The following is a 288,358-nucleotide window of genomic DNA, read 5'->3' on the forward strand; positions in this document are numbered from 1 at the left end:
CTTCTCATAAGTATTTTAAAAACAGCAATTTATATTTTAAATTTCTCTCAGACTTGCTCTTTTTAAAATCTGATATGGTATAGTTATAAGGCTGAAATAACATTTTATTCTTTATTTCATAAGGTACATTTAAAATATGCTGTTAGAAATGATTGATTCTTGATTCTTTTATATATATATACACACACACACATTGACATATATATATGTATGTATGTGTATATATATATATCATTATGCTCTGGAGTATTTAGAATACAGGTACCATGTCATTATTTTTGGTCACATATGGTAAAGTCCTGGACACAGAATGATTAGTATCCATGTCTGCATGTGTACAAGTGAGGCTTTAATTGAAGGGATCCTCTTACCTTTAATTGTAGAGTATTTCCGATTTCGTTTCCTCCTTCACTTGTAGTGATGACTTTTCCACTGAAGGCTCTACTGTCTGTGTGGTGCACTGTAACCTGTAGGGCTGACGGTTTGCAAGAACAAAAAGGCTAATGCATATCTCAAGGTCACCAGTCTGTGCAACTCCAAGTTGGTTGCTGAAGGAATTCCTGAGCATTCCTCATTGCCTTGCTGGAAAGCCACTTGCATTCTTCTCATCCTGTAATGTTGGGATTGTGGATTTAAATTAAGCCAGGCACTCTGTGAAATGCTTTCCATTCATTTTTCTCAATTAATCATCACAACTTTGTTTTTATTATTAAGTGAGGTTAAATCCTTCCTGAAACTAAGTTATTTAACAAAAAATAAAAAGATTTTGAAAAAAAAATTCTGTAGTTTATGGTCTGAACTACTCCCTTATATCTTGCCAAAAATGGTCTTGCAGAGATGCTGCCAGTAACCTCAGTGTGGGGTAAAACCGCAATATTTCCAGAACTTCTTGCCTGACCTTAACCATTTCAATATCAATAGGTGTTTCTTCCCACAGCCTCTAGGGAGAGGGGCTGTTCTCTCCTCCCCTCCGCTGCTTGACTGGTCTGGTGTGTGTCAGTTGCCAGGGATCCGCCCATTGAGTGTCTCCGGGAGGGGCCGACAGGGAGGTGAGCATGCACCAGGTAGCGAGAGAAGGGAGGGCAATGGCGGCGGCTAGAGGGGACGAAGGGAGCCAGGCCTCTTATGAGCAATAAACGGGTTTCTCTCAATAGTTTTGTCCCCAGACTGATTTCTGGTCACACTGGTTTATTCACCCCAGGCCAGGAACATACTTCCCCTGGAGCTACACTCAGGTTAGGCCTATAAAACTGGCATCGGGTGATTCTTGCATCCCTTTGCTTATGCACAGAGCTCAGTTCCTATAAAGAGAATAGTCCAATTTCTGACACAGTCAACTGGAAATGTGATCAAATTTCTCCTCATGATTCACCCCCAATTTAAGGTGTCTTTACCTTGATAATTTTAACTTTCACTCACCAGTCTCATCTAGAATGTAACTTTCTCTCACCAGTCCCATCTAGAATGTATCTCCACGAATAAGGAGTAGGCACTGTTTTTTGGAGTTGGCAACCAAGTTTTTGAAGAGATTGATCTTGTCCATCACTAAAATGTCTGCCAGACTAACCTTCTAGCTGGTCTTGCTGACCCCCCATAGGCCCAGTTTTCAAATGGGTATACAATTTATTCCATGGTTCTGGATGTTTATAATATATGTGTGTGGGTGTGGGTATACACTGACTATATGTAAAAATAAATGTCCATGGAAAATATACTTCATTAATTGAAATTTGTCCTTGACCTATATTTCTGGGCTATAGATATATTTTCGATTTATTGAACATGTGTTTGGCCATGGGTTTGAATTTTTTTAAAATTCTAATCTCCGTTATTTGAGCCTTTTCGCTTGGTCAAGCATAGAGGATCTCAAGGCAAACCTTTGTTTACTTCAGTGTAAAGCTACATCCACTTTAAAAAAAGAACATTTTCTTTCACTTGGATTTTCAGTTCCTTGAAAAATTAAGACTATGTAATATCAAATAAGTTCTATAACAATCAAGAGAAAGCAGATACAAAGAGAGCTTCAGAAAAATAAATATCTGCTGAAAGGTTTTTAATAATTATTGTCATTATCCTACCATACAGGCACATATGCTCTAACCCTGAACAGTTAATACATTTTACTTTTTCATTGCTGTTTACTTCAGATAGATTACACATTTCATAGACTTTCATGGATCATACTGAGTGACTCACTTTTTCTTATTGCCTTATACATTTTTTTTGTAAGAATCTAACTGATACTGTTTAATAAATTGAAATCCAACATTGGCAAAGACCAGGATTTACCTTGTCAGATCAGTTTATCTGAAGGTTATGGAGTTGAACTCTTGCTTTCTGTTTCTGGTAGGAAACATTTAAATTGTACCTACTTCAAATCCACCTTGGTGTTATAGGGGCTTGAATCTAACCTCCATTTAAATGCATACAAGTTTTCAGAGAATTCAGCCTAAGCATTAAAAAGTAAAGCAAAACTTGTTCAATGGTGATCCATTCTCTTTCAGATAACTAATAGGAAAAGGTGAAAGAGTAAATTCACATTCAAGTGTGAATTACATGGTACTTTAAGGATACAGCATGCCACAGTTCTTAGGCCTTGGACCAAACACTTTAATTTCAAGAGATAAAATGTTGACTTTTTAAGAGTTAAGCACTATATACACTAAAACAAAAAGCTTATATTCCATTGCTAGAAAGGAAAGTTTACTAACCCCATAATAAATGGTCATACATATTTGAATTTTTTAGGTATCATAGTGCTTGTGGGTAAAACTGCAATATTTCCAGAATATCTTGCCTGATCTTAGTGTATCTCCACATCAGTAGGTGTTCCCAAGAGGTGGAGGGTAGCAGTCCATCTCCATCAGCAGGTGAATACAAGGGCAGTGGAGAGCGAGTGAGCTGGTGCCTGGACTGGAGAGGTTTTGTGGCTCCCTCACAGCCAGGTTGTGAGAAACACGGGTGAACAGCAGTAGACAACTACTTGAAGCAATAAATGGCTTTCTCCCACTTTATTTTTCCCTTTGACTGATTTCACCTTCAAAGGTTTATTTGCCCTGGGCTGAGAACACATTTCGCCCCCCAAAGTTACACTACTATTAAATAGATTATGTGGAAAACTCAGCCGTGTAGTGACAATAAGAAAAATTTGTGTTTGGTCTATCCTGGTAGTGATTTATAGGGTGGTTGAATTGATAAAAATCCAATTAATTCATTCTTTCAGTCTTCAGAATCTCTCATTGCTGAAAACTGATCAAATTGCTATATCACTAATTCAACTAAGTGATTATAATTACCTAATTATTTCTATCATAGCAAACTCTGGTTAGTTGAGCAGTTTAGTGCTTTAATCTGCAGAATCATTTCTGAATAATAAACATATATAGTTGCTTTGTTTCTGATTTCTGGTAAACATTTATGATGAGGAAAAATTCTGAGATGCCCTAAAATTAAGTGACATAAGGACTGGAGGATGGAGGAAAGAGAAGGAAGACAATCAATAGCTGAGGGCAGAATCTAACTAGTGTTATAAAAAAAATTCAACCAAGTAAATTTGAATATTTAATTGGCGTTGTTAAGCACTTTGTCAATTGGGCAGCATCCCTTCTAGAAAGTAGAGGTTTGCTCCAAGGATTTGAGCAAAATGGGAGGTTTTCATAGACAGGAGAGTGGAACAAAAATTTGTTAGTGAAAACAAGGAAGGGATTGTTTCAAGACAAAGTCACCATTGCTTAGGAGGAAGACGGGGCGAGGGGGGGTTATTATGCAGATTATCTCATCTCATTTTAGGGAGGATGTAGAAGGTTCATGTTACAGAATATTTTACCCATGATGCTTACAAGAAAAATTCCCCCCGGACTGATTACATTTCTGGGGGAAGTTAAAATTGTAATTAGGTTAGTTATTAAGCCCTGGTTTGTTAACTTGTCCTAGTAGAAGTGAGACCGTGTTGTGTTTTTCTTTTTTACTCCACATTCCTGGGTGAAGGCTGTAGCTCTAGGGGGGAAATCCTGGGGCAAAATACCTCTAAAACCAAAATCAGTCAAAAGGAGAAATAAAGTTAAGAAACCCCTTTATTTCTTACAAGCAGTTGTGCCAGTCTCTCTTGACCAGGCTGCAGCAGAAGAGAGTGCCACTCAACCCCTGCTGTCCAGATAAACCCACTGCAATCCCTTGTAATTACCTATTGATATGTAGATGGACTAATTCACTCCACTCTAGGAAACACTTATTTATATGCAGATGCACTAAAGCCAAGTGAGAGATTCTGGAAATATTGCAATTTTACCCACAAAGCCATTTCAATAATTATCGAGAAGGTCCCTAAAACCAGTGACTCCTCTCACACATGAACAGTGTCTGACCATCACCAACAACCAATCCATAAGACTTCTCTATGGATTAGTCACTTATCCCTGGACTTTCCCTACTTTGAGTTAGCCCTCCTTCCTTATCTGGAGCCAATGTAAATGGAAAGAACTTTCTTTGAGACCTCTTATAAATGTTCTCTCTTTCTTAAGTCTGGCAGACAAGCTGTTTCTGTTAAATGGCCTTGCTGCTGGGGACTCAGTCTTTTTTCTGGCTTACATACGTTAACAGCTCAATAACCCTTTTTATTTTAAAGACCTTTCAGTTTCCAGAGTTTGGGGTTTGTCATATGTTACACATATAATTGTTGGTGTATCATAATGACAAACAAAGTCACACTTCAATCTCCCTATAGTCTAGTATCCATCTACAATCAGGCTGGCAAACAAACAATGACAATCCATACTATTTTAGAAGAAAAACAATGAAATCTCTCAGAAAGACCAGAGGAGGAAGCAGATAAGGTTTCAAGGAAGTAAAGGAATGATTTATTATAAGAATGTCTGGTGTCAATATGAATGAATTGAAATGAGCCCGTAGATAACACTCATTTTCAAGGAAAAGTGTTATTTCCCAAGTGTTGTTCTAGTTGTTTTCTCTGTTTTCCAAGAGTTCATAAAATGAATGGCTGCTGATGTTTCTATGATATCTGTTATTTTCTTAGAAACTTGAAGCTCCTATCAGTTTTGGCTGCTGATTTGATTGCACCCCTTTTTCCCCCACTGGAGAGGGGTAAGATTTTTACCAATAACATTGTTCTATATTACATATATCAAAACTTGAGAGAGTTGTTTGTACTTCATTTCCTCTCATCCGATTTCACTCTTGAACCCACTTGAATCAGACTTTCATGCCCATCCTTCTATCAAAAGTGCTATTGTCAAAGTAACAAATAACCTGCACATTGCTAAATACAGTAGCCAATTCCGGTCTTCAGTATATTTGATCAACACAGTGTTGATCAAGCTTTCATTCTTGAGGCATTTATTTTACTTGGCATCCAGGACACCAATCTCTGTTCTCCTCCTACATCATTGACAATTCCACTGCAGACTTTTCCTGATCTATGCAGATCTCTAAAATCTGGAGTGCCCCAGCCATCAGACTTCTATGCTCTCTTAATATCACCTTCTTGCCGATCTCATTCAGACTCATAGCTTTAATTAGATTTTTTATGCTAATTATGCTCACATTTATATCCTTTACCCCTGTGGTAAGCTGAATTATTATCCTACCTTTTCTCAAGGTGAGAATTAAAAAGCTCCTCTCTAAAAATGTCAGACTTAACCATGTGACTTGCCTGGCCAATGCAATGAAAATGGACATTCATTGGTCGCCTCTGGGAGAAGCTTCATGAGCCACTGTGAGATTCATCATGTTGTCTTTCAGTTTTGCTGTCAGACCGGCAGTGTTAACACATCTTTTCTGTCAGCCCCGGTCTCAGAATCAAGGCAGCTGGGAGGGTTGCAGCAGCCCAAGATGGCCTTGCAGTATGAGTGAGAAATAAAATGTGTTTACTGTGGGCCACTGAGATTTGGGAGACACTTGTTAACTGCTGCATAATGAAGTGATTTGGCTGGTACAAACCCCTCTTTTTCCCCAGATCTCATTTTTCTCTTTACTAAACTCCACATGTTGCTATTTTGCATGTAAAATAATTCCAAATAAATCCTCAACGTTTCCCTTTAGATCTTTTCCTGTTACAGTGCTCTTTATCTCACTAAATGGTGATTCTATTCCTTCTGTTGAGCAGACCTTGACTTTACTCTTATTTCACAATCTTAAATCAATCCATTGGCAGGTCCTGTGAAATTCAAAGTATACTCTAGTTCTGCATCCAATACAATTAACCAGCATCTTTTATTTGAACAAACTGCAATAACCTCTTAACTATTCTGTCTTTACTTTGATCTTTTATTATTAATACTGCAGCCTGAGCTATCATATCATTGCTTTATTCAAAGGACTCCACCAGTTTGCCATTTCACTCAGATGAAATAATACACTTTACCATCACCTAGAAAACCCTTATAATCTGCTCCCTGACTCCACCTCCTCCCATTTTCATCCTTCTCCACTCTGCCTCAGTCAGATGGACCTGCTTGTAGTTTTTCAAACATACCAAACACAGTCTTTGCTCAGGGTTTGACTTTGCTGTTTCCTATATTTGGCATGCTTTGCTCTTAATTTCATGAGAGCTCAGTTTCAGACTTTTTATGGAATATTTATGAGGCTATCCTTGGTGACTGTATATAAATCTCAGCTCTGAACCTCCAGTTGATCTCACCTACTCAGCTCTCCCCATCACCTTTATATTACACAATTTTTCTCCAAAATACTTCACACGCATATGGGACATATTACGTATGTACTTGTTTATCTGTCTCCTCCCATCGAATATAAGCTCCATGATAGGATTTTATACATTTTGTTGACAGCTGTATCTGCTGCGCCCAGATCAGAGTCTGGTATGTAGTACGTGCTCAGTGCTATATGTCAATCAATGATGTATAAATGAAACAGAGCTAGAAGGTTCTCCCTCTCCCATTTAACACCCTTGTGACTTTGGACAGGTTAATGACCTCTGTGCATCTTTTTTCACTATGAAAATGATGCTGTCTGGGCAGCATGTGATGCCAAGACAGGAAGAAGAGCAAGTGCACACAGTGAGGCACGGCTATCAGAAAATGGGTGTGAATGAATAGAGTTCATACAGTGCAATGCTTTACCGGGTACCAGACAGCAGCAGGCCACCCCTCCTCTCCTCCTCCACAGATCTGCCCTCCTCCTCGGCTGTGGCATCTGGGACTGTGGGTACCGGGACACAGTTTGCTCATGTTGCTCTTGGCCTTGGTGAACATGTCACCCTTGCCCTTATGTGGTATTTTTCTCTTTTTTTGTAAAAATCTGAGACTAACTGGACCTATCTCATACGGTTTGCATAGGGATTTTAAAAGAGAAAATATAGATATAGCACTTAGAGGAATGTTTGGCATGTATTAAATGATCAATAAACATTAGCAAAACCCATTAAAAGAACATGTATGATTTAACAGAAAAACTGGAATTATATTTTATACCAGAACATAGTTTCAAGTCCCTATGGAGCCATTGCAAGCTGGGTCAGTGGGCATAAGCCTCATCCCCTATGCCTTAATGTTCTTACATAGTTAAACATTATAATGACAACAACTTTTTGAGTGATTGATTTGTACCAGGAATTCAGAACTTTGTCAGTCCTATAAAGTAGCTATTGTTATTGTTCTCACTTTTCCAAATAAAGAAATACTATCGTGAAGAGCTTTGGAAACTTTATTAGAGCATGTGGACAATAAGTAGGGGAGCTGAAATTGAACCCAATTTGTGATCTTGAAAGAAGCTTACCCTTCTTTATTTATTTATTGACTTACTAGTCAATAAATATGAGTGTTCATCCTCAAAGAATTTAAAACCTACCTGGCAGGGAGGTGGTGCGTATGTAAACAGAGCGAACAGCGATGCAGAATCTAAACAATGATCAGAGCCAATATTAAAGATTTCCCTGTGATATGTTTGGAATTATTGTACTCTGAACAATATTAACACTGGGAATTCAAATCAAAGAGAAGGCAATGAGGGAAGCTTTTGAGATGAATAATAATTTTGCTTATGTGTTGACATGACAAGACTGAGGACTCACCTGTAAACCGACCAATCACACGTCGTGCTATTACTTCTGAGTCCCCCCCTCGTCTTCCCTCCCTTTGTCGAGAAATTGTCTTCTAGTCTCTAGTTACTTGAGAAGCGTAGCTGTGTTTTCAGGTTGGCCCGTTACGTGTCTGTTCCAGAAAGAGGCCAATAATGTCTTTCTGAGCAGATGTAATACATCTGAACAGAGGAATTGCTTTTTCTTTCAATTCTATGAACTTATAAAGTATCTAATAAGTTTAATTTCTTATTACAAGTAAAGAAGGGAAATAGCAATTGGGGGGTTATCTCCTATGCTTTAAACTATCTCAATCCTCAGAAATCCATTTATGGCAAATAATAACATCTTGATTTTATAGATAAAAGAATTGATTCTTAGAGAGATAAATAGTGCTCAAAGTCATGCCCGTGCGCCTAGCGCTTGAACAAAGGTGTGTGGGCCTCCACGCAGGCTCTCTTGCCCCTCAGACTCTTCATTCTATGAAATGTATCTGAAGAAGATTAAGGAGGGGAAATAAAAAGTAGAGTAACATTTTCAATGTTCAGTTCTGAAAGTTTGGCTGCCATTTTCATTTATCTGTTTAAAAACCTATGTTAACTTTAAACCCCGAACCTAGGTTGGTTAAGGAAAAAAAATTCATCATATATTTCAACATTTTAGGAAACATGAAGAAACAAGTCAACAACTTTAAAAAGGATTTAAGGCCAGTAAGATCTTTATGTATATCCGTACCCAAATCTATCAATTGATTAACATTATCTATTGACCTATTTTCATTAGATAAGAAGATTGCTCTAATGTATCACCATGCTTTTTTCATATTGAAACTAGTTACCTACATATCTTTAAACAATAGAGGCTATGACCCAAACCTGGTGTGTGTAGTTTTCTTAAAGCAGCAAATCCTTTTCCCACCATAGGACTAAATGAAAAATAAAGCTCAGTGAACGACAGCAGGGAACCAGAGATGAACACTCACTCAGCTCATGGCAGGTATCGTTGCTCTCTCTCCTTAGTAAAGCCACGACATTTCTTCAGGGAGGTCACTTGGGTATGTTGGGTAGGAGGTCTGCCCAGGCATTGAAAAAGAGATAGTAAACGAAGGAACATGCCCAGCCAGGGCCAGAGAAAGAAGCCAGGGAACCAGGTCTGTACAGTTTGCTACCTGAGAATTAATAAAATGATGCTCCATGTGGAGATTTTGTCTTTTTTGCTGCAAGGTTGCAGCCAAGTCTTCCCTAACTTCACAGGCATAACCACGACATCAGAACGTGGGACGGACACTGCCGTCAGATTTCCCTCAGCAATACAGGCCTGCCTCTTAGCCTCACAGTCTGTTTTGAACCCTTGTTCCAAAAGCACAACCCCACTGCTGCTCACCGGGAGCAAAGCTGGTCTGTCTGCCACCGCTGCTTCCTGGCCTTCTGCTAAGTGCTGTTTTCAGTCTGTCTAAATGCACATTTTCAGTTTTAGCTACAACCTTTACACTTTTGTCCCCAAATTTTTCCTTTATGTGTTAAAATACTAAGTAAGTGCCCCAGTCTATACCAGGTCACACATTCTTCTTAAAGATTCTTCTTGGGAACCTTACTTGTTAGTCTTATGTAACATGCTGAGAAGTTTCCAGAGAAATAATTGAGTGAAATCCTGGCTCAGTATAGTTTTAGGAAGGTTCAAAGGCTGGAGAGACTCACACTGTATTTAAAAAGCAATACAAAACACACACTTTTTTTCTTTTTTCTCTCTCTGTTCCACAGTGACACATAGAATGTGGCTGCTTGGGTATTTTGTCCCAAGGCACAGTTCTTCTACCCAGTCATGTCAGTGGCTCTACATTGTCTACTGAAAAAAAGGGAGCAATACTATGACCTGTAAGTTGAAGGCATGCTAGCAACTTCAGGGAACGCATCTGATGCTCATACACCTGCAGCTCCATTTTGCCAATGGGTTGGATGTTGTACCTGAGTCCCCACGGCAGTAAGTAGATGGGCCACAAGCTTAGCTCTCCATGCCCCTGGCAGCATCAGTGTTATACCCCTCTGCTCCTTCATGGACTCCTCATCTTAGTCAAAGCAGTCCACCATTGTCTCTCTATTTGTCACACCCCTGAGCTTTTGCTTAGGTCGTCCCTCCCCACAATCCCTCCCAAGCAATGCCCTTCTCTTTTATTTCACATGCATATGCTACAATCCTAGCACCCACTTTTTACAAGAAGCTTTCTCTTACTCCTCTGCCTCTCTATGCCCCACCCCCAAACGTGTTGTGGTATCTTTCTCCTCTGAATGACCAAAATAACGTATGTGAAATTCTTAGACATACTTTCTTCTTGTGCCATCTTTGTGTGCATTCTTCTTTCTGCAAGATTCTAAGATCCTGTGAAAAAAGGTTATTTCTTTATTTCCTGGATCCTGACAGTAGTAAAATGATTAATAGATTAAAAGATCTAACACCCAACTTCTTAAAAATGTGAATATTTACTTCTAAATTTTAGTCTAGATTATCACTAATTAACTTCCAATGAATTTGTATCTTCTTTTTGCTCTGAGGATTCATTTGTATTACTTTACTTGAATTTAGCTTATAAAGTGGTGGAATGGAATCTCAGTGTTATAAGGGAGCAAAGGAAGAGATGAAGATGGAAGCCAAAAAAAGAGAAATGACAGTGAAATAGTGTATTTTGAGTATATAGTGACAACCCAGAAAATTCAGTCTCAGTAATCTGTTTTGCTTATAAGAAAAGTAAAAGAGCCATTAAAAAAAAAATCACGGTTTCTTCAACACTAAATACCCAAAGAAAAAGTGAAAATATCTGCTATGTGAATACAATTCACTAGGCTAAGGAAACGTACATACATGCATCGTCTCATACACAAGATAAGGTAAAAATTCAACTTTTTACAGGTGAGAGAGCCGAGTTTGAGGGAAGTTATTTGCCCGTGTCGTAGAGTCCCTACACGACATGTTAGAATCACAAAGCTGCCTTATGCCCCTTGAAAGCCCATGCTGCACAGCCCACAGCTCCTGCATGAGGCGGCCAAACGTTGCCCTGCGGCTTCCGTCTGATTTGCATCCATCATCCGGCAGCTCTGTCTCCGCCATTGGCTGCCATGCAGCCCACCCTACAGCTACAGCGCTCCCAGGGTGCCTTGAACACCTCTGCCCGCCTCACCACATCAAATTCACATCATGGTGTTGAGGAAGAAGCGGTCTTCCCAAGAAAATGTACCTTCTGAAAGGGAGTATCAGCTAGGGCTACGACGGGACGGTGGGATCAGTCCGGAGTATGACAAGCCTTCCCTGGACGTTTTAATCAAGGATGAGCATTACCTGTACAAAACAGGGCACTCTCATAGACATCAAATGGATGGTTACGCTCTTTAAAACATACCTGCTCAACTATGTATGAGTATTCTTTCAGTTTAGATATATTTTTTTACAATTTTTTTATTAAGGTATTATTGATATATACTATTATGAAGGTTTCACATGAAAAACAACTTGGTTACTACATTTACTCATATTATAAAGTCCCCCCTCCCCTGTAGCCCTTTGCAGTCACTGTCCATCAGTGTAGTAAGATGCCGGAGTCACTACTTGTCCTCTCTGTGTTACACTGTCTTACCTATTATTCCCCACACACCATGTGTGCCTGTCATAATACCCCTCAATGCCCTTCTCCCTCCCCACCCGCCCTCACCTACCCTCCCCTTTGGTAACCTCTAGTCCCTTCTTGGAGTCTGTGAGTCTGCTGCTACTTTGTTCCTCCAGTTTTGCTTTGTTGTTATACTCCACAAACGAGTAAAAGCTTGTACTTGTCTTTCTCTGCCTGGCTTATTTCATTGAGCAGAATACTCTCTAGCTCCATCCACATTGTTGCAAATGATAGGATGTGTTTCTTTCTTATGGCTGAATAGTATTCCGTTGTGTACATGTACCACAACTTCTTTATCCATTAATCTACCGATGGACACTTAGGTTGCTTCCATATCTTGGCTATTGTAAATAGTGCTGCAATAAACATAGGGGTGTATGAAACATATGAAACCTTTTAACAATTTATCAATTTTCTAAATATTCTTACTTCAAAATATCTAAACTATCTTCTTTATCATATACTAATTGAACAGTTTCAATGTACTCTTACTTTTGTTTGATATTTTTACTTTCATTATGAATATTACATGATTATAATGGAAAAAACACCTCATTTTGAAAAAATTGTGAATTGCATTGACCTGAAGATTAAACACTTTTCTAATAATTTATTAGCTATACACATTTTTCTTTTATATAATCTGCTTAACATAACTGGATTGAAGTTTATATCTATATACTAGAGTCTAATTTTCCTATTGCATGACTTCATTATAGATAAAAATTATAATCCTTTGCCATGTTTATTTAAGATGTTTCAGATTTGTTTGTGGTTATCATTTTATTTAAAATTGAGGAAATCAACTCTACCAACCTCTCTTGTTCTTGAACTGTCAAATTCTTTCAGTATCCCAAACCAAATACTAAGAATATAATTTATTTTGTTTTTGAAATTTTTAAAATTATGTTTTATTTTTGGATCCTTCTGAGATTAGCTTTATGAACACAAAGCACACATTACTGAGCACCATTAATTGAATAAATCCCCTACTCTGTCTTACTTTGGGGAGTGTGTCTCTTAGGACACACTAACTGATGGCATGTACACTCAGGTCTACCTCTGGTTTGCCTACTCTGTCCTACTGACGTGATTGTCTACCGCATTTCAGAACCAAACTTATTTAATTGTTTGGGCTTTATTCCTTGGCTTCTCTAAACAAGTGCATCATAAAAACATACATATTAGTTTCAGTCTTTATTTCAGTATTTCAGTGTTATTGTGGTTTCCTCAGACACACCTTGCTTGGTTTATCCTGAGATATTTCATATATTGTGAAACTACTAAAATTACAATATTTGTTTAATTTATTTCTCTAAATAATTATTGATGGTACAAAGTTTTTGAATGTTGCATATTTATCTTTAAGCTCATAAACTTAATCACTAATTAGATCAATTAATGATTCTCACTTTTAAAAATGTGTAATGATTTTTCTTTCCCAAAATGACTTTTTCTTCTTTTTCTTTTTTACTTGTCATTGCTTTATTCTATTGACCAATAATTCCTGAAGAACACTTGAAAAATTGTGATAAGAGACAGCCTTCTGTTGTGTCTAACTTTAAAGTGAAAACCACTGGTGTTTTATTAGGGTTCAGAAGGTTGAGAAATGCCTCTGGCCAGAGATCATTAACCTGAGGAAGTCTTCAAGAGTAGCAAAATCTGAGTTTTATAGTGAAGAATCATTAAAATTAAAAAATGCCACTTGTCATTGCTGTTGGTTAAGAAGACTGTTGGTTATTGGTTTAAAATAATCTTTGTCATGTAAATTGGAGTAGCTTTTAACTGGAGGTTTCTACCTTTGACCAATTTCACTGAACTGCTCACCCCACCCCTACCTCTGGTACCCACAGATCTCATCTCCATTTCTTTGCTTTTTTTTTTTTAGGTTCTACATTTAAGTGAAATCACACATTATTTGTCTTTCTCTGTCAAATTTATTTCACTTAGCATAATACATTCAAGTTTTATCCATGTTGTTGCAAATGGCAAGATTTTCTTCTTTCTTAATGGCTGAATGATTATATATATATATATATATTATACATATACACTGCATCTATATATGCCACCTACCAATCTGTAGTGACCTGCCTCTTCTTCAGTCTCTCCCTGCCCTCCAGATATTTGGGGCAGTGCTGGTTTCAGATTACACCTGGGGAGTTCCTGAGGAGTTTGTGAACCAAAGAGTTTCAATGAAATTGTAGCTTTTCAATGGATTTAGAAAGGCAGGTACTGCAGATGGTAGGCTGAGGATGAGGAAAGTCTGGCAGTACTGTTCAATGTTCTGTTGGGTCTTCTGATTGATGTAAACTTCTATTCTTCAGTCAAAGTGATGCCAGGGTTCTTGTTTGTGGAGTCAAAGAATGAACTTAGTAAATACTCAAGGTAGGAGATCCAGGGAGAGGCTTTTATTTAGAGAGAAAGTGAGAGGACAGAGCTCCTGGCTCACACCAGGAGGGGACAAGAGAGTCTGGGGTGGTGCGATGTTTAGGGGACTTAGAGGCGATTGAGGATTTTTGGGAACTGATAAAGGGCTTAGGGGTGTGGACTTGTTAAAGGTGGTCTTAGGATGTTTTTCCTTGGTGAGACATTAAGTCCCTTTTAGCATGCTAAAGTGAACCTTACACATGATTACAAATGATTAGTGTAATAAACTGATATTACTGATCATAATATCAACTGGTCTCACTGAAGAATGACTCTAAAGCTTAATGTTTAACACAGAGTTTTGGTAGGGGGTTTCCTTGAATGTAGTTACATTGCTCTGACTGCAAATATTCTGCCTTGCTTTTTCCAGAGGCCCTCACCCTACTCTGATGACACCCAAGGTCCCTGTCTCGAAAGGATATAGGATCAGGGAGGAACTCATATTCTACTTGCATGCTTATTTGTTAGTGGTACAAGATCCCCTTATTCTTGCAGGATATGTTTCAATATCCCAGTGGATGCCTGAGAGCTTGACTAGTACTGAATCTACTGACTTTTCCTATTCATACCTACCTATGGTAAAGTTTGATTTGTAAATTAGGAACAGTGACAGATTAACAATAATAACTAATAATAAAATAGGATAAGTATAATAATATACTGTAGTAAAAGTTGGGTGAATGTGGTCTCTCTCTTTCAAAATATGCTATTGTACTGTACTCACCCTTTTGTGATGATGTGAGATGATAAAAAGCCTTCAAAATGAGTGAAGTGAGGTGAATGATATAAGTGTCATGATGTACTGTGAGGCTACTACTGACCTTCTAACAATGAATCAGAAAGAGGATCATCAGCTTCCTGGCTATAACTGACCATTGGTAACTGAAACCACCAGAAAGTGAAATCCAGATGAGCGGGTAGTACTGTATTCTTCATATCATTGAAAGGAGAGTTTACTTGGGGATTTAATATTTCAATCTGTCTTGATATTACTGGAAATTACTTTTGAAATTTAGAAATGTCTTCTTGTTTTCATTAGTTTTGGTGGTGGTTATACCCTTTTTTGTTTCCATAAGTATTTTAATTAGTTGGCAGAGGTAAATTATAGAATGTTACTTTAATGTCATCTTTACTTGGATTTCCATTGTTGCTAAGTCAGAAATGTGAGAAAAAGGGCATGTCTCTGGGAAATAGGAAGATCCTAGGAATTACACAATTTTATTTTACATTGTGAAATAAAGTGCCATTAAATTTTTGTTTTACCAGAAATTTGGTATTTTGAAGCTGTATTTAATAAAAATTGGTCTGACCACAATAGGTAGAATTAATCCAGTGAGTCAGGAACAATTTATCAGGTGTATTGCTTTGGCTCAAGTGAGAGATGCTTCTGGGCAGTATTATATGGAGACATTTATTAATGAATGGTTTAGAAGATCAAATTGCAAAATAGTTAGCTGTCAGAATCAGACCAATTTTTTTGTTTGCTCACTTAGCATTAATTCATTTTTATCCACTTAATAATCATGTGCTCTTGGGCATGCCTCTAATATCTCTGTGTCTCAGTTTCCTTAGAATTGAGGGTGATTAGTGGATATCCTTTATGAGTTTGGTAGATGTGTCAATAAGAGCTCCATAAATTTAAGCCATTATTATTCTTCACATATTTTTATCTTCTAGAAAATTAGCTTACTATGAAGAATAATGACAAAGGTAGAGCAACCCTGTTGAATCCTGAGCTTTTTACATAAAAATAGTAAGCATGTATTTGCATATTTCCTGCTCAGCCAGTTAGACTTCGCAAGAAAAATGGTCCTTAATTCAGCAGCATTAGTGTGCTCAGCCCCATTTAATTCTTCATAAATGTGGACATCAATTTTAAGTGTTGTCCTCTAATTCCTAGTCTGTTTAAACAAAATTGGATTTGATATATGGATATGGTAACTCTTTTTTCTCTTTAACTGAAAAAGAAACCCTGTGTTCATTTTACAAGCATTTAACTCTGTGAACCATTGTTTTTCCTGCTTTTTTATGAGTTTCAGAACTTTCATTTCTCAGTGAACCTGCTATGCTAATTAAGGTGTTTTCATCTGTGTATTTTTCATTAACTTATGAGGATGAGAAGAATCAGACAGTATTAATATAGTACATTATTTGTTTAATTGTTTGTAATAAGCAATTAGAAGACATGTAAATGAATACACTTTTCCTATTAGAAGCAACTGGTAAGCTTTTCCTTATAAAAATAAATGTACTATTGCAAACTTGTTCTAGCAGCAAAGACATAATCTTGGAACTGTTCTTAATATTTCATTTCTGGGAGAGATATCAGTAAATGTTAAAAATTAAGGCATATCTACCTTGTAAAGTCAAGAGTTTCTCTTGCCTTTTAGAATCCCAATACCTCACCCCAGTCCAGGAATTGCACTTAAATGTTTAGCTCAACATGTTAAAAGGAGACCTATGCCTTTCGCAATTTAAAGTGAAGAGTCTAATTCATTGTCATAAGAAATGTAGCTGCTTATGCATGAGATGCCTGTATGTCAAATGCTTCTAGAGCAGAATGCAAGTCTGTGCAAAGCACAAGAGCTCTCAGGGAAGAAAAGCTACATTTAGTTAATAGTAGCAATACGAGTAGTAAAATAAGTTAATATTTATGAAGTACTCATCACATGTAAGGCATTGTTCTAAATCATTTCATGTCCATGAAAATGAAATAGTTATTTTCTTCATTAGACAAAAGAAGAGACTCAAAGTCTTGCACACGCTAGTCAGACACTAAATGGACCTAAACAGAGTCAGTCTGATTCAGACCTGGGCCTCAAAAGCACTACACAAAAATTCCTAGTATTTCACATGTTTGAACAAATTTAATCACAAAAATGACTCCTGTGAGGTGATAGACTATGAAAAGTTGTCATTGCTGTTACGGAGAAAGACGTTCATTCTTTCTCTGATTTAAGGATGTCAAAGTATATCTCATCTTGGTCTTTGACTGAGATCAAGTGTAGGATCTCTTACTATCAAAGATAGCGAAGTAGGGAAAAGAGCTAAGTTAATCAGAAGACTTTAAGGACAAAAATAATATTATTTAATAGCAGTAATGTCATTTGCTTGTGATACAACACTAAGAACACGTTATCTTATGAGCAAAGTGGTAGCAATTGTTTGCATGATTTTTAAAAAATAAACTATCAAGGCAGAATTTATATACAATAATATTTACAAATTTTAAATGTGAGAGAATGAGTTTTAGAAAATAAGTATTGAAAAATACAAAGTCATATATCATATACAGAATATTTCTACTACCTCAAAATTTAATTCACACCCCTTTGTACTCCATCCTCTTATAACTTCTTGTCTCTGGTAACTACAGTTATGCTATGTCTCTGTAATTTTTCCTCTTCTATAATTCATATAAACAGAATTATACAGGATATAGTTCTTTGTGTCTAGCTTTTTTCACTTACCATATTTGGATATTAATCTCTGTTGCTGCATGTATCCTTTGTTTCTTTTTATTGCTGAATTGTATTCTATCATGAAAGCATACCTCAATTTATTTATCCTTTCACAATTCTATAGATACTTGAGTTATGTCCAGTATTAGACTATTATGAATAAAATATTTTGAACTTTTGAGTACAAGTTTTTTCTGTAGGCATAGGTTTTTATTTCTATTGGGTAAATGAACTAGGAGTAAGATTTCATGGTCACCGGGGAAGTGTATATTTAACTCGATATGCCACTCCTAAATGGTTTTTCAAAAAGGGTATACCATTCTGTATTTATATAGGACATGAAAATCGTAAGAGAAAGAAATAATTCTCCAACATTTTGTATTATCCACATTTTAATTTCAGCTATTTCCGATGTATAAAGATTACTGATTGTGACTTTTCCCCTAATTATTACTTATGTTGAGCGTCTTTGTGTATCTTTATTATTTTGAAGATTTTTAACAGATTCATTGAACTATAATTTGTGTACCATAAAAGTCACCCATTGAAAGTATGTAATACAATGGATTTCAGTCTATTTCCAAGAGTTATGCAACCATTACCATAATGTATGTTTAGAATATTTTCATTATCCCAGAAAGGTTAAGCAACAGTCTTCTTTCTGTTTCCATAGATTCACCAATTCTGGAAATTTCATGTAAATGGAATCATGTATTTTCTGTCCAGTTTCTTCCGTTTAGCATGATGTTTTTGAGATCCAGCCATGTTTTAGCATGAATCAGTACTTCACTCCTGAAGTTCCTGTTTAAATCTTTTGTTCATTTTTTACATAAACAGAGCAGTTTGTTTTATTATTATTGAGTTGTATGATCTATTAACAAATTCTGGATGTATGTCTTTTATTAGATTCTGGATGTATGTCTTTTATTCGATTTTATATAGACTGACTTGCTTTTTAATTTTCTTAATGATGTCCTCTGAGGAAGAAATATTTTTAATTTTAGTGAAATACAGTTTTCCATTTTTTTCTTTATGGCTTGTTGTTTTTCACATCCTACATAAGAAAACTTTTGCTGTACTCAAAGTCACAGTGTATTTTTTTGTTTCTTATAAGAAATCATATATTTTTGTTTAATAAATTTATGTCCATGTCTCTTATTAATTACTTTTTATAGGTGATATGAAATATGGGTCCACGTTTATTTTCATTTGCACATGAATATCCAATGGTACCAGAACCATCTGTTGAAAAAAACTATACTTTCCCCATTGAATTACTTTGACTCCATTTTGGAAAACCAGTTGACTGCATTATTTGTTGCTTTTTCTGAAGTCTGTATTCTTTTCCACTGACCTGTATGTCTATTCTTGTACCAATACCACACTCTTCTTGCTAACCATAATTCATAATATTATTTCTCTTGAAATGAGGTATGTCAATGCTTCAATTTTGTTATTTTTTTACAAAGTTGTTTTGGTATTCTACTTTCTTTCATTTGCATATAAATTTAAACAAGAGCTTCTCAATTTCTGGAAAAATAAGCCTATGAACTTTGATAGGGATTATTTTGAACCTATAGTTCAACTTGGGAATTTCCATTTTCACAGTTCAGAGTCTTGAGATTAATGGACATGGTACAATCACTATTTCATCTTTATTTATTTGCAATGTTTGTGGTTTCATTGTACAGATCTTGCATGTTGTTAAATTCATTCTCAAATGTTTCATATTTTCATCTGCAATTGTAAGTGGTATTTTTTCAATTCCAATTTCCATTTCTTAGTTGTTCAGATATAGAAACACAGTTACATTTTATATATTGACTTCATACTGTGACATTGCTAAATGTATCTGTTAGTTCTAGCTGCTTTCTTGTACATGTGTTAGGATTTTCTTCATAAACAGTCATGTAATCTGTGACTAAAGACAGTTTACCTCTTCCTTTCCAATCTATATATGCCTTTTATTTTCTTTACTTGTCTTACTGCATTGATCAGGCCCTTTATTTCAAAGCAGAATAAAAGTTGTGTGAGCAGACATCTTGTAATGCCTTCAATCTTAGGGGGCTAGCATTCAGCTTTCACCCATTACAGTGTTAGCTGTAGGATTTTCATGTCTTTGATTAGGTTGAAGGAGTTCCCTTCTATTTCTAATTTGCTGATAGTTTATTCTTTAATCACGAATGGACATGAATTTTGCCAAATTATCTTTTGTATTTATTGAGATGAATACCTCTCTTTTTGTTTTCTTTTCAGTTAATATGATGCATTATATTGTTTCGTTTTCAAATGTTAAGCCAACCATGAATCCTGGAATAAACCACACTTAGTAATAATCTTTATTCTTTGTATTTGTTTGATTTTCTGAGATTGTTATTAAGTATATTTGCATCTAAGTTAATGAGGGATTTTTGGTGTCTAGCTTTTTTGTCATTCCTTTGTGTGGATTTTTGTGACAGGATGTTTCTGACTTCATAAAATGAGATGAAGAAACTGTTTTCTGAAGAATTTGTGTAAAATTGGTATGATTTTGTCCATACGTGTTTCATAGAATCCACAGTGAGCTCATCTCAGTCTAGAATTTTCACTGGGGAGACAATCAGAAACACATATTCAATTTATCTTATAGATCAAAGGTTATTCCGATTATGTTTTTCTTCTCGTGTGATCTTTGGCAGTTTGTTTCTTGCAAGTGATTTGTACATTTCATCTTCATTGTTGATTTATTGGCATACAATTGTTCATAATATTCTATATTAACCTTTTAATGATTGTAGGAACTGTAATGATGTCTGTAGCATCTTTAATTTGTGTCTCTTCTTTGTCCTGGTCAGTATGACTAAACTGTAAATTTTAATAATCTTTGTAAAGAACCAGCTTATAGTTTCATAGATTTTCTCTATTGTTTCTGCTTTTATTTCATTTATCTTTGTAATCACTTTTATCTTTCTGCTTAGTTTATGTTTAATTTTCCTTTTAACCCATAGTTTCTTAAGTAGATGATAAGATCACTGGTATGATCTTTATATCTATTGAGATGAATATAAGCATTTAAAATTATAATTGTCCCTCGAAGAACTGCCTAGCTGTATCCCACAAATGTTAATATATTTTGAATTTCATTTGATTTGGAATGTTTTTTGTTTTATTTATAATTTCTTTTTCAATTCATGAATTATTTATAACCCATTATGTATTGATTACTATCCAAATATTTGGGAACTTTACTTACAGATTCCTTTTTTAAAAAATTGCTAGTATAATTTTACTTGATCAAAGAACATATTTTGTTTAAGTTCTATCATGTTGGAGCTCAGGGTGTGGTTTATCTTGGTGAATATTCCATGTTACTTGAAAAGAATGCTAATGTAATGTGGTTTTTAGGTGGAGTGTTTTAAGACTATAAAGACTTGCAAGTCGATTGATGGTATTGTTAAAGTCTTCTATGTTCTTTCTGATTTTTTTGGACTACTTGTTTAACAATTATTGAGAGAGAAGTGTTGAAATATCCAGTTATAATTACTGATTTGTCTAGTTGTTTTCTCATGAAATTTTGTTTCAAATATTTTTCAAGCACTGTTTTTGGGTCCATATACATTTGGAATTATGTCTTCTTGATGAATTGATCCCTTTATCTTTATTAAATTTCTCTCTGTCTCTGGTAATATCTTCTGTTCTGTGGTCTACTTTTTCTAATATGAATATAGGAGCTCCAGTTTTCTTTTAATTTTTGTTTTTCTAGTAAATCTTTTTAAATCACTTTATTTTTAACTTTGCTGTGTCTTTATATTTACAGTGTATTTCTTACAGGCTGTGGTAGTAAGGTGTGGCTTTTTTATCCAATCTGATAATTTGTGTCTTTTCTTTGGGATGTTCAGACAATTCATATTTAACATAATTACTGATAGAGTGAGTTTTAAACCCACTTTTAAAAATCTGTGTCTATTTATTGCCATATGTTTCTTTTTATCTTCCTTTTTTCTATATTTTTATGGATTGTGTATTTTTTATGATTTTGTCTCATTTTCTTGATTTCCTAAGAACTAGACCTCTTTTTGTTGTTGTTAGTTTAGTGATTGCTTTAGGTTTTTATAATATAATCTTTAACTTTGCACAATCTGCTTTCAAATAATTCTAAACACTCTATGGGTAATGCATGCACTTTAGTACAGCATCTTTCAACTTCTCCCACCATTCCTCATATTACTTGGTCATGCGTTTTGTTTCTACATGTATTACAAATTCTAAAATGCATTGCTTTATATTTGCATTAAGAGTATTTAAAGAGATTTTAAATAATAAAATTTTTATTAAATTTTTTATTAAAATTTTTATTAAAATTATTAAATAATAAAAATTTTAAAGTTTGCCCATATATATATACCATTTCTAGAACTTCTCATGTATTTGTGCAAATCCAAATTTCCTTCCACTATGACTTTTCTTCTGTCTGAAGAATTTTCTTTAACACTCTTTTTTTAGTGAAAATTTGTCAATGATGAATCCTTTCAGCTTTTGTTTATCAGAAAATATCTTTATTTTACTTCCTCTCTGAAAGACAGTGAAATTACCTTAACTATAAATAAATTTAGGAGAAGACACATCTTTGAAGTACTCCATTTTCTGACCTAGAAACTCAATACATGTATGTGGATAAAGTGAAAGTTCCTATGACCAGGATCCTCACCTGATCCTCAACTACTTGAAGATGTAACTGGCCACCTGCTAGTCTACTGCTTCCACACTTGTAGGCAATAAGCTATTATTGACTGAGTCTCTATATAAAGAGCTCTGCCCAGTGCTCTGGGAGAAGCAGAGACGAAGGAGGATTACAGACCTGCAGACTGTTGGATGCAGATATAATTCTAGTGCTCGACCTATCACCAGGAGAACAAGTGGGGTAATAAACCCTTTCACCCCAAGAATGTTCCATTGTCATTCCTTAGTCTTACTGAATCCATAAAGAACTTGCCTGGGGCTTGCCAGTGGGATTCAGTCCTGGGCAAGTTCTCTATGGATTCAATATAACCAAAGAAATTGACAGTAAAACATTCTTGGGGTGAAAGGGTTATACCCAACTTTATTTCCAGGTGGCAGGTCAGTCACTAGAAACCCATTTACTCAGAGCAAATCTGCATGCAGCAAGTTGGTCTCTGCCTCTGGGCCCCTCTGTCTGCACAGCTGTCCTCTGGGCCTCTCTGCACAGTCATCCTGCACAGCTATCCTCTGGGCCTCTGTCCTCAGCACTGCCACCACTCCCGCCTCTGCTCCGCTCTCCTGCAGCCTTGCAGTCCTGCCACTGTGTCGTGCCCAGAGCACTGGGCAGAGCTCTTTGTGTAGAGTCAACAGCCATGTATTGCCCACAGGTGTGCAGTGAGCTAGTCAACCCGGGCCAGGTGAGAATCCTGGCCACATGAACTCATTTTATCCACACAAGACAATGTATTTACTCTAATAGGACATTTTGTAGGTTTTTAAGAACATATATTCCTAATTTTTCTTATCTCATTTTATGCTTATGCTACTGCTAGTAATGCAATTATTCTTAAAGTTGTCTTTTCACTGATTATTATTGAATTTAGGAAAGCTAGATTTTTAATATTTATTTTTCATGTGGCCACTTCTCTCAAGGTTATGAGTGAGTTTGCAAATTATTTAAGTCTGATCTCGGTTGATGAAAGCAGGTAACTGACTCTCTTTATGAAATAAACCTGCCTATTGGGATGGCAACACCCATTTGGTGTTGGTGCAAATCTCAGATCTCTGAGCCAGGGACAAGCTGTAGCACTAACCAGCTGACTGAGCAGGACTGCATGACTGTGGATAAAATGAAGGTTCCTGCGGCCAGGATTCTCAGCTGGCCCTGGTTGGCTGGCTCACTACACACGTGTGGGCGATATGTCATTATTGACTCTATATAAAGAGCTCCGCTCAGTGCTCTGGGCGACATGGTGGCATGGCTGCTGACAGGTACAGGGCTGCAAGACTGCAAGGCTGCAGGTGAGCAGAGGCTAGTATGGTGGCAGCACCAAGGACAGAGACAGAAACGGCTGCGTGGGAGCAGAGAGGCCGAAAGGCAGAGACCGGCTTGCTGCATGCAGACTCGTTCTGAATGGACGGGATTCTAGTGATTGATCTGCCACCATGGGAAAAAAGTTGGGTATAACCCTTTCACCCCAAGAACGTTCTACTGTTCTTTCTTTGGTCTCACTGAGTCCATAGTTGAACTTGCCCAGGGCTGAAACCCATTGGCAAGACAAATGGATACCTATATAATAATAAAATTAATATAAATGCCATATAGATATCATTAAACTACAGAGGAAAAAAAAAACATTGCTTTTGCCAGGGATATTGGTGTAAAGGAGACACTGAAATACTTCAGAGGAAACGCATTTGAGCTGAACCATGGAGCATTATAGTAATTTAGATGGTGGGAAAGAGTGAAATGGTTTCTTAGGCCTGGTTCCTAGAAGCTGATGTTAAGGCAAAGGTTGAGGTGTATGTGACTTATTAAAGGAGTACTCCTCAGGGAAACCCTGTAAGAGAGGGAGGGGAGCAGAATAGGGAGGGGAACGTAGATCGTCAGGGATGTGGTCTCAAGTGCAGCCTCGATTCATCCTCAGGGAGCTCTGAGTGTAAGGTCTCCAGGCATCTCTTGATAGCCAAAGTGATTTTCTGGCGAAGGCCCAGGTATAAGCCATGAGCTTCAGGCCTAGCAGCAGCTGGAGACGGCTACACCTGCTGGTAAAGGAGATCTGCGTGCAGTATCACATATGTATAGTGAAGTAATCCTAGTTAAGGAACAATAGGAGCAGAGGTATGCAGATATAAAACTCTATAGTGGTATTAAAAAAGAGGGAGTAGTCAAGCATTGCAACAATTGATTTTCAATGGCAGCCTGAAGTAAATAAAATTTTTAAATGTACACTTTGCTCTAAGAGCAATTGATTTATTGTCTCTCAACTATCACCCCATTATATAGCAACTCAAATTTAGCAGCATATGCACTAAATCAGTGCACTAACTTAATTAATTAATTAATTTTAAAAAACCACAAATAACATTTAACAAAGCTATTTTCTTTTTTGGAGGAATCAACATTTCTGCAGAATTCCAAGGTGTCAGAGATAGCGTAAGGTTTTCATTTCCCTAGTTCTTGTTTTAATTGAATGATTTTTCCATAGCTGCTGCTTCAGAAAGCAAAAATCTTTTGAGAATCACCAGATACATTCCTAGTCATAACAAAGCTTCTCTCTTCTTAGTTATAATGGATCATTTCAAAATCACAACTGAAAATCTTATTAAGTTGATTTTTATTTAAAATGCCTCTTATAATTCCAATTCTAAGGAGATTTAATTTGGGGTTTTGAGAATTATATGAGTAAGACCTAAAATTCCCAATATTAGTAAAAGAAAAAGGGTTAGAAAATTGCTTTGGGCTGCTTATTAGGATAAGTTGAGCCAAAAAGGTAAGTCTTGCTATGAATTGAAAAGGTAGAAACACAATTCTATTCCTTTTTTCACAAGAGGAAATGAAAATTCCTGAACCAGGACCCCTGCAAAGAAAGTGCCCAGTACATTTTAGAGTAAAGATAAATTGCTACTGTGTCATCACTTGGAGATGCTATCTGGCTGGACTGAATGAGAGATGATGGTCTCACAGTCAAGAATAGCTATTGCCTAAGATTCTTTTTTCTTCATTTACATTCTCTGTGCAAGGTTATGCTTATCTTCTATCGGCCTAATATCTGTACCATTTTCATTTCAAAGGAATTTAATACTGAAATGCTGGGGATGAAAAGGTATGAAGTCCTGACTAAACTTCCAAATCTAGAGCTGTTTCGGTTTTTGGTTCTACATGAGTAAAAGGGTGTGATACCTACGCAGGTAGGTTAGATACAGGAGGAATTACCATCTAAACACTCATTCAAGTGTTTGGATCTCTCTCTGTCTCTCTCCACCTCCCTCCATTTCCCAGTGATTTGTGTATTTTTCTTAAATTAAATATAATATTTTGACATCTTCCATTTATGTAAAAATTCTTATGTGTCACTTACAGTAATTGTCTTGCCAATGGGCTTCAGCCCCAGACAAGTTCACTATGGATTAAATGAAACTAAAAAAATGACAGTGGAACATTCTTGGGCTGAAAGAGTTATACCCAACTTTCTTCCCACGGTGGCAGGTCAATCACTAGAATCCTGTCCACTCAGAGCGAGTCTCCATGCAGCAAGCCGGTCTCTGCCTCTGGGCCCCTCTGCCCGCACAGCTGTCCTCTGGGCCGCTCTGCCCCTGCAGCCGTCTCAGTCTCTGTCCTCTGGCTGCCACCACTCCAGCTTCTGCTCTGCTCTCCTGCAGCCTTGCAGCCATGCCACTGTATCGCACCCAGAGCACTGGGTGGAGCTCTTTGTATAGAGTCAATAGCAATGTATTGCCCACACGTGTGTAGTGAGCTAGCCGACCAGGGCCAGGTGAGAATCCCGGCCATAGGAACTTTCACATTCTCCACACTAATGCATGATTATCAAATCAAGTGCAGCACGGTGACTGAGTGCATGGACACTGGAGGCACACTTCAAATCACAGCTTCACCACCTACTAGCTGGGTTATGTTGGGCAGTTTATTTATGGACCCCCATATCTGGATCCATGAACTAGAGTAAATAATGGAACCAATTTAACAGATGTGTGTGTGTGTGTGTGTGTGTGTGTGTGTGTATGCATAAAGACTAAATGAATTAACATTTGAAAAGTGCAAGTGAATTTTCTGCCCTAGCATTGCAATTGACCCATCTCTGACTCTTGAAATCTTCTAATTTCCATTGATCATTTCAGTTATACTGGAGATCATTAAATGTGTCAGACCTTAAGTAGGTGCTCAATAAACATGAAATAAAGGACTGGACAAACATTAAAGAAAGCTCACTTACATTTTTGGGTAACTATGAGAATTGGGGAAGATCTGGTGTAACCAAAGGATTTTTCATTCACAAATGTTTTCACATCTGTTTCTTGTGATTTCACTACCACAGTCTTCCCGACTCCTTGAGTTATGAATTGGGAAGGAAGTAATTAGCAGCAGGTCTGTAATCCATTCTTTCCCTTTCCATTAGAGGGTATGCAGCACCCAAAGAGAAAGGTAGGAGAGAGGGAGAGAAGGAGGGACAGAGAGAGAGAGAGCTTCCCTCTCTCTAGTCACACTCTCCCTTGTGTACTGGTTTCCTTGTCCTATATCCCTGAACACTTACCCCTATACAGACCTACATTGAGCTTGAGAAGGCCAGTTCATTGACCTTTGCCTTACCAGTATTTCTGGACCACTGTACCTGAAAGAATACTTGACATTCTGTCCACTCTGGTCTTCCAGATAATACCTTAAAGCAAATTCCACATTTTTTTTGTTGGGGTATTCGTTTTCACAAGGCCAAACCCATTGGAGCTGAAGTAGGAAGTGACTTATTAAATGGGAGACAAATTGAGTTGTACAGAGGAAGGACTGAAGAGCTCTATTCAAATAAAACTTGCTATATCTTGCGCAATAAATGTGGCTCAATAAAGGTAAGAATATGTCAAAAGATCTGGGAGCCAGGCATTTGTCTTTCTTCTCTTAATTTCCTTCTGTTTCTCATATAACATTTCAACCCAGGCTTATTAGTCCAGCCTGGGAAGCCTGACTAATTGTGGTCTGTGCAGATCTATGACAGGCATTAAGAATAGATATCCTGTTTGTTTTTTGAGCATGTACATGTGTGTGCTTCTGTATGCTGTGGGCCTGTTTTGCACACATGCCTATGTGTGTACATAGACTGCTGTGTTCTGACAGACTCACTCATCAGAATGGTAAGATGTGAAATTTCAAACTGGACACTAACAATGTATGAAACAGGTCTTCTTACTGACCTTACAAAGTATGAGGATTTATAAGAAAAAATATGTAGTGTTCAGGCTTTGTGACCAAGTCACTAGTTAGTGTAAAAGTTTACTTTATTCTGTTTTCTCCTGTTTTCTACACAGAGTATTCTGGAAACCTGGCAAGTAGGAGAGCTAGTTGGGTCAGGGCAGAATTTAAATATTGTTTGTTCTCTGTACAACATCCCACTATTATGTAACACCGTAATGACATCTCAATCCAACTCTTACTTCTAGAAAAATGTACTTTTTAGGAGTCCTTGAACATGGGCTTAATGATGTTTTCTTGCCTCTTCTTTTCTCTAAAGGTTATCCTGAATTTGGATTCATATTCTGAGTGTTCCCTTAAGCTGCCAATCTTGTCTAAATTGATCATCACACCAGGCTAGAGCATTAAATCCAAGGACAATGGGTGAATCTGTCAAGGAAGGTAAACAGCCTAGACAGGACAGTAAAGAAAAGTCCATGATGTATGGGTGACTATAGTGACTTGTTTCTTTTCATGTTAAGAAGAAGAATGCACGCAGTCCAGTGGGAGGTATAACTTGTCTTCAAACCTTTATAAGTGGTTAATATTTTCATTCCCCTCAACATCCTGAAGCTTGAAAAACAGGGATGTCAAGGTTTTTTTTTCTGAATTATGATCAGATAGGGACATACTTCTGTTACATTAGTAGAAAAAAAAATTGAGTATGGATTTGGAATGATTAAAAACAAGATCAAGAAGGGAGTCCCTAATGCATTTCACTGGTGTTAATATGACAGATTTCCTTATCAATCTCCTGTGCTTCTATTTGGCTTCTTAGACAGGCTAAGTCTCCAGGGTTTCATTTCATTGAAGGTTTAATTTGTCTCATTTCCACCTCTGTGGGAGAATTTCTGATGGTTGTCTAGATTTTATAAAACATCTATTTTAGAATGGTAGCCCACATTTTCATTTGACACTTAAAATGCCTATGTCTAAAAGTAACAGTGGGAAATTTTTAGTTGGCTATAATGTAAATTTGAGTTTTGAGAGTTCAGAGGGTTCAGGTCAATTACTGAAGGAGAAAACATCATAGCTGAAATTGTAATGAAGGAAATCCTTAAAACTTGATGTGCATGTATACAGCAGAGATGAAGAATTTGAATATATAAATGAAAACCAAAGGGTTTAATTAGTCAAGCAGAGAATGTTTCTACTGTTAAGGAGAAGCAAAATCTTCATTTCCTTGCAGCCCTGTGGATTATTGTAGTTAAGGAGAACTGTGAACACCAAAAGAATGCCACTTCATAAACTGGAGCAGAACTGATTTTCATTTATGAGTTATTCCCAGAAAACCCTGGAATTTGGAGGTGATTCCCATGGGTTCATGGGAGAGTAATTTGCATAGGCATTGAAGAACTCTCCATGAGGCAAATAAAATGAAACAAATGTACTGCAGGTAAAAACATATAGGAAGATACCCATCAATTACCTGCACAGACTTTAATTTAAATTTTTTTCTGAAGTGGAATTCAAGCATATTAAAGAACATTTTTTAAAGTGATTTGAAAGTTCCAATTATTTTCCTTTATTAGTCAATCTATTTCAATTTCACTATAATTATCAATTGCTGTCTCCAGGCATCAAATGTTTACATTTGTGTCCTTAACATAAAGTGTATTTGGTACTTGGAGCCAAAACCATTTTCATAAATAAAATGCAGTAAGCTCTGTCGTCTTTATTTTATAGCTATGATTCAAATAGTCACATATGAACAGAAGAGGACTAAGATACACAGTAATCTGATTTTGTAAAACATCTGGATAGTCTGTCAGCTTGAAGTTCACTTGTATTCAGGTGTTAGAGTTATAAGCCCCGAAACCAAAATGCACGGTAACTAAATCTTTCTGAGCCAGTTTACAAGTGGGCACATTTTATTTAATGATTGACTTCACAGAACTTGAAAATGTGTGATTTTATAAGTCCTTAATGTCTCCTGTCACATTAGCTGCTGAAGATAAGGAGAACACCTGGGGCTCATTCAAGGTCCCGTTGTGTGTGACTTCTCACGGGCTCTTTCCTTGTCGAGTGGCGTGATTGGGAGAGATGAAGTCTGGAAATCCAGGGAATCTTGATAGAATTTGTTTCTTTGTGCTTTTGTTTCTTCAAAACCAGAATCTAGAATGGGGACCAGAAAATAGATGACATTAAAGCACTAATATGTCATGTCATTTACTTCTCTGTGTTTCTTTACATGAAAATACTTATTAGCTTAATTAATGTTATGAGCACACCAAAGGCTATCATTATGGTACATAATGGTATAATCACATTAGGAAAAAATGAAGAAAAAGATGTTGATAGGTTAGAAGTTTAATCTTTAACATTTCACATCTTTCAGTGTATATATACCATACAATTGACTTTATTGTGGTAGTATGATAGGTTTAATTTTCAAATTATTTTATGTTAGGTATTTATTGGACAGTGACTTAATCTTTATCTTGTGAATTTGAAAAACAGTTTTTTCCTCCTTGCCTCATGGCTCTGAGAATCGGGTCATCTTTCCAACCTCCTGGCGGAGTACATAACAAACCCCTGTCCTCATGTGAGGACTGAGGGCTACTGCAGCATGATTTGCCTTCCAGTATTCGTATCTCCCACCTCTCAACTCCAAATAACCAACATAATGATGTGATTCATACTTGTTTTTATTTTTCTTTGATATAACCACCTGTAAAGGGAAAATCTTATATTTTAACATACAATCATTTCCAAATGCTGCTAGTCTAGAAGGCAGTGGTTGAAAACATAGGTCACTACATGAAATACATGTATTTATATCTAAACAATATATTGTTGTGTTCAGTTGTTTAGTCAGGTAAAAAACGATAGGAGTTTTCCCCCAATTTTGATGAACCTTGTCTGTGGGAAAGTCATCAAAAGACCATATGGATGATATCAATGACAGTAAACCTAGTTTCTTATTAGTAGATATTAGCTGGCAGACAATAAAATAAGTTTTGTAAATGTACCTTATTTGTGTTGTTATCATCAACCACCCTTTTTAGGAAAGAATGAAGTAGTTACACTATTCAAGCAGGAGCAACTAAATGAGGAAAGAATAGTTACTATTTACAGAAAGTTTTATAAATACTGGAATTCTAAAGAAGTGCTAGACGTACTGAACAGGTGTTCTTGTATTAACAAGTTTGTGATTACATTAAATCTGAAGGAAAGTAATCCTCTAGTCATCCTCTCTATGTGGTTACTAAGGGAGAAGTGGGAGCCAAATCTTTGTAAAAACTCTAAACTGACTTCCTGTAGCCAGTTTTGCTTTCAAGAAGTACATACAAAGCACAGTCCTGATTTACTCTTCCGTTTTATTGAGCCTTAAATCTGCATGAAGGGCATAATCAGTGGTCTGAATGTCTGTTGACAGATTCTCATAAAGAAAGGCGTGTCACTCAGCACGCCATCTGAGCTCTCACACTGCATTAGCATTGTCATGTCACATTTCCTTCCCAGCATGTCATGCTGGTATTTAAATCTCTTCTTTTATGCTCTCATATATTCACACGCCTTATTTGAAAGTTCCCCTGAGTGAAGGAAGTTGCAATTACATACAAAAATATGAGGGAGCTGGAATTGCCTTTGAAATGTGGCCCTAACAATTACGTCTGATCCTGATAAATTTTATTATATGTGTAGCGGTTCTGAACTTCATATAAATTGATTATACAGTATATAATAATTTGCATCTGGCTTCTTTTGCTCAGCATAATGTTTCTGAGATTCAATCACGTTGTTGCCTGTATTAGTGGTTAGTTCATTTTTATTGCTTATTAATATTGTATTGTATAAATTTACCACAACATGTTTATTCACTCACCTGTTGATGGACAGTTTGTATATTTCCAACTATTGATGTTTAGGAATAAAGCTGGGCTGAGCATTCTTGTATTGGTCTTTTAGTGGACATATATTTTCATTTCTCTTGGGTCAATGCCCAGGATGGACATTGATGGATCATACTGAAGTGGATATTGAACTGAAGTGGCTGCACACTTCTGCATTCCCATTAGTGAGGGGTTAGGATTCCAGTACTGCACATCCTCACCAGTACTTGGAACTGTCATTCTTTTTAAATTTAGAAATTCTTTGAGGGGTACAGTGTATCTAATCTGACTTTTATTTGGGTTTTCTTGGTAACTAATAATACTGAGTACTTTTTCTTGCGCTTGTTGGTCATCTATTAATCTTGTTTTGTAAAGTTTCTTTGAGATTTTTTATATTGGGTTGAGTTACTTTTATATTCTAGTTTCAAGTACTTGTCAGATATGTACACTGGAATGTTTTCAGCCAGTCTGTGGCATGCCTTTTCATGTCCCTTAATGGTATTTTCTAAGAAGTAGATTTTTAACTTTGTTAAAGTCACATTTGACTTTTTACATTCTTCACTTCCTGTTTTCATAAGTATAACCTTACCACAGCTTAATCCCATTTATCCAGCCTCATCCTTTGCATTTCTGTTTTCATATATTTTCCATCTACATATGTAGGAATCACCACCTAACACAGCTACTATTTTTCTGAAACAATTATTCTCAGAAAAGTAGTTGAAGTGTTTCTAAGATTAAAATTAAATCAAAGGATGAGTAAAATGATACAGTACTTTTGAAAAGCAATTTGGCACTCTACACAATGAGACCCAAACAGCCATGCCACGTGACTAAGTGAGATTCTCCCTGGGAAGCTTTTAAGGAAAAAAAATCCAATTTATGGGGGAACCCATATGCAGCGGTGTTTTTATCTCAGCATTATTTGTAAGATTAAGTTCCCAATTTACACTAAATGTAGAGCAAGAAGGAAATTATTAAAAATTATTAGATACTATGAAACCATTTAAATCACTAAGTATGTGGTAATATACAAATAAAGTGATCTTATATATTAAATTCAAAATGTTATATTTGTAGAATGGTTATAATAAAATGAAAGAAATAGTCATAAAAGGGATAAATGTACTAATGTGTTAATGTACCAACATTGTGCAATTAAAAGATCAGAATAATTTTTCTTTTCTATTTTTATTGTCTTATCTAGAATTTTTCAGTAGTGGACTAATTCTTACTTATGAAAACACAAACTATTTAATTAAAATAAAATGATTGGTCGTGCCTTTTCAGGAATAAATATCTGTCGTAAACATACATACGCTTTGATAGCATTGCAGATTCTGTGGTCTCGGTGAAAACAAAAGCTCACACACTTCAGACTCTCACCTGATGTTTAGTTCTCCTAGAGGCTTCTCCGTAATGCATCCTTTCCTAGCTGGCCTTCCACGTTTAGCACACTTCATTAATATTAATACTATTGTTGCTGCATTTGCAACTTATCTTTAGTCTTCCTTAAAGTTTGTCAGTCGCTCAGGTTTGAGTACATTTCTGTAGTTTTGGTCCCACTAGCTCAAAATAGAAGGAGCCATAACCTTTTCTTCTTTTCTGTCAGTGAAGCTTAAAATCCACTTAGCTTCTTTTGGCTTCATAAGGGAAGCATTTTTAAAGGGGCATAGTTTATAAACAGAGGTTATGTATGAGTTTTAAGCTTGATCACAACTGACTTTCTAATGGAAAAATAAAATCAGAACCATTTTATACTTCCCATCCTCTCAACTTTCAGGGAATCGATAAGACTACCACAAACACTCCACAAGATGTGCACTCCACTCAATAAGGTGTTAGTGAATCAATACAAGCAAAGAAAAATTATTTTATGAAAGCAGAAACTTACACTCTATTAAATTTAACTGCTTAATCATTCTGTGCATTACATTTTAAGTACGTCTTGCCAGAAAAAAACTATATATCCAGAGCTTTTCTTTGCTATGCTTTCATATTTCTTATGGCTAAAAGTATGAAGATATTTAACATATTTTTATTTCTTGGCCAAAAGTTAGATTATTATTGATTGAGACACATGAAACTTATTCAACTTACTTCTTTCTTACTTAAGCCGCTTCTCTGAATTACAGTTGACAGAAGTCAATTTAAGTGAGTACTTCAAGAACTGGCTTTTCTTAATTCTTCTTAGGGAATAAGGTGACTTAAGATGACGTTTTCTTGGGCGAAATTTCTAGGATGGACATACCACATGCAGTGTACAGTTGTCCTCAGTGCACGTCAATCAATTTCTAGTGTGCTATGTTTATTTAAGTCCACTTTCCAAAGTATTTTTAAGTTAAGTCACTTTTATTTTAGAGCCATGTTACCCTTGTAGTTAGGTTAATCATATGGATTTTATCTAAAGAAAAGCTCATCTACACTGAAAAACTTCTGGCAAGAATACTACCTACTTTCCCTGAATTCTTACACTCTATACTCTCAGCTGAGCAATTCAGCTACATAAAAAGACCACTTAGTGCAGGGACTTGTGTCTTCCCAAGGTTGATTGATAGACAGTGAGGCTGTAGAACAGTGATGACCTGCACGTACTACAACTTTAATTGTAGATTAAAACTGTACAACTACTAATGCCTGAATTCTCAATCTACAGTTTTAAATACAAGAATTAAAAGAAAATAAGTGGGTATGAAAAGACATTCGGCAGAGGAAATGTATTATATTGAAGTGAAAAAAATATATTAGTTATCACTTGAAGTATTATTCAGCAGGCAGATACATTTAATATGCACATACCAGAAACTCTCCTGTCTTCTCTCAGTGTTGAATAATGGGCTACACTAACACACTCAGAAATAATACCTTCTTCTCAGATGTTGTGAACTAAAAGCATATTTTAATATTACTTATGGAGTTTTGCCCCAGCATTCTATTTTATTGCTTAAATTTTTATGATTCTGTAAGAATGTGATCCCTTTTTAGGAAATGATGGATCATTTGGTTAAGAGTAGGCTTATTTATGTCTCTGTTCTTTTGTTCAACAGGCAAGGACTTCTTTCTTGACGGAAACATTTCATATCATAAAGAGATTCACAGTGATAAAAATTTATGCAATGAAACAGTACATTCAGAAAATTGGGATAATCTTACCCATCACACACACTCAGTCACACATACATACACACAGCATATTATATTTCTTAATATCATTAATCAAAATTATATTATTATTTTTAAGCTTACTTATTTTTGTCTCTCTAAATAGAATATATATTTATTTGCTCAACTGCTAAAGCCACAGTGTTCAGTAGGGTACGTGGATCATAGTAGGTACTGTTATTTCTTGCTAATTAAGCTAAATATGTGATTTACACATATAAATATTTATTAAATTATTAAATGAGTAAGTGTGGAATGTATGAATAATTGAATTACTGAATTAATATTTTTGATATTAGAACGTTGTCTTAACTAAACAAACATAGGAAGAAATAACAGGGCTTCATTAAAAATTAAAATAGAAGGTTATAAAGAAAATGGCTCCTTTGGCTGCATATTTTCTGGTATTTTGTATCAGCGATTCAAGTGGAAACTTTTACAATGGCAGTTGATTTGTTGGCATTGACTTCTTCGCAGTGAATAAGAAGCAGAAGCAGGAACTCTAGGCAAATATCTTTAAGAATTCAGAAATATAATTGTAATGATAAGATGTCAAAGATACAGAAAAAATGGTCATTATTTATATAAAAGAACTCTAAGAAGTTATCGGAGTGCTTATATTCACTAAAGGATTGAATTTTTGGAATATGGATGTATTAACAGGATATAATCGGGTAATACTGGAAGTTTCTATCAGTTTTCTTGGTGTTATTCCTAGTTACAGACTCTTGAATTTAACCTCAAGTGCCGCTGGTCTTCTAGTGAACTCAGTCTTCAATGTGGCTTTTTCTTTAGACTTTTAGATCTCACTCTGAAACTACTATTATGCACAAATGTGGATATGTACACACATATGCACGTTTACATTTATATCACAGATGTCTCTGACACTGCCTCTGCATGTGTGCCCTTTAGTCCCGCCTTGCCCTGCATCAAAAATCGCATGTGACCCTGTATTAAACAAATATTTTTTTGTTGTATCCAAACTAATATTCTCACCTGCCACTTAAATTTTATCATTGCCTTTTCTGAGATGATTCAATGACACATTTACTCAACAAACATGTGTTGAGTACCTCTCACGGGGCAGGTGCTCTAGAGCCTTCAAGCATATCACTTTAACAAAGCAGATGAAGATCCTATTCTCATAGTATTTATAGCATGGAACAAACAATAAACATACTGACTAAGCAAATAGCATGGCTTAGTAGAAGCTGAAAGAGTTACCAGGAAAGAAACAGGAGGCAGGTTCTGGGCAATCAGGAGTGTGGAAAGGAAGTATCAGCAGTGCTTTCATATAGGTTGTCAGATCAGGGCTTGAGAGGGAGGTAAGATACAAGTAAGGGCATAAAGAAGGGGAAGAGTTAGCTTTGCATGTACACAACCAATTACAATACATGTAACGTAATTTGGAGGTGAAGTGACTGAGTAAGGAGAAAATCATGACTGCTCAGTTCAAAGGATATAATTCAGAAACATTCAGTACTAGATGTTCTTGGTAGGATAAACCTTAAGAAATTAACTAACATTTCAGAATTAAAGCGTTAACTCTTTTTTTAAAAACTTAGGACTAAGACAGACTTTCTGCATCTAACTACCCTAACTACCCTTTCTGCATCTAACTAACTCAGTTTGGGGCATCCCTTTACCTTACAAGGTAGTTTCTAGAAACAAAAACGATGCCACGTAAATTACTTCCCAGGCTTTCTTGCAGCTAGAGTTGACATGAATGATCAAGGCTCCACTAATGAGATTCACCTACCTAGATTCTAAAGGAAAAAACCAGTAAGTGAAGTGTCAGCGACTATATAGACTCCAGTTTTTGCAGAGTGGCTCTCATATCAGTTTTCGGAGGCAGGAATAGATGTAACTAGTGATGGTGGGGCTACAGTATCTGTGCTTAGTGGTGTTTTCATGAGACCTTTTCTGTGACATATTAGCAGATTTGGGTCTGGTTGTTTATATTCTAAGCCATGCTCTGAAGTCCTCCCCCTATTCTGTGTTTAACCAAATATCATTTAATTTATTTGTTTCCTGCTTAATTTGAGCAAGAGTTAGTTACTGTTGTTTACGAAATAACATGTATTAATTGATGGGAACCAACAGCAGATGTCACATGCAAATACACATAGTACTTGAAGTCAAAAGATGAAGAGTATAAATTAAAGACTTGAGAAATAAGGAAGATAAAAAAGACCGAGTGGAAATATTTGGTTAGTTCCTTGGAAGAAGAAAAAGGAAAATGAGTAGAAGTGTTAGATTCTCTCAGAGGAGGACGCCGCCCCAAATCACTCACGAAAGGTGTCTCTTGATGCAACAAGCAAGAGGAATTTATTCAGGAACCAGCTAGCTGGGGTCTAAGTTAGCCTGACGTAGCGGGTCTCAACAAGGACTCTGAGCACAGAAAGCCAGAAGGTTTTATAGCATTTTCAAAGGGGGCAACATTTTCCACAATCACAATACAGTGTTTTTTCATAGACACATAAATCTTTGGCTGGGGCCACATCCTGGGGTCTGGTTAGATAAGATTACCTTCGGAGTGTTTAGGGTGGTTCTAGCAAGATAAGCTTGGTGTGTATGATTAACTGATTTGAGGTCAGCTAATTAAAGGTCACTACATTTAACACTGGCTGACTAACTTGTTCTTCAAGATTCTAATAATTTTCCTCTTTCTAGGTTAGGGGGTGGTATTTAAGCCTTTAAGATGGCTGTACTTATGCTAACTTTTGTTTTTTCAGATCTTACAGAAGCAGTCTGAATATGGGAGAGAATCCAGTAAATGCTTTGCAAATGGGGATACGATTAGGAAGTATTTGAAGAAGAATCAAATTCCATAGAGATCACTGGGAATTTTTCTGGGAACTTGCTTTCACAAACTCATATTCACCTTCATTGTGAAGGCACCATGAGGTAATCTAATCATCCGACTAGTGTTCTTTCTACCAAACCAACCATATTTACTCACAACTGACAGCATATGATTTAGTACTTTATTGCTTTATCTATATAAATATAAATATGTCATGCCTTCAGGAGAACATGCAATATTATTTATATTTTCCTTATGTTAGAGTTTAAGATAATGAACTGGGATGTTTTCCAAATTCTTGAGTTAGTTTTCTATATGTTTCCTGGTATCCCTCACCCCTATCTATTTTTGCTGTTCTTGCCTACCTCTCAACACATTCAGTTTTCAGACGGCAGTTCAGAGCTGAGTGGATTCCCACTTATTCCACCACAGTTTTGTTTTCAGTCTTGGCCTTTAGCTATTGAACTGAAAATCTGGTCTGTGCCCTGTTGGGTATATCTGTGCATGTTCACAAGGACAAAGGGGAGAATGGGACAGAGGGTTTGCATGGAGTAATCAGTTTAGCGCTCACCACTGAGGTCGGTAAGTGGAGTAGAGCTCCTTTAACAAACCCATTTGAGCCTCCAGTGATTCAGTTGCTAAAAGTCTTTGTTATTCAGAAATCTCAAGAAAAGCTTTGAATTCTTCCACCAATTTTCTTCTCTATGAGGTCCTTGACCCACTTTGAATACTGAATACCAGCAGCTTGTACTGGAATTTAGCACTGTTGAATCCTTTGCTTGGGGAAATAGAATATGTTCATTTCTAACTCCTACATGAACACACTACTGATTTCCAGATACCTATCCTATTTATTTAAATCAAGAATAACCAAAGGTCTTTTTGTGTCGCCATTCACCATCTCAGTTGAAGCTGAAGCTCAACACGTTAGCTCCAGAAGCTCAGAAACAAATGTGTAGAATTTTGTCCCTGCCATCTGTGAACCAGGGAATGCTCATGAGTGATGTGAAACTTCTGAGAATAAAATTAAAGGATACCATCACAAAGCCTCAATTTTAAATATTTCAGGAAAGAACATGATTTTCAGTCTTCATTATTGACAATGTCCTACTGCATAGTGGCTGGATTAAATGGTACCTTTAGAAGTTAAATATACTGCATCACACTTTTCTATTAGCAGCATTGTCCTTAGACCTGGGCAGGGGAGAAACCACCTTAAACTCTGTACTTCAGAGCAACCAAATGCCACAAACACACTAAAAATATATGAAAGGACATACAAGCAGCAATAAAATTATTCTCATCAGGTCCAGAACTTGAAAAGCCCAAATGAAATCCCTGAACTTTCATAGTCTTTCCTAAATGAACATTTAATTGTGATCACTCTAATGAGGATAAAAAAGATCAGATTCGCATCTCAGAAGCAATAAATGCACCTCTGACCTGTCCTATAGAAGATAAGAATGTTATAAGAAAATAATAATATAATTATATTGTAATATAACTCTAATATTATAAGATAAAGATATATTCAGAAAAGTAGCAAATTGCGTGATAATCCTGGGTGATATCTATCACATTTTTCTGATACTGTGAGACTGTTTCTATCAAAATATATTCTGATTCAAATTAATTATATGAAATTACATTGGAGTAACACATCAGAAACTTTAATATTTTATTTTACACTGCTTTTAAAATGAAGAAAGAAAACTTAGTAACCAGCTCTTAAATACTAACAAAATACAACAGATTTTGCTTCTACTGTTACATGTTTTGCAATAAGTTGGTTTCATGTTCAGCTGTGCCAATTAAGCTTCTATGACTGAAAACATACAGGTTCTCAATTAAAAGATCACAAAATGCATCTGCACATAAAAATAGTACATATCTAATTATAGACTTGAAGAACAAAGCTTTCTAAACATAAAAAACAACAGTATTCAACAAAGACAAATGCATTAGAGAACAGTACAATAGTATGATACTTGTAAAAGAGTACTATCATGTATTCCACATGTAGCCACACATAATGGTGTACATTTTTAGGTCTAACAGAAAAATGCATACTTAAAACAATGAAAAATTTCTAAGTTTATTAGACATGATTTTAAATTTCAATGTTAAAATGGACAAAATAATTTAGTGACATAAATGATCTCTATGTAAGATGAAGATTTCAACCTGATATTATTGATTACACGTATAGTATATTTAGATAATAAATTAAGATTAAAATAAAATAAGTAATTTGGGAAGATGAACGTGGGTAAAATTGCAGTATTTCCAGAACCTCTCACCTGGCCTTAGTGCATCTCCACTTCAATAGGTTTTTCCAAAGGGCGTCTTGAGAGAGCCTGCGCATCTGGACCGGAGAGGTTTGGTGGAACCTTCGGTGCCAGGTCCCAGAGACATGGGTGAGAAGGAGTAGATGGCTGCTTATAAGCAATAAAGAGGTTTCTCTCACTTTATTTCCCCCTTTGACTGATTTTGGCTTCAAAGGTGTATTTGCCCCAGGCTGGGAACACATTCCCTGCGGAGTTACAATGTGACTTCTAGAATGGCAATATTGTGAGTGCCTGCTATAAAGCCCCTCCCCAGGAAACTACTGTAAGTGATACATTTTTAAAAAATTATTTAAAATATCTGGAAATTACATTAGGGTAAATAGGAAATGAAGAAACACTTATTCAAGAAAATCTTTTAAATTGTGACACCAGCAGCTGGAGTCTGTGGCCCTTGAGCATGACCCGCTCTCTTCTTCTCCTTTCCTCATTTTAATGTTTTCACATTAAATGTTTTGCTCAGAATCTTCTATTTGAGCGGTTGGTGCTAAGAACATGGAGCTCCCTCTTCCCTCTGCTTCTAGTCAAGGGGTATGCCACTTTACCAGGAGGAATAAGTTGCCCGCATTTCTCATCCCAATCAGCTCAAAATTGTGGAAGCTAAATTCCTACCATTTGAAGATTATTAATTAAGGCATCTCTTCCTTTGTTCAATCCCCACTAATAGAATGGAATTTCAACCCCAAGCAAGACAGTCCAAGAATATCAGGGATGGTTCATCCTTTCTCCAGCTCACTCATAGGGTGTGCAATGATGCTGGGGAGGCAAGCTGAGAAGACCCCAAAAGAGATACCATCTCTAACCCCATCAGGCCACTCTTCCTGTCTCTAGCTCCTGCTTTGATGTTTTGTCAGAGTAGAAAGGGAATTCATAAAAACAGACAGCACCAAAGCTCTCATTAAAGGAATTTACTTAATTTGAAACTAAGTGTGGTGAAGTTAAAGCCGGAAATCACTCAAAAACTAAGGCAATTTTGATGGTAGGCAATTAGGAGCAATAAGCTCAAATTTAGGCCAGCAAAGATACCAGAAAAAATCAGCTAAAATTAGCTGTCCTGTGGTCAGAAAAAACCTAACAGCCTTGTACCAGAAACTAGCTCTGCAAAGGGGCCGAGTTAGATAAGACTGTGGAAACAATTTATACCGCAGGGCATCTCTGAAAACAAATGATCAGCCTGCAATTAAAGGAGACTGAAAGCTGGGTATGAGACCAGCAGTGTCAGGCAGTTTCACAGAGAAACTAGGGAATGGGATGGTTAAAGGCAATCCTCCTAACACCATTGTTATTCCAGGGTGACTCTCCACTGCCTAAAGCTGCACCTTCAGAGGAACTTCAGCTGCTTCCCATTGAAGAGGAAACTGTCAACTACTAAAATAGTCAGTCATTGAACAAGAGAACAGCAAGGTTGAAATAGGCTAGTATTTACAGAAATTTTCTTGAGTCCCAAAGACTAAGAATTAAGATACAAAGAAAGAAAGAAACACCTCTGCCACCCCCAGTGTCAGGACATTAATTTAGTGCTTAGCTAGGCTTGCACTGTGTCTATGCGTCAGCCTGAGGTGTATGATGAGGGTCTTCTCAGGTTATTTCTTAGCATGCATCTTACCCTGGACATGCACGTGCCCTAAATTCTCAACAATACGTGGGTGCTTTTGAAAGTCCTTTTTTCCCAAAGAAATGATCCTCAGGATTTGCTTCTGGGTCTCCGACGTTCTTTTGTATTTTTCAACCATAATCTTTTGACCCAGGCATCTGTGGGTTGTTAGTTCAGCTTGTAGTGGTTTCAAACAATGCCCACCCTTTTTGGCCCCAGCTCTGATTAAAGTGAAACAGAGACAAACACTATAAGCACTTCAGACATGTTTATTGTATGAATGACTTCCTGTTGCCCTCTGTAATCTCTATACTTCCCCAAATGATAAATTTTTCTATGCTTTTAAGCAAAAACCTATAGAGAAGGAAAGGAGAACATCAAGAGAAAAAAGAGGGAATGGACCTATTTTTTTCTTTTTAATGTTTCAGGGAAAAATGAAGGCAGATTTGATTTCCTTCCCCATTATAAAAGGAAAAATAATGCTTTCTCTCTCTCTATATATATATGACCATGGCACTGTGGAGACAAAGAAGAATAATCAGATGCATTGCTACTGGTTTCAAGAGAAGACACAAGGAATTATGTTAAGTAAAATAGATGTTTCAAATGAATCCCACAGGCCATCCAACAGCTGCCTAATAGTGTCTGTCTAATCCCTGATGGTATGCGTCTGCAAGTCTGAGCATAACCACTCCTTCTAAGTCTCCATCACTAGCTAGATGCATACAGATGCTGCTGAGTGTTTCCTGTGTGGAAATTCTTCCCCAACAAGCACCAGATCATACAAACAAATATTGTCTCTGCTTATGGGATGGCATACGTGAAAGTCTGTGGACCATACTGACAGTTTATAAATGGGAATGCTAAAAAGGAAGTCACACAGCTACACTGTGCCTTGACTAAACTGCCATCAGTTTGATGATTGGATGTTATAATAAAACTACTACGTGGAAGGCAATAAATGCTGTCCTTGGTCTGTAGCAACTGACTATTCTTTCCCTACCTACTCTGGAGTTTGAAACTGAGGCACTTCTATTTTTTTGTGAGTCCATCATCAGCTGGCAGAGTGGTATTGTCAATCACATCCAGGGCTCTTACTCCTCTATGCAAATTTAGTCTCCATCCTCCTGTATTTTACTTAAGGAAAGTTCAAAGCCCGCATTGGGCTTTTAATTTCAAAATAAAATATGAACCAGAAAATTAGTGGATAATGTCAAAATAATGAAATAAAGTGGCTCATGAAACAATAGCTTCCCCCACACTGGAAGACCACAAGTACCAGTGATTACCTATCAGAGATGTTGTCAATGTTATTTTTCCCTGAAGGGGAAAGATGTACTAGATAGCAGATAAATTCTAGTAGTGCCATTAAAAGTAGTTCCTTAGAGAAGTCACTTGATCTTTCCCCTTTTTTTCTCCACATTTTAGACTGTTCCTGATTATAACTATCTGTACATATTCTACAAGCATTCATTTATGATTGATGGGATGTAACATTTATTGATTGTTTTTAAAAGTCTCTAACACTGTCTCACCAAATGTCACTGATTTTTCTTCTTGATACTAAATGCAGTTTGAGGGGAAGGAAGACTGCACATGACCGAGGTTTCTTACTTAGGCAGTTTATTAAGAGGCGATATGCAATAGCTAAGGCAGGAAGCCTAGGATGATGAAAGGTGTGAGCGGCACAGAGCTTGAGGTGTGGATGGACACCAGGGACTGAGATCAAATGTGCAAGAGGGGCATGTGGGATACTGGATTCAGGTCCTCAGTGAAAAGCCTCAGGATAAATGTGCTAATATTGCAGGATATTAGCCATACTGTATTTTCAGATATTTTGGGTCCTCAAAATTACCTCAATGGGTCTGTTAGAAAAAATGGGAACAGATGTTCAGAACATCAGAGGAGCATAATCTTCAATATGTGGTTCACAATAGTTCCACTGATGTGGAAAGCTTACATAACTGTGATTGGGCTGCTAGTAATAATATACAAGTTCCTTTATGGTAAATGTCATTTTAATCATATTTTCTAGTCATTTGAAATTTAGTGAAAATAATATCTTTTTCTGGAGGAGAAAAGGCAGATCTTCATGGGGGCAGGAGTACTTTTGAAGAATACTTTTACTACTGATGAAATAAATATGAGAAACAGTCTCATAGAGCAGCAAACCTTTGATCCAACCATTTCTCTGCCAGCATCTTTGACATTTCATCTTTCCTAGGCATGAAAGTCAGTAACTCGATCTTTACTTACCGTCTTGCCTTTTCAGTGTTGCCCATCACGCCTCCGTTCTCTAATCAAACTACCTGATGATTACATTGCTGAAGGCAGATAACTGTGATACCGGGTATGATTATATCTTGTTTAACTGATATGCAAATTCTGTTGCCTTGGTGACCTATTCCTGCTAGCTCTCTGCCAGTTACACTGCTGTGTGCTAGAATGCTCAGAGAGGTGGGGCCAACTGGCTCCCAGCAGCCTGATCCTCCAATCTAACTCAACTCTGTCCTAGACTTTCACAACAATCATGGGCTTTCTGATGGGCCTTTTTAATTCTGTTGAATAGAATATACTGCCTTTGCTCCCCCAACTTAATTCTCCAATACTCAAATTCTCCAATACCTTTCCAGCTTTTCTTGGTGGGGTTTCCTTATCCCAGCTGCTCATTGAGATATGGGCTTTGGAAGCCTTCTGCTTGTTTTCACCTAAGGAAAAGCTGGAACTGATACTCTGTTATTCTTCCCTTTATTTTATGTATGTGTTTGTGTGCGGCTCTTCCATTTTTAGTCAAGACAAATTTGAGATGCATCATTGTTTTACTAGATTTCAAACACATTATTATTAAGAATACATGTGGCAGCTCCTAATTTGTGAAATTGGAAACTAGAATTATTCAACTTTTACTATATAATTAGTACCTCTGAGGATAGAGAGGAAGCAAAACCTTAACATTTTCATGTTCCTAATGGATATTAAATATTATGCTCTGATGATGCAAGATGAGTCCTCTCACAAAGACTTTGTTTACATCACAGGCTGATGTTTGTGTTGCTTAGATGTAATTTAGAGTGACACATTCCGATAAAGTCCAAAATGCATTTCTGTTACTTTGTAAAGGAGTATAATATTGCCTTGCAAATATATTTCTGAAGAACTTACTTTTTTCCTGAAATTTAATGTTGTTTGAAGATTCCTCTTTTCCTATCATGTTTGAAATATAAATAATATTAAGTTTGACCATAGAAGGCAGTATCAACTTTTCATTTAATGAAAAAATCTCCTTCTAAATACTCTTAGAAGCAGAATTCACTGTGACAGCAAGTGGTTCATCCAATGTCAGCTTCAAGGGCTAGATTTACAAACAATCTGTGAAATGTACAGAGAATTCCTGCCATCTCATACCTAGCTTCCCTTATTATTAACATTTTGCATTTGTATAGTGTACTTGTCACTATTAATGAATCAATATTGATACAATTATCTGAAATCCACACTTTATTTGGATCTCTTTAAGGTGGTAGGCAGAATAATAGGCCTCAAAAATGTTTACTTCCTAATCCCTGAACAGGTGTGCATGTATTAGGTTATATGGCAAAGAGAAATTCAGGTTGCAGAAGGAATTGAGATTGCTAATCAGCCAACTTTTATAATATGGAGACATTCTTATGGATTCTTTTGATGAGCTCAGTGTACTTATGAGATCTGCTAAATGTGGGAGAGAGAAGCAGAAGTAAAGTTTCAGGTGATGCAATGTGAGAACTCAATCAATCGCTTCTGGCTCTGAGACTAGGACGAGAACCACGAGCCACGGGGAAAAGGCAGCCTGTAAAGCCTGGACAGGGTGAGGGACTGGACTCTCCCTTACAGCCTCTCGGAGAGAATGCAGCCGTGCCAACACCTTGATTTAGGTCAGTGGCACCCCTTTTGGACTTCTGAACTCAGAACTGTAAGTAAGTAAATTCATTCTATTTTATGCCACTGAATTTAATGTAATTTGCTACAGCACTGCAGAAAATGAATACACTTAGTGTCTAAGTGAATGGCCTGTTTCTGCTTCCAGATACATTTTGTTTTGTTGTCATGTCTCCCACTCTTTCTTCCTTTCTTTCCTTTCTTTACACAAAGGTCAGGACTCCCTTTCTCCGCCCACACAGGCATTCCTTGCAGGACTCACTGTGCATGGCTGATCCCATCTTGGTGTCTGACTCTTCGAGGACATGCACTAACCCCATTTTCCACCTTATTCAGCAACCTCCTCCCACCGTCACCCAGTCAATGACTAACTGAGGCGATGGCACTATTTGATGTCAGTCCCCTGATCTTGAAATGAATCAGACCATGCTCTAGACTCCAGCTGAGACCACATCCTTGCATATCTCCTTTTCTTGCTCTATAATGCTTCTTTTATTAACTTTGTTTTGAGATCACTCCCCCAGTAAGTTATGTGTATCTGAAGCCCTAGCTCAGATGCCCCATCCCGGGATTCTTAGCAAGGGAAAGCCCGAATCACTTTTGAGTGGATAAGATAACATGTCTCTGCTTTCAGGATCTCAGAGTTTTCTGTAGAAGAAAAAAATAAACAGTTTTAAAATGTAAGTGTCAGGGTCCTGACAGAAACGGGGTGACTTGCTTGGTTTCAGCATACTTCTGGGTGGTGATCTCGCAGGACATCCAGCATGCCCTTCCCAAGCGCTGGTGTATCTCTCAACTGGGTGGGAAATTTTCCAACTTGTGCAGAAGAAATCGAGAACGATGGATCTACTGATCTTACTAATCCAAGTCACTTAATAAATTTATCCATTGATGATTATTCACAAGTATGTTTATTTTATTTGGCCACAAGTCCTTGTTATGAAACTGCCCAGGATATTGGATATCTCCAAATAATGATAAGCCCAAATAAAGGCTTAGTGCCGATCACGAGATCTCAATGACTGTCCAGAGCCTTATTTCCACCCTTCTTGCTCAAAACCTTTTTGGCACATCTGTAGCTTACTAATTATATTTCAGAAATATTTCTCAATGATCAATGACTCTATCTTTTGAGAATTTATTCTAAATCCATATCTGTGCTATTAGCTAATGAAAATAATAATTTGAGTTTAATATCTTCAACCCTACTCATATCATGTAAACAGAAAAATCAATTTAAAATATAGACAAACTGAATGTTTAGGCATAAATTAATTCTTATGATGATATGAAAGCTTATATTGATCCTAATGGTCACATTCTAGAATCCAATCACCATTTAAAAATAGTTGATAACATATTGGGATAAAACAGTCAAAACTTTTTTCCTGGCATTTAAAAGCTGCTGATTAAATTAATTTGAGTTCATGATGTAGATACATGCTGACATTTTAAATGTTAAATGTTTCAGAAAAACAAATGTTGCTTGAGCACCTACTCTAGATGGAGTTATGCCAGCCCCTGTGGGGGAAACAAAGATAAACAAGACTAGTTCCTGTAACCCAAGGGCATGAAAAATATCGAGAGAGAGATACATGCATGAGAAATTCTAAGCCGATTGTGAAGACTGTTATAAGACAGCTAAAGAAAAACGTGATAGTGATAAAAGATGAGACAGAAATTAATTAATTTCAGAGTGGAAGGGCAAAACACCCCAGCTAGTTCCCCAGAAAAGTGTAAAAATCCCTCTTCTCTCTTTGGGTGATGTTAGTTCTTTTTCCAATTGGCTCATATTCCCTGAACCAGTATCCTGTTACTTAAATCCTGATATTTTATACATATACCATTAATACATCTTACATCAGATTATAAGAAGAAAGGGGGAGAGTAAACAAAAATATTTGGTATATACAAATATAATCACATCAAAATGAATAAATCATAACTATTACAGTCCTCATTTCTACATGGTTGTAGCTATTTTTATAACTCCCTTCATTAACTGCCTCTTCCATATTCCCTTTGCCCTCAGCAAATACAACAGTTGTTTGTAGTTCTTGGCCTGGTGAGATGACCCAAACTTTCATTCTTAAACATCCTGGGCCATTAGCTGCTCTGTCTGAACTGTTTGATTTGTTTAGCTAAGTGTTATTTAGTTTTCTATTGACTTTAATCTTAAGATATGAAGTGAATAAGGCACATGGAGAGGATCTCCTGCAGCCCTCTGTACCCCATTGTATAGTATCAATGCAAGTTCAATTTGACAGGATCAGTTATCCCAGATTCCTGCTTATTCAGTGCTGTGAGAATCCCAAAGTGGCTGGGTGGCCGTCTCAACTTCAGTTCAGTGGAATTCTATCACCTGACGTAAGCATTTCTCCATTTGTAACTGATATAACACCTTTATCAAAAAACCATTCCTTTCTTCTCATCTGGCTTAGGTAAATATCTTATTGATTCTAGAGCACCTATTTTCACTTCTGTTATTGCTTGGACTATAATTCTTCACTTGTAATACCAGATCATAAAAGCCTAAAATCTTGGGAATAAGAAACAAAATGTTTGCTTATGGACCTCTTGGGGTTATAGGAAGATGCGCCACTCAATTTTCCACCTCTGGATTTCTAGGCCCATGAATCTTGACTAGGAGAGAAATAGTACTGTATATCTGAAGCTGATTTACAGCATATAGCACCTCTTAGAGTACGTGGCTCCCACCCTGAAAGATATTGCTACTATCTCTTTCCATATCTGAGTCTTCAAAAGGCTATTTCACCATTCTGTGAAACCGAAGCTTCAAGATGATGTGGGTATAGTAAGACCAGCGACTTTCTTGAACCTGGGCCTATTGCTCCACTTCATTTGCTTTAAAATGAATTCCTTGCTCAGCAGCAATGCTGTGTGAAATGCCATGCCATACAATAGCATGTAATGTGTGGCACGCAATGTAGAATGCAATGCTAGTAGAAAAGACTTTCTATAATTTCTAAGATGATGATTTTAGCAGAAACATTGCAGTCCAGATTAAAGATCTATTCCTGTAAGAGTAAGGTGGAAGTATCCAATGTAATCAGCTTTCTACCAGGAAACTGGCCGATACCCCTGGGGAATGGTGCCATTTGGGGAACTCTGTGCTAATCTCATAATTCTTCTATGCTGAGGTCACCCTTTGATAAGCATTCACATGGACACAAATAACTTCATCTTCTGTGTCCATTCAGAGAAATCTAGCTAAAGATTTCTTTTCCAGAACTCCTTGTCACTAAATTTCCAATTCTGTTTCTATCAAGACAACTAAACTATTAATCACATCTCAAGAGCTGATGCAGCCATTAGCTCTGGTCATCTGACCTTCCAGGAAAAATGATCAGCTAAGCACACTGTTCAATGTTCTGCCCACTGACAAGATTTCCCTTTGTCTTTCAGTGTTATCCCTGAGTGCAGCTGTCCACTTTTAAGTGATGCATGTATCCTGCAGAATCATTGGTAAACCAAGCCTGTGTTTATTCTTTATTCAACTGGTTATAGGAAGCTCCCTGTGACCCTGTAGGGGCAAATAGGTAGAGAACAGGCAAATGCTAAGAATAATGGTCATAGGCTTCTAGGCCACTTCATGCAACTTGTGCATTCAGGACCTGCTTGAACCTAATCCTATACATATCATTTCCAGTTGATGATGAAATTACTATAGATTTCCAACTTTATGGCTGGGTGAGCCAGTCAATACTCAGTTCATGATGAACAGCTCAGGTTCCATGGCAACTGACAAAGGATGTAATCAAAGGGCAAAAGTCCTTGTGGAAGAAAGTATGGGATCCAGAGCTTAAGTGGATGGTTTGGCTCTAGATTAGAGCAAAGGTGCATTTTACTTTAGTAATGCTGTGTAGGTTCATGTTATAGAATTTCGACTGTGAATAAATGAGGACATTTTACTTTGTTGCTTCTGTTTTTTTCAGTAAGGTTTAAGGCCATAGCAAAACTTTTAAAAATTCACCTTCCAAAATCAACTCAGATAACACTTTTATCAACAAACCAATCCTGTCCTTCTGGTGTGGCTTAAGTAAATATTTATTGATTCTAGAACAGCCTATTTTTACTTGGACCACCTTATGATAAAATATATTGTCTCTCTATCCATGTGTATACATAATATCCCTTGAGGATGAAGGTTATGATTTTTGTTTTTATGTTTCCAGCATTTTCCATTATGCAGTCTGACTGTCCTTGTTTGTTGAATGAATAAATAAATAGGAAATCTAGACCAAGCATTACACAGATGATTAGGTACAATGCCACACTTAGTTCACATCCATAGTTCCCAAAAGTATATCTGAGGACAATTGAAACTTGCTCATATAATTAGATAAATACTCTTTTGAGTTATAAGAAATTATGAAGAGTTGACAAAAGAGCAGGAATCAGAAAAAAACTGGCCTGCTTCTTATCAAGCTATACAAAAATAATATACATGTCATGATAAACAAAACAATTCAAAATTTGTTTATTAAGGTTTTAATAATTTTTTCCTTTTTTTCTTTCTTTTCTTCTCACTGTGTCAATAGGAGAAGATGGATGTTAGCTGAATCTATTCTGGTAATCACTTCACAATAAATGTAAATCAAATCATAATGATGTATTCCTTTAATTTACATAGTGATGGAAGCCAACTATTTCTCAATAAAACTGGAAAAAATTTTTGTTATTTCAATCCAGAAATTTGTTTTAATAAACTTTTATTGAAATCCTTAGAATTGAGATTTTATTTCCTTCTATGTTGTATTCATTAAAAAGGTTAGCCAAAACATTTTGTGTGTTTTCCTCTACTGATATTTGTAATGTTGATATGAAAATTTTACTTAAATTTACAAATGATTCTTTGTAACAGGAATAGTAACTCTTTATAATACTAAGTCAATTCATATATTGGTCTAATTTTATTTCTGATATGGGAAATAAATCATGTAAAGTATTTTATATACACATGAAGTGCAAAGTATTTCTCACTTAATTTCAAACAAATATGTATTTGTCCAATGATGAAAAACACTTTAAAATTTCCTACATGTAGCATAAAATATCAAGTGCCCATTTCTTTTAATATATAGCCTAATAAAAATTATTTTTGCAAGCATATTCATATTTATTAATAACACTTTTTCTACATTTGTATTAATAAGCATACCTATAAAAAGAGGAACTCAACTGTTTAATTTTGAAAATTACTTATTCATGGTCAATTATATATGCTAACAATTTAATGTTTCATTTTAGTGAAACACTAACTTGTTAAATTGATCTGGGTTTTAAACAGTTCTCTGAGAACTTAAAGGAGGCCAGATGTTATGAATTGTTTTGTGTTACAGTAAATATAACACTGTGTCTTAGAAACAAAATAATATCTTTATTTTCTTATAAAGTTCACTTTCAATTGTATACAACTAAAGCTGATAAAATAGTTCATTTTAAAATAGCATGTACAGGCAAACACAGTAAGAAAATAACCTTTATTTTAATCTCTTGAACACATAAACTCAAATGTGAGTTTTGGAAAGATCAAGAAAGATAATGAACAGATACAGGGCTAAACCTCAGTTCAAAATGTGTTAGATCTATCTTTTTTAAAAAGATATTTATTGGAAAATAATTTAAGAATATATATCCAATACCTCTCTTAACTTAGGTTTCATCAATTATAACATGGGGACAGTAATAGTAAACTTCATTTAAGATGGAATCACATGATATATGTATTTGCACGATGCCTGGTCAAAGCAAGCATTCATTCTAAGTTAGCCAGTTTATTATCTACACAAATAAAGGAAAGAGCAAATGTCAGGCATTGGTTTCTTCCCATTATCTCAACTAAAGTGAAAGGAATCTTTAGCAGACATTTTCTTCCCTTTTTTCTGTGAAGGTAGATATTACTATAATACTAAACTTTGAGGTTTTCTAGCTCTGGATAAAGAAAATCATTCAGGAAATAATCCAATAATCACATTGCCAGGATTGATAGCTTTTCTCACTACACATGGTAGATAATAAAATGTATAACTGTTGAGCCACCATCTAAAATTAAACAACCTACAAATTGGAATGAACACTTTGAGAATTTTGTCTAGTGAGATTTAAGACAGACAGAATTCTAAAATAGCCCCTGAGACTATTGACCCCTGGTGAGAACATCCTTTATAATCTCCATCCCTTAATGTTGGTAGACCTGACCTAATCAAGTCATCCCTTTTTAAAGAGTCCGCAGATCAGGGGAAAAAGGAAATCAGGGAAATAGAAGAGGAAGAATAATGGAGGAAGGTATGTGGCCTCTGACAACACAATGCAGATCCTGACCAACAGAGCAAGAATACAGGGACCTCAGTCATACAACGGCAAGAAAATGAATTTTCTGACAATTTAAAGGAGCTTAGAAATGGGTCTTTCCCTTATTGAGTTTCCAGATAATGTACTCAGTCCACATGATGAGTAAAGCTCAAAAATTTCAGCTTTATGAGACCCTGAGCAGAAGACCCAGCTAAATTATGCAAGACTCCCATGGAAACTGTGTTTTGTTTTAGGCTAATTTTATGCAATTTGTTCACAACTAATATAGACTAATGCAAGGGCACCTGAATGGATCCTATAGTTTAATTTGAGGGCATCTGGTGTGTATCAGGTGCTGTCACAAAGATGAAACAAGCCTCCAATTTTGTGAAATAGTTAAGTAAAAAGTCTGGCATGCTATTGATGTGGTAAAAAAAAAATGGGTGAAAGGGTTGAGACACCAAAGGAGGGGACAAGGGAGACTTGGGAAGCTGGGACATTCTCAGAGTGTTTTCCTGGGACCAGATGTTGGAGGAAGTCTGTAGGGGGGCACTCAAATAGCCACATAGAGAAGTTTGCTCTTGATCTCATATTCATTGCTCAGAAATTGGTTTTGAATTGGGCACAACTAATAGCTTTTCCACTGGAATGCACTGGATATATATGTACTCTTTAATTCTGTAAGGTAGTACTTTTCAAGGTGTGGTGCATTATCTGCACACCTATCCCTTTCTCTTGTGCTGGTGAGAAAGCCTAGTGATTAGCTGAGTGGAACCCATGCAGAGGGTCAGAGATCTTTCCCAGTGCAAAGACCTGGAGAGTTGTCAGTATTGACAACAACAGGATGAACTTTGCAAGATATTGTTATGGCATTGGTTCTCTAATTTCATATGGGGAAGAATCACCCAAGAGCTTGCTAATAATGAAACTTTCTTGAGTCCACGTCAGATCTAGAGTCAAAATCTCCAGAGGTGGGGCCCAGTGAAGCTATACTGTTAACAACCTCTTTTAAAATCTAACTTTTGTATCTTTTTTGTTCTGCCATCATCATTACTGAGTGCTTTCTTACCGTCGGCACAAAAATATGTTCTAGGCTAGATGAACATCTCCTACCTCAGGCCTGGATGAGCCATTTTTCAAGGAGCTCGGGATTATTTTACTATAGAATATAATTAACAACCAAGATCTATTCTCTGGGTGTGCTCATTGCCAGTATGTATTATTATATCAGGCAACCCAAGTTCTAATGCAACAATACAAGGTTCATTCTAGATTCGCCTCTTTCCATATTTGTAACATCCTTTTCCAAGGGTAAGAGACCTGAATCCTATTGTAGTCAATGTTTCTTATTTGCTTAACCCCTCCGAGTGCCACAAGAACACTAATAGGTTTTGTAGGACCCCAGAAAAAATACTTTTGTGGGTCTTCTGTCTATATAAATAATATGATTTAGAAAATTCATGGACTAGAGACATATCAGTGAAGATTTAGAAAACTGGATAGAGCACATATATATTTGCTAATTCTCAATCAATGCATGTGAATATCCTTCACAGTGTCTAGGTATTATTCCTTCCTGTTCAGATCCAAGAACCAACTTTTTCTGTTCTTTATTGGCAAATACACCATTCTTGGTTAATTTCCTATCTCCCCAGAAAAAAAGAACAATGTTATTATTACTTTAAACAGGATCTCCCCCACTGGTTTTTATTGAAAGAAACAATATAGATGATCTTGTTTCAGCAGTGCCCTAATAACATTTATTGCTGATTCCGTAATTTCTCATGATGCTGCATCATCCATCTTACAGCTCATGGATACTGATTTTCAATGACTCTCTCAAAGTATGTTACTAGGTTTCATAGTAAACCTATAAAGGCAAGGATTATTCAGAGTGAGCAAAAAGAATATGAGCAATGATACATTTTCTGGTTCTATGAAATTTATATGGAATTTTCTAGTAAAAATATACAACAACATATCATCCAGCTCTATCTTCTCTTGAACTCTGTAGGCTGTAATCACTGCATTCTAGAAGAAAATATCTTCCAATGTTACCACATTCCTTGCCTTTCTGGCTTCAACACAATGCCACCAGCAGGGAGGTAGACAATGCAAATTGGTCCCATTTGGATAAAGAATGTCTGTCTTTCACCTGGTATGTCTTAAGACCAACAGGGAAAAGACTGACATTTAACAGTAAGAAAGCACACGGGTTAGAAAGTCTTACTTTTGTTCATGAATGCCTGTGGAGGAGATAGGCTGGGACTCTCCTGGAGGAATGTCTGACGTGTGTTGGGTAACCTGGGAAAGGACACCACTGGCAGTGGACTCTTCAGAGCCCTCAGGTACTCTAGTTGAGAGGCAGTACAGAGATCAGAAGGCAGACGGGCAAGAGCCAGTGTAGTGGCCACACAGTTTGCTCAAACCAGTGAACTGTCAGTTACCCAGAGCCCTGAATTCTTCATTTTTAAGGGTAAAACTCAGCACTTCAGCATCTTTCACACACATGAGGCTCTTCTAGTTCTGTGAAGAAATATAGCCCCTGGGACATCTTGTACATCCAGTGAGGGACTGGGGAGGAATGGGGACAGGCCTACATGTTTCTTGGCCTGGGCTTGGAGCATTCTGCCTGGATGGCCCTGCAAAGACTCCAAAGTGCCAGGGCCCTGATGTGCATTCTGCCTGGATGGTCCTGCAAAGACTCCAAAGTGCCAGGAAGGGACCCTGCATGTCTAGATCCAGAGCATTCCGTGGAGCTTAAGTCCTGACTGCACTAGATCACTGCCCGTCCAGATGCCTACTTGGCCAGGTTCGGCCTCCAACAAGTGCCTTTCCTACTATGACACCTTACCTGCGTGTGTCCCATTGACCCTCATCTGCCTTCCTGCTTCCAGAATTTTAAATCATTTGAAACTTCTAATATCAAGGTTATTTTCAAAATTGTTATTATAAATACTAGTGTATGTAACTGAATTATCATTTTAAACAGGTCTTGCAGTAATCACTGATTGTTTCTTAAGGCCCATTCCTGGAAGTGAACTTACAAGGTCAAAATAGGAACTGTAAAGACTTGGTATGCAGGTATTAAAGAGGACCTGCATAACAGATGTAAGTTTTAACTCAAAAACATAACTTCAACAATATTTTTACAATATGTACTTTTCATTTTATTTTCCATTTGTTACTGAGAAAATGGTACTTTCCTTTTTTTACATAATTGTTTTATCCAGTTTATTCATTTTAATAAATTTGTGTTTCTACTTGATACTTTTCAGAAATGTTAGTACTTGTGCAATATCAAATTGCATTGGATATAGTAAAGCAAATGCCATCTGAGCTACTAAATTTTGTGTCAAAATTCTTTGTACTCAGTTCTAAGAGATCCATCCATGAAAGAGACTGAAACTCATAGGTGATCATATTTGTAATAATTATACAATTATAGGGAACAATTTTTCTCAATGAAAATATTTTGGCGAAAACAAAAAAGCTAAGAATCCTGAATAGATCACTGTTCTATGTAAACATTTAAAGACAAAAAAAGTCTATGTGTAGGAGAAATGAACATATCAATTTGAGATATATCTTAAGCCTGAAATTAAAGTTTTATCTTTCCAGTTACAGATGCTATAATAAAATCTACAGATTTTTTTAAAAAAATGATTGATTTCTGATTCCTTTATTTAACAAAACTGAATTGTTCAACTATGGTATATTGAATGGTTTATTACTCACTTTTAAAAAATATCTCATTTTATCTCTTTTTTATCACTAGAAAAAATTTATCAACTACCTTTTATCCAACTTTTTTGTCTATTACCACTAGTGATGTTTTTATTCAGTCTTGTTCCATATCTACCTTAATCATATTTCTACTATTCATCAGATTATATTTCTCCAAGATTGGAATCCATTTCCACTCTTGGTTTCACATTTCTCCATTTTTCTCCAATCTTTTCATTTAGAAATGATGCAAATTACTTTACTAATATTTGAACATCATTTTAATTTCTTTTCAATAGTTCATTGTATTCTTTGGGCTTTTGCTAAGCTAAGCTTAAAAATTGAACCTTTGTCAGATCATTAAAATTGGTTCAATCCTTTTCTTTGTTAACTTTCACTGTAACTTCTCTTCGAATTTTACCTTTACCTTCTTCTTAATAAAAATTTCTAAAGAAAGCATCATTTCATAGATCACACATTTACACACACACATACCCACAAAACAAATAGATACATTTCTATGCTTATAAACTACTTAGTAAGTATACCTTGGGTCACTATTATTTTGGAATGTTCTAAAATTTTGTTGTTGTGGGATACTTGTAATCATTCATGACTGATATGTACTGATACTTTACATTCAGTAAAAATTTAGAATATCTATACATGGAAATGCAAAGAAGGATTTGTTATTTTTTGAATATGGCCAATTAAGTGTACTGCAAAAACCTTCCAACTATAAAAACCTAGAAATATTAGACATTTCTAAAAATGGGTGTCACGGTAAACAGTTAACCTTGCAATAAAGTGAAATTCTCAAGTGTCTGTAAAGAAGAACTTCTAGTACTGTAAATGCTGCATTTGATGGGAGAGAGTATGTATAAAATACACAGAAAAAGGTTTTTAAAGACTATTGACTTATACTTTAACATACATATAGACACACTGACACACATAGGCAGAGGTCAGGGTACTTAGAGAAGCAAGGGAAGGTGTAGGAAATTAGACCATTAGTCTAGACCTTAGTCTAGAAAGTCTAAGTTCCAGTGAAAAACCGAAGTTCAGGGCACACACACACTTGTTTTTTCAAATGTGTTCTGGGTGTGTAGGATATATTCTGTAAGATCTGGCATACAAAGCATTTCCCATATCCCAGTTAGTGATGAAAATTTCATCAACTTAAAAGGAGTACGAAAAAAAGGAAAAAAAAACTAGATGGATATGAGCATAGCACACTTCAAGGTGTTTACACCAAGTTCCATCTGAACAAAATCCAGGAAACATACAAAGATATTTCTGAATATACAATGAAATCACACCTTTAAAGTAATGGAAAAATATACTGTCCCATTAAAACTCTGTGAAGTAATCTTTTAAAAGCACAGGTGAAATAAAAATGTTTTGGACATAAAAAAATGGAAAGAATTCATCACTCACAGAGCTACACAATAAAGAATATTAAAAACAAAAAGTTATCAGACAGAACAGAATTTGTACTGGATGGAAATGTGGATTTACTTAAAGAAATAAAAAGCACTGGAAGTAGTCCCAAATTCCATCTTTTCTCTAAGCAACATGAAATTGCCACAGGTGTGTTTGGCTGGATCATCTTTCAATTACCTTACTGGGAAAGTAGAAATGAATGTTCGCCTCATCTCCCTGCACTGGCCCTCGCCTCAGGATTTTACCCTCTACATCTTCACTCCTTTGTTATCACCGAAAATACTTTCCAGAAGGTTTAATATTTCATTTAGCTATTCTAGTTTGTAACAATATATTCTGATGAAATAAAATCTCATATACTGAAAATAGAAGTCCCAATATTGACTACTGGTTCTTCTTCTTTATAGTTCTTTGCTAATAAGTTATAATACATAATTATATGTGAATTTGACAAGTTTTTAAAAAGCTGTTTCATGTCTTTATAAAGTCCACATTTAAATATTCTTGGAACTGTTTTATAAACTTCTCTGCTATACAAAAATATGTAATATAAAATAGTAATTAGTTATAACTATTGGAATTCCTTAGGAAATAAAATATATTTTTATATATCTACATTAGAAATGGCATATTTGGAAGTATACATCTTTGGTAATGAACTACACATATCAAAATTTTAATAAATTATTTTATTTCTGTAGAAAAAAGTTTACATACAATGAAGAGTCTCTTTTATTAAACTTGCTTTGTAGGCAGAGTAATCACGATCAGATTAATATTAAAAATCAATTAACCACATAGGTGTGGGGCTATTTCTGATTGATCTATATGTCTACCCTTATGCCAATACCATACTCTCTTGATTACTGTACCTTTAAATAAATATTGAGACCAGGTAATGTGAACTTTAAGTTTCTAATAGAAAATATTTCATCCATAAGAAAATATTTTATCCAATATGAAAATCTCTACTTTTTAATTGCATACAAATATGAAGAAAATATAATCACACATAAGCCACATAATGATCATTATTAAAAAGTGGGTGTAATTTCTTGGTATTTTTATTTTTTAATGTTTACAAAATTATTACCCTAATGTATATAATGTACACAATATCTTAATTTTGTTATATAATATTGTGGCATGAACAACTTGTGATGTGTGGGATTCTTATCTTTATTTGAAATTATTATTTTAATGGGTAGTTATTGTATAGAAATAGCATGTTATGATGCCAGAATTGGACATTTATGTTGATTTCAATTTTTGGTAATTTAATAATATTGTGATGAGCTCTTTTTCCTATAATTCTTTGTTTAGACCTCTGTTTATTTCCTCAGCTTAATTCCAAAAAGTCTAAATATTGGGTGAAGTAGTTTAAACTTCAAGACCTCCCCTAAATATCTATCAATAGTTAGAAATAGGGACAGAAATGGAAATATATTATTTCATACTGCACATCAAATTTATGTTCTTATAAATACTTATAATACAGAAGAATACTTATTTTCCCTATTTCTTACAAAAACCAGATGTTCAATTTTAAATCTTTGTCAATTTGATTGACAAAATGAAACCTCATTATGACTATGGTGAACTTGCTTTGATTACTAGTGAGGCTACATGTTTTACAACTTAATTGGCTATTTGCATTTTTTCATGGATTAACTGCTGATGCACACTGACAAATCTTTTGAGTATTCATAAGTTTCTAAAATTTGAAAGGAGTCTGCTGTGGTTTGCAATATATTTTGTACATTAACTAATGGACAAACTAACATACACATACAGTAGCAGATTTCACTTATGATTGTTTTTTTAAAGAGATTTTTAAAAGATATTTGTTGTGTAGCTGGTCAATATTTTGAATTTTTATTTCCCATTTATGACTTTTAACTTCCATTGTTATGTATTTAAAATAATATTCCATTCTGACCCAGAAATCAGAAATTCATTCAGTTTTAAAATTTATTTCATAACTTTTCATATTGGAAATTTTCACTATTTAATATGATCTTTTTTTATTGTAACTTTAAAATATGATTTAGTAGCTGGAAGGACAAGAAATTCTTACTGACCATTTTAGGAACAATATTTCTGGCATTCCAAGATTTTTCAATTAGAAAAAACTTACAAACTTATTATTATTTTTTTTTGAGAGGGCTTCTCTCATATTTATTAATCAAATGGTTGTTAACAATAAAATTCTGTACAGGTGAGTCAATGTTCAATGCACAATCATTAATCCACCCCAAGCCTTATTCTAATCAGTCTCCAATCTTCTGAAGCATAACAAACAAGTTCTTACATGGTGAACAAGTTCTTACATAATGAATAAGTTATTACATGGTGAACAGTACAAGAGCAGTCATCACAGAAACTTTTGGTTTTGATCACGCATTATGAACTATAAACAATCAGGTCAAATATGAATATTCATTTGATTTTTATACTTGATTTATATGTGGATCCCACATTTCTCCCTTTATTATTATTATTATTATTATTATTATTATTATTATTATTATTATTATTTTTAATAAAATGCTGAAGTGGTAGGTAGATGCAAGATAAAGGTATAAAACATAGTTTAGTGTTGTAAGAGAGCAAATGTAGATGATCAGGTGTGTGCCTGTAGACTATGTGTTAATCTGAGCTACACAAGGGCAATAAAACATCCACAGATGCAGAAGATTTCTCTCAAAACAGGGGGGATGAGGTTCTAAGCTTCACCTCTGTTGATCCCCAAATTCTCACCTGATGGCCCCCCTGCGACTGTGCCTGTCGTAGGTTGTTCCTCCCTTGAGGAATCTTACCCGTCTCTTGCTAACCAGTCATCTTCTGGGGCCATACAGGGAAATGTAAAGTTGTTAAGTGAGAGAGAAGCCATATTGTTTGAAAAGGTTAGCTTTTTACTTCTTTGCAGATTTATGCCCTGTGGCTTTTATGCCCAGCATTTGTCTTGAGGTATCTTTACCACTTGGAAGAATTATGATACTCGGTGAATTCGATATGAGGCACAAATTCTATTTAAGGATTGTAATTAGGAAGGAAGAAGAAAAGCTATAGAAGTAGCAGGTGGAAGAAAACACGGGAAGATTGATTATTTCTTTGACATATCTTCCTGTAGAGTAACTTAAGCATGTATAGGTTTTACACTACTAATTAAATTGTGCACACACATTAACATAATAGGAATACAGTTACATAACCAAGGCAGACCTACAATTACCAGCCATCTCCAGTGAAACCAAGAAAACCAGTTAGGCACCCTAGGCATTTGTGAAAATTTGTCTATGATATGATGGATATTGCCCAACTGTACTTGAACAGTCTGAGAGAAATCAGACAAATTAAAACAACCCATTCCTGGGAACTGTTCACATCCCATATGTTCTTTTAACAGTAGATAGTCTGTAGTTGTAAGATTTTGGAGCGCTACAACTTGCACTTCTCCTAAATCTTGGTTGAGTTCCAACACTATAGATCCAGTCAAATTTGTTATTTTACTGAAAGCACAGGCCAGCTTAGATATCTCCTTCTTCATTCCAATGGCAAGTCCAGGAACCGGTGGGATGGATGCAGCTACAACTGCAGCATCGCCTGGATCTTTGTTGAGGTTTTTTGATGATCATCTTCTGGTATGACTCTTCCAGGGAGTGCTGATGTTGGAAGTTCTTCTTCATATCGTATCTTAATTCATTTTCTGGGTAGCCAAACTAGGCTTTGATCCTCTGTATAAACACAAACAGACCCTTTGCCCACACTTTGATATGCCCTTTATACCATTGTGTAGAACTCATTGGAGGTCATCACACAGGAACTGCTTTTTTATTTTTTTAAGAGAAAGGAATATTATCAGAAAAGTGTACCTCCATAGCTGATTATCTGACACCCTTTAAGTAATCAAAATTAATGATATTTACAGCATGCATTAATCATTGATTTTACAGTTAGTTTTACCCTTTCATGGAGTAATCACCTTTTCTTTCTTACTTTTTTTTTTGTTATCTTTAATCTACACTTACATGAAGAATATTATGTTTACTAGGCTCTCCCCTATACTAAGTCCCCGCTATAAACGCCTTTACAGTCACTGTCCATCAGCATCACAAAATGTTGTAGAATCACTACTTGTCTTCTCTGTGTTGTACAGTACTCCCCTTTCTCCCACCCCCCATGCATGCTAATCTTAATACTCCCCTTCTTCTTCCCCACCCCCTTATCCTTCCCTGCCCACCCATCCTCCCCAGTTCCTTTCCCTTTGGTACCTGTTAGTCCATTTTTGGGTTCTGTAATTCCGCTGCTGTTTTGTTCCTTTAGTTTTTTTCTTCGTTCTTATACTCCACAGATGAGTGAAATCATTTGGTATTTCTCTTTCTCCACTTGGCTTATTTGAATGAGCATAATACCCTCCAGCTCCATCCATGCTGCTGCAAATGGTAGGATTTGCCCTCTTCTTCTGGCTGAGTAGTATTCCATTGTGTATATGTACCACATCTTCTTTATCCATTCATCTACCGATGGACATTTAGGTTGCTTCCAATTCTTGGCTATTGTAAATAGTGCTGCGATAAACGTAGGGGTGCATCTGTCTTTCTCAAACTTGATTGCTGCATTTTTTAGGGTAAATTCCTAGGAGTGGAACTCCTGGGTCAAATGGTAAGTCTGTTTTGAGCATTTTGATGAACCTCCATACTGCTTTCCACAATGGTTGAACCAATTTACATTCCCACCAGCAGTGTAGGAGGTTTCACCTTTCTCCACAGCCTCGCCAACATTTGTTGTTGTTTGTCTTTTGGATGGAAGCCATCCTTACTGGTGTGAGGTGATACCTCATTGTAGTTTCAATTTGCATTTCTCTGATAATTAGTGATGTGGAGCATCTTTTCATGTGTCTGTTGGCCATCTGTATTTCTTTTTTGGAGAACTGTCTGTTCAGTTCCTCTGCCCATTTTTTAATTGGATTATTTGATTTTTGTTTGTTGAGGCGTGTGAGCTCTTTATATATTTTGGATGTCAAGGCTTTATCGGATCTGTCATTTACAAATATAATCTCCCATACTGTAGGGTTCCTTTTTGTTCTATTGATGGTATCTTTTGCTGTACAGAAGCTTTTCAGCTTAATGTAGTCCCACTTGCTCATTTTTGCTGTTGTTTTCCTTGCCCGGGGAGATATGTTCAAAAAGAGGTCACTCATGTTTATGTCTAAGAGGTTTTTGCCTATGTTTTTTTCCAAGAGGTTAATGGTTTCATGACTTATATTCAGGTCTTTGATCCATTTTGAATTTACTTTTGTATATGGGGTTAGACAATGGTCCAGTTTTATTCTCCTACATGTAGCTGTCCAGTATTGTCAGCACCATCTGTTGAAGAGACTGTCATTTTGCCACTGTATGTCCATGGCTCCTTTATCAAATATTAATTGACCATATATGTTTGGATTAAAGTCTGGAGTTTTTGTCTGTTCCACTGGTCTGTGGCTCTGTTCTCGTGCCAGTACCAAATTATCTTGATTACTATAGCTTTATAGTAGAGCTTGAAGTTGGGGAGTGAGATCCCCCCTACATTATTCTTCTTTCTCAGGATTGCTTTGGCTATTCGAGGTCTTTGGTGTTTCCATATGAAGTTTTGAATTATTTTTCCAGTTCATTGAAGAATGTTGCTGGTAATTTGATAGGGATTGCATCAAATCTGTATATTGCTTTGGGCAGGATGGTCATTTTGATGATATTAATTCTTCCTAGCCATGAGCATGGGATGAGTTTCCATTTGTTAGTGTCCCCTTTAATTTCTCTTAAGAGTGACTTGTAGTTTTCAGAGTATAGGTCATTTACTTCTTTGGTCAGATTTATTCCTAGGTATTTTATTCTTTTTGATGCACTTGTGAATGGAATTGTTTTCCTGATTTCTCTTTCTATTGGTTCATTGTTAGTGTATAGGAAAGCCACAGATTTCTGTGTGTTAATTTTGTGTCCTGCAATTTTGCTGTATTCCGATATCAGTTGTAGTAGTTTTGGGGTGGAGTCTTTAGGGTTTTTTATGTACAATATCATGTTGTCTGCAAATAGTGACAGTTTAACATCTTCTTTACCAATCTGGATTCCTTGTATTTCTTTGTTTTGTCTTATTGCTGTGGCTAGGACCTCCAGTACTATGTTAAATAGCAGTGGGGAGAGTGGGCATCCCTGTCTAGTTCCCGATCTCAGAGGAAAAGCTTTCAGCTTCTCGCTGTTCAGTATAATGTTGGCTGTGGGTTTATGATATATGGCCTTTATTATGTTGAGGTACTTGCCCTCTATTCCCATTTTGCTGAGAGTTTTTATCATGAATGGATGTTGAATTTTGTCAAATGCTTTTTCAGCATCTATGGAGATGATCATGTGGTTTTTGTCTTTCTTTTTGTTGATGTGGTGGATGATGTTGATGGATTTTCGAATGTTGTACCATCCTTGCATCCCTGGGATTAATTCCACTTGGTCATGGTGTATAATCCTTTTGATATACTTTTGTATTTGGTTTGCTAATATTTTATTAAGCATTTTTGCATCTACATTCATCAGGGATATTGGTCTGTAATTTTCTTTTTTGGTGGGGTCTTTGCCTGGTTTTGGTATTAGGGTGATGTTGGCTTCATTGAATGAGTTTGGGAGTATTCCCTCCTCTTCTATTTTTTGGAAAACTTTAAGGAGAATGGGTATTATGTCTTTTTTGTGTGTCTGATAAAATTCCGAGGTAAATCCGTCCAGCCCGGGTGTTTTCTTCTTGGTAGTTTTTTGATTACCATTTCAATTTCTTTGCTCGTAATTGGTTTGTTTAACTTTTGTGTTTCTTCCTTGGTCAGTCTTGGAAGGTTGTATTTTTCTAGGAAGTTGTCCATTTCTTCTAGGTTTTCCAGCTTGTTGGCATATAGGTTTTCATAGTAGTCTTTAATAATTCTTTGTATTTCTGTGGAGTCTGTCGTGATTTTTCTGTTCTCATTTCTGATTTTGTTGATTTGTGTTGATTCCCTTTTTCTCTTAATAAGTTTGGCTAGAGGCTTATCTATTTTGTTTATTTTCTCAAAGAACCAGCTCTTGGTTTCATTGATTTTTGCTATTGTTTTATTCTTCTCAATTTTGTTTATTTCTTCTCTGATCTTTATTATGTCCCTCCTTCTGCTGACTTTAGGCCTCATTTGTTCTTCTTTTTCCAATTTCGATAATTGTGATGTTAGCCTATTCATTTGGGATTGTTCTTGCTTCTTCAAGAGTGCCTGGATCTCTATATACTTTCCTCTTAAGACTGCTTTTGCTGCGTCCCACAGAAGTTGGGGCTTCGTGTTGTTGTCATTTGTTTCTATATATTCCTTGATCTCTATTTTGATTTGTTCATTGATCCATTGATTATTTAGTAGCATGTTGTTAAGCCTCCATGTGTTTGTGAGCCTTTTTGTTTTCTTTGTAGAATTTATTTCTAGTTTTATACCTTTGTGGACTGAAAAATTTGTTGGTAGAATTTCAATATTTTGGATTTTGCTGAGGCTCTTTTTGTGGGCTAGTATGTGGTCTATTCTAGAGAATGTTCCATGTGCACTTGAGAAGAATGTATATTCTGTTGCTTTTGGATGTAGAGTTCTATAGATGTCTATTAGGTCCGTCTGCTCTACTGTGTTGTTCAGTGCTTCCGTGTCCTTACTTATTTTCTGCCCGGTGGATCTATCCTTTGGGGTGAGTGGTGTGTTCATCTCCTAAAATGAATGCATTGCAGTCTGTTTCCCCCTTTAGTTCTGTTAGTATTTGTTTCACATATGTTGGTGCTCCTGTGTTGGGTGCATATATATTTAGAATGGTTATATCCTCTTGTTGGACTGAGCCATTTATCATTATCTAGTGTCCTTCTTTATCTCTTGTTGCTTTGTTTGTTTTGAAGTCTATTTTGTCTGATATTAGTACTGCAACCCCTGCTTTCTTCTTGCTGTTGTTTGCCTGAAATATGTTTTTCCATCCCTTGACTTTTAGTCTGTACATGTCTTTGGGTTTGAGGTGAGTTTCTTGTAAGCAGCATATAGATGGGTCTTGCTTTTTTATCCATTCTATTACTCTGTGTCTTTTGATTGGTGCATTCAGTCCATTTGCATTTAGAGTGACTACTGAAATATATGTACTTATTGCCATTGCAGGCTTTAGATTCGTGGTTACCAAAGGTTCAAGGGTAGCCTCTTTAGTATCTTACTACCTAACTTATCTTGCTTATTGAGCTGTTATGCACACTGTCTGGAGATTCTTTTCTTCTCTCCCTTCTTATTCCTCCTCCTCCATTCTTCATATGTTGGGTGTTTTGTTCTGTGGTCTTTCTAGGAGTGCCCCCCTCTAGAGCAGTCCCTGTAAGATGCCCTGTGGAGGTGGTTTGTGGGAAGCAAATTCCCTCAGCTTTTGCTTGTCTGGGAATTGTTTGATCCCGCCATCATATTTAAATGATAGTCGTGCTGGATACAGTATCCTTGGTTCAAGGCTCTTCTGTTTCATTGTATTAAATATATCATGCCATTCTCTTCTGGCCTGTAAGGTTTCTGTCGAGAAGTCTGATGTTAGCCTGATGGGTTTTCTTTTATAGGTGACCTTTTTCTCTCTAGCTGCCTTTAAATCTCTTTCCTTGTCCTTGATCTTTGCCATTTTAATTATTATGTGTCTTGGTGTTGTCCTCCTTGGATCCTTTCTGTTGGGGGTTCTGTGCATTTCCGTGGTCTGTTTGATTATTTCCTCCCCCAGTTTGGGGAAGTTTTCAGCAATTATTTCTTCCAAGATACTTTCCATCCCTTTTCCTCTCTCTTCTTCTTCTGGTACCCCTATAGTACAGATATTGTTCCTTTTGGATTGGTCACACAGTTCTTTTAATATCGTTTCATTCCTGGAGATCCTTTTATCTCTTTCTATGTCAGCTTCTATGAGTTCCTGTTCTCTGGTTTCAATTCCATCAATGGCCTCTTACATCTTATCCATTCTGCTTATAAATCCTTCCAGAGTTTGTTTTATTTCTGTAATCTCCTTTCTGGCATCTGTGATCTCCCTCCGGACTTCATCCCATTTCTCTTGTGTATTTCTCTGCATCTCTGTCAGCATGTTTATGATTTTTATTTTGAATTCTTTGTCAGGAATACTGGTTAGTTCTGTCTCCTTCTCTGGTGTCTCTGTGATCTTGGTTTGCCTGTAATTTTGTCTTTTCATGGTGATAGGAATAGTTTGCAGAGGTTGGGCTAGTGACGGCTGGAAGAACTTCCCTTCTTGTTCGTTTGTGGCCTTCCTCTCCTTGGAGACAGCGACCTCTAGTGGCTTGTGCTGGGTAGCTGCGCGCAGACAGGTTTTCGGCTTCCTGTCCTGCTTTTACGGAGTTTATCTCCGCTGTTGCTGTGGGTGTCGCCTGGCTCGGGGTGGTGCTCCAAAGTGGTGGAGTTGCTTTGGAGCGGGAGCAGCCGGGAGGCTATTTATCTACATAAGGGGCCTCAGTGCTCCCTGCAGCCCAGGGGATTAGAGTGCTCAGAGATCCCCGGATTCCCTACCTCTGGACTAAGTGTCCTGTCCTGCCCCTTTAAAACTTCCAAAAACACCCGCCAAAAAAAAATAAATAAATAAAATGTACACTCGTTTTTCTTTATTCTCCGGCGCCAGCCTCAGGCACCCACTCACCTTTCTTGCTGCCCAGTTTCCCTAGTATTCGGGTCCCTGTCCCTTTAAGACTTCCAAAAAGCACTCACCACAACAAAACAACAGCAACAACAACAACAAAAATGGCTACTCGCTTTTCTTTTGTTCTCCGGCGCCGGCCTCCAGTACCCGCTCACCAGTTTGCTGCCCTGTTTCACTAGTGTCCAGGACCCCATGCACACCCTATGTCTGTGCTCTGATCCGGATGGCTGGGGTTGGTTGTTCAGCAGTCCTGGGCTCCCTCTCCCTCCCTGCTGACTCCTCTCCTCCTGCTGGGAGCTCGGGGGAGGGGTGCTCGGGACCAGGGCTTGTATCTTATCCCCTTTGCAAGGTGCTGGGTTCTCGCAGGTGTGGATGTGGTCTGGATGTTGTCCTGTGTCCTCTGGTCTCTATTTTAGGAAGAGTTGTCTTTGTTATATTTTCATAGATATATGTGATTTTGGGAGGAGATTTCCGTTGCTCTACTCATGCCGCCATCTTGGCTCTGCCCTAAGGTGAGCCCGAACTTATTTTTATTTTATAAATTAAGTTGGAAAGAAGTGTCATTTAAAAAATATTTAGTCTTCCTATCCCGGTCTTTATTTAAGTCTTATTTTCCTCAGTAATAGCTTAAAAGGATTTAATTTTTCATTGAGATCCTTAATTATTGGTTGTAATTTCTACGTATTTATGTGGCCTAGTATTATGTTTCCAATCTTTGCCCTCTCTCATCTCTATTTTTAAATAGGGTGTATTTTGTTGACCAATAGAATTGTAAATGGTAAAATATACTTCCTGAAAATAGTGGAATTTAGTTATTTTTTTTTTTAATTGAAGTATCATTGATAGACAATCTTATCTTTGTTTTAAGTATACAACACAGTGGATCAACAGTTATCCATATTATTAAATCCCCACCCCTACCAGTGCCATTACTATCTGTCAACATAGGAAGATGTTACAGAATTATTGGCTATATTCTCTATGCTGTACTACCATCCCCATGAACAACTTATATTATAATTGAGAATTTTTGTGTCCCTTTATCCCCCTCACACTTTTCATCCACCCATTCCAAACCCTCCCCCATGGTAACAACCAATCACTTCCCAATGTCTATGCATCTACTGCTATTTTATTCTTTTTGTGTTGTTTTGTTTTTAGATTACACAAATAAGTGAAATCATATGGTATTTGTCTTTCTCTTCCTGGCTTATTTCACCTAGCATAGTACCCTCTGGGTCCATCCATGTTGTTGCAAATGGGAGAATATTTTTCTTTCTTTTTTTTTTTTTATGGCTAATCAGGGAAATGCAAATCAAAACCACAATGAGATATTACCTCACAGCAGTTATGGTGGCCACTATCCAAAAGACAAGAAATAAGAAATGCTGGCATGGATGTGGAGAAAAGAGAATCCTCCTACACTGTGGAAAGCAATATGGAGGTTTCCAAAAAATTTAAAAACAGAAATACTATATGACCCAGTATACCAGTTCAAGGCATTTACCTGAAACAAGCAAAATCCCTTACTCAAAAGATACATGCACCCTGATGTTTATCACTGCATTATTTATAATAGCCAAGTTATAGAAGCAACTTAAGTGTCCATCAAAAGATGAATGGATAAAGAAGATGTGGTACATATACACAACGGGATTTACTTCTTGGTCAGATTGTCTTTCTTGGATCTTGGAAATTAATATTTTCCCTTCTCTGTTAAATCAGATAACCATTTTTAGGATTGGTGCAATAAATTCTTGGAGGAAAAAAAAGCCACCTTTTACCTTATTCACAGGGACACATTTGGCTTGGAGAATCTCTTACCTGTCTAGATGCAAACAATGCTGGGGTATGGCAGGGTCCCCAAAATAGGGCAGGGCCTAGAGTTCCATGCCATTCTCAGATGGAAGGCCCAAATAAGAAGAAAAAACAAACCCTTCATTAGCCAACCTTAGGAAGGAGGCCAGCAATTAACAGCTTGCACTATTTCAGTTAGGCTTTAAAATGATGGCTTAGGGAACCTTCAGAAACAAGTTTATGCCATTGGATTCCCAATAAATTCTGCTTTTTGTCTATTTAAATAATTAAAATGTATATATTTTTCTCTTTTCTTATTATCTCCTGACCCTGCTCAGTGTTATTTTAGTTAGGGTAAGCAAGAGAAATGTTTGCCTAGTGGGACCAATATATACTTCTCTCTGACTCTGGAATTCATCTGGTCATCAACAGTGTTTTGTTCCAAGAATGCATGCCAAGATTAATCTGTCAAAGTAAATTTGGAGAGCTTTACTAAGTTAGTATCTAAAAATTAAAACTTTGTAACATGAGTAGATAGTGAATTTTCATTGACAGTGCACTCCCTGGATTTCAAATGTGGAGTGAAAAAAAATAATTCTCCACATAGACAATAAGATAATAGGAAATGGTTGCTTAGGAAGCAGTAGGATAGATTTTTATAATCTATACTTAATTCATGGAGCTGTTAAGACTTCCCAATGTTTTCAAACATAGTTAAGTTGTAGATATACATGTGGCATTGCAATACTTTAAAAAATTGCTGTTTGCATAAATTTTTGATAAATTAATATTCTCCTGGTTGACTTCTAAATCTTTCCTTCTTCACACTCTCTGCTTCGGTGCTTTACCTGAGCTGAGTTCAAGGTTTTATCAGACAATATTGCCACCTACAGGTAGAGGTATTTTGCCTTAGTTTACCTCAATCTGAATGAATCATATAAAATAATAATATACATTAAAAAAGGAATTACAATTGGCCTTCATCTTCAAACTTACTAACCTAAATCACTGCTTCATTATTTATGATTTATGATAATACATCGTATTAATTGTACTATTGCTCATTTTGATGAACTATTGTTTGTTTTATACATCAACGTTTTCCACCTTATGCAAGTTTTCACAAAATTTTTTAAAATTATCACAGATTCTTTGCATTGAAAAAGAAAATTCAAAAGTAATGATGCAATGAAAAGCCAGAGTTGGAGGTGACACGGGTTTTAACGAGGGAGAGACTGAGTGAAGGAGAAACTGCAAGTCTGATTAGCCTTTGCTTTGGGAACTACTTTCTCAAAAGTCACATTTGAGGTAAATCAAAGGTTTAAAATATAAGATGTTCCCTATCCATGAGCAGTCACGTCAGTTCCAAATAGGGAAAATTAATATTTCTGTCAAGGAGCTGCCAGATCAGGGATTTAGGCAATAAATGACTTTAAATTGATAGAAATATTTTTCCATTCATCTTAATACTAATTTAAGATCCAAAAGTACCTGTGATTTTGAATGAACATTCTCCATAAGTTAAACAGTATAAATATTTTTAAACTTGTAACGTTTTCCTGATGTATAGGTAATTCCTATGAAGTATCCATGTAACATTCATCTTCTCACTGGTTTGACATTTATTTTGTTTACTGAAAAATTGGTGAAATAAAGGAGGTTTTATTATATGTTTATTCTGAACAAAATATGTATGGTACAATTTCACTGACTAAAAGCGACCAAGAAAATTACTTGATTTAAATGGATATTATTCTCTCATTAAATTTCATGAAAAATGTAAGAGTAATTATTGCTCTATCTGAAATTAGTCTCTTAGAAAATGATCTCACCTTAGGAGTTTTGAACATCTCCTTAATATATAAAGGGACAGGAATTGTCATAGACAATATTACAATAGCATCTCTTTTCTGAGGATCATGAGCCATAGATCTCATGAGTGGCTGACTTGATCCAATCCTTCAGTTTTGTACTTTCCCCAGAGATTCTTGTGATTTAATTGCTCTAGAGTCTCTCTCTCTCTCTCTCTCTCTCTCTCTCTCTCTCACACACACACACACACACACATACACACACACACACACACACATAGAGAAATGCAGTTCTTACTGTTTGCTGATAGTCCTTGTTTCACATACTAGGCAAGCAAAAAATCCAGGCTTTCTTAGACAGGGGTGAAACTGTCATCTTCATTTTTTTTTACAAGTTTTAAAATGGGAATTACAACATATAACCAGATCACATAGTTAGGAAAAAAGAACAAACAGCCTAGTAAAAGTTTATGTTTATTAAGTTATTTTCAGGGTGTCAAAAAGTATTTGAGAAACTTAATTTCACATGAACAATAAATGCCTAGTAAATCACTTGTGTATCTTGTGTATATTGGGTTATATTTTAAATTTAAATTAATTTCAAAGAACTAAATAGTATTGTAAACTTATTTATAAGTTTAATAGTTTAAGTTCATATTAAGTAATAAATATTGCAAACATATAACTATAAATAATTAAATATAAATATTAGAAACCTTTGTTGTATGCTAGACAGTGTACTAGGCATTTTGCCACTATTGTTTCATTTAATACTTAAAACAAACCTGCAAAATAGGGTTACAATGCCCATTCTACCTATGAGGTAGTTGATGCTCAGTCAACACTGACACACAGCACATCACAGAACATCCATCAAAGTCAGCCGGGTTCCAAACCTCATAATCTGTCTTCTTTACTGTAATGTGCTTGATAGGATTGCAATGCTCTACTGCTGCACAGTTTAGAACACTGTTTTCTCACATTTATTCACTCAAAAATACCAAATGTCTCTAATGTCCTAAGCACCGTTTTGGGTGCTCAGGATAAAGAACATAGGTGACTATAAGAGATGTAATTTCTTATCTCATGAAGGGTTCAAGTGAGTGAGAATATATGGTATACAAATTATTACATGGATAAGTATAAAATTATAGCGTGTATTATGCATTATTATAGAAAAACAATGTATGTGGTGAGAAAATAGCAAAGGTATCTTGTTTATTTTGTTTACTGAGAAACTAACATTAAAAGTAAGTCCATGCAATGAGTTCACAAGAGGGGAAGATGGGAACAGCAAGCTGGACATGAGGATCCGCATGTTCGCAAGTTCTCTGTGAGGCAGTGGCTGAACATGAGCAAGTAAGAAGATAGCAGGACCCATGCTGGGTAGAACTTTATAGGCTGTAAGAACTGTAATTTTATTTCTCTTCATTTTGTTTTCTGAAATGCTACTTCTCCATCCAGTCTCAGACGATGTCTATCTTATGCTGTGAAACATTTATTCCCACTCACACCTATGCTGATCTCTCCTTTCTTTGATTATGCATATACTATCATGTGCTACTAACCAAATGTTCACATGTGTGAAATTATAGCTTCTTAATAGCAGAGAGAAGGTCATATAGTGTTCATCATATAGTGTAGATGAGTAAATATCCTCCAAATTTACATATGAACTTAAATTTTGCTGTAGGCCCTCTTGGGATGGGGAAATTAGAGACAATTGATAGTCATACCTTTTACTAGAAACCAATGATGATTTATATGAAATCAGTGGCTGGCTTCATTAGCATATCTGAATGCCTGAAGTGAAAATGGGTGGAGTAAATAATATTGAAATTCTATGTAAATGTGAAATATTACTTAAGAACAAAACTAAAGATTTATTATTATGGGGAACTGAGAGTTAGCAAACAGTTTAACATCATATTTTTTTTAAGTTAATGGGTAAATAAGATGTGCTTTGATAAAATCAAATTCATACTGCAAACATTAAGAGATACAGAGATTTTGGATCTTCCTTTACATGGAGAATAAGCCTGAAAAGAGCAAAGACACACATAAGTAACCTGTGACAAACTTAGAAGATTTGTCTTCACAAAAATGGGTTCCAACACTGACAACATGTCATGGATTATAGGAGCTTTTCATGAATAGGGAAACAACAGAAATTAAATTTCTTAGGTCATTTTGTTTCTATGCCAAATTTTTTGTTTGTTAACAGGTTAAGATGACCAAGAAAAAAATCCCCAAATTTGAGTTTACAATGAAAATATGAATGGAGATTTCCGTAGTGGTTTCTTTTTTTTCCCTGAAAATTATTCTAGGTATTTCATTTTTATTAGTTCTACTGACAACCAACTCACTGGAGAAAATTTGAAAATCACTTCCTCTTTTTGCTCCTATATCTAAGGATCCTTAAACAAGAACTCTCCTTTAGTTTTTGTCCAAGTAAGAAGGCATCTTGTGACTGGTTATTCAAATTATTTTTTATAACAATTTTTAAATTGCATTTACTGACAATGTATTTGGTAAATCCTGTCACTGTAATCCTGAGTTTATAATATCATTTTGGTTCATTTTATAAATTTATAAATGTATTATAAAAATATTATGATGCAAAGTTAAAACTTATGACTGATTATAATATTTTATCAAATTAGATGTAATTATTTAACTACCATTTTTACCCTCCCCTAATAATACTGCTGTATAATCTAGCAATGATCCACTAAGAATAGAGTTACTATTGGGTCTTAACCAATATTAATGCAGCTCTTATGCCAGTGCAACCCACGGTCACTCTCCGTTCTGACTTCCTGAATTTCTCTGGTCAAGTCTGATGAACGCTCCTCCCGTTCAGGGTGCCCATGAGTCAGTGCTTCCTCTGCCTCCTGTCTCCCGCACTAGCGATTATTCCGGAGTTACCCTCTTTGTGCATTCTTTTCTAAGTGCCTCCTCCTCTATCAAGACGTACCAAGCATGTATCTCTTTTCCTCAGTAGGAAGTAACCTAATAAATGACTAATAAACAACTAACACACAGGGTGATAAAAGTCCAACACTATTTTGGGTCCAAGAGGGAAGATATGTGCAAATAGGTGTCTTTTGAAGGTATACAACTTAAATCCTACTATGTAGGTCATTCTATTTATCCACACATAATATTGGTTCCATTGAGAGATTAGCAGAGGAGCATTTTTGGAACAATCTGACGATCTTTCTATGTCATGCCTTCCAAAGAAGACAATTTGACAAATCTTCCTGTGCCATAATTTCAGCAGTCCTCATCAGTGCCACTCAAAAGCAGACAAGTTGAAAGCCCATCACAACCTACCCTTAATGGCAGAAGTGGTCCCTAAGCCATGCATTCTAGATTATACACGGTTGTTCTGAATGTTGGAGAAGATCATTTGAGTCAGGGGATTCTAATATTGGCTGAGCTCCTGACACTTTCCCTGGATCCTTTGTCAAGATCTGTGCCAGTTAATGTTCAAGGTACTGGGATAGAGATAAATAAATATATGTTATTCCTGTCCTGGAGATGTTTTTAGTTTAGTAAAGGGAATTGATATAAAAACAAGTACTTTCATCTTAATGTAGAAAATGCAGTGGTTCAGATAGGTATAGGGCACCATGGGAGTTTAAGATGGGGAAAGTAGGAATGTTTTTCTGCTGCAGTTACTGAGATACTTCTGAAATTGGTGGCAACATACAAAATTACCCTCAAATCTATGGACAAAGAAAAGTCCTCTAGAAATCCAAAATATTATTATCATCATCCATCCTGTAGACACCCTTTCTGGTTTATTTCATATGTGAGGCACATGATATAGGTTATTCAAATTATGCAATGTTTAATCTTATTCTAGAGAGACTTTGGAATAGAAATCAGTGTTTGCAAAAGTGATCTTGATACTATTATTTTTGGATTATAGTCAATGTTCAATTCTAAATTACTGCAGAAACATGAAAGAAATATATTACTTATTTAACAGTTAAACCCACTATTTACCTATGAGAAGTGATTTTATAACAGCATCATTTAAAAAGCTAGAAAGTGGTCAAGATTACCCTCCATGGAGTTCTATAATTATTTCTCCACAAGTCAGCCTTCCCCAAACCCAGACACATCTGGGCTATGGTGATTAAAATCTTATTAATACTACATTTGAGTGGTAAAATGTCTTTTCTGGACTTACGAGTTATCACTCTGCAAGGTAGATTAAACTCATCTGACTTGGTTCATTGCTCTCTCGTAATAACAAATTTCTATCAAGCTTGGTTAAATGTGTTTGGCATTCATTCAACAAACACTTATTGAGCACCTTCTATGTATAGGGCATGTACTGATTCCTGTAGTTAAAACATGGCTTCTGCCATTATAAAACTTATGACTTATGGGGATAGAGACAGGCCAATCCGTACTTACAGGACAGAAGCAGGTGCTATGGGCAAGGAAAATGAAAGGCACAAGGAGGCCAAAGAAAGGGGCATTTCAGCTATACTGGCATAGCTGGGAGCACTTCTAGGAAGGAGTGATGCTTGAGGTTTATCTTGTCTAAAACATGCAAGTTGGCTTTGGCTGGATGAGGACATGCTGAGGGTTTTCATTTAAAATAAAATGTACATCTTTGTCCCTTATTAGCATAGCCAATTAAGAGCTGATGATGGATTGAATGCATTTTCAATATATTTTAATCTGTCTGGAAAAGTATCTCTTTATAACCTACTACACCACATACTTTAAACTATTTTAGTCAAAATTAATATGTAGCTGGAGATCACATGACCTGCATCTGGGAGTTGGAGAAGCACTAAAGATCTGCCTTCCATAGTGTATCTGAGTCTATTTTAGTCTCTATTAGGGAATCAGCAAGCAAAGTGAATTGATATGGACCCAGGGAGATAAGGATGAAAGTGCCATAAATAGTCTTTATCTTTTCTGACCATATCCATTATTCTTCTCTAGGTCTTGGTCCTTTCCTATGGGGTGATTTGAGATGTGAGCTTGAAAGATTAACTGGCTGAAGTAGAGGGACACAAGAGAGATGAGACAAATGCTCCTTAAGGACGGGATAAACCTGTAAAGAATGACTTTTCTTGCTCTGTGGAATGCAAATGCTATTCATTCACTTACACATTTAATGTATTTACCTCTCATACTTTTCTGGAGTATCTACTATATGGAAACCCTCTGCCAGGATTCACAGATGAGTCAGACATGGTCTATGCCTCCTCGGAGCTCATGGTGTAGCAGAGAGACCTATATTCACATGAAAGGCATGTAACAGGAAGTAATTGGCCTATTGATTCATGTGCACATGGGTTAGATAAGCAGGAACAAGCAAAGAAGGAAATCTGGGAAGGCTTCTGGCAGGAGGTTCTTGAAAACCCAGAAAGTGAGCAGTGTTCACAGGCTGCTGAAGGCATTTCGGGCGGTGGCCAAGCCTTAGCACAGTCACAAAGGTGTTGTGGCAGCCTGGAGTCAGCAGACGGGATTTGTACAACGGGACAAGTTTTGAGAGAATCTCTGGCGAGGCAAGCAGAGAGTGGAACATCGAATGTCACACTGAGAGGAGAGCTTAGTTTTAGTATACAAGGTGAAGGGGGGCATTAAAATTATAACAAGTTATACAAATAAAAACTTGTACTTCATGTTCAAAGCAGCATTATTTGTAATGGTCCACAGTTGGAAACAACACAAGTGTATGTCATCTGACTAATGGATAAACAAAATGTGACCTATTCATAACCGGATATTATCCAGCCACGAAAACATGGATAAAGAGTGAAAATATTAGGCTAAGTGAAAGAAACCAGACACAAAAAGCCACAGATTGTATAATTTCAATTATATGAAGTATCTAGAATATACAAATCCATAGAAGAAAACGGATTAGTGGTTACCAAGGGCTGAGAATAGAAAGGACCAGGGATTGCTGTTTAACGACTAGGGGTTTGCTTCTGGGGTGCTGGTAGTGTTCTGGAACTAGGTCGGGGACATGGTCACACAAAATTGCGAATGTGCTAAATGTCACTGAAGCATATATTTCCAAATGGTTAAAATGATAAGTTTTATGGTATGTGTATTTAATAAAAAAATATAAACCTTAGTTTAACATAAGGGAGGTGGTAGGAACAGTGATGCCATGAAGAGTCATTTTGTTACATGAGTTACACAAGTACATGTGCAGGATTCAGGAGGGTGTTCGCTGTGAAAAGCAGACCCGTCACACACCCTTAGTGGGCCTTCTGCCAGGATGTGGAGGTCATTTTGTGCCCCCTCTGTATTCAGTGTCCTTACTAGTACATCCATTCAGACACCTTTGTATCTGGGGCCCATGCATATTATACACAACAGACATTCAAGAAACCGACTGCATGATTATGCCTACCCAGGGTTTTAGGGTTTATTTTGTCTTTAAATCAGTATGTTGTAAATTTAAGCTCTTAACCTATTTCCTTAAGCGGTCCTTTCTCATTCTCTTAAGAGACTATTCTTTATCTATCAGTTAAAGTAGGTTTACTATCTTTCTCACATTATTAAGCAGTGTACCTTTTTCAGTTGCATCATAGTTCACTTTTTCTTCAAGGACAATGATTTGACAGCAGTTTCTCTTGTGTTGTCAGTATTCTATTTCAATTTCAGAAGAATTGATCAGTCCTGGCTGGACCATGCACCCTAATGTGATCACTATATATTATATCAATCCAGTGAGTTAACCAAACACATATTATCCTTAGATTTCCGAATGAAAACCTCATGGCTCAGGATAATTAAGTGACATGGCATCAACAGTAGAGGGCAGAGTTTACACTCTGACTTGGGGAAATATGAATTCAAGATGGCAATTAGCCCAGCACTGAGGCTAATTCACAGAGCTTCATCCCAGTAGGCTGAGGTCCGTCAGCCAGTTTTAAATATAATCTTGTGCAGTGAAATTAAACCTCTACCTCCTTCATCTCTTTTCATGTTCCTCTTGCTCTTATTACCAAGGCTCTAGGCAGAAATTTGTTCACCCTTTTCTACTCTACTCAGAAGCCTCACCCATGCTCCTCTCCTCTGGGTGATGTCACACTTTGGAACCATAAATATTCACAGTTAAGGAAAGTTTCAAGCTTGTTTATGGCTTCACTGCCTTTGAAGGAATACCTGTGACCTTGGGTATGGTATAGTGTCTTGGTAACATCAGATCATACAACACTATGGGTGTGGAGGGAACTGGGTGAAGGTGGTCAAAAAGTAGAAACTCCCCACTTTAAGATAAAGAAGTGCTGGGGAGGTAATATACAGGACGGGGACTATAGTTAATATTTACTGTGTCATGTATGTGAACATTCCAGGAGAGTCCATCTTAAAAGTTCTCATCACAAGAAAGAAAAACAAGAAAAAAATCTGTAGCTATGTGAGGTGATGAATGTTAACTAAACTTACCGTGGTTATCATTTCACAATATATACAAATATTAAATCACTATGTTGTACACTTGCGACTAATGTAATACTTAAAAAGAAGAAAGTATAACACCACAGGGATGGTCTTCTGGATGCAAAGTAATTTTAACCCCAAAACTGTAGTTACTCTGTCTTCTATGAAACACTTCTTCCTTTGGATTTATTACTTTTTAAATGACCTCATCATCTTCTAATATGAGCTGAACAAGGATAATAAAGTAACTGAGAGTATTTATTGACTGTTGTGATCACCTGTGCTCATGTGGTAAATGTCTTCTCCTTGCTACACTTCAGGGTCACATATCCCTAAAAAAAGAAAAAAAGAAAAGAATCACACCAGTAACCTGTGTAAATAAGTAAGCCCCTCCACACTTTTGGAGGTTGCATTCAATATGTTCTTGGAGGCTAATACAAATGCATTTCTAGGCTGTGGCTGAATGGAACACCCATGGCACTGAGACAGGGACAGTGGGTGTACTCAGAGTAGGGTGAGGGACTCTGGGAAAAGCAGGGCGGAATATTTACAGTCAGAGCAATGTAACAATGGACAAAGAAGTCCCTATTGAAACTGTGCTAAGTACTATGCAAAGACAAGGTCACACTAATTCTCTAGGGAAAGATACCTACGAATATAGACATCTTCAGTGAGATCAGTTAAAGGTCAAAAGGCCAGGAGCAATTTGGCCTGGAATGTTTGAGTGTTCTGCAAGGGTATCAGTACAACCCATGACTCCGCTGTCAGCCCTGGCAATCAGACTGTGACCCAGCCCACCTTGAGGACAAGGGCAGGTGGTACAAGTCCACACCCCTAAGCCTTTTTTTTGATGTTCTCAAAAAATCCTCAACTGCCTATAAATCCCCTAGATAACGCACCACTATGGGCTCTCTTGTCCCCTCCTGGCGTGAGCAAGGAGCTCTATTCTCTCACTTTATTTCTAAATAAAAGCCTGTACCTTGCTCTCCTACCTTGAGTGTTTGTGAAGCTCATTCTTCGGCTTTGTGAACAAGAACCCCGGCATCAGCACCAGAGGTAGGTGGCAAACAATTTATTTTAAATATGATTAATGAAAATAATGATACAGTATCTTAGCAATCACAGATGTGGCACTCATAAAACAAAGTTTCAATTTAGGCTGATATGATTCTTTGTGCAAACTTTTGTTACATAGATGATTCTATTAAATCCTTGAAGCAACACTGTGAAGTATTTTGTCATTTTTATAGACACACAGCATCATAAAGTCTACCAAGCTACTAAGTAAATATGCAGAACTAGAGACTAGAACTGTCTGACCCCAAAGCCCATTTTCTTAACCATTACTCCACAGAATTATAATTATATTCCATAGTTCATATAAGTATATCCCACATAAGTATATAATTATAAAATTAATAACCAATATCATAGACGGATGTCTCAATACTGATTATTTCTCCAGTTGCTCCCCGAGTGCTCTATGCCTGGCGTTGTCTGTCTTTGGGCAGCCCCATCCCGGCGGAGAGATAAAGCTTCTCTCCCTCTCGGCTTGTGGAGCTGCCTCTTATTTTTACCACGCACACAATTTGCATCTAGGTACAGTTTAAGATCACAAAGGATGAATGATGGCATATCCCTAAGGCCAGGCCTCCTCTTTGAAGGAGAGAGCAGTGGGGAAAATACTTCAGAGTGAAATAATGCTTACAGGTCCATCGATCCTCTCCACCACACCCCTGGAGGCCCATAAACTCTCCCCCTGGGCAGCTGGCAGATTCAGGACGGTCTGCAATCCCGTGAGTCGTACGGATGACACCTGTAGTCTGGCCTTCTGGCTCCCAGGAGAAATCCTGAGGTCTGAAATGTGGCAGCTAAGGGTAACTAACAACTGCTAATCCAGCCACCAGCAGCATAATTGCTTTTCCTGTCTTCCCTCAGTGACAGCAGCCCACCAGGGAGTCTGAAAAGTCCACTCAACTTTCTCCCTGTGGCTTCCCTCTAATCTTGGGGAAGTGAGAATCAGTTTCTGATTCTCAGAAGAAGTTAGATTCCTAACATCTTCGTTAGCAAACAGACAATAACTCAATCCACTGCAGGGCAGTGGTCTTGACTGATGTCTGGAAGCTGCTCTCCTGGGGAGGAACTAGCGAATTTCTTGTGTTAGGTTAATTTTGCAGAATCACCTGGAGGACTGACAATAGAAGAGGGGAGACTTAATTTCTCCCAGGGGAGATAAGCATTCTGAGATCACTTTACAAGTCTATACTCCTTGGGTCTTTGAAAAACCCATAGAAGAGGGAACCCCCAGCCTTTTAGCATGCCTCCTCTCCGAGGACACCCGTACCTTTTCTCTCTTTAAGTGTCTCTCTTCAAATAAAGCTTTCTCACTGCTCAACTTACTGCATTTTGTCATCTTTGCTATTTCATTCTATTTCTGAGTCTCCAATTTACTCCCGATAAGTAGGGAGGGGCTGCTGAGAGCTCATTTGGGCCTGCGAGTTCCTGTTGCCTGGGTGACCAGATGGAACTGCAGCTGCAGGGGCCTGCCTGAACATTTTCCCTCTTTGGGAAGTTCTCAGAACATAATCTCACTCCCTCCGTGCTCCGCAGCTCCCCAGATCCCGGGGTGGTAGGGGCTAGCCCCCACACAGTGCAGATCCAAGTGGACACGGGACACCAAGTGACCCTGGCTTTAAGAGTGGCAAGGGGATCTGCCCTATACCAAGAAAATGTTCAGCAAACTTTCCCTCTGCACCTCTGCATTTTCCTGCTTTCAGCTGCCTGCAAGGCTGCTGCCATTCATTTCCACTTTCGTTCTAATGAATTCCTTCCTTACCTACACTGTTCCAATATGCTCGAGAATTCTTCCTCATTCAGAGGCAAGAACCCTTCCCCACCCAGGCCGAGGTTTCACCTGGTGTGCAGGGAGAGACCTCCCTGATCTAGCTGCCTGGCAATACTCCCCCTAGGGCCTCTACTTTCTGTCTACAATTTGACTAAGCAGCCCTAAATACTGAGTTGCCATCATCACATTCATTGCTTTTATTTACACAGTTTTGATTCAATCTAACAAACATAGCCCCATAATCCTGGAACAGGAGCTACTTTGTCTGGCAAAAGTGGAAATCTACTAATATGGGGCATATATAGAATCTTTACTTAAGGAGAGATAGGGATTCGCTACCCTCAATCTAATGGATATGCTAAAAGTGAAAGATTTTTGATAGTTGTAAAATAATTTTTAAATGTTCTATTCTTTATTGCTTTTCTGCACTTATGTCTATTTTTTAAAATGATATCTTTATACTTTCTAAAGAAATAATTGATGAAATTTAAAGCACTGGGCTTATTTTATTCTCATTAGTTTAAAGTTTTAAAAATTATAGTGAATATTTATTACTTTTTCAAAAGAAATTATATACAAAAAACAGGAGTATTTTGTCATTTCTATTCATTGATCTGAAAGAATTTTTTTCTTTTTCATATTGAGATTCTCATTAGAGGGTTAATCTCAGGTAGATACTACATTTTTTGGCCATAAAACAAAGCCACTTTTAAGACCTATTTATCATCCTCTGGAATCCTTTTCTTGAGTAATGATTAGGTAGAAAAGTTCATATGAATCACCATATCTGAATACCATCGTATATATCTGGTGTTCAAACAATTTTTACAGACCACAATATTGAAAGGCTAAGTATAGACCCAGAAATTGTTTAGGTTTTTACCTTTCAAACTTTTAAACCAGGATTAACAGTAAGAAATATATTTTATATTGTATCCCAGTATATAGAAGCATTTATATCCCAAACTGAAATTAGAGCATCATGAAATGACAGGAAACTTTTTCATGAGCAATACACTAATGTTTATTTGATTCTGTTTTATTTTTTGCACCATCTGTGGCCACATGAGTTGATTTAACAACCTACTGATAAATAGGTATCTATAGCTTCAATAATACTGTTACAGTAAAATTCTCTTACTTTTCAAAACCACAGACATCCTTTAAAGACTTCTGCATATTCTCTGAATTTGCATAACTAGCTAGTGTTAGAACTGGTATCTGAAACGGGACCTCTTGATGTTCAGCCTACTGATCTTATTCATACGATAAATTATTTTTGAACACCTACAATTGTGGGACAGGACCTTTTAAGGAGTATGGTGTTTTCTAACTTTCATGCAAAAAAACTTATTTCTCCCTTGAATTTAAAAAACAGGGTAAGACCATATTAAATTAAGTTTAAAAAATAATGGCTTTTATACCCAAAAGCAGCAGAATACACATTCTTCTCAAATGCACATGGAACATTTTCAAGATCATATACTAGGCCACAAAAAGAGCCTCAGTAAATTCAAAAAGATTGAAATTGTACCAACTTGTTTATCAGACCAGAAAGGTATGAAACTAGAAATAAATTATGCAAAAAATATGAAAAATAACACAAACACATGGAGGTTTCACAACATGCTCTTAAATAACCAATGGATCAATGATCAAATAAAAACAGAGATAGGCAATATATGGACACAAATGACAATAATAATTCAACACTGCAAATCCTGTGGGATGCAGCCAAGGCTGTGCTAAGAGGAAAGTATATTGCAATACAGGCCTACATCAGGAAAGAAGAACAATCCCATATAAGCAGTCTAAACTCACAATTAATGAAACTAGAAAGAGAAGAACAGATGAGGCCTAAAGTCAGTAGAAGGAGAGACATAAATAAAGATTAGAGCAGAAATAAATAAAACCGAGAAGAATGAAACAATAGAAAGCATCAGTGAAAGCAAGAGCTGGTTATTTGAGGAAAATAAACAAAATAGATAAACCCCTGGCCAGATTTATCAAGAAAAAAAGAGCATCTACACACATAAACGGAATCAGAAATGAGAAAAGAAAAATCACAATGGACACCACAGAAATACAAAGAACTATTAGAGAATACTATGAAAAATTATATGCTAAAAACTGGATAACCTAGAAGAAATGGACAACTTCCTAGAAAAATACAACCATCCAAGGCTGACCAAGGAAGAAGCAGAAAATCTGGACAGACCAATTACCAGCAATGAAATTGAACTGGTAATCAAAAACCTACCTAAGAACAAAATCCCAGGACTAGATGGCTTCACTGATGAATTTTTTCAAACATTTAGTGAAGACCTAGTACCCATCCTCCTTAAAATTTCCAAAGAGTAGAAGAAGAGGGAATACTTCCAAACTCATTATATGAGGCCAGCATCACTCTAATACCAAAACCAGGAAAACACATCACAAATAAGAATTACAGACCAATATCCCTGATGAACATAGATGCAAAAATACTCAAAAAAATATTAGCAAACCAAACTCAAAAATACATCAGTGATAAAGTTGGATTGATACCAAGGATGCAAGGATGGTATACCATTAAAAAATTCATCAACATCATCCACTACATCAATAAAAAGGACAAAAATCACATGATCATCTCCATAGATGCTGACAAAGCATTTGACATAATTCAACATCAATTCATGATAAAAACTCTCAACAAAATGGGTATAGAGGGCAAGTACCTCAACATAATAAAGGCCATATATGACAAACCCACAACCAACATAATACTTAATAGCAAGAAGGTGAAAGCTTTTCTTTTAAGATCAGGAACAAGACAAGGATGCCCACTCTCCCCACTTCTATTCAACATAGTACTGGAGGTCCTAGCCTCAGCAATCAGACAACACAAAGAAATAAAAGGCATCCAGATTATCAAGGAAGAAGTTAATCTGTCCCTGTTTGCAGATGATATGATATTGTACATAAAAAAGCCCAAAGAATCTACTCCAAAAGTACTAGGTCTAATATCTGAATTTAGCAAAGTTGCAGGATACAAAATTATTACACAGAAATCTGTGGCATTCCTATACACTAACAATGAATCAGCAGAGAGAGACATCAGGAAAACAATTCCATTCACAATTGCATCAAAAAGAATAAAATACCTAGAAATAAACCTAACCAAGGAAGTGAAAGACCTATACACTGAAAATTACAAGACACTCTTAAGAGAAATTAAAGAAGATACCAATAAATGGAAACAAATCCTGTGCTCATGGATAGGAAGAATTAATATTGTCAAAATGGCCATCCTGCCTAAAGTAATCAATAGATTCAATGCAATTCCTATAAAAATATCAACAGCATTCTTCAATGAACTAGACAAAATTGTTCTAAAATTCATATGGTTCACAAAAGACCTCGAATAACCAAAGCAATTCTGAGAAAGAAGAATAAAGCTGGGGGCATTACACTCCCCAACTTCAAGCTCTACTGCAAAGCCACATTAATCAAGACAATTTGGACTGGCACAAGAACAGATCCATGGACTAATGGAACAGACTAGAGAGCCCTGATATAAACCCAACCATATATGGTCAATTAATATACGAAAAAGGAGCCATGGATATACAATGGAGAGATGAGAGCCTCTTCAACAACTGATGTTGGCAAAACTGGACAGCTACATGCAAGAGAATGAAACTGGATTATTGTTTAACACCATACACAAAAGTAAACTCAAAATGCATCAAAGACCTGAATGTAAGTTGTGAAACAATAAAACTCTTGGAAGACAACATAGGCAAACATCTCCTGAATATAAGCATGAGCAACTTCTTCCTAAATGCATCTCCTCAAGCAAGGGAAACCAAAGCAAAAAAAAACAAATGGAACTACATCAAACTAAAAAGTTTCTGTACAGCAAAGGACACCATCAACAGAACAAAAAGGCAACCTACAGTATGGGAGAAAATATGTGTAAATGACATATCTGACAAGGGGTTAACATCCAAAATATATAAAGAAGTTACATGCCTCAACACCCAAAAAGCAAATAACCCAATTAAAAAATGGGCAGAGTATATGAAGAGACAATTCTCCGAAGAAGAAATTCAGATGGCCAACGGAAACATGAAAGATGCTCCTCATCATTAATCATCAGGGTAATGCAAATTAAAACCACAATGAGATATCACCTCACGCCAGTAAGGATGGCCAGCATTGAAGAGACTAAGAACAACAAATGCTGGCGAGGATGATGAGAAAGGGGAACCCTCTTACACTGCTGGTGGGAATGTAAGCTAGTTCAACCATTGTGGAAAGCAATATGGAGGTTCCTCAAGCAACTAAAAATGGAAATACCATTTGGCCCAGGTATCCCACTCCTTGGAATTTACCCAAAGAATACAACTTCTCAGGTTCAAAAATACATATGCACCCCTATGTTTATCACAACACTTTTTACAACAGCCAAGATATGGAAGCAACCTAAGTGTCCATCAGTAGATGAATGGATAAAGAAGAGGTGGTACATATACACAATGGAATACTATTCAGCCATAAGAAAGAAACAAATCCTACCAATATTCAACAAAATGGATGGAGCTGGAGGATATTATGCTCAGTGAAATAAGCCAGGTGGAGAAAGACAAATGCTGAATGATTTCCATCACTTGTGGAGTATAACAATGAAGCGAAACTGAAGGAACAAAATAGTAACAGACTCAAAGACTCCAAGAATAGACTAGTGGTTACCAAAGGGGAGCGGTGGGGGAGGGCAGGTGGGTAGGAAGGGAGAAGGGGATTGAGGAGTATTATGTTTAGTACACATTGTGCGGGGAATCACGGGGAGAACAGTGTAGCACAGAGAAGCCACATAGTGGATCTGTGGTATCTTACTATACTGATGGACAATGACTGCATTGGGGTATGGGTGGGGACTTGATAATATGGGTAAATGTAGTAACCACATTGTTTTTTCATGTGAAACCTTCATAAGAGTGTATATCAATCATAGCTTAATAAAAAATTATAAACAATAAAAATAAATAAATAAAATAATTGCTTTTGAAGAATTGGAACAAAATAGTAAAAGGATGAGTATATTATTATTCTCTACAAAATATTTGCCATTCAGCTTTAGGTTTCCTTTTTTCTTTACTGTTTATGTTTTTATTTAAAAAATTTTAACAGCTTCTTAATATAAAATAAGCACATAATTAACTGCTCATATTTAAAATGTACAATTTGATACCTTTGATTCATGTGTTTTCTCATTGAATCATTACTATGATCAATGTTTCCATGTCTATAATCCCCAAATTTTTCTCATGCTACTTTGTAACCTTCCCTCTGGTCCTCCCTTACCAAATCCTTTCTTCTGACCCTGGCCACTGCTAATTTATTTTAGGTTACTATAGATTAGGCTGCATTTTCTAGAAGTTCATATGTTAGGGATGACAAACTATGTGCTGTTTTTGCCCAACTTCTTCCACTTAGCATATTTATAGTGAGATTAATTCATGTTGCACATGTCAATAGTTCATTCTTTTGTTAAAAGTGTTTGTTTCACAAATTTGTTACACTACTTCATATTTCCACCAACACTGCATGAGAGTTTCAGTGTCTATATTTTTGCCAGTGATCTATCTTTAATCAGATACATCATTTGCAAAATATTTTCTCCTAGTCTATGGCTTGTCTTTTTTACTCTTTTACTAGTGCCTTCCAAAAAGCAGAAGTTTTAAATGTTGATAAGTCCAGTTTATCATTTTTTTAAATCAAGAGTGTTGTATTTAAGAAATGTTTGCCTAACCCAAGGCCACAATGATATTCTCCTATGTTGTCTTATATAATCTTATGGTTCATGTCTTATGATTTAGGTATATCATCAATTTTGAGTAATTAAGAGACATGAAGTATGGATTAAGATTCTATAGATGTAGATAGGATTAAAGATGGTGGCATGAGAGGTGAGACAGAGACCTCCTCCTAAAACCACATATAATACAAAAATATAATTAACAAAACTAATCCTGAAGGGCAAGAGGAAAGAAGGCTATGCCAGACTGCATGAACCTGGAGGAAAGAAAATCCTCATGGAATAGGGTAATGTACCAAAGATGTGACCCGGTGGGAACCAAGCCCTACCCCCACACCAGCTCACCAGCAGGAGGAAGAGAAACAGAGCAGGGAGGGAGTGGAGGCCTGGGACAGCAGGACACCTAGCCCTGGAGATCTGCTCTGGGAGCATGACCTACATTGTGGGGTGCTCTGGTGACTAGTGGAGTTGGAAAGCTAAGACAGGAGTAATACCTGGAAAGACTGAGATTCCAGCCGCTAGTGGAAAACAGGGATTCATATCCAGCTGATCTGGGTGGGCAGTCTGAGAGACTTCCTAAAAGTGAAAGGGCTGCTAAAGGAGCAAGGATTGCACAGAGCTTACTTCTCAGGAGAAAGGACAGGTAGACAAAATTGTCTGAGTGCACTCTTCCTACCAGGTTGGGAACTTTCACAATCTTCAGATGTTCCATTCCCCTGGCTGGCTACACAACTCCAAGGGCCCGCTCTGTGATACACAGCCTACTGTGCCTTCATCCTGGCCAGCCCTCAGCAGGTGTGCAAACTGGCAAACCTTTCCCTGGAGTCAGGCCAGCCACAGGGAAGCCCTGCCTACAGCAGCTACAAGTGCAAAGCATAGGGTCTTACACCTGTGTGTTTGGCCGCCTGGTTCTGGCAGTGGAGACAGGCATAGCAGCTGGGAAGCAGGAAACAGGTCTTTCCTACCCACAGGCACCAGCACCACTCCCCTGCAACCCCTGACATCACTCCAGGGGCTAAGCAGCACCAGAGAATAGAGCTTCTGGGCACTAGAGGGCACCACATACAAATATGAAATGTCAAAGGAACCTGGTTCAAAGCAAAATCTCAAAACCAGAGAAATTATCTAGTTAGGCTGAACTAAGAAATCTTCCTGGAAGAGATTTCAAAATAAAAATCATAAACATGCTTCTAAAGGTACAGAAAAATGTTCTTAGAACTCAGGAACGAATTTAGGATGGAGGTCCGATTATTGAAGTGCACAATGGAGGGTATTATAAGCAGATTACATATGGGTGAGGAGACAATAAATGAAGTAGAAATTAGAGTAGAGGATACAAAGAAGCTGAAGCACAGAGGGAAAAAAGGAACTCTAGGCATTAAAGAATACTGAAAGAACTGTGGGCAAATCCAAATGGAACAATATTTATATTATAGGGTTACCAGAAGAAGAAGAGAGAGAAAAATGGATAGAAAGTGTTTTTGAGGAAGTAATTGCTGAAAACTTCCCCAATCTGGGGAAGGAGATAGTCTCTCAAGCCATGGAGGTGCACAAATCTCCCAACACAAGGGACTAAGGAATTCAACACCAAGAAATATAATAATTCAAATGGCAAAGATCAAGGATAAGGACAGACTATTAAAATTGGCCAGAGAGAGAAATAAGATCTCATACAAAGGAAAACCCAACAGGTTATCATGAGACTTTTCAGCAGAAACTTTACAGGGCCAGAAGGGAGTGGCATGTAACAGAAGCAGAAGGGCCTTGAACCAAGAATACTCGATTCAGCAAGAATATCATTTAAATTTGAAAGAGGGATTAAATAATTTCCCGATAAGCAAAAACTAAGATAATTTACCTCCTACAAACCATATCTACGGTGTATTTTGGAGGGACTCCTATAAATGGAAGTGTTCCTAAGGTTAAATAGTTGTCGCCAGAGGTAACAAAAAGGGATAGACAAAGAGTACAAAATATGATACCTAATATATAAAGAGTGGAGGAAGAAAAAAAGGGGGAAAAAAGAACCTTTAGATTGTGTTTGTAATAGTGAGTTTATTTAGACTCTTAGATAGTAAAGAAGTTCAGTTCACCTTGAACCTTTGGTAACCATGAATCTAAAGCCTGCAATGGCAGTAAGTACATACATTGTTAATTACCCTAAATGTAAATTGTCTGAATGCAACAATGGAAATACATAGAGTCACTGAATGGATAAAATAACAAGACCCAACTATATACTCCCTACAAGAGACTCACTTCAAACCCAAAGACACACACAGACTAAAAGTGAAGGGATGGAAAAAGATATTTCATGCAACTAATAGGGAGATAAAAACAAGTGTTGCAGTACTTGTATCAGGCAAAATAGACTTTAAAACAAAGAAAATCACAAGAGACAAAGAAAGATATTACATAATGATAAAGGGGTCAATCCAACAAGAGGATATAACCACTATAAACATCAATGCACCCAACACAGGAGCACCTACATATATGAAACAAATACTAACTGAATTAAAAGGGGCAATAGAATGCAATGTATTCATTCTAGAAGACTTCAACACTCCATTCACTCTGAAAGACAGATCAACCAGGCAGAAAATAAGTAAGGACACAGAGGCATTGAACAACACATTAGAACAGATGGACCTAACAGACATCTATAGAACTTTCCACCCAAAAGCAGCAGAATACACATTCTTCTCAAGTGCACATGGAACATTTTCAAGAATAGATCATATGCTAGGCCACAAAAAAAGCCTCAATACATTCAAAAAGATTGAAATTGTACCAACCAGCTAAACAGATCACAAAGGTATGGAACTAGAAATAAATTAGGCAAAGAAAACAAAAAAGCCCACAAACATATGGAGACTTAACAACATGCTCCTAAATAACTAATGGATCAATGACCAAATAAAAACAGAGATCAAGCAATATATGGAGACAAATGACAATAATAATTCAACACCACGAAATCTGCTGAGTGTATTGCAATACAGGCCTAACTCAGGAAAGAAGAACAATCCCCTGTGAATATTCTAAACTCACAATTAACAAAACTAGATAAAGAAGAACAAATGAGGCCCAAAGTCAGTAGAAGGAAGGACATAATAAAGATTAGAGCAGAAAAAAATTAAATGGAGAAGAATAAAACAATAGAAAGAATCAATGAAAGCCAAAGCTGGTTCTTTGAGAAAATAAACAAAATAGATAAACTCTTACCCAGACTTATCAAGAAAAAAAGAGAGTCTACACATATAGATAAAATAAAAAATGAGAAAGTAAAAATTATGTCAGATACCACAGAAATACAAAGAAATATTAGAGAATACTATGAAAAATTATATGCTAACAAACTGGATAACATATAAGAAAAGGACAACTTTCTGGAAAAATACAACCTTCAAAGTCTGAGCCAGAAAGAAACAGAAAATCTGAACAGACCAATTACTAGCAATCAAGTTGAATTAGTAATCAAAAAGCTACCTAAGAACAAAATTCCTGGACCAGATGGCTTCACCACTGAATTTTATCAAACATTTAGTGAAGACCTAATACCCATCCTCCTTAAAGTTTTCCAAAAAGTAGAAGAGGAGGGAGTACTTCCAAACTCATTCTATGAGTCCAGCATCACCCTAATATCAAAAACAGGCAAATACACCACAAAAAAAGAAAATTACAGACCAATATCCCTAATGACCATAGATGCAAAAATACTCAACAAAATATTAGCAAAACGAATTAAAAAATACCTCAAAATGATCATCCATCATGATCAAACAGGATTTATTCCAGGGATGCAAGGATGGTACAATATTCGAAAATCCATCAACATCATCCACCACATCAACAAAGAGGATAAAAACCACATGATCATCTCCATAGATGCTGAAAAAGATTTTGACAAAATTCAACATCAATTCATGATAAAAACTCTCAACAAAAAGGGTATAGAGGGCAAGTACCTCAACATAATAAAGACCATGTATGACATATGCAGAACCAACAACATACTTAAGAGTGAGAAGCTGAAAGCTTTTCCTTTAAGACTGGGAAGAAGCGAAGGATGCCCACTCTCCCCACTTTATTCAATATAGTTCTGGAGGTCCTAGCCATGGCAATCAGACAACACAAAGAAATAAAAGGCACCCAGACTGATAAAGAAATTAAACTGTCACTGTTTGCAGATGACATGATATTATACATAAAAATGTTTAAAGAATATACTCCAAAACTACTAGATCTAATATCTGAATTCAGCAATGTTGCAGGATACAACATTAATACACAGAAATCTGATGCATTCCTATACACAAATGATGTACTAGCAGAAAGAGAAATCAGAAAAACAATTCCATTCACAATTGCATCAAAAAGAATAAACCTAGGAATACACCTAATGAAGGAAGTGAAAGACATATACTCTGAAAACTGTAAGACACTCATGAGATAAATTAAAGAAGACACCAATAAATAGAACCACATCCTGTGCTCATGGATAGGAAGAATTAATATTGTCAGAGTGGCCATCCTGCCTAAAGCAATCTACAGATTCAATGCAATCCCTATCAAAATACCAACAGCATTCTTCAATGAACTAGAGCAAACAATTCTGAAATTCATATGGAACCACAAAAGACCCCAAATAGCCAAAGTGATACTGAGAAGGAAGAATAAGGCTGGGGGAATTACCCTCCCCAACTTTAAGCTCTACTACAAAGCCACAGTAATCAAGACAGTTTGGTACTGGCACAAGAACAGACTAGAGAGCCCCGATATAAACCCAAGCATATATGGTCAATTAATATACAATAAAGGATCCATGGACATACAATGGGCAAAAGAAAGCCTCTTCAACACCCGGTGTTGGACAAAGCTGGACAGCTACATGCAAGAGAATGAAACTGGATTATTATCTATCCCCATACACAAAAGTAAACTCGAAATGAATCAAAGAGCTAAATGTAAGTCATGAAACCATAAAACTCTAGAAGACAACATAGGCAAAAATCTCCTGAATATAAGCACGGGCAACTTCTTCCTGAAGGGAAGGGAAACAAAAGCAAAAATAAACACATAGGATTACATCAAACTAAAAAGTTTCTGCATGGCAAAGAATACCATCAACAGAACAAAAAGGCATCCTACAGTTTGGGATAATATATTTGTAAATGACATATCTGACAAGGGGTTACCTTCCAAAATATATAAAGAACTTACATGCCTTAACACCCAAAAAGCAAATAACCCAATTTGGGCCAAGGATATAAGCAGACTATTCTCCAAAGAAGAAATTAAGATGGCCAACAGGCACATGAAAAGATGCTCCACATTATTATCAGGGAAGTGCACATAAAATCCACAAAGAGATATCACCTCATTCCAGTTAGGATAGGCAATAAGGAAAAGACTAAGAACTGCAATGCTGGTGAGGATGTGGAGAAAGGGGAACCCTCCTACACTGCTGGTGGGAATGTAAGCTAGTTCAACCATTGTGGAAAGCAATATAGAGGTTCCTCAAAAAACTAAAAATGGAAATACCATTTGACCCAGGAATTCCACTCCTAAGAATTTACCCAAAGAATATCATTTCTCAGATTCAAAAGGATATATGCACCCTGTGTTTATTGCAGCACTATTTACAACAGCCAAGAAATGGAAGCAATGTTAAGTGTCCATCAGTAGATGAATGGATAAAGAGGTGGTACATATACACAATGGAATACTATTGAGCCATAAAAAAGAAACAAATTCTACCATTTGCAACAACATGGATGGAGCTGGAGGATATTATGCTCAGTGAAATTAGCCAGGCAGAAAAAGACAAGTACCAAATGCTTTTACTCATTTGTGGAGTATAACAATGAAGCAAAACTGAAGGAACAAAACAGCAGCAGACTCAAAGACTCCAAGAAAGGACTAACCGTTACCAAAGGGGAGGGGTGGGGGAGGGTGTATGGGGAAGGAGGGAAAAGGGGATTAAGGGGTATTATGATTGGCACACATGATCTGGGGGGGATCATGGGGAAGACAGTGTCACACAGAGAAGGCAAATAGTGACTCTGGCATGTTACTATACTGTTGGGCAGTGACTCCAATGGTGTTGGGGGGAAACACGATAACATGGGTGAATGTAGTAACCAGGTATTTTTTTCATGTGAAACCTTCATAAGAGTGTATATCAATAATACCTTACTAAAAAAAATTCTATATATGGACAAATATAGTTATCCAATGGTTTAAGCATTCTTTGTTCAAAAGACTATCTTTCCATTTATGCATGAGACTATTTTTTGGCTTTCTATTCTGTTCCATTGATTTTTCTGTGTTAAGGACAATGTGACACTGTAGTGAAAACTAGTTTCTACTAATTCCTGATATAAAGTAGAGTTAATATTCCCACAGTTTTTTTTTCAAATTATTTTTGGCTATTGTAAATCCCTAGGATTTCTCCACAAATTTTAAATCAATATGCCAATTTCTATATATGTTGCTGCTGTTTTACTTGGATTTATCTTGTTTCTATTGATAACTTTGGGGTGAATTGATATCTTAATATTTAAGCCCTCTAACCTACCAACATGGTGTGTATCTCCATTAATTTAAGACTTCTTTCTTTTTTTCCTTTTCTTTCTTTCCTTCTTCTTTCTTTCTTTTTTTCCTTTTCTTTCTTTCCTTCTTTCTTTCTTTTTTTCTTTTTCTTTCTTTCTTTCTTTCTTTCTTTCTTTCTTTCTTTCTTTCTTTCTTTCTTTCTTTCTCTCTTTCTTTCTTTCTTTCTTTCTTTCTTTCTTTCTTTCTTTCTTTCTTTCTTTCTTTCTTTCTCTCTCTCTCTCTTTCTCTCTCTCTCTCTTTCTCTCTCTCTCTCTTTCTCTCTCTCTCTCTTTCTCTCTCTCTCTCTCTTTCTCTCTCTCTCTCTTTCTCTCTCTCTCTCTTTCTCTCTCTCTCTTTCTTTCTTTCTTTCTTTCTTTCTTTCTTTCTTTCTTTCTTTCTTTCTTTCTTTCTTTCTTTCTTTCTTTCTTTCTTTCTTGTCTTGTCTCAACAAGTTTGCACAGTCTTTAGTGCATAGGTCCTTCACAGATTTGTCAGAATTATTCCTAAATATTTTACTCATTTTAATACTATTATAAATAGTATTGTTTTGCAATTTTACTTTCTTATTGTTCATTGCTAGTATATGGATATGTAATTGATTATTTATAGTGATCTAAATCCTGAAACCTTTGTAAATTTTTTATTAGTTCTAGTAGTTTCCTTAAAGATTCCTTGGATTTTTTCTACATAGACAAATCATGCCACAAGCAAATTAATAGGGTTTTTCTTCTTCCTTTCCTGTCTGGATGTCCCTCCTCCCACCACTTTTTTCTACATTTTCCTTCTTAAAACTACTAGGACAGAGTGAATAAGAGTAATGAGAAAAGACATTCTTGTCTTTTTCCCAATCCTTGAGAGAAAGCACTCAGATTACCACTGAGTATGATGTCCTTTAGCAGGTAGGGGAGGCTCATTTCCATTTCTAGTTTGTGAGAATTTTTGTCTGAAATGGGTGTTGGATTTCATTTCTGTGTCTAATGAGATAATGATGTGTTTCCTATTTTATGTGTTAATATGTCAGTTAACTGATTGAATTTCAAATGTATCACCAATTGATATATCTCACTAGGTCATGACATATAATTCTTTTGACATAGTGTTGGATTTAATTTCCCTATATAGTCTGTAGGGATATAGTGGTATCAAATCAGAATTTCAGTTTGGATTTGCTTTTTGGCTAACTGAAGTTGAACATATTTTTATGTACATATTTGATATCTCTGGGCTCTCTTTGGTAAAGTCTATTTTTAATTGGGTCATTTGTTTTCTTATTTTTGACTTTTGGTAATTCTTTATAGTTTTAGAAAGCAAATCATATCTTGAATATGCATTTTGAAAATATATCTCCCCTTTGTCTCGGGTGGTGCTGTTTTGTTTTGTTTTAATTCTCCAGTAGTGGCTTTCTCAGAAGAAAAACATTTAATTTTTATAAAATCCAATTTATTCATTTCTTTTACAAATCATATGTTTGTGTCATGTCTAAGAAATATTTAAATAACCCCAGATCATGAATACTTTCTCCTAATTTTTACTCTAAGTTTTATAATGTTACATTTCACATTTAAATACATGATTCATATTGAGAAAATTTTTGTACCAAGTGTGAAATTTAGTTCAAGGTTCATTTATTAGCCTATGGTTATACAATTGCTTCATCACTATTTGTTAAAAAGATTGTCATTTTCCAATGACAAAAATGGCATCTTTGTATCTTTGACAAAAATTGATTGGCATATTATGCACATCTACTTATAGATCTATATTTTTAATTTTATTGCTCCTGCGTGGAATATAGTTATATATCTATTCTATTATCTTTGTCTGCTAATTCTATTATTTGTAGAATGATTTAGATCAATTGATTTTTCTACTTACTGTGGGTCATGATTTCCATCTTTTTTGTAGTAGTATTTCATTAGATACCAGATATTGTGAATTTCAGTTGTTTGGTGCCAGGTATTTTTGTTCCCCTATAAATATTCCTGGGTCCAAGTTAGGTCAGTTTGATTTTTTAGGTCTTGCTTTTATGATTTGTTAATTAGGACCAGATCAGTATTTCATCTAGGGCTAATTTTTCTACATTCCTGAGCCAAGACGCTTCTGAGTATTCTATCCACTACCCAGTAACAGTTGCCCAGTTTGGCTGATGTTGAGCACAACTTTAAGATGCTTTTGCGACAAGTGGGAGCTGTTCCTTATAATCCTTTGCAGTGATTTCCTCCTTGGCTTCTTTGCAGTTTCCTTGCATGGAAGTGTTGATCAGTACTCAGCTGAACACTCAAAGGAGAATTCTGCAGGTCTTCATAGTTCTGTTTCTGTGCACATCTCTTCTTTCCTGTGTTTTGTCCTTCATAAACCTAATGTCAGCTCAGCGCTTCAATTCAGAGAGCTTCCCTGGCTCCAACCTGTGGGCTTCTTCCCTGCACTGTAGTCTGGAAACTCTTTAACTGCAGTACCGTGAGGCCAGTACCAGGCTCACCTCATGTGTTTCTAATTTCTTAGGATCACTGCCTACTCTTTCCAGTGTCTTGAAAAATCATTGCTTCATATATTTTCTGGGGTTTTCTGGCAGTTTCAGGAGGGAGAGTAAATCCAGTCCCTATTACTCCAACTTGGCTAGAGGCAGAAGTGAGAATATCTGTACACTTTTAGTCTGATCATATAAATCCTGCATTTGAAGGAAATTGTCTTTTGAGAAAAAATGAAAAGAATTTCACCCAAATTTACATGCATGTAAATATGACTTTTAATTATAATTACATTTGTAGTAAAGAGGGATGTTTCCTTTTCTAAGGATTGATTTGTAGACACTCTTTAAAATTTGATTTATATCTTTGTTGAAAAGAGATTTCTAATAAATTGTGCATATGTTAAATAACCATGAATTTCTTCCTTACTCCTTTCTCAGTACCCAATATGTTGATGATTAATTAAGTCATTTTCATCAGATTATTGAAATAGTTAATAGTTTATCTCAATTTTTGAAGCATGTTAATGAAAGTCTTACCTAAAATCTTGAAGTTAAAAAAAGAAAGAAAGAAAAGGAATTAGACCATCTGGAGAATGAAATGAGATTTTTTGAACAATGTTCCATAATTTGGCAAGACTATTCGTTGGCATTTTTTTCTTAACCTGAATCTGTAATAGAATAACATCTCTAAAGTACAAAAAGAAAATCTCTGAAATAAATTAAACAGCACTTAGTGCTGCCACTTAGCCTTTTTAAATAGTTCTTTAATTTAGTTTTGCTTTGCTTATATCACTTGCCTGTGACATGGTAAGCTGGGGAGAAATGCCCCAGAGCCCTGGAAACCTGAAGATTGGGCGCGGCTCTATTGTCTTATCATCTCCACCTTCAGAGCAATCAGTGAACATACCCTGCTCCAACCTGGGGGTCTGATCATGCTGCCGCCACCAAGGAAGGTAAAAAGGAAACATGTGATAATGAAAAGAAGTAAAAGAAAAAGGAATATAGAGTATTGCTATCTTAAAATAAGATTGTGGATATTTCACCTATGAGAACTTCCCTTTGAACTCAGAATTGCTCTAAGGCCTGGAACAGCTGTTACATGTTTAGAGACAACAGCTAGAACCACTTTTTTTGATCAGGTCAGAGGATGGGTTTCCAAACACAGAGACTCACTTTACTAGTTCTCTCTGGACCCAGCCTGAACCTCTTTCAGAATATCCATGGTGTCAGGTAGAAGATAAATTTCTTACATATCATGCTAAGCTCATTTAAAGTAGACCTCAAGATAATGACATAGGATAAGTATAAAATAGTAATGAGATTATTTTGATTGTGTAACCTTTTGTTCTGCTAATAAAGCAGTCAATTTAGTAAAACAAAAATGTAAGTATGTTAATGTCATAATAAATAAGAGACTTGGTAATGAAAACTCTAGGTTCTTTTCCTTTCTAATAGTCACAAATAATCCTTTCTGATTATCTAAAAATACAAGAACATTTTGGAAACATCAAGCATATATTTACAAAATAGCTCACTACAAATTACTATATGGCCTGGACAAATTAGAAGTTTTATGTATTTATTAACCTTTGGATAGATAATATTTGCCAAGTGGAAGGAGCCCTAGAGCATTTAGAACTTATTTAGAAACAATTTACTATACTTCTGTTTGAAAAGTTGCTCCAGAAAGCAGGGTCTAGATCTCAGTTTTTCCCTCTCAAAATTCACAAAACTAGTCTCAATGTTTTCTGAGTGTTTTCTCATATTTTCAACATGTCTATTTTCTAACATACCTTACATGGTTTTGACTAACATAACCAGACAAAATCTCAGTAATAAGGGGAAAGTTCATTAGCCCATGCTTGCAAATGAACAAAGGAATAAAAAAAAGAGAAAAGAAAAACATGAATAAAATCTTGTCTTTAAATCCTGGAGGCAGTAACAAAACTGAAATGTTCCAAATTAAACTAACCATTGAATTACATTCAGAATAATATGCTACTTGAATTCCAAATATTTTCAGGCTATTTGGTATTTTCTACTACGTAATAAATTGATTAATTATGTCAGTGCCTTAACACTGTACCTAGTCAAGAAAGGAAAATAAGAGATTTCAGAAACTATGACCCATCCTGTATTAGTTGTTGATATGGTTGAACAGACATCTCTCAGTTACCTTTTCCTGAATCACACAGTTTCTACTTCTTCACATCATGAGATCCCTTGTAGATTTTCATTTGTTTTTCTCTCCAATCTTATAGGTATTTCAATGTCTACAGACTAAAGCTTATAGCACTTATATTTTAAAATAATCCCTTTTAAAAAATGACATTAGTGCTTAGAATTACCTTAGTTTTCATAAATAAAATTGTGAATGAAGAATTTTTAAAGTGAAAGAGTTTTAAAATCTGTAATTGAAAATATAAAGAAGGCAAAAAGATTTTGACATCAGCAAATCAAATTTATAGGCTGATGTTTAGATTGTCTATTCTCTAACCATAACTTGGTTAAATCAGAGGCATATGACTTATCTTTGAAAATGCATGTCTTGAAACATTAGTAGCAATACATTTTAAAGGCAGCAACACAAAGACTTTAAAATGTAGATAGTAGTCATTTAAAAACTGTTGGCATAATAACTTCATACACTGAATATTAAATATACAAAGTTTTATTGGTGTATTTGCTTCATTTATGTTTTCATAAATTAATTCTAGCCCTGAATTTTTTCTAATAACTTATGGTGTTCTTTTGAGAGATATTTTAATATTCTCATCTAAAGTTAAGTTAATATTTATCTCATTAATGTATGTATGTGTATACATGTGTGTGTATATGTGTGTGTGTGTGTGTGTGTGTGTGTGTATATAATGGATGGGATATCTCTATCTCTGTCTAATCTCTATAGATACACACACAGACGCACCCACATATATCACAGGTACTTGCTGGAAGTTTGGAAAAATGAGAAATGTGAAGCATTTACCAAAATTAAAAAATTAAAAAATTTTGATAAGGTGTCTCAGTTTTCAAAGTACTCAGATGGTGATGGTACTTGAGGGCATTTTCCCCTCAAGTCTCAATAGGAACTACTGAGAGACACTAACTTGGAGTTGAATGCTGTGAATTATGACATATATCTCAGAGTTCATAGGCTGGGGAGTGCAAGATCACCGCACTGGCAGATTCTGTGTCTTCTTCCTGACTCAGGTGGCTGTCTTTTCGATGCCCTCACTTGGCAGGAGGGGTGAGGGAGCTCTCTGAGTCTTCTTTAATGAGGGCATTAATCCCATTTGTGATGTTCCATACTTATGACTTAATCACCTCCCAAAGGCCGCACCTCCCAACACCGTCACATTGGAGATTAGGTGTCAACATACATATTTTGAGGGAGACACAAATATTCAGCAATAGTGAGACTTAAAAGCAAATTACACTTAAATATAACTCTTTTTCAGGTACAATTATGTTAAGTGAACAATGTTGAAGCTCTAAAAGAGAAATGAAATGATATAATAATATTTGAAGGGGTTTCTTTGAAAGTAGGAAAGTAACCCAATAATTTGCCTGGGTAAAAGTGTTGGGATTTTATTATGGTTGTATGTCTATGAATTGCAAGCTTCCCTTTGTCATTAATTTTAGTTAACTTATTCCCTCTAAAAACTTTTCTAGAAACAATAACTATAAATATTAATTTACTGCATCCACTCATTGTAATGATATCCTTTTCTGAAAAGTCTTTACTAAATCCTGAAATAATGTGAATTTAGCAGTTCATGTGAGAAAAAGTTGTTGTTAAATTAAAAACTAATATCTGTTTATCTTTGTATCAATCTATATTAGTACATTTCTATGTATTATATGCATATAAAATACATATAATGAGATTAAGGAGGCAAAGAACTAAGGAATTGTTAAATTGTGTAATTAAAATGCAATATAATATAGACAAAATGTGTATGTATCACACAAGTATCCATACATGCACTATAATACTATGGTTCAGAAGGAAATCATTGTGGTTTGAAATGGCTCATTGATTTAAAAAAATTAAGAAAAAAGAAAAGATTAACTTAGAGTTGAATGCTGTGAATTAAGACTAGACATTTGATGACAATTATGTGGAAATTTGCATGTTTAATGTGTAGTTTATTTTTCCAGTAAGGTTTCTTTATAATCCTCCCCTTGGACTGTCTTGATTAATAGGCACTTGTTTTAAGAGCAGATGTACCAGCTTCATGTATGTGTTTGCTATGGTGATACTTTGCCAGATGACTTTTTAAAAGATCTGGTGGTTTGATATACTGTAAAAATATTAATCAGTAATATTTCCTCTACTCACTATCAGGAAGTTAGGATTTAGTATGTACACTCCCATTTTTTGTTTGTTTCTCAAAAGAAATTTCATAGTTTTTTCCAAAGTCAGCACCACCCCTTACTTTCTTTGAAAGCTGCTACTGACTTCTGTGCTTGCTACAGAATACAGCATCCCGACTAAACAGGAGACACTGGTCCTTCACGGCTAGTATAGCTTCTTCCCCTCCAGTATCTCCACTCTTATCACTCACATCTGAGCCACAGTGTAAAAAAGGGGCCAGCTTAGAAAGGGGCCAGACAGTGTAAATGCTGAAGAATGTTTAGTAGTGGCTTACTCTTTATGTAGATTTGTTCTTTGGGTCACTCAAGGAATTAGCAAGGTATCGTCTCTTTAATCCAAGGCCTGGCTAGAAGGGATGGTTATCTTGAGGTTTATACTTGGTGAACAGTTTGCTCAAGGTCAAGAGAGGGGACATTTGCCAAAAAGATGTCTCTCCGTGAATTATTTCCACACTGTGTTGTCCTCTATGTTAAATACTTTAGGATGACTATTTGAGGGCAAGATAACATTATTATAATGAAAACACAGATGGATTTAAAATTTACATATTTTTTTAGAGAGTTGGAAATGAACCAGATTATTTTTGCAAGTAATTCTCAAATGTAATGGGGCTAAAAACTTCTGTTGGTCTGCAAATTTATATTAATACATTTTTCAAGTAGCACCTGGTGACTCTTCCTACCATCTTCAATTTCTTTCCTTTTCCTCTGGAGGAAAAATCATAGACATATGCCTCCTGGAAAAAATATAATAACTTTGACTAATAGTTAATGAAGTTCTTCTTGAATTCATTCAAGATAGGGGAAAAGAAAAATAGTTAGGGAATTTACTGCTCTAGTGAACCAATACAGAGTTCCTGAAGTATAATGTTATTTTGGAATTTCAAAATCCTGAATATAAAAGCAGAATACCTCATAAATATAATGATTATAAACTTTCAGTTAGTGAAAGTTTATTATGACTTGGGCGTGGACCAGGCATGTATGTGATATACTTCTTGGAAATGCTCTGTGGTTGCACTGATCTTTATTTCATACTATACAAATTTGACACACAGAGTTTACCTTCTCTAGGTCACCCTGCACGTATTACTTGGGCTTCCAAAGTGTAATTTAATATGTGAGAATGAGATGGTATTTTAATATTATTTTTCACAGAATATCTTCCTCTGTAATAGTAAAATTGCCTCCAAAGTCTATATATTTCTGAGCGACTGAAGACCTCTGAATAATACGATTAAATGGACCCATGCAGAAGTCATCTGAAGTGACCAGTATTCATAATCCAAAAGTCTCATTAACTTAACTCAACTTGTTTTCATTTTTTTCTAGTTTTCTTGAACTTGAGCTTCTATTTAAAAAGAGACCCCTTTGTGTAAAATCCTAGTCACAGAAAATGTTCTCTTAGACATAAGATACAAATTTACATTTTAAACAATGGGGTTGCATTTAGGAATAGATCATGTCCTTTAATTTTCAGTTTAGAATAAAATAAACATTTTTCTCCTTTAGTACTGAATATTTATCTATTTATTACCTAATACTTATTTGGCAAACATCTGTATCACACACACTGTGTACTAAGATCTGGGTTAGGCATATACAATGATTAACGTAATGTGGTCTCTGCTCCTAAGAAGCTTAAAATAAGTCTGTCAACGCATTTTTTAAAAAATGAGCCCATGTGCTGTGTGCAGCTTGCGGTCTCCAGGAAGGGTTATTTGGGTCGTGAAGAAATGGTCCGGAAGTCATTCATGGCACTGGCCTGCTCGCATCGTTGCCCTTGATAATCACTCTGAGAGTGACACCTACACAGCAATACACTCTTTCAATGTATAGGAGTTATTTTTCTGGAGAATTTGGTCCTGGAAACCTGCGTGGAAGACTTCTCATTTCACCAACTTTCTGGAGACAAACTAACGGGAGAAGGGTAAGAAGTATCTTTGGGAAAGAGTGGGGAGGACACCTCAGAAAAGGCTGTATGCTGGTTACATCCCTCAAACCCCAACCCAGTGCTTTATTTTTCCCACTCTGAAGCTCAATGAGCAATTTACTAAACTGGTGTTGAATTCTCTGACATCACTGTTAAGTCACCAGAGGTAACTGTCCATGAGGGGCTGGGGAGGAGATGGGGCAGGATCGAATGCACAGGTTTGATAAAATAAACATAGCTAAGGCACTGCTCCCACCCCACAACCATTCACAGAGAAGATGAATATAAAGATTTTTTTTTATTTTTGAGAGTTAAAAGTGATAAACAAAACCAATATAAATCATAGTCCATGGATCTCCCCCAAAATAAACTCTAGATCTATAAATGGCAGATGCCAGAACTACTCCAGGGGCAGCTGGTCTCTGTGGGTACCTTTGATTGGGTCTGATAGAGTTAAGCACTGAGTTCTACTGACCCATTATTCCTGACCAAAGGCTAGCTTGGTTCAGCCTAGCTCTGAGGTAGTGGATTCATCTTGCCTCAATGGCTTATGGTGGTCTGATCTGGGAATTGGGTCAGTAACATTAAACCGTTAGTACGTAAGTAGCATCTCTCTACAGAGCTTGATGCCAAATGTAGCCTCGCCTGACAGAAAGAACTGATGGCAAGAAAAGACACCACAGACTGAAGAGACAGTTGAAAATTTCTAGTGTTGGCTACAGAATAAATTTACAGTCTTCAAGTTTTCACATGTGAGTCATTTATCTGGCACTTACTCATTTATTTGTATACTAATTCCATTCAAACTAAAAGCTGAGGTTTGGAGTCAGTCAGATGCTCATTTCAAATCTGCATTCAAATAGATATACTACTTATCAGGTCCAGGTTGGAGCAAGCCACTTGATTTCTGTAAACTTCACATACAAAGCAGTAATAATTATAGTAATTATATTCAATGTTTGTTGTCAGATAGCATCAGTCTTATGTTCCATACAACTGTTAGGTGGTAGGCACTGTGCTTGGTGTGGAAGATACAAGCTAAGTTGGTAAATGGTTTTGAACATGTGAGCAGTCTTCCTGAGATTGTGATTAACTGACTCCGGTTACAGTGAAGCATATATAACAGCAGCAGAATCACAAAATCTTAGAGAAGGCTCCAAGATCATGTTACTCAATCACTTATTTAAAGACAAAATCACCTGCGTGATTCTCTTAACTGTGGTTCACATCTTTGAACCTTGAAATATAGGGAAGTTTCAAAAGTAACTTGAAAACTGTATAGATTTAGAGCAGAAAGACTTAGATTCAATTTTTGTCCTGACCCACTATTAATTTTGAGATCTTGGTTCCATGATTCCATCTTTGCCTAAGATTTCTCACCTAAGAAATAGGGCATATTAATGCAAATATCTTTCCTACTTAACTCACAGGGTTACCATGGACCTCAGACAAGGTAATACAAGTAAAACTCCTCCTTTAATATTAAAACTCTATGCAAACAATGGTGAATGTTTTTATTTTACTGTTAGCATCAGAAAGAGACCACTGTTTCAGAGAAGGTGGTTTTCTATTCCAATTAAAAGAATGTTACAGTTTATCTCTGATTCTTTTCTTATCCCTTGTTACAGGCTACAATTATCCTCACTATTGCTGACTGCTAGTTTGAATGTCTGTCTTATTCCTACGTAAGTTCCAATTTCTTCATGAAGTCTAAAATATCTAGAGTAATAAAATGAATCTAAGAGTACTGGATTTCAATTCCAGCTATGGCTTGATAAATTATTTAACATTTCCAAGCCTTGGTTTCTTTCTTGTAAAGTATGGAAGTGCATTTCTGTTATTATTAGGAGAGATTAAATAAGCACTAATGTATGTAAATCATTGCCACGTAAATGCAGCATATGATGTGCTTTCTATTCTCTTGTCCTTTAGTCACATCAGGATTTTCTCTGTCTTGTGATTTTCCGGAACAGTGATTTTGATTATCAGTGGGCTTTTGCAACTGAGTTATTTTATGTATCTTTAACATGTTCCATGCTCCTTGAGGACAGAGACTGTGTCTGATACAGCCTTCTAACCTTCAGCCTTTCTGAGTAGGGTCAATTGGATCAGTAGGAAAATGCCTAGAACATCACCGACTCACTTTGGTTATTGACTGTGGCTTGACTAAAGTTAGGTCCACAGTGACAGCTTTATTCTTACAGGAAGCTCAGGTCTTCTCTGTGCTTGATAAGACTATAACGAGATACTAAGAGCCATGTGGCTTCTCCAGGGGTAAGCCCTCAACAATGAGAAAGGCCAGACCATCCTGATGAGCATTCATTGACCTTGAGGATATGGGTGCTTTTGGATGAAAGAAGAGAAGTGACAGATAAATGCAGTGAGAGCCACCACCTGAAGAAGATATGTCTGGTTGAAGTACTCAGAGCTGCCCTGGGCTTCCGTCAGTGTGACCTGGCAATCCCCCCTGGGCTATACATGCAATAAGGTCCTGCTCTTCTAAGGACAGCTCAATCTGCTGAATTTGCCCCGTCTTTAGAAGCTACTCTAAACTGTGTCTGAGGTGAGAACTTTTCTCATTAGTGAATCAGTTACTATTCCAAAAACTGTGTTCTTCTGCCCCTATTTATCTATGATAATACCATCCACCTTAAACATAAGAGCTTAAAGGGCAGAGATCAGCTCCTTGGGATTTTCTTTGATTATTTACAAGGGCTTTGCATCGTTAGATGCTGCTTAAGTGCTGAGGATGGAGTATACAGAGTGAATGCTAGAAGGACCCTAAAATACCTATTTCTCAGCACCATAATAGCACTAGTAAAAAGAAATTCTGGTGGAGCATTCTTGCAGATAATTTCTAGTGACAACAAACAGATCAAAGCTAGAAAGAATGTATTTCTGTGCTCTCCGGAGAGATGCTGAAAGCGATTGTTCTGCACTTACAGCTGCTGAAAACAGATTGGAAAGTCAAAGGCCTTGGTTCCAAACCTGATTTCATTGAAAAGCCTGTGCTTTATTAATCTTGTTGTCTGTGTTTGTTTAAGTCAGGAGCCACACAGTGGAAGGGTGAGAAAGTCAGAGCAGTGAAAAAGAAGGGGCTTTAGAGCTCTCTCTGGAGTCTCCATGGAAACCTTAACCTTGGCTCAAGAGGTGACACACATGTGTGGTTATTCCCATTGCACTTCATCCCTGAATTTCCACCTGAGATTTCCATCTGAAATACCCCTGAAATATGTAACACACATACCAACTCATGTAATGTATATAAATGATAGATGTATATGGTATAAGTATAATGTTTTCCTTGAAATAAAGGATTATCACACTATACAAGAATAAATATAGCATGGTATAACTTTGCCTCTAGGGTAAATATCTTACCAGCCTTACATGCATCAACTTCATTGAATGCACAGTGGCAGACACTTGAGTTTCATAATGATCAACTAGAAAAATGAGAACACTCCTCTCTGGGCCATTGATTCTACTGAGTGCTTCTCCAAGGACTTCAATCTATAAACTGAAAGGGGCAACAGAAAACAGCAGTGGCCTGTGGTTTGGAATATGTATAGGTGATGTAGTAACTCTTAACCAGTGTATCCAAAAGATGGCCAAGGAAAATTTTTCAAAGCACATTAGCCTGGATTCCTTTTGATTCAGTTAGTTTGACTAGGGTGAACTAGGATTCTGTATTTTGCAGATGCTCTCCCAATTGATTTTAATGTGTACAACAATTTAAGAAATACAGCATAAATATAACATTTTGCCATCTATTTCAGGCAAACATTTTAATCCCTGTGAGTATTAATTTCATCATGTGTAGATAATATCTTGTATTGCCATTACTCGACTCCAAATCTTGGGTTCTCCAGTACACTAAAGTTCTCTTAGTGTACTGGAGTTTTCTGGCAGTGGAACAGTCTTGTTTAATTACACTATATCTAGATCAGGAGAAAGCTACTTTACATAAGAATTATGGGTGCTCTAATGGCTAATGCAGTAAATTGGCTTTCCTATCTATCAAATTTATAGTAAAAGAATATCAGAATAAGCTTTCCCACACATCATAAACATCTTTGGCAAGTGACTTGAGCTGAGCTGCCACTGACCTGAGGTTCCTATCATTAGACATTCCTATAATTACACATTATTTAAGTATATACATAGGTGTATGTGTATACACATATATGTAGATTTATTTCAAGGAATTGGCTCACCCAGTTGTGAAGACTGGCAGGTGAAAGATTTGTAGGGAAACCTGGCAGGCTGAAAATTCTCTCAAACCAGAGTTGCTATTGCAGCCTTAAGGTATAATTTCTTCTCCAGGAAACCTGTCTTTGCTCTTAAGTCCCTTCAACTGATTGGATGAAGCCTACCCACATTATTGAGGGTAATCTCCTTTACTTAAAGTCCACTGATAATGGGTGTTAATTATATCTATAAAATGCCTTCATAGCAATGCCTAGGTAAGTGTTGAGTTGAATCCTGGGTACTAGAGCCTAGCCAAGTTGACAGAAAACAGATCTTCATACCAGCTGATAGAATGCAAATGAGGGAATAAAAATGGGGAAGAGGATCCAGGCACCAAGTTGTTTCAGCAAGTTTATGTTATGTGAGATTTCAGGCATGTACACAGGTGAAATGGTGTGAGAACACACAAACCTGTCACACAGCTTCAATGGTTATAAACTCCTAAACAATCTTATTTTTTTATAATCCTAATCCACTTTTTTCCCCCTACCTAATGATTTATTCTGAAGCAAGACCTAGACACCATGCTATTTCATTCATAAATATTTAACATTTATATTAAGTGCTAAGGACTCTTCAAAGTTATATTCCTAAAGCATCATTTTCACACCTAAAAGTAAAACTGTTGATAAGTCTTCAGTGAAATAAAACATCTAGGACGTGGAGGTGGGGACAACACTGGGGAAAAGAGATGCTCCAATTTTCTGACTCACCAGAAGCACATTAAAATTAAGGGTGCTTTGTGAGGTGATTTTTGTGGAAGAAATGGAGGCTATAAACAAAAAGAGGTGGGCAGGAGAATGGAGAATGATATTATCTGATTATACTTTTTATTTCTGTAAAGCCAGCATGGTTAGATATATAACATTCTAAGGTACTCAGGAAAATGTGTAACAAATTCACTTTATTATAAATTTTTTGAAGAAATAAAGATGGTGTGTCTTATCTTCTCTAGAAAGGTCTATCAGAAATAAATGTTACATAGAAAAGTATTTTTCAAGAGCCCATTAGTTTGAAACTCTGTGGAGGGAAAGGGAAGGATTTTTTCGCCTCTGAAAATAGATGCCCAATGCAGTTCCTGATGTATAATGAGAGTTCAGTAAATACCTGCTTAAAATACAAAAAAAAAATTAGTATAGACTGTGAGAAACTGACATCACAGGGAGTTGCTTAGCTCCACACTGAAGTGGAAATCGAGGTTTCTTGTTCCTCCAAGACAGTGACCTGAAGGGCAGGGCTGGAAGAGAGAAGTGAGAGGGAGGGTGGGCCAGTCACCTGGGGGACCTCGTCAACACGCATGTGGTCTGTCCCCACCTGAATTAGTGGAACAGGATTTCCAGGATGCGTGTGCTGAGGGCAAAGGGCAGTTGGATTTTGAAAGCTAGTCAAGTAATTCTAGTAAACTCCTACTTAGAACAGAAAAAGTAGACTCTGGACTATTTCAAATGCTACCATGAGAACAGAAGCTTGCTGCTCATGGTGTTGGTTTTTTCCTCCCTTCTCTAGATTCCATTGTAATATTAGCCCCTGATCACTATGATCTGAAGTCAGGGGAAAGGACATTACATTCACTTTATTTTTCTGTTTAATGTATTTCCTGGCCAGTTCCAAAATAGCACATATTTGTTACTTGGTGGGTAAGAGTGGGGTGGAGAAACCACTTGAAATGCCTTGCTTATTAAGAAGGATGGTTCATATCTTGTTTGTTTTCCATTTGGATAGTACACATATTTGAAGCTGCTCCTAAGTTCCTGAATAAAAGGATATGCAATTTGCTAGGTACAGCATTGCAATCTATGTTAATTGGATGAGTAGTGAGCAAAGGTGCCCTTATGTAATCATATCTGTATCATGATGTATCTCTATACACAAGAAAAAACATTCTATTATCCCCCTTGAAAATGAGAATGATGTTACTATTTATCTAATAGAGTTCTGTATACATTTTTTTGAATAGAGTTCTATATGCACAGACAGAAAGGTGTTAAGATTTTATGTTTTAAAGAGGATTTTTCTGTTTTGATAATAGAAATCTGAACGTGAGCTTCTGCTTTTGTTTATTAAATGCAATTATTTCATCTCCATACTCACAAATGTGAATGAAAGGTGATCACTTTGAAAGGGGACCATAAAACACCGACAGGAAGATGATCTTTCATTTCCTGCTTGAGAAATAAATTCTCGCTAGCTTTAACATAAAATTCTTTTTTTCCTTAAATCATAGAGGCAAGATACATAGCTTGAACCACCATGCAAAGCAGAAACAAGCAGAATAATTGGGACCGGAAAAATCAGTCATACCAAATTTATCATTGAAACTCGTGAAACAGAAGTCTCTCTTAGGAGTTGTTGGAATGGAAAAAGGTAATGCTGAAGGGGTAGCATGTGCCAGGAATCAGAGGTACTGCACAAATCCTACTACCTTTTGTGGAGTGGGTGCTAGAGGGTGACCAGGAGGTGGGAGAGGGTAATTAAAAGAGCTTCTTCTGCAAGACAGAAGAGACGAAGAGCAAGTGAAGAGGAAGTGGCTCAGATTTGCACACACACCAAGTACTACAGGGAAAAGGAGTGTCTTATCTTCTGGCCCGAAGACATAGTAGCATGAGGATATGTATAAACATGCCCAAGTGGATAAACAGTAAAGAGTGAATGGAAGAAGCAAATTTAAGGAGAAATAAATGAACAGATCTTTGTAATTTAGAAAACAGCCTTAAATACAAATGATGTTTGGGAGAGACTTTGAGGCCAACAATAGAAATATTTTGACCAAGAGAACCAATAGAGCAGCTCAGTACAAATTCAAGGTAAGAAGAGTTAGGGAGTATTAAACACTGACAATGTGTTTTATATATGCACTTTATGTAGGTTGTCTTTTTCTCACAAAAATCCTGGAGGAAATATTCTTCATTTTACAAGTAAAGAAATGGAAGACAATAATTATAAATACGACTGGATCTAGAAATGAGTCTTGAGTTCTATCAGACCTTGACTGCATTATTTAACATAAATAATGTATATTCATTAAAGACTGGCACTTCCATGAAAATCACTTATGACAGAACAGAATGAAATCCCCTTTATGGAGAGTTGTGTCAGCTTCAGTGACCTCAGGAGTTCTGGAAAGTATTGGATGTTTAATAACAGCTGTTAGGTGAAGGCATTCTATATACATTAAACCCTTAAGGAAATATGTATACTGATTTTCACCGCTTTGTTTAGCTTTCCTCAAACCTTTTACATTTCTAAGGTCCAAATCATATCTCCTAAATATTTTTTTGACACAGAAGAGCCCTCAGTATTTAGAATGATTTAAAACAGCTCTTATCTAAACCTGTGAGTGTAATAATTAAATAGACATCAGTAGAAAGAACACTAAACCGATAACCAGAAAACCAGTTAGTTTTCACTCATGGGCTTCTTACTTGTGGACGTATCATTTCACCCACTAGATTTCCTTTTTTATAAAAGGGTGGAAGTGCTCCAGTCATCCCATGGAATGCTTTATGGATGTAATCAAAATGGTATTTAGATAAAAGAACTTGCATACTTCAAATACTGCAGAAATGCACTGACAGTAATGACTTACTGGCGACACGTACATACACATGTAGGTGGGTTATTCTAGTACTTGCTGGTCACCACGGAATGCTTCCCCATTGGGCTGTGAAGTCTGACTCCTCTAGGGCCCTCTGCTCCCTACAGAGCTGGCAATAGATCAGCTCCTAGCTGATGTGTTCTGCTCTAAACTTTAATGAAGGGGCAAAAGGTGTTTTATGACAAAAGCTTTCATTTACAAACTCCCTCTTAAAGGCACCTGAAAAGTTAAAACCTACTTTACCTTCAGAACACGGTGAAACTAAACTTAGATAATTTGGTTTTGTTCATATTAGGCTTTTATCAGGATGTTGGGATATTCATTTTTGTTACTAGTTATGAATGTGCACTGAGTATTTTCTAAATGCTTTGGAACTCTAAAAAGAGAAACAGTACTTCTACCTAGGGGAATCTCAGAATTCTTCATGGAGAAAGAAGAAAAAAAAATTAGAGGCTTAAAAATTATACCAAGATAACAGGTAAGTATTTTACTAATATCCAAAATAAAATTTTCCTTGAAATTACTTTAAAAGGGATAGGGATTAAATTATTTGTGATATTTTGCAGGTAACCAGATGTTTATTTGGATTTCTATGACTGAAGAATTTAAGAAATTATCCTACTATTCTTCAAAAACCTCAAAAAAGTGAATAGACTCCCATTAGTCCATTAGTAATAGACAAGAATATGTGTCCAAATATGCTTATATAAACAATGTATAATATATAATTATATATTCATACAAAGAGTTTACCTAACAATCTGAAAACTAGAAAGTTTTATATTTGATTGCATTTCTTCTTATATATAATAAATCTTCTACTTGATAATCCTCAAAAGAGCTTTATATTGACCCTTAGTATCTAATTCTGTTGAAAGTACTTGTTACTACAGGCAATGTGACGGTTTATTTTATGTGTCAGTGTGACTGGACCATAGTGCTCAGGTATTTGGTCAAATATCATTCTGTATGCTTCTGTAGAGGTGTTTTCTGGACGAGATTAAAACTTAAATCAGTGGACTCTGTAAAGCGGATTGCCCTTCATAAGGTGATGGCCCTCCCCCAAATAGCTGAAGGTCTGAACAAAACAAAGACTGATCTCCCCTGAGCAAGAGGGCTACCTCTGGACTCAGACTGCAGTGCTCCCCTGAGTCTTCTGCCTCACGCCATCGGATTTTGACTCACTAAGCCTCCATAATCACATGAGCCTATTGCTTAAAGTAAATCTTACATACACATGCACATACATGCTTGCATCCTGTTGGCCCTGTTTCTCTGCAGATGCTAACTAACAGACCATGCCTGAAGATTTCAGGGGTTCTTTCACCTCTTCTGCAAATGCCCTGATGTAGCCCACTCCTGGATGAACTCAGCCCGGATAAACTGGAGGTTCGGGAGAGCATCTAGGTGGTGGATCTGCTTCCCAGCCTCCTCAGGACACAGGCTCATCCAGAGAATGGGCTTTTATGATTTCCCCATCCATGATTCCTCCCAGAACTCTGCCAGAGGAGCATGGAGACATAATATGTACATGATTTAACATCTACACTGACCTGACTAGGTTAGGAATAAAAAAATAAAACAATAGGTCAGCTAAAACCAGGAGCTATTTTGTACTTAAATGGCATTTGTCCCCAATACTGTATTTTCTGAAACACAGTTTGTCCCACACCCTTCCCTAGACCACCCTGCATGGTCAGGCCAACTAGACTACACATACAGCCAGTCATTATACCTTTTGCTGCTATCTACCTCACTTACATATGGTTAGAGTTGCCTTAATTTTTACAAATATTGTTCCTCTTGCAAAATGCCTCCCCCATTATAATACCATTATCCATTACTGATAAAGCAAAAAGTTCCATGTCAGAACAGAAAGATGTAATGAATATTTGACTCTATTTGGTTTATTTCCTACCATATTCTTGGCTGGCCCTTTCTTGTGATTTAAGTGATTCAAGTTGTTTTACAACTCTTCCTGTGTTCTCTATTGGTCTTTTTCCTCACTATTCCTGTTTGATGGGACTGTTCAGCTACTTATAACTAGCTTAACGTCTTATATTTCTACCAGCTAACTTTGATATCTTTTCTTCCTTCTGTACAGTAGAACAGTCTGACTTCTGAGCAGTATTTCCTAGTCAAATATATATATAAATATATATATATATATACACACACACACATATATATGTATGTATAAATATAGTCTTTATATATCTTATAATTATATATAATATACAGTGATAGATGATATATAATAATATATAATGTATATATCACATGTTATACTATTATGTGTGTATATATATATATACTTTTTTTTACCACTCTAAGATTATTTTTTTTCCTAAAAGACTGGTTTTACTGAGAATTATAATCACTAATTCATCTTTTCCTACTTTCTGATTCTCTCTCACTAACAAGAATTTACTTCCAGAATATCTGAGTAGAGAACTTTTCTGCCCTTTAAAGATCTCAGAATTCAAAGAAAAAAAATAGAGTACATATATTTTCAGTAATAAATATTTCCTTTACATAAGATTAAGTTTTTAAAGGAAAATTACATTTATCTTTAATAGTTAGGCAAACTACTTTTGTGCCCATAACCATCTAGCTGCCAGGTGTGATAAAGCCCTTTCTATAAAAAATATAGAAGAACTGTCACTGTAAATCATGCCTTTGGCATTCCTTATTAGGCTGAACAGGTGCTAGAGATACAGCTGTGAACAAGACATCATCCCTGATTTAAAGGACTTTGCAGACTAAAAAATAAAACAAGAAAAAGCAGAAGAAGGAAAAAGAAAGAAAAGTTTCTGAAGCTAGTCCTGAGAGAGTATGACAGGTGTAATTTATATCTAAATGCACAAAAGATTCTTTTCATATGTCTGCAAATGACCCAAAAAGATGATAGAGAGTAACTCAGGCGCTCTCAAAGGGCCACAGTACATAGAGAGATATCCAGTGAGTCAGTGAAGTTAAAATGTCATTTGGGAGTTGTGATGATTAAGAAAAATATATTTTAAAAGTTTCCTTAGTAGAGATATATAAAAAAAAAACTGGTTAACCTTTTTGCGATTTGTGAGTCATTACTAATATTTTATCAGTTCATTGGAACTACAAGAAACCTATCCCAAATAACAAGGAATATATTTGCATTAGAAAGAAACGCACTTTTAATATGGTAATAAAAGAACAATCAGAGATATTGCAAGTAGCAAGTATTTTCGAGGAGAATAGGTACTCCTTCTCTAAACTTTCTTTTTTTAGAATTGGAAATGATTTTATTTCAAACCCAGCAAAAATATAGATATAAGACTTGTTTCTAAGTTTTCTCAGGTTTAGTTACACTCAACATAGTACAGGGTACATTGTGCTTCATTGCTACTTGAAGCCGATATCCTCCTATCAATTCACTATGTCCACTATATGTCTTTATTCTCAGTATATTGTCCAACCTCATGTTTTTGATAATCTACTAATACAGTAAAAACCCTAGTTTTGATTCTAAATCACTAATACTGTTTTTCTGTTGTTTCTTTAGGATTTATACTTCTGCTGTACCACATTTGATGTATCTGATGTGTATTCCATTGGAATAGTTTATCTTCAGGTTTTCCTGTTAATTTTTTCTTATAGCTAACCTGGAGCCTCCTTTTTTTAATTCATCATGAGTAATGGTTATAGTCTATAGGATAGAAGATAACTCATACTAGAGAAAAAAAATTATGATATTATAGTGAGACCATTTTTAAACTAATAGTATAAAGTGTTCTTTATATATTGAACACAGTTGATAACTAAAGGGCTACTTCAAAAAACTGCAGCAAACTACTCTCTACTTAAATATATAAGTTAAACTATAAATATGCAGGCACTTTTTTTACTTTAATCCATAATATTACCAGAGTCTAACAGCGTAGAAAATCATAAGACCTTAACAAGTGTGTTGGATGAAAGAATGATTGGCTTAAGAATTTAGATTGACTTTATTACCAGTAAAAAATTCATAAGAGAAAAATATAAGCATATATATTTTTTAAATAACTGAAAATTATTATCCTATGTTTATTTAACTGGCTGTATCTGGGAAAATAAAGGTTACAAATTTGAAACAGAAAATCCCAAATAATGAAAAATCTTCCCACATGCTTAAAAATACATATTTTACAAAGGGTTTGATTTTATAATACTGCCAACAGAGGCAGAGTAAATTGTTAGGGACCTTTACTCACATGATTTTTCATTTAAGGTTTTATATACTCTTTTTTAAACAACACCCTCAACTTGTATAGGCTTCGGTGCCCACAAAACCTGGACCAGATACATGTCTGACTGTAGTCACAGCTACCTAGGTCGTCGGTATTGTACAGCTTAGCCTTGGAGAAATTCTAGCCTACTTGGCACAACTGCCAAATTGATCTTTCCTCTTGCCTTTTTCCTCCAAACTCCACCTTACACATTCCTACTGATCAAATATCCTAATACTCTTTTCTTCTTCTACAAAATTTCTTGGACTTACTCAATTCTTTCCCTGCCCCATAAAATTATGTCTTCAGCCTGACCTTTGATGCCATCCACAAAACGGCCATGACCGCTCCAATCCACTATACATAACCCACGTAACTAGACCAGTCTTCCTTCCCGGTGGGTTTCGTGAGTCCTGTCCTTCCCTTGTCACCCTCTTTCCTTTGCTTGAAGTGCTTTGCATAGAACTGACACCACATTCTGGGCTGCCTGATAAGGACCGGGGATGGAGGGCAGGGCCGGAAGGATGTGGAGTCCAGCTCCTCCAGGACTCGGCACCACGAACACGTTCCAGAGTATCCCTGCAGTGGCTTGCACTGTGTTTGCCGTAATACGTTTCTCTTTTCTTGTGGTTGACATGTTCACCTCAGATTTACTGCTGCTGGTCACGGGACAAAGTTAATCACCAGGAACTCTGATAAAGGCTGCATCCACGTTTATGAACAGACGATTGTAAGATGCAAACAACCTTAAGAGAAAGAGAAAGACACAGATATTCCTTACTCACGAATGCCAGAGTGAATGCAAAGGAGATTTATTTGATTCCATTATGTGAATTGCTACTGTGACACATAGAAAAGGAACTACAATTGGGAAGACATTGTGAACTGTTGAGTGGAGAAGGGGATTTCCTATGAAGGCATCACATAGCATGCTTCTCATATAGTATTTTGGATTCCCAGGGATCACAATTTATCAATTTTTTATCAGAGTTTATCTGTCCTCCTTCAGGCTACTCCAGAATCAACAAACATAGCAAATACTGAAAAACAAGTCCTAGTACCAGTAACAAGATCCAGCACCTTTCCGAATCTGCCTGTAGAAATCCCTCCGTTACCACTATGTACACCTCAGTGCCTTTGTCTCGCAAGATTTCCGCAGTCATTGCATACGTGCTACCTACTCCTCTCTTGGTCTCCACTTCTGCTCTCTCATTGTCCTTCAAATTTTAACTTTTCTGAGTTATTCCCCATCAAATTAACTTGTAAGTATTTGAAGACAGTGCTCTAAAGACAACATTCTTTTACAATACTCTGAAGAACTTCCAGGTACCGATTAGAAGTATACAGGGAGAGATTTACCACCTTTTCCTTCAAAACAGGCTTGTGTTGAGGGTATTTTCCCCCAAAATGTCGGTCTATCATTCATCTTATTGTATTGATTTTAGAGTTAAAAGAGTCCTTCACCTCCCAAATCTTCAGGGAAGTAGATGTCACATTTTTATTCACCGTGTGATAGGCAGTTAATTTCTTTGATCACTTTCCTTTTGTCACTGTCCAAACTTCCATAACTTCCTTGAGGCCCTTCTCCAGGTTAAGGTTTGTATATATTTGGACATATTGGGAGGAACTCCAGAGATATTTAAATGACCTTTGCTTTTGCATATTATTAAAACTAAACATTGTCACTTTCTATGTTTCTGTGTATATCGTTTCTTCTCCCCAGAATGTTAATTGCTCCTTTTCTTATCTGAAGCTAAATGTTTTCTCCCACTTTATTTGCCTACCAATATTTCTAAGCTATCTGCCTCCTTTTTGCTGCTTCACAGTCAGCAGTGCTGTCAGTGAGAGTGTCTAATCTGCTATGATCTGTGAATATCATTAGCATGGTGTTATTCACACCCTCTTTTAGCTCACTAATGAAGATGCTGGGTGGATCGGACCATACATCAACTCTCTAGAGACATTATGGTGAAAGTTTCCATTTTTCATTATCTCTCATTTTTGATCCGTGGACTATATTGCAGCTTACGTCTAACCTTGAAAAGCACATGTCCTTGAGGCAGGTATAATTATTTTAACCCATTTTTCATATCTGGTTCTATAATTCCATAAACAAATGGACACATGTACTCAGCAGAACTTTTCTTCATGATTCAATGATCATTATTTTTTTGAGATGGTGTTAGTCCAATTTAACTTGCTTTATTGCATTAGTTTTTGCAGCATGTGAATTTCATGGACACAGAAAACACAAAGGTTAAATTTCATTGTGTTTCCGCCCATAGGATAAATAGTGGTGTTTTCACAATCTGCTTTCATACATCTGTGGCTTCACTTTTCAATCCTTTCACTTTACATGATCCTCTCTCCTTTAGCACTTACCAAATTCCTTTCTACTTTGCTCGCATATCCACCTTCTCATTTACCCAGACAATTAATTGTTCTCTTTGTATCCCAGTTTTCCTCTATTCCAGTTATAACTCTATTAGCACACTTGTCATATAATAGTGTACGTCTTTTATTTACCTATCATCGCCCAGCGCTGTGAACATCTGGAGGGCAGAAATCTTGTTATATTCATCTTTATTCCTCAGAGTTTAGCATAAAGTAGGCTCTTAGTAAATGTTTGCTGACTTGAATGAGTGAATTAATGGTCTGTTTATAAGGGCATCAAAAGAGGACTTAATTTGAATAAATCAACTTTTTATAAGCAATTTTCATCAGAATGGCTTTCCTCCAAATTAGTCCTATTTATTAGCACTTTATTAGAAAATGCCAAGTTGCCTTTCTTTCTCTACATAGTTTCATTGTTTTTAATTGTTCATAAAAAGAACAGAAAAGCAAGTAATAATAATAAATTACTGTTATTATTTTAACCACCAAGACCCTTACCTAACAGTGATAGTTTTTCTTTTAAGAATGGAAAACAAATGTCAAGAAAAACAGCTTTACAGCATATTTTAAAAAACTTTCTTAATATGCTTTAATTTCAATAAAAATGTTAGACTGATATCCATGACAGTATAGATTTATCATTTGAATCTTCAGCTATTGGATTGATATTTAGTTGATGACTTTTGAATAGTTTCATCCTACATTTTCCAATATAGATTTAATTACATGTAGGAGATATTCATTAATTTGTATGAATGGATGTGAGAAGTTACTTTAACCCAAAGGTGTAAGAGTGATTTTCTTTTTAAGTGAACCAAAAAAATGAAATTTTTCTCATGTTATGTAATCTATGTTTTGTTGATTTTGATATACAGGTTGGCATTACTTTAAGTACTAGGTACATTCTTAGGGAAAAAAAATTATGAAACACAGTATTAACATTATTCCTTTAATCCAGATGTCATAGATTTCTTTAGGTCAGAGGTTTAGAAAACCTGGGCTTGAATCCTCAATTTCAAGGTTCATATAAAATCTGAATATCTATCACTCATGTCAACTTTACTGAAGAATTGGAGGACTATATAAGGCAAGAGTTAAAAATTATGGGGTGGCATGGAGTAGGCTTTAATGCATTCCCTAAATTATATCATTAAATTATACTTTCACCACCACTAAGAAATCTGAAATTTAAAATGTAAGTGGAAACTATCTGGTTTCTGTTATGAAAACTCAATATCATGTTAAGTCTACCAGCCTTCCTTTTATGCCAGATTACCTTCAAAAAGCCAGGATATCATTAACACTATCACAGGACATAAATGTATGTTCTTCCTTATTGTACTGGGCTTCACTTTTCTTCCTGGCTGACTCTGTCCTCTCCTTGCTATTTGAAACAACAGAAATCCTAACTCCTTTGATGTAAGGATACCCAGGATTTGTATTATCAGGTATGATCAGACACATAGTCATGGAAATGATGGTCATAAAGGAATAAGATTTTTTTTTAGTTTTGGTATCATTAATGTACAATTACACAAGCATCATTATGGTTACTAGACTCCTTCCATTACCAAGTCTCCCCACATACCCCATTACAGTCACTGTCCATTAGTGTAGAAAGATGCTATAGAATCACTACTTGTCTTTTCTGTGTTGTACAGTCCTCACCATGCCCCCCCCTACATTATGTGTGCTAATCGTAATGCTCCTTTTTCCCCCTTATCCCTCCCTTTCCACCCATCCTCCCCAGTCCCTTTCCTTTGGTAACTGTTAGTCCATTCTTGGGTTCTGTGAGTCTGCTGCTGTTTTGTTCCTTCAGTTTTATCTTTGTTCTTATACTCCACAGATGAGTGAAATCATTTGATACTTGTCTTTCTCTGCCTGGCTTATTTCACTGAGTATAATGCCCTCTAGCTCCACCCATGTTGTTGTAAATTGTAGGATTTGTTTTCTTCTTATGGCTGAATCATATTTTATTGTGTATATGTACCACCCTTCTTTATCCATTCATCTACTGATGGACACTTAGGTTGCTTCTATTTGTTGGCTATTGTAAATAATGCTGCGATAAACATAGGGATGCATCTGTCTTTTTCAAACTGGGCTGCTGTATTCTTAGGGTAAATTCCTCAGAGTGGAATTCCTAGGTCAAATGCTATGTCTATTTTTAGTTTTTTTGAGGAACCTCCATACTGCTTTCCACAGTGGTTGAACTAATTAACATTCCCACCAGCAGTGTAGGAGGGTTCCCCTTTCTCCACATCCTTGCCAACATTTCTTTGTTGTTTGTCTTTTGGATGGTGACCATCCTAACTGGTGTGAGGTGATATCTCATTGTGATTTTGATTTGCATTTCTCTGATGATTAGTGATGTGGGCATCTTTTCATGTACCTGTTGGCCATCTGAATTTCTTCTTTGGAGTAGTGTCTGTTCAGATCCTCTGCCCATTTCTTAATTGGATTATTTGCTTTTTGTTTGCTGAGGTGCATGAGCTCTTTATATATTTTGGATGTCAACCCTTTATCGGATCTGTCATTTGTGAATATATTCTCCCAAACGCTAGGATGCCTTTTTGTTCTATTGATGGTGTCCTTTGCTGTACAGAAGCTTTTCAGCTTGATATGGTCCCACCTGTTCATTTTTGCTTTTGTTTCCCGTGCCCGTGGAGATATGTTCATGAAGAAGTTGCTCATGTTTATGTCCTATGTTTTTGCCTATGGTTTTTGCCTATGTTTTTTTCTAAGAGTTTTATGGTTTATGACTTACATCCAGTTCCTTGATCCATTTCTAATTTACTTTTGTGTGTGGGTTTAGACAATGATCCAGTTTCATTCTCTTGCATGTAGCTGTCCAGTTTTGCCAACACCAATTGTTGAAGATGCTGTCATTTCTCCATTGTATATCCTGGCTCCTTTATCATATATGAATTGACTGTATATGTTTGGGTTAATGTCTGGAGTCTCTAATCTGTTCCACTGGTCTGCGGTTTGTTCTTGTGCCAATACCAAATTGTCTTAATTACTGTGGCTTTGTAGTAGAGCTTGAAGTTGGGAAGCGAGATCCCCTCTGCTTTATTCTTCCTTCTCAGGACTGCTTTGGCTATTCGGGGTCTTTTGTGGTTTCAAATGAATTTTAGAACTATTTATTCCAGTTTGTTGAAGAAAGCTCAGTATTTTGATAGGGATTGTATTGAATCTGTAGATTACTTTAGGCAGGATGGTCATTATGACAATATTAATTCTTCCTATCCAAGAGCATGGGATGAATTTCCATTTGTTAGCATCCTCTTTAATTTCTCTTAAGAGTATCTTGTAGTTTTCAGAGTATAGCTCTTTCACTTCCTTGGTGAGGTTTATTCCTAGGTATTTTATTCTTTTTGATACAATTATGAATGGATTTGTTTTCCTGATTTCTCTTTCTGCTAGTTCATTGTTAGTGTATAGGAAGGCAACAGATTTCTGTGTATTAATTTTGTATCCTGCAACTTTGCTGAATTCAGATATTAGTTCTAGTAGTTTTGGAGTGGAGTCTTTAGGGCTTTTTATGTACAATATCATGTCATCTGCAAATAGTGACAGTTTGACTTCTTCTTTACCAATCTGGATGCCTTGTATTTGTTTGTTTTGCCTGATTGCTGTGGCAACGACCTCCAGTACTATGTTGAATAAAAAAGGGGAGAGTGGGCATCCTTGTCTTGTTTACAATCTTTGGTGAAAAGATTTCAGCTTCTCACTGTTAAGTATGATATTGGCTATGGGTTTGTCTTACATGGCCTTTATTATGTTGAGGTACTTGCACCCTATACCCAATTTGTTGAGAGTTTTATGATGAATGGATGTGGAATTTTGTCGAATGCTTTTTCAGCACCTAAGGAGATGTTCATGTGTTTTTTGTCCTTCTTTTTGTTGATGTGGTGCATGGAGTTGATGGATTTGAATATTGTACTATCCTTGCATCCCTGGAATAAATCTTACTTGATCATGAAGGATGATCTTTCTGATGTGTTTTTGAATTTGGTTTACTAATATTTTGTTGAGTATTTTTGCATCTATGTTCATCAGGGATATTGATCTGTAATTTTCTTTTTTTTGTGCGGTTTTGGCCTGGTTTTGATATTAGAGTGATATTGGCTTTCTAGAATGAGTTTGGAAGTATTCCCTCCTCTTCTCCTTTTTGGAAAACTTAAAGGAAAATGAGTATTATGTCTTCTCTAAATGGCTGATAAAATTTAGCAGTGGATCTATCTGGTCCAGGGGTTTTGTTCTTAGGTGGTTGTTTGATTACCAATTTCTTTGCTGGTAATTGGTCTCTTCAGATTTTTTGTTTCTTCCTGGGTCAGCCTTGGAAGGTTGTATATTTCTAGAAAGTTTTCCATTCCTTCTATGTGATCCAGTTTGTTAGCATGTAGATTTTCATAGTATTCCCTAAGAATTCTTTCTATTTCTGTGGTGTACGTGTTGATTTTTCCTTTTTCATTTCTGATTCTGTTTATGTGTGTAGATTCTCTTTTTCTCTTGAAAAGTCTGGGTAGGGGTTTATCTATTTTGTTTATTTTCTCAAAGAACCAGCTCTTGGTTTCATTAATTTTTCTATTGTTTTATTCTTCTCAATTTTATTTATTTCTTCTCTGGTGTTTATTATGTCCCTGTTTCTGCTGACTTTGGGCCTCATTTGTTCTTCTTTTTCCAATTTTGATAACTGTGATGTTAGACTATTCATTTGGGATTGTTCTTCCTTCTTTAAACAGGCCTGAATTGCTATATGCTTTCCTCTTAGAACTGCCTTTGCTGCATCCCACAGAAGTTGGGGCATTGTGCTGTTGTTGTCATTTGTCTCCATATATTACTTGATCTCTATTTTAATTTGGTCATTGATCCATTGGTTATTTAGGAGCATGTTGTTAAGCCTCCATGTGTTTGTGAGCCTTTTTGTTTTCTTTGTAGAATTGATTTCTAGTTTTATATTCTTGTGATCTGAGAAGTTGGTTGATAGATTTTCAATCTTTTTTAATTTACTGAGGGTCTTTTTGTGGCCTAGTATGTGGTCTATTCTGGAAAATGTTCCTTGTGTACTTGAGAAGAACGTGTATCTTGCTGCTTTTGGGTGTAGAGTTCTGTAGATGTCTGTTAGGTAGATCCATTCTAGTCTGTCCTTCAGTGCCTCTGTGTCCTTACATATTTTCTATCTGGTTGATCTGTCCTTTAGAGTGAGTGGTGTGTTGAAGTCTCCTAAAATAAGTGCATTGCATTCTATATCCTCCTTTAATTCTGGCCATTGTTTCAAGGTTTTAATGAATACAAACACATGGAAGCTCCAAAATATTATTTTTAATTTACCTTAATTGTGCAATAACCAAATAGCAGATTTTGGAGTAGAAGAACTATGATTATAATTTTATTACAGTTCAGTTTAATTTCCACTATACCATATATTCTAATAAAAATAAATATGTGTTTCTTTTTCTCAAGTATTCTAATAATATTTTTTTTTGAATACTTCTCAACCACTGGCACATTGTAAAAATTATTTTTCCTTATGATTGCACTGAGTAGTCAAAATCTAATCTGACAATCTGTTGGCATTTATAGCACTATAAAACCTCTATGGTACTTGTAAGTTTGAATTCACAAAATAACATCCACATTTGGCATATATTTTCTCCTCTGAATTATATTCTTGCTACCAGGTGATTAGTGGTTCATTGACTTAAGATTTTTGTGTGTAAATCTTAAGAGAAACAAGAAAAGGATTCTCCTAACATAGTTTAAAAAATTAAATGACTATATCAAGTATAAACATAAATGTCAGTAAAATGTTAACAGTGCATTATTAAGCATTCATAACAAAGTCTCTGATGTTCTAGGTACTAAGATACCATGAAGAATAAGAGAAAAAGTGCCCTGTTGTCAAAGAGGCTACACTCTTATAAGGACAGTGACAGACAAGAATCAAATAAACGAATAACATAACAGTATCACATCAGATGTGGTAAAGGTTATGGAACAAGTAGTCGGGTGATCTAAGCATACTGGAAATAGGGAGTGTGTAGTGTGTGGCATACACAGTTAGGGAAAGTGTCTCTGAGTAAGTGAACGTGGAGGACACAGGATAAGCAGGAGTTAGCCATTTAAGAGGTGGGGTTCTCTTGATAAATACCAAACTCTTACATACCAGTTTAGTGCCCATTCTTTATGAAATTGCATTGGTATTACTCATAAAATTAAGAGTGCTTCACATTTTGCATTTAGAATAAACATGTATCTTGTTCTTCTAATCAACATATGCTGAGTATTTACTATGTGCTGGACATAGTATGGTTCTAGGTTTCAAAAGTGAAGTAATGAACTAAAGGGAAAGAAGCCTGCCCACTTGGAACTTGCCTTTAATTCTCTTTCTTTGCTTATAGTACTTTGGGTGGCAAAGATGATAGATTTTAGTTCTCCACTTGCAGCTCTATATGACTGTCTGTTCTAGTTCTGCTACCATTATTCTTATATAGATTTCAGTAATCCTAGGAATAAACAATGAATATAATTTCCTTCCACAGGAAAAAAAATCCTCTCATGAAGTCAAATTTGACCTTGTAAGAATACAACTCCTCACTTTCTGATGGATAACAGAAAATAATCATAGAATGCAAAACTATTAAGCGGTCTTACATCTGAAATTACTTATGATAGCCATTCTCCCAAAGTGGGCTGTACTGACACTATTTCCTTTCTGGACAGGCAGCCATCCATTAATTCCCTGGCTCTATTTACTGTGAATGCTTAATATGATGAGGAAGGTCTTGAAATATTTTTAATAAGACTTTTTTAGATAATCCAGTATTTTCTACCTTATATATATATTTTTAAAATAGCATAGGATAGTTAAAATTATCCTATGCAAATTTTAAATTTGTTTATAATGTCTAAGCCTTTCTATAAAAATATCTCACAGGATTGATTTTTTAAATGCTGACAATTTTGTCTTCATCATTATATTTAAATACTATTTGAAGTCTCGATTATAGATAAACCAATTTGACAATGATATTTCAATTATAAGACCAGGTTGAGTGGAAAATATGTTATGAGAACAAAGAACTATGAATTGAGAGCTTATTTTAAGAGCTCACAGATCTAAAACTCCATGGGAATGGAAGAAAAGTGACTTCAGAAATGATAATAGCTAACAATCTGAATATCTATAAACAAACAAGTGAGTGAAAAATGAAGATGGATGGGGCTTCATGGGCAAACAAATATAGTACTCAAATCTTTATGGAGGATGTGCAAAACTTTACTGGGATTTTCACTAAAGCATGTCACTGTGACTGCCCTGAAAAAGTTTAAACAAAGTCTGTTTTCTTTTGTTCTTCATGTTAGGTATAAAGTGAAATAACTTTGATTTAGAGGAACAGTAACTGGCAGAATTTTCATATTTATGGTATGTCCTTTGAGAAAAGTCATCCAATTTGATGAGCCAAATGACTGCAAGGGTCACTTATAGAAGGCATTTCTCTACTAACTTTAAGTATGATTTAAAGTATCATAATTGCTTCATGAGAGTTTTCATTTATTTGTTTCTCTGTTTGCTGTGATTATATAGGCAGCATATGAGGTCACAGCAGGTCAAGGGTGTTATAGATGATTTGTTTTTGTTAACCCAACAACTGTAAAATACCAGGAAATCAACAGAAGGTGAAATCATTCCAAGTGTACTCATAATTAAAGGTATGCTTCAGCAAGCTGACTTCAGAGATTCAACATTACATTTTGTGTTAGACTCTGAATTAGTGAGTGCTTTGTCTTCCATGAACCTCGCCTCCTCAATCTACATTTGTTTTGGGAATCCTACCTCTGTTTTCCTGTAGGTCCATGATAATCACCTTTCTTTCCATACTTACGCTGGATATGTGTTAGTATCACAACACCAATTACAAGTAATTTTTGAAGTTCTAGTAGTAGGCTAAGTAATACATCATATAATATTATTAAATTCCTGAAACAAACAAACCTGTGGAAAAGATGTCTCCATTTTATATGAAAGGGGATAGTCTCTGAGAAGCTAAGGACTTTATGCAAGACCACATGGCTAGAAAATTCTGGAAATGGGATTAAATTCCATGTCTATCTTACTCCAAAGTCCATGACTTCTTTTTTATTTATGTCTATTGAATGGGCATTTTTTTATGAAGTCAAGGGGCTTAAGCTTTCGTAAAAGATCTTCAACAAAAGTCACTATCCCTGTAACATGACAAAAAACAAACAAACAAGAAAATTACAAAAACAACAAATAACCTTATAGGAGTTCAATAAGCCACTCACTCTTTCGATACAGGGCTGAGGCCTTGCTGTAGACATTGAAACTACTGCAAGAATCATTACTGAAGCATCACCTGTTAATGCCTGACAGGGTTAATAGGAGGACCTTAGAAGTGGGTACATTTGCAACGTGTATTAAAAACAATGAATCTTCATGACTTACATTCTGTTACAGTGATCCTTAACTCTGACTCTACTTTTGAATTCTAACATTGACACCACGCAAGATCAACTAAACCAATATTTCTAAGTGTGAAGTACAGTCATCAATATTTATTTTTTATTTTTTATTTTGGTATCATTAATCTACAATTACAGAAAGAACATTATGTTTACTAGGTTCCCCCCTTCACCAAGTCCCACCCACATACCCCTTCACAGTCACTATCCATCAGCATAGTAAGATGCTGTAAAATCACTACTTGTCTTTTCTGTGTTGCACAGCCCTCCCCATGCCCCCCACGCACTATACATGCTAATCGTAATGCCCTCTTTCTTTTTCCCTGCCCTTTTCCCTCCCTTCCCACCCATCGTCCCCAGTCCCTTTCCTTTTGGTAGCTATTAGTACATTCTTGGGTTCTGTGATTCTGCTGCTGTTTTGTTCCTTCAGTTTTCCTTTGTTTTTATACTCCACATATGAGTGAAATCATTTGGTACTTGTCCTTCTCTGCCTGCCTTATGTCACCGAGCATAATACCCTCTAGCTCCATCCATGTTGTTGTCAATGGTAGGATCTGTTTTTTTCTTATGGCTGAGTAATATTCCATTGTGTATATGTACCACATCTTCTTTATCCATTCATCTACTGATGGACATTTAGGTTGCTTCCATATCTTGGCTATCAGTCATCAATATTTTTAAGAATCTACCCTGGTGATTCCATACTTGAGGACCATTCAGATATTAGTGAAACCTTCCTCACAGTCTTATATTAAAGGAAGTCAATTTTTCTTCCCCATCTGAAAATTAGACAGTAAAATATCACAATGCATACAAGTAAAAATAACACAGGCTTCAAAATTAGTATCCATACTTCACAGATGGTAAGTAGAAATTAGCTTAGTTAACAAAATGATCTTATTTCTCAAATACTTATAATTTACATCTATGTATTTGACCAGAAGCAAGCATCTGGTAGCTAGCTCTATGGCCACCTGGTAGAAAGTGCTGAAGCCAGAACTATACAACTACAATCCCCTCAGTGTTTTAACCTGGCTTTTCAGGTAAACCCGTCATGCCATTTGACATAGATCAGAGAAGGAAGGATAATATATTTTGAAGGAATAGTTGCAATCTAAAATTAGGCAATATCGGAGGCTTGGACTACATTCCTTCTAGCAGTGTGGGACCTTTATTTGTGCAAAATTGAGCAACTTACCCAACTTTCTGTGCTTTATTCTCTTCATCTACAAAACTCAGATAGGGTAATAATTATAGCTATTTTGTGTAGAGCAGTTTATCTACATTACCAAGCCTTCAATGAATACTGTAAGGTAGCTACTAATTATTATTCTCATCTTACAAATGAAAAACCTGAGGCAGAGGGAGGTTGGTGTTCAATGTCACAGAACTCATCAACAATGGAGCCTGCAATCAGTGCCAGACAACTTCACACTAGAGCGGGCATGCTTACTTGCCCCAGATAACCGCCATAGGAAATGACATACAGCAGTGGTTTCCAATAAACATTGATTCCAGATTCCCACCCCTGGACATTCTGATTTCATTTGTATGGGGTGCACCCTAGGCTTTGGGATTTTTCCAAGCTCCTTGGGTGATTCAAATATATCACAAAGTTTGAGAACCAGTGATATAAAGACTTTCATATAGAGTGTGACCCATAGCAGGAGAATAATAAATGTTAGCTCTATTAATACTTTTATTATTATTAATGTTATCATTAGCTGCTGATCTGAAAGCAAAACAATGGATTTAAGAAAATAAGAATAAGGCAAAAAAAAAAAAAGCCCAACAAATTATTGGTTTATGTCCAAAATATTTTTACTGGTAAGAAGCAATTTTAAAATTCCTTTTAGTAAAGATAACAAAAAGAAAGTGGAAGTTAAAAAACAAACAAATGAAACACATATACCTGAAACTGCTTTCAAGTGAGTTTTATCGGATTCTGTTACCTATTTGAGTCAGAGACTCTCCTCCGTATTTCCCATGTCAGTGGCTACACAAGAGCTTTCAGGAATACAATTGATTCTACTTATGCTTCCTATTTTCTATGAGCCTTTGAAGTTTTCCATTGAGATTACTGGCTCATCTATGACTTTACAAAGAAGAAAATTGATATTCAAGGAAGACAGGCAATGCTCAGCAGTTTCTAATCTTTTGATAATATTTCCAAACGGTTTCACCTGGAAGCAAAGCTACAGATTTCTTAAATTCTCCAGGTTTATTTGAGACTCAAGGTGCTGTTGCTAAGCTTAGGTAGCAGTATTAACTAAAGCTTATAAGGAACATACAACTGATCAAGTACGAGGTACAATTTCCAGTTAGAATCAGCCTCCTATTGTTTCTAGTTTCCCATCCTTCAGCCGTGGTTGCTTTAGGCAAAGCATACGTGATTGCTAATTTTAGTTTGTCATTAGCTGAGTTTCCTAAGGTCAGTCTGCTTTGGTGACTAGAAGGAAATGCATTTGTTAGTGGGTGTGTTAGGCAGAACACAGGCATTATTTTCACAATAATCTCTACTCTTGATTTACTTGACCTGGGGAGGTAATTTATAAATACTTTTTATATTCATTTTAACCTATTTTATATGTGATATTTAATAACTCTGTACATGAGGTAAAATATTGATGATTTTGACTCTGAAGACAGGATGAAAATATTAGTATAGTTTGCCTTTTTTCCATTGGTCTATGAGAGCTGAGGAGTATATATAGTCTACAGCTAAAGTTATTAAACTTATAATTTTCCAGATATCTTTATACTGTTAGAATACATACAACCTAAATATAGCTCTATTATTACCATTACCATGAATGACATTTCTGCTTACAGAGATATATTCCTATGTTGTAGTTGTGTAAACTTCCTATGCAATTTTGTCATGAACAATATATGACCAAAAACTACTGTTTCTTCAGTTTATTTACATTAAATGGATCCAATCAAATCAGAATTTTCAGACCATAAATATAATCAATTTGAACTTAGACATTCTAGTTTAGAAAAGTCAGTCCAATTATTGCCCGTCATTTAGTTATTTCTTAACAAGAGAATTTGGTTGTTTCAATAACACCACAATAAATGTGTATTTTATATTAAGTAAGGCAAAAGCAAAACAAAATGAAACAATGAATTGGTATATGTCCAAAATGTTTTTACTGTTAAAAATGGAAAATATGTTTCTCACTGCCTTGCCAATGGGTCTCAGCCCTGGAAAAGTTCACTATGGATTCAATGAGACTAAAGAAATGACAGTGAAATATTCCTGAAGTAAAAGGGTTTATACCCAACTTTATTCCCATGGCGGCAGGTCAGTCACTAGAATCCTTTCCACTCAGAGTGAGTCTGCATGCAGCAAGCCGGTCTCTGCCTCTGGGCCTCTCGTGGGAATAAAGTTGGGTATAAACCCTTTCAGCCCAAGAACGTTCCACTGTCATTTCTTTGGTCTCATTGAAACCATAGTGAACTTGACCAGGGCTGAGACCCATGGGCAAAACACAACACTAAGAATCATGAAAGAATATTTTAGACATTATTCTAATATGGATTTTCTAGTTGACCTAGCAAGAACATAAATAATTCTGATTAGAACCTGTTCTGATAAACTTGAAGAGAGTATACATTGTCCCTTTGTTTTTATACTATTCCCTGGCTCAAAGCACCTGGGGGCAGAGTCCGTTCCAGAGGACTATAGCCTGTCTCACTTCCACATATGTATATACACACAAACATATATATATATATATAATATTTATAGAACATATATCACATGCACACACACATGTAACACACACATACATATGCATACCACATATATAAATATATATAATACATATATAAAATGTACTTACCCCAAACCATGCAAGGATGGTCACTCTGACATTTGCTGATTACCTAATTGAGTTGTCTTTCAATTTTTGGAAGTTCTCCTTGTTTTCCAAGTTATTCCAGTATCATCTTGAATCAATGAATTAACTCATTTAGCCACATTACATAGGAAACACCAACCAGAGAGGGACAATTCACTAAGTGCCTGAAGGCGGGGCATGTGACTAGCGAAACATCAACACAGGATCCAACACCTGAATGTTTAAAAGCTTTTGGAGGAACTGGGATACTCTTGAGAAAACCAGGAAAGGGAACTAGGGGTCACAGACAAACCCTTTCCAGGGCCTGGTTATGTTTTGCAGGCTGGAAGCCACTTTGACCCCCAATCACTTTAGCACAATGGTTGCATGTTGGGAATACTGGCAGAGCATGTAAATGTGAATCAAAAAAGAAAACTGAGAGAACAAGCATATGGTGCGTTGTACTGACATCCAAGTAAATCAAAAGTTCCCATGTCAATGAAGAGTATTTCCAGAAAGTGTGGTATCAGTTTTTTTAAAAATTTTATTTTGGTATCATTAATCTACAATTACATGAAGGACATTATGTTTACTAGGCTCCCCCCTTCACCAAGTCCCCCCCACATCCCAGTTCACAGTCACTGTCCATCAACATAGTAAGATGCTGTAAAATCACTACTTGTCTTCTCTGTGTTGCACAGCCATCCCCGTGCCCCCCCCCCACTATACATGCTAATCGTAATGCCCCCTTTCTTTTTTTCCCGCCCTTATCCCTCCCTTCCCACCCATCCTCCCCAGTCCCTTTCTCTTTGGTAACTATTAGTCCATTCTTGGGTTCTGTGCTTCTGCTGCTGTTTTGTTCCTTCAGTTTTCTTTTGTTCTTATGCTCCACATATGAATGAAATCATTTGGTACTTGTCTTTCTCCACCTGGCTTATTTCACTGAGCATAATACCCTCTAGCTCCATCCATGTTGTTGCAAATGGTAGGATTTGTTTTTTTCTTATGGCTGAGTAATATTCCATTGTGTACATGTACCACATCTTCTTTATCCATTCATCTACTGATGGACATTTAGGTTGCTTCCATATCTTGGCTATTGTAAATAGTGCAGTGATGAACATAGAGGTGCATCTGTCTTTTTCAAGCTGGAGTGCTGCATTCTTGGGGTAAATTCCTAGAAGTGAAATTCCTGGGTCAAATGGTATTTCTATTTTGAGCATTTGAGGAACCTCCATACTGCTTTCCACAGTGGTTGAACTAATTTACATTCCCACCAGCAGTGTAGGAGGGTTCCCCTTTCTCCACAACCTCACCAACATTTGTTGTTTGTCTTTTGGATGGTAGCCATCCATACTGGTGTGAGGTGATATCTCATTGTGGTTATAATTTGCATTTCTCTGATGACAAGTGATGTGGAGCATCTTTTCATGTGTCTGTTGGCCATCTGAATTTCTTCTTTAGAGAACTGTCTATTCAGCTCCTCTCCCCATCGTTTAATTGGATTATTTGCTTTTTGTTTGTTGAGGTGCATGAGCTCTTATATATTTTGGATGTCAACCCTTTATCGGATCTGTCATTTATGAATATATTCTCCATACTGTAGGATACCTTTTTGTTCTGTTGATGGTATCTTTTGCTGTACAGAAGCCTTTCTGCTTGATATAGTGCCACTTGTTCATTTTTGCTTTTGTTTCCCTTGACCAGGGAGATATGTTCAGGAAGAGGTCACTCATGTTTATGTCTAAGAGATTTTTACCTATGTTGTTTTCTAAGAGTTTTATGGTTTCATGACTTACATTCAAGTCTTTGATCCATTTCGAATTTACTTTTGTGTATGGGGTTAGACAGTGATCCAGTTTCATTCTCTTACATGTAGCTGTCCAGTTTTGCCAGCACCATCTGTTGAAGAGACTGTCATTTCCCCATTGCATGTCCATGGCCTCTTTATCGAATATTAGTTGGTTATATATGTTTGGGTTAATGTTTGGAGTCTCTATTCTGTTCCATTGGTCTGTGGCTCTGTTCTTGTGCCAGTACCAAATTGTCTTGATTACTGTGACTTTGTAGTAGAGCTTGAAGTTGGGGAGTGAGATCCCCCCACTTTATTCACCCTTCTCAGAATTGCTTTAGCTATTCGGGGTCTTTGGTGTTTCCATATGAATTTTTGAACTATTTGTTCCAGTTCATTGAAGAATGCTGTTGGTAGTTTGATAGGGATTGAATCGAATCTGTATATTGCTTTGGGCAGGATGGCCATTTTGATGATATTAATTCTTCCTAGCCAGGAGCATGGGATGAGTTTCCATTTGTTAGTGACCTCTTTAATTTCTCTTAAGAGTATCTTATAGTTTTCAGGGTATAGGTCTTTCACTTCCTTGATTAGGTTTATTCCTAGGTATTTTATTCTTTTTGATGCTATTGTGAATGGAATTGTCTTCCTGAGTTTTCTTTATTTTAGTTTATTGTTAGTGTATAGGAAAGCCACAGATTTCTGTGTGTTAAGTTTGTATCCTGCAACTTTGCTGAATTCCAATATTAGCTCTAGTAGTTTCGGAGTGGAGTCTTTAGGGTTTTTATGCACAATATCACGTCATCTGCAAATAGTGACAGTTTAACTTCTTCTTTACCAATCTGGATTCCTTGTATTTCTTTGTTTTGTCTGATTGCTGTGGCTAGCACCTCCAGGACTATGTTGAATAACAGTCGGGAGAGTGGGCATCCCTGTCTTGTTCCCTATCACAGAGGAAAAGCTTTCAGCTTCTCACTGTTCAGTATGATGTTGGCTGTGGGTTTATCATACATGGCCTTTATTACATTGAGGTACTTGCCCTCTATACCCATTTTGTTGAGAGTTTTTATCATGAATGGATGTTGAATTTTATTGAATGCTTTTTCAGCATCTATGGAGATGATCATGTGGTTTTTGTCTTTCTTTTTGTTGATGTGGTGGATAATGTTGATGGATTTTCGAATGTTGTACCATCCTTGCATCCCTGGGATGAATCCCACTTGGTCATGGTATATGATCCTTTTGATGTATTTTTGAATTCGGTTTGCTAATATTTTGTTGAGTATTTTTGCATCTATGTTCATCAGGTATATTGGTCTATAGTTTTCTTTTTTGGTGGGGTCTTTGCCTGGTTTTGGTGTTAGGGTGATGTTGGCTTCATAGAATGAGTTTGGGAGTATTCCCTCCTCTTCTGTTTTTTGGAAAACTTTAAGGAGAATGGGTATTATGTCTTCCCTGTATGTCTGATAAAATTCCGAGGTAAATCCATCTGGCCTGGGGGTTTTGTTCTTTGGTAGTTTTTTGATTACTGCTTCAATTTCGTTGCTGGTAATTGGTCTGTTTAGATTTTCTGTTTCTTTCTGGGTCAATCTTGGAGGTTGTATTTTTCTAGGAAGTTGTCCATTTCTCCTAGGTTTCCCAGCTTGTCAGCATATAGGTTTTCATAGTACTCTCTAATAATTCTTTGTATTTCTGTGGGGTCCGTCATGATTTTTCCTTTCTCATTTCTGATTCTGTTGATTTGTGTTGACTCTCTTTTCCTCTTAATAAGTCTGGCTAGAGGCTTATCTATTTTGTTGATTTTCTCAAAGAACCAGCTCTTGGTTTCACTGATTTTTGCTATTGTTTTATTCTTCTCAATTTTATTTATTTCTTCTCTGATTTTTATTGTGTCCCTCCTTCTGCTGACCTTAGGCCTCATTTGTTCTTCTTTTTCCAATTTCGATAATTGTGGCATTAGACCATGCATTTGGGATTGTTCTTCCTTCTTTAACTATGCCTGGATTGCTATATACTTTCTTCTTAAGACTGCTTTTGCTGTATCCCACAGTAGTTGGGGCTTTGTGTTGTTGTTGTCGTTTGTTTCCATATATTGCTGGATCTCCATTTTGATTTGGTCATTGATCCACTGATTATTTAGAAGCATGTTGTTAAGCCTCCATGTGTTTGTGAGCCTTTTTGCTTTCTTTGTACAGTTTATTTCTAGTTTTATGCCTTTGTGGTCTGAAAAGTTGATTGGTAGGATTTCAATCTTTTGGAATTTACTGAGGCTCTATTTGTGGCCTAGTATGGGGTCTATTCTGGAGAATGTTCCATGTGTACTTGAGAAGAATGTGTATTCTGTTGCTTTTGGATGTAGAGTTTTCTAGATGTCTATTAGGTCCATCTGTTCTAGTGTGTTGTTCAGTGCCTCCGTGTCCTTACTTATTTTCTGTCTGGTGGATCTGTCCTTTGGATTGAGTGGTGTGTTGAAGTCTCCCAGAATGAATGCATTGCATTCTATATCTTCCTTTAATTCTGTTAGTATTTGTTTCACATATGTTGGTGCTCCTGTATTGGGTGCATATATATTTATAATGGTTATATCCTCTTGTTGGACTGAGCCCTTTATCATTATGTAATGTCCTTTATCTTTTGTTACTTTCTTTATTTTGAAGTCTATTTTGTCTGATACTAGTATTGCAACACCTGCTTTTTTCTCTCTGTTGTTTGCATGAAATATGTTTTTCCGTCCCTTGACTTTTAGTCTTTGTATGTCTTTGTGTTTGAGGTGAGTCTCTTGTAAGAAGCATATGGATGGGTCTTGCTTTTTTCTCCATTCTATTACTGTGTGTCTTTTGATTGGTGCGTTCAGTCCATTTACATTAAGGGTGATTATTGAGAGATATGTACTTATTGCCATTGCAGGGTTTAGATTTGTGGTTACCACAGGTTCAAGGTTAGCTTCTTTAGTATCTTACTGCCTAACTTAGCTCGCTTATTGAGCTGTCATATACACTGTCTGGAGATTCTTTTCTTCTCTCCCTTCTTATTCCTCCTCCTCCATTCTTCATATGTTGTGTGTTTTGTTCTGTGCTCTTTTTAGGAGTGCTCCCATCTAGAGCAGTCCCTGTAAGATGCCCTGTAAAGGTGGTTTGTGGGAGGCAAATTCCCTCAACTTTTGCTTGTCTGGGAATTGTTTAATCCCTCCTTCATATTTAAATGATAATCGTGCTGGATACAGTATTCTTGGTTCGAGGCCCTTCTGTTTCATTGCATTAAGGATATCATGCCATTCTCTTCTGGCCTGTACGGTTTCTGTTGAGAAGTCTGATGATAGCCTGATGGGTTTTCCTTTGTAGGTGACCTTTTTTTTTTCTCTCTCTGGCTGCCTTTAATACTGTGTCCTTGTCTTTGATCTTTGCCATTTTAATTATTATGTGTTTTGGTGTTGCCCTCCTTGGATCCCGTGTCATGGGAGTTCTGTGTACCTCTTTGGTCTGATAGGCTATTTCCTCCCCTAGTTTGGGTAAGTTTTCAGCACTTATTTCTTCAAAGACACTTTCTATCCCTTTTTCTCTATCTTCTTCTTCTGGTACCCCTTTAATGTGGATATTGTTCTGTTTCGATTGGTCACACAGTTCTCTTAAAATTCTTTCATTCCCGGATATCCTTTTTCTCTCTCTGCATCAGCTTCTCTGCGTTCCTGTTCTCTGTTTTCTAGTCCATTAATGGTCTCTTGCATCTTGTCCATTCTGTTTTGAAGTCCTTCCATAGCTTGTTTTATTTCTGTATTCTCCCTCCTTAGTTCTTGCATATTTCTCTGCAAGTCCATCAGAATGGTTATGACTTTTGTTTTGAATTCTTTTTCAGGAAGACTGGTTAAATCTATCTCTCCAGGTTCCTTCTCAGGGGAAGATGTAGAAGATGTCAAAGCTGTCTGGGTTAGTCTTGTCTGGATCAAATTTTTTTGCCTTTTCATGTTGATTGGTGCAGTTGAGTGCTATTGACGTGTCTGTCAGCTGGGATTGAGTCAAGCCTCTTTCCACTTGGCTCCTGGCCTTTCTTTACTGGGACAACTGCGACCCCTAGTGGCTTGTGTTGGGCAATTGCATGTAGACTGGGTCTCTGTATCTTGCCTGGCAGGTATGGAGGAAGCTTCCTAGCTGTGGGTGTGGCCAGCCTCAGGCTTCTGCTCTGCTATGGCGGGACCCTGGAGGGGTAATGGATGGGGGGCTGTTTGGCTGTTTACCTCCATGAGGAGTCTCAGAGCTGTTGCCCAGGGGTTAGTGCTCCCGGAGTTCCATGGAATTTCCAGCTGCTGGACTGTGACCCAGGATGCTTCTGTCCAGCTGTGGGGTCCCTGTCCCTTTAAGACTTTCAAAAAGCACTCGCTTTTCTTTGTCACAGGGCACCGGCTTCGGGACCTAGTCACAGGTCTTACTGTCCTGTTTCCCTAGCTTCCAGCACCCCACACATGCACTGTGTGCGCGTGCTCTGGTGTGGATGGCTAGTGCTGGGTGTTTAGCAGTCCTGGGCTCCTTCTTCCTCCCCGCCCTGAGTCTTCTCCTCCTGCCGGGAGCTGGGGTGAGGGGCCTCGGGTCCCGCCAGGCCGGGGCTTGTATCTTACCCCTTTCACCAGGTGCTGGGTTCTTGCAAGTGTGGATATAGTCTGGCTGTTGTCCTGTGTCTTCTGGTGTCTCTTTTAGGATTAGTTGTATTTGTTGTATTTTCAAAAATATATATGTTTTTGGGAGGAGATTCCCACTGTCCTACTCATGCACCATCTTGGCTCCGCCCCCCTGTTATCAGTTTTTATCAGCAATATCAAATGGCAGTGACTAAATCAACTGGCTCATTGAGGCCTCCAATCAACCCTCACCCAACACGCTGTGGCCCTGACTCCTTCTCTTCCATCCCTACCTACACAGACACCACCGTACATCATTACAATCACTTCCTTGCAAATACCTCCAACTCTTCCCTTTCTACCTTGTGACTGTAGTACAAGGAATGCCTATAGATATAGAGTAACACAACTTTGCTTATAGTGTCAGCTTGAATCCTTGACTACACACTCAAAAGGGCACACAATACTTCCTGATAATCCTACCATTATTTCTTTAGTGACTTTAGTACTCCACTTTTGGAGACAACTATTTTGTACCTACTTTTGTTTTGTCAACCTTCAGCATTATCTCCCATTTCATTTTTGCCTGATGACTTTACCTCATACTTCATTGATAGAATATAAATTAATAGAAGGAAAACATTCCCTCATTTTTTTTTCTCTATGACATTCACTTCTAGGGTGAATGAAGTGGTCCTGCCCCAATCAAAGTTCTCTTTTCTTCAACTCTTGACCTCATCACCCCCTGTTATCTCCTGGACTTTGCTTCTGCTGGTATTATTTCCTTCTGTATTTCAACAATATACTCAACATTTTGTGATGATGATATACAGACACTTTTAAAAATCCTCCACCTTTTAAACCTTCCTCATAGCCCCATATTGCCTTTCTGCTACTGTCCAATTTCTCTGCCCTCTTTAAACTAAAACTTTGGTATATTTACTGTCTCCTTTTCCATATCCACAGATCTTACCACTACACTAAAACTTCTTTTTTCGAGGTTGCCAATGGCCACAGGTGTTGCTTCATCTGCTGTTTGCATCCCTGTTTTCATTTTTATTAAACCTTGAATGGAATTTGAAACAATTATTTCCTCCTCTTGAAATATTCTTATCCTTGGCTATCATGAAACTGTGCTGTTACAAGGTTACCCTTCTGCCTTTACCACCTTAATCTGTTCATCAGCTCCGTGTAGTAAATATTAACTGTACCCAAAGAAAGTTCTGGCCTTTGCCCTACAGTACTGGGAGGCAATATCTAAGCCCTTGGAAAAATTCTGCTTGATAGAAGTATCTTTGTTTACTAGGTAGCCTTGGTGCCACTAGACAGTCTAGCAGTATGATTTATGATGGGATCTTTGGTGCTTACAGTATGTGCTCTTACCCTGGGAAGGTCAGAGACTAAGGGTCACCCAGCTGTCAACAATGGAGTCCTGATAAAAATTTTGGACTCAAGGCTCAGATGAGCTTACCTGGTTGGCAATACTCTATAAATACTATGAGTATCATACATTGATTCCAGGAAGTAACACAGCTTTCAGTGAGTCGTGTGTCATTCCAGAGAATTATCAAACCTGAGCATGGTTTTGGGGATTCCCTTGGTGCACAGTTGGTGAGGAAGGTCTTACAGACTGTTTCCCTCAAACTCTGCAGGCCCATCCTCTTCTCCCTTTTGAGTGCTGGAGTCTTTCAGGGCTTGGTCCTCGTCCCCTTTTCTCTAGGCTACACACTCTCTCTAGATAACTGCATAGAATCCTAGATTTGCAAATATCATCAAAAATCTGTATCTCTAACCCCAAATTTTCCTTGAATTTCAGGATAAATCATCAGCCTTTTATGTAACATGTATTCTTTTATGACTGTTAGATGTTCAAATTCTCTTGCTGCAGGGAAAGCTCTTTATTATCCCTCTTAACTCTGTTTCTCTTTAATCAACATGATAAACAGATTACAGCACCCTTTGCTCATATTAAAACCTGGAGTTATTCCTGATTTATCCCTTGCCTCATCTCACTGCGTAGAATCCATTAGCAAGGTGTATTTTAATCAGTGCTGGTGTTCAGTTCATGTGCAATGGCATGGTCACCCTGATGATTAAAATGCTGCACTATCTCTTCATTTGTTGATAAACATCCATTTCTGTAAGTAATACATCTTTTGTCCTCTACCATTTGACCCAGCCTTGTTGGCCCAATATCTACTTACCTCCCAGCTCCCCACAGTCCTGGACTACAGGACTGATGCCTGTGTGGGGACACCCAGCACCTGACCCTGCTCCAGCTCTACGGCCAGCTTCAATTCTGATCGGCTGTGCATGGGACACTTAGGTCTCAGAATATTTTCCTCCTGAGCAGCTCCCTTAGTGCCTCTTGGGGCTCTCAAGGCTGATATGCCACTCTGGCACCTGCCAGTCTGCTGGATCTCTCAACTCACTGCTGCACCCCTGTGAAGGCCCTGTTTTCCAATACATCCTTGGCCAAAGTGGCCTTGAACTCCCATGCAGGAGACGCAGTGCCTGGTAGCCATGACATGCTCCTCTGGTTTTCTAAGAGTTGGTAAGGGACTTCTGTTAGTTCTTCTTCAAATGTTTGGCCGAATTCATGAGTGAAGCCATCTGGCCTGGAGATATTCCTCCTGGGAAGTTGCAATTTTTGGATTACCAATTCATTCTCTTCTTGGACCTTTATGCACATTTTCCCTTTCTTCAGTCTGTTTCATTAGTCTGCATCTTTCTAGGAATTTGTTCATGTCATTTAGGTTATGGAACTTGCTGGCATATAAATGTTCATTGTATTTTCTTATAAAATATTTTATTTCTGTAAGATGTATTGCTGCTTCCATAATTTCTGATTTTAGTAATTCAAGTCTTTCTTTTATTCCTACAACAAAGGTGGTCAGTTTTGTCAATGTTTTGATAGAACAAACTTTTGGTTTTGTTGTTTTTCTCTATTGTTTATCTAGTTCCATTTCATTTCTTTCCATTTGTTATTTTCTTCCTTCTGCCCGGTGTGGGTTTAAATTGCTTTTTTTTTTTTTTTTTCTGTTTTCTTACAGACAAATGCTATATTACTGGATTGAGATATTTTGTCTCTTCTTTCATAGGTTTTCACTGCTATACATTTCTCTTTAGCACTGCTTTCACTGCATTCCACCAGTAGTGTATTTTGTTTTTGTTTTCATCCATCTCAAAGTATTTTCAAATTTATCTGTTTATTTTTTCTTTGATCCATTGGCTATTTAAGAGTGTGCTTTTAATTTCCATGTATTTTGGAATTACCTACAATTCCTTCTTTTTGATTTCTAACTTAATTTCACTGTTATTGGAAAACATTTTGTATGATTTCAATACTTTTACTTTTATTTAGATTTGTTTTATATCCTAACATATGATCAGTATTGGAGAAGTTCCATGTGCAGTTGAGAAGAATGTGTATTCTATTCTTGGATAATCCTTCAATGGCTAGAACAAAATCTCGAGAATAAAAATGCAAACACTAGTCCATAGTCTATGAGGTTCTACATGCTCTGGATTTATTTTAGAATTCTGCCTTATTATTTAACATTCTTCCCCTTTTTCTCTTGTCTCCATTGAAGTTAGCCTCATTTCTGTTCCCTAAATACCCCAAATTCCCACCTTAAAATGTTTACACATGCTGTCACTTTTGGCTGGAACATTACAACATAAGCTAATTAATAATATGCATTGAGATAATTGCTACAGATATTTTTTCAAAACAATCATGTTTTATAATCCTCATTTAACATAAGGAAATACTGAGGCCTAAAGGAGTTAATGTATCTATTTAGTACATAGATAATAAAATTCTGGAAAACGCTACAGAACTAACTTTATTTTAAATTGTCTAATGCTTCTTACCTACTATTATCATGGAGCCAGGATTCAAACCATGTGTGTCCTACTCCAGAGTCGAAGCATTTTACCACTGTCCTATTTTGCTACATTATTATGAGTGTCAAATAAAATGATACATGCAGTGCTTACGTGCACACTTTAAACTTTCTTTAGATATTCTAAACTGTATGTTGTCATAGGCAGAGAGATGTAGGCTATGAGAGAATGAGGGATGTTCTTGTTCTACTTCTCAGCTTATCATTTCTCCCTTAGATTTTTGTTGGAGCTAAATTTTAGCCATATATGTATAATTTATGTACATATATGAATATAATGTGCTTTTTTTCTGCTGCATCCTTTGCACACACTACTCTCATTGCCTCAAATTATCATTGTCAAAAATGAAACAGACCCATAAAATTTTTTTACCTAAATATGTTTTATTGTGATTTAAGAACAATTAACATGAGATATAACTCATTAATAAATTTTTCAGTGTACAGTTCTGCTAACTATAAGGACCACAGTGTACAAGATATCACTAGGAATTATCCATCCTGTGTAATTGAGACTTTACACCCATTGATTAGCAACTGCCCATTTTCCCCATTTCCCAGATCCTGGCAACCACTATTCTATGATGATCCCATGAGATTAACTATTTTAGAGAACTCATATCAGTGTGGCATTTGTCCTTCTGCTATTGGCTTAGTCCACTTGGCATAATATCCACAGATTCACCATGTGGTTACATATTGTAAGATTTGATTTTCTTTTTCTTTTTTTTTTAAACTCCTGCAAACATCAGGCCCCATATATTAGCTTATTGTTTTTTTTGAATATTTTCCTTTCAGTTTTATTAGACTACAACTGATATAGCACTGTATAAATTTAAGCTGTACAGTATAACTTGACTTACATGTATTGTGAAATAGTTACAATAAATTTAGGTAACACCTGTTACCTAATTAAAAGATTAAAAAAAAAAGGTGTTTTTTTCCTTGTGATGAGAACTTTCAGGATCCACTCACTTAACAACTTTCAAATATACAGATAGAAAGTTAATTATAATCATCATGTTGTCCATTATATCCCATTATTTATGTTACAACTGAAAATTTGTACCTTTTGACAACCTTCATTACTCCCACTCCCCCCACTCCCTGCCTCTGGTAACTACAAGTCTGATCTCTTTTCCATTGAGTTTTTTTTCTAGATCCACATATAAATGAGATCATACAGTATTTGTCTTTCACTGTCCGACTTATTCCACTTAGCATAAGGCCCTCTAGGTTCATCTATATTGTTGCAGTTCCTGACAACTGGAAAACATTTTATATTAGCAATCTTTGATATGTTTTTAATATATACACACATGTATATAATACACATGTGTGTGTAAGTACATTTTTAAACACAAATATATATGTATATTTATAAATTTTTGTTACTATGAACTTACATGGTAGTGTTCCAACCAATCTATCTATCTTGTTTATTTTATGGGAACACAAAAATTGCTGTCTTTTAATTTTAAAATCCTAGTTCTTTCACTGCATACACACAATAAAAATAAAATGTTAAATGGATCACTGTTTCTGTCACCAGCTACGCAAGACTAGGCAAATGCTAAATGTTGTATTTGTGAAAGGATTGTTTAGCAAAAATGGTTTAAATCACTTTGTACTTGAATAACCTGAGGAAACATCTAGAACATCTCCCAAGAAAAGGAACATTCATGTACATATGAATTCATATACATACATGTAATTTTCATATATATATTCATATATATATATTTTTTCTATAATTTTTGATTTCACAAACACTTAAAATAATTTATGGACACTCCTGAGTTGCCTTTGACTATATGTCAAAAAATCTAATCTACACACAATCTTTTCCCTTTCTGTAAAGGACTGTACTATGTCAACTTGATTATGGTTGGGAACTACATTTTCCAAAATACCCTTTACTGTATGCTTGTGAGCTACAATAAAGTGAGTAAAATAGCAACCATTCATCTCAGAAGGTCACTGCAGCTGGACATGGTGATGGGCAGATCCAGAGGGCCTGGCAGGTCCCTCCCAACGTCACTTCTCTCTCTTCTGTTCTGCCTCCAGTTTGTCTTCCCTATTACTGGCCCTGTTGACAACAGTGACTTCAGGCCCACTGTACAAGATCCTCAACTCAGAGATGTGCTACTTACTAAGAAAACTACTTCCCTTAGATCTTGACACATCTTCTGTTTCACACAGTCTTACCGTTGATGGCTCAACTTGTTTAGTTTTTCACATTTACCTGTAAGCTCCAATTTAACCACCTGCACCAATTCTGACAGATTGATTAGTAACAGTAACTCTGGTGGTGGTGGTGGGGGAATAAGTTCCCATCCCTGGGGCAAATTAACTTTGAAGCTGAAATCAGTTAAAGGGAGAAATAAAGTGGGAGAAACCTGTTCACTGCTCACAGGCAATTGTCCACTTCTGCTGGCCCATGTCTGTCACAACCTGGCTGTAAAAGGGGGCCCCACCAAACCATTCTGGTCCAGGTATACCCTGGCTCCCCCAACCCTTGTAATTACTTATTGATATGGAGAGGGACTACTTCTCTCCACCCCTTGGAAACACGTATTGATATGGAGACGCACTAAGGTCAGGTGAGAGACTCTGGAAATGTTGCAGTTTTACCCACAATAACTTTTTCTCTGATCCTCCAATTCTCCATTTCAGTCTTTTATTCCTTATAATAAACCACTCATTCCCACAATATTTATTATATTCTATTTCTCCATGTAAAACCTGATGGATACATTCCCCAGATTTCTAGTATTTCATGATTGTATTCTCTCTGTTTCCTCATTTATTTTTTATGAAGTGAAGCCTTGAAGAGATTGATTTAAAATGATGCCTATGGTTCTCTTAGATAAAGTGATTCTGTAAAGCTGATAATGGCATAAAGGAGGCAAAGAGGGAAGAAAGTGAATAGACATATTTTCCCCTCAAAATAGTATTTTATGGCAGTCTACAATTGAGAAATACTCTTTTCTTCTCTTACTGGTGACTTTTACATGTACTGTAAACACTGTTTCAAATACTACTACCTTTAATTTTTGGAATGCTATTTCAGTCTGCAAACATGGACACATTGGATGCATTAGATAGTAATGGGATTATCTTGACGTTAGCTAGAATGTGTATTTTAGTCACTGTATTATTTAATCATATATAATAGACAAAGAACCTAGAGTCAATTATAGCTATATTTAGTGACAAAAATGCAATGAACATGGCTGTCTTATGTAAACAGACTGCATTTAAGAATTGTCTTTATAATAATGCCTCATGTTTAATAGTTGGTGATATCAAGAGGCTGCTCCTTAAAATGAGTAGCAGATTCTCTCTAAATGAAACATTTGTTTGCATTACCAAGGACTAAATGTCGCTAGTTTTTGCATGAAATCAGGTCATTTTCACTCTTTTCAATTTTCTTGTTAATGAACTTGGGAAGCATTTTCCTTTTAGCGATATGTTGCTAAAATCCTGTTCTCTCTTGACTTTTGTTCTCTGTTGACTCACCTCCAATCTCAGATTTTCCTATATTTGTCACCAATTATTTGAATCAAAGACTTTGAAAATAAACTTATTGTGGTGCTAATATTATCTATAACTAGTTATTAAAAAGCTGACTGTAAAAAAGGACTTGTATTTTTACTTGTAATATTAAAAAAGTTTGTCACTGATGTTGACAATGCATTATAATATTTATAATTTAAAATAGCATTTTAGTTAAATATGGAAGTATGCCCAAAGAAAACTTTTCTGATAAAATCTAGACTATCATGGTAATAAAATGGAATTATAGACATGGGGCTTTTCAAACGGTCTTTTTCAAATAATTTCTAAAAACTTTAAAATGAAGTTCTCATCTCGTAGAATGATTTTCCTTCAGCTGTCTTAACATTTTTCCTTAGTTATATAACTCAGCTTTACATTTTTTACATTAACTATTTTCGAAAAAAAATCATTCTGTGTTTTATTTGTAGAGTTTCCTCTCTCTCTATTTTGATTATTTCATATAAGACATGACCAGATTGAATTTCCAAAATAAAATAACTGAAGAGAATTTCTTATGATTCCCCTAATTAATGCATAAAATACTGCCTTTTTGTGCTTGCCAATCTTGGAAATTTTACAATTAAATTTTGTTCCTGGACTTAAAAAAGGATTAAAAACACATACATGTAAGGACTTAACTTAAAAGTTGATTTAAGAATTTACCAAGTTCTATGAGAGATTCAATTACTCAAAAGATTATACATATTCATTTCCTGTGCATGTTTGGAGAGTGGTGGGACCAGCCTCTTGGATCCATCTGCAGAAGTTACAGTCAATGTTTCTTCAGTAGGAAATTTGGATTGTGATGAACAAAGAAGGGGGAGACAATGCTTCTTGGTTATGAAGGCAAAGCGAACCAAGTATGAATCCAGACCCCAATACTAGTACCTAGAGTTACAACCTTAGGAAATTCAACTTTTCTGAACTTCCATTACCTCTATAAAATGAGGACTCCCCCCAAATTTTTTTTTTTAATGAATAAATGGCATGTGTGTTGGTTTGCTCAGGCTCCTGTAACAAAATACAACAGAGTAGGTGGTTTAAACAACAAAACTCTCTTTCCTCACAGCTTTGGAGCTAAAAGCCCAACATCAAGGTGTTGACAGGCCTGGTTTCCATGGAGGCCTTTCTCTGTGGCTTTCTTCCTTGGCTGGTCCCAGGTGGTCTGTTCTTTGTGCATGTGCATCCCTGATGTATCTCTGTGTGTCAAAATTTCCTCTTCTTATAAGGAGACTGTCACACTGAATTAGGGCCCATCCCAGTGACCTAATTGAAGTCAGTTGCCTCTTTAAATGCCCTATTGCTGTATACAGTCACTTTCTGAGGTACTGGAAGTCAGGGCTTGAACGTATGAATTTTAGTGGGTCATAGTTAAGCCAATAATAATAAATAACTCATTGGTTTCTTAATCTTGACTATGTGACAGTATCATCTTAGCCCTATTAAATCAGAATCTTCCTAACTGGGACTTTGGCAGTTCTGGTACATGGTAAGCAAATACATGAAATTATTATCATTGTTGCTTTAGTAGTAGTAGTAATAGTCTTCATTGCAGTAGTCGTAATGGTGCACAGCAGTATTTGTGTTTGTGATGATGCTGGGATAACTTCTGAAGTTTAATTCAAGCACTAAGGGAGAGGCTTGGGAAATTACGTATGTAAGGGACTGCCAGGTGGCTCCAGACATAAATTCTCTATTCTGTTGTTTCTACTACAAGTTTCTAGAATCTTAGCAGTTTAAAACCATACTTATTAATGTCATCCAGTTCTGTAAATCACAAGACCAGGTGGATTGATTGGAGTCTGTATATGTTCTCACAAGGCCAAAATCATGTCATCTGGAGATTTGAGGGAAAAATCTGTTTCCAAGGGCATTCAAGTCCCAGCATAATACATTTCCTAGTGGGCAGATCGGTGGTCCTTGCTTCTTGCTGACTGTCATTTGGGGACCACTTTCTGCTCTAAGAGGCCACCCTCCTCATTCTTCCTCATGTGCCCCTTCCATCTTCAAACCAGTGATGATGCCTTAAGTTCTGTCTTCTAAACTCTTTGCCTGATGTTTCTGCCACCAGCTGGGGAAAACTTTCTGCTTTTATAAAGACTGATGTGTTAAGTTATTACCTAGCAATATTGAATTAAATGATACAATGTATGCAAAATCTTTGAGACCTGTTAAATTGTATGTGCTAACATATGGTCATAGTTATTGCTATTGTCTATAGCTGTCACTTTTACTATCGTATAAGCTTTCCTGGGTATGTTATTCATCATATTACAGGCACAGTGACAAAGTAACTCAGCCTTAAATAAGGCGGATTTCCTCAATATTTTGTTTCACCGTTTTTCAATAGGAACTTTAATAAAGAAAATTACAGAGAATTAACATCTGTTATATACTACCTGCAGTTAGCAAATGTTAATATATTATCATGTTTTCTTTAAATAATTTTTACAAAAGAAATTAAGCAACATGGCATTTCTTTTCATACCAGTTGCCTCTTTATTGCTTCAGAATCAACCACAATCGTGGTTTTGATATACTTCCCTGGATACATTTTAATATATTTTCTGTGTTATGGGTACTATCTGTCTAAAGCCTTAAAAATTTTTTTTGGAAATGTGTTCATCAGTATCATTATTGCAAGCAGAATTTATTGCTGTTGGTGGGGCCCAATACTGCTGTTTTGTCAAGAAAGTCCATGGATTATGGTCTGGAGTAACAGGTCCCCAAAGTTTAGTACAACTGGTATCTAAGCCATGTCTGAGAACACAGTGAGGCTGCAGAGGTACCTTCAATATTTTGGTAACATTTCCTTTTATCACATATTCAAAATAACAACACTGCATCTCTGTTTTTAAAAAGGGTGTCTACTGAAAAACTCAAAACATACCCATGAAAAGATTATGGCACAATGAGAAATGCCAGAAGCATTTTACTACAAGTAACCTTTGACAATATCCGTCCTGTCACATGGTGTCGGGAGTTAGAACGGAAATAAAATCTAATTCATTTTCTTGACTAAAATTACTCAGAATGGGCTATAGGGGAATGAATTCACATCTTTTACTGAGATGAATTCACTTTAGGCTTGTTGCATCAATAAATATAATATTTATTTCCAATGTAGAGAGAACAGATGCTTATTTGTGACTTTCATTCCTTAGATAGAAAAATATACTTAGATTCAAAACATCCCTAAAGGGTCTGTCAAAAAAAAATTGGTGAGAATTGGTAGCATTTTGAAACATTGCTCTTTTTTTCACTAATATTAATTCATTTATGTCAAACTTAATTTTTGAAAGTCTCTAAAGAAAGCTACAAAAAAGAATTATTGCTTACTTCCTCAGGAAAAGCAAATACCTCATCAGCATCAAATCATTGTATCTGGTCTTCAGGTAGCAGAAAACCTTCTTCATCTAATGACATTAGAATACAGGGAGGGAACAGGTTCCTGCTAGAAATGGATGTGTTATTTTACCCAGTTTTCAGTTGAAATAACATTTTGGAAATTTCTCAGTTTCTCAGTGTTTTTTTTTTTCTTCCCTTTGAACCAAAAGTCAGGGGAGGTAGAATTCTATAGACAATCACACAGAAATCACAGGCCATCACCAGGACAATTAATGAGTTGGGTTTCTGCCTTCCTAGAATCAAGAAAGGCTGTGGACGTCATATATACACTGAAAGAATACCTATGTATTCCCCTTAACTGGTTTACGTGCTCTCTGTGTTAGTGAAGTGGGGGATGGTGAGAGGTCCTATTATAATAAAGCCACTGCTATGTAAATTGAAACTAATCAGGCGGCATGCTTTCATTCCACCCTAAAAACATACGGCATTTAGTTCTCTGAATGTCCTTGCGTTGTGTTGACAAAGTTCCCACCTTAGAAGTGAGGCCTTGAGCGATCAGAGATGCTTACAGAGATTGTTGAAATATTGCTCAATGTGCTTTTCCTGGTTAAATATCGCTCAAAAGGATTTGGACTATATATGTCTCAGCACCCAGGAGCTGTGACTCAGTAGAGAGGTTGTGCTGGAAGGATCTGAGGTTTATTGCCAGACCACATTAAGTTTCTGTATGTCCATTAAAAAGTTACAGATTGCTATTTGAAAATTAGAACTCTAGGAATAATGCATAGTCTTTATATCTGTATTCCAATTAACTCTTTATCTATATCTATTATGTAAGGACTTCCTTTCAAATATACAGAAAATAAATCTCAGAGATATAAAGTAGCCTTCCAAGTTTCTATGGCAAGTGAGTGATAATATTTAGACTTCAGCTCAGGTCTGTGGAACTCTTGACTCAAAGTTTGAAAGCTCTATACTGCCTATAAGTAAAGATTGCTATGAAACTATAGAAGGACAAGAATAAAAATATTGGTGATCAGGTACGTACACCTTCTTAAAGGAAGCAATATTGACATTAGGACACTATGAAGCCTGTGAAGTTAAGGAACCAAAAAGATTGGGAGGAAAAAAAATAAAAGACTGTGTAGAGAAATAGAACACACTGAATCCCAGAGGTGAGCAAGACCCCTGGGATTCATCCGAATAGCCAGCCTTTCACTGTAACTGGATGGTGTTGGCAAGCTAAGCAGTAGCATGATCACACAAGGTCTTACGACTTATCTTAAAGAGTAGGTTGCCTGTTGTAAGAGGAACAGTCTTTGTAATAGATTTGCGATACTAGGGCCAAAACCCAAAAACCACAACTAAAGAAAGAAACAAATAGCAGCCCTATAAAAGTGTTTGGTTTTATGACTAGGAGGAAACATGAGAGACACTTGTATCAGTGAGAGCGGCAGAGGCCAGCTGGCTGTCATGCCGGTGACCGCAGCGGTCAGCATTGGTCCAGGCTGAAGGGGTGGCCTTCCCAGCTGCCTAGCAGGACAGCAGCTGAATGCACGTGACGAAGATGATCCTTGGCAGACACCCCATACCTGAGGCTGACAAGGAGCCAATAGCAGTATAGAGATATAGCTCCTGGGCTGTAGAAGGAATTGGTGGACGATGAGTGAGGTCAGAATATATTCAGCTTTACTAACTACAGACACGAATTAGCTCTGGCTCATCATTTAGGAAAAGTGGACACCCAAGGACTGAATTAATATGCTTTAATATATTCTTGTAGATAAATATGAAGGTTTCCTTCAAATTGCTTTTCCCATGGCTTTTCAAAACACAAAAAATTAGACAACTGGGGAACAGAGCTGAAGCTAGGTCTTTGAGTGATTTTCGCAATATGACCTCTTTCATCATACTTGACTCAACCATTTAAAAATGATTTTACTGCAGATTTATGAAAGGGATTCTTGGAGAGATTACCAGAGCTAGGGGATAGAGCAGGCTTCATACAAGGAATCAATCAAGGGGAGAGGAGAAGGTGAACTCACCTGGATTTTCGCCATTGTATTCCAAAAGTCGAGGTACGAATGTCATCGTTAATCTCTTGACATTTACCTGGTGTAGAAATCAGGCATGATTTATATGGGTCATAGACTTGCAAAAATAATCTAATATTTCCTTCATGGAAGCTCTCATACCTGTTATTTCTTTTCCTTTTTTCTCCTAATAACTGTAGTGCAGACTTTCACCACTTAATCCCTGATTTACATTGATGGCCTTCAAACTAGTGCCTCTCACCTTCTATTTTCCTTCACAAAGGGAGTTATTTCCTACCCCCGAAAGCTGCACCTACCCCTCTACAGAATCTTTAATTATTGCTCATTATGACGCAAACAATGGTAGATCAATGGGTCAACAATTTTTGGATGCTGTTTAGAAGAGGATGCAGCTCGGAAGGCAGCTAGGAGCATAATGGGTACTGAGGGTGTTAAACTGTGCTCCACTGATTATATGTGTGGAGAAGCCACATGTAAGCTATTTTTGATAGGAAAACCTTTCCCTTTGAAAGAGTAATGGGAGACATATTTCAAGAAATAGGTGGAATTCATAGTTGAAATCTGTTTATGCCACTTTATCTATGAGGCAGTCTATCACAGTGGTTAAGAGCAAAGAACACACACAGGTTCAAAACCTGCCTCTTTCCCTGCCTAGCGATAAGGACCTGACCAAGTTTGCAAGCTCTTTGACCACTTTATCTAACTGAAGCATATTGTTATCATGGTATTTACTGCATTGTATTGTTGTGAGGCTTTACAGCTTTGTTACATGTAAAGAGTTTGGCTTTGGCACATAGTAAGTGAACCATAAAGGTTAGCTATTATTATTATTACATATATGCAACAATTCAGAAGTCTTGACTTTCTCAAAGTGCCAGTGAATTGAGGGACAATCTCTGCATAGGCTGAGGTAACGCAACTTCACTTAAGGACCAAAGTCAGCCCCTAGGGTAAGTTCTTTTGGGTCCTGAACAAACTTGAACCTGGGACATTGAGAAGTATTATGGAGGGCCCAGAGGAAAAATAGGATATTGAGTCAGTTTAAGGATTTTGACAGGTTTGGTTCTCCTTAAGAAAAATATAAGGCATAAATATGCACCCTCTCCCTCAAGCCAAACACAATATTGGACTCGTACCACATGACGTCCAGACTCCTTGATATTAGAAAAAGCCAGTGATGAAGGGCTCCATTTCATAGCCTGATACTTACTAAAAGATTCTACTTTACCCTACATACCATAATTTTAAGATACTAGATAATTTATTATAGTTCATTCCTCACATTCTTTTTTTTTCTGCTTTCTATGTATATGAGCTCACTCTGTCTCCCCCTCTGTCTTCATAAATAAAAATACCTGTATGCAGTAGACTACCATTGACTGTCTTGGAACTTGATACACAGGACTATTTTGTAGGCACGTAAATACAATTGAAAAGTTCTAATTCAACCTATTCAATTAAGGCTTCAATTGTTTATAAGAATTCTATGAGAAAATAACTGGATGATTACAAGTACAGTTTCAATAAAACCACTTTCACTTTTATGCAAGGCTATCTTCTTTCTGTAGAAGAAGGTCAATGCTCCCCTTTCTCTCTACTCCCCTCCTTATTTCATTTACAGGAGGGGTCCAGAGGAAGCTCAGTTCCCTGTCAAATACTACATTCTTAACCTCATCCCATTCATAACATTTTACTTACAGTTTACATGAGCTTTTTCCAGATAGTTTCTTCTAATTCATGCATCAAAGGTCTCTGTGTTTTTTTTAAAGGAAACATTTTGAAGGTTATCTATCAGTCTCCTTAGTAAAGAGTTAGCCTGTCGAATCAAATGAGCTAAAGTGCACAAAATTGACCCTTCACTGTTTTAGAACTGTCACTTATACAGAACTCTTCACATACAAGTCATTCTGTGACTTTTGCTTAACCTTTCTTTGTGGCTCTTAACCACATAGCGCTGGTGCTATCAGCTGGGCTATTATGGGGATAACACATTGAAGTTGTAATAATTTCTCGTTTCCATTTTCAAAAGAAATACATCCAGTCAAGTACATGTTAGTCTTTTTCTTTCACATATAACTTCTCAATTTAAAAACTATTTTAGTTTATCTCAGTACTCTTCCTCCAGCCCCTGCACATCCCTGGGCACAATATTTCACAACTATTATAAATGGAGGGAGATTGTATCTCTTTATGATATATTAGAAAAAAAAAACTATGTGTTGTGAGCATATAGGAAACAGAGACCATCAGTTTGAGAGAAATCAAGCTGTGATAGGCTTTGGTACTTCGGGAGCTCCATTGACTTGAGATATTTTGAGCTATTATAGAGAAAAGCCTATTTTCAGTTGTCACAATTAGTGAACGTTCATGAACAGTGAAACACTCCACGATGCAAAGCAAGTGAGGCCAGCCAAACGGCAGCATTAAAAATACATTTATGGGGACCAATTCGCATTTTGGACTCATCTTGCTGTTGGAATTCTCGTTTCTGCTTCGCGAGATTTCACATCCTGCGTGCTCAGCTCCTGAGTTCCCTTCTTGACATTTCTGATTCCTGCAGCTTCCTAAGCCCTGCCCCTTGCAACCACGTTTCAATTCAGCAACTCCATGCAGCATATTATGTTCTAATTAGTACTATGAGAACATAAATACATTAGACACCTGTTCTTGAAATATGCATAGTCTTCTAGGGGGGATAAGAATTAACCGATAGAACCAACTGGAGAAATTGTTAAATGTAATAGAATCAAGAGGCAATATCCATTGACTATAAAATGGTCAATAATAATCAAGTCAATGTCATGTTTTCTGGTAATCTTTAAAAAGCTTTTCAAAGTTACTGAGCCCAGCAATATAAAAAGGGAGACCGTCTATGGTCAGCCATTAGGTCACATCCTTCCTTGGAAGACCTGGCCATCTAGCATGCTTCCATCCAACCTTACCTCTCTTTCTCCACCCTCTCATTTACTTCTGTCAGTCCGATGTCTCTCCCAGTCTTGTTCAATTTCCTTACACAGATATTTTTCCTAATAGAGTACTTGCATATTTATTGGTGTCTGCTTCTTGGAAGACCTAAACTAACAGCTTTCTTTGCAATTTGAATAAACTATGATGAACATGGTTTCCATATTTGCTAATGACATCTGGTATAGGGAGACCTTGGAGATACTGCATTCAGTTCCAGGCCCCCACAATAAAGCAAACGTTACAATAAAGTGAGTCAAATGTATTTCTGCTTTCCCAGTGCATATAAAAGTTATGTTTATAGTATACTGTAGTATACTAAGTGTCCAATAGTATTTTGTCTAAAAAAAACCAATGTCTATATTGCCATTAAAAAATACTTCATTGTTAAAAAATGTTAGCCATCATCTGAGCTTCCAGTGAGTCATAATCTTGTTGCTGGTGGAGAGTCTGGCCTCAGACTGATCAGGGTGGTGGTTGCTGAAGGCTGTGGCAATTTCTTAAAATAAGATGACAATGAAATGTGCTGCATCAATTAACTGCTCCTTTCACCAACAATTTCTCTGTAGAATTCAGTACTGTTTGATAACATTTTACCCACTGTAGAACTTTTCTCTAAATTGAAATTAATCCTCTCAAACCCTGCTTTGCTTTGTCAACAAAGTTTATGTTTTATTCTATATCCTCTACTATCATTTCAACAATTTTCACAGCATTTTCACTAGGAGTAGATTCCATCTCGTGAAACCACTGTATTTGCTCATCCATAAGAAAATTTTACCAAGTCTTATAATGAAGTTGCAGCAATTCAGTCACATCTTCAGGCTCTACTTCTAGTTCCAGTTTTCTTGTATTTCCACCACATCTGCAGTTACTTCCTCCACTGAAGTCTTGAATTCCTCAAAGTTATCCATGAGGTCTGAAATCACTTCTTCCAAACTCTTGCTAATGTTTCTTTTCCCATGAATCACAAATGTTCTGAATGGCATCTAGAATGATAAATCCTTTACAGAAAATTTTCAATTTACTCTTTAATACTTTACTGAATGCTTATGATGAGCCAGACGGTGTGTCAAGCACTTTATATCCAATTTTATAATCAGTGTTGTGCTGATAAACTGCCTTAAAAAACCCCCAACTGTTTAAATAGCACTTGCCAATTTTTGTGGTGTAAATATTCTCACCATGGTCAATTTACAGTTATTACCAGGATGAACAACCAAGTGGTATGTATTTTTAATAGTTAGCACTTGGCTCTTGAAAGCTTGTAGGAGCCTGCCTGAATGCACAAGAGTAGTCTACAATTATATATATATTTTAAAAAATTAAAGTATCATTGATATGCAATCTTATGAAGGTTTCACATGAACAACATTGTGGTTTTAACATCACTCATATTATCAAGTCCCCCGCCACCCCATTGCAGTCATTGTCCATCAGCATAGTAACATGCTGTATAGTCATTACTTGTCTTCTCCATTCTGTATTGCCTTTCCCATAGCCTACATATAGTGTGAATATAAGGGTCACTAATTATAGTGACCATTAATCTTCTTCTCCTTCCCTCCTCAAACCATTCCCTATGGTAACTGTTAGTCCCTTCTTGGAGTCTGTGAGTCTGCTGCTGTTTTGTTTCTTCAGTTTTGCTTTGATGTTATACTCCAAAAATTAGGGAAACCATTTGGCACTTGTCTTTCTCTGCATGGCTTATTTCACTGAGCATAATACCCTCTAGCTCCATGCATGTTGTTGCAAATGCTAGGATTTGTTTTTCTCTTATGGCTGAATAATACTCCATTGTGTATATGTTCCACATTTTCTCTATCCATTCATCTACTGATGGACACTTAGGTTGCTTCTATATCTTGGCTATTGTAAATAGTGCTGTGAGGAACATAGGGGTACATATGTCTTTTTGAATCAGGGATCATGATTTCTTTGGGTAAATTCCTAAGAATGGAGTTATTGGGTCAAATGGTATTTCTCTTTTTATTTTTATGAGGAACGTCCATATTGCTTTCCACAATGGTTGAACTAATTTGTATTCCCACCAACAGCGTAGGAGGGTTTCCCTTTCTCTGTATTGTCACCAGCATTTTGTTGTTCCTTGTCTTTTGGATGTTGGCCATCCTAACTGGTGTGAGGTGTTATCTCATTGTGATTTTAATTTGCATTTCCCTGATAATTAGTGATGTGAAGCATCTTTTCATGTGCCTGTTGGCCACCTGAATTTCTTATTTGGAGAAGTGTCTGTTCATATCCTCTGCCCATTTTTAATTGGGTTATTTGCTTTTTGGGTGTTGAGGTGTGTGAGTTCTTTATATATTTTGGATGTAAACCCCTTGTTGGATATGTCATTTACAAATATATTCTCCCATACTGTAGGATACATTTTGTTCTGCTGATGGTGTCCTTTGTTGTACAGAAGCTTTTTAATTTGATGTAGTCCCATGTGTTCACTTTTGCTTTTGTTTCCCTTGCTCGAGGAGATGTGTTCAGGAAAAAGTTGTTCATGTTTATATTCAAGATATTTTTGCCTATGTTTTCTTCTATGAGTTTTATGGTTTCATGACTTACATTCAGGTCTTTTATGCATTTTGAGTTTACATTTGTGTATGGGATTAGACAATAGTCCAGTTTCATTCTCTTACATGTAGCTGTCCCTTTTTCCAACACCATTTATTGAAGGGGCTTTCTTTTCCCCATTGGATATCCATGGCTCCTTTATTGTATATTAAATGGTCATATACATCATCTGTAATTTTTGAGGTAGGTTTTTAATTACAGTTCTACTGTTAATGATCCTCAAAAATTAGAGAAGTTAGGCAAAGTTGCCTCATTCATAGGTTTGGGTTTACACTGAGGTGAAAGGCCATTAATCTAAATATGACCTGCATTAATCTAGTGCTAATTTGATTGCAAATCATAGGTAGTTTAAGCCAAAAAAAATAGGAGGGGTGCACAGTAAAAAAACAGGTACTTCTCATTGAGCACAAGATCAATTTAACTGAACCTCAAAATGTTATTGAGACCAGGAACTTCAGAAGCTATCGGGTTCTCCTCAATGCTCCCTGGCTTCTTTCTGTTTCTGTTTGACACGTCTTTCTGGGCAAACCAGGATGTACTTCTTCTGGGGTTCATATGGTGGGTATAAAGGAGGTCCCAATTTTATGAGATCATGTATTACATATAAAATCACCCAGAGAGACTGTTTTTTCTCTCTACTCTAAGCTCAAAATCCCTAGGGAAGGACTCTAATTGGCCCAGCTTGGATCATGGGTGTAGCACGGTGATCCATGCATTCTGCCTTTGAGTAATGGGAGCATTCAAAAAGGGAAAGTTGTAAACTAGACAAATGCTCCATCTGGAGTCTATGGCATTATTTTACATAGCAAAGAAAAGGTATCATTTAAGTGTAATATAGTAATGTGTATTCATATGTTTACTTAAACAACATAACATTGTTTATTTATATATACAAATATAAACATGTAAGCACAATAAGCACCCTGGGCTTTTAATTTTTAATTTATCACTCTTAGGTTACTCCTGTCTTTTGTGACTCTTGACAATACCAAAGTTACTACAATTCCTGTATTCCTGGTTAAGCCCAATTTTGAGGGTGGATGGGGACTATAAAGGCCACCCTTTGAGCCAGCTATCATAGATTTCAAGTCCTCTGATGTGTGCACATATTACACATATGCATTTAGTTCAAGACTTCCATTTATACTGACCTTCATTCTCATGATAGAAATCTGAAATGAAAAAAAAAAAACCTCAGTTGTTCTTCCTTATTCCCTGTTTAGGAATGGGAAGAGGGATGGAAGACTGACCACAAAACAGGACATGGCTGCTCTAAACTGAGTTCCTTCTTACCTGGATTGTTTCATGTCACTTCTATGCCTGGTCTCCTCAAACAACTCACATATTTTTAATCCTTTGTAAAAGAAAGAGTGTCTTTTCCATAGAGGGGAGGGGATTTTCATGCATATTTGAATAGAGAATAATAAAACTTTAAAACAAAGATATAATGTAATTTCTTCACAATAGGGATACACAAACAGAAACCTAAGCTGAAGAGCTTCTTAAATTTTGATGTAATGAACATCAGCATAAAATGAAATGTGTCAGGATTTTTAAGAATCAGAGAAAATTGGTTATAAAGTTCAAATGCAAAAAGCGATTTGTAAAAAGACTTCTGTTCTTCAGAATATTCCTGTCTAAAGATAAAGGATTAGTTCTCCCTGATATTTAAATAAGTAATAAAACCACAATAACAAAAGCAGCATGGTATCAGCCAGGAATAGATTATAACCTATGGAATAGAATCAAAAGTTTCAGAAATAGATCCAGAATCATACAGAGATTGCATAGAATGTAAAACTGCCACTTAAAATTTATGGGAGAAAGATATATCCAATAAATCATTTTGTGACAATTAGCTATTTCCGAGGAAGAATAATGCTGAATCCATACTCTTGTCCTAAGATCAAAATAAACTCCAGATGTAAATATACTTAAATTTTAAAAAATGAGGTAAAAGAGTACTGGATAAACATAAGGGGGCAATTTACATTTTTTTGGTAGTTTTGGAAGGGGCAAAATGATTTTTTTAAAACAGGAAACAAACCCCAAAAGATATATTGTTTAGAAACATGGTTTCTTTGTAAAAACATTTTTTAAAGCAAATCTGTATTTTACAAGAAAGCAATGATAAAATAAAGAGAGAAGGAGAGAAAGACTATTTTGAGACTGTTCCTTTTGATTCTTAGTTTGAATGACAAATGCTTCCACATGGGATGATTTGGCGAGTCCAAACACTTTGAGTGTGTAAGTGCACACGCTGGGTTTGTCACTCCTCTTGCATAGAAGGTGCCATCTGTGACGCTCTTCTCTCTGGGGGTGGCCTGATCAAGAGGAGGGGTCTGACCAAGAACTGAGCTAGTTGTAAGGTTGAAGGCACTGGGGGGAGGGGTGAGCACGTCGGACACTGATGACCTGCCAAAGTCCCCGGATGCTGCCCCCTCCCAACCTGAAAAATGTGCCTTGGGCTAGCCAGTCCTCGTGCAGCTGTAAATCTAAGCTCTGCCTCCCCCTACCTTCTTTAAAAGCTCAGTGCATGTCTACTTTCGTGTGACTTCCCTGGCCTGTGACAGGAAGGCCACGGAACCTCGCCTGGGGTATTCAAATAAATTACCTGGTCCTTTGTTGCCTCTCCGCGTGCTTATTTTGGCTAAAATTTATCTTACACTAGTAACCTGGAAATCCTCACCTGCAGTAGGGGCAGTTTACCACTGCCTGGATTTGGAGGGTTTCACAATAGCACTTTGTGCTCAGGGCTTCCTCCCTTAGTGATTTTATTACTGTTTAAACTTGATATTTCAGGTAAGTTTCTTTTCCAGAACTCTTATAGCCTTCTCTGCACTATTCACAGCATATGCTTTGATTGTTAGCTTATTCTTTTATCTCAGTATCTCAACAATTTATGCAAGTGAACTGTTACGGAATTCTAAGACAATAAATTTATACTTTATAATTCTCACACCAAAAAGCCATCTTCTTGCTTATAAATAATATATTCACAGATATTGTAAACTGGAAAGGAATTACAACATTTGTTGTGAGTAGACCAGGAGGTTAGGGGCTCCAGAGAAGGAGTTGATAATCTATTGCCAAATTTCTATGAACAAAAGGCCAAATTGGGCAATCTCTATTATCATTAGTCTCTCTTACATGTATAGATATGATAACAGCATCTTAAAACTTGATTGGTTTTATGAGTATTAAATAATATCATACATGTTAGGTACATATCACAGTGTTTAGCATGCAAGGAGCTCTCAATAACTGCTAAGTGTTGGTTCATTTGTTTTCTTCATCAACACATTTCAGGCAAAATCAATCACAAAAAAACATAGTATTTACATCTGTGAAGGGATCTATGCTGAGACCTACTGTGTAGAAAAATACATTTCAAATTCTTTGCCCACTACACCATTGGATGGTGATGGTCCTCTGCTTTACTGCTCAGCAGGAGCTTTAATTTAATCATCAATGTTTTTTACCAGGTTAGAATAGACTGTCTTTTCTTGGAAAGATCTGAAAATAATAGCACTTCTAAATTGACAATTGTCTTAATATATGACACTCCTTAGTAATTTGTCTTAAAACTACACTGACATCTTTTTGTCTTGACATCATTAGTTTTGTTTAATTAAAAGTGATTTGAGAATCATACTGAAATGTGTTATCATAATCATTAACTTGCTATGGTGTTGACTGATTTCCAAATGCATGATTTCCTATTTCAGTATGCACAGTAAAGACCATTGAAGAGAACTTCTGAGCTAGAGAAATTCAAGTTTGCTTGAATTTGCTTGGTTTGACTCAGGAAAAGGAATTTAAAGTACAAGTTAAACTCTTCCCACATCCTCATTTTTCACATCTGTCTTCTGTCATGCACTTCTTCATTTGTCTAAATCGTCATGAATCAGCTTGAGATCTGGGAAATTCTCCTGTTTGTTTATTTATTAACATCCTTAATACAAAGATGGCATTAAAATTCCATGACAATATGGGCACATTCCTTTTATTTTCTCCCAGAGGAATCACTGAAATCTTAAGAGATCTTTCTCAGGTTAAGTATTATAAACTTTTACTGACATCTGACATTGATGTTTAATTCCTCAATAGCTTGGGAGTCCTGAGCAAAAATGTAAGTAGGACGTTCCCTGCTCCACCTGTTTGGTCTCTTCCTGAAAGCATGGCTTTTATATATTTCATGTCCTACTTCTCTCTTCACAACCTGGTGTTGTGGAAAATTATTCAATGTATTTCCTTATCGAGGCTGGTTCTGTAAATTGTAGGCCCAGTAAAATGTGAAAATATGAGGCCCCTTGTTCAAAAAGCAGGAAAAAACTATAGGTAAAAGGCATTAAAATATAAAACTTTACTTTTTCTGCAGTCTCTCTCAGGACTTGACATGTTTTTTTTAATTTGCTATTTAAAGTGTTAAGAAAAAATATTTTAAATTGTCAGCATGAATTTTATTGTTTATCTTTATATTATTCAATGCCAGTTTTAGATGCAAACATACTATTTTAAAATGCCAGGTTAAAAGCATTTAATTTGTATGTGGAATCACTGAGGTTGTACTATTTGTATTTGGTTTTTCCTACATTCATATGTAATTCACTCTTGTAAGAACAGTGAAAATGATGCACACAATGATCTCATCTGTCTTTTTTCTTCCCAGTTTTTTTGAACTATCATTACGTACAGCACTGGATAAGTTTAATGTGTATAGAATAATGGCTTGACTTAGATATATTGTGAAATGATTACTACAGTAAGTTTACCACATTTCATATAGATATAAAAATATGTTTTTTCTTGAAATGAGAACTTTTAGGATTTACTCTTTTAGTTAACTGTAATCATTATGCTGTTCGTTACAGTTACATCCCCAGTACTTATTTATCCTATAAGTGGAAGTTTATACATTTTGACCACCATCCTCCATCACAACTCTGTATCCATTGGTGTGCACTCAGTTTGTTTCCACTTCTTGGCTATTGAGAATATGCTGCTATGGACATGGTGTGCAGACATCCCTTTGACACTGTTTTCATTTATGGTAGATATGTTGCCAGAAGTGAAACTGCTAGATGATATGGTAGTTCTATTACTCATTTTTTGAGAAATATCCATACTATTTTCATAGTAACTGCACCAATTTACATTCCCACCAACAGTGCACAGGGGTTCCCTTTTTTCTCTACATCCTTGCCAACGGGTGTTTTCTCTTACCTTTTTGATGATGGCTATTGAAACAGCTGTGAAATGAAATCTCAGTGTACTCTTGACTTGCTGTTCTTGATGGTTACAGATGTTAAATACCTTTCCAGGTACCTGTTGGCCATTTGTGTGTCTTCCTTGGAACAATGTCTATTCAGGTCCTTTGGTCATTTTTAATTTATTTTGTTTCTTTATTTGTTTTCATTTGTTTGTTTGTTTTTGCTGTTGGGTTATATGAGTTCTTTATTTATTGTGGATATTAACCCTTTATCAGACACATGATTTGAAAATATTTTTCCCATTCTGTAGGTTGTATTTTCATTTTGTTGATTGTTTCTTTTGCTCTGCATGATCTTTTTATTTTGCACATACTCTACCAATACTCTACCTTCAATTTACTGATGAGTAAGAACAAAAAGGAAAAACTATTGGTTGTCCTATCTTTCCCTTTCCTTCTTTATTTTCATTTCATCATAAGTGATTAGCTAATAAATGGAAGTAAAGTGATTAAAAAAGGATATGATAGGGTATCTTTGTCATTCAAATTTTTCCATTTGCCTTCTTTCCAAGTTTGAAGCAAGTTCTGGTTCCAATGGAAAAATATGGCCTCTGGGAGCTGTCAGTGCCTCCACTCACTGCATCACACATATGCTCTGTTTAATCTGTGCTTCCTTGAGTCTTCCTGGACTCCCATGAACCATGGGTCTACAGGACTTCTGTATTCATTAAGCATTGCCAATTCTACATGTGGGAGGAGGCCAGGAACCATGAACACATATACTATGTGTACCTCTTCTGTACAAACACCTTCTCCAATGTCCCATCAGACTTCACTTACAAAACACAAGTTAAAAGATAAAATTGCTGAAGATTTCAAGACAGTGGTAGCAGAATATTAAGCCATGCACGGAGTTCTTATAAGGTACTATGTGACTGCACAGGTGTATCATCAATGAAGCCAGAGCTTATTTCTTATTCATCTTTCATGACTTAGCTCAAACGTTAAAACACTACAAATCCCCAAAATTGCTCTTTTATTTATTTCTATATTAACATGTAATGCTACTAGAAGAGCATGCAGCACCTTGTATTCCAGACAGTGTTTTATTTATTTGCTGCTTTACCCCTGAATTAGACTGTTAGCTATTTCAACCTTTGTATCCTAATGTGGATATTATAGAAATTATTTAGCATCTGCAGATGCTTAAAAATATTGAATGAGTGGATAAGCATAAGATAAAAGAATTAATGGATTTTTAAAGTAAATAAAACATGATCATATTTAGAGTAGATTATTTCAGATTGTAAAATAAAAGTTTTTAAAATGACTTCGATTAACATCAAGGTGGTATCAGGAATATTTATGTCCTGGGTGCTTCCAGTGCACTGAAATACTGAATGGGAGCGGCGTATTGTGAGATCATCAGAATGTCTCCGTAAGGACCAGGGGCATTTACTGGTTGTGCACTAGGAATCCACGATATTTTTTAGGCACTTTAAAAACTTTATCTTGATGGATTTCCATAACAATCCCTTAAAATATGTGAAATGACCCCATTTTCCAGATGACATTAAGAGTGACCATAGAAAGTGGTTTCTGCAAAGTCACACAGGTACCAGCCACAGGATTTAGACTGAAACTGCTTCAAAGCCCAATAGGCATTTCACAAGCTCCACTGGTTTTACTGTACCTCATTATTTTCTCAATAAATTCTTTAGAAAAAGAAAAAAACATAACCCAAAAAATACACTCTGTTCCTTTTCTTTAAAAAATTTTTTTTCTTTTCTATATCTTCCTAAAAAAAAAATGATGGGGATGTGAACCCTTTTGTTACATTGCACACTACTGAGTTTTGACCCAGTTGGACAAGGCAATCCTGGAGTTGCTCTGACCTGGCCTGGAAAGTCTTCTCTTCACCTTTTCCATAAATATTATTCCTTCTTTGCAGTCCAACTCAAGTCCTCCTCTCCACAAGGCTTTCCTTAAGGATTATCTGATGTTCCCTTTTTTCCTCTGACTCCTGTTATAGTCCAGCCTGAATCCAGCAGGACCACAAACCTGATTAATTAAATCATATGTACTTTTTGAGAACCTAATATGAGCACAATATGTTCTCTGTGCTTGGAGGACATCAGGAAACAAACAGGTAAAAAAATCTCGACTTCTAGGAGCTTATATTACAGACAACACGATGAACTTTTATTTTTATTGCCTTATGTGGTGTTTGACGCAAGGAGATTTACTTCTCTACATTTCAATTCCTTCAAGGAAGTGAAAATGCTTTTTTTATGATACATATTTTGAATTTTGACACGGTGCTGGCCGTTTAGTAAATATTTGGTAGAATAATAGGATTTTGTTCACAGGAAGTTATGTAGTATTGATGGAGAAGGTTAATTTTAAATACTACATTTACTCACACAATAATAATCACTGGTAGTAACTATTTTTTATAGTTAAACAAATTAAATTTTTGAGACTTTACCATGTGCTATGAACAGTAGATAAGTTTTTATGTAATTCTCACAGTAGTCCCATGCAATAAATAGTATTCCTAATTTTCAGATCTGGCTTTTAGAGGCTAATTGAGTTGACACTGGTTACACATTGTTTAAATAGCAGAACTGGGGTTAAAATCCAGTTATTTCTAAGTCCAGAAGGCAAGCAGTTCACCAAAATAGTATAATTACTGCTCAACCAGGAAGTAATCAAGTTGGATAGCACAGAAGATGAAGCCAATTGTATACATTTAAAACATTTATTCATTGGCTAGTTGGGGATCATAAAATGACTTATTTTAATTGCTAACTTCATGGAAGATATTGTTGCCTTAATGCTCTTCACCCTGGATGCTAAAGAAATATGAAATTAACAAGCAGGATAGACACACATATACATATGACCATAAAAACATTCAGTGAAAAGGCTCCTCATATAACCTATTCTGTGTCTATTTAAAATTGAGTCAACAGACTAAACCTTCAGGCTCTCAGTATGGTGCTTTAAATCCCAGAGATGTGGCATAAATGAAATGTTGCAATATTGAAAGAGCATAGATTTCAACAAGGATCGCAGTGATCCATGCCTGTGTGCCGTCACTTTCGTGATGTTTCTGTATGTTGAAAATGCAAAAGGTTAGAGTTTTCAGCTTGAAGAAAACTTGGCATTCCTGCAGACAGAGAGGCAGTACAGGTTTTTTTGGAAATATGTACACTCTGAGCCAGTCAGACGTACCTACTTTCAAATCTCATCTCACTCACTTTTGGCTGCATGACTTTGGATGAGTGGCATGCCTTCTCTAAAACTCATGATACTGGTCAATAAAATGGAAATAGGAATCATAATCTTCAGATCAGAAATCATTTGGAAAGTGCTTGGCAGGTAGTAGGTGTTCAACAAATAGCAGCCATCATTATATCCCCCAACTTACTCCAGTCTGGAAATCCACTCACATTTCTGACTGGGAAATGCGTTTTCACTCTTCACAGCTAATGGCAATATTTACTCTCCTCTGAATCTCAGAACTAGTCGCTCAGAGAGAATTTGGTGCTCTGCCCCTGGATGCTAGCATTAATTTTCCCCTGCCTTGTAAGAGCACATGCCACACCGTTATTCGTGTGGACTTACCTTTCCCATCATCCTCACTAGACTGTCAGCTCTTGAGGGCAAAAACTGTCTGATTCATATTTCTGTCTGTAACTCAGGAGGCCCTAATAAGGTATCTCTGGAATGTATGAATGAATGAGAAGCCTGATATCTAACAGCAGAAAATAGGTTCAGGAGTTACTCAGAGGTAGTAGTAGAAAATCCAACTCTTGTCTTTCAATCTTCAGTTATATTCACTGTCAGGAAACATCACTTCTCGTAAATACCCACAGAACAAATTCTAGTTAGGAAAAAAACTAAAAGTAAATAAAATTTTGGGTTCTATTTTCTTGGTGATTATTTTACTCCTGGCTTGTAGTTACAAGTCTTTGGAGGATAATAAATATTTTAAAGCAGCTGGTGGCCAAATATCAGGTTATTGCTCCAAGGTTGTCACTGGGGGCCTTGAATTCCTACTTCAGCAATAAGTACTGTGTGCCACATTCTGATGCCGCCCTGTGACAGTGATGGGTGTGCCCAAACCAGGTAACAGCCTAAATGCTGGTAGAGTTTGGTGACTCTGTCTTATATGACGTTAGAGGTCACTCTGAATAGATTCCTGAATTTTAACTGGAATAACAATAGGTTACTTTAATGAAGTTCTGGATCATAAAGCTAGATGGAATCTTGAGATCATCTAGATGCCATTTTATATCTAAGAAAACTGTTCAAAAACTCACCTAAGTGCAAATAATATTATGTACCATGGTAAGGCACAGCTTCCACTGAGAGCTACTCACTGCATCGACTGTTCCGGTCATTATGCCCTTCATTAACTAAAAAATATTATTTTCCTTAAAGCTATTCCTTATTAAGCATAGAATTTAACTTGACCTTTATAATGACCTTCAAGTGTGGGATAACATTTTGATGAACAGTTAGGTAAAGAAAGGAATGCTGAGAGAGGCTGCATATGCCTCTGTATCAGAGAAGGTTACTTTTTCAGGCCATGATTCTTTGAACAGTATTCTTTCACCACATCTCACTTCCCTACTCAAATTAACCCAAACTAATAGTTTTTTTTTTGTTTTTGTTTCATTTTCTTACTAATTAATAAGCTTATTTTAAAGAAGGTTTAGGTTCACATCAAAATTGAGCAGAACATACAGAGATTTTTTATGTAATCTGTGTCTCTATACATGCATACCTCCCCCATTATCAACCTCCCATCCTAGAGTCACACATACGTGCCATTTGGTGAACCCACACTGACACATCATAATCCCCAAAGTCCATAGTTAATGTTAGGGCTCATTCCTGGTGTTTGACATTCTGTGTATGAAGACATGTATCTACCACTGCAGTATCACACAGAGTAGTTTCATTTTCCTAAAATTCCTCTGTGTTGTGCCTGATCATCCTTCCTTCCTCCTAGCAACCAATAATCTGGTTACTATCTCTGTAAATTTGCTTTTTCCAGAATCTAATATAGTTAGAATCATATAGTTTCAGAGTAGCTTCTTTCACTTAATTCTTTTTACTTATATGCATGTAAGTTTCCTCCATGTCTTTATGTCTTGAGAGTTCATTTCTTTTTAGTGCTGAATAATATACTCCATTGTCTGGATGGACCACAGTTTATTTATCCATTAATTTACTGAAGGATGGTGGCTTCAGCAGTGGCTTGGTGGCTTCCAGATTTGGGCAGTTATGAATAAAGCTGTTATAAACATTCATATGTAGGTTTTTGTGTGGATGTAGTTTTCAGTTTATTCATGTAAATACCAAGAAACCTGGTTGCTGGATCTTTTGGTAGGAGTATGTTTAGTTTTGTAAGAAGCCACCAAACTGTCTAACAAAGGCTCTGCACTATTTTGCATTCCCAACAGAAATGAATATGAGTTTTCATTGTTCCATATCCTCACCAGCATTTGGTGTTGTCAGTGTTTTGCATTTTGGCCATTTTAACAGGTACACAGTGGTACTGTATTTTAACTTGCAATTCCCCAATGACATTGAACAACTTTCATATGCATACTTTCTATTTGTGTATCTTTGGTGAGATGCCTGTTCAGATCTTTGGTCTACTTTTTAACTGAGCTGCTTCCTTATTGTTGAGTTGTAAGAGTTCTTTGTATATTTTAGATAGCAATCCTTTATCAGATTTATCTCTTGCAAATACTTTCTCTCAGTTGATGACATTGTCTTTCATCAAGCAGAAAGTTTTTGTTTTAATGAAATCCAGCTTATCAGTTGTTTCTTTCCTGGATCATGACCTTGATGTTATATCTAAAAAGTCGTTGTCATACCCAAGATCCTCTAGGTTTTCTCTTATGTTATCGTCTAGGAGTTTTATAGTTTGACATTTCATATTTAGATCTTCTGATCCATTTTTATTTGGTTTTGTAAGATTGTCTGTGTGAAGGTTGAAAGGTCTATGTCTAGATTCTCTCTTATTTTTTAGCATGTGCATATCCAGTTTGCTCCTGTACTATTTGTTGAAAAGATTATCTTTGCCCCATTGTACTGACTTTGTTTCTTTGTCAAAGATCAGGTGACTATATTTATGGGATTTTTTCATGGCAATCTATTCTGTTTCTTTGATCTATTTGTCTTAAAAAATTTTTTTTACAATAATATCTATCTTGATTACTGTAGCTTTATAGTAAGTCAGGTAGTGTCAGTCCTCTAACTTTATTCTCCTTCAGTGTTGTTTTGGCTATTCTTGGTCTTTTGCCTTCTCCATATAAACTTTAAAATCAGTTTTTCGATAACCACAAAACAACTTCTTGAGTTGTGATTGGGGTTTTATTGAATCTATAGATTAAATTGGAATAAAAGGATTTAAAACATTTTCGTAAGAACACTATTATTTGACTTTTTGGAAATGAGATATACTGATGAATTAATATTCTTTAACAATTAGATAAGAAGTAAGTTGCCATCAAAAAGGGAGATGTTCTTTACAGAGAAAACATTTGAAGTAAATTGCATACTAGAAAGCTTTGCAGTATAAATTGATTCTAGTTCAACAGGCTGGGGAAAAAACAAGGTTGCAAGGCATTCCATGTAAAACAGATAAATTTATGAGTATTTACACTATTAATAATTGCCTACTCCCCTGTGGCTTCAAGAGTTCTGCCAAGTCTCATACATAATGCTAGCTCACACTGCCCAGAGTCTCTGAAGGAGACTAGATTAAGGATAAAAGAGAGCCTCTGGGTGAGAATTAGAAGTGGTACTCATTTGACTTGAAGACAAGTATATTTGCTAGAGATTTGATTTTAAACCCTGGTGTCTATTTTACATTTATGTTGTTTCTGTTCAATTAAAGATGTTCACAAGATAAGTTGTAAAAAGCTCTAAGAGATCCTGATACCAGCTGCCTAAGATCCTAAAGGGTCTAGTTGCAGAGGAAATGTGGCTTTGCCATAAAGCACATTTCAAAAAAGTAAATGGTCTTGCTGCTCCTGCCAAGTTCCTGGTAAACATCCATCTCAGAGCTGTAAATATTCATGTTTATACCTTAGGCCATAATTTGACAGATGCTATGTATGTGTGTGTGTGTGTGTATCTACTGTCATTCTGTGTTTTTTATTATTAATTTTTGAATTTATTTTTTATTAACTTTTTTATTTTGGTATCATTAATATACAATTACATGAGCAACCTTGTGGTTACTAGATTCCTGCCATTATCAAGTCCCCACCACATATTGCATTACAGTCACTGTCCATCAGCATAATAAGATGCTATAGAGTCAATACCTGTCTTCTCTGTGCAATACTACCTTCCCCATGCCCCTCCCTACATTATGTGTGCTAACCATGTGTGCCCCTTATTCCCCTTCTCCCTCCCTTCTCAACCACCCTCCATAGTCCCTTTCCCTTTGGTAACTGTTATTCCATTCTTAGGTTCTGTGAATCGGCTGCCGTTTTGTTCCTTCAGTTTTTGCTTTGTTCTTATGCTCCACAGATGAGTGAAGTCATTTGATACTTGTCTTTCTCTGCCTGGTTATTTCACTGAGCATAATATCCTCTAGCTCCATCGATGCTGGAGCAAATCGTAGCATTTGTTTTCTTATTGCTGAATAATATTCCATTGTGTATATGTACCACTTCTTCTTTATCCATTCATCTACTGATGGACACTTAGGTTGCTCACATTTCTTGGCTACTGTAAATAGTGCTGAGATAAACATAGGGGTGCATATGTCTTTTTGAAGCTGGAATCCTGCATTCTTAGGGTAAATTCCTAGGAGTGGAATACCTGGGTCAAATGGTATTTCTATTTTTAGTTTTTTTGAGAAACCTCCATATTACTTTTTACAATGGTTGAACTAGTTTTCATTGTCACCAGCAGTGTAGGACAGTTTCCCTTTATCTGCATCCTCCTCAGCATTTGTTGTTCCTATTCTTTTCTATGTTGGCCATTCTACTAGATGTGAGGTGATATCTTGTTGTGGTTTTAATTTGCATTTCCCTGATAATTAGCGATGTGGAGCATCTTTTCATGTGCCTGTTGGTCATCTGAATTTTTTCTTTGGAGAATTGTTTGTTCATATCCTCCACCCATTTTTTAATAGGGTTATTTACTTTTTGGGTTTTGAGGCATGTGAGTTCTTAATATAATTTGGATGTTAACCGCTTGTTGGATATGTCATTTACAAATACATTTTCCCATATTGTAGGACGCCTTTTTGTTCTGCTTGACGGTGTCCTTTGTTGTACAGAAGCTTTTTAGCATGATGCAGTCCCATTTGTTCATTTTTTATTTTGTTTCCCTTACCTGAGGAGATGTGTTCAGGAAAAAGTTGTTCATTTTTATATTCAAGAGATTTTTGCCTATGTTTTCTTCTAAGAGTTTTATGGCTTCATAACTTACATTCAGGTCTTTGATCCATTTCTGTTTACTTTTGTATATGGGGTTAGACAATAATATAGTTTCATTCTTTTGCATGTAGTTGTCCAGTTTTGCTAACACCAGCTGTTGAAGAAGCTGTCATTTCCCCATTGTATATTCATGGCTCCTTTATTGTATATTAATTGACCATATACACTTGGGTTTATACCTGGGCTCTCTAGTCTGTTCCATTGGTCTATGGATCTGTTCTTGTGTCAGTACCAAATTGTCTTGATCACTGTGGCTTTTGTAGTACAGCTTGAAGTCAGGGAGCATAATCGCCCCAGCTTTATTCTTCCTTCTCAGGATTGCTTTGGCTATTCGGGGTCTATTGTGGTTCCATATGAATTTTAGAACTATTTGCTTTAGTTCACTGAAGAATGCTGTTGGTATATTGATAGGGATTACATTGAATCTGTAAGTTGCTTTAGGCAGGATGGTCATTTTGACAATATTAATTTTTCCCATCCATGAGTACGGGATGTGTTTCCATTTGTTAGTGTCCTCTTTAATACTCTCATGAGTGTCTTGTAGTTTTCAGAGTATAGGTCTTTCACTTCCTTGGTTAGGTTTATTCTTAGGTATTTTATTCGTTTGGATGCTATTGTGAATAGAATTGTTTTCCTGATTTCTCTTTCTGCTAGTTAATCATTAGTGAATAGTAATGCAACAGATTTCTGTGTATTAATTTTATATCATGCAACTTTGCTGAATTCAGATAATAGATATAGTAGTAGTTTTGGAGTGGATTCTTTTGGGTTTTTTTTTTTCTCTTTTGGGTTTTTAATGTACAATATCATGTCATCTGCAAGCAAGGAGTTTAACTTCTTCCTTCCTTGCCAGCCTGGATGCCTTTTATTTCTTTGTGTTCTCTGGTTGCTATGGCTGGGACCTCCAGAACTATGTTAAATAAAAGTGGGGAGAGTTGACATCCTTGTCTTGTTCCGGATCTTAGGTGAAAAGCTTTCAGCTTCTCACTGTTAAGCTTAATGTTGCCTGTGGGTTTGTCAGATATGGCCTTTATTATGTTGAGGTACTTACCCTCTATACCCATTTTGTTGAGAGATTTTATCATGAATGGATGCTGAATTTTGTCGGATGCTTTTTCAGCATCTGTGTAGATGATCATGTGGTTTTTGTCCTTTTTGTAGTGGATAATGTTGATGGATTTTCAATTCTTGTACCATCCTTGCATCCCTGGGATGTATCCCACTTGATCATGATGGATGATCTTTTTGACGTATTTTTGAAATTGGTTTGGTAATATTTTGTTGAGTATTTTTGCATCTATGTTCATCAGGGATATTGTTCTGTAATTTTCTTTTTTGTGGTTTCTTTACCTGATTTTCATATTAGTGTGCTGCTGGCCTTATAGAATGAGATTTGGGGTATTCCCTCCTCTTCTCCTTTTTGGGAAAGTTTAAGGAGGATGGGTATAAGGTGTTCACTAAATGTTTGATAAAATTCAGCAGTGAAACCATCTGGTCCCGGAGGTTTGTTCTTAGGTAGTTTTTGGATTACCAATTCAATTTTCTTGCTGGTAATTGGTCTATTCAGATTTTCTGTTTCTCCCTGGGTCAGCCTTGGAAGGTTGTATTTTTCTAGAAAGTTTTCCATTTCTTCTAGGTTATCCAATTTTTTAGCATATAATTCTCCATAGTATTCTCTCATAATTCTTTGTATTTCTGTGGTGTCTGTAATGATTTTTCCATTCTCATTTCTGATTCTGTTTATGTGTGTCGACTCTCTTTTTCTCTTGATAAGTCTGGATAGGAGTTTATCTTTTATGCTTATTTTATTAAACAACCCACTCTTGTTTTCATTGATTCTGCCTATTGTTTTATTCTTCTCAATTTTATTTATTTCTGCTGTAATCTTTATTATGTCCCTCCTTCTACTGACTTTGGGCCTCATTTGTTCTTCTTTTTCTAGATTGATTAATTGTGAGTTTAGATTGTTCATTTGGGATTGTTCTTCTTTCCTGAGGTAGGCCTGTATGGACATACCCTTCCCTCTTATCAAGGCCTTCACTGGGTCCCACAGATTTTGCAGTGTTGAATTATTGTGTCATTTGTCTCCATAACTTGCTTGATCTCTGTTTTTATTTGGTCATTGATCCACTGATTATTTAGGAGAATGTTATTAAACCTCTATGTGTTTGTGGGCTGTTTTGCCTTCTTTGTGTAATTTATTTCTTTCATACCTTTGTGATCTGAGAAGCTGGTTGGTACAATTTCAATCTTTTTTAAAATACTGAGGCTCTTTTTGTGTCCTAGTTCATGATCCATTCTTGAAAATGTCCCATGTGCACTTGAGAAGAATGTCCATCCTGTTGCTTTTGATTGAGTGTTCTGCAGATGTATGTTAGGTCCATCTGTTCTAATGTGTTGTTCAGTGCCTCTGTGTCTTTAATTATTTTCTGTCTGGTTGATCTGTCCTTTGGAGTGAGTGGTGTGCTGAAGTCTCCTAAAATAAATGCATTGCATTCTATTTTCCCTTTTAATTCTGTTATTATCTGTTTCACATATGTAGGTGATCCTGTGTTGGGTGCATAGATATTTATAATAACTATATCCTCATGTTGGACTTACTCCTTTATTATTGTGTAATGTCCTTCTTTGTCTCTTATTGCTTTCTTTGTTTTGAAGTCTATTTTGTCTGATACAAGTACTGAAACCCCTGCTTTTCTCTCACTATTCATTGCATGAAATATTTTTTTCCATCCCTTTACTTTCAGTCTGTGTATGCCTTTGGATTTGAAGTGAGTCTCTTCTCAGCAGCATATAGATGGGTCTTTTTTTTTATCCATTCAGTGACACTATGTCTTTTGATTGGTGCATTCAGTCCATTTACATTTAGGGTGATAATCAGTAGGTATATACTTATTGTCATTGCAGGCTTTAGATTCATGGTTATTGAAGGATCAATGGGAATTTCCTTACTATTTCACATTACAATTTAACTCACTTGTTATGCTATTAAAAACACATCCTAAAGATTCTTTTTTTTTCCCCTCTTTTTTCTTCTTCCTCCATTCTTTATAAATCAGGTGTCATATTCTGTACTCTTTCTATCCCTTGATTGCCTTTGGGGATAGTTGATTTGATTTTGCATCTGCTTAGTAATTAATTGTTCTGCTTTCTTTACTGTGGTTTTAATTCCCCTGGTGACAGCTATTAAACCTTAGGAATACTTCCATCAATAGCAGTCCTTCCAAAATGCACTATAGAGGTAGTTTGTGGGAGGTAAATTTTTTCAGCTTTTGCTTATCTGAAAATTGTTTAATCCCTCCTTCAAATTTAAATGGTAACCTTGCCAAGTAGAGTATTCTTGATTTGAGGTCCTTCTGCTTCATTGCATTAAATATATCTTGCCACTCCCTTCTGGCCAAAAAGGTTTTGTTGAGAAATATGGTAATAGCCTGATAGGTTTTCCTTTGTATATGTTTTTCTCTCTCTAGCTGCTTTTAGAAATATGTCCTTATCCTTGATCTTTGCCATTTAATTATTGTATAGCAGCTGGTGAGCTGGGGTGTGGGAAGGGCTTGGGTCCTGCTGGATCAAGGCTTTGTTGTGTTACCCTGTTTCATGAGGTCTGCTCTGTTTGTGAGGAATGTATGCAGTGTGGTGCAGCCTTCTTTCTTGTTGCTCTTTTAGCATTAGTTGCATTAACTATATTTTCATAATATATGTGGTTTGGGGAGGAGTTCTCTCTCTCACCTCTCATGCCACCATCATGTATGTTTTAAGATGAACATATATAGAATTTAAAAGGATAACTTTTATAAACAAATACTAATAGAAATATGGAGTTAAATGCCAAGAAAAACAACCAAGAAGAATAAAGAATGCTTATTTTGTCTCAGAATTGGATTATGGAGAAGGAATGATCTTGACTTTTTTATTAAAGCTCTTTTGAACTGGTAGAATTTTTAAACAATACATAGTATCATTTTAGTAAAAAGCGTATCTGAAATGCTTATATACTTTTCCTGCACTATAATAATATGTCTTGAACATTTATAAGCTACTCACTTTGGATATCACTGATATCAACTACTTTGTTCTTTCTCCTTTTACTGGAAGAATATTAAATTGCATTCTGTACTAGATATAGAATTGCCAAAGTAAAAGAAAAATAATTTATTTTTGACACTTATTTCATTTTATTACTTATTTATTTTCTAATGTTTAGGGTAGGAAAAGCAGCAAAGTAAAGAAAATTATATTATGAGGAAATTTTTCACCACCAGTGCTTTATGCTAAGCAAAAATGAAGTAACATGAATGGTTCTCAAACATTGAATTTTATATTCAGTAAAACTGACATTCAGACAACCTAAACAACAAAATATATACTTTACTGAATACCTATTTGCCAGTCATTGAGCAAGTTGCTGGAGCCTCAGAGATCAACTATAAATGGTGCAGAAATTGGAAAGCTCTGATTACTGATTTTGACTGTGCTATTAAAATATTTCATAGCATTAGATAAACTCCTTTATTTTTAATTTCAGTTTCCAAAGGTATTGTAAGGAAAGGTGTGACTGAGCTGCCATATCTGTAGAATTGTCTGAAGATCATACAAGATAATGTTTTAGTTATGAGGGCACCCTGGGGTTAAATGTTCCAAGCTTTTCCTTGCGATGTGAGGCAAAGGGGACATCATGAAGGATGACTGCAGGTGAATAGATGAATGACAAGTACAGACAATGAGTAGAGGTTGGGGATTCAAGATGGTGGCCCAAGAGGTGAGACAGAAAACTCCTCCCCAAACCACATACAGAATGAAAATATAGTTAATACAACTAACGCTTAAACAGCAAGAGGAAAAAAGGATACACTGGACTGCATACAGACCTCATGAACAGTGCAGAACTCACTAAACAGGGTAACGTACCAAACCCTTGATCTGGCGGGACCCTAGCTCTTCCCCCAGCCAAGCTCACCAGCGGGAGGAAGAGAAAAGGAGCAGGGAGTGGGTGGAAACCTAGAACGGCTGAACACCCAGCCCTGGAGGTCTGCTTTGGAGCACAAACCTATATTGTGTGGTGCTCTGGAGGTTGGTGGGGTTGGGAAGCTGGGACAGAGGAAGTGCTTGAGAGATGAGATTCGGGCCATTTGTGGAGGACGGGGATCCACATCCAGCCACTCTGGGACAAAGGAAAGGCAGGCAGTCTGAGAGGCTTCCTAGCAATGAGAGGGCTGATGAATGGGTTTTCATAGAGCTTGCAGCACAGGAGAAGGGACAGGTGGACAAGGTTGTCAGGGCAAACTCTGCCCAGCGGGTTGAGAACTTTAAGGACCTTCAGGCACTCCATACCGCTGGCTGCCTACTCAGCTCCAAAGCCCCCACTGTGAAATGCAGCCTGCTGTGCCTACCTCCTAGCCTGCCAGCACTGGTTCACAAACCTGCAGTCACTGTACTGGTGTCAGGCCAGACAGAGGGAGGCCCAGCCTACATCAGCTAGAGATGCAAAGCACATAGGCTTACACCTGTGTGCTTGGCCCACTGGCTCTGACACTGGAGGCAGGCACTGCAGCTGGAAAGCAGGAAATAGCTCTTTCCTTCCACCAGGTACCAGTGCCACTCCCCTGAGACCCCTGACCTCACTCTAGGGGCTGAGAAGCTCCAAGGACTAGAAGTTTGAGGGCACTAGAGGGTGCCACATAGAAATATGAAACATCAAAGGAAGCTTGTTTGGGTCAAAATCTCACAAACACCAGAAAAAGGGCCAAATGAATCTGAACTCACCAATCTTCCTGAAAGAGAGTTCAAAATAAAAATCATAAACATACTCATGGAGGTACAGAAAAATATTCAAGAACTCTGGGACAAATTTAGGATGGAGATTCAATCATTAAGAAATTCTGTATCTGAAATGCAGCACACAATGGAGGAATTTAAAAGCAGATTAGATGTGGTAGAAGAAATGGTAAATGGAATATAAATTAGAGAAGAGGAATATAAAGAAGCTGAGGCACAGAGAGAAAAAAGGATGTCTAAGAATGAAGGAAAATTGAGAGAACTGTGTGACTGATGCAAATGGAACAATATTCATGCTATAGGGGTACCAGAAGAAGAGAGAGAAAAGGGATAGAAAGTGTCATGAGGAGGTAATTCCTGAAAAATTCCCCAATCTGGGGAAGGAGATAGTCTCTCAAGCCATGTAGGTACACAGATCTCCCAACACAAGGGACCCAAGGATGACAACATCAAGACATACAATAATTAAAATGGCAAATCAAGGATAAGGACAGACTTTTAAAAGGAGCTAGAGAGAGAAGATCACATAGAAAGGAAAACCCATTAGGCTATCATAAGATTTCTCAACAAAAACCATACAGGCAAGAAGGCAGTGGCAAGATATATTAAATGCAATGAAGCAGACAGGCCTCCAACCAAGAATACTCTGCCCAGAAAGGTTATCATTTAAATTTGAAGGAGGTATTAAATAGTTTTCAGATAAGCAAAAGCTGAGAGAATTTACCTCTCACAAACCACCTCTACAGTGCATTTTGGAGGGACTGCTATAGATTGAAGTATTCCTAAGGCTAAATAGATGTCACCAGGGAAAATAAAACCACAGCAACATAGAACAATTAATTACTAAGCAGATGCAAAATCAAATCAACTACTCCAAATGTCAATCAGGGGATAGACAAAGAGTACAGAATATGATACCTAATATACAAAGAATTGAGTAGGAAGAAAATGGAGGAAAAAAAAACCTTTAGGTTGTGTTTGGGTTGTGTCTGTAGTAGCATACTAAGTGAGTTAAATTAGACTGTTGGATAGTAAGGGAATTACCCTTGAACCTTTGGTAATCATGAATCTAAAGCCTGCAATGGCAGTAAGTACATACCTATTGATAATCACCCTAAATATAAATGGTCTGAATGCACCAATCAAAAGACATAGCGTCACTGAATGGATTAAAAAACAAGGCCTGTCTATATGCTGCCTACAAGAGACTCACTTCAAACCCAAAGACATACACAGACTGAAAGTAAAGGGATAGAAAAGATATTTCATGCAACTAATAGCAAGAGAAAAGCAGGAGTTGAAGTACTTGTATCAGACAAAATAGACTTCAAAACAGAAAAAGTAACAAGAGATAAAAAAGGACATTGCATAATGATAAAGGGATCAGTCCAGCAAGAGGTTATAACTATTATAAATATCTATGCACCCAACAAAGGATCACCTACATATGTGAAACAAATACTAACAGAATTAAAAGGGAAACTAGAATGCAATGCATTCATTTTAGGAGACTTCAACACACCACTCACTCCAAAGGACAGATCAACCAGACAGAAAATAAGTAAGGACACAGAGGCACTGAACAACACACTAGAACAGATGAACAGATGGGCCTAATGGACATCTACAGAACACTCCATCCAAAAGCAACAGGATACACATTCTTCTCAAGTGCACATGGACCATTTTCAAGAAGAGATCATGTACTAGGCCACAAAAAGAGCCTCAGTAAATCAAAAAGATTAAAATTGTACCAACCAGCTTCTCAGATCACAAAGGTATGAAACTAGAAATAAATTACACAAAGAAGACAAAAAAGCCCACAAACACATGGAGGCTTAAAAACATGCTCCTAAATAATCAATGGATCAATGATCAAATAAAAACAGATCAATCAATGTACGGAGACAAATGACAATAATAATTCAACACTGCACAATCTGTGGGATGCAGTGAAGGCTCTGCTAAGAGGGAAGTATATTGGAATACAGGCCTACCTCAGGAAAGAAGAACAATCCCAGATGAACAGTCTAAACTCACAATTAACCAATCTAGAAAAAAGAACAAATGAGGCCCAAAGTCAGTAGAAGGAGAGACATAATAAAGATTCCAGCAGAAATAAATAAAATTGAGAAGAATAAAACAATTGAAAGAATCAAAGCAGAAACTGGTTCTTTGAGAAAATAAACAAAACAGATAAATCCCTACCCAAACTTATCAAGAAAAAAAAAAAGAGTCTACACACATAACCAGGATCAGAAATGAGAATGGAAAAGTTACTACAGACACCACAGAAATACAAAGAATTATGAGGGAATACTATGAAAAATTATATGGTAACAAACTGGATAACCTGAAAGAAATGGAAAACTATCTGGAAAAACACAACCTTCCAAGGCTGACCCAGGAAGAAACAGAAAATCTGAATAGACCAATTACCAGCAAGGAAATTGAATTGGTAATCCAAAAACTACCTGAGAACAAACCTCTGGGAACAAGTGGTTTCACTGCTGAATTTTATCAAACATTTAGTGAACACCTATTACCCATCCTCCTAAAACTTTTCCAAAAAGGAGAAGAGGAGGGAGAACTTCCAAATTCATTCTATGAGGCCAACATCACTCAAATACCAAAACCAGGCAAGGACACCACAAAAAAAGAAAATTATAGTACAATATCCCTGATGAACATAGATGCAAAAACACTCAACAAAATATTAGCAAACCAAATTAAAAATTCATCAAAAATATCATCCATCATGATCAAGTGGGATTCATCCCAGTGATGCAAGGATGTATTTGAAATACATCCTTCAACATTTGAAAATCCATCAACGTCATCCACTACAAAAAGGACAAAAACCAATTGATCATCTCTATAGATGCTGAAAAAGCATTTGACAAAATTCAACATCCATTCATGATAAAAACTCTCAACTAAATGGGTACAGAGGGCAAGTACCTCAACATAATAAAGGCCACATATAAGAAATCCACAGTCAACATTATACTTAACAGCGAGAAGCTGAAAGCTTTTCACCTAAGATCAGAAATAAGACAAGGATGCCCACTCTCCCTACTCTTATTCAACATAGTTATGGAGGTCCTAGCCATGGTAATCAAATAACACAAAGAAATAAAAGGCACCCAGGCTGGCAAGGAAGAAGTCAAACTGTCCCTATTTGTAGATGACATTATACTGTACATGAAAAACCCTATAGGATCCTCTCCAAAATTACTACTATATCTATTATCTGAGTCAGCAAAGTTGTGGGATACAAAATTATACCCAGAAATAGGTTGTATTCCTATACACTAATGATTAACTAGCAGAAAGAGAAATCAGGAAAACAATTCAACTCACAATTGCATCAAAAAGAATAAAATACTTAGGAATAAACCTAACCAAGGAAAGTAAAGATGTATACTCTGAAAACTACAAGACACTCATGAGAGAAATTGCAGAAGATACCAATAAATGGAAACACATCCCATACTCATGGATAGGAAGAATCAATACTGTCAAAATGGCCATCCTGCCTTAAGCAATCTACAGATTCAATGTAGTCCCTATCAATATACCAACAGCATTCTTTAATGAACTAGAGCAAGTAGTTCTAAAATTTATACAGAACCACTAAAGACCCCGAATAGTCAAAGCAATCCTGAGAAGGAAGAATAAAGCAGGGGGGATTATGCTCCCTGACTTCAAGCTCTACTACAAAGCCACAGCAATCAAGACAATTTTGTACTGGCAAAAGAACAGACCCATAGACCAATGGAACAGACTAGAGAGCCCTGATATAAATGCAAGCATATATAGTCAATTAATACATGATAAAGGAGCCATGGATATACAATAAGGAAATGACAGCTTCTTCAGCAGCTGGTGTTGGCAAAACTGGACACTTACATGTAAGAGAATGAAACTGGATCATTGTTTAACCCCATACACAAAAGTGAACTCAAAATGGATCAAGGACCTGAAGGCAAGTCATGAAACCATAAAACTCTTGGAAAAAAAGCATAGGCAAAAATCTCTTGGACATAAACGTGAGCAACCTCTTCATTAACATATCTTCACAGGCAAGGGAAACAAAAGCAATAATGAACACGTGGGCATATATCAAACTAAAAGCCATCTGTACAGCAAAGGACACCATCAGTAGAACAAAAAGGCATAGTACAGTATGGGCAAATGTATTCCTAAATGACATATCTGATAAGGGGTTGACATCCATAATATACAAAGAGCTTATGCACCTCAACAAACAAAAAGCAAATAACCCATGAGCAGAGGATCTGAACAGACACTTCTCCAAAGAATAAATTCAGAAGGCCAACAGGCACATGAAAAGATGCTCCATGTCCCTAATCATCAGAGAAATACAAATTAAAACCACAATGAGATATCACTTCACACTGGTTAGGATGGCCCACATAGAAAAGACTAGGAACAACAAATGCTGGTGAGGATGTGGAGAAAGGAGAGCCTTTCTATACTGCTGGTGGGGATGTAAACTTGTTCAGCAATTGTGGAAAGCATTATGGAGGTTCCTCAAAAAACTAAAACTAGAAATGCCATTTGACCCAGGAATTCTACTCCTAGGAATTTACCCTAAGAATGCAGTTTCCCAGTTTCAAAAAGGCATATGCACCCCTATGTTTATCTAAGCACTATTTACAATAGCCAAGAAATGGAAGCAATATAAGTGTCCACCAGTAGATGAATGGATAAAGAAGATGTACATATACACAATGGAATATTATTCAGCCATAAGAAGAATACAAATCCTACCATTTGCAACAACATGGATGGAGCTAGAGGGTATTATGCTCAGTGAAATAAGCCAGGCAGAGAAAGACAAGTACCAGATGATTTCACTCATCTGTGGAGTATAAGAACAAAGCAAAAACTGAAGGAACAAAACAGCAGCAGACTCACAGAACCCAAGAATGGACTAACAGTTACCAAAGGGAAAGGGACTGCAGAGGATGGGTGGGAAGGGAGGGATAAGGGGAAAAAGGGGGAATTACAATTAGCACACATAATGTGGGTGACAGGAACACGGGGAAGGCAGTATAACACAGAGAAGACAAGTAATGATTCTATAGCAACTTACTATGCTGATGGACAGTGTCTGTAATGGGGTAAGTGGTGGGGACTTGATAACAGGGGGAGTCTGGTAACCATAATGTTGCTCACGTAATTGTACATTAATGATACCAAAATAAAAAAAAAGAAGAAACAATGAGTACAATGAAAGTGGTAACTTAAGGATAAAATTAGAATAATCCTTGAAAAGAAAAAGAGGAAAGTAAAATGAAACATAAAACTCAAGACAAGTGGTAGGGGAGGTGTTGGCTAAACGCTATGGTGTCGCGCATCAAGTCAGAGGCAAATAATTGTGTGGCAGTATGATTCAGGAATAGTAGCACTTATTCCATTTTCTCAAAATGACTGGAGTCTTATAATTACTTGTCGATTTTGCATGTAAAACTTAATGTTCTTAGAATGTTTTCAACATCCAACTAGCAGTTAACATTATCAGAATCAGTACGGTAGGTACTCATCTTTGGATCTAATCATTAAGAAGAATCCTGATCATGTTGCTGCTGGGGTTTGAGAGTTGCACACTTGCTTTGGTGTTTGGTTCCTGCAGTAGGTAACTACAGAAGCCCATAATCCCTCTGACATACTTGACATCCTAAAGAAATACTCTGCTACATGGAAAGGTTGGTGTGGGGGTGGAGAGGGACTGTCAGTGTAAGGGGAGCAGGAGCTTAAAAATTCAGGGTACAATTTCTGAATATTCTTTAAAAAAATGATTTTAAGTCCGTATAAATAAAACGTAATATTAGTATTGGACTTTGGGGTCATGAAGGTAACAGTAATAACTTCAAAATAGAGCTGGGCTGGATCTCCATTCTGAATCATTTTTGCTCTGTCATTAAGCATTCCATATTACTGTGTTTATCTAAGTGTGCAACCGATCAGTAACACAAGTGTTTCAACCACTTTCATATTTCTTATATTGACTTTTATTGAGCACTGGTAAAACTTCAAATAAACAACTTTTGGACTTGTTTTATGTGGATATGGAATCTAAAAGAGAATTGAAAGTTAAAGTCTGTGAAGGAAAGAAAAACATAGCTCAGGATCATTAATGTAATTCAATTCAACATATAATTTTAAGTTCCTGCTCTGAACTTGACAATTTTCATTGCTACTTGAAGGAATGCAAAGGTAGGATCATTCAGTTCCACATAATTTAGCAAATGTTTACTTAATGAGCACCTACATTGCACAGGTAATCTGTTAGATACATGAGATGCGTAGATGAGTAAGAAATACTCATTGTATTCAGAAGTGTAATTTATTGTTAATGAATGCATGTTTGTGGTGGTAGTTATTTTTTAACTGAAAAATACCTATAACTAGATTATATATGTTAAGTGGCATTAAAGACAGAAAACCAATATTCATTATTTCTAAAGAAAGGCAATTAAATCTAGTGGGACAGTCATTAGATTGAACAGATTGCGAAAGCAGAGATGGGGGGTGGTGAGATACAGGTATTTCACATCAAATATACAGCTTGCTGGGAAGTAAGTAACTTTATGTAGAGAAATTAAAGACAAGCAGGATGATTTTACCTGCTTAAGCAGGGGCTACTGGTACCCTGCCAATATCCTTCTGGCAATTACCTCTGTAAGCCTGGACTGCTTACTAAGAATATCTGTGATTCTATACCTGAGGAATTTTATTCTGGCCAAGAAAGACACTAGACCTGCAGGCAGGACCAACCAGATGTGCCAGAGAACTGGGATCCTGGAAGCAGCTGTTAGCCAGTGGTGGATGGTGAGAAGTCTCCTGGTGACAGAGATTTGAGCAGTGCACCTGATCATCAGCAGGGTGGAAGAAGCAAATGGCCTGGATCAAGAGAGAGAGAAAAACTCACCCACTGGCTTCACTGGTTATTCAGGGTCTTAGAAGGAACAAGATTAGAAGACTGAAAACAAAGAATTCTAAGACAGAAAAATGGGATTGTACGTACAGGAGTGGACACAAAGTGTGTAAATCTTTATTTCTTATATAGAGTCCCACTAAAAACAAAAGTGCAGAGAAGACATTGAACTGCTTGAGTATGGATGACTGTTCTGGTGGAGTTCAGCCAGTGTCTGCCTTTGGCCACATCATTATTCTCACTTATGGTAGCCTCTGTGATACCGACGGAGGTTAGGCCTGGTCCAGCACCACATGCTTCCTCTCACCAAAGCTGAAGCAGTTAGCACACTGCTGAGTGTCCAGAGTGTTAATGACATAAACTAACCCTGAGCTCTAGATGTTGTACTATTCTCTAGGAGATCCACTGGTGGTAAACTGATTTTTTTTACCATTTCCACTTTGGAAGGTGGAGTTCTTTCCAGTGATTTGTGCTCATTGGAAAGACCTGTCAAACAGGTTGAGCCCATGGAGGCCATCGGTGTACCTTAGTCTGAGTTTTCACAGAATATCTGAATTTGTGTTATAAAATTTCACATAACATGTTTCAGAGCCACTTTATAGTAAAGGATTATTTAAATAATCTAGAAATGGACTCATTGTACCATATACCACACTACCCAGAAGTTCTTAACCTGCTAAAATGTGGAATAGCCTTAAAAACTCAATTTAAGTAGAATTTTGGTGATTGTGCCCTGAAGAATTGGAACAAATGATTGTGCTTTCTACCCAATAGTTGGAATCCATCGGTGAAGAAACCGAAGGGAAGAACTAAGAATAATGTATCGTCATCGCTCTTAGTGGCTTCCATGGATATTTGTGCTTCTTATCTCCACAATTTTAGGCTCCCCTAGACTAGAATTTCTAGTTTGCATATGAAGGGACAGACACAAGCAGGGTTCCATTAAATCCAAAGCTATGACTATCATCTGTTTATTTTAGAGTCTTCAAGGTAATATACAAGGAAATCAGCTAATATGCTGGTGGGGTTAATTAACTCTGTGTGATGGTTAATTTTATGTGTCAACTTGACTGGGCCACAGTTTGTACAGATATTTGGTCAAAATTTATTCTGTGTTTGTCTGTGTGGACATTTTTGCATGAGATTCACTGAATGAGTAGAATGAGTTAAGCAGAATGCTGTGTCTGAAGTGGGTGAGCCTCATCTCATCAGTTGAAGATGTGATATAACAAAAAGGCTGACCTTTCCATGAATAAGAGGGAACTCCCCCTGCTTGACTCCTTAAGCTGGTCTTTTCCTGTCTTTGGACATTAACTAAAGCACTGACCCTTCCAAAGTCTTGAGCCTGCTAGCATTTGGCCTGGAACTTCCACCATCTGCTCTCCTGCTTCTCAGGCCTTCAGACTTGTACTAGGACTGGACCTAGTACCATTGGTGCCCCTGCATTTCCAGCTTGCTGACTACAAATATCCTACTGGTTCTGCTTTTCTGGAGAACCCTAGTACACCTGATTATCATGAGGCACATGAAAAACAATGTGACTGTATCTCAAGAATTCATAGGAGCCTATCTTGGTGTTTCTGTGGCCACTGCCAAACTTGATTACAAGCAACCTAATAAGAAATAAGTTCTGGGCCAGGGTATTGAATAGCTCTGCTATTTTAAGGCTTTTGTTTTTTCTTTATATTTAGCACATATGACTGGCCAGTGCTTTGAAAAATCTGTTACAGGGCAGAGTGGAAATAATGTTTAGTATCAATGAGTCTTTCAAGGAGTATCTTGTAGCAAATGCTATTTGTGCCCTGCCATCAATACTTATCTCTATGTGACTAATGCTGTTTACTGCAGCTCCCTGTGTGATATTTTTTTCTGGCCAAGAAACCATGCTTATCCCCAACTTTATGTAGTTTTTGTAAAGCAGTGTACCCCTCAATGTACTCCCTAAACACAAGGTTGAGTCCATTATACAGGGGCTGCTTTATTCTTCTGACAGCCTCATCTAGGCCAGATTGTTCCCAAATGTGTGATAGGCCCTAGCACAAGAAGGGAGATGAAGAAATGAGAGAAAAAGAAAGAGAAAGGCAGAACTGAGTTTGGTAACACATCTTGATAACTTAAAATTAGTTTTACACAGAAAATAGTAACATACATATCCTAATTTATCTTAGTTTTGCTTCTGTGAGTTTTAACTGGAAAAAAATCATGGTTAATATGAAAACTAAGACATGGTAGATTAATGACTCGGAGTGGACAGCTTTCTGGACCAGATGGAATAGTCTGTGTTTTAACTTTTTTTAATTGTGGAAATGGAAAGTATCTGAGATTCAAGTGACTTAAAGTTGTTTTGTTTTTATTTTTCTTTATCTTCTATATCAACTTTCTTAACTTTTATTGTAATGTAGGTGCTCTGAGTTCCATTTATTACGCTCCACATTTCATCTCACATTATCATCATTCTTTCCAAATCTTTATTTTATTCTGTGGCTCATTTCTCCTTCAACTTTAATGTCTGCCCTGACCATAGGAATTCATTTTAACATATTGATACATTTCCATATACCAACAAACAAAATAATTTAGTCTTAAATGCAAGTGAAAATATTATTTTATCTACATATACCTAATTAGTTTACTTAAATAATTATGCAAGTGGCATTTTGTTTTAAAGGTATACCTGTATTGCCATATGCAAATCTAGTTCAGTTTTCTCAATACTGAGGTGTATACCATTATCCAGTCTCTTAGTGATTCTTGCAATTACTTACCACCAGAACAAATACCAGAAAGCGCAACCTTGAACATGCTGTCTTATGAATCTGAGATATAAAGTTTCTGATACAACCTGAAGCATAATTCCTGAATTATAAATTGTACATGTTTATTTTACTTACATACTATGTGATTTATTTATAAAGTGGCTAGAATAACTTCACATTCCTACCAGTGCTACATGAAGGTTCCTGTGACTCTCTATCTTTATTGGTATTTGATGCTACCAGATTTGCTAAATTTACTATTTTAGAGGATGTAAGTGGTACTTCTTTGCTGTAATTTGTATTTCCCTGGTGACTAATGCAACTGAAAATCTCTTAATGTACATTGTAGCCATTTCTGAATCTCTTTTTGTGGATTTCCCAGACATTGACTTTGTTTGTTAGTCTATTGGTCTTTTGTCTAACTCTTATTAAAGTAAAAGATTTCTTTATATATTCTAGACATTCAAATTTTAGGCAAGTTTATGTGTTGCAAATACTTTTATTGATTGCACCTATTTAATATCTTTGTGGTGTCCTTTGGTGAAGAGAACTTCTGAATTTCAATAAAGGAAAAAATTTATCAACTTTATTGTTATTACTGTACTTTTTAGGTCTTGTTTAAGGTGTGGATTCCCTACTAAGGTCACAAGAATATTGTCCTAAATTTTCCTTGTTAACTTCATAGCTTTATGTTTCACAATCAGGACTTTAATCCATCTAGAGTTTATTACTGTATTTAATGTGAATTGGATCTTACTTAAAATTTCCCAAATGTCATCTAGTAAATAAATATTCTTTCTCAGGGATGTGATGCATCTGCTATCATTAAAATTGGTCTATGTATTTTGAATTTTTTTGTCATATTAAAATTTCAGGATCACTTTTTAAAGGTTCCCCAAAAAATACCACTGGAATTTTGCTATTGTATTGAATTCATCTTTATATTATTTCTTTGTAAAAATTGAAGAAAAGGAAGCAAACTCATGTTTATGAAGTATCTACTGTATGTTATGGGTTATAATTTACTAGAGCAAGATAGAAATGGGCTACTTAAAATGAAAAATAATATCCAACTTACTAGAACTAAATGACATATAGATTAAAATGATATAAATCATTTTCACCTTTTAAATTAAAAATTATAATAGTGCTAATAATGTGCGAGAAAGTGTGATAAAACAAATTCTAACACAATGGTAGGAGTATCATTTTCACAGCTTTTTCAGAGAATTCTTTGTCAGTATTTTAAGAATTTTAAATATAAACTGACTTTTTGAGACAATTGTCTACTTCGAGAAATTTATCTTATAGAAATAATTGTATGGTAAGGAAAATATTTATGTATTAATTTGTTTATTGAAGATTTGTTAACAACTGTAAAAACAAAGTAACCATTGTTAATAATCAGTTATAGAACACTTTTAAGTAAATTGTAGTTCATCCACATAATGGATTGTACTCAGTCCAAACATTTTCAGTATAGATTGTAATGTAAATACCTGATATTAAGCCTTTGATTACTGAAACATTCATTATTGAATAGAAGAATATATTCATAAATGATATGTCCAATAAGGAGTTAATATCCAAAATATATAAAGAATTCATGTATGGTCAAAAGAATCTGATTAAAAATCGGCAGAGGACTTGAATAGACATTTTTTTCAAAGAAAATCTACAGGTGGCCAGCAGACACATGAAAAGATGCCCAATATCACTAAATCCCCAGGGAAATTCAAATCAAATCCATGAGATATTACCTCATACCAGTCAGAATGGCTAGTATTAAAAAGATAAGAAATAACAAGTGTTGGCGAGGATATGGAGTAAAGGGAGCCCTCCTACAATGTTGGTGGGAATCTAAATTGGTACAGCCACTATGGAAATCAGTATGGAGGCTCCTCAAAAAGTAAAACTAGAAATAACATATGACCCAGCAATTTTGCTACTGGGTATTTACCTAAAGAAAACAAAAACACTAATTTGAAAAGATACATGCACCCTTACATTCACTGAAATATTATTTACAATAGCCAAGATATGGAAGGAATAGAAGTGTCCATCTATAGATAAATGGATAAAGAAGATGTGGTATATATATATACAATGTAATATTGCTCAGCCATAAAATAGAATGGGATATTACCACTTTCAAAAACATGGATAGACCTTGAGGATATTATGCTAAGGAAATAAGTCAGAAAAAAAAAGACAAATACCATGTGATTTCACTTAAATGGGGAATCTAAACAAAACACAACAAATGAGCAAATAAACAAAAAAGCAGCACAAAACAGAAACCCAGCAGCAGACACATAAATACAGAGAACAACTGGTGATCACCATAGGGCAGAGGGCTGGAAGGATGGGTGAAATAGGTGAAGAAAATAAAGATGTACAAACATACAGGTATAAACTAAATAAATTTTGGGGAAGAAAGTACAGCATAGGGAATATAGTAAATAATATCGTGATAAATTTGTGTGATGACAGAAGGTAACCACACTTATAGTGGTGAACATCTCACGAAGTATAGAAATGTCAAATCACTATGTTATATACCTGAAACTAATATACTGTGTCAATTATATTTCCATAGATATGTAAAAGTAGTAGCAACAACAAAAAACAAACAAACCAAAAAATAAAAACCACCCATGTGGAATAAATTATCTTGTCAGCTATATGATACACCTACTAGTAAAAAACTGAGTAAGAGACTAGGCCACCCCGACCCATGAATTTGTCCTCTTAGACAGTCCTTGGTAACTACATGACTGATTGCTTGAGTGACCCTTCCTAATCCTAATTTCCACTTCCATGTTTTACATTAGCCATTAAAGAGGGAACCTGTGAAAGCCTAAACACACCACTCTGGGCCCTAATGAAGTCAGAATCTCAGGTCTGCTCTCCCTCCTTCTCTCTCCATCTGCAGCCTCTCTGTGTGGCCCTTCAGCATGCTGTGTGTACCCTCCAAGACTTGTGAGTAATGCATCTTCATATTTTTCCAAGTTACTTGATGGTTGTGGCTGAGATGCTATCATTAAAATTCACCAGGGCCAGTCCAGCCAGAACATTAGCTCTGGTTGGGGAAATGTCTGTGGGGGCCTGCCACAAGTAGTATGAGCCTAGGCAAGCGTCTCAGGCATTTCTAGTTAACAGCATCACTATCCGTAGGCTGAGACCAACACAGCATAGGTGTATATTATTTCTGTGGACAATATAATAAAGTACAAAGCAGCTTACAAGTAAATACATATAATTCCATTTTTTAAACAAGAGAGAGGAAATGTATGAATATATATGTACATAATATGCTCTGTGTGTGTGTGTGTATGTGTAATGATTTATTATCAAAATAGCAATTGTGGTTATCTATACATGAAAAAACTACATGTGACTTCTTTGTTTACTTATCTGTATTTGCTTTTTTTTTCAACAAAGGCGTGAATGCTTTCTATATTTCAGATTGTTAAAAAAACAAAATAAAGTTGACACACCTCCTTCAAATAATTTGCTCTAATAACATACTATATATAAACCACTGCCCAACTTCGAGTTTCTATAGCATTTACATTTAATACTTCTTGTGGTTATTTCATGTCGTACAGGTTGCTTTCCTATATAAATATAACTAGGGACAGCCCTAGTTTTTGAATATCAAGATCTCTCTCTAGAAAGGTCCACTAGATCTCCCAATGTAACTGTAAATGAACAAATATTCTGATTCAAGTATCAGCCTCTTGCACTGTCGATGAGCTTTCAAGGTCTGGTGGTCCTGTTTATAAGCTTACATTTGCAGACTGGCAAACACATGGACGAGGTCCCAAGTGCTGTCAAGGTAATGCCATCCTTTGAGGCTCAGTCTGATTATTATCATTCTTTATAATGTTTTTCAATTTAATGCTTAAAAATCATAATTTTAAGACTTGTATTTCTTTCTCATTACTGGCCTTGAGATGAAGAGGTAGCACTTTTGAATAATGGTCAGGATATGCACATACCATGTACAGAAGTATAAAACATCCTGTGAACATTAGAGAAAATGATTGTGATTTGCCTATATTCTATATGTTTTTCAATATTATAGTAGAATTACAAAAAGAAATAGATTTGAAGCAAAATTTCCTTTTATAATTAATGCATTACAGGCTTGTGTTCTTTATAAAGAAACTTATCTCACATAAACAGCAAACCAAAAAAAAAAAAAAGTGGCTTAGGGAATAAGATTTTTCAAAGTGTTTTTTTAATTTAAAAAAACGTGTGGAGCAAGTTTATTCAACACTTTTTACTGTAAACATTTTCTAGCCAATTAAACTAAATCTAGGATTTTTCCCCCAGTTATTAGGCAAAAAACTCCAATAAAATGACATTAAACCCTTACAAGCACTATTTAGATTTTTTACATTTAGTAATTTTTATCTTATAAGGATGTTATTTGCATTGGTTTATTGTATTAATTTAATAGCATTTCCAAGTTTATAGCAAAGAGGTAGACTATTACACTAATTAAAAAAATAGAACTTTTTCTCTGGCATTTGTTTATATTTGAAATGCGTATTAAAAATGAATAGCCACAAAACCTGATTTTATATAATTGTCAGAAAGTTTCTTTAAATCTCCAGCCTTGCTTTCAATCTCTCATCTAAACAAATCTAAACAGGCACTCCAGAGAGGAAGTCAGAGACAGTTTTGACTTATGGTCGTATTTTCCCAAGATAATGCCAATGCAATCATCATGAGCACAGTGCACCCCAAACTATACAATTGATAAGTCTCAGATAAGGGCTATATTAAAAACATACATTTTTATCTCTCACCAACTCTGCACAGTGATTCACTGTGGTAGCAAAATTCAGCAGCTTTGTTTGTTGACTTGAAAAATACTATTAGATAATGGACCTACCCTTGAATTCTAAACTATTAAGTGTATTTTTCAGACTTAATAAAGATGTGCTGACAGAGATCATCCAAGAGAATGGCCAACTTAATGATAAATTCCTAAGACTTAGAATATTAAATGAATAGCATATCAAATATATTTAAAACTATGATGTAAAAGAGATTCAATTATTTGCCATTGAAATCAGAATGCCAATTACAGCTCTTTAACACTTTTTGGCATTTGCATTTGTACACATATTAACTGGTCATTATATTACCCAATCTCCACCATTCTCTTCTTAGACATTTATAACAGCAATCCCCCATTTACAGAAGAAGGATTATATGCAAACTGAAGGCATGTCAGAAGTTTTTGGCAGGCATTATTGGTTGTGTATGTTTTAGAACACAAAGTAAGCCTAGAAAAAATGCTACAATCTATGGATTTGTATTTTCCACTTAGTCATTTTCAATCACTATTTTATTTGGTAATCAAGATTTATTGTGTATCTACATTCAGTTCTCTTCTCCTTCCAGGATGAAAGAATTACTTCTCAGTCCCCTTGCTGCTAGACAGAGACATATGACAAACTGGATCTGTGGATTGTGAGTGGAAGTGTCATGGGTCATCTTGGCCTGAAGCATTCAAGTGCTGGTACATGACCCTCCAGCCACCTCTTCTTCTGCCATGGCAATGATGAAAAGGTTTGTTACAATGGAGATGCTTGGAGATCAAAGCCTCCTGGATTGCTGAGCCACTGCATGGACGGACCCCTCAGCTAGTGCCTGGCACCCATGATGACCAGAGCTTGAGCAATAAAAAGCTTCTGTTAGGCTAAGCTACTGAAATTCTTGGGTTTGCTACTGCAACATAGCTGCATAATCCTAGCTTATGCAATACATTTGCTTTTTTTTGAAAAAAGCTTGAGAATAAACTAAGAACTTAGAGAATTATTTAAAAAAAGGAAAGGAAATCCCAAATATACTGGAGCTTGCTTAGAAGAGGGATGCAGTTTGTATAGTTGAAGACTGTTTAGCAATTTTCTTTGTAAGTAAAAAATGAAGGAGCCTCATTTTTCCACATTTGCTTTGTATTGACAACTATAATAGCTTTCAGCATTTTGGAATCATTTGTAGAGGGTATTATTAGAGATTCTTGTTAAAAGTGGTTGCTGTTATTTATGATACCTAAGAATTAAAGGAATTTCTCTGAGGGAAAGTAATAATCCTGTAAGAACTGTGACGTGTGTCTAGTTGGAGCAAATGCAAAATTGTTTTTTGCCTCTTCATATGTGAGATTTTGCTTTTTTGAAATACTGAAATAGTTTCAGGATGTGCATATGTATGGAGTGCAGATAGTGGCTTAATACAGATAATTGGTTGGAAGTGCTTTTTTAAATCATAGTTGGGACTTTTATTGTACTGATTTTACTTGGAATAAAGTAGATTGGAAGACTGGGCAAAGTTCAGGAAGATCTAGAGTAAAAGAAATAGAACTTCTCTTTGTGTCAACCTCAGGCAAAGCAAGCAGGTGAATCAAATAATGGCTTTAATGATTCAGCAAAGCCAATATTAAAATAAAACCATAGCAGCTGCCGAAACATCCAAAAATGCAGCACTTGCTAGAGAGGCACATGCTCTTCTGTGAAAAAGAACAAGGAAGACATGAATCTAAGAAAGGGAGATTATCCGATGGCACGCATCTGCAACCAATGGCTCCCAAACAGACTGGGCAAGGTCAGGGCTTAAGCAAATGCTTTGGTTACATGACGAGCACTGCAGACCCTTGTTTCAAGTCCTAGCTCTCCTGTGATCTGGGGCTGAATCTTGATTGGGGGTCATTAGTCTTCTCTGCTGTAGAATGGAGCATTGGCCTGCAAGGTCTCTTCCATAGCAAACATTCAATTCTTCTGCATAAGGGTAACAGTCCTTAGTGCCAATTTTATCTATGGATTCTGTCCTGTTTAACATCATTCATCTACTTCCAGACGGGCTGAGAGAATGTACAGGTCCAACACAAAGTTGAGTGAAAGAGTCCCTGCCCTCAAGTGGCTCCCATGTCCACAGCTGTCCAGAGAGCACAGCACTCACTGCCGCCGTGAGAAACTTGTATGTACGATGCCTTTGGGAACCTGAATAGTCAGTGACCGGAGGAGTGTGGGAGGCAGCCCCTTCCAGGGTGAAAGCGCTCACAACCTAAAGGATAGATGGACTCTTAGTGGACTTGGTGCCCATATAACCATTAAATCACAGATAAAGAATTGCAACTAATTAAGTCCATAACCCTTATGAAGGTCTTACACCACAGAGCTTGCTCAGGGAGAGGAACAGAACCTAAACAGTGCAACAAATTAATTGGAGGCAGAGTCCTTGTTTATAAACTCTAGTTAATAATGTTAATTCAACTTGATGACTAGCTGGGTGGCCTTGGGCAGCTCAAGTGCCTAGGACCTCTGGCTTCTCAGCAAGTATAAAACAAAGAGATGTGGTCATTGAACAAAACAATCGCTACGGTCCTACTTTTAAAAAGATTTCATGGTTTCTAATATAGCTTTATGCATTAAATAAGAAATAATATGCAGCTTATTAAAACGGAGGAAAATTTTGGGAAAGGATGTTTTTGTGAAGAATTGCCTTTGCCTATCTGAATGTTTTCATAAACATTTTTCAGATAAAATTTTCAAGACAAATGCAGAATAGGGATAAAACTCAAGCTTATCTCAAGTGAAGCATAGAGAGCAAAGAAATGGGGGAAAGAATTGACATATATTCATAGGAACATAGATTTATAATGAAGATAAAAATTGTATTTAATGCCATGTGATGACATAATGATGAGGTCCATTTTAACCTTGATTTCAGCACAATCTTTCAGTCTTCCCTTCTAGCTGTTACATATTTAGCACTGCACATGTCCCAGGCAAGTCATAGTAAATTATGTTCTTCTTAAAATATTTTTACTCAGTCACAAAAGAAACACAAGGAAACATTTTCTTCTTCAGGGGCAAACATTCCTAAAAGGAATTAATTTTAGTGTAAGAGGAACAAATAAACTTAAATACAAGTCCTTCTTGTTAGGTATGTGACAAAAGGCAGAGTTATTCTTTGAGGACTTTTCTGACAGGTGAATTCCCTCTCTGCTTGTTTCATCCACAGACCTCAATTTAATGCTTTTCTTAGGAATTCTTCCCCAAATCTCAGGACTCATTTTCATATAACTAAAATGTGAATACATATAATAACTTGGGAAAATTAGTCAAAAAATATCAAAAGGTAGTATGGACATACTTTAAAAAATACCTTTCAAGTCATATAGAATGGCATAGCAGTTCCAGCTCAGGTTTTCCACCTTACACTGTGCTCTTTTAATTAAGGTAGGTACCATAAATTTGGTGTTATAGATAAACTTGAGAATAAAAGTTACTTCCTTTTAATAAATACATAATTCATCTAGAGAGGACCTAAATGCTTTATATTTAAAGTTAGGGAGATACCATGGTTTCTCTTACTCTAACAAAGATATGATGTTACTGATAAGCATATTGTACTTCGCCTGGTTATATCCATATAACCAGGAAGAACTGCCTTGCACGTGACTAGACTGACTGATAGAACTGAGGCTGGCTTCCAGATTTTCTTGTCCTCTTTTGTTTGCCGAACTGAGTCCCATTTCTGGAAATTGCTCCTCTCCTCACCCACATTATGGTGATAGTGGGAGTCATTTGTAAATATCAGAAGAATGATTAGCTTATTTTGTAGGTTTTACTATATAGACACCATTTGGGGATTTGGGATTATGAAAATTGTTGTGCCCATATTTATAAGGAATTCAAAGACACTTCCAAAATAAAAGGTACTAAAACAATTAGAAGTTCTGTTTATCCTCATCCTAGGTAGAGTCAGTAGGAGACAACACTCAGTTTTTCACTGGAGAGAAAAATGTCATCATCTGGGCTTTCTAAACAAGTAGATGTATTGGATCTTACAGAGATCAGTCCTCTAACTATTAGGAGCATGTCACCACATCAAGGTTTCAATGAAGCTTTCCTGAAAGGCTTAGAAAGAAGGAAGTGACATTGCCTTTGAAAAATAAACTGAGAAAGCAGGAGTAGGTCGATCAAGGAAAATGTATGCAAAATAACTTTTAAAAGGCTGAATGAGTTAAAAAAATGCAAATGAATATTTGTAATTGAATTTATTGTTGCAACAATGATAGATACTTTTTATTGAAAATTGTACTCTACTATGTGCTAAACATGAACACATGCAAGTGTGCATATTTATGTAAATAAACATATTTATACCTCTCTCTCCTTTGCTGGAGAGCAATTAAGGGTTCAAGGAACTAAAATCCTTTATACAAGGACCAACAGTTAATAGTGACAAAATCAGGTCTTAAGCTCAAGTCAAATTCTACCAGCTGTGCTGCTTATTTAAATAAAAGATATGCCAATAAGAAGGAAAATTTGTTGATCATTGAAGCATAGATGTTACATAGATCTGAAAACAGATTAAATCTTACTTCAGCCATATAATGGCTGCATTATCTTATAGGGTAAAATAGTGTGAAGAAGACATATTGCAGTGCCTGGCACTCAAAAATGGAGAGTAAAATAGTCAAGGTTATTGAAATCCCTCCAAACACTCTCACAAGGGGCAAAAAAGCGTTAACCTATGAAATGTGACTTTTTTCGCCATTGGCAAGATTACCTATGAAAATGATGGATCAAGTCATATTATCCTAATGCCCCGAATATGTGAATCAATTCAAAATCTCTTATCTTTGATTCTGCTTTTCCCAAACCAGCTTCTAAATTTGACTGGCTGCCTTTACAGGTCTACCTGTAAGAAAAGATTTTGATGCTCATACTTATATAGGTATAGAGGCCTGCATGAAAGTTATTTTCTGTTATAAACTGGTCAATTGACTTGGTGTTGACTTAGCAGTTTTGTGAGTTTGGTTAACTGAGGAGCAGTGTCTTTGAGAAACTGAGCTCTCCTTAGTGTGAGAGTTCAGCTTTACCACTGCAGTGACTCTCACCCAGGTGGGCTCTTTTGATGAGCCACCAACCTTTTGCCCACACATTCCCTCTGCAGTCTCACTGAGCCTCATGTGTCAGCCGTGCTGGGGGCTTTGTGGCGTGGCAAAGAGCCATCTGTTCTCAGCACTGGCCCTAAAACGTGCTACTCCTACTTGGGATCACCTTCCATCCACCCTGCAAGTATAAATACTTCTTATTCACTTTTTTTTTTTTTTTTTTTTTTTTTTTGAGAGGGCATCTCTCATATTTATTGATCAAATGGTTGTTAACAACAATAAAATTCAGTATAGGGGGGTCAATGCTCAATGTACAATCATTAATCCATCTCAAGCCTAATTCTCGTCAGTCTCCAATCTTCTGAAGCATAACGAACAAGTTCTTACATGGTGAACGAATTCTTACAGAGTGAATAAATTCTTACATGGTGAACAGTACAAGGGCAGTCATCACAGAAACTTTCGGTTTTGATCATGCAATATGACCTATAAACCATCAGGTCAAATATGAATATTCATTTGATTTTTGTACTTGATTTATATGTTGATCCCACATTTCTCCTATTATTATTATTATTTTTATTTTTAATAAAATGCTGAAGTGGTAGGTAGATGCAAGATAAAGGTAGAAAACATAGTTTAGTGCTGTAAGAAGGCAAATATAGATGATCAGATGATCAGGTGTGTGCCTATGGATTAAGTATTAATCCAGGCTAGACAAGGGCAGCAAGACATCCACGGATGCAGAAGATTTCTCTCAAAGCAGGGGGGGTGAGGTTCTGAGCCTCACCTCTGTTGATCCCCAAATTCTCACCTGATGGCCCCCCTGCGACTGTGCCTGTCTTAGGTTGTTCCTCCCTTGAGGAATCTTACCCGTCTCTGGCTAACCAGTCATCTTCCGGGGCCATACAGGGAAATGTAAAGTTGGTAAGTGAGAGAGAAGCCATATTGTTTGCAAAGGTTAGCTTTTTACTTCTTTGCAGATTTATGCCCTGTGGCTTCTATGCCCAGCACTTGTCTCGAGGTATCTTTACCACCTGGAGGAATTATGATACTCGGTAAATTCGATATGAGGCACGAATTCTATTTAAAGTTTGTAATTAGGAAGGAAGAAGAAAAGCTATAGATGTAGCATATGAAGGAAACTTGGGAGGATTGATTATTTCTTTGACATATCTTCTTGTATAGTACCTTAAGTATGTATAGGTTTTAAACTACTAACTAATTTGCACACACATATTAACATAATAGGAATACGGTGACATAAACAAAGCAAATCTATAATTACCAGCCATCTCCAGTGAAGCCAAGAAAACCATTTAGGCACCCTAGGCATTTGTGAAAATTTATCTATGATATGATGGATATTGTCCAACTGTACTTGAACCATCAGACAAATTAAAGCAGCCCATTTCTGGGATCTGTTCACATCCCATATGTTCTTTTAACCATAGATAGTCTATAGTCATGAGATTTTGGGGTGCTACAACTTGCACCCCTCCCAACTCCTGGTTGAGTTCCAACAGTACAGATCCAGTCAAATTCGTTGTCTCACTGTATGCACATGCCAGCCTAGACATCTCCCTCCTCATTCTTATGGCAAGTCCAGGAGACGGTGGGCTGGATGCAGCCACAACCGCAGCATCGTCCGGATCCCTGTGGAGGCTTTTTGATGATCATCCCCCGGCACGAGTCCTCCAGAGAGTGCTGATGCCGGAAGCTCCTCCTCATATCGTATCTTAGTTCATTTTCTGGGTATCCAAGCTAGGCCTTGATCTTCTGCGTAGAAACAAACAGACCCTTTGCCCACACTTTGACATGCCCTCTATACAACTGTGCAGAACTCATTGGAGGTCAGCACACAGTAACTGCTTTTTTTTTTTTTTTTTTAATTAAGAGAAAGGAATATTATCAGAAAAGAGTACCTCCATAGCTGATCATCTGACACCCTTTAAGTGATCAACATTAAGGATATTTAAAGCATGCGTTGATCTTTGATTTACCAATAGTTTTATCCTGTTAAGGAATAATCCCCCTTTTCTTTCTTTCTTTCTTTTTTTTTTTTTAAATTTTTAATCTACACTTACCTGAAGAATAATATGTTTACTATGCTCTCCCCTATATCAGGTCCCCCCTAACAACCACATTACGGTTACTGTCCATCAGCTTAGCAAAATGTGGTAGAGTCACTACTTGTCCTCTCTGTGTTGTGCAGCCCACCCTCCCCTTTCTCCCTCCCCCCCATGCATGCTAATCTTAATACCCCCCTTCTTCTTCCCCCCCCTTATCCCTCCCTGCCCACCCATCCTCCCCAGTTCCTTTCCCTTTGGTACCTGTTAGTCCATTTTTGGGTTCTGTAATTCTGCTGCTGTTTTGTTCCTTCAGTTTTTCCTTTGTTCCTATACTCCTCAGATGAGTGAAATCATTTGGTATTTCTCTTTCTCCGCTTGGCTTATTTCACTGAGCATAATACTCTCCAGCTCCATCCATGTTGCTGCAAATGGTTGGATTTTTCCACTTCTTATGGCTGAGTAGTATTCCATTGTGTATATGTACCACATCTTCTTTATCCATTCATCTACAGATGGACATTTAGGTTGCTTCCAATTCTTGGCTATTGTAAATAGTGCTGCGATAAACATAGGAGTGCATCTGTCTTTCTCAAACTTGATTGCTGCGTTCTTAGGGTAAATTCCTAGGAGTGGAATTCCTGGGTCAAATGGTAGGTCTGTTTTGAGAATTTTGATGCACCTCCATACTGCTTTCCACAATGGTTGAACTAATTTACATTCCCACCAGCAGTGTAGGAGGGTTCCCCTTTCTCCACAGCCTCGCCAACATTTGTTGTTGTTTGTCTTTTGGATGGCAGCCATCCTTACTGGTGTGAGGTGATACCTCATTGTAGTTTTAATTTGCATTTCTCTGATAATTAGCGATGTGGAGCATCTTTTCATGTGTCTCTTGGCCATCTGTATTTCTTTTTTGGAGAACTGTCTGTTCAGTTCCTCTGCCCATTTTTTAATTGGGTTATTTGTTTTTTGTTTGTTGAGGCGTGTGAGCTCTTTATATATTCTGACGTCAAGCCTTTATCAGATCTGTCATTTTCAAATATATTCTCCCATACTGTAGGGTTCCTTTTTGTTCTATTGATGGTGTCTTTCGCTGTACAGAAGCTTTTCAGCTTAATGTAGTCCCACTTGCTCATTTTTGCTGTTGTTTTCCTTGCCTGGGGAGATATGTTCAAGAAGAGATCACTCATGTTTATATCTAAGAGGTTTTTGCCTATGTTTTTTTCCAAGAGTTTAATGGTTTCGTGACTTACATTCAGGTCTTTGATCCATTTTGAGTTTACCTTTGTATATGGGGTTAGACAATGGTCCAGTTTCATTCTCCTACATGTAGCTGTCCAGTTTTGCCAGCACCATCTGTTGAAGAGACTGTCATTTTGCCATTGTATGTCCATGGCTCCTTTATCAAATATTAATTGACCATATATGTTTGGGTTAATTTCTGGGGTCTCTAATCTGTTCCACTGGTCTGTGGCTCTGTTCTTGTGCCAGTACCAAATTGTCTTGATTACTATGGCTTTGTAGTAGAGCTTGAAGTTGGGGAGTGAGATCCCCCCTACTTTATTCTTCTTTTTTAGGATTGCTTTGGCTATTCGGGGTCTTTGGTGTTTCCATATGAATTTTTGAATTATTTGTTCCAATTCATTGAAGAATGTTGCTGGTAATTTGAGAGGGATTGCATCAAATTTGTATATTGCTTTGTCCCCTTTAATTTCTCTTAAGAGTGACTTGTAGTTTTCAGAGTATAAGTCTTTCACTTCCTTGGTTAGGTTTATTCCTAGGTATTTTATTCTTTTTGATGCAATGGTGAATGGAATTGTTTTCCTGATTTCTCTTTCTATTGATTCGTTGTTAGTGTATAGGAAAGCTACAGATTTCTGTGTGTTGATTTTGTATCCTGCAACTTTGCTGTATTCCGATATCAGTTCTAGTAGTTTTGGAGTGGAATCTTTAGGGTTTTTTATGTACAGTATCATATCATCTGCAAATAGTGACAGTTTAACTTCTTCTTTACCAATCTGGATTCCTTGTATTTCTTTGTTTTGTCTGATTGCCGTGGCTAGGACCTCCAGTACTATGTTAAATAACAGTGGGGAGAGTGGGCATCCCTGTCTGCTTCCCGATCTCAGTGGAAATGCTTTCAGCTTCTCGCTGTTCAGTATAATGCTGGCTGTGGGTTTATCATATATGGCCTTTATTATGTTGAGGTACTTGCCCTCTATTCCCATTTTGCTGAGAGTTTTTATCATGAATGGATGTTGAATTTTGTCAAATGCTTTTTCAGCATCTATGGAGATGATCATGTGGTTTTTGTCTTTCTTTTTGTTGATGTGGTGGATGATGTTGATGGATTTTCGAATGTTGTACCATCCTTGCATCCCTGGGATGAACCCCACTTGGTCATGGTGTATGATCCTTTTGATATACTGTTGAATTCTGTTTGCTAATATTTTATTGAGTATTTTTGCATCTACATTCATCAGGGATATTGGTCTGTAATTTTCTTTTTTGGTGGGGTCTTTGCCTGGTTTTGGTATTAGGGTGATGTTGGCCTCATAGAATGAGTTTGGGAGTATTCCCTCTTCTTCTATTTTGTGGAACACTTTAAGGAGAATGGGTATTATGTCTTCTCTGTGTGTCTGATAAAATTCCGAGGTAAATCCGTCCGGCCCCGGGGTTTTGTTCTTGGGTAGTTTTGTGATTACTGTTTCAATTTCTTTGCTTGTAATTGGTTTGTTTAACTTTTGTGTTTCTTCCTTGGTCAGTCTTGGGAGGTTGTATTTTTCTAGGAAGTTGTCCATTTCTTCTAGGTTTTCCAGCTTGTTGGCATATAGGTTTTCATAGTAGTCTTTAATAATTCTTTGTATTTCTGTGGAGTCTGTCGTGATTTTTCCATTCTCATTTCTGATTATGTTGATTTGTGTTGACTCTCTTTTTCTCTTAATAAGTTGGGCTAGAGGCTTATCTATTTTGTTTATTTTCTCAAAGAACCAGCTCTTGGTTTCGTTGATTTTTGCTATTGTTTTATTCTTCTCAATTTTGTTTATTTCTTCTCTGATCTTTATTATGTCCCTCCTTCTGCTGACTTTAGGCCTCATTTGTTCTTCTTTTTCCAGTTTTAATAGTTGTGATGTTAGACTATTCATTTGGGATTGTTCTTCCTTCTTCAAGTGTGCCTGGATTGCTATATACTTTCCTCTTAAGACTGCTTTCGCTGCATCCCACAGAAGTTGGGGCTTAGTGTTGTTGTTGTCATTTGTTTCTATATATTCCTTGATCTCTATTTTGATTTGTTCATTGATCCATTGATTATTTAGTAGCATGTTGTTAAGCCTCCATGTGTTTGTGAGCCTTTTTGTTTTCTTTGTAGAATTTATTTCTACTTTCATACCTTTGTGGTCTGAAAAATTGGTTGGTAGAATTTCAATATTGTGGAATTTACTGAGGCTCTTTTTGTGAGCTAGTATGTGGTCTATTCTGGAGAATGTTCCATGTGCACTTGAGAAGAATGTATATCCTGTTGCTTTTGGATGTAAAGTTCTATAGATGTCTATTAGGTCCATCTGTTCTAGTGTGTTGTTCAGTGCCTGTGTGTCTTTACTTATTTTCTGCCCGGTGGATCTATCCTTTGGGGTGAGTGGTGTGTTGAAGTCTCCTACAATGAATGCATTGCAGTCTATTTCCCTCTTTAGTTCTGTTAGTATTTGCTTCACATATGCTGGTGCTCCTGTGTTGGGTGCATATATATTTAGAATGGTTATATCCTCTTGTTGGACTAAGCCCTTTATCATTATGTAGTGGCCTTCTTTATCTCTTGTTACTTTCTTTGTTTTGAAGTCTATTTTGTCTGATATTAGTACTGCAACCCCTGCTTTCTTCTCACTGTTGTTTGCCTGAAATATGTTTTTCCATCCCTTGACTTTTAGTCTATGCTTATCTTTGGGTTTAAGGTGAGTTTCTTGTAAGCAGCATATAGATGGGTCTTGCTTTTTTATCCATTCTATTACTCTATGTCTTTTGATTGGTGCATTAAGTCCATTTACATTTAGGGTGACTATTGAAAGATATGTACTTATTGCCATTGCAGGCTTTAGATTCGTGGTTACCAAAGGTTCAAGGTTAGCTTCTTTAGTATCTTACTGCCTAACTTAGCTCACTTATTGAGCTGTTATATACACTGTCTGGAGAGTCTTTTCTTCTCTCCCTTCTTATTCCTCCTCCTCCATTCTTCATATGTTGTGTGTTTTGTTCTGTGCTCTTTTTAGGGGTGCTCCCATCTAGAGCAGTCCCTGTAGGATGCCCTGTAGAGGTGGTTTGTGGGAAGCAAATTCCCTCAGCTTTTGCTTGTCTGGGAATTGTTTGATCCCACCATCATATTTAAATGATAGTCGTGCTGGATACAGTATCCTTGGTTCAAGGCCCTTCTTTTTCATTGCATTAAGTATATCATGCCATTCTCTTCTGGCCTGTAGGGTTTCTGTTGAGAAGTCTGATGTTAGCCTGATTGGTTTTCCTTTATAGGTGAACTTTTTCTCTCTAGCTGCCTTTAAAACTCTTTCCTTGTCCTTGATCCTTGCCATTTTAATTATTATGTGTCTTGGTGTTGTCCTCCTTGGATCCTTTCTGTTGGGGGTTCTGTATAATTCCATGGTCTGTTCGATTATTTCCTCCCCCAGTTTGGGGAAGTTTTCAGCAATTATTTCTTCAAAGACACTTTCTATCCCTTTTCCTCTTTCTTCCTCTTCTGGTATCCCTATAATACGAATGTTTTTCCTTTTGTATTGGTCACATATTTCTCTTAGTGTTGTTTCATTCCTGGAGATCCTTTTATCTCTCTCTATGTCAGCTTCTATACGTTCCTGTTCTCTGGCTTCTATTCCTTCAATGGCCTCTTGCATCTTATCCATTCTGCTTATAAATCCTTCCAGGGATTGTTTCACTTCTGTGATCTCTTTCCTGACATCTGTGATCTCCTTCCGGACTTCATCCCACTGCTCTTGCATTTTTCTCTGCATCTCATCCCATTGCTCTTGCATTTTTTTCTGCATCTCTGTCAGCATGTTCATGATTTTTATTTTGAATTCTTTTTCAGGAGGACTGGTTAGGTCTGTCTCCTTCTCAGGTGTTGTCTCTGTGATCTTTGTCTGCCTGTAGTTTTGCCTTTTCATGGTGATAGAGATAGTTTGCAGAGCTGGTACAAGTGACCGCTGGAAGAGCTTCCCTTCTTGTTGGTTTGTAGCCTTTTCCTGGGAGAATAGCGACCTCTAGTGGCTTGTGTTGGGCAGCTGTGCGCAGACAGGGCTTCTGCTTCCTGCCCAGTTGCTTTGGGGTTTATCTCCGCTGTTGCTGTGGGCTTGGCCTGGCTGGGGCTGTTCCTCCAAAATGGTGGAGCCCCGTTGGAGGGGGAGCAGCCAGAAGACTATTTATCTCCGTAAGGGGCCTCTGTGCTCCCTGCTGCCCAGGGGGTTAGAGTGCCCAGAGATCCCCAGATTCCCTGCTTCTGGTCTAAGTGACCTGTCCTGCCCCTTTAAGATTTCCAAAAAGCACTCTCCAAACCAAAACAACAGCAGCAACAATGAGAGAGGGAACAGAAACAAAGAGAAAAAAAAAAAGGAAAAAAAAGGAAAAAACAAGCGATTTTTTTTTTTTTTTTTTTTTTTGTCCTCAGGTGCCGGTCCCAGGGACCCGCTCACTGGTCCTGCCGCCCTGTCTCCCTAGCACCAGGGTCCCTGTCCTTTCAAGGCTTCCAAAAAGCACCCACCCACCGGTCCCGCAGGGAAGGAACGCTCAATATTCTTTGTCCTCAGGCACTGGTCCCACGCACCCGCTCACCAGTCCCGCCGCCCTGCCTCCCTAGCACCGGGGTCCCTGTCCCTTCAAGGCTTCCAAAAAGCACTCGGCAAAAAGAGAGAAAAAAAAGGGGAAAAACGCGCAATTTCTTCCGTCCTCAGGTGCTGGTCTCAGGCACCCACCCACCGGTCCAACAGGGAAAAATGCGGGATATTCTTTGTCCTCAGGTGCCGGTCCCAGGCACCCGCTCACCAGTCCCGCCGCCCTGCCTCCCTAGCACCGGGGTCCCTGTCCCTTTTAGGCTTCCAAAAAGCACTCGCAGAAAAGAGAAAAAAAAAAGGGGAAAAACGCGCGATTTCCTCTGTCCTCAAGTGCCGGTCTCAGGCACCCGCCCACCGGTCCCGCAGGGAAAAACGGGGGATATTCTTTGTCCTCAGGCGCCGGTCCCAGCCACCCGCTCACCAGTCCCGCCACCGTGCCTCCCTAGCACTGGGGTCCCCGTCCCTTCAAGGCTTCCAAAAAGCGCTCGCAAAAGAGAAAAAAAAAAAAAAGGGGAAAAACGCGCGACCTCCTCCGTCCTCAGGCACCGGTCTCAGGCACCCGCCCCCAGGTCTCGCAGGGAGAAACGCGGGATATTCTTTGTCCTCCGGCGCCGTTCCCAGGCACCTCCTCACCGGTCCCGCCACCCTGCCTCCCCAGCAACGGGGGCCCGTCCCTCTAAGGCTTCCAAGAAGCGCTCGCCAAAAAAAAAAAAAAAAAAAAAAAAACCGCTCCGGTTTCTCTCCACCCGCCGGGAGCCGGGGGGAGGGGCGCTCGGGTCCCGCCGGGCTGGGGCTTGTATCTTACCCCCTTCACAAGGCGCTGGGTTCTTGCAGGTGTGGATGTGGTCTGGATGTTGTCCTGTGTCCTGTGGTCTCTATTTTAGGAAGATTTTTCTTTGTTATATTTTCATAGCTCTATGTGTTTTTGGGAGGAGATTTCCACTGCTCTACTCACGCCGCCATCTTGGCTCCGCCTCCTTCTTATTCACTTTTGAACACATCCCAGGCATTGCCTCTTTCAAGAAAATGTCATTGACCTCTTATTCGTGTTAAAATCTTTATGTTTTCAGTCATTTTGTGTATAACATTATCATGGCAGTTGCAGAGATCATTCTGAATGTCCACCAGCACTAAACACAGGCACACTCTTATTTATCTTTGAATCCTAGAACTGTAGTTTGTCATTTAGTGGACATCCAAAAAAGTGTTGTTGAATTTCTTTTAATTGGGAGCCCATAGATGCTGGCATAAATTTATAGATAGTGTCTTGCTCACAACAGAATCTGTAGGATCTAGCAATTATAGAATTCTTAATAAATACTTATTAGATAATTAAAGATGACTTATTTAAGGTCGCATCAAAAGAAAATACATTTATCTATAAACCATTAGTCAGTGTGGTCAGAATTCTTGGTCCCCAGTGACTATTAGAACAAAATGATATTTAAATTTATTGTTTCTTATAGTCCTTCCCTAGAGAAAACAACATATTCATTTTTTAAAACAATGAAACATATGCAAGTTTGTTGCAGAGTTATAACAAAATCAACATCATTGAATGATAGAAATGGAAAATCAGAACTGAATACAGAGACAGAAGATTGAATAAAAATATGGCAAGATGCCCAGACAAATATCAATTTGTAGCAGCAGAAATGGACTGACAATTAGATTCCTGAATCACATCTCTGCTTGGTCTGTTTTTCTTTCTCATGCATATCTCAGTGACATGTGGGAGAGGGTGTGAATAGGTTGGTTTGCACTCTCTGGAGTGAGACTGTTCAATTATTTAGGAGGTCTGTCGTGAAGTAATTGTTTGTAAATGCAGACAACACAGATGAGAGTGCCTTGTAAGCATATGTAAAAGCAAATGTAGATAAAAGGTGTAGCTAATATCTACAGAAAGGAAAATAATTAGCAAATTTATAGGGGTCACTTATAATTCTAATGTTAAGACTAATCCTTTGATAATTTTAAGTCACTCCCCTAATGGGTTTGCCGTGCATTTTCAATGGTAAATGATGATGTGCTTGGACTTAGAAAGCAGGAAAGGAAAACAGTGAATATTTTTAACTGTTGGGAAGTTATCCAGCATAGTGGAGGGTGTTTGGTGGATGCCTGTGCTATGTATGAACAGCAAATATGTGTGTGTGTGTGTGTACGTGTGTCCTATTAATTATGTTTCTCTGAAGAAGTGTGACTAATACAAGCCTTATAGAACTTCTGGGACAAATCTTTTTTTCTTTGGTGAAAAAGTTTGACCATCTATGTATTGAATGTAGGTATGGTGGGCAGCACTCAGCATCCATCCTGATCTATTTCGGGGAAGCCGGATGCCAAGCCAAGGCAGAAGATTTGGTACATGGCGCCATTGTTTTCAATATCTGTTTCAATTGAAAAAGATTAAATGTAGTCAGATTCCCCAGTGTTATACCTTATATGTTTCCTAATATATTATTTTCAGTCTCCTAATATCACATTTTCCCTAATACATTATTTTCAGTCTCCTGGAGGCAGTCATTTTCCAATATTAAAAAAAAGGGTTAAGAAATCTTCATGATTCAGTGAGAACATACACTATGCCTTTATGCCACCGAACTATTTATTTACAAACAACATGTAAATATAAAGATGTTAGACTAAATCAATGATGATTTAAAACAGTTTTTTCTAAAAATCAACCCATATTCTGTGTGCATGTGTGTGTGTTTATTTGTATAAGGTGGCCCATAATTACAGCATGAAATGAAGAGAAAAAAAGTCACATTTTTACTTTTATATGCTATACTAATTATATAGTTTCAGTGTTTTTAAGATATTACCAACATTATGTATGGGTCACTTACATCAATGCTTGAACATGGCTCCCAATTGTGCAAATTATGTAACAAATAAGAGTCAATTGACACTTGCCGAGTGTCAAGTGTCATAACGGTGACTGAACCAAATAAAAGGAACCCTATGTCATGGTGACTGAGATATTGGGATATTGTGTAAAGTAGTCTGGATTCACATCTCAAAAACAATTAGCACTGAGCTCTAATTATCTTAACCTCTGTAAGTTTATTTTCAAATGTGTAAACTGGGGCCACCAGGAGCTACATTGTCTGGATTGTGAGAGATCAGTCATGAAAGTTTCCATGCTTCTGCAATACAAATCATCATGCTATTCAGTGGCATCCCTTGGGTTGTCATGTTCTGGCTTTTTCACATATAAAGTATGTTACTATTCATGTGCATGCTTTCCATATTCCAATATTAACAGTATAATATACTATCTTTTTTCCTTTATTGTTTGGCCTTATATCTTAAAAAAAAATACTTAATGTCATTTTACTTTGGTTTCTAGCAGGACCAGAAATGCATAGTGTGAACTCACCATTAATAAATGACAGTCCTCACTTATTTTCCAACATGTTTCACATTTGTTTTACTGCATTGAAAGTGCTCTTCAGAAGCTGACAATAACCATTCTCTTGCCAGATCCAATGGATTCTTTCTAGTGACACTGTCTTAATGATCACATACCACTTTCCAAAAATTCTGCTCAATTGATTTTTATGACCCTCTTTCTCATTAAGACCTCTTATTCTCCAACTCTTTCTTACTCTTAATTTTCTCTTTGTCTCATTTCTGTATTTTAGATTCTTTGTTTTTCCTCTGGTCTTTGCTGTTCATTGAAATTCTGACTCTAGTCAGTCCTAATCTCATTCAACATTTGAGTAATCCATTTCTCTAATTATTTTCACTACCACTTGTGTAACAGCTATTTTCAAATCTTAATCTCCTGACTAACATCCTAATCTTTAGATGCCTTATACTCCCTTATGCAATACATTTCGGTCCTGCTAAAGATCTGGATTGGAATGTTCCATAAGTACTGCAAACTCAGTATGTCTAATAAAGAACTCACCATCTCCTATACTATACATGCCATGCTCCTTTTCATGGGATTGTGGCTCAGTTGATGGCACTAGTCATTCATTCAAGTCAAAAAAGAAAAAGGAGGAAATTAATCAAGATTCTCCCTTTTCTTACTATCATGTCCACTCAATTATTTACAATTTAATCTTTGACTTATTTCTGATTTTTCCTCTTGTTTCAAACCTATCCTTTCTGATCTATTTATTAGGTTTATCTAAGTTCATCTTGATTTACTACTTTCGGAATGAATTGTCCAAAATTTAAAAGTGACAATTTTACTACCACTTTAAATGCTCAGTGCTACCCATTACCTGTACTCTGAAGATTGCACTTCCTAGAAGAGCATGCAAGAACCATGATTACTAGCCACTATGTCTATAGCCTCATCTCTCATAGTTCTTCCCTGATTTAATGTTAGTGGATTAAAACTTACTTGTGGTTTTCTGTAAACTTGATGCTGTTCCATATTTCAGTGGATTTTATTTTATATATTGTTTCATTTGCCAAGAATGCCCTCCTGCTTTTAACTAGCTAACTTTGATTAATCTAGACTCAATATAGCATCTAACTCTAGACTGTCTACTCTAATTTCCCCAATATGAACTAACTGATCTTTCATTCTTTCCTTAGAGCATTCTCTATCTCTATGCATTTACAAAGTTTGTTCTTCAACATGATGTTCTATGTTTCTTAAGGGCGATACAGTCTTACTCATTGGGAGAGGCTCAGAATCTAATATGGTACCAGGAAGATAGTAAGCAAAAAATAAAGCTCTATTGAATTATCAAGAAATCTTTTGAAAACTTTGCATGATTTTGCTTACATACTTTTTGTTCTACCTTCAAATATTTTTCTCATATATATTTGCAAGTAGATGATTTCTTTCTATAAATACACATGCTTTCATAGCTATGGGAAATGCTACTCCAACTCATGATTAAGTGATAGCTTATTATTATTTAGATAAGGTAGATTCTTTTTTTGGAATTTGGGTTTGGAGACATTAATTCAGCCCTTCAGCTTTCTAGTTTCTCTATTTGTTAAATGAATACATTGTACTAAATGAACATCAAGGCCCTTGCTGGAAGTTCTAAGGGTATGTTTCCTGGTATTTGAAAAGATACCTCTGAAAGCAGATAAAAAATAGGCAGTCCTGGATTATCAGTAGCAAATGAGGATTTTTCTTTCCCTTGTAGAGCAGAAAAGCAGGCACTTGGGCCCAAGAGACAGGAGTGGAGAGTCAGGCTGCACATTTGGCCCAGTTCCCATTATCTACAAATTATTTTAAACTACGACTCCATGATATTGAGGTGTAACTGAGACCATTTGCTTTCCTTCTATCTTTTGTTAGTTTTATATTATGAACTAAGTTATGAAACTTATTTTTATTGAAAGAAATGATATCAACAGCCTCACTTTAGTATAAGCAATGATATTTGGTTAGTGGGAAAATCATAAGGTAAAATTTAGGACTAATGAGGTCTATTTCTCAAACTAAAGCAATTTCAGTAATTTACATGAGTCACCACAACAAGATTTCTCTTGTGACCAATTCACAATTTAACTCTGCTGCAATCTATTAGAGATAAAACAATTTCCTAGGGCTTTAATTCTTCCTGCATACTCTTAATTGCTTCCAGCTGTAGCCAAGCTGGTTCTGGACAAACCTGCACATAGCATTAAAAGGAAAAATAAGAACTCCAATTTTATTCAATTTAAAAATATAATCTGGATGCCATAATATGTCAGGCTCATGCCAAATTTAGCACAGCTCTCTCAACTGTCTTGAAAATGGCTGATGAACCAAAGAGAATGTAGAATTTATTCTCATTCCCACCTTTATGGTTTCAAGTATTATTTATCATTATCTCATTTTTATGGCATTAATTCATAAATGAAATTTTAGATTTAGCAGAACATAAGATGTCTTCAGTAAGTTGCCATTTTAAATTAGTAAAATGGTTTCAAGATAATGCAATGATATCCACATTTTGGATTATAGATGTTTTCTCTCTATTCTATTTCATTCTTTTGGGACTTTATTTACTTCTGGTGTATGCATGTGTGTGTGTGTTTGTGTGTGTATCTGTGTGTGTTGGGGAGTGAAACCTCCAAAAATAGAAAATTCTTCTGATGAGAATGTGGACAGGAAGAAAAAAATGAAGCTATTAGTATCAGCATATAAGCAGTTTCCATATACTCTTGCTTTTTGCTTTATAACTTATTGCTAGAGAGGCAGTATAGATAATGTATTAGTTTCCTAGGACTGTTGTAACAAATAGCCACTTAAAACAAAATAAATTTATTCTCTCACAGCTCTATAAGCTGAAAGTACAAAGCCCTTCCTTGCTTCTTCACTCGCGGTGGCTGTAGGTGTTCCTGGGCTGAGTAACTGTCATCTCTGCCTCCACCTTCACATGACCTTATTCTCCTCTGTTCCATATCTTCTCCTCTTCTATCTCTTATAACGACCTTTGCCATTGGATGTAGAGCCCACCAAGATAATCTAGGATGGTTTAATCTAAAAAAAATTAATTCAGTTACATCAGCAAATACCCTTTTTCCCAATGAGCTCACACTCACAGTTTCTAGGGAATAGAATGTGGATATATATATATACATTTTTTTTCAGAGGACCATCATTCAACTCACTACTTAGGCTGAGTATCCAAGTATATAACTGGAGGAAAATATTATTCCTGGAGCCAGCAACCAGGTTTCCTGTGAGAGTCCTTGCATGAGAGAGGACATGGAGAATTTCCTGATTACTCAGGAAAATCTTAATTAAAAACCATAATTGACTGCTGCTTATCTTCCATTTCTCTCTTGTGTTCACTGTCTTGACCCCTCTACTTTCCTCATCTGTCTAAATGTATCTCTTTTTCATGGCTTTCTCTTTGTTTCAAGCTTTTTATTTCTCTTTCTCCATTGCCATTTCATTTTCTTCCATAATTTCTCATAATCTTTGCAGCTAGTATAGCTGGAAACAAGAGGAAGAAACTTAATTGCATTTATATTATCTCCTGCTTACAATACAAATTATACTGTAGTCAATTTTTCAAAGAGGAAGAAGGGCTAAGAATGTTTTGGTGTGTTTGGCTTGGGGCTGAGTAACTATCATCTCTGCCTCCACTTTCACATGACCTTATTTTCACAGTGAGACACAGTGAGACCAAGTAAGAAAGAGAGGGATTCATAGACAATGGAATTGATAGAGACTAAAAGGTGTAAAATGAGTTTATAATTTCTTGTTTGAAAACTACATGAGCAAAGAAGACAGAGTCATGTCAGAGAGAAATTATGTGGATGCTAGGACTGTTTAATAAACAGAAAAGATGTGCAAATGAAATCCAACAAAGAAGAATCATTCCACAATATTTTTCCAAATGATCTAAAGAATTGCAAAAGGAGTTGAGAAGTTCATAAATTAATACATTTCAACCATTAATGTCAAGTTTATACATAAGTATTTTTTCATTTCTATAAACATTCATTGAGTGTCCACTGTATAGTAACTACTCTAGTATACTGCACCTGTTATAAACAAAGAGGAGACATAGTGTTGTGTCTCACATATGAATGTTTTAACCCAGGTCTGCAAACTCTCAGGTCCCTGTTTACACACAGAGAGAATATGGCACATGCTAGAAAAACAGATAAAAAATTGAAAATAAAATTCTAAATTGAGATTTGTAAATGTTAAGTTGTACTAAATGGAAAGTACTTTATACTTGAATGGTTCCTGATGTTGGCAACTTATTTAATGTCAGAACTATTCCTATTCTCTCTTCAAAACAGCTCTGTTCACAGTGTACTTTTAATAAAGATTCGACAACAGTAATACTGCTGTTGGAGATCAATTAATAGAACTTAATATTAGAATATAATATTGTGTTCTCATAATGAGGTATAGAAAAAGAAGAAATGCTATAATTAGTATATATACTTTTTCTTACCATAGCTATTAGGTTAAAATGATTTTCAGAATTTATTGAAGTTTTAGCAATTCAAAGTACTTCTAAACAGTTCTCATTCACATTCCAAATTTTCATTAGAGTGATAGGTAGTCTTAGCATAACCTTTAGATGTTTGCATTTTAGTTAAAATGACATGCATATAAAAGTTGACATTTTCCAGGAGAAGGAAAATTTCAACAAGGGTAGATGTATACATTCCTTTCATTGTTGCTTTTCTCTGTTCTTTGCACTCTTGCTCTGGTTTAAAGTCATGGCAGTCTTCACCTTGTTGATGAGTCAACAAAAGAACACAGGGCTTCTCTAGCAAAGGCTTTCGCTGTCTCTTAAATTCTCCTTTCAACACTACGCACTTCCTTTCTGTGCATTTAATCAAGTTTGTAAGGCAATTAACTCTTTCTTAATCTCTACAACCACAACTATAAATGTTCTGACTTTAAATCATAGCTCTCTTTCAACATGCTTGATATTTCTTCATGTTCTGTGCACTAATATGAGATTAGGCCTTCATCAAAAATGGATTTCATTTCAATAGTAATTTTAAAATCACCCAGAATTATAACAGTTTGGCTTGTCCCTTTCCTTTCTGCTCAGAAAAGTCAGAAAACCAAAACTGGTGATGTTTATACCTTATTTTTAGAGTAAATGACTTCGAGGAAGTATACCAAATAAACTTCTATAATGCCAGAATTCTGGCAAGAGTTTCTTGTTGGGTGGTCTCAGTTTCTCTTACTCAAGAGTTGCAGAAGCATATGTTCCTATCGGTAGTGTTCATATTTCCCTGCACTATGGAGATGATAGAGCTTTTCTGCTGGAAAATCCCTCTTTACTTGCATTTAAAAAAGTCAAAATACATTGACTCTTTGAAGAGCTTTTAACATATCAGTAAATAATAATAAATGAATAAGCAGAAACATAATTTTATTTTTGGAAATATGTTTATCTTAAAATAAGCTAAAAATACTGCATAATTTTCTATTTCCATAAAGCTCCTTGGAATCTCAATATTGTCCATTGTCTGCTAGAGAATGCACTTTAGTTTTTTGTAGTTTCAAGGCTATTTCTGGATCTCAGTTATAAAGCAAAAGCTGAATCATTCACATTCTTTCTGAGACTTTGGATGGCTCAAGGCCAAGGTGTTCAGAGGAATTTCCGTGAATCTTATTTTAGTCTTATCTCTGTAAAAGGCCATGGATTATCCTAATAGAATATATGTTAAGCAATAGCTAGGTAAGATCTCAATTTTTACTTCAATATCCCATCCATTTGAAGGAAAATATAAATGTAAAGAAACTGTGAGTAGTTAAGATTATAGGCTCTGAACTCAGACAGTCCTGAGTTCAAATTCTATCTCTGCTAATTGATAGTTATGTGACTTTAATAAACCTATACCACATTGCTCACAACTTAATTTCCTCGTATCTAACATCATGATATTGTAGCTCAAAATTTCATAGATTTATTTTGACAATTAAACAAGATATTATCTGTGGAGCCCTTAAGTAAAATGCTTAGTACAGTGTACACATAAATATTAATCATTATTAAAGCCTAGTTCATACAAGAATAATACTTTGAGAATCCTTCTTTTCAGTCCTTTATGTAAAAGTGATTATATGTACACTTAGAGGTAACCTATAATAATAGATGAGGAGGAGAATATATTTGTAAATGACATATCTGACAAGGGGTTAACATCCAAAATGTGTAAAGAATTCATATGCCTCAACACCCCAAAAAGCGAATAACCCTATTAAAAAATGGGCAGAGGATATGAACAGACACTTCTTCAAAGAAAAAATTCAGATGGCCAACAGGCACATGAAAAGATGCTCCACATCACTTATTATCAGGGAAATGCAAATTAAAACCACAATGAGATATCACCTCACACCAGTTAGGATGGCCAACATAGAAAAGACTAGGAACAACAAATGCTGGTGAGGATGCAGAGAAAGGGGAACCCTCCTGCACTGCTGGGGAAAATGTAAACTAATTCAGCCATTGTGGAAAGCAGTATGGTGGTTCCTAAAAAAACTCAAAATAGAAATACCGTTTGACCCAGGAACTCAACTCCTAGGAATTTACCCAAAGAAAACAACTTCTTAGATTCAAAAAGACATATGCACCAATATGTTTATCGCAGCACTATTTACAATAGCCAAGATATGGAAGCAACCTAAGTGTCCAGCAGTAGATGAATGGATAAAGAAGATGTGGTACATAAACACAGTGGAATACTATTCAGCCATAAGAAAGAAAAAAATTCTACAATTTGCAACAACATGGATGGAGCTGGAGGATATTATGCTCAGTGAAATAAGCCAGGTGGAGAAAGGCAAGTACCAAGTTATTTCCCACATTTGTGGAGTAAAACAATGAAGCAAAACTGAAGGAACAAAATAGCAGCAGACTCACAGACTCCAAGAAGGGACTAGTGGTTACCAAAGAGAAGGGGTGTGGGAGAGCAAGCAGGGAGGGAGGGAGAAGGGGATTGAGGGATGTCATGCCTGGTGCGCTTGATGTGTGTGGAGTCATGGGGAAGACAGTGTAGCTCAGAGAAGACAAAGTCTCTGTGGCATCTTAGTACACTGATGGACAGTGACTGCAATGGGGTATGGGGGTAACTCGATCATAAGGGTGAATGTAATAACCACATTGTTTTTCTTGTGAAACCTTCATAAGAGTGTATATCAATGATACCTTAATAAAAAAATGAAAAAGAAAAAATAAAATAAAATAATTATAGATGAGGAAATGAAGAAAGTACAACTGTCAGAGAGCAATAAGCATAGAAGTTCCGTTTGGTTAGGATTCTGCCAGCAAGTAGAATAGAATTTTTTTCTTTAAAGAATACTCTGGCTCAGCTATTATCTTATATTTTTATTATAAATATTATTTATTTGATTTTTTAGAAGAGAACAAACTATCAGATCTGGGTGAGATGAATGTGACCTTAATAACTGTTTAGAAACCAACAAGAAAATACGAATCATTTTACTGATATTCCCCTGAATATGCTCTTGACCTACATTTTCTGCCCACATTCTTCTAACTAGGTTATTCTGGGCAGACAGTTAACATATGATAAATGTATACTGAGTAATTTACTATTTGTAGGACTAACTAAACAAACACAGAAACTTAAAAATAAGTAATCAGCTGCCTCTTGGGTGTTCCATGGTCTTAAAATTGAAATATTAATTAATACTTTAAAGAGCTACACTTTTACCCCTACATAAATACAGAAGCAGTACATCTCGGGGAGCATAAAAGCTGCTTTTCAATAATGCACAATTTCATTTTATTCATATAGCTGTGCACTTCACACTTTGTGAAATTTATCAGTGAATGCATTGTCATCCACCTTAATAGGTCCTTGAACTTGCACAATTCTGGAGGTGTAAAGGAAAGCTCCAGTTTCTCAAAAATAAAAGGAGTATGGGGCCCACTGGCCTAAAGTCAACTACATGAGTATCAGCACACAGAATCCAAACATTTAACATTCATAAAGTTGAACAGGGGATTCATTATTTATTTCATTAGAATAATCTTGGAAGTCATAAAGAAATCCTCAAAAGTATCATATTCCTACTTTTAAAAAGTCTGTGCCATTCCATGTGCCATGTGGTAATCATATCATTTTCTTGCAGTTTTAATGGCTTGATCAGAGCAGAAAGATTCTGAGATGCACATGGGTGCCACACGTGGTTGCAGTGATGGAACTGTGTTTGAGACAAAGTTTAAAAATAAGTGTTTATAAATTCTTATAAGCCTGTGCATCGGGGTAGAAGGTTTTATGGTCAAGAACTTAAAAAGTGTTTTATATAAATAGATTGATAGAGAAAGTATTGACTAGATAACCAGATTACACTAAAAAATTTTACTTTTGTTCAGAGGTAGTTCCCTGAGATAAAATTAATGACATGTATGGAAATAAATATATTCATAAATATTCATTAATCAATGAATTAATGTATGCTTAGACAGCTTAATAAATAAATCACTTCCATAAAAATATGTATCTCCAGCTTACAAAGGGCTAAGACAAAGTTTAAAACATTGAAAGGAATTAGCTCTTTCTCTTATTTTAACTTTTGGGCCATGTCTTGAATCCAAAATATATCTATGGAGTTATAAGACTGATTATAAAACAACCAGTCCTTAAGAGGTTGATGTATTATCTCATTTTGTCCTTGAATCTAATAATAATTACTACAGTATATTAGGTTATATATTATTTAAAGGTAAGATAGGATAGGATGAAGCAAATTCCCCATTCATTTCAGCATCCCAGTTAGGCAAGAAGTCTCTTAAAGATAATATAGCTTCAGTATCTATAACTCAACATATAGACTATTCATCTATTCTCTATTGTAGCCTCCATCAGTCGGTTGCCAATCCTATAATGCATAAGAATCATTACAGAGATATACTCTATGCATGTTTAACTTTATAGACAATTTTCAGGATATTCAACGATAACTGTGCCTGCTAGCAGTTCTTTTTTTGCCTTTTCAAGTAAAATTTAAGATCTAATCCCCACAGAATTTGACTCCTAATATAGCATGATATGGAAATTATTTATTATACCATCTTCATAATTGTTTCTAATTGGCTACATTTCAGTACACTTTATTCATATAATTGAAAGCAATTAATAAAAGCTTTATGTGATACTGCAAAAAAAAGCAAAAAGAAGATACGAGGTCTTAAGAAAAATAAATAAAACTTCATCTGTGTTTAGGTTTCCAGCTTTCAGATTTAGTTTAGCAAAATTTTCATTGCTGAAATGCTAAATGCCATTTAAAGACAATATACATGAGTCTCTCCACAAGGAAAGCAGTCCTCAAAAGAGACCAAGGGAAAAAAAAGTCATGCACTCAATTTCTATAGATAATCCCCCCAAAGCTACTTAATATAACAGTAAAGACTGGTCCAGATGTCTCTGTTTGTCTTACATGGTGTCTCTCCCAATAAATACAGATGTGAGATGATGATTCATCACTATAGCAGTTGGGAGATTAAGTTTTCTTAGAATGGAATCCCATTTAAAAACAAATTAAACCAACTTAATGCCTAACTCATTCTCTGAAACTCAGGACCACTCCAGGGGCTTGCAGAAGAGATGATCGAGGTTTTATAGTTACTTTTCATAGAATATCAACTTCCATAATAAGGTTTCTTTTTTTCATCTTTAATACACTTTATTTTTTAGGGCAGTTTTAGGTTCACAGAAAAATTGAGCAGAAGGAACAGCGATTTTCCAGACACCTCCAGCCCTAACATGGCTGGAGCCTAACAGCCTCCCCCGTTCTCCACGTTCCTCGCCAGGGTGGTACATTCCTTACTGTTGATGAGCCTGTATTAGCATGTCATTATCACCCAGAATACATAGTTTACACTAGGGTTACTCTTGGTGGTGTTCATTCTATGTGTTTTGACAAATATATAATGGCATCTATTCACTATTATAGTACCACGAAATGGTTTCACTGCCCTACAAATCCTCTGTGTTTCACCTAGTAATAAGCTTTGACAAGAATTTTCTTCCTAACATTCAAGTTTTATGAAGTTTTTGCAGTCATAGATGATTTTTTCTTTTTCCGTGAGTATAGTTACGAAGAAGATAATTGCAAACACACACACACACACACACACACATAATTTTAGGCCTTATATATCTGAGACTAGGTGTGAGAGAAACTGTAAATTCAGAAACCTCAGTAGGCATAGACCAAAAAAACCCTAAGAAAAGCTTGCCCTCTCTAGCCAAAGGACCAGGAAAGAGACAGCCTGACAAAACAGAAAACTTTTATTAGATAACAGCTCTGTACTCCAGACAAATGCTGTAGAAAACATTCTCTTAGGGCAAGGTGGAAACCTATACCTATATATTTTTTTATTAAGGTATCATTGATATACACTCTTATGAAGGTTTCACAAGAAAAACAATGTGGTTATAACATTCACCCTTATTATCAAGTTCCTCCCACATACCCCATTGCAGTCACTGCCCATCGGTACAGTAAGATGCCACAGAGTCCCTATTTGTCTTCTCTGAGCTACACTGTGTTCCCTGTAACTCCACACACACCATGTTACCAATCATGTTACCCCACAATCCCCTTCTCCCTCCCTCCCCACCCACCCTCCCCCACTCCTCCCCTTTGGTAACCACTAGTCCCTTCTTGGAAACCTAGATTTTTACTCCTGTAGGTTGTGCCAGGCATCTCCCTCCCAAGGCTGGTGTCATGGGGGCAGAATGAAGAGCCTGGATTTCTATACACTGAGCCTCACCTCAAGATGGTGTCAGAGGAAACCTTGTGGGAATCCTGGACTTTCTCCCCCACCTGACTCTAACAAGGCCTCCTTACCACTCCCCACTTGCTGAAGTCTGTTGAAATCTAGTGGAAAATTGGGCCTTTCACCTCCAGTGAACAGTAACAAGACCACTGCCTCAATGCCGTGTCAGTGAAAGCCGTGTGGCGAGAGGGAACAAGGTGCTCCTACTCCTCCGGCCCGGGCTGGTACCAGTGAGACCTAGTGAGGAACCTGAACCCCGTCTCCACCCAGAAGAGTGGAGAAGCAGCCCTCAGTCCCCAGGGTTCACAGAACCCAATGCAGAATCTGGCCAACTTGCACTTGGCAAAAACAAAACAGCACAACCTTCCCACGGGAAGTGTCAGAGGATGCCTGCTAAAACACAAGATTTAAATAAGACCCACAGTCTCATAATACCCCAAATGTCCATTTTCAATAAAAGATATCACTCATTACACCATGAACCAGAAACATCTCCACTTGAATGACAAAAGATAACCAACAGATGCCAACATGGAGATGACACAAATGTTTAAATTATCTGGCAAGAATTTTAAAGCATCCATTACAAAAATGCTTGAACAAGAATTAGGAACATGATTAAAGGAAGCAAAAATTATGAAATATAGAAGTATAGATTTATAGAAAATATGGAAACCAAAATTAAAGATAAAATATTTACAATTTATAATTACTCAATAAAAATAAAACAGTTAGTTGTAAATCTACAAACCATGTATAGGACTTGCATGTTAACTTGTAAACTATGAAAGAAATTGCAGCTCTAAATAAATGAAGAGACAGAACATGTTTATAGACTGGAAGATTTGAATAATAAAGATGATAATTCTCCCCAAATATTTGTGTGTGTGTGTATATATATATATATATATATTTTTTTTTCATGCCATTGTTATGAAAATTCCAGAAAAAAATTTTGTAGATATAGATAAGATTATTCTAAAAATTCATTTGGAAATATAAAAAACTAGAATAGCTAAAAAAATTTTGAAAAACGAGAGAAAAAATGGAAGGAATAACTCGAGGAAGTTTCAAGACATACAGTTACAAGTAATCAAGTTTATGAAGCTTTGGTAAAGAGACAGACACATGGATCAATGGAGTAGAGAAGAGATCCAAGAACCAACCATCACTCAAGTGCAACCAGCTTACATTTACAGGTAGAAAAGCCACTCAGTGGAAAGCCAAATGGTACACGAACACTGGCTATCCATAAGCATAAATAAATAAACAAATAATAAAATATTGCCAAAGCTTTATTTATAATAGCCCAAAACTGAAAAAAAAAAAACTAAAGCATTTCTCCAAAGGTAAATTATTAAGTACAGTTGTATATCCATACCATGGAATAATATTCAGCAATACATAGGAACAGACTATTCATGTGTGCAAGACTTGGATGGATCTCAAAAGTATTACGTGAGTGAAAAAAACCAGTCTTAAAGATCAAATACTGTGTATTTCTATTTAAATTATAGGGGTGTAGAACAGATTAACATTTGCTTAGTTTCAGGGATAGTTTATTACAGCGTGGGGAAGGTATCACTTTACAGGGGTATCATGAGGGAGCTGTCTGTGGTAACAGACTCATCTGAATCTTGTCCCTGTGATGGTTACAGAACCCTACACATGTGACGACTGACAAATAGCTTTGTATGTGTGTGTACCTATACAGTGTACCAATGCTAAATTCCTGGCTTTGATACTGCATTATAATTATGTAAGATGCAACCACTGTGGGAAACTAGGTAAAGAGTACAAGAGACCTCTCTGTATGTCTTTGAGATTTCCATAAATCTATATCTATTTCAAAATAAAAAGTTTTTTAAAGTTTAAAACTTGTTCTGTAAAATAAAAGTGGTTAGGAAGCATTGCACACTGCAGTTCAGCTTCAAGAATCACAAAATACATTAGCGTATAAAATGCCCAATGTGCTTAGTGAAGAAAACATTTATTTTGATTAACTTCACATTTCCCAAACTTTTTGATCGAAGACTGCACTTAGGCATTTCTTCTGTAAGGAGAAAATGGTGATTAGCAAAATAAAGACCAGTATAAATGAAACAAAGCTTAGTAGCCAAAACCTCCTTTATTTGATTCTACAAGTATGTATAAAAAAATTGTATAAACATAAGGAATGCCCCTATCTGTTCATTGAGTTAACAGAATTGAATGGAGAAAAAGAAAGTTTTAAATCATTTTTCCTTAAATTTAGAGCAGACACTGGGGGAAAAAAAGTGCTTAAAAGGATTTTTTAATTCATACTGACAAAATAAAATGATAGAAGCTTTTGAAGAACATGAAAGATAAATAAATGTTCTGTAGCTACCATAGAACAGTCAATTATGTTATCCTGCTTTCAGGATGGGGGGTTAGCTGTATTTTTGATAATACACAGTGCTTCCTGAACAAATTGGTTTTCCACCTTTCCATTTTTGTGATAAAATAATAATATAATTTTTATGAGTCCTCAGTTTTATTTCCTATTTTAAAAAATTGCAGGCAATTTTCTTCCATGGTTTTCAGAGCCATTTTGATTACAGTTGTTTTCATTTAGGTGAAAAGCTTATGTTTGAAGTTTTACACTTTCTTATATATAAAGGAGTTTTTCCAGCTTATAACTAGGTATAATTTTACAAAATTCACTTTAAAAGTTTGGAGTCAAAATATTCCCAAAATTTGGGGACAATTAAATTTTCCACTGTTCAAAATTATATTAACCATATTTTAATCCTTTTAAAAAATAGACTATATTTTTTAGGGCATTTTTGGGTTCACAGCATAATTGAGCAGAAAGAATTCCTTTACGTCCCTTACTTTTACAAATACACAGCTTGCCCCCTATCAGTCCTGGACCTTTGTGGTGTAATTGATGCAGTGTTACAACTAATAAACCTACACTGACACATCATTATCGCTCATACATGTGACACAAACCCATCGTTATACATGCAGTTGGCCCATGAACAGCACAGGAGTTGGGAGCACTGACCCCTACACAGTTGAAAATCCAGGCATAACTTTTAACTCGTCAAAAACTTAGTTCTAATACCCTTCTATTGACCAGAAGCCTCACCAGTAATATAAACAGTTGATTAAAACATATTTTATGTTACATGCGTTCTATACTGTATACCTAAACAAAAAAGTAAGCTAGCAAAAAGAAGCAATGTTTTCAAATTTTGAAAATCTCCAAAAATGTTTCCAATAGATTGAAAAAAATCCATTTATAAGTGGACCTGCACAATTCAAGCCTGTGTTGTTCAAGGATCAACTCACCCTTATATGCAGGGTTTTTTTTCAATAAATTTATTGGAAAAATGTTAGAGATTTACAATAATTTGAAAAAAACATTTTCTCCTGTGTGAGGGTCAGTGCCCCAAGCCCCCGTGATGTTCAAGGGGCAACTGTAATCATCATTTACAGTAAGTAATGTGGCAAGTTCCCACAATTTTATTAAGGTCCTTATGGTTTTTTTCTGGCAGTTTTATATACTATTCTGCTGCATTTACTATTCTTTTAGTGATTCTTTCAAATATTCTTGCATGCTGGTTGTTGCCTTTGTAAAGGGAATCATTTTTCCTACTGTATATTTAACTGGTTATTAGTGGTCTCTAAAATGTTATATTTAAAATATTCATTTTAAACTGCTTTTATGAAAATTAGTATATTTCTTTGATTTTCTTGAGTTTTCTGAAAAAGTGGAATGTAATCTCCTCTTCCCAATAGCTCTGCTCCCTATTGCTCTTACAGAACTCATTGTATTAACTGTTTCAGAATTATAGTATTAGAAAAACTCTTTCTCCTTTTTAATATCTCTGATTTTTTTCAATTATGCAGTTGGCCCATGAACAGCACAAGAGTTGGGAGCACTGACCCCTACACAGTTGAAAATCCAGGCATAACTTTTAACTCCTCAGAAACTTAGTTCTATTGACCAGAAGCCTCACCAGTAATATAAACAGTTGATTAAAACATATTTTATGTTACATGCGTTCTATACTGTATACCTAAACAAAAAAGTAAGCTAGCAAAAAGAAGCAATGTTTTCAAATTTTGAAAATCTCCAAAAATGTTTCCAATAGATTGAAAAAAATCCATTTATAAGTGGACCTGCACAATTCAAGCCTGCACAATTCAACTGTGTAAGTGGAGACTGGCTCAAAATAGGTATTTTCATCTGTGTAATGAATTATACACCACTGAAAGTTTATTAAAAAGTGCTTTATTTGGGGGAATTCTATAGAGATTATGATATGTTTTCCTCTCTTGACATATTAACCTGGTATTACCTATCAATTGGTTTTTAAATATTTAAACCAACATATTCTGAGATTACTTAAAATACTTGCTCAACAACAATATTCACAAGTTTCAATCATTTCCTTTTAATTTACTAGTTATCCTCCAGCAAATGACCACTAAATGATTTTAATTTATAATAGACTTTGCATTTCCTTAGCCCTCCATCTCCCAGTCTACAGTTAAGAATCTTTAGTGAGTTGCTCCCTTATATCATTTTCCCCACCATGATTTTCTCTATAGAAAACATTTCATCATTGCTTCTTGTCTACTTTGATTCCTTATGTAGAATCTGGTAATTGCTAAGTAACCCCATGATAACAACACATACTAAGAAACCTTGAAAATTAAAATAATGATAATTTATTCAAATTAATCCATTCCTGATTAATACATATTCTGCGTGTGCAGAGTGTTGAATCACAAAGGTGCCTAGCCAAGGGGATGATTAGGAGCCACACTGAAGTCTTGGCTCTCCTCAGCAAGCTGTAAGTCACAGACTTGAGGAAGCACTTTTCCTTATTTGCCAGAGGTGCTCTGTAAGCTAGTGGCAGCCTGTAACTCCAGGGACAGGAAATCTGGGGGCAAAATACCTCAAAAACTGAAGTCAGTCAAAAGGAGAAATAAACTTTAAAACCCATTTATTGCTTGCAAACTGTGGTCCAGGACTGTTTTTCTGTCCTGTCCCAGCAGAAGTGAGACCTCCCTCTAACCTCTCAGGTCCAGATAAGCCCTTGGCTCACCCAGGTAATTACCCATTGATATGGAGATGAACTACCTCTCTCCACCCCTGAGGAATGCATGTTGATATTCAGATGCATTAAAGCCAGGCAAGACATTCTGGAAATATTACAATTTTACCCACAGGCCACGCCTCCAGAAATCTCACCTTGCAATCTACTCTTCTCCGTCTTCCACAATGGTCCCTTGATGAGAAAACTGGAGCATTGTGACCAGACTAATGACATGCAATAGCAACAGCAATAAAATCATGATAATCCTCAAATTGGAGCTGAATATACATTCAAAGTGCTAAGCAGATTAAGTTCATAGCTCATCCATTCCAGCAGGCGGCAGCTGAAGAGATAGAGTTCAGAGCAATCATCACACAGCAGCTGCAGCCAGGGGATGCATCCAGGCCACAAGGACTGTAGAAGAAAATAAACTTAAGGGTGATAAGATACATGTTTTAATGACACCAGCATAGGCAAACCTTGTCCATCAGGTAGGATACATGCAAGAGAGTGGTACTGTGATAGAACAGTGGCAGGAATGGGATATCATCCTGGTCCAGTATACCAGACTTTCACCCCACTCCCTGTGGGAGTTACAGATGGGTCAGTATATAGGGCTACAGGAGGTACATGCACTGGCCATAATGATAAAAAAACCTCCCAGTAAAATGCTCTTACCTCCTGGATGTTTTGGGTACACTACTGTGATCTTTGGGGGCCACTCTGCTGTTACTCCAGGAATACACATGAGGCAAGCTTCCAGGCTTTTTCCCAAGGTGCCTGAAAGGCCAGCCATCACTGGCTCATGTGTTGAAATGTCCAGGACCATGTCCATTCAACAGTGTCTCCAGGGTTTAATGCAGTAGGGGCAGGCAGCAGGATGTTGCTCTGCTGGGCATATCCTGGCATTAATAAATTCTCTTTGGTTTGCACATACAGTTGTATAGGAGAGGCAGCAAGGTGTGTGAGCATGTCCACAGGGCTCAAGGCTCTTTTTTGGGGTTTCTCATTCAAATGCTGTAGCACTGTCCATAAGCAAACTGACCAGCCCTGTAGACAATTGGTGTCCGATTTCAGGCCAGATTTCCACAAACCATTGTACCTCTCTATTGTTCCTGCCCCAGTAGGGTTATATGGTACATGAAACTTCAACTTTATTCCTAATTGCTGCACCCATCCTTGTAATGCATGTCCAGTAAAGTAGGTGCCTTGTTCGATCTCAGTCACTTCCAGCCATAGGCTTCAAAGAGATGCTCTAGGCCCCTCTTGGTGGTTTGCTGATCTGCATGACCTGCAGGAAAAGCAACCAATAGTCCAGTAGATGTGTCCACACAAGTCATGGCATACCGATATGCTTCTGAGATGGGCAGAGGTCCAATATAGTCTATCTGTCACCTGAGATGGGGTATCGTTCCCCTTACTATTGTCCCATGTTGCTGTGAGACTGGGTGTAAGTCCCTCTTGAAGCATACAAGGCACTCCTTCTGGGCTCAGCTGACTTATTCAAAGGTCAATGGCAAGCCACACCGACAGGCTATAGCCCACATTGTCTTTTGCCCTGTGTGCCACAAATGCTGATGTAGCCATTGGGCCACATCAGATGCAGGCTTTCCTTCTAGCCAGTGCACCTGGGGCAATGTGTCTACTTCATTATTTCCTGGGGAGGCCAAAGGCAAATGGCCAGTCACATGATATACAGTAAGAGTCTTAGTCTGACAAGAGGCCCTTAGGTCTGGCTACAACTCTTACCCCCAAATGGGCCAGTGATCAACCATCCAGTTGGCATGATACCATGTTGGTATCCACAGGGGTCAAACCCTGATAGATGGCTCAGCAGTCAGTGGAGACAACTATGTGGCAAGGCTCCTGGGTGATCACGAGCCATACTGCACACAATTCATCCCATTGGCTGCTCTTCCCCTCTCCATCCTCCACCCATATTGTCTCAGTCTTAGGATGGAAAACCACAGCCCTCCACTTTGTGGGTTGCCCATGACAGGAGCTGTCTGTATGTTAAGCATCTTCAGGCATAGGGGCTTTACCCTCCTGATAAAGACTCTAGGCTACCAATAGCTCAAAAGCAAGTTCTCCTTGCTTTCCACTGGTATAGGTCACTGGTCACAATAAGCATTGGAATTCTCCACTTAAGGGGCTAATAGGTAGGGTGCTGCACTGATGTAATTATACACCCTATTTGGCCAGTGTAGGTGTCTGTGCCACACCACTCATGGCCTTTGCATCCAGTCTCACACCCACCCCACAATTGGATAAGTGGTTATTACCTTAGTTGGAGCTGTTCTGGCAATGGCAATGTAGCCAGCCGGGTGTGATACAGCCATTTGCTTCTCTATCAAGGTGTACTGGACCTCTGCTCCTTTCCATAGTTGTGACCAGAATCCAATAGGTTGGTGTGTCCATTCAAACTGCTGCCAATGACCCATCCATAACCATCTTTGGTTACATGAACTTCTTGATGAGCCCATTACACTCAAGGCCTGTATGGCCTGACTGCTTGCTTAGCAGCAGTAAAAGCAGTTGCACATGTCTCATCCCAGGCCCACCTGATGCCCTTTTGTACCAACCAGTATAAGGGCTTCAGAATTTGTGCCAAGTGTAGGATAAACACTCTCCAGTAGCCCAAAAGACCCCAAAAATCTTGTAATACTGCCCCAGCGGTAGGGGTGGGGAAAGTCTGGACTTTGTCTATAACTGCTTCAGGAACAACTTTACTTTTACCAGACCAGAGAATCCCCAAGAATTTTACAGACAAACCAGGTCCCTGACCCTTGGTGCTGTTCACAGCCCATCCTTTCTCCTGTAGATGTTGCAGCAGTCTAGGAACTGCCCCTTCTAAATCTGCAAGAAAATCAGATGTGAGCATAATATCATCAATGTAGTGATACAGGTGCACTGTTTGTGGTTTCTTCCATGTCGTCAAGTCCTGGGCTCTAAAGTCCATGACAAATGATGGGACTGTGGAAGTATCCCTATGGAAGGACAGTGAATGTCCACTGTCGGCCTTCACACATGCAGACAAACTGTTCCTGAATTTCCTGTGCTATGTCAGTAGAGAAGAAAGTATTAGCAAGGTCTACTCCATAATGATACATTCCCAGCTCATGGCTGAGGGTGCCCAGAATGTCTGCTATGGAAGCGATGGCAGCCTGCAAAGGGGGTGTGAGTTTATTCAATTCCCTGTAGTCCACAGTCATGCACAAAGAGACATCTGGCATTCTCATTGGTCACACTGGGGAATTAAAAGGACTATGAGTGGGCTTTATGATGCCCACCCTCTCCAACTCCTGTAGAATTTCTCCAATTTCCTTGTACCCCCCAGGCAATTTATACTGCTTAGTATTTGTCACCCACCAAGGTATAGGAAGAGCTAAAGATGGGTGCTTAGCATGTCCCCTCAGAACTGCCTTTACCACATGTACCCTCAGTCAGAACTCACCTGCAGTGGTAACCACAGGCTCTGAAAGATATCTACCCCCAAAATATATTCAGGGATGGAAGAACTGTACTCAGTGTACTCTTTGCAGGTAGACGCCCTCTCCCCAGTGGGATTTGGGCTTTCCTCACTCTAACTGCCTCACCCCTATAGCCATCTGTCATAGTAGGGGTCTCAGGAAAACACTCAGGGTTGCCATGAATCAGAGAACACTCAGCTCCTGTGTCCACCAGTGCCAGGACACATTGTACAGTCACAGGGGACCAATGAATTGCTAATTCTACATGTGGCCTCTGGTCCCCACCATGTCCCCCAAAGTGTGGACTTTGAGCACCCCCCTCAGTCAAACTGCAATGCTCAATCATCCTCCTGTGGGGGTGAGGATCCAGGCAAATCCTGAGTACTGTCCCCTAGGAGCTTTTGCAGGGACACAGGCCAGGCATGAGCCCTTGACTCGGGTTTCCATGTCCTGGACCTCAGTGGCTGGAACTGCTGCTCTGGCTTTAATTGATGCCACAGTTCTAACAAGATTCTATTGGGCTGACCATCAAATTTCCTTTCACTACCACAGCCTTTATCAAATCGACCCACATCTGGGTTCTTGAGACCTTCATGGGGACTTTTGAACCTCTCCTTTCAGTCATAACCCATACTTCCTTCCATGCTTTTATTATTTCAACCTCCCCCATATCTGCTAAAGTATGAGTAGCCTCCCTTATGGGTTGCCCTATGTCGGGAGCAAGAATAGTCACTAAGGACCCAAAGAGAAATGTGGGAAATGTATGCAGCACCAGATTTCTCATTCCTACAGTAAACATCTCGTCATCGGGGCCTTGGATATCCATAGTATAAATGATGTTTTTCATATCCAATTCCCGCAGTACCTGTTGGAGCTCTACATACATTTTCCAAGTACTGGTTAAATATGGAAAATCACCCTGATCACGCCATCTACCCTGATGGCAGCTGTCAGCCATTCCAGGAGTGTCTGATTCCCTGAGGCATGACCAGCATTTTGCAACCACAGCTGGAAGGAAGGGTGAGTCATCAGCAAAGCCAGTCTGCTCATCTCAGTACCCAGCACAACAATGTTCTCCACCCTCATATCCCAGAGACGTAAGAGTCATGTAGGTAGAGATACTGAAGGCTTCTGCCTATACCGGACGCTCATGTCCACCAGCTCATCCTGGGTACAGGGACAGAGCATGGAGTGCTCCACAACCTGGGGAGGGGGCGAATCTTCCCCATGAGGAGTCTACAGTTGTTTCATTTTTATTTTCTTAATTATAGCCGGGTGGGCCTTTAATACAGGAGAGGCTGGTACTTCAGGGGGGTGGCCTGGCAGCAGACTGGACCATGGCCCCGCCTCCTCCTCTTTCTCCCCGGGCTCCTCCACCATCTCCAGGGCTGCAGGCACCGCTCTTTCCTCCCCCTCCCCCACAGCCTCCTGCAACGCGGCTTCTCCTGCAGCTTCTCCCTCGTTGCTGCTAAGGAATCTTTCAGGAGCTTTACCTTTCTTTCCAATAACTGTTTCTCTTCCTTAAGGGCATCCCATAGGTTATCATTCAGCTTCTCCAGCGATGCCGAAGTGTGTCTCTCCCCTGCCTAAGTCCCTCTCTCTCCTCCATAACCATCTCGATAACTGTCTCGTTTCTCCTCAATAACATTTTCCACTATCTTGATGAAAAGATATCTGACCAGGCCAGCCGCTACACAGCCACTCAGGGCCTTAAGCAGCCTTCTGTCTCACGGAGGGCTAAGTAAGTTCTGGGGGAGGCCCCACCCCTCTAGGAGATACTTTACTCTATACCAATTCCTAACTAGGGGCTCCCAAATTGGAAGCCCCACAGATGGGGAGATAATAACAGGTGAAGCGGCACCCTCTGCCACTGCATCCACTGGGGCCTCCCCACCATCCACAGAAGGAGTTCCAGGCATCTCCCCACCATCTCTAGGGGAAGCCCTCCCAAAGGCCACACCCATTATGACAGATTCAGGGTTCAGAGGTCCTGCTGACTACCACAAGATGTAACTCCAGTTAAAGGAAATACTGGGGCAAAATATGTCTGAAACCAGAATCAGTCAAAAGGAGAAATAAAGTTTAAAACAGTTTATTGCTTACAAACCGTGGTCCAGAGCTGTTTCTCTCCCTGCTTTGGAAGAAGAAAATGAGACCTCCCCCTAACATCTTAGGTTCAGATAAGCCCTCAGTCACCCAGGAGATTACCCATTGATAGGGAGATGAACTAACCTTCTCCACCCCTGAGGAACGTCTGTTGATATACAGAAGCATTAAAGCCAGGTGAGTTATTCTGGAAGTATTACAATTTTATCTATGCTGCCCCACTATCTAAGAACAGAATCAGGCCACAGATTGGTATCTGATCTTTATTTTGTATCTTTTCATTTCATTAGAGCAATGATTGAAGAAGCCATTAAGTGCTTCTAGAACAGAAGCATTATAGCCTCCATTAGTGTGGTGACATATTTATTGCCCAAATAGGGACACTTTTACAAGCAAAAGGAAGAGTTTTTAAATTATTACTCTGGGGCAAGAGGAGTAAACTCAAACCTTGCCAGGTAAATCAGGACATCTGGTGAACCAAGCCATTCCATATTTGAGCACCCTCCTGGGGAAGTGGAATGAAGAACGTGACAAAACAAAAGAGGGCAAGAGTGAGACAAAGATAGTTCAGTGCCTGGAAAGCAGAAGTAATTAAAAAAATGAAATAAATGATATCTCAGGATGGAAGATCAATGTTTGTAAGGTCAAGAAGCAGTAAGATCTCCAGCTGTGGAAATGTTTCTTCTTTTTCTTCACATCCCTTCATCTCTCCTCCTCACTTCTCCCCTGCCCCCACCTCTCATAGGTGTTACAAAAATAGAGAGTTCTGAAATGAAATAAACTTCTTCTGTTTCATTACAAAAATAAATTTACTATGATGGTCATTACAAGAATGGCCTACCAGACTTTTGGAATTCATCCTCTGAACACCTTTTATATTAACAAAAACAGTGGGGAAAAGGCTGTCAGCATTCTGTGATATATATTACTCACAACCATATCTATGTCAAATATTTATCTTACCAAACTTGAAATAGATTTTAAATCATATTTATTTTTAAATGTATCAAGCAGGTCTTTGTGATTTTCTTTTTAAAAGAGAAGAGCCAAACATTCTCCTCTAATTGTATTCAAATTACTGTAAAGGTTCTTTCAATTTTGCATCTCTGAGCTCTAGTGTTACAGTGAAACCTTGTGGCTGATGATTTCAGGTGTATGATATGTCGATGCAATGGAAATCGCTGGTCATCTGGTCACCTTTTGTCCAGTAACATGAAACACTTACTTTCTGTAATAGTTGTCAGTGATTCATAGCACTGCTGCTTGCTTGTCACTTTTTAATTCCTGTGAAATAGAATGATGATGGAAAAAGCATTAATTGCTGCTAAAAAATGCCAACAGCTCAGACTGTCCTTTTCTGGCAAAGAAATGCTATTTACTTCATCTGTCTTGTGATTTGTGACACTGCTTCTTAGAGAAACCCAGTAAATAAAGATTAAAACAAAAAAAGTGTAAACTTAGGGCTTTCAAAGTGGGACATATCACTTGTGTTTTTAATATTGAAATAAGAATTATCTATTTATTAAGCTTAACAACTCTACAGGAGTAGTTATTTACCCCAGGGATTCAGATGCTTTTTATTTACTGAGAAAGAGCAGAGTTGAAATTTTGACATTTAGCTATAGGAACAAAGAATGAGTCTGTTTAAAATGAGCTGGAAAAGTTATTAAGGAAGAATTTCTCTTCCCTCATATTTACCAAGTAACCAAATGATTCATTAATACACTCATTTGTTCATGTAGTCATTCGTTCAACAAACATACATGGGTCCTAATTATGTGCTAGAATCATACTGTCTTTCAAGATTGTAATCCAGTGAGTGTAAGATAGGATTATGATAATTATTCTAGATCCCAAAGATGAATGCATGACAGACAGGAGAGTAAATGATGCAGACGGAGGAGAATAGATGTGCCTAAAAAATCTGGATGCACAGTAACATTTCACTTATCTGAAGGTTAGAATCCAAGCAACTTCAAAAACAGTCAATAGTAATCATCAGAATACAAGAATTCTTATGGTACATGACTCTTTCTCTCATAACTCAGTTAGACTGAAACTTGGAGGAAAAGTAATCTGAATATTAAAAGTTTCTATGTAAACTAAGAAGAAGAAAACAGAATTGCTCTTCATACCTGGTAAGGTCCAGACAACTCAAAATATGTTATGTTCAATCACATGATATCATGTATTCACCACAGCACCTATGTAAAGCATTCTTACTATGTTTAATACGAAATAAAAGGCTCAGAGAATGTAAGGCCAAACTAAATTTGAAGCTGGGTGTGAACTTAAATATCATGAACCTGATAGTACCATCAAGGTGTCCTCAGATGACTTCTTGCAATATTATCTGCATATTTATGCAACTGATAGAGAAAGAACCATGTTGTATAAAATGCAGAAAAGGAAAAATTTTGGGGAAGACTGGGGGGAAATATTGCAGTTTAAAATACATATCTTATTTAAAAAAATAAAGCAACTTTAACCAATTCAGCTATTTAAGGCTGTTCTTGAGCCTCCATGATTTTTGTTTCCTTGCAGAACAGATTTTTGAAAGGAACACAGTGCTGATTACCAAACCAGGGCCTTGATCCTGCCTAGCATTTTTCTGATCATCTTCTCTGTGATGATTTTCAGGATGCTGGAGTCAATGCTGACGTTTTGCCTGAAAAAGAGAGAAGAGGTGTCAATTCTAAAGCTAATCCCAGTGTCTTCTCTACATATATTTAACTTTCTAAGAAGGGCTCCCTTTGCGGTTTAGAGGAAATCTTAATATTTTCCTTTACTATTTTATCTTGGCTACATGTTTTTCATATTACATTAGGATTATATTCTGGTGTATTTATAGAATTTTGGTTGGATATATAATAGGAAAAGACTAGGGAAATCTAAATCCCTGTTTTTCTATGAGATGCCATTGCTTACTTACATAACAATAATGAGAATAGGAAAAAGTAATGTTTGAATATTTTTTTTCATTTTATTTGCTTAAAAAAATGACTCTGTCTGACCCATGCCTTTCTTGGTAGTGTCTGCTCTGTCCAGCACTGAGCTTCTCTTACATCTCTCTTTCCCCTCCTCAGAATTAGTTTTACAATATGCCTATTGACTTCTTTGACTAGTGGCATACGTTTCGATCATACACTTTGATATACTTTCCATTTCTATAGAGAATACTTTCCCTTTGTCTTAATGCACATCTTTTAGATTTTTGCCCAAGGTCACATTGCAAATATAGAAGCCAAATTCATGAAAAGTGTTATTATGATATAATAGTTACATGAAGTAAACCAGCAAGATTTTCCTTCGTGCTGTGGAGATACAGTTGAAATGACAAAGTGATGGATAGATAGCTACAGTCCAGTGGGTTCTGATTATAGAACCATCACCTTCTTTCCCTTTTTGTAAATTCTGTCAAGTATTTATTAGCATATTGGAGTTCCTTTTGTTTCTTTAATTTGCCTTTTTTTTCCATAACAAGAAAAATTTAAATACATCTATTTATTTATTATAAAATCATAAAATAAAATGCTCTGAACAGATTAGAAGTTACATAAGTGTGAGAAGAAAATCTAGGTCGCTACTTCAGTTCACATAAAATTAACATGGTTTTGAGGCATTATAATGCTCTGTCTTTAACAACTCAAAAAACTTTACAATTTTTAGGTGATTCTTAACACAAAAGCTTTGTGGCAGACAGAAGGCTAATTTAACTTACCAGGAAAGGAAAATGAAGGGAAGTTAAAAGTTCAACCTGAACCACTTAAAGAACCACTGAAAAAATAATAAACAAATGGAATTCCATTGTCTGTGTGTTTCTTTCTTTTTAAAAAATGTCTATGAAGTAATGGCACATTATATATAGTACATCTAATCTTTGCTTCTTGACAACTCTGTCCTTAGATGCCTTTATTTGCTCAAAACACGGCAGAGGAACAGTCTGTGTAAAACGAAGCTGTGAGCATGTTCTGGTAATGTAACTCCAGGGGGAAAATCCCGGAGCAAAATACCTTCGAATCGAAATTAGTCAAAGGGAGAAATAAAGTGGGAGAACAGCATTTATTGCTTACAAGCAGTCATGCACTTCTGCTCGCCTGTCTCACAACCGCGCTGCAAAGAGGGACCCCACCTAACCTCTTCAATCCAGATATGCTCATGCTCTCATGCCCGCTTTTAATCACCTACTGATATGGAGATGAACTACTTCTCTCCACCCCTTGGAAACACCTATTGTGTGGAGATGCACTAAAGCCAAATGAGAGATTCTGGAAATACTGCAATTTTACCCACAGTAAGTTTCTAATATTTTGGTAGTTTAGTTTTGGAACTGCTGTCCAAATGTACTTTGTACAAATGCACCAATAGTATAACAGTTCTTATGTAACAAAATTAATAAATACAATTTTATCATGATGTTCTCTTTGTGATCAAATAAAAATACAGAAACTATATGCATACAGCTGCAGTGTGGATGGTATTTCTCTTTCATTTAAAACTTTCCCATAGTTTCCACCCCCATAGTGGGGCCCCTTTTTGCAGCGCGGCTGTGAGACACTGGCGAGCAGAAGTGCATGATTGCTTGTAAGCAATAAATGCTGTTCAACCACTTTACTTGTCCCATCATGAACTTGTGTTGTTAAAGTTAATAAAAATCACTTGATCATACTATTTTTCCTCCTTTTGGAATTCTGACTAGAGGTGATTTACTATAATCCTCATAACTAGGAATGAATACACACATACACATCATAATGAGATATAAAAGCACTTTATATTTATATCTAAAATTTTAATATAAGACTACCCTGAATCTCTCTGTATTATTCTTTAGGATATCACCTTTCAAATTAAATAAATCCCACACTAATAGGTTAAAGCACATTCTACCAGGCAGTTCAGGCAGGGGTAAAAGATTGAGATCAGTCACTATATCGAAGTGCAGAAATCAAGGACAAGCATTTGTCACTCAAAGGATTTAATTTCCTGACTTCTGAAAGTATTACTGAGAAGGAGGAAGGAGCAAAATCCCTTGCCAGACACTATTAACTTGCCATCCAAACAGCCGTGAGATGTGTAATCTCGATTGCTTTTTAAAGGAACATCCTGTTCAAATAATGATTATGCACTCCACATTCATCCTCAGAGAGGAAAAGATTTATCAGGACTCATTTATTTGCTTGGAAAACTATCAATATCTCAATTTATGTTAGGCTGAGATGAATAGTCACACTGTAATACAGAGAAGCCGGAGCAGTCCAGAGTCTGCAATCAAACAGGTTAACTAATTTTTCCTCGGGACAGTATGAATAGCCTTTCAGATTATTCTGTTCCTATATCCACAGCATGAATCCTTCTGTTTTCAATTAGTTAAAGATGCATTTAGATGTTTGTAAGATAGTTGTAGCTATTGAAAAATCATGGACAATATTCAAGTCTGCATTTTCTCATTAATCTTAATGTCGAACACATCTCACCAAAGCAGAGGACATTCCAAAGTCTAATTTCCCAAGCTTCTCTCCTCAATCCTACAAGTTATTCGCACAATAAAAAATGACTTTTCAGACTTACCCCTTGAATTCTCCATCTAGTTCCATTCCTCTTGAGCTAAATTCAGCTCGTATGTCTGCCAAGATCTATTGATCAAATCATCTTTTTCAAACCTGGCTTTTTCTTGTGCATAAAAACCAAAGACATTATTATTTTCCCACTTCTGCAACTTACCAACTCAATTTCCTCCCATGTGCCAGGTTAATTAGCTTACAATGACGGTCTCTTGGAGGTTATATATTCCTCATCATCCTCTTCCCTCTCATTGGAATTCAAAGAGTGATCTTCCTGCCTCACCTTATACAAATATCAGGGAAAATAATTGAAAAACTGTGTATCTAGGGAAGTGTCCAACATGCAAGTGTGTGCAGGGCTGTTTTGTTCTTCCCAAGACAGTCTTATCTGGCATAATATTGAGCTTGGAGAAAGAGAGGAACATGCTGAATGCAATTAGGAAGTTGGTATGAATTTGTTTAATTTTCTATTCCAAAGGAAGCCTTGAGTAAAAGAATGAGATTATATAAACACCCTGATGAAAAAGAAAGGGACAGTATGATTTTCTTTCATTTCTCCTTTACTTTTTCCAAAAGAGCCATGAATGATGAGCATTTACTATCTAAAAGGGCTGATATTTCAGGATATCCTTGAGAAAAATAGTATCTGTTTTCAAAATCTTAATTTTTCTTGGTCAGTGACTGAGGGCTGGAGAGAGGAAGAGAAACAGAGGCAGAGGTCTGGAAGAGGAGAAGCTGTCTCCTCAGCAGAAAATTGCCTGACCAGCTTTTCTTCCTGTGTTGTTTGGCTAATGAAGTACAGCATGATGGGCTGAGGACCCCTTAGGCCTTCTGAAGAGGATGACAACATCTCGAAGGAGCTGGTTCTTTATTATTGCATTATGCTTCCTTTGGAATTCTCTGACTTCTTGAATGAGCCAAGTTTGACTGAGGTCACCTCATTTATATAGACAGAGCAGCTGACCGTGTATCTCTTTAGGAAAGCCATGGGGATTTATTCAGCTCCCAAACAAGGGCAGGACTGGTTCTTTTGAACTGAGAGCTCTCTGGAGTGGAAATTGGGTGCTGCATTTTTAAGACTCATCAAATGACTCATCCAGGAAGACCAAGAAGAGAACTGCACACGTGTATAAACACAGCTGCACAGTCTGACAGCACTAGAGTATAAGAAATAAGAGTGCTCCAGAAGAAAAGAAATGAAAAGGGGGGAAATTCAACTCCTGACAGGTCATTTTTGTGGGACTCCTGAGCCATGACATGAAGGGAATGGATGATGTCTCCAACTTGCCCGTGACTTTTGGCAATTTATTGCTCTCAGCAGATCAGGTTCTTTTTATTGAGTCAACTGGCAAGGATATAATCAGTGGCTTGTTGGAGGCAGAATGCTAAATCAGAAGATGGAAAAGGGGGAGATGAAAATGATACAGCAGTGCACCTGGCTTGACCTCTGATTGACACTATCATTTGGAAAAGGTATCAGGCCAGCCAAATTTTTATCAATCATAGCATGCCAGAGATTCATGTCTTGGCAGCAACCTAGAATGCTCTCCAAGTAAGTGTCAATATATTCTTCTGAAGATGGGATTAAATAGTTACTGTATCACGGAGCCCAATATCTGGTTTCCATATTCTATTTGTCAACTCATAGATCACTCAGTAGCCCAATTTACACCAGTATCCCTTACTTTCAGACCCTAATTCCTTCATTTTACACCCTGGGGTAAGCTGTCCAAAGTCTTCCTTGCTCCTGTGACAATGTCTTTTAGGTCCCTTTCTCCTGTTCACAGCTCAACGTCTATTTTCTGACCAGTATATCTCCCTTTTTATAATCTCGGAAAATCCTGAAGTCCTCATGGTAAAAAAAAACCAAAAAACATGACAACATTTTCAATGGTTACTTCAAAGATTGAGCTAAAAGGGAAGACTGAGCAGCTTTTTCTTTCTAATTCTCCAGTTTTTATTTTTTCAGTATTGACTCGCAACATTATATTAGAAAAGGGTTTCAGTGATGATGAAGTTAATAGACTGCATTTTGGTGGCACTGCAATTAAACAAATGAACTTCCAACAGTAAACGATATTTACATTCCTTTGGTTCAGGTGTAATTTAAAGAATATAACATCAAATGGTTGAAAATTCATAGGTTCAACACTGAGTGTAGATGTCACTAAGAAATAGAACTATATGACTTGAAAAAGACACAATTAACAAATTAAGCCTTACTTTCTTAAATCTTGCCAATTTTTTAAGTCCAGGAAAAATTAATTAAGAAGTTTAATGTTGCCTACTACTATGGGCAGGGACTTCTGTAAACTTATTTCTGTAAATAAATTGTAAAGAGAGTTTATAATTGTCCAGAAGGTCATGCTTCTCTGGTAGGAGCTTGGAATTTTCCTCCAAGTTTACTTCTTATTGATGACGGCTGGTCTGGTCTTTCTTCACAGGATGGGAACTGGGCTGGGAAGTCAAAGGTATAGGGTAGGGCATGGCATGAATAAGGTATGCTGCACAGATAAGGTGACCATATCATGTGTGTGCCAAACTGGATACTTCTGAAAAGTTATTTACCCAAATGACTCGGGTTTGCCCAAAAGGAAGTTAGTGAAATTTATGTGTGCTAGGCCTGGTCGGTACTTAAAAGAATGAAATATGCTCTCTCCTTTCCTGTGCTCTGTTCCTTCTGAATGGAATGTAGGCAAATTGACATAAGCTCAAGCAATCATCTTCAACCACAACAGATGGAGTAAGCCTGGGTCCCCAGCACCCCAACACGTAGCCCTGGAACACATGTGCTCAGACTGCTCAGACTGTTAATTGAGAGAGAAATAAAATTCTATCTGTCCAAGCCACTGATATGTGGCATTGGTCCAGCAGCTGAGTGTGAATGCTGACTCATCCAGGGTGTCTTTGCTGTAGTCTGCTCCCCAGACAGGGTCACAGCTCTGACCTAGCTCCTTTCCTTTCATACTCAACTGGGCTACACGAGAGGTGTCGGCCAATTCCAGCTCATTAGCCAACATGAAGCACACTCATTAGAGACTGCTAAATTCTGATCATTTTCAGAATTGTACTTTCAGATTTTAGAATTTAAATAGTAATAATAATAATGGGTGTGGGTAAAATTACAGTATTTCCAGAATCTCTCACCTGGCCTTAGTGCATTTCCATATAAATAGGTGTCTTCAAGGGGTGGAGAGAAGTAGCCCATCTCCATATTAGGAGGTTGATTGCACTGACAAGAGAGGGTATACCTGGACCAGAGAGGTTGGGTGGGGCCCTTTTTGCTGCAGGGTTGCAAGAGACATGGGCAAGTGGAAGTGGATGACTGCTTGTAAGCAATAAATGAATTTCTCCTACTTCATTTCTCCCTTTGACTAATTTCGGCTTCAAAGGTAATTTGCCCCAGGCTGGGAGACAGATTTTCCCCTCAAGGTGGCCAATCATAATTCAAGTTCATATCATTTAAGAACTATTTTCTGAATGGCTTTGAGGTTCAATTTACATATTAAAGTTGAATTTGAAGTGGGGAAAATACATAACTGTCACCACTTGAATATTGTCACTGAGAGCTGAGGTTCCACCCCACCAAGGACCTGTCACTCCAGCACTTTTCTTGCTTTCAGGGTCCCAAGTTGTGACAACTAGTCCCAGTTGTGACATTTCCTTGACAAATAACGGTGGCTTTGATAAGAGAAACCTTCTAGAGTGGTCCTCTTTCTGAAACAAGTAAATACCTGAGCTAAAAATGAGTCAGGAAGCTGCAAGTTTTTTCAGAGATGCCATGGATCATGGAAAAATCCCTGGGCCAGGACTCAAATGATCACTGTTTCTGTGTTTATCACTCACGTTTCACCATGTGACCCTACAACTATGGGGTTGCTTAACCCTGAGATACTTAAGGAGAAGCTAGTTACCTGAAATGTTTGAAGTACTCCCTGTAGATAATAAACATATATGCTATTTGTGAATTAGAATGCCAGAAAAAGTTTTAAAAAAATGGTAACTATTATATAGCAGGTTTGGCTATAGGTATGGTAAATCATCTTTTTCATAGTTGTTTAACAGTAGATTGTTCAAAAACTACTTTTGAAGTTTTAAGCCTTCTGAGATAGGAAGTATCCAAAACACAGCTACATCAGGATTACCCTGGTATTCCTCTGAGTGTGCTTATCTGAAAAGATTAATAATAAAAATACTTAGATAATTTATTAAAATGGATTTTTTGCAAATGGGCTTTTAGTTTTCACTATGGATTATAAATGCTCCTTGCAATTTTAAGATAATAATAGACTAATAGACAAGAAACAAGAAAGCCTGATTTCAGCCAGATACTGCCACGCCTTCTTCCTGTGAGGTTGTCAAGGTACATCAAGGAAACCATGGCAAAGGCAAGAAAAGCACTTGCTGGTTCTTGAATCACACTTGCATCTGGAGGAGAAAGCAGAGCCAAGGCCAGGTGGCCCTGAACAATGGCTCTGCCTCTAGTTCTCCAGGAAAGCCTGTCTCCCTGCACAGGCTTACATTATTCCCTCAACAAAGGAGTCTAGTTTATCAGTTTAAAGTCTTCCTTCATATAAGGCTTGTGTAGAAAAAGACAGTGTCAGCTTCCCTCTTACCTCTTGAGAGAACCACCTGGAGGAGACTGTCATGAGAAACTCCCCAAGTTTCATGCAGATATACTATATCAGACATGCTCTCTGTAACCCCCTTACTTCCAAAAAGTTGTGACATAATTCGTGGTCCTCATATCTAGTGCTCATGTTTGGTGTCTGTCTCCATCTGTTCCCTCTGTCTATGACACTACAGATTGCCTCAGCAGTGGAATAAGAAAGAAGACGCTCCCACCAGTATGGCTTCATTTTTAAGGGGGTGTTGGAAGTCAGGGTAAGGAAGAGTGAGCCAGTCAGAGGTAAACCTGAGAATCTGAGAACTGTATCCGAAGGCATTTTATCAGTCTATGAGCAAATCATTTTTAAATAAACATTAGAGAAAAAGATCCCCAGAACCGCCCAATTTGGGACATTTTCTGAGATACTTGAGCCAGATAAAAAGCAATAAATAAGGAAATATGTGAATGAGTAAATGAGTAAACACTCCTAAGTTTGTGGTGGTGCCAGTACAAATACATGGCTTGAAATAACATTTTTAACTTGATATATCAAAGAGAGAAAAAAGGAGGAAGTCAACTGTCATATCAGAACAATGTCAAAAGGAATAGAATTAAATTGGATATAAATGTGAAATTCTGGCTTTTTTGGAGAAAAATAACATTTCAACTGGGGAATAATAGCTAATACACCCTGTTTCCCTTTGCCCTGAGCTCTCATGTAAAACATTACAACATGTCTCTGTACAAGCATCTCAACAACAAATCTATAGTTCCAAGGTTTTGTCTTTCTAATATTGTTCTCCACAACAAGAAATCAGGGCTCCATGTAAGGTGGCTACATTTCTTGGGAAGAAATTTGGTTCAGAGATGTAGGGAATGAAGGAATATGTTAGGAAACAATTCATTAAAACAAGAACAGCAGGGAATGGCAGCTACCTTGCAGGCAGTAGAGAGTAAGGAAGAACAGAGAGAGAAAGGGAAGCTCATTGAACTCCTGCTTGGCATTGGACAAATCCCTTGCCAATTCCTAAAGCCAGGGTTACCTGGCATCAGTGTCCCCTTGAATCTATATGGTATGGTATAGAGAAAATGAAATTTCCTATAATTAAGATTCTCACCTGACCCTGGTCTGCTTGCCCACTGTTCATGTATAGGTAATACATTATTATTGACTCTATATATAAAGAGCTCTGTGCAGTGCTCTGGGCTGCATGGCTACAGAAAATTAGAGGCTGGAGTGGTGGCAGTGCCTAGGACAGAGGCTGAGATGACTATGGGGGTGGAAAGGTCCAGAGGCAGACACCTGCTTGGGGCATGCAGACTTGCTCTGAGGTGGACAGGATTCTAGCACTTGATTGGCTACTGTGGAAATAAAGTTGGGTGTAAACCTTTTTACCCCAAGAACATTTCATTGTCATTTTACAGTCTCACTGAATCAAGAATGAACTTGCCCAGGGATGAAACCCAGGTGACATAGGCAGGATTCACTGTAGACTGAAGAATGAAACAGGCTGCCTTCATGGGAGAGGTACTTCAGCAGGCTGCCCCTATGGATGGGGAGATATTTGAGTGTCCTAAATGAACATGTGGTCTGAGATGGTCTCCTCCTAGAGAACTGGGAAGGGTGGAGGTAACACCTGAGGCAGTAGAGGAGGCCTTCTGCAAAACAGGGAATTCCTTAAAGACACAGAGTGCCCACAGGCAGCAGGAACCATGGGTTGGCTTTTTCTCATGGTTTTAAGAAAGGCCATAAGGGAAAAAAAAATATCCTCGTGCAAGAAGCATGAGAAAAGGCAGCATGAGAATGGGAGCTGTGAGGTGCTGTAGAGGAGGTAAAAAAAAATGTTGATGATTGAAATGGCATCACTATGAGGTGCTGTGGAAATGGTAAAGGATGTAATGGTAGCACAAGAGTCAGTAGCATGTGAATGAAGCCTGCAAGGCACTGTGGGGCAGGAGAAGGACGTAGCAGTATTGTCAGCCCCAGAAATGGAGGAGGAGCCAAAGTTTGATGAACAGGTGGGCGTGGAAGCCATGCCAGTGCTGGAGGCATCATCCCCTCTTCTGGTGAAAGCCTGCCTGGTTGAATGATGGTTGAAAGCCCACCTAGCTGTAGTTACAAAAATAAAGATGCAGTAATCATAGGTTCCTCTGTCCCTAGATCATGGGGCATTCTATGCTCCATGTCTATACTAAAGCTGAGCTGGTGGATTTGGGCTCCAGGTTTCAGCAGAAGCCCTCAGAGTCAGTAGTAGATTGGCTCCTGCATCTTTGGGATGTAAGTGTTGATGGAATTACTCTGTCAGGGTTAGAAATGGGAAAACTGGCTTCCCTGACAACTCACCCTGCCCTGAGACAGCAACTGCAAAATGCATATCAGAACCCAGAAAATCACTCCCTCCTTGATTATCTTATGGCTTCACTTTGTGATGTATGGTCCAATTAGGATGATTTACCATCCTCCCCTACTAGATGGCAGATGTATGCTGAGCTCCAGCAGGTGTTATGGGAGTTAGGCATGACAAATGTCATTTACAGTCCAGAGAATTATGGCCCAGATGAGGAGCCTTTTACTGCAGGGATAAGAAACATTGTGCTTCAAATGGCTCCCACATCTCTCTTTGGGCCTCTAGTGGCCATTCTTGACCCTCATCGCATAATGAGGTTGCCCATATGGTAGTACACTTGGGAGAGGCTGAAGCAATGAAGGCACAGAAGAAAATACAGTCTGCCACTCAGATGAATAATTTAAAGGGCCCCATGAATGTTATTAGACCCAGATGTGGGTTAATTTCCTAAAGACAGGAGTAGACATAGAGAAATTAGATGGAGAGGCAAATTAAATCTTACTGGAGCTGTGGCAACAACTGAAGCTGGAGCAGCAGTTTTGGCAGTCAAGTAAAACCAGGATCAAGAAATGGAAGCTAGAGACAAAGCCACAATACCATCCTGTGTGTCTGCAAGCCTTTCTGGTGGAGAGGATGGAGAAGCCTCCCAGGGGCTATATAAGGTGGGTATTATAAGGCCTACCCATGGTCCTTTTTGCTTTATCTGTGTGTACTGGGCATATACCCTAGCAAAAGCTGCTGCTTGCTGGGTGTTAATGGAAAGTATGAGTCATGAACTCACCTGAGTAGAACTGTTTTGAATACAGCTAGAATGACCACTTGGTGGCAATGGATTTCCTCAGGCTTAAGGGTTATTATAATTTCTCTTTTCTGTATCATAATTTTTTGATATTTGTATATTGTAGCCTGTTGTTATTGTGGAATTTGGTTACAGAGTTCCAGCTTTGTTGCACAGGGACTGTTGTGGAAGATTGAGGGCATGTGAGGGAAGAATCCTGGAGATGGAATGTAGAGAAAGTAAAAGTCCCTATGACTAATATTCTTACCTGACCCTGGTCTGCTTGCCCACTGTTCACATGTGGGCACTATGATACTGACTCTATATAAAGAGCTCCATACAATGCTCTGGGCTGCATGGCTGCAGGAAAGCAGAGGCTGGAGTTGTGGCAGAGCCTAGGAAGAGACTGAAATGGCTATGGGATTGGAGAGGCCCAGAGACAGGGACCTGCTTGGGGCATGCAGACTTGCTCTGAGGTGCACAGGATTCTAGCACTTGATCTGTGGGAATAAAGTTGGGTATAAACCCTTTCACCCCAAGAGCGTTCCATTGTCATTTTTCAGTCTCACCGAATCAAGAATGAACTTTCCCGGGGGCTGAAACCCATTGGCAAGACATATGGGAACTAAGCCCCAACCATCCCAGGATTTGGGGGAGCCACAGAGTACTGGATGGAATGAGATTTTGTTCTGAGAACTTCCCAAAGGCAAAGAAAGGAGATTTTCAGGCAGGCTATTAAAGAGCATGATCATACAGCTGCATTCCTGTCCTGATCATCCACACAATGAGGAGTTGCAAGCCCCAAATCAGAGCTCTCAGTAGTCACTCCATACTTTTCTGGAGTAAAACAGAGAGAGTAAAACTAAAAATGGGAGTGTGGTCAACTTCAGGGAGGAGGTGCACTTAAGGATTTAGGGTCTGGGGTTTTATAGGTCTTTTTGGGTAGGAGTCAGCATAAGGCATGATATATAAGATGATTCAGAACTCTTTGGAAGTTTTGTCTTAAGAATAGGGTTATTTAGGTGACTGTTGTTCTGGATGTCAGCATTCTTTATCCACATAAGCTTATTCACACTTTGGAGGTCTATCTCTTTTCCTGGTTACAAAGTTACTTGATTAAGAATCTAAAAGAAAAGGAAGAATAGCATATAGATTAAGTTAAAGAATAAACTGGGCCTTTTTCACAGGCAAACTAGATTTTACAAGGGCATGACCTTTATCCTATTTCCCTGCCCTTGAGGTAGGGCAGAGAAGTTCTTGATTGTTCTTTTTTTATCTGGGGAATATCTGGACATTCCAAGTCACTCCTGGACTTTGAAACATCAACTAATTAACTAATGAACTCTGAGTTTTTTCTGGCCCTCTGGTTTTATCTGGTTAACTTTTTGATTCCCTTTTAGTGGTGGTTACTGGCTTTATTCTCTCTCCATCTGCTTATGTCTATTTTTCGGTCTAACACTTTTATGTTTAGACTAGGGGAAATCAATATAACACAGGGACACCCTTATTTAAAAAATTTTTGTCCCCCAAATCAAGAATATTTTCAGAGGTGCTTAGGGAAATTGCTAAAAAAATAAATAAATAAAACGAAGATGTTAGGTTGATAATTGCCTCTGTGTTATTAACACACATATACATGCATACACATGGATATAAGCACGCAATAACAATGATTACAGTTATTCAAATTTAAATCCTTAAGGCATATAAATGTATGGAAGTCCATAGAGGTTTTCAAAACAGATATAAAGTGTGCTGAAAAACATTTCTGTCTGATAATATAAGTTGCCCGCTGTCTCTAATTGCATGGGCTTTTAGGGGTTGAGAGATGAAGGGAGATAAACTTTAACTGTCATTCTTAGACCAAATTCAGTGCAAGGTCTGTGGCCAGACTTATGGGCTTCTTCCAAAACCGGGAGCTGAAATCTACCAATCTACCAGCTCAGCCTGAGCATAGGGGTGGAGCAGAGAGTGCTCCATGGCCTGAAGAGGGGTCTGCACCTCTCCTGGAGGAACCCTAGGTTGCTGTGTCTTTATTTTCTTTACAACCACTGGGCATGCTTTCAACAGAGGAGGGTTCAGTGCTTCCAGCACCACCCCTTCATCCTTCCCTATCTCCTCCATTTTATGGGCTGCTGGCACCTATATCTCCACTTCCCCACGTGCCTCCTCTGATATACCCTTTACTTGTTCTACAGTGCCTTGCAGCAATGTTAGCTCAGTCTTTAATAGCTCTCCTACCTTCACCTTATTGACGCACATCTGGCATTCTTGTGTCGCCTCTTTTTGTGCTTCCCTGGGGAGTATATCCTTCTCCTCCATGGCCTTTACCTCCTTCAGCACACCTGGAAATGCTGCTGTCTCATTCTGAAAGAAACCTTTTACTGTTGGGAGCAAACCTGTGGGCCTTTAGGCAGACTCGGTCACAAAAGCCTTAAGACAACAGCAACGTTTGAGTAAAGTCTTTCCTGTAAAGTCAGCAACAATGAATCCATCCACCCATTAGAAACAAGTTTTCCCCTATTACCAAGAAACGCATTTAGTGAACTCCTACGTTAGAGCTAGTGGTTAGGCTACCTCGCAGCATGTGCTTTTTCTGTCCTTTGTTAATCAAGAAACACCCTCTGCCCCAGGGGAAAGCCCCTCCCTTAAAACCTCCCTCCCAAGGGCCCCCACCCCCAAAATGGTGAACTCCCCACTTCTCTTCCGGGTCCTCCGTTCCCGCCGGCACCAACCAAGACCCAATCACCCCTCTACACCTCCCCGCCGGCGCCACCTAAGGTCCAATTATCTCCTGACCCACCCCTTACTTGCTAACCTGTATAAATTGAGCCTGCAAACAATAAACTGTGCCAGCTTGATCAGACATCGTGTCTTGCTGGTCGTTCTTTGTGTCCCTTGCCCCTCTCTTTTTTTTTTCAATTCTCTCCTCCAGGTCGTCGACCCCCGTTGATAGTCCTGCAGGTCGGGACATTTTACCTTCTCCACTGGACCTCACAGCTCATGTTCATGTTCTTTTACTGCCTCTTGAGGTTTTGCAGGGGTTTGTCCTTTTCCTTCATGGCCTTTACCTCTTCCCAGTACCTCATAGTGATGCCATTTCAGTCACCAACAAATTTTTTGCCTCCTCAACAGCACCTTGCAGCCAACATTGTTGTGTTACCTCTTCTTGCATCAATGCCATTTCATTCTTCAATGAATCCACGGCAGTTTGCAGCTCATGTTCATGCTGCTATTGCTTGTGTCTCCTTCAGGAGCATGTTCTTATCTGTAGACTTTTGTAATACTGTGAGAAGCAGCCAACCCACAGTACCGGCTGCCTCTTGAGTACTCTGTTTCTCAAAGGACCTTCTTACTATACCAAGGGCCACCCCTACTGTCTCAGGTGTCACCTCCACCTGCCTCCTGTCCTGAAGTAGGGCTGAGCCCTCTAGGAGGCAACCCACCTCAGACCACATACACACTGGGGGACAATCGACTGTTTCCTCATTCATAGGGCAAACCACTGAAGCACCCCTCCCATAAGGGCAGCCTGTTCTTTCTTTTCCTTGGTCAATAATGAATCCTGCTGATGTCATCAACTGTCTTGTCAGTGGGTTTCAGCCCTAGGAAAATTCACTACAGATTCAGTGAGACCAAGGAATGATGATGGAACGTTCTTGGGTGAAAGGGTTCATTACCTAGCTTGTTCTCCCAGTGATAGGTTGAGCACTAGAGTTATGTCTGCATCCAATATTCTGCATGTGTGTAATCCACCTTCATCTTTGCCTCCACCCAGAGCACTGAGCAGAGATCTTTATATAATGACTTAGTCAATAACAGCTTATTGCCTATAGGTGTGGAAGCAGTAGCCTAGCAGCAGGCCAGTTACATCATCAAGTAGTTTAGGTTCAGGTGAGGATCCTGGACATAGGAACCTTCACTTTATCCACACCTGCACAGTAAAATTCCTGGAATTTGGAAACTATTAACCACCAGTTACCCTGTTTCTATATGTAAAGTTACCATATTAATATCATCTTACTATTTGGAAATTAGAAGGTTCCTGTGGCCAGGATCTTCATAAATTTTCTCATTTCCAGACTCTGTTTAGTTGGAGCCAAGATCCTGAAAACTAGCCTTAAGCTCTTCTAACATGACTGGCTAGAAGGGTATTTCATCAGCAGCCTCATTCTGGCCCATTTTCCACTACAATTTTTGTAGCTTTTTCATCATTTCCAGAGTTGGGATCAACCCAATCCTAAATTTCTCATGGTGGCTACTAATCTAAAGTTGTAAATAGACATTATATAGGATCCTCATGCTCATGTCTGATTCTCTTTCAGATTTAGAAGGTGCTGCAACACCTACAGGAGAAAGTATGGGCTGTGAACAGCACCAAGGTTCAGGGACTAGTTTGTCAGTCAAATTCTTGGGGGTTGTCTGGTTGGATAAGACTAAAGTTATACCAGAAGCAGTCATAGATAAAGTTCAGGCATTTCTACTACAACTGTATCATTGTTACAGTAGTTTTAGGGTACTCTAGGCTACTGTACAGTGTTTATCCCACACTTGGCACAAATTCTAAAGCCTTAATACTGATTGGTATGAAAGGTATCAAGTGGGATGGGGAACAGACATGTGCATTTGCCTTTACTTCAGCAAAATGGGCAATCAAGGCCATGTAGGCCTTGAATGTGATAGACACTCCAAGGCCCTGTGAGCTGGATGTTCATGTGACTGAAGACAATTATGACTGGAGTCTCTGGCCACAGCTTAAATGAACTTGCCAACCTATTGATTTCTGGTTGTAACTCTGGAAAGGAGCAGAGGTATGATACACCTTGATAGAAAAATAATTGGCTGTCATGTATCATTCCTTGCTGGCTACAAATCCCATCACTGGAATGGCCCCAAAAAAGGTAACAATCACCCATCCCATCATGGGGTGGGTATGAGACTGGACACAAAAGCCAAGGAGTTGTGTGGCACAAATGCATACACTGTCAAGTGGAGTGCATACCTCCAGCAGGGTAGCACCCTTTCTAGTAATCCTTGAGTGAAGAACTTGAACACTTATTGGGGTCAGTGACATATACTAGAGAAAAGCAGGGAGAATTTACATTAGAACCATTAGTAGCAGAGAGCCCTTATTGGGAGGAAAGAGCCCCTATATAAGAAGATTCATGTTAGTTAGATGGTTCCAGCCATGGGCAGCCCCCAGAATGGAGGGCCATAGATTTCCATCCTAAAACAGAGACTATATGGATGGAAGATGGTGAGGAGAAGAGCAGCCAATGGGCAGAGTTGCAGGCTGGGTGGCTTGTGATCAGCCAGGAACCCTCTGCAGTAGTAGTCTGCACTGACAGCTGGGTCCTCTATCAGGGCTTGACCCTGTGGCTACTGACCTGGTATCATGCCAACTGGTTGGTTGGACACCATCCCCTTTTGGGCCAGACTTATGGGCCTGTGGTCAGACTAAAACAGTTACAGTATACCATGTACACTGTAATAAAATGAGAGTGGATAAAATGAGAGTTCCTGTGGCCTGGATTCTCAGCTGGCCCTGGTTGACTAGCCCACTGCACACCTGTGGGCAATACATGGATGTTGACTCTATAAAAAAGAGGTCCGGCCAGTATTCTGGGTGCAATGCGGTGGCAGGGGTGCAAGGCTGCAGGAGAGCAGGATGCAGAGGTTGGAGTTGTGGCATCACTGAGGACAGAGGCCCAGAGGATAGCTGTGTGAGCAGAGGCACCCAGAGGCAAGGGGAGAGACCAGCTTGCTGTATGCAAACCTGTTCTGAATGAACGGGGTTTTAGTGACTGACCTGCCACCTGGAAATAAAGTTGGGTATAACCCTTTCACCCCAAGAATGTATTACTGTCATTTTCTTTGGTCACATTGAATCCATAGTGAACTTGCCCGGGGCTGAAACTCATTGGCAAGACACCATGTGACAGGTGATTTGCCACTGGCATCCCCAGGGAATAATGAAGCAGATGAATTGGCTCGGGTATATTGGCTAGAAGGAAAGCCTGCCTCTGATGTAGCCCAATGATTATATTGGCATTTGTTGCACATGGGGCAAAAGACAATGTGGGCTGTAGCTCATTGTGGGGCTTGCCTTTGACTTTTGAAGAAGTCAGCAGAGCCAAGCAGGGGTACATCATATACAGTAAAAGTGACTTACAATGAATTCCACAGCAACATTGGACAATAGCTATGGGACCAATACCCCTTGTCAGGTGCCAGATAGACTATATTAGACCTCTGCCTTTGTCATAAGGGTACCAATATGCTTTGACTTATGTGGACACAGCTACTGGACTTCTGGTAGCTTTCCCTACACATTGTGCATACAAAAGGACAACCAAAAAAGGACTGGAGTGTCTCTTTGCAGCCTATGACCAGCCACAGGTAATTGAGAGCATGCAGATTGTGAGGCAAGAATCCTGGAGGGGTGGAGTGTGGATAAACTGAAGGTTCCTGTGGCCAGGATCCTCACCTGAACCTCAACTACTTGATGATGCAATTGGCCTCCTGCTAGGCTACTGCTTCCACACCCATAGGCAATAAGCTGTTATTGACTAAGTCACTCTACAAAGAGCTCTGTCCAGTGCTCTGGGTGGAGGCAGAAATGAAGGTAGATTACAGACCTGCAGACTGTTGGATGCAGACATAACTCTAGTGCTCAACATATCACCAGGAGAACAAGCTGGGTAATGAACGTTTTCACCCAAGAACGTTCCATCATCATTCCTTGGTCTCACTGAATCTGTAGTGAATTTTCCTAGGGCTGAAACCCATTGATGAGACACTGGTTTGTCTAAATTAGAATCCAAATCATGTATACTCTGTTTTTGGTTATAGCTAAATCTGTTATACATTTTTGATCTAGAACAAACCCTCCCCTTTAAAGTGAAGTGAACTTTTTGAAGAATATGAATAAATTGTCTTATAGAGTGTCCATTATTCTGGATTTGGCTTACTGCTTGCTTGTGGTAGTGTTTTACCCATTCTTCTGTGTCCCTGATTCCTTGTAGGGTGAAAGCTAGCTCTAAGATATTGATTGTGAAGTTGGTGTTAGTCAGACACAGGGAGATAGAGCTCAAGGTCTGGTAAAGCTCAGGCAGAAGGGAACTAGCATCAAGACTTTGCAGTAAGTAAGAAGCCTCATCCTTGACATGTGGGAAAATTCAGCCTGAGGAAAAAGGGAATTTTTCTTTTCCTTTGATCCTAGCTCAGCCATAGCAACAGGCCCTAGCAATACCTCCCAACCACTTGGATGGTTTACTCCATTTTTATGCTTATAAACCCTAGACACTGTAGCTCTAATGGTGTTCTCCCTTTGACCCTCTCTCGATAAGCAGGAGGTTTCCTCTGTCTTTTCAGTTCTTATTAAGAGCTTCTCTGGTTGCTCCATACTCTTGTGTGATGGCTTCATTCTTCATCGCCTCCAAAACACAATCTGGGAAAAACAGCATCTCAGCCTGTAACATCTTTGAGGGCTTGTACAGGCTCTTTCCCTGCTCACAGCAGCTGAGAGGACAGCTGCCAGTCCCTGCTACTCTCACTTTAATGAATTCCTTCCTTACTTACACTTGCCTGACCTGTTTGAGAATTCTTCCTCGTCCAGCATCAAGAACCCTCCCCTGTCCAGGTTGAGGATTTTCCTGGTGCTTCACCTAGTGCACAGGGAGACACCTCCCCAGACGCAGCTGCCTGGCAACAATTGGGTTCAGTTGAATTTTATTTTGTAAGAATATTTCTTGAATTGCATTGAGTACTGCATATTACATCATATCAGAAGGTACATAATATTTGGCATATATCATATCAGCTTTAATAATGATCAGTGGAGTAACGTGATGATATTCTGAGTCTTCTTTATAAAGGTCTCTCTCAACCTTTTACTAATGATTTTACCATTCACTAATTGCCAGTGCATATTTTTCATTACCAGTTTTGAAATGATGGTTTTCCTTTATTCTTACTCCATTAATCAGCTGAATTTTTCTTAATATAAGAATGTCCCCTTGTGTATTAGGTTTAATTTGGTTACCTTGAAATATAATTCATATGAGATAAAGAAGGTAAAGGTTAATTCATTTTCTTGTAATTATCAATTTCAGAGTAATTAACAGGTACCCTAGTACCTTTGATGATCAAGAGTTTTGCTTTTTTCTCCTACTCCTTAAAAAAAAAACTGGTGCACACTTAAAAAAAATTATATTATTTTTAAAGAAGACATTTTTTTTTCAATAAAAAATGCCCCACTGTGGATAAAGTGAAGGTTCCTGTGGCCAGGATTCTCACCAGGCCAGGATTCTCACCAGGATTCTCACACGTGTGGGCAATACTTTGGTATTGACTCTATATACAGAGCTCCTCCCAGTGCTCTCGGCTGCTGGCTGCTGCACGGCTGCAGGAGAGCAGAGACTGGAGTTAAGGTGGCACTGAGGTCAGAAACAGACGGCTGTGGGGCAGAGGCCCAGAGGCAGAGACCAGCTCGCTGCATGCAGACTCACTCTGAGCGGACAGGATTGTAGTGACTGACCTGCCACCATGGGAATAAAGTTGGGTATATTGTATCCATATCCTTCCCTGCCCTAATCCTTGAGCTAAATAGCTTCTGCTCTGCCCTGCACATAGGCATGTTTTAAACTTAAAACCTACTCTTACAAAAAGCCCTTACTCAAAACTTGCCTACTTCCCCAGGGAGGTAAGGAAGTAGGTCTAAAAATAACAAATGTCTTGACAAGGGTTTATAGAAACAGGATGGTCAGGCCCATGTCAGCAAATATTAACTTAACCAAGAAAAAAAAAGACCTTTACAGCCTTCCTCAGACCCATGCTGACACCCCAGATGTCTGCAGTCAGGCCTGCCCTCCTGACCTCAGCCCCCTCCTGCTTCCCCTTTTCCTAACATAAAAGAAGCTTAAAATCAACTCTGAGTTAAGGTAGTTCTTTAGGACATTAGCCAGCCCTCTTCTTAGTCTGTTGGCTTTCCAATATAAAGTTGCTTTCCTTTCCCCAAAAGCCTAGTCTCTCCATTTATTGACTGGTTGTGCAGTGAGTGGCATGAACTTAGTCATAGTTTTAGGAAGGAAGGAACTTAGCTGAGTGTCACAGGAAGTCAGATGTAGTGAGACGAGACGAGAAACCAAACTCAAGAAAAGAAAGTAAATGTTAATGCACTGTGCAGAGAGTAACAGAGCAGGCCTGCCTCAGTAAAGACAGGCCTGCATGCTCATTTCAAGGCTTCTTTTATGTGGTTTTGGCAGGGCAGAGAGGTCCTTGATTGACAGCGCTCACCTCCCTAGGCTTGTTCTGACTGGTGAAATGAGAACATGGGCTGTGCTTTGCCTTTGCTTCTGATGTTTCTTATCTGGGGAGACCCGGGCATTTCCTGAGTCACTCTTGGACCCTGTGGCTTCATCTAATTAACTCTGAGTCATCTTTGTGGAGCCCTCTCTCCTTTTCATCCCCCTCATTTCTATCTTTCTGCCTAACATTCCCCCCTCCAGCAGTTGGGACCCAAATCATTGGGATGAGGGGCGATGACCACTCGGCTGCTTCCTGCTAGTGAGGGACAGTGTGGTCATTTGGGTCCCTCTGCTTGCTGACTGCTGGGATGGCGGAGAGTAGGACAGTAAGGGTGCCCATCTAGGGGTCCCAGGAAGACAGCTGATTAATTAGTTGGAAAGGGTTTGAATCCTCATGGTAACAGGACTTTGGCCTCAATCATCCTTAGTCAGGAAGAAAAAAATTTAATTAAGAGATTTAATAAACAAGGTCCAAACAGTAGGGCTAGGAGAAGCCTCAGCAGGGGTCCTGTTAAGGGAAGCAACCAGGATGCCCAGATCCATATTCAGGCCAGTTGCCCCAGGATTTTGAGTGTTGTCAGATTCTGGAGGCATGGTCAGAAAGCTTTTGGACAGTGTCTCTAACTAGGCCAGGCTGGTTAGTATAAGAACAACATTCTTCATCTAGAAGGAGGCATAGGCCTCCATTTTCAGCAGTCAAGAGGTCCAATCCTCTTCTCTTTTGAAGAGTGACTTTTGCTAAGTAGCCTATCTGATTCTGAACAGTGATAAAACTTTGACAATTTCTTCCAGGCTGTCAGAAAAATCTTTGGACAGGTGTTGGTAATAATAAGACAGCAAGAAAGTTAGTCCACCTATGGCAGTGCTTAGTTCTGTGGTGATTCCTAAGCATATTGAGAGAGGAATGAACTATATAGCTTGTTTAGCTTTTATATGAGAGGACAGAGGAATGGTCAGTGATTGGTTAGTGGGGAATATGTCGATGTCTGGAGCCAATTGGACTAGTGTACAAGTCCCAGTCCAATTAGCTGGGAGGCAAAATAGTTATTTAATTTGCATAAGTAAAAGACTCCTGCTAACACAGCTCCAGTTAAGACTTGAAAAGGGCCCTGAGATGTGTAGTGGATTGTTCCAGAAGTTTTGTTTTCCCATTGTATGGAATTCCTTTTGGTATCTACTAGAACCCACTCAGAAGAATTTTCTTAAGTCAGCATTCATGTTGAGTAGTGTAGGAACATTTTCCCCAAGAAAAATATCTTTATAAGAGGCAGGACTTCTTTGGCAATATCCTGACTGCTTATTTTTTAATGCATTGGCCTGTAAGAAAGGTTTCCATGAAAATCATATAGGTTTGGAAAAAGGGGCTACTTGAGTGACTTGATAATTGGCATGGTTTCTTGAGGGCTTGATCTCTAAGCCAAAGTTACAAAATGCTCTTCAAGCTCTCTTAACTTTTGGCCTGAAGTTTTAAATCTTTTGATGCAAAGTGGTGCCTGAAAATTAAGTTTAGTGTGGGAAGTTATTGGTCCCCAGACAGGCAGGTCAGTAGCAGAGGCAGGAGTTAAATTGTCTAAATAGGGTCAGAGGAGTTGGACTGCTCTTCCTGTAATTGTTCTTTTTATAAATTCACTGATTTGGAAGTCAGAAAGACTATTTAAATTTGTTAGTTGGGAGGGGCTTCTCCCTTGGTACTTGGGATGTAGGGTCATAGTATGGTTAGGCGATAAGCAGATTGGAACTGGAGAGCTTTGTACTTGGTAGAGGACATAGACATATCCAGCAGTCATGTGCTAGTTGAAGATTGGTAATATTTAAGAGGTGATATGTTAAATTCAGGGTTTTGTCGAGGTATCCTATATCCATAAATTATTTTAGGAGTAGTCCATGGCTGGTTATGTGCCAGGGAATGAGAATAAGTTTGAAAGCAAAGGTCAGTGAGTTTGTCCAAAGGGAAAGTCTTGGAAGATTCATAGCCTAAGTATTGATTATGGTATTAGTTATAGTATAATTAGTTTTATTTCACTTTTGAAGAGTTAAGCTTAAGCACAGGAACCAAGCTGTATCTTCACAGACAAGAGATAGAAAAGCCCAAGGGAGGGAAAATGCCCAAAGAAGAAAGACTAAAGCAAAGAAAGGTAACTGACAATTTGTGAACTCAGTCATGAGTGACTTATCTTGTTAGGGCAGTTGTCTGAAAAGCAGCCTGACATCTTCTAGTGGTTCACAGGTATAGCTGGGGTCCTGGGCGATACCGTCCTCTGCTGTGGGTTCTTTATGAGTCAGAACTGCGATGGTGAATCCTTATCTTTCACAGGAATGCAACTAGAATGGTCTGGCTGGGTTTGGAGGTCCTAAGGCAGGGGCCTGTTTTAACAGGTCCTTAAGCAGATCTACAGCTTTTTGTTGTGATGGTCCCCAGTCTAACGGTTTAGAGTCATCCTTTCCTTTTAGGACTTCATAGAGAGGCTGTTCAACTAGTCCATAATTTGGATCTATAACCCGAAAAATCCTGTTAATCCTAGGAAAGCCCTGAGTTGTTTGCAGTAGTAGGTTGAGGAAGGGAAATAATGGCCTGAACTCAGTCTGGAGAAAGGCCTCTCTTTCTTGGGGTAAGGATTATTTCCAGGTAAGTGACCTTTTGTTGTACTAACTGAGTTTTGGCCCTTGAAACTTTATATCCCTGCTCAGCTAAGAAATTAAGGGTTTAAATGCCATGATTGATGGAGTCTTGTTTTGTAGGGGAACAGATTAAAAGGCAATCTACATATTGTACGAATATTTCCCCATTGTTCAGGTGCAGGTGGCCTACATCTTGGGACAAGGCTTGTCCAAATAGATGAGAACTGCCTGTAAACCCCTCAGGGAGGAAAGTATAGGTTAGTGGCCAGAGGCGTTTTTCTGGAGTGGTCCATTCAAAAACAAATAGTTACTGTGACTGTTTTTCTAAAGGGATATAGAAGAAAGCATGTTTGAGATTTAGAGTTGTAAACCATGAGGTGGAGTAGATCCTAGTAGAGTATATGGGCCAAGGACTACTGGGTGGAGAGGCACAACTGCCTCATTGATAATTTTTAGATCCTGGACTAGACAATAAGTCTGGTCTTTCTTTTTGATGGCTAGGATTGGAGTATTATAAGATGAATTAGTTGGAATTAGAAGTCCATGTAAAAGGTACTTGGAAATTAGAGGCTGGAGACCTTTATGAGCCTCTGTCTTTATAGGATATTGTTTTTAGCTAGGAAACTTTGGTTGTATCTTTGAGCTGAATGACTACTGAGGTGGCATTCTTAACCCTTCCTGGGATTCCCTTATCCCAAATGTCAGGATTAATAGACTGTTCCCAGTCCTGACAAGCTGATGAGGGGGCTTTGGGAACAACCAGAAGTTGGAGAGGAGTCTGACTAGCTGAGAGAAATCTAAAAATCATCCTAGCATATAATTTTTCTAGTGTGTCTCATCCCAAGAGGGATGGGACAACTGAAAATGGATGTGAAAAATAATGGCTATGGAGGAGACGTCCTAAGTGTAGAATGAAGGGCCAAGTAGTAGAAGTCCTTGTCAATCTGAGTACTATACAATTTCTAGAGGATAGGGTTCCAGAATAGGAATTTAGGACAGAGTAGGAGGCCCCAGTGCCAAATAAAAAGAAAATGTTCCTACCTTCCACATCTATGGTTACCCCTAGCTCTAGTCCAGTGATGTCATGGATTGGGGCTGACTGGTTAGGACCTCTTCATTCCTGTGAAAAAAGCTCAAGGACCATGGGGGGCTCCAATGGCCCAGGAACTCTGTGGCCCATGGGGCAAAGGGCAGCCCAGTGACCCATTACCTTACATTTGTAGCAGGGAGATTGTGGAAGCTTATCTCTATTAGGGCAGTTCTTAGCCCAATGCCTGGTCTTATGGCAGATGTCACACATTATCTTTCTTAGAATTCTGGTCAGGATCTGGTGAGCCTCTTGGACTGAACTGCAAGGGCAGCTAGTAGCTGAGTATGTCAGGTCTCCTTCCTCCTTTTCTTTTCCTGAGCCCCAACCTCCTTTTCCTAATCATGGCCACAGAGCACAGTATCAGCTGTGGCCAGGAGCTCATCTACACTGCTATTAGGGATTGTCTGGATCTGTTTTTGTAATTCTCTTCTGATGTCAGATGATGACTGTGAGAGGAATTTATCTTTCAGAACTAATCGTCCCTCATATGTGTCTAAATCTAGATTACTTTATTTAGTGAGGGTGTCTCTCAGGCTTTCTAAGACAGTGATAGGATTTTCCTCTGGCCCCTAACTAATGGCAGCAACTTTTGAGCAGTTAACTTTTTGCCTGGCATTCTTTAGCATTGTCTTTATGCAAAGAGGAAGTGGATTCTTTCTCACATATCATCTTTATTGTTATAATCCCAGTTAGGGTCTGAACAGCGGAACAATTGTTTCCACAATGGGAAATGTAGTGTCTGAAAAGTGGAGGCTACTGGCAAATTTACAGGCTTCTTTAATAACTCTCTCTTGTTCAGGGTCAGAGAGTGTCTGTCCCAGGATTATTATGACATCTTTCCACTTGAGGTCATAAGCTACACTGATGTGCTGGAATTGATCAATATAGTGATCTGGATTGGTAGAATAGCTGCCAAGATCAGCTTTAAGCTGTTTTAATTCAGTTAGTGAAAAAGGTTTGTGGACAAGAACTGTGCCAAATTCTCCACCTGCTGTTTCTACTAATGGGAGAATTCTATTAGATGCCTTTGGAGGCAGATTTGAGTACCCAGGACGCTGCTCTTGATGGCCCCATGGGGTTGGCTGTGACAATTTGCTCTTGGCTGTTCCTGGGTGCTGGGGTGGAGGTAGAGCAGGAAATGGAGCAGAGGGAAGGCTGGGGGGACTTTGTAACTTACAAGTCCAGCAGAGATACTCTCAGCTTTTAAGATAGAAAAAAAGCCTGAACATATGAGATCTCTGCCCATTTACCCAGCTTTTTGCAGAAAAGGTCAAGCTGCATGAGGGTGTTAGGGTTAAGACTTTTGTTAAGTGGCCACTGCTCCTGGTCCCCTAGTTGATATTGGGGCCAGGCTGTGTTGCAAATTAGTCTTTTCTTTTTAAGTGTCTCTGCATCTATCTGGTACCAGTGAGAAAGGATACAGCCCAATGGCGTGATAGCCAGAATGGACACCTGGTTGCCCATCTAGGAAGAAATGAATGGGTTAGGGAGCCTAGCATCCCAGGGTCTATCCCAGAGGTCTTGGCACAGCCGGCTGCCCAGGGCCTTAATGCATCCTGCCTCTGATGTCTCTAAGTGGGATATGGAGGACTAGAGTCTTGTGGCTTCCTAATGAAGGGCTAAAGGGGCCTTACTGTGATCTGAGGTGATCCCAAGAGCTGGAGACAGTGAAAATCAAAGCTGGTGGGAGATCTTTGTGGGAACCACAAAGTGGCTCAACCAAATGGAAACAGGAAAAGAGATAGTGTCAGGCAGCAAAAAAAAAAAAGCCTATTTGGGAGATGGCCAGGGGTTGGACTTGGGTGTGATTTACTGTGTGCCTGGTTGTGCAGATGTTGTCTTGCAGGTGTCAGGGAACTTAATGCTTCTGTCCTCAATCTGTGACCACCTTATCCTTTCACAGGAGTCTTCTAGCAGTGGCCTGCCCTAGTGGCATTTTAGTGTGGCTGATTGGTGCCCACTTTTGGCCAGAATGGCTGCCCAACAGAAAATGAAAGTAAGAGTGACTTATCAATGCTTTATCCAAGTCACAGCACCAAAATATGTTAGGAAGGAAGGAACTCAACTCAGTGTTGCACGGAAGTCAGATATAGTGAAATGAGAAACCAAAGTCAAGAGAGCAAGGTAAGTTTTAATACACTCTACATAGAGTAACAGAGTGGGCTTGCCTAAGATAAGGACAGACCCAGATGCTCATTCTGAAGCTTCTTTTATAAGGTTTTGGCAGGGCAGAGAAGTCCTTGGTTGACAGCTCTTAGGTATCTAGACTTGTTCTGATTGCTGAAATGAGGACATTGGCTATTCTGTGTCTGTGCTTCTGATGTTTTTTATCTGGGGGGACCCTGGACATTTCCTGAGTCACTCTTGGACCCTATGGCTTCATCTCATCAATTTCCCGAGTCATCTTTGGGGGACTCTTTCTCCTTTTTATCCCACTCACTTCTGTCTTTAAGCCTAACAATAGTAACACTTTTAGTGGCAAATGGTATTTAGAAATTATATCTGGACACTAGAGGTGATTGTTACTATGGAACTATCATGGCTTGTAGGCCTTTTGCACAGAATTAGCAAATACATATTTTGTTAACAGTGAAGATGATGGGAACTTGCAGTTATATTTTCAAATTGTATTTATGATTCAAGAGTTTTTATTTAATATATTTGGCTTTATATTTGTAACTCTTTTCTTTTATGCTGAAAATACTGCTGGCAACAACCATAATATAAACACACATTATCTGTAACTTACAATGCATTGTAAAATGGGCTCAAAATAACCTGATTATGTCACTCTGCAGTTTCCTTATGCTCTCATCTACTAGATTCAAAATATTATATATTCTTGTTTGCCAAAAATTCTTTAAGATTAATGTTCAGGGAGAAGGGAAATATCCTGGATGTGATTTAGACAGTGAATTAAGATTAATACAGTCTAAGATTATACTGAGTTGTCATAGTGCCCACTAAGTTTTTGAGAATGAAATAGCCCAGGACTTTTATTTAACACAAAAGCTATTGCCCAAGCTGTTCATCTAATGGCGGTGTGATTGATTAAATGCATTACCTGCCCACTTTGTGCAGATTTTAATTTTGTTGTACTGTACTGGTGATAACTCACATGTTTGCATTCCTTAGTAGTCAGTGAAAATCTTTAAGGACAAGGGCACTATCTCATTCTTGTTTTGAATCCCTAGATTCTAATTCAGTGCCTGATATTTATTAGATACTCTATAAATATGTATTTAATGAATAAAATAAATGGGGGACTGTATTATGATTCAATTTAATAATTCATATTTATCTTTCCTACATTTATCTCCATGGTTTAATTTTGAATTTTAGATTAATTGCCCTACATTATCAAATATTTTTTCTAAATTATTTTTCATTCACAAATTTGCTGTTTGACATTCACTCTTCCTTTAATGCCAAAACAGTAATATTTTACAATATATCCTGATTACCCTCTAGACAGCAGCTTTTGTTTATTTGTTTAGGTGATGTGGACATAGAAGCAAAGGAGATGGACAAGGTCATCCTTTCCTGGGCCTTATTTTGTAGTACAGAGAGACAGACAAGAAATAAATAACAGAAAATATCAGACAGCGGGAAGTCCTTTGTAAAGAAACCAATTTACCTAGATGATTTTGTTTCCTATTTCTCTATAATAATTTTCTCTGTTTCAAAGGAAATAGGCCACCCCCTGCTTCTCCATTTTCCTTTTTTAAATTTTGATTTCTGTACTTTCAAGTGCTTTATATACATATAATGTCCTGCCCTCTCTTACATTTGCATATGAAATGGATTAGATTTTGGAATTGTACTGGTGAATTTAAATTTGATTTCTACCAGGTGTTAACAATGTAACTTCTTGTAAGAAATTTTTAATCTAAAGCTTTAATCCAGCTTTAAAATGGAGATACAATACTAGCTTCTCAGACATGCTGAGTGGACAATACCCTACTGTATGTAAAGCATCTACTGTGGTCCCTGGCACTTAGTAGGTGCTCCTTAAATACAGCTGCCTTCTTTTTCATCTGTACATTCAAAACCCTGCCATTCTTTAAATGGTACTTTTAAATCCATCCTTTTCTAAAGTCCTGTTATAACATTCCTAGATTGTCCTGCCATTTAGTGGATTCTCTTCTCTGTTCTGTTGCATGCATTTTTTCCTTGGGCTTATGCTTTAGTTACTCTGCCTATCTTAAGCCTTTTGAAAGCAGACCCTCCCATAATATTACCTTCCTTGTCTTCTCAGAGGATGTGGCATAATGCTGGGGTGGGAAGTGGCTTGTGATGCTAGAGTGAGTTGGCCCTGGGGTGAGAAAAACTGGTTTCTTATTCAGGCTTATCTCATCTCTCTGGCAAGTAGGCAGGCTCATTATTCATCAGATGAAGATGCTGTTACTCACCTTCCCTGTCTAGTTCACAAAGAGGATATAAGAACACAATATAAACAAGTATGAAAGGAAACACATGGCACAGCCCCTATTTTCAGGGCTGTATAAAATAATAACACTAATCTAAGGCTAACAATCGATACACTGTATTAAGCTCTTACTATGGGCTAGACACCTGGAAAATAATCTACACCCAGTTTCTGAGGGAAACTGGCATAAGGAAGAATCAGATTCTGCTGCCAGACCACCTGGGTTTGATTTTTGGCTCTGCCACTTCTTTGCTGTATGACCTTAGACATGTTGCTTAACCTCTCTGGGCCTTGGTTTTCTCATCTGCAAAATAGCCTAATGATATCACCCTACCTCATAGTATCATTATGCATATTAAATTAACAAGTAATTGAAATACATATGTACATAGCACTATATAAATGTTTATTAAATAAACTTTGCCATTTAAGCCACACAACAATCCTTGTATCATTATTATCTTCACTGTATAGTTAAAGCAACTGGGACTAAGTCCAAAGTGACAGGCAGAAGAGCAGGGTCCTACCCACCTATGTCTAACTCAGAGTCAAGAGAGATTCACTGCGGATTGCGATGCGGTAGGATGGGGGCACTTGGCAATGTCTGGACAGACTTCTTATTACCACAATTGGCCAATTGTTACCGGCACCCAATAGGCAGAGATGAGCAATGCAGTTGAATATACTATAGTGCACAGGCCAGCACCTACATCAAAGAATCAGCCACCCAAAATGTTAATAGTGTTACAAATAAAACACTGGACACCAGTTAAGTTTAAATTTCAGTTAAACAACATATCTTTTTTAGTATAAATAACTCCTAGATATTTAGATGAATACACCCCATGAAATCTCTGGGACATCTTTAATTGGGAGTCATATCTTTTTATTTGATAAATCTTGTTAGCTGGAAAGTTTCTCATTGGCTCTTCAACAAAACCTTCATGAATTGGTGGTACATGAGATACATCTATTTGTAGTAGGGAAAATGAGACTCAGAAAGCTTAACTCATTTGTCCATGGTCATGGAGCTAGAAAGTGGAAAAGCTAGAGTTAGGAAACAGAATTCATTGGCCAATTACTTTTTACTACATTCTAACAGACCTTAGTTTATTTGGCATACAGGATATGAGCTATGATAAAAGAGCAGCAAGTGACTAATAATAGAAAATTATTGACCTTGACCTCTTATTGCAAGTATGGTATAAACTTCCAGTTACAGAATGAAAAAGTTCTGGGGATCTAATATACAGCTTGGTCACTATAGTTAAATTCCTTGAGAATTGCTAAGAAAGTAGATCTCAAATGTTCTTACAAAAAAAATTTAAAAAGTTTATACCTCTGGAGCCATCAGACGAATTTGTGTCTATAGAAAAAACAACAGTGGGTGTTCATTTGGGGTGCTAGGTACCTGGCTTGTCTAAAGATTAAGTTACAGATTTTTCATAGTTTTTGTGTTACTTTTTTCTGCTAAAATAAAGACTGAGAACAAGGAGAGACAACATTTTTAAGTCTTTTTTTTTTTTTTTTTAGCTCCCTTAAAGTTGCAAAAGGAATTAAAGGACAGCATGGAATTTATTTCCTATAATAAACAGAATGTAAGTGAGCAGAGGAGACCAGTACCAGAAAGTTTCATGGGCCCCTATATGATACAGCAACCTGTTAAAACTGGCTGTAAAATCATTCAAGTCTGTCTTCTAAGGTAAAGAGTAGTCTCTGTAAGACAAGGAGCTTTAGTTTTGGGGGGACAGGGACAGAAGGGTTGGGCAGGTGATACTTGGAGCCTGCTATCTATCTGTAGTGGCTGGCCTACCAGCCTACCAGAGATGAGAGGAGGTACCCATGGGGTTGGGAACTTGCAGTACATTTGATTTAATTTAATATTAAATTAAATTGAATTATTTTTAATACTAGAAAAATTAAAACTTAAAATTAATAATATTTAATTTAACTTTAATATTAAATTAGTAAATTTAATTTTCAGTTTAGCAAGCTCCCAGACTAATGCTTAATTCTACTACCTCATTTTTCCCTCAGCTTTACTCAGATAAAATTGACATACAACATTGCATAACTTTAAGTTAAAATATGATGACTACATATAAATGATTACTACAATAAGGTTAGTTAATACATCTATCACCTCAACTATTAATTTTTTTTTGTAAGAACATTTGAGATCTACTTTCTTAGCAATTCTCAAGGATTTTAACTATAATGACTAAGCTGTACATTAGATCCCCAGAACTTTTTCATTCTGTAACTGGAAGTTTATACCATTTGATCAACATCTTCTCAATTCTTCCAGTCCCTTCTGTATGTGTATATATATATTTATTAGTGTTTTTTTATTAAGGTATGATTGATATACACTCTTATGAAGATTTCACATGAGAAAACAATGTGGTTACTACATTTGCCCATATTATCAAGTCCCCACCCATACCCCAGTGCAGACACTATCCATTAGTGCAGTAAGATGCCACAGATCCACTATGTGCCTTCTCTGTGCTACACTGTTCTCCCTGTGATCCCCCACACCATGTGTACTAAACATAATACCCTTCAATCCCTTTCTCCCTCCCTCCCCATCCTCCCTCCCACACCCCTATCTTTTGGTAACCACTAGTTCATTGTGGAGTCTATGAGTCTGCTACTATTTTGTTTCTTCAGCTTTGCTTCATTGTTATACTCCACAAGTGAGAGAAATCATTTGGTATTTGTCTTTCGCCTGGCTTATTTCACTGAGCATAATGTCCTCCAGCTCCATCCATGTTGCATATGGTAGGATCTTTCTTTCTTATGGTCAAATAGTATTCCACTGTGTATATGTACCACTTCTTCTTTATCTGTCCATCTACTGATAGGTTACTTCCATATCTTGGCTATTGTAAAAAGTGCTGCGATAAACATAGGGGTGCATGTCTTTTTGAATCTGAGAAGTTGTATTCTTTGGGTAAATTCCAAGGAGTGGGATTCCCTGGTAAAATTGTATTTCTATTTTTAGTTTTTTGAGGAACCTCCATATTGCTTTCCACAATGGTTGAACTAGCTTACATTTCCACTAGCAGTGTAGGAGGGTTCCCCTTTGTCTGCATCCTCGCCAGCATTTGTTATTCTTACTCTTTTCAATGCTGCCCATCCTTAGTGGTGTGAGGTGATTTCTCATTGTGGTTTTAATTTGCATTTCCCTGATGATCAGTGATGTGGAGCATCTTCTCATGTGTCTGTTGGCCATCTGAATTTCTTTGAAGAACCGTCTCTTCATATCCTCTGCCAATTTGTTAATCAGGTTATTTGCTTTTTGGGTGTTGAGGCGTGTAAGTTCTTTATGTATTTTGGATGTTAACCCCTTGTCAGATATGTCATTTACAAATATATTATCCCATACTGTAGGGTACCTTTTTGTTCTGTTGATGGTGTCCTTTGCCATACAGAAACTTTTTAGTTTGATGTAGTCTCGTTAGTTCATTTTTGCTTTTGTTTCCCTTGCTTGAGGAGATGGGTTCAGGAAGAAGTTGCTCATGCTTATATTCAGGAGATGTTTGCCTATGTTGTCTTCTAAGAGTTTTATGGTTTCATGACTTATATTCAACTCTTTAATCCATTTTGACTTTACTTTTGTGTATGAGGTTAAACAATAATCCAGTTTCATTCTCTTGCATGTAGCTGTCCAGTTTTGCCAATACCAGCTGTTGAAGAGACTTTCATTTCCCCATTATATATCCATGGCTTCTTTATCACATATTAATTGACCATATATGGTTGGGTTTATATCAGGGCTCTCTAGTCTGTTCTATTGGTCTATGGGTCTGTTCTTATGCCAGTACCAAATTGTCGTGATTATTGTGGCTTTGTAGTAGAGCTTTTAGTAGAGCTTTATTCTTCCTTCTCAGAATTGCTTTGGCTATTTGAGGTCTTTTGTGGTTCCATATGAATTTTAGAATGATTTTCTCTAGTTTGTTGAAGAATGCTGTTGGCATTTTGATAGGAATTGCATTGAATCTATAGATTGCTTTAGGCAGGATGGCCATTTTGGCAATATTAATTCTTCCTATCCATGAGCATGGGATGAGTTTCCATTTATTGGTATCTTCTTTAATTTCTCTTAGGAGTGTCTTATAGTTTTCAGAGTATAGGTCTTTCACTTCCTTGGTTAGGTTTATTCCTAGGTATTTTATTCTTTTTGATGCAACTGTGAATAGAATTGTTTTCCTGATGTCTCTCTCTGCTGATTCATTGTTAGTGTATAGAAATGTCACAGATTTCTGTCTATTAATTTTGTCTCCTGCAACTTTACTAAATTCAGATATTAGATCTAGTAGTTTTGGAGTGGATTCTTTATGTTTTTTTATGTACAATATCATATAATCTGCAAACAGGGACAGATTAACTTCTTCCTTGCTAATCTGGATGCCTTTTATTTCTTTGTGTTGTCTGATTGCTGAGGCTAGGACCTCCAGTACTATGCTGAATAGAAGTGGGGAGAGTGGGCATCCTTGTCTTGTTCCTGATCTTGAAAGAAAAGCTTTCACCTTCTCGCTATTAAGTATTATGTTGGTTGTGGGTTTGTCATATATGGCCTTTATTATGTTGAGGTACTTGCCCTCTATACCCATTTTGTTGAGTGTTTTTATCATGAATGGATGTTGAATTTTGTCAAATGCTTTTTCAGCATCTATGGAGATGATCATGTGGTTTTTGTCCTTCTTTTTGTTGATGTGGTGGATTATGTTGATGGATTTTTGAATGTTGTACCATCCTTGCATTCCTGGAGTAAATCCTACTTGATCGTGATGGAGTATCTTTTTGATGTATTTTTGAATTCGGTTTGCTAATATTTTGTTGAGTATTTTTGCATCTATGTTCATTAGGGATATTGGTCTGTAATTTTCTTTTTCTGGTGGTGTGTTTGCCTGGTTTTGGTATTAGAGTGATGCTGGCCTCATAGAATGAGTTTGGAAGTGTTCCCTCCTCTTCTATTTTTTGGAAAACTTTAAGGAGGATGGGTATTAGGTCTTCACCAAATGTTTGATAAAATTCATTGGTGAAGCCATCTGGTCCAGGGGTTTTGTTCTCAGGTAGGTTTTTGACTACCAGTTCAATTTCATTGCTGGTTTTTGGTCTGTTCATATTTTCTGTTTCTTCCTTGGTCAGCCTTGGAAGGTTGTATTTTTCTAGAAAGTTGTTCATTTCTTCTAGGTTATCCAGTTTGTTAGCAAATAATTTTTCATAGTATTCTCTAATAATTCTTTGTATTTCAGTGGTGTCTGTGGTGATTTTTCCTTTCTCATTTCTGATTCTGTTTATGTGTGTAGACTCTCTTTTTTTCTTGATAAGTCTGCCTAGGGTTTTCTCTATTTTGTTTATTTTCTTGAAGAACCAGCTCTTAGATTCATTGATTTTTCTCTGCTGTTTTATACTTCTTGATTTTATTTATTTCTGCTCTAATCTTTATTTACAACCCTCCTTCTACTGACTTTGAACCTCATTTGTTCTCCTTTTTCTAGTTTCATTAATTGTGAGTTGCTTATATGGGATTGTTCTTGTTTCCTGAGGTAGGCCTGTATAGCAATATACTTTCCTCTTAGCATGGCCTTGACTGGGTCCCACAGATTTTGTGTTGTTGAATTGTTGTTGTCATTTGACTCCATATATTGCTTGATTCTCTGTTTTATTTGGTGATTGATCTACTGGTTATTTAGGAGCATGTTATGAAGCCTCCATGTGTTTTTGGGATTTTTCATTTTCTTTGCGCAATTTATTTCTAGTTTCATACCTTTGTGGTCTGAGAAACTGGTTGGTAAAATTTCAATCATTTTGAATTTAGTGAAGCTCTTTTTGTGGCCTAGTATATGATCTATTTTTCAATATGTTCCATGTGCACTTGAGAAGAATGTGTTTTCTGCTGCTTTCAGGTGTAGAGTTCTGTAGATGTCTATTAGGTCCGTCTGTACTAATGTGTTGTTCAGTGCCTCTGTGTCCTTACTTATTTTTTGTCTGGTTGATTTATCCTTCAGAGTGAATGGAGTGTTGAAGTCTTCTAGAATGAATGCATTACATTCTATTTCCCCTTTTAATTAAGTTAGTATTTGTTTCACTTATGTAGGTGCTCCTGTGTTGGGAGCATAGATATTTATAATGGTTATATTTTCTTGTTGGATTGACCCCTTTATCATTATGTAATGTCCTTCTTTGTCTCTTGTGATTTTCTTTGTTTTGAAGTCTATTTTGTCTGATACAAGTATTGCAACACCTGCCTTTTTCTCCCTATTAGTTGCATGAAATATCTTTTTCCATCCCTTCACTTTTAGTCTGTGTATGTCTTTGGGTTTAAAGTGAGTCTCTTGTAGGCAGCATATAGATGGGTCTTGTTTTTTTATCCATTCAGTGACTCTATGTCTTTTGATTGGTGCTTTCAGTCCATTTACATTCAGGGTGATTATCAATAGGTATGTACTTATTGCCATCACAGACTTTAGATTTGTGGTTACCAAAGGTTCAAGGTTAGCTTCCTTACTGTCTAAGAGTCTAACTTAACTAACTCAATATGCATTAACAACACAGTCTAAGGTCCTTTTCTTTTTATCCTCCTTTTTCTTCCTCCTCCATTCTTTATATATTAGGTATCATATTCTGTACTCTTTGTCTATCCCTTGCTTGACATTGGGGATAGTTAATTTAATTTTGCATTTGCTTAGTAATTAGCTGTTCTACTTTCTTTTATGTGGTTTTATTACCTCTGGTGACAGCTATTAAACCTTAGGAACACTTCCATCTATAGCAATCCTTCCAAAATAGACTGTGGAGATTATTTGTGGGAGGTAAATTCTCTCAGATTTTGCTTATATGGAAATTGTTTAATCCCTCCTTCAAATTTCAATGATATTCTTGCCAGATAAAGTAATCTTGGTTCCAGGCCCTTCTGCTTCATTGCATTAAATGCATCATGCCTCTCCCTTCTGGCCTGTAAGGTTTCTGCTGAAAAGTCTGATGATAGCCTGATGGGCTTTCCATTGTAGGTGATCTCATTTCTCACTTTGGCTGCTTTTAGTAGTTTGTCTGTATCCTTGATCTTTGCCATTTTAATTATTATATGTCTTGGTGTTGCCTTCCTTGGGTTCCTTGTGTTGGGAGATCTGTGGATCTCCATGGCCTGAGAGACTATTTCCTTCCCCATATTGGAGAAGTTTTCAACAATTTCCTCCTCAAAGACACTTTCTATTCCTTTTTCCTCTCTCTTCTTCTTCTGGTACTCCTATAATATGAATATTGTTCAGTGTGGATTGGTCACACCATTCTCTCAATGTTCTTTCATTCTTAGAGATCCTTTTTTCTCTCTGTGCCTCAGCTTCTTTGTATTCCTCTTCTCTAATTTCTATTTCATGTATCTTCTCCTCCACTGTATCCAATATGCTTTTAATAACCTCCATTGTGCTCTTCAATGATTTGATCTCCTACTGGAATTCATTCCTGAGTTCTTGAATATCTTTCCATACCTCCATGAGCATGTTAATGATTTTTATTTTGAACTCCCTTTCAGGAAGAGTCATGAGGTCCATGTCATCTTTCTCAGGGGTTATATTAATTTTACTCTGTATCTGGTTCCTTTGGCATTTCATATTTGTATATGGTACCCTCTAGTGTCCAGAAGCTCTACTGTCTGGAGCTGCTCAGCCCCTGAAGCAATGTTAGGAGTCACAGGGGAATGGGATTGGTGCCTGGGGGGTGGAAAGAGCTGTTCCCTGCTTCCCGGCTGCTATGCCTGCCTCCACTGCCTGAACCAGTGGGCTGAGCACACAGGTTTAAGCTTTTGTCCCAGAGCAGCTGGATGTGGATCCATGCTTTCCACAAGCAGCTAGAATCTCAGTCTCTCCAGGAATTCAGTCTGTCCTAGTTTTCCAACTCCATAATCACGAGTATCATAAAAGTACCATGAAATGTATGTTTGTGCTCCCAGAGCAGATCTCAAGAGTTAGGTATTCAGCAGTCCCAGGCCTCTACTCCCTCCCTGCTTGGTTTCTCTTCCTCCCAGTGGTAAGCTGGGGTGGGGGTAGGGTTTGGGTCCTGCTGGGACACAGCTTTGGTATGTTACCCTGTTCTGTGAGGTCTGCTTTTTTCTCCAGGTGTATGCAGTCTCTTTCCTGTTGCTCTCTCAGGATTAGTTGTATTAATTATGTTTTCATATTATATGCAGTTTCAGGGGGAGACCTTTGTCTCACCTCTCAAGTTGCCATCTTTTATCCCTTACTTACATATCTTTAATTCCCTTCCTTATATTAAATTAACAGAGTAGCAAGCTACTCTGTCTCTATTTCAGCTTTTGTATATTCCACATATAAGTGAGATCATACAGTATTTGTCTTTCTCTGTTGACTTATTTCTCTGAACATAATGTCCCTAGTTTCATCCATGTTCTTACAAAAGGCAAAATTTCCTTCTTTTTCATGACTGGATAATATTCCACTGTGTTTGTTTGGGGTGTGCTTGTCACATTTTCTTTATCCACTTGGCCATTGATGGACACTTAGGTTGTTTCTATGTCTTGGCTATTGTGAATAATGATGCAATAAACATGGGGGTGCAGGTGTCTTTTTGAGACAGTGATTTCATTTCCTTCAGATATAGACCCAGTGGATTGTTGAATCACAGGGTATTTCTGTTTCTAATTTTTTGAGGATCTTCATACTGCTTTCCATAGTGGCTGTAGCAGTTTACATTCTCAATAGTACCCAAGGGTTCCTTTTCCCTACATAGACATTTCACCAGGCAAAGTAAATTACAGGAAGGTGTGTGACCTCATTTTCTGTGGTTCTTTTGTGGATCTTCCCTGAATGCCCAAATGTCCAAATGTGACTCAGGTTTAGAATCTGCTCAACAGTATCACCATGGGCTATTATCCTTTAATATTAGTTATTCTAATATATGTGAAGAGATGTCCCATTGTGGTTTTGACTTGCATTATTTTCCTGATGATTAATGTTGTTAAGCAGTTTTTCATGTATCTGTTGGATATTTGTATATTATCTTTGGGAAATAGGTCTATTAATGTTCTTTACCAATATTTCAACCAGATTATTTGTGTTTTTGTTATTGGGTTGTATGAGTTCTTTATATATTTTGGATATTAACCCCTTTAATTCATGTGGAACCACAAAAGATATTAAATAGACAAAGCAATCTTGAGAAAGAAGAACAAAGCTGGAGGTATCACACTTCCTGATTACAAACCTATAAAAATCAAAATTGTATGGCACTGGCATGAAAATGGACACAGAGACCAATGGAATAGAACTGAGCATCCACAAACCAATACACACACAGTTAACTAATACTTGACAAGTGAGCTGAGAATACTCAGTGGGGAAAGGATAGTCTCTTCAATAACTGGTTTTGAAAAAATTGTATATTTACAAGCAGAAGAATGAAATTGGACTCCTATCTTAAACCACTTACAAAGATTAGTTCAAAATGGATTAGACTTAAATGTCACATCTTAAACTATAAAAATCCTAGAAGAAAATAGGACAAAATCTCCTTAACATTGATGTTGGCAATGACATTTCAGGTCTGACACCAAGGGCATGAGTAACGAATGCAAAAATAGTCAAAAATAATATAACAAACTAAAAAGCTCCTGCACAGCAAAGGAAACAATCACAAAAATGAAAAGGCCACTTATGGAATTCTCTTCAAAAAAAAAATCCTGAAAGATGAAAACAGTCTCATTTTTTAAAAAAGACATGCCATATATATAGACATCCACATTTTAGTGATTTTTTTTTCTTGCCTCATAAAAAGAAAGCCACAGAGGCCATGGCTGTAAGGTTTTTAGTTATTTATTGATTTTTTATGTAGTTGTGACTGTATGAGAGATATTGGGGGACAATATTGACTCACTTAAATATATATTTTTTAAACTGGACTCTGTGTAGTTTGTGTGAGCAATATTTAGCTAGTGAAGAAAGGAAGGAGCCTTCTTCCCTAATCTATATTCTTTCAGGCTTAATGGTGATCCTTAAGTAAGATACTCAGATGATTTTTCCTGTGTTTCAGAGGGAAAAGTAAATTACAAGAAGGTGTGTGCCCTCATTTTCTGTGGTTCTTTCGTGGATCTTCCCTGAATGCTCAAATGTCCAAATGTGACTCAGGTTTAGAATATGCTTGGCAGTATCACCATGGGCTATTATCCCTAAATATGAAAAATGGAAATGACGTGAATGTGTCCGTTATTGATTCTGATTTCCACAGACACATTCATCAAAGCAATAGCTTAGGCCAAGCCCCTTGGACACTGCCTGGTAACTCACCAAAGCAGAACAAGGAGAACCATTTGGATAAATACAACTTTGTTTTAACTTAGCTGGGTTAGAATTCTGAGAGGGGATCCATGGGCTTAGAAAAAAAGTAAGAAATTTCACAAACAGTAAATAAGTCATTCTTGGAATACTTAACCAATAAAGAGGAAATATAGATAAAAAGAGTATTACAGGGGGCGGAGCCAGGATGGTGGCGTGAGTAGAGCAGTGGAAAAATCTCCTCCCCAAAACACATAGAGCTATGAAAATATAACAAAGAAAAATCTTCCTAAAATAGAGACCACAGGACACAGGACAACATCCAGACCACATCCACACCTGCAAGAACCCAGCGCCTTGCGAAGGGGGTAAGATACAAGCCCCGGCCCGGCGGGACCCGAGCGCCCCTCCCCCCGGCTCCTGGCGGGTGGAAAGAAACTGGAGCGGTTTTTTTTTTGGCGAGTGCTTTTTGGAATCCTTAAAGGGACGGGCCCCCATTGCTAGGGAGGCAGGGTGGCGGGACCGGTGAGCAGGTGCCTGGGACCGGCGCCTGAGGACAAAGAATATCCCACGTTTCTCCCTGCGGGACCGGCGTGCGGGTGCCTGAGACCGGCGCCTGAGGACGGAGGAAATCGTCCGTTTTTCCCCTTTTTTTTCTCTTTTTGGCGAGCGCTTTTTGGAAGCCTTAAAGGGACAGGGACCCCAGTGCTAGGGAGGCAGGGTGGCGGGACTGGTGAGCGGGTGCCTGGGACCGGCGCCTGAGGACAAAGAATATCCCACATGTTTCCCTGCGGGACCGGGGGGCGGGTGCCTGAGACCGGCACTTGAGGACAGAGGAAATCGCACGTTTTTCCCCTTTTTTTTTCTCTTTTTTGCGAGTGCTTTTTGGAAGCCTAAAAGGGACAGGGACCCCGGTGCTAGGGAGGCAGGGCGGCGGGACTGGTGAGCGGGTGCCTGGGACTGGCGCCTGAGGACAAAGAATATCGCGCGTTTTTCCCTGTGGGACCGGTGGGCGGGTGCCTGAGACCGGCACCTGAGGACGGAGGAAATCGCGCGTTTTTTCCCCTTTTTTTCTCTCTTTTTGGCAAGTGCTTTTTGGAAGCCTTAAAGGGACAGGGACCCCGGTGCTAGGGAGACAGGGTGGTGGGACTGGTGAGCGGGTGCCTGGGACCAGTGCCTGAGGACAAAGAATATCGAGCGTTCCTTCCCTGCGGGACCGGTGGGTGGGTGCTTTTTGGAAGCCTTGAAAGGACAGGGACCCTGATGCTAGGGAGACAGGGCAGCAGGACCAGTGAGCGGGTGCCTGGGACCGGCACCTGAGGACAAAAACAAAAAAAAAAATCGCGTGTATTTTCTTTTTTCTTTTTTTTTTTTTTTTTCTGTTCCCTCTCTCATTGTTTCTGTTGCTGTTTTGGTTTGGAGAGTGCTTTTTGGAAGTCTTAAAGGGGCAGGACAGGTCACTTAGACCAGAGGCAGGGAATCTGGGGATCTCTGGGCACTCTAACCCCCTGGGAGCAGGGAGCACAGAGGCCCCTTACGGAGATAAATAGCCCCCCGGCCGCTCCCCCTCCAACGGGGCTCCACCATTTTGGAGGAACAGCACCAGCCAGGCCAAGCCCACAGCAACAGCGGAGATAAACCCCAAAGCAACTGGGCAGGAAGCAGAAGCCCTGTCTGCGCACAGCTGCCCAGCACAAGCCACTAGAAGTCGCTAGTCTCCCAGGAAAAGGCCACAAACCAACAAGAAGGGAAGCTCTTCCAGCGGTCACTTGAACCAGCTCTGCAAACTATCTCTATCACCATGAAAAGGCAAAACTACAGGCAGACAAAGATCACAGAGACAACACCTGAGAGGGAGACAGACCTAACTAGTCCTCCTGAAAAAGAATTCAAAATAAAAATCATGAACATGCTGACAGAGATGCAGAGAAAAACGCAAGAGCAATGGGATGAGATGCAGAGAAAAATGCAAGAGCAGTGGGATGAGATGCAGAGAAAAATGCAAGAGCAGTGGGATGAAGTCCGGAAGGAGATCACAGAGGTCAGGAAGGAGATCACAGAAGTGAAACAATCCCTGGAAGGATTTATAAGCAGAATGGATAAGATGCAAGAGGCCATTGAAGGAATAGAAGCCAGAGAACAGGAACGTATAGAAGCTGACATAGAGAGAGATAAAAGGATCTCCAGGAATGAAACAACACTAAGAGAAATATGTGACCAATACAAAAGGAATAATATTCGTATTATAGGGATACCAGAAGAAGAAGAAAGAGGAAAAGGGATAGAAAGTCTCTTTGAAGAAATAATTGCTGAAAACTTCCCCAAACTGGGGGAGGAAATAATCGAACAGACCATGGAATTACACAGAACTCCCAACAGAAAGGATTCAAGGAGGACAACACCAAGACACATAGTAATTAAAATGGCAAGGATCAAGGACAAGGAAAGAGTTTTAAAGGCAGCTAGAGAGAAAAAAGTCACCTATAAAGGAAAACCCATCAGGCTAACATCAGACTTCTCGACAGAAACCCTACAGGCCAGAAGAGAATGGCATGATATACTTAATGCAATGAAACAGAAGGGCCTTGAACCAAGGATACTGTATCCAGCACGACTATCATTTAAATATGATGGCGGGATTAAACAATTCCCAGACAAGCAAAAGCTGAGGGAATTTGCTTCCCACAAACCACCTCTACAGGGCATCCTACAGGGACTGCTCTAGATGGGAGCACCCCTAAAAAGAGCACAGAACAAAACACACAACATATGAAGAATGGAGGAGGAGGAATAAGAAGGGAAAGAAGAAAAGAATATCCAGACAGTGTATATAACAGCTCAATAAGTGAGCTAAGTTAGGCAGTAAGATACTAAAGAAGCTAACCTTGAACCTTTGGTAACCACGAATCTAAAGCCTGCAATGGCAATAAGTACATATCTCTCAATAGTCACCCTAAATGTAAATGGACTTAATGCACCAATCAAAAGACATAGAGTAATAGAATGGATAAAAAAGCAAGACCCATGTATATGCTGCTTACAAGAAACTCACCTTAAACCCAAAGATAAGCATAGACTAAAAGTCAAGGGATGGAAAAACATATTTCAGGCAAACAACAGTGAGAAGAAAGCAGGGGTTGAAGTACTAATAACAGACAAAATAGACGTCAAAACAAAGAAAGTAACAAGAGATAAAGAAGGACACTACATAATGATAAAGGGCTCAGTCCAACAAGAGGATATAACCATTCTAAATATATATGCACCCAATACAGGAGCACCAGCATATGTGAAGCAAATACTAACAGAACTAAAGAGGGAAATAGACTGCAATGCATTCATTGTAGGAGACTTCAACACACCACTCACCCCAAAGGATAGATCCACCGGGCAGAAAATAAGTAAAGACACACAGGCACTGAACAACACACTAGAACAGATGGACCTAATAGACATCTATAGAACTCTACATCCAAAAGCAACAGGATATACATTCTTCTCAAGTGCACATGGAACATTCTCCAGAATAGACCACATACTAGCTCACAAAAAGAGCCTCAGTAAATTCCACAATATTGAAATTCTACCAACCAATTTTTCAGACCACAAAGGTATGAAAGTAGAAATAAATTCTACAAAGAAAACAAAAAGGCTCACAAACACATGGAGGCTTAACAACATGCTACTAAATAATCAATGGATCAATGAACAAATCAAAATAGAGATCAAGGAATATATAGAAACAAATGACAACAACAACACTAAGCCCCAACTTCTGTGGGATGCAGCGAAAGCAGTCTTAAGAGGAAAGTATATAGCAATCCAGGCACACTTGAAGAAGGAAGAACAATCCCAAATGAATAGTCTAACATCACAATTATTAAAACTGGAAAAAGAAGAACAAATGAGGCCTAAAGTCAGCAGAAGGAGGGACATAATAAAGATCAGAGAAGAAATAAACAAAATTGAGAAGAATAAAACAATAGCAAAAATCAAGGAAACCAAGAGCTGGTTCTTTGAGAAAAATAAACAAAATAGATAAGCCTCTAGCCCAACTTATTAAGAGAAAAAGAGAGTCAACACAAATCAACATAATCAGAAATGAGAATGGAAAAATCACGACAGACTCCACAGAAATACAAAGAATTATTAAAGACTACTATGAAAACCTATATGCCAACAAACTGGAAAACCTAGAAGAAATGGACAACTTCCTAGAAAAATACAACCTCCCAAGACTGACCAAGGAAGAAACACAAAAGTTAAACAAACCAATTACAAGCAAAGAAATTGAAACAGTAATCAAAAAACTACCCAAGAACAAAACCCCGGGGCCGGACGGATTTACCTCGGAATTTTATCAGACACACAGAGAAGACATAATACCCATTCTCCTTAAAGTGTTCCACAAAATAGAAGAAGAGGGAATACTCCCAAACTCATTCTATGAGGCCAACATCACCCTAATACCAAAACCAGGCAAAGACCCCACCAAAAAAGAAAATTACAGACCAATATCCCTGATGAATGTAGATGCACAAATACTCAATAAAATATTAGCAAACAGAATTCAACAGTATATCAAAAGGATCATACACCATGACCAAGTGGGGTTCATCCCAGGGATGCAAGGATGGTACAACATTCGAAAATCCATCAACATCATCCACCACATCAACAAAAAGAAAGACAAAAACCACATGATCATCTCCATAGATGCTGAAAAAGCATTTGACAAAATTCAACATCCATTCATGATAAAAACTCTCAGCAAAATGGGAATAGAGGGCAAGTACCTCAACACAATAAAGGCCATATATGATAAACCCACAGCCAGCATTATACTGAACAACGAGAAGCTGAAAGCATTTCCTCTGAGATCGGGAACCAGACAGGGATGCCCACTCTCCCCACTGTTATTTAACATAGTACTGGAGGTCCTAGCCACGGCAATCAGACAAAACAAAGAAATACAAGGAATCCAGATTTGTAAAGAAGAAGTTAAACTGTCACTATTTGCAGATGATATGATACTGTACATAAAAAACCCTAAAGACTCCACTCCAAAACTACTAGAACTGATATAGGAATACAGCAAAGTTGCAGGATACAAAATTAACACACAGAAATCTGTAGCTTTCCTATACACTGACAACGAATCAATAGAAACAGAAATCAGGAAAACAATTCCATTCACCATTGCATCAAAAAGAATAAAATACCTAGGAATAAACCTAACCAAAGAAGTGAAAGACTTATACTCTGAAAACTAGAAGTCACTCTTAAGAGAAATTAAAGGGGACACTAATAAATGGAAACTCATCCCATGCTCATGGCTAGGAAGAATTAATATCGTCAAAATGGCCATCCTGCCCAAAGCAATATACAGATTTGATGCAATCCCTCTCAAGTTACCAGCAACATTCTTCAATGAATTGGAACAAATAATTCAAAAATTCATATGGAAACACCAAAGACCCCGAATAGCCAAAGCAATCCTGAAAAAGAAGAATAAAGTAGGGGGGATCTCACTCCCCAACTTCAAGCTCTACTACAAAGCCATAGTAATCAAGACAATTTGGTACTGGCACAAGAACAGAGCCACAGACCAGTGGAACAGATTAGAGACCCCAGAAATTAACCCAAACATATATGGTCAATTAATATTTGATAAAGGAGCCATGGACATACAATGGCAAAATGACAGTCTCTTCAACAGATGGTGCTGGCAAAACTGGACAGCTACATGTAGGAGAATGAAACTGGACCATTGTCTAACCCCATATACAAAGGTAAACTCAAAATGGATCAAAGACCTGAATGTAAGTCATGAAACCATTAAACTCTTGGAAAAAAACATAGGCAAAAACCTCTTAGACATAAACATGAGTGATCTCTTCTTGAACATATCTCCCCGGGCAAGGAAAGCAACAGCAAAAATGAGCAAGTGGGACTACATTAAGCTGAAAAGCTTCTGTACAGCGAAAGACACCATCAATAGAACAAAAAGGAACCCTACAGTATGGGAGAATATATTTGAAAATGACAGATCCGATAAAGGCTTGATGTCCAGAATATATAAAGAGCTCACACGCCTCAACAAACAAAAAACAAATAACCCAATTAAAAAATGGGCAGAGGAACTGAACAGACAGTTCTTCAAAAAAGAAATACAGATGGCCAAGAGACACATGAAAAGATGCTCCACATCGCTAACTATCAGAGAAATGCAAATTAAAACTACAATGAGGTATCACCTCACACCAGTAAGGATAGCTGCCATCCAAAAGACAAACAACAACAAATATTGGCGAGGCTGTGGAGAAAGGGGAACCCTCCTACACTGCTGGTGGGAATGTAAATTAGTTCAACCATTGTGGAAAGCAGTATGGAGGTGCATCAAAATGCTCAAAACAGACCTACCATTTGACCCAGGAATTCCACTCCTAGGAATTTACCCTAAGAACGCAGCAATCAAGTTTGAGAAAGACAGATGCACTCCTATGTTTATCGCAGCACTATTTACAATAGCCAAGAATTGGAAGCAACCTAAATGTCCATCGGTAGATGAATGGATAAAGAAGATGTGGTACATATACACAATGGAATACTACTCAGCCATAAGAAGTGGAAAAATCCAACCATTTGCAGCAACATGGATGGAGCTGGAGAGTATTATGCTCAGTGAAATAAGCCAAGCGGAGAAAGAGAAATACCAAATAATTTCACTCATCTGAGGAGTACAGGAACAAAGGAAAAACTGAAGGATCAAAACAGCAGTGGAATTACAGAACCCAAAAATGGACTAACAGGTACCAAAGGGAAAGGAACTGGGGAGGATGGGTGGGCAGGGAGGGATAAGGGGGGGGAAGAAGAAGGGGGGTATTAAGATTAGCATGCATGGGGGGGAGGGAGAAAGGGGAGGGTGGGCTGCACAACACAGAGAGGACAAGTAGTGACTCTACAACATTTTGCTAAGCTGATGGACAGTAACTGTAATGTGGTTGTTAGGGGGGACCTGATATAGGGGAGAGCATAGTAAACATAGTATTCTTCATGTAAGTGTAGATTAAAAATTAAAACAAAAAAAAAAAAAAGAAAGAAAGAAAGAAAAGGGGGATTACTTCTTAACAGGATAAAACTATTGGTAAATCAAAGATCAACGCATGCTTTAAATATCCTTAATGTTGATCACTTAAGGGGTGTCAGATGATCAGCTATGGAGGTACTCTTTTCTGATAATATTCCTTTCTCTTAATTAAAAAAAAAAAAAAAAAAAAGCAGTTACTGTGTGCTGACCTCCAATGAGTTCTGCACAGTGGTATAGAGGGCAAGTCAAAGTGTGGGCAAAGGGTCTGTTTGTTTCTATGCAGAAGATCAAGGCCTAGCTTGGATACCCAGAAAATGAACTAAGATACGATATGAGGAGGAGCTTCTGGCATCAGCACTCTCTGGAGGACTTGTGCCGGGGGATGATCATCAAAAAGCCTCCACAGGGATCCGGACGATGCTGCGGTTGTGGCTGCATCCAGCCCACTGTCTCCTGGACTTGCCATAGGAATGAGGAGGGAGATGTCTAGGCTGGCATGTGCATACAGTGAGACAACGAATTTGACCAGATCTGTACTGTTGGAACTCAACCAGGAGTTGGGAGGGGTGCAAGTTGTAGCACTCCAAAATCTCATGACTATAGACTATCTATGGTTAAAAGAACATATGGGATGTGAACAGATCCCAGAAATGGGCTGCTTTAATTTGTCTGATGGTTCAAGTACAGTTGGACAATATCCATCATATCATAGATAAATTTTCACAAATGCCTAGGGTGCCTAAATGGTTTTCTTGGCTTCACTGGAGATGGATGGTAATTATAGATTTGCTTTGTTTATGTCACCGTATTCCTATTATGTTAATATGTGTGTGCAAATTAGTTAGTAGTTTAAAACCTATGCATACTTAAGGTACTATACAAGAAGATATGTCAAAGAAATAATCAATCCTCCCAAGTTTCCTTCATATGCTACATCTATAGCTTTTCTTCTTCCTTCCTAATTACAACCCTTAAATAGAATTCATGCCTCATATCGAATTTACCGAGTATCATAATTCCTCCAGGTGGTAAAGATACCTCGAGACAATTGCTGGGCATAGAAGCCACAGGGCATAAATCTGCAAAGAAGTAAAAAGCTAACCTTTGCAAACATTATGGCTTCTCTCTCACTTACCAACTTTACATTTCCCTGTATGGCCCCGGAAGATGACTGGTTAGCCAGAGACGGGTAAGATTCCTCAAGGGAGGAACAACCTAAGACAGGCACAGTCGCTGGGGGGCCATCAGGTGAGAATTTGGGGATCAACAGAGGTGAGGCTCAGAACCTCACCCCCCTGCTTTGAGAGAAATCTTCTGCATCCGTGGATGTCTTGCTGCCCTTGTCTAGCCTGGATTGATACTTAGTCCATAGGCACACACCTGATCATCTGATCATCTACATTTGCCTTCTTACAGCACTAAACTATGTTTTCTACCTTTATCTTGCATCTACCTACCACTTCAGCATTTTATTAAAAATAAAAATAATAATAATAATAGGAGAAATGTGGGATCAACATATAAATCAAGTACAAAAATCAAACGAATATTCATATTTGACCTGATTGTTTAAAGGTCATAATGCATGATCAAAACCGAAAGTTTCTGTGATGAATGCCCTTGTACTGTTCACCATGTAAGAATTTATTCACTATGTAAGAATTCATTCACCATGTAAGAACTTGTTCGTTATGCTTAGGAAGATTGGAGACTGATGAGAATTAGGCTTGAGAAGGATTAATGATTGTACATTGAGCGTTGACCCCCCTATACTGAATTTTATTGTTGTTAACAACCATTTGATCAATAAATATGAGAGATGCCCTCTCAAAAAAAAAAAAAAGGGCAAAAATAGTAAAAAAAAAAAAAAAAAGAGTATTACAGTTATTGAATTGACAGAGTAATATTTTTAAGGTGTTTACAAGTCGCAACATGTTTGTGCTTCTGATAGATAAGAGACTAGTGGAAAAAAGGAAAATATTTGTTAACTCAGTATTTGAGGACACATTTAATAAATTACTGGGTGAAGCACTAAGTGAAAAGATCCTTGACAAAGAGGAGACTGAAATAGTGAAAAGGTGAATGTTATAACTATAGACAAGGTCCATGACTTGGTTGACTTTGTGATTTGGGAAGGGTCCTATGCCAGACAAATATTTATTGACTATATCTGCAGAAGGGATTCCATCCATGTTTATGAGTTGGGATTTTCTTCAGGTAAGATCTCTGCAGTAGCAATGGCAGGCAGGGAACATTGCTACTTTGAATTTAATGTGAAGTACACACGTGTATATAATATCTAATTTTATTCCACAGTTTTCTGAGTTCACATTATATTTGTAGTCGCTATATATTAATAATGATGCTAACACTTAAACAAAGCTTAATATATGCAATGTTTGTGTATATTCTTGTACATTATGTTGTATGTTCTTCTTGTATATTAACTCACAGAATCTTCACTAAAATTTAAGAAGTAAGGGGCTATTTTCATCCTCACTTTCAATTGAAGAAACTAAAGAACACGAACATTAAGAAATCTAAGCTCACATGGATACCAGATGGTAAAAGGAGAATTCAACCCTGATTCCAGAGTCCATCCTGAAGACTATTAGATTGTACTGATTGTTGAACAAGCTTAACTTTTGATCCAGTGACACTAAACTGATGAAATAAAGGCCCTGGGAATCCTATTATCTGTGACCCTGCATCAAGTACACTGTTTATTTTGATTACATTCTTATTCTACTCTAGGCTTATAGTAAGCAAATTTAAAAAACCCTTCCTTTTCCCTTCTCTGGAATCTTATTTGAAACTTTTGGGGATCATGTCCAAAAAAGTAAAATAATTAGTTGGGGGAGAAATGGTTACCAATATCCTCCAGACAGAACCTGCCCTTCCGATGACCCTAGCACACTCTCTCCAGGAGACTGACCTCTGTTCACGTCCCTGGGTCTTCAGCACAAGCAGTTCCTCCACTGCCCCGCCAGCACACAGCAGGCCTCATGCTGCCCTCTCACCTCGCTGTTCCACAGTGGGTGGGGAAAAGAAAGCAACAATAACATCCACAGCAAATAAAACCTTGCTTTCATTGTTAACTGAGGCAACAACCCCTATCTTAAAAATGAAAAAGACAGATGCACCCCTATGTTTATTGCAGCACTATTTACAATAGCCAAGATATGGAAGCAACCTAAATGTCCATCAGTAGATGAATGGATAGAGAACATGTGGTACATATACACAATGGAATATTACTCAGCCATAAGGAAAAAACAAGTCCTACCATTTGCAACAACATGGATGGAGCTAGAGGGTATTATGCTCAGTGAAATAAGCCAGGTGGAGAAAGACAAGTACCAAATGATTTCACTCATCTGTGGAGTATAAGAACAAAAGAAAACTGAAGGAACAAAACAGCATCAGAAGCACAGAACCCAAGAATGGACTAATAGTTACCAAAGGGAAAGGGACTGGGGAGGATGGGTGGGAAGGGAGGAATAAAGGCGGGAAAAAAAGAAAGGGGGCATTACAATTAGCATGTAGAGTGTGGTGGGGGCACGGGGAGGGCTATGCAACACAGAGAAGACAAGTAGTGATTTTACAGCATCTTACTATGTTGATGGACAGTGACTGTGAACGGGGATGTGGGGGGGACTTGGTGAAGGGGGGAACCTAGTAAACATAATGTCCTTCACGTAACTGTAGATTAATGATACCAAAATAAAATTATAAAAAAAATAACATTATATAGAAATCAAGGAGAAACAAATGTCTGTAGTCTGTATGTATATTGTTGGGAAGAGACAGAGAGACAGGGGGTACCTATCCGAAACAAGTTACTGTTTCATTCTCAGGACTAGTTAGACGATACTTATGAGTCAGAGATTGACTTAAAGGAGATTCTTAGTTCATTCCAAGAACTGACGCAGATTAACAGAATCTTATTAGATCTCTTTCCTTCTAGTCTTCACCAAAGAGTCTCATGCATATTTCTGTAGTTTAGGTAGATCTTATAATCAGATAACTTTCCCCACAAAAGAGCTGTCTCTCTTGCCTGATCACAATTCATCTCTGTTGATGAGATGCTGGACAAAACTATAATGAACTAATGTGACATCTTAAAAAGCTTTCTTCTGTCTTTCAAGAGAATGAATATCCTTCTCTGTGATCATTTTTAGGGTGATATGGGGCATGAGGCCCAACAGGAAAGACAGTATACCAGATATCAAAACTCGATGCCATGTCTGTTACAATCTTGCAGAAACTCTTGCTAGAAGAACAGAGAAGCATCTATAGGATCCACAGGCAAACTCAAGCTTTGTCCTCATGAAAAATTCCTGAACTAAGTGAAAAGAAGGCAAGACAGGCAAGATAATCAAGGAATGGAATGGTGGGGAGGGGTTGGGGGTGAAATGAAGTTGAAAGGTTACTTGGATGTAAAATATGCAGAAGTCCTGAAAGTATTATCTTTTTTAGTGATATGAGGCACTATAAGGGTTAAAAAATAATTGAAAGTAGGAATTTGCATTCTCTTAGGAAAGTTAGATATGTAACAATGAAATAACAATGCTGTGATACATTACATATAGATGCTAAAATATGTATACTTATATAGAGATGTTATAGAAATAGTGCTCCTGTATGGGATACAAGGTTTAGTTATGATCAACGTAGGCTGAAGAAGGTGGAGAATGTCTTTAATGTTCAAAAACATTTGAGATGGATCTTGAAACTTAGATAAGGTTTGGGCAAATTGAAGCAGATGAAATATTCTAGCCCAGTTCACAAAATCATTGAATAAAAAGCTCATATCTGTGCTTGTCCACCACTCTGGGGATTTTCTCCTTTAGTCATACCCTGGGTTAGAGTCCACTCCCATTCCCTTGTTTCTTTTCAGAGATTTCTACTGTTTATTCATTAGTAGAAGAGAGTAAAGAAATCATTCTGGCAAAAGTTATTGGTCAAACAAATAGCTGTCACATCCTTGATGGTTAACTCTGACCATGCTGTGGATATGTGAGAAGAAATGCAGTGCCTCTAACGTGTCTGTGTTCTGCAGATTTACCCAGGAAGAGGGAAGGAGGATCACATTCATCTGGCCCTCATCACCTGTAACAGTCTCACTGCCTCCCAAGAGTAATGGGTCCGACTACGGCATCACAGGGATGAAGGGGCAGCTAGAGGGTCTGGGCTACAGTGTGCATGTGGAAGAGAATCTCATAAGGCCCTTCCTTGTGCAGCACACATAAACCAAACACCTGTGCACCTCTTGTGACTAGCCAGCTATGTCATCTGGGGCTACTAACTGGAGTTTCACTTTCTTAAACTTTAAAATGAAAAAGTTAAAGCTGATATTTATAATCATCTATACCTCTTTTGAGCAGTGTATATACACACATATACATATGTACGCACACACACAGACATATATGGACACATACATATGTATGTACATGCGTGTACATATTTCAGTGACAATACTGTTATGATTGTAGTTATTTTGTTAAACCATAACCTGCTCACTTTACTTAGGAATTACACACACACATACACACACACACACACACACACACACACACACACACACACACACAGAGTTCGTTCCAGAATGTGCTGACATGGTGAGAGCTGGAGGAGGGATTTGCCCAGAAGGCACTAGAGTGATAGAATACCCAACCACTGACAGACCTGTGGCATATGAGTGTGCATAACTGTACTGTATATAATGACAGACTGGGGTATAGTGGTGTGGGGATGGGTAGAATCTCCTAGCTCTTCTCTTCTACCTCTCTCCTGCTAGTACCTCCGATTGGGCAAGCACAATTCAAATCTTATTGATGGCAGAGACTAACAGTTATGATCCACAGAGCCACAAAACAGGAAAGATAAGAGCAGGGAGGAGATCTAGGGGTTGTAAGTAAAAAAAATAACTGGAACAGCAGAGTGACTTTGGGGAAGGTAGAGGAGTAGCAAGTACCAGGAATTCATCTCTCTCCACCTGGAGAAAAACTGTATTGACACAAACTGTCTGAAGTGACAATTTTGGAACTCTGGAGTTTATTTGAATACTTGCAGCATCCAGGGAACAGCCTGGCTGATAAATAGCAGTTAATTTCAGGCAATTTCTCAGTGAGCGTTGTAGGGGCTTCCCATCCCACACCCTCCATCCCCAGTCCTGTGCAGGCGGCTGTGGGGACAGCAACCTGCGTTTATGCTGCCACAGGATGGATCAGAGTAGGCAATAAGGAGTTTGTCCTCCAAACATCAGGGTGCTGTGTTCTGACTGTATTGCTGCTTTGGACTGCTGAGAGGTTAGCACAAAAGCCGGATGCCATCGTTTCAATTCCCGTAGACTGAAGTGGCTTCCAGGAGATTTAGAGTAGCATCTGTTTTTGTTTTTATTTCTGTTTTTACATTAAAAAGCAATCACAAGTCTGAGGGAAATTAGAAAGCTACTGCCTATACCTAGCCTCAAGACTTACCTGAGAAGACCTTATGCTTGTATCTCAGACTGACCTCTGGCACACAGAGACACTAAAACAATAATAACAACCACCAAAAACCCTTGATAAGGGGAGAACCCAATTTCCAGCATTATAATGCTGTAAAATCAAATATCAGTTTTGAACAAAAAAATGACAGGGCACATGAATAAGCAGGAAAGTACAGGCTGGCCAAAGGAACAGAATCAATGGAAAGAATCCACCCTTGAGGAGGCCCAGATAGCAGACTTATTACACAAAGGATTAGGAAAGGAATTTCATTTGCAATAGCATCTAACATAATTACTTAAGACAAATCTAACCAAGAACATGAAAGAATGATACACTGAAAACTACACAATATTGCTGAAATGAATGAAGGCAGATCTAAATAAATGGAAACGCAACATATTTTCATGGATAAGAAGACAATGTTGATACTACACAAAGTGATCTACAAATACAACATAATCCCTGTCAGAATTTAGAACTCAAACAATCTTTTTTTCCTTTGCAGATCTTATATTTGATAATGGACTGATATTTAGAGTAGATAAAGAACTAAAACTCAACAAGTACAACAAAACAAACAACCCAATTAAAAAGTGAGCGAAGGACTTGAATAGTCCTTTCTCCAAAGATATGCAAATGGTCAATAAGTATATGAAAAGATGTTCAACAACATTTGTCATTAGGAAAGTGCAGATCAAAAGAATGAACAAGATATTCTTTACACCTACTAGGCAAGCTTTTAAAACACACAAATGAAAAATAACAGATAGTGATGAGGATATGGAGAAACTGGAAACCTGTGCATTGCTGGTAGGAATAGAAAAAGGTGCCGCCACTGTAGAGAATAGTTTCATTGTTCCTCAAAATGTTATGCTACTTATAGAACTCACCAATTCCACACCTAGGTATATACCCAAAAGAATGGAAAGCAGAGATTCAAATGGATATTGATATACAATGTCACAGCAGCATTATTCACAGTAGCTGCAAGGTGGAAACAATTTAGGTGTTCATAAACAAACGAATGGATAAGCGAAATGTGATATATACATAAATTAGAATATTATTCAGTCATAAAAAGGAATAGAATTTTTATATATGCTACAACATGAATGGACCTTTAGTGAAATAAGCCAGACACAAAAGGGCAAGTACGGTGTGATTCCAATTATATTATGCACTTAGAATAGGCAAAGTCATACACAAAGACAATAGAATAGGGGTTCCAGGGGCTGAAGGAAAGGGATAAGGATGAGTTTTGTTTAATGTACAGAGTTTTTGTTGGGAATGATAAAAAAGATTTGGGTATAGATAGTGGTGATGGTTATATAACACTGTGAATGCATTTAATGTCACTGAATTATACACTTATGAATGGGTAAAATGATAAATATTATATTACATCCATTGTGAAATATTTGCCAAACTTGTTGTGGTAACTATAATACTAACAGCAACAAAGTAACAGTAATCCATTGCTACTTCTGAGCACTTTCTACATATCAGAAACTATAAAGTGTCAGGCACTTTGCATTTATTCTTTCTATTGCTCAAGGCATGACTGATAGAAAGGGCGGGTATTATGATGGGATCTTTATAGGTTATTCTTTCAGGACATTGACTTAGCACTAAGGACATCTGCTGCACACACAGAGCACAGGAACTTGGATAGCACATTCCTGGTGTTCATGTCTCATGGCATCCTGGACAGAATCTGTGTCACTATGCATAGTGAATAAAAAACAGGCATGCTAGCTCATGATACCATATTTCAGATTTTCAGCATTACAACTGCTCCCATCTGAAGGATAAACCCAAGATCATCGTCATCCAGGGCTGCAGAAGTGGTGAGTCTTCATGGGATCCCGAGGTCAGGGAGTTATGTGTCATGCAGCCTGAGGATTGTACTGTGTGTTCTATATGTATTGAAAATGACCCTGTGTCTCACTTTAGTGCAATTAAACCAAATAGATTTCTTTGGAAAGGCTATTTAGGGGTGGCAATAGAGAAATCAATATACAACTTAAATACAAACACCACCCACTCTCAGTAAACCATAACAAGTGACGATAACATTAACTCTAAATTATCTTTACATAGAATTATTAAAATTATGGCATAAAATGGCTTTAATTTCAACATTTGCTAATCAAAACTTTATGACCCCTTACCTGGGAAGTATTTTATGTGATTGAGAGAATCAAAATTTAATAGAATGCTAGGTTAGTGAAGGAAGCCAGACCCCAAATCCTACATATTATATTATTACATTTATATGGCATTAGGAAAATGCAAAAGTCTAGGGACAAAATTAGGCCAGTGACTATCCAGAGCTGAGCATGGGAGGGTTAGTCTGTATCTTAAGTGCAGTGGTAATTACATGAGTGTATAAATTTATCAAAACTAGTTAAACTGTATTTACAAAAAAGGAAAATTTTACTGCATGCAACTTATACCTCATAAAGTAAAACTCAATTATTATGTAATGCTTTCTCCCATAAATATTTTACTTCAAAATGGAATATAATTACATCACCTGCGAAATGGCTCAGAAAGAAAAAGCAACAGTGAGAAAGAAAAAGGAATCAAAAGATTGTTTTAGGTCCTATGTCTGTTACTGAGCAGAGTGCATATTCCCTTCCTTGACTTTGTACTGGCATTGTTTTACTATCTTTAAATCAAAAACGACACCCCTTACTTGGGATAGTCACTAGTAGTTTTCAGCACCAGTACAGCCCCTAATCAATACGTATACCTTCCAGGTCCAGAAGATGGTTTCTATTCCTTGGCATCCTGGTAGATGTGATTAGAGATAAAGTTGTATTAAACCTATACTGTGTGTGTGTGTGTGTGTGTGTGTGTGTGTGTGTGTGTGTGTGTGTGTGTGTATGTGCGCGTGTGTGTGTGTAGGGGTGGGGGGTGGAACACAATTGATAGGAATACCTTCATAAAAGGGTATCCTATTATTTAGTTGTCAAAAAATGGGGTTAGAAGTGAATAAAAGGACAGTGTGTCTTCAGCAAATGGTAGAGAGCCGTGGGACAGTGACTTTCCAGCAGCCAAAGCGGACAGCCTGGCACAGTGTCCAGAGGACCTGAAGGGAGGTCATGACCATAATACCCACGTGAAGGATTTTGTTGCTTTCTGCTCCTCAACCCCACATATGTGTCTTTCACTCCTAGGCAAGGATTTGTAGGACTGAGACCTGCTTGCCTGCATGATTTGGCTCATTATCCCAGGAACGAACATAAGCTGAAAGTCTTTGGGGGGCGTTTTAAAAAGAAAGGAGATCCCATCAAAGTTTCTGCAGCCTTTTTTATAGCTTCTTCATGGTTATCCAGTCTCCGTCTGCCTCTCCATCCACCCAGATGCCAGTCTCCCGTATCCTCTGAGTACACAATCACTCCGCAGGAACACTGCTGCATGGGTTCAGGGAATTTGCTATGCATACGAGCATTCTTGTTACTGCTGAGACTGCATATAAATGAAAAAGAGGATTTGACTGCCTTTCCAGAAAGTGTGTTTTCTAGTTTGGAAAATAAGAAATCTAGGTATGAAATGTTACAAGATGATCAAAAAATAAGTGGTACCTGATAAAGTGAAATTACAACCCTAAGGGTAGTAAAGAGTTTTAGAGGATCAATCCACAAAACCATGGTATTTTAAAGTGACATATTTGACAAAGAAGATAGTGCAATAGAAAGAAGATAATATAATTCCTAGGTCTGGACAAAGGCAGACAGAATTTGTAAGATGCTCAAATAAGAGCTTATTTTTACTTAATATGTGTTATTTTATTTATTTATTTTACACACACACATATATGCACGTATTATATATACATAGCATTATAATGTGTACATGTAGTGCATGTATTATATATATATATATATATTTTTTTTCTTTAGCATATCTCTGTTAGATAAACAGTATCATCTCATTCTCACAAAAGTCATACAAATTGCTTCAATACAAACTGAATCCAAGCTCATTTGACTGTGAAGTCAAGACTAAGCTAAACCATCAAACCATGTACAGGCCATATTATTTAGAACTTTGAGCCATTCCCAAGACAGAAACGTGTACTTTTATGCCCAGGAATGGGCTACTAAAAGAGTAGAGCATAGCAGCCTCAGCACAAGCAGTCTCTATGTTTGATCTAAGAATCAGACCAATTAATGTTAACTTAGAACACCCTCAGGAGTACTTGACAGCCAGCCTTTTTTCTGAAGAACATTAAATGGTGTGGTTTTGAAGTGTCTTCTGAGCCAGACAGATGTGGGTTCAGTAAGTTCTCCATCAATCTGTAGTTGTTCCACCTTGAGAAAAATTTCAAGATTAAGTGCAAAAGTATTTGCTAGAAAACATGATCTATAGTATCAATTTAAATGTATCAGTTTTACATTTTGAACTGTTGAACTATGGTTCTAGAACTCTGTTCCCTCATCCATGCAGCTATAACCCTTACATGGTATCATTTATGGTTAAATTTACTTTGCATATAAATCCAGGCACAGAAATCTGAGTTTATTTTTCCCTACTTGCTTAAGTCTGCTAGAGACATTTACAGTCTATGACATTTTTGAAAGGATGAAGGCTGTAACTCAAGATTTACCATTTCCTTTATGCATAGATAGTATTTCCTGGAGAAAGGCAAATGGTTCTCTATTCATCATACAACTTATAAATTATGTTAAGAAATATTCTTGGTATTGTCACCTGATAGAAATACTTGTAATGGTAAGTATCGTAGTACCTCTTACATTATTTATTTACTTGTAGAAGCTAAAACAAATGTATATAATAATACACTTGATTATTTACACAAATGATAGGATTTTACTTTGGCACACTTTGTTTTTTAATTATTTCCAAAGTACTAAATTCTGTAGGCAAACAAAGTTAATAAATGGTGAATTTCTGTATTCAAAATATTTAAAAATTTGGGAGATGAAGAGATACAAAGAAATATAAAATACAGAATACTGTAAAGAAAAATATAATCTATGAAGATAACATGTGGCATGATAATATTTCAGATTATGGAAAATATTTCGGTATAAAAATGTATTTTTAATAAATATTTATTGATTTCCTTAATAAATAAGAGGTAAGGCTGCCTGATAATGATAAAACAGTAAAAATATATAGTCCTTGCTTTCACAGCTCATATTCTAATTGGAGACATAAATAGTGAAACACATGCATGTTATTTAAAAAATATGTCATCTCCAATTTCTATGGAAAGGTTCTGTGAGAGAGAATAAAAGAAAAGTTCTGTGTTAGAAATGTCATCTGTAAAGTGAAAGTTTGGTGAAATAGGACAATCTGTGTGTGTGCCGACTGGCACCATTAAGTATTTACTAGTCAGTGCAAGAGAGATGGAAGGGAATGGGAATGAATGAAATAAAAATCTGAGGTAAGATCTGAAGGGACAAGAGTTTGGAATGGTAATCTCACAGGACTGAAGGATCAGTTCTCGGTGAGGAATGAAGGAGAGAATCTCCAAAGTTAAGTTTCCAGTATCTGAATCCTGAGATGAAAATTTGTAGCTAAAAATGTAGGGAGGGGTCAGAGATTCCTACTTCCAGCCCAGATGACCTCACAGAGACTGCATTTACACTCCTACCTAAATTCCCAAGCTAAAAACAAATACCACAAATTGGCAAAATGCATGAAATGACAGTTTTTAATACACTAGACATCAGACAGTGAAGGACAATAACCCATGAGGAATAGGGAAACAAACACGGGAGATTGTGCTGTTACCTCAGCTCACTGTTTTGAGAGAGTTTCCAGGACAAGAGTTCAGGGACGCACAAACAGGGAAGAACCGAGCAAAGCCCCTTAAGCCGAGGAGACGGAGGGTCTAGGGAGAACAGGGTGGCTAGACTTCACAATGCCAGAGGAGAAAGCTGTACACACAGAGACCTCTGGAGATCTTCAGAGGGCCCTCATCAACTGTTCAGCAGAATACTAGTCAGCGTGTGTGTGAGGAAACTGCCTGGTTCAGAGGAAAGAACTACCCTAAGGAGATAGAAGGCACAATACTGCAGTGCTCATGCAGAACCAGCAACAGTGCCTATTGCCACCAGCCAGACTGGAAAAAAAAATTACAATTTGCCTGCAGAATACTCAGAAAGGTCTTGCCTAAAGTGTAGGGAACAGAGAAGCCTGAAATGAGCATTTCTCTCATCCTTCCTAATAGGTCTTAAAAGCAAGACCCAAAGGAGCAAGTTGTTTCCAAGCACTCTAATACATCCAAGAACAAAGCGCAAGAATATATACAAAAATATTCAGCACTTGAAAATAAAAACTCAAAATACATGATGCCTAATAGAATAATTACCAGGCAAAGAATCAGGAAAATAAAACCCACTATTAGCAGAATAATCAATCAATTAAAACTGATCCATAACTGGCACAAGTCTAAGAATAGCATAAAAGGATAATGAACAGTTATTGTAAGTAATTATAACCCATATGTTCACATAGTCAAATAGTCACAGGAGATATTAAAAGATCTAATTTGTATTTTGAGATATGAACACTAGACTATGTGAGCTGGGAAATACACTGGCTAGGATAAACAGCAGATGACATTGTAGAGTGAAAAATAGTGAACCTGAATAAGTTATACAAGATGAGGCCCAGAAAACAAAAAACTACAAGTAAAACATAAACAAGGCATCAGTGAGTTGTGGGAAAATTTAAAAGGCGTAAGATATCTGTAAGTGGTTTCCTGAACAGAAAAGAACAAAATAATATCTGAAGAAATAATGGCTGAAATTTCCCAAATGTAATGTAAACTGTAAACCCATAGATTCAAAAAGGGCAACAAACCTGACATATTAAAGAAGTGGGAAAGAACACAGCAATACAAATTTCTTACTCAGAGTCCTCTAAACCATTGATAAAAAGATAAAAAGACACTCCTAAAAGCAAAGAGAATAAATAGCCATGCTGTATATAAACAAATAATGGCAGCAGATTAATTATCAAAACAATTTATGCTAGAAAACAGTAGTGAAAAACAAAACAAAACAAAAAATACTAAAATTATAAGTCTAGAAAAACGTAAAACTATTTTCAAAACCAAAGTGTAGCAAAGACTTTTTCAGCCATATTCAAGCTCAAATATTCCATCACCAGCAGTCTTGCACTACAAGAAATGTTAGTGAGAGTCAATCAGGCAAAAGGAATATGATACCATATGGAAGTACAGCTTTATGAAAAGGAATGAATATACTGGAAATGGTAACTACATGTCCATATACATATATATGTAAGTACATATTTTCTATTTAAAAACATCCCTTAAAGAAAAATTGGTAGTTTAAACAAAAATAACACTTGTGGTGAGACCACAATAAGTTAAAGTTGTATATCATAAACCCTGAATTAACCACTAAAAGAACAATATCAGGAATTACAGCTAATAAACCATCACAGAACAAACAAAATCATAGCAATACTCATTTTCAAAAAAAAAAACAGAAAAATTGCAATGAGGGCAGAGAAGATAATATACATTTTTTTAAAGTAGTAAGATGACAGACATATTAAATCTTATTAATAATCACATTAAATCTAAGTATTCTAAACACACCAATTAAATGTTAGATATTGTGAGAGTTTGTTGAAAAAAAGAATCAATTATATGTTCCTTATATCAAACACACTTTTAATATAATGAGACAAATCGATTAAAAGTAAAAAGATGGAAAAAAGTATACTATGCTAACACTAATCAACAATAAACTAGAATAAATTATTAAATTCACATGAAGTAAATTTCATAAAGGAGAATATTAACAAGAATAAAAATATGTAATACCATAAGAAAGACAGGATCAATTTATGAGGAGGATATAAAAAGTTCTAAACATTTAAGCTCTTAATAGTTTTAATACACAAAAAGGGAAAGTGGATAGAACTGCAAAGAGAAACTGACATAGCTGCAGGGGAAATTATGGATTTCTCAACAATTGACAGAACAAGGACACTAAAAAATCAAAGAAGATAGAAAAGATATGAACAATATAATCAAACAACTTGACCTAATTGGTATGTATGAAGCACTGTGATCAAAGATGAAATATACAGTCTTTTCAAATGCACATGGAATACTTACCAAAATAAACCATATTTTGAACTCTAAAAGAAGTCTCATGAATTTAAGATGATTCCAGCTATACAGAGTGTATTTTTGAATCAAAATGGAATCAAATTAGAAATCAATAAAGGTGAAGTCTGTAGAACAATCCCTAAATATTTGAAATTAGGTAACACACTTCTAAACAAAACATGGATTAAAGGAGGAATTAAAATGGAAATTAGAGATCAATTTTATTGAATGTAAATTAAAGCATAACATATAAAAAATGTGAGATGGTACTAAAGAAATATTTAGGAGGAATTTAAACAATATATGATAAAATTACTAAACAAAAATGTTCCCAAATCAGTGGCTTCACTGTTCTACCTTAAGAAAATAGAAAAAGGAGAGCAAATGAAAACAAAACTAAGAAGAAAAGGAAATGACAAAGATAAGAATGGAGATTAATAAACCAGAAAATATAAAAAAAGTAGAGAAAATAAATGGAATCAAAAGACCATTCTCTTAGAAAATTTAACAAAATTGGTAAAACTCAAAATAGACTTAACAGGAAAAAAGAGAGATGACAATTACTATTATCAGGAATGAAAAGATGACAATACTATGATTCTTCAGATAGTAAAATATAATAATGGAATATAATGAACAACATTATTCAAATAATTCATACAATTTATGT

The sequence above is a fragment of the Manis javanica genome, chromosome 6 (assembly GCF_040802235.1).
Source record: "Manis javanica isolate MJ-LG chromosome 6, MJ_LKY, whole genome shotgun sequence".
Taxonomy (NCBI): domain Eukaryota; kingdom Metazoa; phylum Chordata; class Mammalia; order Pholidota; family Manidae; genus Manis; species Manis javanica.